The sequence below is a fragment of the Genypterus blacodes genome, unplaced genomic scaffold, assembly GCF_046128005.1.
Source record: "Genypterus blacodes isolate CSIRO-AG114 ecotype Tasmania unplaced genomic scaffold, CSIRO-AGI_Gbla_v1 ptg000052l_1, whole genome shotgun sequence".
In the NCBI taxonomy this organism is placed as follows: domain Eukaryota; kingdom Metazoa; phylum Chordata; class Actinopteri; order Ophidiiformes; family Ophidiidae; genus Genypterus; species Genypterus blacodes.
In genome coordinates this window covers 2,425,270-2,713,627 of record NW_027466864.1, presented here as the reverse complement: position 1 = coordinate 2,713,627, position 288,358 = coordinate 2,425,270, and the positions used below count along the sequence as shown (strand labels likewise).

The window sequence follows — 288,358 nt, the reverse complement described above, 5'->3', positions numbered from 1 at the left end:
ATAGCCGTTCATTTTTCATTCAATTTTAAATTAGTATTTGGAAAGCTGAATATTTCAGAACTTATAAAACAGAGAAGTCTTTGTCCTCATTATCTCTGACTGCTTGAATGATTTTGTTTCGGGCAATCACAGTCTAGGTTCTGTTTGTGTTCTGCGTCAAATTGCTTCAGTGATTAAAGCTGGAAAATGAGAATGCTGGCCACTGATGGGGAGAAGTAAGTGCAGTGTTACTTCTGCAGTTGAAATAGATTAATAATACAAACTGTTCCACAACTGCTCCAGTAAAATCTTTGTTTAAGCCCCCGCGGAAACACTCTCACACTTTCTGTCAGGGCTCAACATGGCGTCAGTGAAAGTGTGTTAAAGGTATCACATTTTATATGTTTGACCAGAGAAGAGATGCTGGATCTGCTGTGTGCCTTTGCTTTAACATACATCATTTCTATTGGCCTGAGTAATGGCGCGCACGTGTTTGTGTGTGCGTGTGTGTCCTCGAGAGAACGGAGTGTCCCTGGGGTTAGGCTATGCATTAGCTCGCTTGTGTTTAAGTGTGTAAGGATTCATGTGTTTGTGTGTGAGGAGAACCTGGACAGCCTCACACAGAGGGGTCTGTCTAAGCTGTGGGGGTCATAAGATCAAACCCTGGGAAAGTGGTTGGTGCCTACATGTCTTTGTACTCTCCTATTGAATCTAAATTGAATAGTTAATCAAGTCTACAAGTGTAAATTTGTCAACAATTATTTCAAAAAATGAAGTGAGGGTGAGCAGTAAAACGACCCAACAGGCCAATCGGTCTTCTTGAGTCAAACACATCTGTTACACCTGTGACATGTTTTTGAATGAAATGGAAGTGTCATTTCCACTGACTGACAGTAGTACCCACACATTATAGTATCGGCACACTCACGTGCATGTGTACAAACACACACACACTCAAGTAATAAGAAGTTAACCTTCACAGCACAAAAATAGTGAGCTGAAGTGCTACTACGTAATGCTGTAATCAGGAGAAGGAATGTGACACAAGGTTATATAAACCACTCAGTAAACCCAACAGACATTAACACACAGCAGCACGTGAGGAGGTGAGACAATGACCATATAAGGCTGAAGAGTCTGAAATGATGGAAATGAAGATTATCTTCTTTTATTTCTTCTTGGTGTGAGTTCACAAGTTTAAAATAAAGAACCACTCCAAAGTTTATTTCAGGACCATTACATACATACAGCTAAGTACATGCTGACATTAATTGAAAATCTGAGTAGGCATTTCTAAAATGAGGATGGTTTCTATGTTTGATCAACTACAGCGTAAACTCGTAAACTCTTTAACATCCATTTCTCAGGAGCCAGATTGGAAAGCAGACTCAAGAACAGATGACATAGATGGGCCGAGCTACCAGTCATGGAAGAATGCTGTCAGCCATGCAGCAGCAGTTAAGTTTAGTGATATAAGCAAGGGTCTGGAAATTACACTTCAGATGCAGAGGAAGGTGCATGGTGGGAATCTAGTCATAAATGGGAAAAACTTCACTTGTTTTTCCCGTCTCCAGGGAAGGACTGTGTTGACTCTGCCCTATATAGAATATGAGACAGACTACCTTTAACCTTTTAACCCTGCCACACCTCAGTCTCTCAGCCCAGCTGATTCCCCAGCACAGTCACACAGAGGCATGCATAAAACAAAATCACATCCTGCCACGAGAGCAATACGCAGATAAAAGTAGAGCAATCACAGAATTCTGTGATTTATGTAAGCATTTCAATATGTCTGCCTTCTATGACTTTTTCCTCCAAATTCACACATTATACACCAAAAACACACACACATGCGGCCTTCATACACTTGACATACTCTTTATATGTTATATTTACCAGCGTGACAACAAAACATCAAGTCTCTTGTTCAATTAAAAAGGTAGTTGGTGGTTGCAAAAATGAAAGCAAAGTTGATCCCTTTAAAAGTCCCTGTCTCAATCAATGCGAAATAAACTAAAACTACTGTCAGTAAATTGTAATAATTTATAGTTGTAAGAATCATATAGCATGAAGCAACACTTCCCACTGAGGGACACAGAGGTCCTCTTTCTCAGAAGTGATGTACTATCGTGCTTTCCTGGGACTTGGAGCAATGTAACCATGACGACTATGTATTTGTTATTGCAGTGTAGAGCCCAATCCATCAGGAAAACTGAGAAAAGACAACGTGAGGCAAGAAGAAAGTGTGCAAATGGGAGGGAGCGAGGGAGAGAGAGAAGGAGAGAGAGCGGCAGGGTGGAGTGGGGTCGCTCCACTGTCAGTTGTGTTGCGAACACCTAGAGAAATGCGATCTGTTAGTAGTACTTTTCTGTTCTGATTATGTGATATTTACACATGATCTTGTAATAGAAAAGGCCTGAAAAGATGAGGTGAGGAAAACATGGTGAAGAAAGACACAATAGAAAAGATGATGTGATACTATGTGTCAAGCAGTACAGGTAAGCCTGCCGTGACAATTTAGTTAATGGACTGGCGAGGAAGACTTATTACAAGTCTACCTGTCGATTATGTGCAGACAAATGATTTGAAGCCATTAGGTGCCTGGTGAAAAACCTGAAAAAAAAGTCTCTGACAGCATTTTTCTTCATATGCTTTGAAAAATGATCAGCAGTAAGTGTGCTCCATTTATAACAAATTGTCTAGAACATGCAAAACACATGTGGTCATAACTATTATTCCAAACATTTTAGCTGAGGTTACAGGCAACACCAGAGTGAGCAACAGCACAAGTGAGAGGCCTGCGACATCATGAGAGCACACTTCATCTCTGATCATCTCAGCATGTGAGTGTCTGTGTGTGCTTAATGGCACTGCACTATTCATCTGTGTGTGAGGACTGCAGGGATTAACAAAGACAGGGTGGGAATGTTATTGATGCTGGCATGGTAATAAAAAAGATGAGTGTATTTTGTGTGCATGTTCTGAGGTGTGTACGTGCATGTGATTGTGAGTGTGTGTGTGTGTGTGTGTGTGTGTGCACGCGCTAACTAGTTTCAGAGGTCCAGATGAGAGGATTTGTTTTTGTGAGAACCAACGTCAATGTAAAGCTTTAACAAATGAAAACCAGGTTAAGTACAAATTGATGAGCAACAGTACATGCAACAAAGAGTTCCATAGAAATGAAGGAGAACTTTCTATGAGGTTGTCACTATGAGTAACCATGTCACATGATACAGCCATTAATTATGACAACACTCATCACAAATCACAAAATCTCTTCTCTTCATAGATTGTTCCAGGCTGGAGGATAGGCTCCTCCCCTTTCACACCTGATTTCTCTTGAGCAGTGATGTGAGAAATCCCTCTCAGAGTAAATGAGCTGTGGCTCACATATGGTAACTGCCCTGGATTTCTCTCTTGTTTTCGCTCATTAAACCCAGTCTCTCTCTCTCCTCTTCTCTTTTTTGAGACACTGCTAGTTTAAGCTTTTTGGGAGTTTTGGTGGTTTTGTTTGTATTCTAAATGCCCAGGCCTGCATGTTGATATGTATGACATGAGAACTGTCGTGACCTGAGTTGTGGTCTCGCCATGTCGTCTAGTTCATGTTCAGTGTTTAATATCTCGTCCTTGTGCCACGTTTTGTTAAGTCACCGTTACTCATGTCTTGTGTCGTCTTGCACTTCCTGTTTTGTTTTGAAACTTCCTTCTCGTTCCAGGTCACTTTACTTCCTCTCTCTGTGTGTTTTCCCGCTTCTGTGATAGTCTGCCCTGCCCTTGATTGTTGTCACCTGTGTCTCCTTACCTCATGTATAAGTAGTCCATGTCGCCTCTTGTCCTCTGCCTGTTTGTCTTGCAACGTCTTGTAAAGTCATGTTTGTGAGTGTCAAGTCCAAGTATCATGTCAAATCCAAGTATCATGTCAGGTCTAGTTTTTGGCCTCATGCATATTTTTGTAAAGTCTAATGATGTTGGATTAAAGGATGTTTTGCTATTTGAAATTCTTCTTGGAGTCGTGCATTTGGATCCAGTGTTTTGTTGCTGTGGCACCCTTACAAGAACGTATGAGACAACCCTAACCCTAAGAAGAACTGTAAGTAAGTACTATCTAGCTATCCTTCTTAACCAAGCTCTTTTCGTATTCCTGGTTGTATGCTCTTTTCCGCCAAAGACTATTTCCTCTGCTATTTGAGTAATAAGTCCAGACACTTGCATTTGTTGAGCAACCAGATTCTAACTCTAGCTTAGAGGACAAAAAAGTAAAGTAAGTAGTACGTTTTGAATGCAAACCTCATTGTGGTTGACTAGTCTGTGTTCGAGCCTGAAAATTATTGAAACAAACTCAATCATCATTTATCGTGATCAGTAAACACAATCACCATATGTTTTTAGCCATGCGGCACTGAAAATCCTCTGTTTGAACTTAAAAGGATGAAGACATGAATGCTGCTGAACACAGATTTGTTCACAGTTGAGCTGGACATACTGTATGTATTGGTAATTAATCCATTCCCAACATGATGTGAACAGTCAGGCCCTGTCCAACATTAAATGGCATAAGAAGTTACTGGAATGTGTTCATTATTACTCCAAATACTTCCAGTGTTATTCAGTAAGTAGACAATTGATTTTAATGAAACTTTGGTGATTTTGATCACTTTGGAAAAGAATCCAGGACAGAAACTCACTTCCACATGATCAGGAATTTGACCAAGACAAAAGCTTGACCAATATGCTTTTCCTACCTACTGACAATGACTATCAAAAATGGTTGAGAGTTCAGTTCACCTCCTTCCGAAAGTTTTCCTTACATCATTGTTATTTAAAAAAAAATGTAAACACTGAATATTTTAGTTTGGCAGCAAATCCAAAGTTGTTTTGAAACGGTGGATCCTTCAGATAAGCTCTGCTGCAGTATGTAGAACATTCTCATGGACCCTAACCTACATCTCTGCTACGAATTACCAGACATCACTGAATTTTGTTATGCTCATCGGAAAGGCAGGATGTTGAGGCTTTTTGCTAATGAAATCTGAGTTACTCCTGTAGGACCGCTCTCATCTATCCACTCTTGCAAAACAGCTTCTATAGCCTCCACATGGTTCTGATGCTTTTATTTTCACGGACCAGGTTAAAGTCAGAATATAAAACCAAACAGAAGTTCAGATGTTCTCTGCATTAAAAACTAGAAGATGCTTGAGGCGTCCTGGCAACATGGTGGGCTGGAGATTCTGTGTTTCATTTTCACAGTGACATGTTGCTGAATATTACTGGGTTATTTCAGATCTCAAATCATTGATATTAGTTCTGCTTTCTGCTAATTACGTGGAAACAGGTGTGTATCCTTAGATCTCTTGCTGTGATGATCAACGTGGTTGAAGAAAGGGTAAAACTTTACCAGATAAGAAATGTTATTGTGTTGATTCAGTAAAGATTAAGTTGTCACCTAAATTAAAATATTAAATTAAGACATATATTTAACAATTGAAATAGGTGTTCATTTTGTTATTGCATTTTTGTAGGTTTGTTTGTATGCTGTCACTCTTTCACTTACCCTCTGCTTACCTGAGCAGGTGGTACGGTCTGGTGCAGGTGAGGCATTGAATGGCAGTCATGAAACAAGGTAGCTGTGAAGTAAGGGGAGAAGGCAACTGAAATGAACAAGACCAATACATGATATTAGATTTTGGTGCACACTAACCAGACTATGGTCTCATCACCTTTGATGTGAAGCCTTCATTCCCTATTAAAATGTTGGTTCCCAGGATTTCAGGGACAGCTTGCACTGGATAAATTGCATTCCAAAAGCTGAGTGATATTTGATCTGGCAAACAATCCAGCAACGCGATCATAGACATTACACCAATCTCCACAACAGTGAACCTTTATCTGGCATTGGACACAGATATCAGGATAAAGCTGAGGAATTCGTTGTAGTAGAAATTCCTTGAAGAAATACCTCTTGTTGTTTACACAATTGGCCAAAGGAAGTAGGAATAATTCAACAAAAAACCCAATCTCAATTGATCTCATTGTGCCTTATGGGAATGCCACAAATTCAGCCTTCAATTTAGCCAATACAGCTTCTCACATCTCACTAACTATGCTCATGCCAAATGGTAACAGAACCAAGGTTGCACTTTTGTGACAAGGCTGGAAAGTTAATTCCTGACGGCGACTCACTCTTCAGCACCGATGAGCTGTACATGAGTATTCTAACGTTTGATGAGCAAATCAACCTGATGTAATTTGTGCATTTTGTGCTGGCTATTTTCCTCATTGTTTAAACAAGAGAATTGTGTTCTCTGTTATTATAGCAGGATTGTTATGGCCTGAAGTACCATCTGCAGCTGCTCTTTCCCCTACGTAAGATAACATGCTGAACTTCTTATGTTGTCTTTGTTTATGTGAAGCAGGAAGTAGGTGGCAAGTGAGAGAAATCTGAAATAGTTTTCAGTAGTCAGTCAAGATGAAATACTGTGCGGGAAACATATTCAGAGCTACTCTTCATTCTAAACCTGGCTTTAAAATGGTCACATAATGGAAACTGTATAAAATCAAAGTGAACTATGAAACTGGACAAGTTAGGCAGACATACGTGCGTCACTGTTATCTTTACATAGTTTAGAGGTCTATGCCATTCAAATAGCACTTGCCCTAATTTCCCTAAACACTCCCATTTTCATAAAGCGTTGCCAAATCGATGCTGGTACTTTAAAAAAAAAAAAGAAAAGAGGCCTACCAGCTGCAGATCGCCAAAAGCAAAGTTCTCGTGTGTGAGCTATTAAGAGTTACTCATAGCATTGATAATATATGATAATGAGGAGAAAATAGTCCTAGCCAATAACATTTGCCCCTAGCTATGATGTTGTGATAACATGATGGAACTATCTGGGCCAATAACATCAAATTTATTTTGTTTTTTCCTTAGAAGATAACAATGGACAAGGTCTTTCCTTCCTCTAAAGCAATTCTCTTCAAAATGTGTGTGTATAATTGCGTTACCACTAACTGGTTTGTGTTAAAAGTCTCCCACAAAGAGGAGTTATTTTCACCAAATATACAATAAAGTAAAGGAGTGATGGAGTGACTGAAACAGATGTGTGACAGAGAATCACTGTCACTGCAAGCACTGTATCATAGAAAGACAGCAGGTTTGGAACACTAACACTACTGCTGTTTTGCTCACATCTGCCATTTGGATGGTTCTATTTACGTATTCCTGAGTTTTAACTTTATGTGCTATAATTTCTTTTCCCCTGTAAAGCCTGTGAAATTTTTCAAACTCCATTCAGGTTTTTTTGGCACATCCATTTTTCATCTGATAGCAGATGTTTGGTGTTGCGGCGGTTTTGACTTTGAATGGGTTTTCACATCTGCAAATCCCTGTGTGTATTTGACTTTGAGGTCTACCAAACAGTGTTGGCTTGTGGTTTCCTTAAGGGGGTTTCATGTTTACTTTATGACGAAGATTTGGATTCCCTATTCAAGAAGTCTGTCATGAAGCACAGCGGTGCTTGGGTACACTCTCTGTATGCAATGGCACCTTTTATTGAAAGCATGTGTGTGTGAAAAGATGACTGATGAGCCAGATGGTTGTCAATGGGTTGAATGAATTAACAGTTTGGTGAGTGGCATTGACGTCTAATGTTGAAATGCATGATTCCTTTCTCACTGAAGTTGCTAACAGACCTCATTCAGTTTTTTAATGTTCTAAGACCTGAACTTACATGAGCTGAATGAAAAGACAATCTAGTCTTAAAATGCTCATTTCAAAACACGATATTGTTTTTGCATTATTAAATGGCATATTTCACTTTTCCACTTTTCCAGGGTATTGCAACTTTTTCAGATTGTTGTTCAAAGGCCAGCCTCAGCATCTTCAGTTAATTTAGGGAGCTTGTGAAAATCAACCCCAATTTTGTAGGCTAGAAAAGAAAAAAGGAAAATGTGTCATTCTACTGGAGAGCTGTGACACTGATATGGTGTCTCTGAGTCGGTTGAAACCAGAGCTGTGAAAAGGCTCCAGGAATTAAATTCTGATCCGATTTAAAAGAGTCTACGTGACACAATGATGCAAGGTTTGAGGATTAGGTAAAATTGGATCAAATTACTAAAACAAAAACAGTGCAAAAAAAAAATTGCCAAATGTCAATTTAAGTTTCCAGTTCCACACACACACACACAAACACACAAAACATTCAGATAAGCAGATCAAGAACACCAGGCAGGAGAGACAGTTATAACATTTTTTTTTTTAGACAGACCAACAGAGAGAGTCTCTTCTCTCCCTCATCAGTCCCCCTTGAAGATCAGATTGCTCAACTGTTTGGGCAAGCCCTTCATCCCCCCTCAGACTCGTGTGCACTCGCTGACACAACAGCACCCTCGCTTTGGTACATATGCTGAGTATATCCTCTTTTACACCGAATATCCTTCAAAATAATTGCTGCATTTGACATGTATTTTTAAGTAAACTTGAGAAAAAAATCTTTGCTTGAAATTCATAAATGACTTAACCATATTTTCTGAAGAAATTGGTCACATCAGCTCAATTCCCTCTATTACTATGAGTAAATACAATTACAGCGCTCTAATATTTTTCCCATTCTTTGACTCTAGATGGCAAACACATAAAACTGATGACTTTGACTGGGCACTCTGTGCTCTAATCACTTAGTACGTCAATTCTCATACACATAGACAGGTTGGCATTAACGATCAATGATGTCAGAGGGGTGTGTTCACCACAGGCAGTTACTCTGCGTGACTCCATCATTACACTTATTTATTTAATTTCTTAAAAACTGAAATAAAACTGACTCACCTCTTTTGTTCCACATTTATATCTGAGTGTTCCATAATTATGAAAAAGATTTAACCCATCCAGATCACTGCTGTAGCACTTAGACAGTATGACTCCACTGTATCTGATGTCCATGTGGCTTATATCTGTCCCAAGTAATCTCTGTGACATTCTGTAACTAATCTAAGAGCAAACCACCCTTTGCTGTTGCTAAATGCTGTCGTCCTTGGAGTTAGATGCCTGGCTGTGAAGAGTGCAATGGCTGACATGATGCCATTCCTTTACAGAACTAAAAAAGCAACTTGCGGAACATAATACTGTTTGTAAAACTAAACCACTCCATTACAACACAGCAGATTACAAAACTGCAGACTGTGCCGCTGAATTACAAGACGTCTACACTTTACTTGGCAATCGCTGAAAGGTGAAAGAGTGCTGCTTCAGTGTTGCCACAGCCATTTTACCCGGTAAGAGGACATGGATGACTTTGATCACAGATAGCAGCTCTCTATTGACAACAAATTCTTTGAACTGTTTTGCAGTGTTTCCAGTTTTACCTGCACACTCTGAGCCTGCTGAGGCAGTTTTTGTGGCGCATGGATATAAATATCTAAAGCCCTGACATCACACTGGAGGAAAAATAGACTGTACTACTGATGTACAATAAAATGAACAGTACGTCTTTATGCAAATGTAAGTGAAGCTAAGAAATCCAAGAAATAAACAATACAGATTTGAGGTTGTAGGTTGTTGTTAATGAAGTGGCTTATTTACCTCACACAATGTCCAGTACTGTGTACTGGTAAACTAAAAGCCAGTGGTCCATAATGTTTCTCTTAGGACTTTAAAAGATTCATTAGTCTGTGAATTTGAGGTCCAGACTTTGTCTCCAAGTTATCCACAAAGCAACAGCAAAGCGGAATCAGCTGTGAAAACTGCTGAAAGACTAATGCTCTGGGCCACGGCTTCTGGACAGGACCCAAACTTGGTAATCTTGGACCAGAGACTGTTCAGTCGACGCACAAGGACTTTACTTTCCATGAACCTAATCTGCTACAGCCAGAAATACATCTTGATACAAGAACAGGGAGACAATGAACAATGCCAGAGTGTCCATTTTAAGAGCATAGCCAAGGATTTGGACCAATTAAGACCAGGGAGAGTGAAGATACAACCACCACATGTTGTCATTGTTATACAGCCTCTTGACTCTAGACCCTATGATGTGAAGTTGGACCGGGGTTGAATCACCAGCAGGAATATACTGCAGAAATACTGACTGTTGTTGACCCACTACACCCATTTCCATGCCAATTGCCACGCTTCCAAGCCGTGCGCTCACTGTTCCACAAACTGCATTGTGTTGCGCTTCTTTGTAACAGGAACTTATACTTTCCCTTGGGTATGCAGAAGATTTGAGCTAGAACTTGGTATGCTGCGCTGTTCACAAGGTTGTTCTTGGTCTCGTCCAGTTACTCAATATGTATTAAGTGTTCCCTGGCCATTTGCCCACTTTGGCTATAAAAGAGGGCTTCTGTGGAGTCGTAGTAAGAATACATTAATTGTATTGTAAAGTATCAACGCAATTTCTTTCTGCTCGAATGCAAAACCTTGTCAAACTTGCACCCTTTATGTTCTCCACCTTCGTACAGAACAGTTGAGGCAGTCCCTATGTGCAGTCTAACACATGTCTGTCATGGATGAGAGATGAGGACATGATGACTTACAGGCATGTGCTATTGCCTACATGGCTCCATAATGTCACCATGTCTGCTGTAATTTAATAGAGAGAGGTACTGCTAAATGCATCTGAGGCCACACAGTGTTTCTTTATCGCGGCTCTCCACCTGCAGAACAATTTAACTTGAATGCATGCATTATTGTGGTTAGCTTGGCATTGAATTGAAGACAAATTGAGAGTTTTATAGCTGCTTCCTGTGTCCCTTTCACTGCATGACTTCAGGAAGGACTGCCTTATCCAAACAGCATGTAATAAGTAACATTTGAACTATACACTCTGCAAGCCCACCTCAAACGGGGAGTCACTACAGGCCATGCCAGTTACAATTAAGTTACAGTTAAGGTGAGAGTTAGATGAACATAATTAACAAGCAAGTATGGCACAAATGGGCATGAACAGACTGTGTACACATCTCACAAGGAGCAGCAATACCGCCAATAACCCTGAAAGGCACAATTAAACCCAAAAGCACTCATAACATAACTCCACCGTTCGCAAATAGTCAATTTTGGGATTTTACCAAAGAGTATTTGCGCCACGCCCGGTGCGTTGGCAGCCACAGTGTGTTCAATACATTATTAGCAAACAATGAGGTTTCTAGCTTTCTTTGGACAGTTACCTCTGCACAGGGGTCAGTTATAGTGTAGCCTTGTGGCTCTGGGAAAAAGGAGTATCTCCTTGAACTGAAAATGAGATGAAAACACTTCGCAGCTGACTGCCACTACAAATATACATTTACAACCTAGTACTGCACCATCAAACCACTCATAAATATGCCGTACAAACAGCCTTTGCCTGGAGCCGCCAGCACCAGGATCAGAGATTATACTCTCTGGATCCCCACCATTATTGACTGAACCTGGTTTGTGGAGAGGGCAAACTCCTCAGCAGTGTGTAACCAGGTGGAGGTGGGCTCCCTTCTGTCTTGCTCCTCTCATTTCTCTTCTAGTTTGCTGCAGGAATATGAGCACTTTTATTTAACACAATTTAACATCATAGACCATGCACTTAGAGAATGAAGATGGCTCACCAACTTGCCATTTGTGATTATATTTTTGTGTTTGTCCTTTGCCATACTTTTCACGCCACCTTGACTGTAACTACAACAATAGTTGTTTGTGAGCAACCAAACAACCAAACAACAACCGAACAAATTAACCAACGGATGCAGGCAAAGCCATAACATCCTTGGTGAAGGTAATTAACCAAGTGCAGGACTTAAATGTGCTGCAACAGATAATGAATTTATGTATTGTGTAAAGATCCAGTATTTGTCTTGATGATTTACGCGAATTTCTCATGAGCTTTCAGTAAAGCGCATTTAATTGCTTTGACCTCAGTGTAACCGCAGTCGCTCCCATATTGGCCTATTTGTCAGCACGTTTCCACGACAATGATTAGTCATTTCACAATTGGCCCTGGATTGGATGGGAGCCCTGGTTGGCACTGAAACAAAAGGCAGGGTCACACCCTTTGGTGAAGTCATGCCGGTTGCAAATTTGTTTTTGAATTTATCTCTATCAGCCCCTCACACTCGCACATTCCCATTTCTTTCCATTTATCCAAATGACATGCATACTTACATTAGATTGTATATGTACAGTATTCATACATGCAGCCTGTCTTAATTAACCTTTTGCCATAAAGGAAAGTAAGGAAACATAATAAACACAAAGAAAGCAAGGACAAAAATACAACAATATCCTATTATTATTACTAACCTGGCACTTGGCAATGTATCGCTTGGCTGTGTTCCCTGGCTGGTTTTTGACCAAATTGCCCCCACCCACCGTATAACCATTAGTAAATGGTTAAAATAATAAAGCCTCTCACTACCTCTCCACCTTCTCACTCACCAGCTCCCCCTCTCTTTGTCTCCTTTCTCTTAAAATGTCTCCCCCTCATCTTACTTCTGTACAGTAAGTGTACTATAACAGAAACATTTCTTGTTACCATGGGAATTTCGACACAGTAAAAATGTTGCATACCAAGAAAAGTAGATTTTTCTTTTCACTGGGCTGTCTACTGATTGAATGGACGCTCCACTGGGGAGAAATGATCCCTACATCTCTACAGCTGGTGTCGAGTCAGCTGTGATTCTCCCCCAAGTCCTCGTCCCACACTCATAAACGGCTCATCACATGTCACATATTTGTTTGATGTGTCCCATGTGAGTTGAGCTATCTAATGTACAGTATGCATGTAAGGGGATAGCCATGTACTGCAACTGTAGATTATAATTGGGTGAAGAAAGGTTAAAACTATGTGTTCCAGCTGCTTCATTCCCTCTTGACAACAGATTTAACCAGAGTGTCGGACAGTAATCGCTGAAGGCTAAAATGAAGCCACACAGCGAAACAGCCTGAATACACATGGTGCATTTACTAATTGGTTTGATACTAGCCAACAAACCTTTGTTACAAAAGACATTTTGACTTGTGATAGCAGGAATAGTAAGTTATAAGAAATGTCATGATTGCTCCATTCTATTTAGATGTGGTGATAAGCCAAGCCAATGAGATGCCATGCACTATAGCAAAGTTGTGGTACTGGCATATGCAGTATATTAAGCAGACATATTTTGGGTTTGGTAAAAGCATCAATATGTCAAAATCCTATCCACTTGATGAGTTTTCGCAATGGCATAAAATAACAAACTGCCTCAAAATACTTATTAGCACAATACAAAATACTATTTTAGTATTTCAATAGGAAATTTGCAAAAAAAAATCTGCTAACCTCACAAATGGTGACTGGCACTTGTTAAGACTGAATTTGAAGTTTTCTGAGGTCATGAAATTGCATGTACTTTACTGTACAATGTAGGTTCCCATACATACATGTCCTCAGGAGAATCCCTGGTCTGATCGGCTGTAATTAGTGATTAAATCTGACTGACTGACAACTATTATATTGTTTTCATAACAATCAAATGTGCTGCATTCCCGGGAAGCCATAGTGGGTAATATATTAAATTCCTAAAGCTGTTGGAAATGCTGTTACTAGTTAATAACAGCAGAAGCCCCTGAAGCTGCTAAGTATTGTCCAGCCTTTGCTATTTTCTTCAATGTCATAAGAACATGCAGTGTTATCGTATTTAAAAATGGAATCCACAGTGCTTTGACCAATGACCTCACATTCACCCATTCATACACCGATGGCAGGTGCATAACATTTAAGTAGCCAACCTGCCCAGGAGCAGTTAGGTTGTCCAGTGCCTTGCTCAACAAAAGAGCCCGGAATCAAATCAGGAACCTTCCGATTTCTAGACAACTGCTGTGCCATGCTGAGGCATGATGTTAGAAATGATATTCAATTTTGAATCAATTTACTATCAATGTTCGGGTCAACAATTCTAAGATCAGACCAGAGTTTCCACGTAATTGTTTTCTCTGCTGGGGTATTTTCATTAAATTCTTGTTACATACTGTATGTTTGTGTTGATATGTTGGAAAGGAGCAGTTCCATGATGCATGTCAGCTGTATCGGAGAGACCACTGGTCAGCCAGATAACACCAGATGGCCTCTGTGTCTCCAGCAGTGGAACAGAAGTGATTACAAGGGGCCAAGCTTTGGTCTGGGAAGAAGCTGAGGATAAGAACTCCAGATGGACTAGTGACTGGCTGACAACCACCCGTGTAAACTGTGTCACGGTTCTTAATTGGTGTGCTGCGTAGTGAGAGCAGGTGTCCAGAGAGTTTTTATTATATGTAAATGACCAGAAAGACTCACAATGGCACATTTACATAATACAGAATCAATTTATTGAACCAGAACAAAGAAATTGCAGGCATGTGGGGCTCTGTATACGTTGTAGTTCAGATGGGGACAAGAGAAGGAGGAGAAAGTGAGGAGACATAATAAAGAAACCTAACATGAACTCATTCTGTGTGCTCATAGATATTTTTGTTATTCCAGATCAGCTGGTCTCACTTTTCAATTTAGAGAGAATCATCGTGTTCTGTGGCAATTTAAAGCTTTAAGAAGAACAGGAACACTGTATTCCAAAGATTATTCAACACTTTTTATGGACGATACTGTGACGGGCTTTCATGTGTGAATACCTAATGAGGTATAGATCGCTACAATATGTTCATGGTCAATTTGACATAAAACCTTAAAACAAGATGATCCAACATTTTTTCGTTTTAACTACACCACAATGCCCATGTGGTGTAATTTTTGCTAACTAACACCAACAGAGAGCTGTCAGTATGCACCATGACGTAAGGGTGAATTCTGTAAAAATGGAAAAATCCTTGATAGATGTCTATGATTGGCAACTGAACACCACCCTGTCGCTGAAAATCTGGCAAAGTTTGGGACATTGGATACATTTTCACAAATGAGCCATCCAGGAATCCAGTGAGAGGACTGCCACCAGTAACCTGACAAGGTTGTGGCACATCAAACTGTTTTGGAGAAGAGAGAGGATTTGAGAAGTCATGAGTAATGCCTGCCACTACAACAGATTATAATGATATATTCCTTCTGATCCAACTTATTTCCATCTCTCTAACATTTGTGCCACACACATCTGGCCAAGAAATGACCAGAAATGCTCCTGCTTGTAGTTTTCCTCCCATCTGCCTTGCAATATGATGCAGCCTGTCATGAAATCGAATAACTTGGGTAATGTTCCTGCTTGAAATGACTGTACAGATTTGCTTCATCAGATGAATGCAACCAGATCTAAATCAGAGCATCTAGCTTCCATTTCCTAGGTTTCACAGTGAGGAAGAGGAGCAGGACTTGAAGTAACACATATCTGAGAACGAATGGCCTTTTATCACCTAAGACACAAACGGAGAGCTCCACTTGCAAGTGTGTGTATCTAAGTGTGTGCATGTAAGTGGTTGTGGGAAGCTTCTAAAATTACAAACTGGATAACTGATGGCCCTCCCTCTGACACACACACACACACACACACACACACACACACACACACACACACACACACACACACACACACACACACACACACACACACAGATAGGCAGACATTGTGATTCCTTTCCAAATAGAGATTAGTGGAGGAGGAATATCACAAGATGTTGGGAGTGTGTTTACATACACACTCCTGTCTTGTGAGCACATTTTCCAGTGGAAAGAAAAGAAACACTTCCTCTGTTTGTCTGTGACCCCCTTCATGTCTAGATCAGTGGAAATCTAAGGGTGGATGCTATTTCGGAAATACTGTAGTGTACTGTATGTATGTGTGTGTGTGTTAGTGCATGACTGCATGGGCTCCTGCTAGATGTGACAAGTAGTGATCTTCAAAGTTCTAAATGTTAAACTTAATGCACAAATTCTCCCTCTACACTCAAACACCCACTGCATGTAATTCATTTCCTGTACTCAATATAAAGTCAACAAACAGCAAAAATGTCTTTATGTTGTAAAAATACACGTCGAAAACAATTTATTCAATGCTGATTTTGACAACTCTGTACTTAATAATTAGCTTTTCATGGTCTGGTGAATGACTGTGACCATAATAACGTGTTTTGAATTGTAATTGCACATTGATTTAAGTAAACATTAATGCAATAAAAGCATGGTTGACTGATACAGTTGTTTGAACTCTGGCGTAAATAGTCTTCGGCTGGGAAACACACACACACACACACACACACACACACACACACACACACACACACACACACACACACACACACACACACACACACACACACACACACACACAGTTCCGTTGTTCCCATTGCTTTATTGACCATCTGGGCTCAATTTCACACTTCAAAAACATTGGAAAAGCACCACCAGTGTTGGCCAGCATTGTGTGTGTACAGTGTGTGTATTGGACAGCAGTGGCTCCACTGGAGGGAGATCTCACTGTTGATACTCTCTTGCTTGTTCATTGTAGAGGGACTACCGCCAACGATGCCAGGGACAAAGCTGGCACACAGATACAAAGCTGTTGCCTCTTTGTAGGGGGTGAGATTGAACTGTGTGTGTGTGTGTGTCAGTTTCAGAGTTTGGAATGTGAGGGTTATGTCTGCTGCTAAAGCTGCTTCTCAACAAAGCTCATCGTATTTTCTAAAACACACAATTTGGGATTTTTGGCCATAACACTCTACAGCCTGTACCTGGATGTCCCATGTAAGTGGCACCAATGTAATCTCAGATGAAAATGGAGATACAGGTAGACTTGTTTTTAGTAAACCCGCCTCAAGACAAATCTACTGTCTAATTCTCAACATATGAGTATGGAACTGGATCATGGGAATATTTGGTTTAGGATCAACCTTGCCTGATTTTGCCTTTGATCAGGGGATCAGTGGTCGCCATGATCATTATTTTTAATATTATCATCATATCCACACCATCATTATCCAAAGCCTCCTCATGTTCCTCTTTCCTCTCAAGTTGATGTTCATGTTCTTCTGTGTCCTCAGGAGCACTACCAACCATCAAAACATCACTCTCTCCTGCACTGTCAGCATCATCTTCATTCTTCATCGCTGTCTCCTACTCTTTTTCCATAATCATCTTTAAAGTATAAAGGCCTCTTATAATCATCTGTGTAGCTCAGAGGGGAAATCCCCTTAAAATTACTACAGGAACTACTCCAAAACTAATCTCATGTTTAGTCACAGGAACTCCCTCCCTCCCCTGTTCTTCTCTGTTTCTCTCTCCATTGACCAACCTTATCTCTCCCATTTCTGCCTTTTTTCCTTTGCCATACTTTTTTTTTTATCCGTGTGATTCACCACGAGATCTTGGTCTAATCAGACATCTGACTTCTACAGTATGGTTACAAATGGTTTCACCCTGAAGCCACTGACTTTACTGTTCTGTTGTCTTCCCTCTTCTCAGTGGCTTCCCAAGCTGTCTCTCCTCAAAGTTTGGCTTTGCACCATTTTTGCACAAATGCATATTGCAAAAAAAACAAAAACCCTTTATCCTCTCCTTATACGCAGAATATTGAAATGATTTATAGAATGTCTCAACTTGTCAAAGGTGACATGAATAAATGCAGCTGTCCTGTTGTATTACACTGAAGTAAAGAGCACTTTACTGTAGCCAAGAGTATTCCAGTGCACATAAGTAAATAGAAAAACATTTAGAAAAGCTGAAAATTGGATGATATAACATCCCCTGGGGTCTCGTATATCTGCATGGAATCCATAACAAAAGGTTACTTGAACTTAAAAGACAAATATGGCATGCACCTGTATGCAATTTTCACCTCATAAATGACAATTGACCTTTTATTTTGTGACCTTACCAGTAGGATCATCCGCATATACAAGATTCTTATTCGCAACAAGTTGCTCTCATTGTTTTGGAAGTCAGATCAATAAATAGGTTCCTGAAAATGTAAAAGACCTGAAAATGATTGACAAGGGACATCTTGCTGCACACATTCAGAGCACAAGTTCTATTGGTTGTACCAAGGGTGCAATGGAGCCTAAGCAGCATCTCTAGTGCACCATGGTACATTGTAAAACATTCAGGGCATTTAAAGATTCATATTGCACAGATCTCCAGTTCTTTCAAGATTATGCTTAACATGCTCCCGAGTCCGTGCATCAGAGCAATGACTATTTCCATCATGTTATGCATATTGATTAAGGTCAGCATTGTCGGACTGAATTTCAGAGGGCAAAGGGAACTCAATCCCCTGCCCCCTGTTCCACAGATTGCAGCACAGCGCCTGGCCTGAAAATATCTGGGTGGTAAGAAGCCTGTTGGCTGACCCATAAAGATATGTCCAGTGACATTTCAGTGAACTTGTTGTGAACTCCATGAATGACTGAATTCAAACTTGGGTCTTAAGTCTTTGGGAATGGGCTGAGGAGGACTTTGCTTGAGGGGATAAATCTGGACCCAATTCAGCACATGCTGTAGATTCTAGAGCATGCGCTTAAGAAATCAAATCACCTTATTGGACAATCATTGACAGGTCACCAGGAAAACTTCATGGTATTTCTAACACCTGTTACTTTTTAAAGTTTGTGACACGTTGAAGCAGGGCCCACAGAGGCAGCATGTGGAGGCCACACAAACTGTGATTGGTCAGCTTGTGCCTGTTGTGCATTTACCTTTATGCCTTTGATGCTGAAAAGCTCTGTTGCAATTATAGGATATTTTGGAGATCATTTTTTATACAGAACGAGGGGGGGGGGGGGGGGGAAGAAGAGAGAAAGGGATAGAGAGAAAGAAGGTTGTATTATTATTATTGTTGTTGTTAAAAGACTCTGAGGTACGATGGGCAATATGGGGTACAAGTAGATTGAAATTGAAACAGCAGGAAGCCAAGGCCACTGGGGGTTGTGAGAACATGGCACAGTAGTGTGGACGCAGAGTCCAGGATGGCATCAGTGATGTTGATGCGATGATCTCATAGGGTAAATACAGTTTTTACAGGATGATGTCACACAGCAATGTAGGCTACTACAAATGGCATCATAGGCCGTGGTAATGAGAGAAAAAACAAATAGAACTGATCAGTGTGCCCCTCATAGTGTACTTGATTTTCTCAAGTTTAAGAAAATACATTGTATCCTTCAGCCATTGCGAAATAGAGGGACGGGTAAGGGATTTCCAATGCAGGAGCAGGCGGCGTCTAGCAGGCACAGAGGTGAACATGACAATTTCCTTTTGTGAGGTGTCAGGCTCACTAATATCTCCTCTTTAGTAACGGTAGATAGATTTATATTTCCATTTCAAATCCTAAGCTCACTGCCATTGTTGCTCTCACAAAACACACAATGGTAGTCATATAATCAACGCACAGTCTCCTTTTCAGTAGCTAGACAAATGTGCATTGTGTTGATGCCAAAGATACAACATACAAACCTTCCACCATCATTTGCAGAATGAAAGCATGTTAACATGATTATTTTGGGTATGAAACTAATGTGTGATAAGGCTTAATTATGCCCAGCGGTCCTATGATCAAAGGCGTGTGTACTAGGGAGTGTGCAGCACTCTCTCTTAGACTGATGAAATCTTTATCACAGTGATGGGATGCATTTGAGACACATTTGATACAATTTTGCCCATTTACAACGTGATCTATTGCAATATGACAGTATCAGATAACAAAACAATGTGATGTTCATTGTGAAGCAGACTACATTGCAATTTTTTTTGTAAATGATAATAAAATATCAATGTAGACCTGCAAACAGGCCTTTTTATAATAATGTGATCCTGCAATATAAACAATGTCTTCTTAAATTGCTGCCCAACATACCTTGAATATTGCAATAGTTTTGCTGCTTTCCTCCCCAACTTTGGACTTCATCATATGCAAATTCTGGTTTCCCAAATCTTCATGTGGATGCTACCTATTGGTCATCAGACATAGCCTAAGGTATATATTTAAAGTTATGGCTAATATGTCAAATACACACCTCCAGGTGTTTTCACAGTCAAATTTGCACAGTTAAAAGTGAAAACTTTCAATGCTCACCTTAAAAGACACTTGACCCTGAGTGTGCCTGAAGGCACAGGCAGCCTGAGCCCGAACAGATGGTACAGTCATCGGAGAAACAGCTGTTGCCTGGGATGTCATACCACACACTCGCACTCACAAACATGAACAGACACTAATCCACACAAGAAACACATGAACGTACAGCCTGTGTGCATGCATACACACAGGACACACACATGGCCACATACCAAGACTCTCAAACCCTATTCTCCCAGACTGAACTGACATTTCATTGTATGAAAACCATTTTCATCTTTAGAGTAGGGGAAGCAATCACACAGAAAATTACAGCCATGAAAGTAAAAGGAGGATCTAGAGTCAGGCTGCAGTGATTATGGGTGTAGGATAGAGGATGTCTGCTCTGGGTTTAGGCACAAATTCGCCATTTTAGCGGACTAATGTCAACTTAGTTCACAAGTTGCTTAACGTAATAGTATAATTTTGGGTGGGTGGCCTTTTGGGAAAAGGTCTTCTTGGAAAAAAAGAAGCATTTGAGTTCTCGGGAATTGTGTAGACTACACAGAAACACTAAATTGGGTGTAATTTGAGTTAATAATATTATTAGTGATAATGGCCATCCTTATGTCATCCTTTTTATTGTATTTTTTTAGGTTAATTTCAAGTCTTGAATGCTACTTACATATGCTATTGCAAACTGTATATGAATATTAAAATATCCCTTGTATGACTATAAAAGCATATTAAAGTCTTAAATTCACCCTTAACCAGAAATTGCTCATAATGTTACTCGAGTAGATTCATTTTTGATATGTTTTGATTGTTTCCTTCTGGTACCGTGTAGAACACCAGATAAAATGTCAATCTTTTGTAATTCACAGCAGAAATGGTAGGAATTTCCATGCGGTTGCTATTTAGTTTACAATGTTATGCTCCAAGTACAATAGGTGAAGCAAGCGTTTTTCTGAGGACATGCATTCATTGCTTGGAGTTATTCTCCAGCGTATGCAGGTATGAATACATTTAAGGGCGTGTTGAACCCAACAAGGGCAGATGAAATTGAGTCTCAAGTGTGTTTAGGTTTGAACATATTTATGGGTGTGTTCATCATGAAAAACACAGCTTGAACAATAAGTTAGCCCAAATCAGTCTTAACTAATTATTGTCCAACAGATATATGATGAAGATGATATGATTAATTGCTTTTATTGCTTTGGAGTCTGAGCCAGTCAGATTCCTTCCAGTGGGTTTGGGTGTAATGAATATAAAAAAAGGTTCCCCTGAGGTTTTGTGGGAAACGAGAAGGATACAACTTGATTCTAGTGTGGCACATGGTTCCTGCATTTTTCAGAGCTACCACTTTCCAATTTCCCCATTTACAATTTGTGTCGCTGTGTGTAACGGACAGTAAAAGATGGAAACAGGCCAGCCCAATGGAAAGGTGGCGCTTGTTATCTCATGTCCCAGAGACCTAGACAGCGTGATGTTTGTGTGTGTGCTTGTGTTTTGCTCCCATGGTGGTTATCTGGTGCAGTAGGCGACAGGAGTGATTACAATGCCCCTTCACTGATATACCACTTGAGAGCAAAATGGACAAAACAGGACCCATTGTTTGTGTATAAGATTAAGTGTGTGTGCAGCTTGTGCAGGAGTTATTCGTGTTTACACATGGAAATGAGCTCCATGAAGATTCTGAGTTGAGACCTATGACCTCAATTTAAGAATAATGACATGCAAGGCCCCTGGTAACTTTCACTGCTAAACCATTTCTTTAATCCCCTCTCTGACTCTGTGTTGTCTGTCTTTGATTTTAAACTGCAGGAAACTACAGAACCTTTTGATTTTCTCAGGTACTTTGCCAGCATTTACACTGCAGGAACTATGGTCTAATTTTAGGGCTTTTTCCCATGTAAGCTGTTTTCTGGTTCAATTGGACTAGGGTTTACTTTTCCCCTTGGTACAGTTTGTTTGGGTGGGTCTGAAACTCTTAACTGCACTTGTGTGCGGTCCAAAACATCTGTATTGAGCCTGTTCCTTTTATCAGCAACAAATCATCGAGGTTTTGCAACAACATCTAACATGCATTTGCTGCTGATGTGTTGGGCTTAAAACCAATCCACCAATGACAAAATGCAAAACTAAGCACTTACAGTAAACAAATGCTTAGTTATCCAGATATGTCTGTATATCAAACCTTCAGATTAATTTGGCAAGGGTGAATGCTTAATATTTTACATTTCAGGACTGTAAACAAAAGACAAACACTTTCTCTTACAAATGTAAATGTGAAAAACAAGAGTTATTTAAATGTTTGAACACTTGAGTGCAGTGAGAGCTCTCTCCAATAGATGCCCATTAGGCTTGGACACAAAGCATCAAAGCATTCTTCCCCAACGTTTTTTCCAACCACCCTGTTGAACTCGCAGTTAACCTGAAAGTCAATGAACAAGTATACTATTAGTACGTTAGCATTGGTGTATCAACCAAAAGTACTATTTTAGTCAATAATTGTTCAAAATAGAAAACTTAGAGGAACAATATTCTGTATATTCGAGTTACACACAGCTATCCATAAGTTTTTAGTTGGTCAAAATGCAGTTGGCTGTAAAGTTCAATGTCAATGTCTGGGACACTAAACTGGCATCTTAGGTTTCTCCGGGTTGAACAAACTGTAATTGTTAATTGCATAATGTCAGTTAATGGAAATACTGTCAAGGAATATATGACAGTCAAATGCTAGGAGGAGCAGAATTTCAGGCTAGCATCACACAGTTCAGTGACTTGTGAATTCTGCTTTTTGTAAGTCCACAAGTCACTGTAGACCACATTGGCTTTATATAAAACAGAAGTCAGCCTGTAAGTTACAGAAACAACCACAAGCAATAATACACACTTGCCCCAAATTGGAGTATTTAGATTTTGTAATGTCTGTTGAAATTGGGTCAAAGGGGAAGTCCACACTCACAGTTGTTAGATTCATTTCAGTTCAATTTGGGGGGTGAGGAATGATCTGTCTAGAGTCCATCATCAGGGAAATGTTTAGGTTTGAAAAATGGAAAGTGATTTGTAAATGACAAGCAAAGGCAAACGTATGTGAGAGGGAAGAGGAGCTGGAGACTTTTACACCTCCCACTGTTCAACACTCCAAGATATTTTGGACAAGTTAGACTGAAGACTAACGTGACCTTTAATTATAAGCATGTAGACAGTGAAGGGGGCTTTGGATTTAGCACATCCTGTCCAGGGAATACACCAGTGTTTTGTAGTGTTTTGCGTTGAGAAATGTCTCTTCTGGAACTCAGTGTTCAACTGTCCAATTTTAGCATTAACCTGGGAGCAGAATGGGCTCAAACACAGTATTTCATGGAAACAAATGTTGTATTCAGAAATAATCTAACTAGGGGGCCGTGTTTCGCTGAATATACACAGATGAACCCTGTTTTCACATACACACACTGACACAACCACACAAATGCTCTGAAACTGCTGAACAGTTGTTACAGGTGCCAAAGTAACCTATCTGATCTTAATTTGGTTTTCTTCAGTTTCTTTTACAAATACAAGGGCATTAAGTTGACTGAGCACATTATTAGTATAAATATGTTTAACACTAGAGGTATTAAATTAATACTTTTTTTTGTGGTGACATGTGAATGTGTTGTGTGTGAATTTCTAGGACGGCGCCGTTTAATCCTGAATCGTAAACTTCCAACTGAAGTTAAGTTTTAAGTGGGTCTGTGGAGTCAGCTGACATAGAGGCAGCTGGCGGGTCAGCCGACTTGTAGGCAGATGCCAGGTCAGTCGATTTCAAGACGGGTGTTGGGTCAGTTGAGCCAGTGGACTTAGACGGTAGGCCGCCACAGCAAACAACTTAACGGCTGGTGTTGAGACTACTGGAGGTGCATGGCTGGAGACGGCGGAGGCCAAGCCGCAGGACTGGAGGTGAAAAGAGTGCAGAGGCCAGCAGTGGGGCTGCTGGAGCAAAGGCTGGCTGTGTTTCAGGGAGGTCATTCAGAATCAGGACATCAGAGGCCTGGATGATGAAGTGACTTTTTAACCTGAGGGGTTAATGAGTTTAGATTTGGCTAATGGAGCTCTAATCTGAACATTTCATCACAACAACACATCACAGTCAGCATACTGCTGCTGGTGACCGCAGTGGCTGTTTATACAGTGGATGGGATTATATATATGTATATCATGTAAAATTAGTTAATATTCAGAATCTGGTTAAAATGCAGATGTTTAATGTTGTGGATGTTTATGCTTAAACATTTGATAATTTAATTATTATCATTATTTTATTTTTTTTACAAAAAGCTTGTATCTTGAGAGAATCCTATTGATCTGATCTGTTTTACCTGTTCTTATTTGTCCATACAGGGTGTGATTGATGGACAACAAGTGAGACAGCAAATGAAACAGAGGAATTGGATAGTTTTCTAAATTTCTCTCAGTTATCAGTTAGGTGTGTTTTAGTCTGTCAGACAGACTATCTAAAAAAAACACAAGCACGGCATGTTTAGATTGAGTGATGGACAACATCTCTAAACAGAGTTTGCCACAGTGTCCTTCAGATCAACTGTTATCCAAGTGAGAGGGATTAATTGATTCACTACATGAGGGAGAGGACTGTCAGCTGTTGTTTTGCTAATTAAGCTGGGCAGAGGGGCTGGTTAATGTCCTCTTTTTCCAAATGGGAAGCAGATAGCAGATACTTCTTGGGAAAGTAAGGAGTTCCATGGATAACAAGGGATAATTGACGTTGCCGTGGATCCACCCTACACTTGTCCATCTGGTTGAACTGCAGAAATGCATCCGTTTGCAGCAGAAGTATTGCATTCACGTGTAGAGGAAGGCAGCATAATTGTCATTTAATTAGCCTTTTAACATCTAACTACATCCTTGTGGATATTTTGCACATGAGAAAAAGATACTTTCACTGAAAGATTTGTACGTCACTTTAAAGAAGAAGAAGAAGAAGCTTTGATCTATGCTGTATGTGATGGCTAGCAGATATACTGTGTGTGTGTGTGTGTGTGTGTGTGTGTGTGTGTATATATACTGTATATCTATATCTATAGTGTGTGTATGTATGCACACACACACACACACACACACACACACACACACACACACTTGCTTTTGCTGTTGCTTTTTAGTCTGTGGCAGCATTTGTGTGTGTGTGTGTGTGTGTGTGTGTGTGTGTTTTGGACAGTGAGCAATCACAGAGAGTGGCACACACGGAGCATGAGGTAGTGAATCTGTGGGGTTTAGATGATGCAGTAGCTTGTTTTCTGCATTGTGTTTTCCTCAAGGCTCCCTGTTGTCATTAGGATTTTCTGTCATTCCTGCTCCACATAAAAACAACAACAACAATACACACTGCTGAGGCCAGTTGCCAGCACTCACCTCAAGCGCCAAAGAAGTGATGTAAGATTTCTTCCAGTGCTGGCTTCAGATGCTTTCTGTAACAGTGTTTTTGTCCTGCAGGTTTTCTTTTAAACGTAGTGCACACTGCAAGACAGAAGCTTGTCTCTCTTTGATGTTTCAGTACACAACATAAGTCCCCAGGTCATAGCCAACTCCCTGGACTTCCACACCACAGTAATAGATTAGATTCATAATAAAACAGTGCAATCAATTATTTGATATCTAGCTGACCTGTCTTCAGGTGTGCACCCTGTTTGGGGTGTCCTGCTTTGTGATGAGAGCTCCCACCATTCCCAGTACAACATCAAATTCTTTTGTGGTCATCCACAGCATTCCCGTCATGCATCACTTTGTATGGAGGGGGAAGGACATAAACGCCTCTCCACTGTGACACAGTATACTGCACACATGCAAAACGTGGAAAAGTTTTGTGTATTTAAACTACCACTAGGGTCAAGACTGGTCCCCCCAAAAAGTAAGTGCATGCGAGTTTGTGAGCAGAATTTCTGGATCGTTGAAAATGATCTTGTTATGGATTCTCCTAGTTACTTGTAAATAGTCTTATATTCATACTTGTGTTATGTGTGGCAGGACATAGACCGTCATGTTCCTGCATTCATTCCTGTTATTAGACTTTTTCAAGCCTTTGCTCCGGTAGAGGCGTCAGAGAAAATTAAATTTCACGGAGTATGAAATCAGGGTGATGTTTTAAACTGCGTTGGGTTCACACATGGTAGTGATGAACAAAAATTACATCTAATTCATTCAGTTTATTATCCGTTTAAGTTTTGATCTGATCTCTTACACACTCCCAAGGAGCTGCGTCATTCATAAGCATCTACCTCTCCACTCTGTCTCTATTTCACAGACACACACACACACACACACACACACACTAACACACGCACACACACACACACACACACACACACACACACACACACACACACACACACACACACACACACACACACAGACGTCCTCGCTTAAAGGGTTGAGATCTGAGGCCTTGATGATGCAACATTTTCATTTTGCTTTTACTCCTCAGAAAGCAGTCTAACGTGAGGCTCTTTCAGCAGCACATCAACTGGTGCTGGTAATGTTACACCAGTGTGCCAATTAACACAAGTGAAGCTTTATAAATGAGCAAAAATGATCATGGCACTGTGTTGCTTTTGATGAATTAACCCCTCTGTCTTGTGATGTGCCCTTGGCTCAGTATGAGTTGGCTGTGGATCAGGGTGCATGCGGGTCACTTCAGGAGTCTCATCTGTTCAGACTGGTATCACACACAGGCTAAAACAGCCTAACAAAATAATGAGATATGAGCAATAAACCGGAATTGAACACTGAGGCTTGCAGTCTGAACATAGCCTCACAAATGTAATAATCACTCATAGATCCACACTAACATGTAGACACACACACACACACACACACACACACACACACACACACACACACACACACACACACACACACACACACACACACACACACACACACACACACACACACACACACACACACACAGTTCACAGATGTAAAGCTACAAGCACATTATGCACTTCCAGATGTGCTGTATTTTATTACGGTGCAGCGTCACAGCATAGCCCCCACCCTGGTAATTAATTGATCCAGAATGTCTAGGATCCCCCAGAGTTCCTAAACTAACCACTGCCTGAGAGAACACTTTTTAATGAATGTAGTGCTGAGTTTAGCAAACATGAATCATGTGATATATAATCATAGCTGTGTTATGGGACAACATTTCTTCATTTAGGATCATGTGCCTAGAACCCCTGCATTGGAGGATAAATATTTCAAGAAAGCTTTGAGTGGTTACCCAGTGATCTTGAGTAATACAAAGCTTTTCTGAAAATAATACCACTGCTGACACGGCACTTTGAAATGCTTTTTTTTGTTCAGGAAAAAGTAGGCACAGCCCTGAAATCTACTATAGAAAGTGTGATCTGCAACTACACTAAGACAGCTGGGTGTGACTAGTTGATATCTGCATTTCTGCTGTAACCTTTATTGTGTTTCAAAACTCCTTTATATGACACTTCTGCCATACAGTATATTGTATTTTTTGTTGCCCCTTTGGCTTTACAAACTAAACTTTCCGTAGATTCTAGGATGGAGCAATGGAATAAAGGCCAGCAGGCGTCTGAATGATCAATTTCAAACGTGTATCTGAAATTTAGCACCCTCAATAATGTTATTTCACACTTGCTTTGCCATCACCGTCATCCTTTCTCTTTTCTTTGTTACACAATAAGGAAGCCAGCAGGGGACTGAGTTATTTACTGTCATCCCATGCCACTGACCACAAGCCATCCATCTGTAAGAACAAGACATATTTTGTGTTTTATTTTGTCCCTGAGTGCAGTTTTCCCAAGAAGCTGCAAGGACTATCTGGTGTTAAGGCAGGGGAGGAAATGATATACATATGGGTCTATGGCTCAACCTATATTGAGAAAAGTGCATAAAAATGTAAGCTATGATTAATTTTTAAGACATTTAAACCACGTTTGCTCCCCTACACAGGAAAGTTCGGAAAGGTTCATGCATATAGTTCTGAATCTTAACATCAGTCGGGTTCTATTGTTTCCCCCTCCAAGGAGATTACGTTTTTGTGTTTTATGTTGGTAGCAGACAGAAGTTGGTTCATGGACCAGGGACGAATCCATTAAATCTGTGAAATAATTCTTATTCATTTCCTATGTGTTTTTTGTCAATTTCTCTACATAATATCACACCAATCTCAACTACTGGAAAAGATCAGGCGTGTTTATCAGCAGGTATAACCCCAGCTTCAGATACATTTAAAAAACACTGCTTCTTATGACAAATAAAGCACAGTGGTTGGCACTGCTGCATCAAAGCAAGAATATCCTGGTTTTAAGCCCCATGGTGGCTCTGATCTGTTCTGTGTGGAGTATTCATGTGTTTGTGTGGGTTTCCCCTTGTCACTCCCCATCATCAAAAACACTTGTGAGTCACTGGCCTTGACCAATATACTAAACTGTAGGCCTGGAGTCCCCAGGGTCTGTACTGTGACTGTCCACTGCTCCTTGTAGTTATGATTGGTCAAGTGCAGAGACAAATTTAGTCTAGGTTTTTTAATTTTCTCATGTGGATGTTTGTCACTTGGATGTGGTTTGTGAAATGCGGTAGCCACTAAGATGATGGGCACCTCATGGTCAGATCCTTCAAAGGCCAGGGGGTTAAGGAGCCTCTTTGGATTCCACAGATATTTTTGTTGATGGGTGAACTAAACTGAAAAGAAGATTCTATGCTGGAATAAAAAAAGTCTACAGGTACAAAATAGTGCTTTTCCTGACCCACCCTTCAAATCCCTTCAGACAAGACATTACAATACAAGATAACCAAAAAACCAACATAATTTACAACAGCCTTTAGAACAGCGCTATACATTCTTGACATTACAGAAAAAGCTGAGTTCGGTTTTTAAACCATACAGACACTAATAAACATGGGAGCCTTCATTCTTCAACCCTTACATTTTACAACGTACAACACAATAAACATTATGTACTGTACCTGACATGATGAGAATTATGAGACCTCAGTATGTCAGTATGTTATACACAGTTGGACTCATTTGGTTTCAGAATCAGTTTTACGAAAAAGAATATAATTGGCTGAACATACAGAGACATTATTTAGCCCTGGTGGTTTTTAATAGGGTATGTTTTTACTTTGACAAATGCAAGCCAGAAACCCCTACAAGCACTATTTATCATTAAAGGCATTAACTCCATGTGTTCCTTCCCCTGGCCTACTTTCAGTTGGTGGTATCTCACCAAGAGAGGAAAAGAGAAGCTTTATGGGATAAGAGGAACCACACCACTGGCTCTACTGATATCTCTTTTCCTCGCGATAATCCTTCTTTTCTCTGCTATGTTTTTTTTTTGTCTCTCTAAGATGTTGACACAAACTTTACATGACTGCACATGGTTTCTATTTCCTCCTCCATCCCTCTCTAGCCCCCCAACTTCCCGTTGACTATTCCATTTCTACTTTGCTTCATTTTGAGTTTCATCTCTATAGCTCCATCTGCCCATATCTCCATTCCAAATTTTAACCAGTTCATTCTCCTTCATTGAATACCCCACACCCCTTTGAATCTAGCTTGTAAGTCAGTCAGTTTTATCTGAATATTTTCTTTTCCATTGGCTGCCATTTTGTTCCATTGTTCCTGGTTACAGGGGATCATGAACTGGAGCAGACATCATTCAAGAATACATGGATGGGGGCACTTTCGGGAACCCTTTGGCCCCCACGTTACAGATGGTTTACCCTGTGGTTGTGTAAATGGTGTGAGTGAATGTAAATGGAACCCACACATGCACAGTACACCATTTGGGACAGGGCCTTGGACCTGAGTGTGGAACATAACCATTTGCGCCTGATTGGAAAGTTCAACACTACGATACATACATCTCACTGGGAGTTTAGATAGTCACCACATAGCGTGTCTTGACTTTCTGCTGATTCAGAACATCATACTTTGTTTCCGCTTTCTTATGCATTTGTTAATCCATTCCTCCTCATCCTTTAGATTGACCTCTTCTTAGCCCTCTAATCCCCCATCCCTCTCTGCTTATCTTTTCCTCCAACCTTATTGAGATATGTAAGCCATGCCTGACAGTGTGTGGTAACACAGTAGGAAACGAAGGACCCCCCATCACACCAACCTGTCAATCTTGCTAACTCAATACAGACAGCAGCACAGATCAACTGATTGATACCATGGCAAAAAACTAGACCATGTTTTGGACCCCAGCAGAGTTATGGAACCAATGTTAACCAATATTGTTATCCTTCAGGCAGGCTGAGACAGGTCTGCATGGAGAATGTGTAAAATGACAGCTTGATGTGAAAAAGGAGAAAATCGAGCCTCCAAAGTGAAATTGATATTCTTATACGAAGTTAATCTGTCTGTGTTGGTTATGTCACCCATAGTCCACTAGTTCTGCAGCAGACATAGGTGGTCAGTGAATCTGCCTTGATCCTTTCTGGGTCAGCATGATGTATTTGTGGTTGAATGGCTGCTAAATGTTTTTAACAACAGCTTACATGAGCTCCAGGGTTGTCAAGAATGAATTATCTGTGGGTGCCTGCTTCTTATGTCTTCAAGAATTTTACTTTCCTGACTAAGTTAACCAAGGTCAAGAAACAATAACCATCTTCTGAGTATTATGTTGTGGTTAACTTTAGGTATCTTGGGTCCAAAAAAGTCAACTATGGGATTCATTACAAAACTACTTTCTCTTTACACTGTTGCAGTGTGTCTGTGCTTCTTGGTGTTGTCCCTCACATAGTCTCATCCACTACTTATTGTTCCTCCATCACTCCGGTATCCATGTTACATTTCCTCTAACTCAAACTCTCTCCTTCTGTCTGCCTTCTTTTATATGTAAATGTATGATGTAGGCCAAACCAGGCATTTTGACTTTGATTTTGTAAACATGGTCTATGCTATAGTAATGTTGAGCATAATCGATTTGACCATGACTAGGTGGAAGGTAATTCATATCAAATGTCATTGTGCGTAGTCGGGTTACTGTGGCGGGGGAGTAGGCTGAGAGGTTTGGGTTCTTTCTGTCTTTTTGGAAAACTTGCTCCATTCATCAGATAAGGATACTCTCTGCTCCTTTTCTTCGGCTTTCCTTTCACTTTCTCTGTTGGCCTCAATCTAGTTTATACACATGCATGAGTATGCAAACAGACATACCACACCTGCTGTATTGAATATACCAGGTACTCCTTAATGCATTGATGTCATACATCATATTGTATGTCACAGCCACTTTTAATTTTAACACAGAGCAGACTCCCTGTTCACTCTGCTCTGATGAATAACAAAAAGCAGGTTCTGGCACAACTTCACCAAATGACAAGGTGTGAGGAGGACTGTGCTAGGAGAGAAGACTCCAGCAACACTTGGCCAAGCCTGTCTACTCTCTGATGAGCTGATTTAATACCTTTTTGTCAGTTTTGCTATTCAAGTGTAATTTGATCTATATGTTGTTACCCCTGACGAATTCCTCGATCCAAAACGTGTTATTTATTCGGTGAAACATTTTTGTGGAGGTTTTGAAATGAATTTGACATATAAAAGAAATGTATCTGGTGAACTTAAATGTTCGGTACTGAACTGAAGTGAATGCTTAGTTTTTGACGAGTACTAAGCAACAGGATGAAAGATGGAGACACGAGAAAAAATATATTGGAAACTGATGTTTCTGTGGCATCATTGACAGTGATTGACAGTGAACTGACAATGCGATGTCTGTTTGGTACCTTTCCCAAATTTCCCGTGATTTTCCCAGGCAGTACATTCACACAGTCCCAAAGTCAATCATTTGTGGTGAATAACTGAAGTGGCATCGGTACCCAGTTTAAGGCTTTTCCCTCTGGGAAGCGGCAACCACAATGACTGCCACTAATCCTCTATGGGTCTCAGCAGAAACAGACACAGTGGCAGACACAGTGGCAAGGGATTGACATGGTCAAACTTCAGTGTCGGCCACAAAATTGGGAAAGTCTGTAATAATCTATGTGAGTGGAAACCACAGCCGTCCTACTGGGCTGCCAGCTGTGAAATTAATGGAGGCAACAAAGGACTGAATGGGCCTTTTAATATTGTATTCATTGCATTTGGTCTTTGGGTCAATAAATTGTCTCTACTGTTCAGCTTTATAAGTTTATATGTGAGCACTTCAGATGTTTTGCCTTGAGCCCTTCAGATGTTTTGCCTTCAAGAAATATTCTGATTTGAATATTAACAAGGGTGAAACATCCTATAATTTATGTGCAGTGTGTGTGGAATGATGTCTCTTCACTCATCTTCCGCGGTCTGTTGTGAGTGCGTTAAAGTGCATAGTACCCTGAAGCGTTTGTAACTTCCTTACATCTACTACTTAAATCTTTAACGAGCAAAGCAAAGCAATAATACCTATCTAGTGTCCAATAATCTGAGCCAACTAAATCAAGATTGTCGTTCCAGAGGGCAGCTCTATGGTACTGAGTCTTGTAAGTGAAAAGGAGAAGCTGCAGAAGAAGACAGAATCAGCAGTAGTCCGCAGTTCATTTTTTCATGCATATATATCTTTGTATTAACTGTGTCCTATAGAATGAAATTGTAATTTGCGTGCATACTTGGCCCATGAAAAAGGTCAATTGTGTGTTGTGGACATAATTTTCTACTAGGTCTAGATCCATAACAATTGAATACAAGTTAAAATTTAACATTTAACTTAGATACCACTAATTAAATTGATTCTAATTTATTCCTCAAAAATACAATGCAACCTTACCTTTTCTTTTTAGTTTTTCCAGCTGCTGCTCTGTGGTTCTTACACTTGAGATTACAATGATTTTGACTGAAACTGAGCTGAGTCCTTTAAGACACAGCAGCCGTCAGTCGAAAATCATCAGTGAGTTGCAGTCAGCAGCTGCACTGACACTCCCAGGTAGCTTTACTCCAGTTGACTGGGGCTGATCCTGCTGGGATTTTGTGGTCAGCCTGTTTGACAGGCTGAATCACTTGATCTACTGAGACAAATTGGTTTGCTGTGGTGCGGCCAAAGTGCTCTCGAGCACTTTTCGCGACACTTCTCTCACAAACAATCACCATCATGCTGTTAACAAGCATGCTGTTGGCAAACATAAACAATATCCAACCTGTTCTCCTTCACTGACTGAACCTGTGCGCAGCAGTTTGAGGTTGATCCGTTTTCCCAGGCGTGTGGGTGTAGCGGACACCTGGCCTCTGAGTTTACGAGACATTTGAATTGTTGTCTTGTCTTGAGTAGGAAACTGTTATGTTTGCATTTACTTCATGGAATGCTGAATTTTGTCTCAGGTTCTTACAATGGCAGGAGTGTTTTCCAAAACTGAGAAGTACTTTGTCCTACACAGATCTTGTGCTACAGTGTGCAGAATGTGACATGTTTAGAACCTATATTGTCACAGTACATTTGCTCTGGTAGCATATGAGGAGACACATCTTTCACATCCAGCTATTATCATTTAGCCACTGATTTGTGAGTCCTAACTAAACAGTATTGAAATGTACCAAACCATATAAAGTCATATTTGTGCTCTGTGGACAGCTCTGATTTTATTTTCATTGAAAGGGAACCACTTGAGAAAGAGTGGGCAGAGCTTTGGGTTGAGTGAGTGACGTATAAGGGAAGTTGTGGTTTTTATTTCTTTCACAATGCAATATTCATAAAACTGGAATATATCCCTGTATGATTGGCTTCTGCTGTTGTGGTCCTTGATTCTTTTATACGCTTGTTTGAGTTGAGTTAGAGTTGAGTTTTTTGTCTTTTCTTGGAACTTCTTTCTTTCTCCTCATTGTGGGATGTGAGTTTCTCTGATACATCGCAGCACAGCTTGTTAAAGCTTGTTGTTTGTGGACTCATCATTTTCAGTTGCTTAGTGCAGATGTCCTACCTACACCTGAGTAATTATTCAGGTGTGTACAGCCAGTCAAGAATTGCGAGACACCAACTTCTGAAAAAGTGTTTGTGTGTAAAGCAGGGGGAGATGGGAAGCATGCAGTTCTGTGATACTTGAGGACCAGCATAGGGAAGCACCTGCCCTGTGGAAATGATAAATCCATGAAGTTAAAGTTGATTTATTTGAAACTGTCCGATCTTTCAAATAAGTTGTCTCTGACTTGTCATCCCATTTTGTTTGTTTTGATGACCCATATGAGTCTCGAAGTCAAGACAAGGCCAGGCAGCAGCACGCTTCAAGCCCACATGAAAGCAGTTCAGCTAAGGTCAGCTGCTAGTGTAATGGAGAACAAAGCTGGGCTCAGTGCAGATTCGCAGCAGTTTTGTGTCTATAACTTCCCTTATCTGTTATTTTCTTTGGAAGCATCTGACCCTTTTTACTCTTCTGTTCTCCCCTTCTTTCCCTTTCATCCAGCGTTACACACTCCGTTATCTGCCCACCCTTCTTCACATCATTGCAGCTCAGGGAGTTGAGGACGTCACCATCTTACCTTTACTACTTTAACTTCGCTGCTTGCCATCATATTAAGGAAATGTACTGTTCATGGGATTTGCGCTGGAATCATAAATCAACTTGATTAACAGTACCAAGGATGAAATTACCGTCCCCACAGTTCTCCTGTCAGCCCTGATGTGGTACAGAGTCATAGTCATCTTTAAAATGTCTCACAACTTTCTAATCCTCTGTGCAGATTGTTGTTCTGGGCTGGTTGCCAGACAGAATCAACCATAATGGGCTGGTTTCCAAAAAGAGGTGGGTGGGACATTAATGTGGGCTTATTCCCTCGACAGATGATGTTCTCAGATTAACATCTGTAAAATTAATGCTTGTGCATTATTCAAAACAAACATGTACTTGTCAAATCTTCAGTACCTGAGAAAATGAATCACCACCCCCTGCAATCTAATCATGCAACATTGATTATTTCTTGGCACTGCCTGAGACTGATCAGGTACTGACCATCCTAGTGAGGTTGAGCAAAGACATATTGGAATTTAAGAATAATAAAGCAGTTTATAAATGGTAGACACACAAGTTTCCACTTCCTGATTGAGATGCAGTCATGAAAAATACATCTATGCTGTGCAGTTAAACGCCATGTGTTTTTCTTTATTAAGTCCCTGAGAGGTCCTCTTATTAATGAGCCGCTTAAATCTCCAGCTGAGCTGAGATCAGATTATTGACCGGTGTCTGTGGTCTTTCCAGAGGAAAGTCTGTAAAACCGCTTTCATTGGGACTCTAAAGAGCTTAGAGTCCAACAGGCTTCCAACACTGATGCTCCCAAGAGACTCTGTGTATGTCTGCAGCTCTGCATGCATATGAGTGTGTGGTTGCCACCTCTTGTCATCATCAGTTCCTCAGCCTCAGTCTCTCTCTCCCACTAACATTTATCTTCCTGGCTCTCTCAACCCGAATTTAGCAGCCCAGCCCAGAGCCCGGCCAGCCAGCCCAGGCCAAATCAAACACTGTTTAAAACTCTTTATCTCCTGCAGCTCTCCTTATCATCACAGTCCACTGCCTGCTCAGACCACTTGCCTCACAGCTGGCTCTGTTGATGAAACTGTTTTTCCTACCAGCCACCCCTGGCCTATGATCGCATTTGTTGTTTTTATCATAACTTCTTAAAGTGAGTACTTTCCTTGGACATGTGTGTTTTTCTAACATTTGGGTCAGTTTTTTTTTTTTTAAACAAACAACTCCCTGCTAATTCTGGAAGAGCCAGAAACACAACGAGCAATCAGAAGGAAGCAAAATATTGTGCTACTATCGGACATGAGAGCTACGAGTGTTTTTTGATACGCAGGTTGTCTACAATTAAGTGGACAACACAAATATGGTCAAAAGAGAAGATATTCATGTGACCATCATAATCTAGTTCTAAATGTGGTGACACAAGAATATAATATCACATATCACTACATTTTCACAAAGATATTGAACAACTTAAGGTTATTCTTGTGTTGTGACAGAGAACAGCCAGATGTGAGCTTTGATATATTCTTGGCAGGGAAAGAACGACGCACCCTGCCGGTCTTTAACCCCAGGGTGACCTCTCTTAACCACTTTATGTTGGTTCTGCTGTCATCCTGGCCTACATCTGCCAGCCTACTGGAGGCCAGCCACAACAGTATAGCAGCATCACCTTCACCCTGTCCTCCCTGGCTGACACATACATGTATAAATACCTTACGTTACTCCTGCATTTTATTTGTGTCCCAGTAAATCTGGATTATGACCTTTTGCGTGAAGCTCCCCCATCTTTTGCTGTTCCATCCAGTGCAGGCAAAGCCCTTCAAAAAAAGAACGAAAGAAGTCGGCCATATAAATGAATCTCCGAAATTCATTGACAAGCTTGTTGTCTTACTGGGTGTGGTGCTACTGTTACCATGACCTGGCCTTTGTGTGCATGTGAGTGTGAGTGTGTGCGTGCGTGCATGCTTGTGTGTGCTGCTGTCTGGCCAACATGTGTAGAGGTCTGGCAGAGAGACTCACCAGGGTGTTCCTCCTGGATAAGTGTGAGAAAATCTAAAAGCTGGAGTGTGTTTCTGAATCTCAGGGCTCGTTCAGGATCCAGAGTAGGCCAACACAATGCTGAGAAAGGGTTTGCACTTATCCAGGGTTTGATTTACACAGGAACAGTACTCAAGGACAAAGACCTATGAGAACAGGCTTGGGCCTTTTTGATGAGTTTCGCAATATCTAGTCACTATGATCCACAGGATTTAGACCGCTTTTACATAGAGGCTAGACAGGGAAAAAAATATCTGTTGGATTGGTTTAGTGAAAATCATATTCCCTTTGCAAATTCATTTTCTTGATAGACATTATTTTGAATCGATTCCCTTTTCCTTCTCTTTTTGTTTTATTCTTGGAAAAGTCAGTGTGCTGTGGGAGAAGCACAGCATTTATGTGAAGTGAATCGTTTCTGTGTCTAATTTACATTAAATCGGCCAACGATGGCATATTTTCCCACGTTTGCACCTTCTACTGCAAAAGCCATTTGAAACCTCAGCTGATACTCTGTACCTCTGTCCTCTCTCTCGGTCTGGGGATTGACTAAAGAGTTTCCTGCAGCTAAAATGATACTTTTATGAGAGACACACACTTCTCACATGAGTGGACAAAAAAAATTCAATAGTTTGTCAACCAACAAAACAAAATGGTTAAAATGCTCAACAAGTCCAAACAACCAACAAAATGTAAATGTATTTGGAATAAAAGCATTATGATTGGTTTAGGACTAAAAGACCTGTTACTTGAATACAGTTTGAGCACTGCCAACAATTAACAGCAGGAAAAGCGTGTGTGTGTGTGTGTGTGTGTCATTTCCCATTTCCTCTCTGCAATGAAATATTACTGTCTGGGTGAGGATAATATTGACATACACACGCTGAGGAAGCTGTTTGGCCAAAGGTGTGCAGGGATTCTACAATAACAGACAGCAAACGGCTCAGAGTTGATCAGATCTCACTCTTATAAACACAGATCCACTGGCAGCCTCTCTTGCTTACTTATGCATCCTGTGTATGACTCAGAGCCTCGTCTGTCCAGAGGATTCAACACTGCACTGAACAAAAGACAGCTTCTTGGAAACTTTTATGATCATGGTGTGTTCTGTTTTTGAATGACGTAATTGTTGCATCTTTAGCTTTGTTGCCCCCACTGCACATAAACAATCCCACACATACACACACCACCCCATCTTCTGCAAACAGCCAACACAAACAAATTCCATAAATGAATAGATCATACTAAAGTAAGATTTCTGGTTGTAGTTTGAATTACAGACCATCAGTAATGATACTAAAGCGAACCAATGGCTGGCAGTTATAGGCGACATGGGAAAATGCATGGTTAAGAATACAATAAAGGAAATATCACTTCAAACAATTGAAAACTATTATGGCCCATTTGTTTGACATCTCTAACACCGCAACAATAGTGAGAAGCTCATGTGATGAATGACTACATCCGTTTTCCACATATGTCACAATAACATTTGTCATCAAACATGGTTGGAAGCCTCAAGATATACATCTTCCTTCTCTATGTCATTTACTTTGTGAGGTAAAAAAAAGTGGATGTTTCAGTTCATCATGCCTTTGTCAGGGTTCATTTAATTAGTGTCATCGTACATGTACACTGTGTCCCTTACGCATCAAACATCAAACACCTCTGTTAGTGAGGACGAAACTGACTGAGCTACAAGCCCAACTTGAGATGTGTCAGACTGGAGCTCTTTCTCAACCAGCCCTTGAACTACAGTATTTCCTGATCACTTAATCCATTCTCTGGTTGAATAACTGTGGGAGCCTGGGAAAACTATTGTGAGTGTTTTCTCATTTGATCCTTAAAATACGATAAGACTTAATTTATCCCAAGGGAAACAGCTGGTAACAACACAGTGAGTAGAGGATGGTTTCCATCCATTGACCTCTGGGTTTTGGGCCCAGAATGCTCCCGATAGACACCCAAGATGGGACTTGAACCCACAATCCCTGGCTTGGGGATTGTGGAGCTGTTCATACAAAAAGTTCTTGTGTTTTTAAAATCAGATTCCAATAAAAGGATGACTGGGAACAGGAGAAATACCTCAACTGACTCCACTGTTAGAATTGCCAGCAGGGAGATCCTTTAGGTATGTCTGGATTCTGTCAGTCATATTGAGTTGTACGACTGCTGACAGCATTCTTTGTAAAGAAGTCAGACTCTCATACTTGGCTGGAGATTCATTACAAAGCTGCTATTGTTTTTTTTCCCTTTGAATTTTCTATCTCAAGAGTCCATATCAAATATAAACCTGACTTCAGCTCTTCTGAGTTTGAGCTCCTGTTTGAATTCTGATGTGACCTGGTGAGGCGCTAAAGGTGCGTGACTCTTTCACTTTCACACAAAGATTGAGGAATATTAGCAGAAATGTAGTGTGGGGCAACTGTCCCAAAATTTGGATTGCACACACTGACAGACCCCTCCCAGTGTAAAGGGAGCACGCTTTAACACTTCCTCCAGCTTTTCACAATTCCCCAATCACAGAATTTAACGATCATTCAAGAAAATGCTGCATTTTCCCCCAATGCTGCATAATTCCATACCACATAATTTGCAAAGATGATCAAAATCGTGTGTGAGGAAGCAGAGAAACTCACGGAGCAGACTGACGTGTTCACGGCTGCTTTTTAAGTGTATTCAGCTCAACAAGTCCCCCCACCTGAACCTGTGGGCATTAAAATCCTACACCATTACAGCAACCAGTACTGATGATGCACACTCGTCTCGGGTGGCGCTCTTTAAGCAACAGGGGTGCGATATGGGGTGCTTTTGCTTCTGTAAAAACGTTCTTACCAATAGCCTCTCCTCACGTGTTCACTGGGGTTCTCTCCGCTGCGTCGCATGAAGGCTATATTTGCTTGCGTGTCCCTCTCCCAGTTTTCTTTCCTTGTATTGTGTTTGGGTGCATCCTCTGCACTACGGGGGCTATGATACAGTTAATTGTGTTTCATTATTTTGTTTGTTTGTCCCACATGGCCCCAGATGCAACATCCTACGAGTAACCTGGCCACTTTGTATTTGATGTGTGCCTCTTGATTATGTGTCTGGATGCAGGTGCTGTATAGGGGGTCCTGTTTAAGGAGCTATGCTTGGGTAGACACGTTCGTACTTTCAAATAAATTAGTGTTGATTGTTACTAAAGAGAGAACCATTTTCCTATTCCGCAACTTTTATTGTGCTTTGTCAAATCCAAAAAAGGAAAGGTGAAAAGTACGTCATTCACTGTCACATTGCTTTTTTCACTCTTGTTTATGATATAAAGAGCCTTCTTGTATGTGTCTACTACCACTGACACCAACCTCCTTTTAGTTTTACAGCATCAGGTCTGTTGTTAGGGTCTCATTCTGTAAGCAAATTGTCCGGCTTTACGGCTCCACCTTCTGTTCCCACACGCCGCTGCCTCCTACTATGCAGGCACATTTACCCTAAAGAAAGCTCTGTGGGAAAGGGGTTCGTTAACTATAACTTCCATATGCACAGTACTGTGTATTCAGATGGACATCTGTGGCCACAGTTGGCAACACTAAACCTTTGCAGCTTGACTATTGCAGGCAAATCATCCAAGCTGCAGCTAAATGTAAGCTGGTCTCGCGTGCTTACTGTACCTTAGATCATTCATGCCACTTAACATGCCAATGTGCGAGCAATGTGCCAAGGGTAGATTAAAGTGGTATCATGCTGGTAGCCACAAGCCCCCTTCCCTCCCCTACTACTGTTAGAATCATTATAGTTAGTCTAAGCCACTCCATAAATTTCATGCTGTAGGTAATTATTGAATTACAACACCAAGCCAGCAGAGAGGGAAGGGGAGAAAAAGAAGGAATGAGAGAAGGAAGGATTGGGGCAATTGTGCAGGAATAAAGGAAAGAAATGATTCCCCTGTTGCATTACTCATATTTTTTCTGTGGAGGTTTGAGAAGCTGCCATCTTTATGACACTGTAAACACACATGCACGTGCTCAAGTGCATGATTACATACACTAATGTAAAAAGAAATGAGGGAGCATGTACACAGAGACACTTTTGCTACGCACTCGCTCTCCCTCTCGCTTCTAAATACACACACACAAAGCCAGTGTGTTGATGTTGGCTGATGCTGTCTCCTGCGCTAGGAAAGGAGGATAGGAAAGTGTAATGCCTGCTGTACGTTCATGGAAAAATGAAACCCAAATAAAACGTGTGTGTGTGTGTGTGTATGGGTACGTATCCATGGATACTTGCATCTTTTAATTAATTTGTGAGTGTGTTGTATGCATATAATAGATGCATCCATGTGTTGTGGATTTCTGAGTATTTCATGGCAGCACTGCAAGGACTTCCATGAATTACTGATACTTACTGGAAGACTCTCACACATAACATCTGTCAGTCTGACACAGTGTTGTTTATTCTGTGCTAATAAACTCGTATTGTGAGACTCTGTATGCTAGAAGTGGGGGGCAAATTTGACCCGTTTTGTTATGATTTCTGTATATTTAGGTTGAAATAACTGCTGTTGTTTTAGTTTACAAGCCTTGACTAAGTTTGTTGCTATTTGTTTTTATCGAGGCAAACATTTTACATGACATTGCGCATACAATTGTATATTTTTTAGAGATAATTTTTTATACAGGAAGAGGGGGAAGAGGAGAGAGATAGATAGAGAGAGAGCCTTGACTAAGTTTGCTTTAAAGTTGTTATTCTGCACAAGCACAGGTAATAGCATGGGGCTCCTCCTCTTCTCTCTTGAGCTTACAGAAAGCCATTGCTGTGTTTTCATTTACTGGAAAGACAATTCACAAACCTTGTGGATAGAGGATGTACTGAACAATGTGAAGCTGGAGAGGATAAGGTGGTCACTGAACAGTGCTTCACAGAAATTCATTCAAATCTTTTTCTCATATGTTCGATACACATCTGCCTTGAACTTTGAAGCATCTGGAAGAACAAAACAAAATAGAGACAGGATTAAGCATGGACGTAAATTGGATAAAATGGGCACTTGTCATGGAAATAATGCATCAGCCAGTAAAGGGAAAGTTTTGAAATCGAATTGAGCACCATTTGTTTGTTTGACACAAAAGTACTATGCACTTCACGATGAAGATCATTATTTCAGCAAACATGAACCTGTGCTCTATCCAAATTATGTGATGTGTGTTTGTTACAACTCATCATACCTATGTAGAGATATGCAATTTGACATATCATTGAATGGGATTATGACAACAATAACTATAACTATGAGATTATGATGTACTGTGCTACCATCATCAGCCCAGATTGATGATTAATACAACTAAGGGAGAGCCTAGAGTAGCTATAGAGGAAACATGTCCCTGTGATTATTTACAAATGTAGAGATAACTGTGACATGGTTCTACTTCTCAAACATGAAGACCCAGAAAACATTTCATCACCATAAAGCAATCAAATTACTGTGCAGAAAAGGTTTATGGCAGAATGGAGGCGGTGTTGTTTGTGTAAATTAGGCACAGTTCCACAGAAGAATGGAACAGCTGTATCTCACTCACAGAGAGCGCCAGTCCGGTCGAAAGCAGTTTTTAATGCAGGGGAAGATTAATCACACTGCATACTGTATAGCTGGAGCTGCTTTACAGATTCAACGTGGATCAGAACATGATTATTGTTGTGGTTGGTTGCTAAGGCGAGTGCTAAGAGTGAATTAAATAGAGTCAGGCTCACAGTTCAGACAGGCAAGGTGGAGAAGATAGTCAGTCAGTCTGCTGCAGATGAGAAGGAGCGGTGCCAGCTGGGCTGGTCCATTGGCTAGACCAATCCAAATGTCGACATAATGCAAGAGAGAGACTTCTCCCTTTTTTACTCCTCAATAACTAGAAGCAATCAGTGTGTTGATTTTTGTTTTCGAGCAAAGCCCGAGGCTACACCTTGTTGTCAGATGATGTCTAAATCTGAAACAACAGTGTCTTCCTGAAAACCACCAGCATTTGTTAATTAATACTACCCTCAGTATTAGAGGTCTAAGGCAGTAAAAGATTAAAGGGTAAAAGAGGCAGGAAAAAAATGTTGTTCTAAGTTATAGGTTAAACTGATTGCAAGTTCATTTAAGCAGCAGTCTGTAAGATTGTGGTAGAATCATGTACCAAATGTAAACAACTTCCTTCTCCCCCTTCCTGTACCTCAGTCCTGCTCACTACAACTACCCCCGCCTAAGAACATGACACATGATTGACAATTGAGGTATTGATTCTCCTTGTGTAGGATGATGGTATTCTCTGGGCTCCAAGTTTTTTTCAAAACAGATTCCATCAGTGGCAGATGCAGCAGAGATATGATATTTTTCACAGAACACTCAATTTATGGAGTCTTTTCAGGATATAATGAGAATTTCAGCAAATTATAAAAGTGTTTTTACAAAGTTACCAACTGCAGCTTTAAGGCAACAAATAGATTTTGAAATGTCCTTTAAACCCTGTAATCACATTGAATTTGGCAATTTGGGAATTTCCAGTGAGAAACAGACCTAGATTAAGGGATTGTAAAAAGTACAACACTGCCTTACAAAAGCCATCAGTAATCTGCAATGCATTTCTTCACTAGGTGTAGTTCTCATAAACCCAAGATGCAGGGAGTCATGTGTATTCAGTGAACACAATCCTATCAACTCCATCCATGTACAGGGCTTTCTCTGCATTTTTGCCTTAGCCAAAGAACAAACAAATATTTGTATAGTGACATGGGTGTATCTACTGACAGTTATATGACTGCAAAAATATGTGATGCTCCGATTAATTTAAAAAACCTAAGTAATATGAACATGTAGAACATGATCCGACACACATTTGTCTGTTTCTTTACAGACAATTCTATTTTATATCCATGCATCCTGGTATAGCGGCAGGTTTACTATGCAGACTGGGCTACCTGGCAAATTTATTAGTAGCTGTACAATAAACATTAGAAGCTGCTTTCAGAAACGCACACACTGGTGGTTGTCAGATGGGTAATATTCAGCACTATTGTGAAACTGTGGGAGTTTCCTGCAGGCCTGATGCCTTCTGATAATTCAAAGTGTCTGTGCAGTTTTACAAGATTAATGGTGACAAAGATTGGAATTTTGATCTTTTATTCTCTGAAGAGTTCTGTATTTGTGGTTTGATAATTCCTCTTTCAATCATTTTCAATTCATGTATTTTGTACAACTCGTAAATCAGTAGTATTAGTCTCTCCGTCTCATACACATACAGAGAAACACACACTTAAAGTCAAATCCATCCATACATACAAAACTATGATATTGAGTATTGTCCCCGTTTAACCTCCTCAAGTTTGGCCAGCCAAGCAACAGCATGATGTGATCAAGCCGTAATCCACTATAGCTTTGTTTGACCATGTGTGTCTGCTCAAACAGCAATCCCACCCACAATGACTGAGTGTGTATGTGAGAAGTGCCTGTGTGAATGTGTGTGCACATGTGTCCGTGCTGAGTGTATGTGCTATTGTATTTCATATTTGCTGCCAATCCATTTTGTTTTGTGTTGATTGTCAAATGAGCACATGTGGAACTGACAAGTGTTGTAATTTCTATCTTTTATTGTTTATGAACTTGTGATATTTGCAATTGGTCGGGTGTAAATAATTCATTCAACTGTTTGTGTGTGCACGTGTGTGTGTGTGTGTGTGTGTCATACCCTCTGCAGAGAGATGTTTCGTCACATGTAGGAGTTGACTGCTGTCAATACATGCAATGCATACAATTTGTAGACCCGCCTATTCCCACAAACACACACACACACAAGCAAGCAGATTTATAAATAAATAAATGAGACTAGACAGCTATCCAGACTACACACACACCCACCCACATACTGGAGATATGGTGGCCAAGTGAAGTCACTGTATCGTACGATGGCCTCTGACAAACTTTATACACAAGGAAATGAAACTCGGATATCAATTAACACTCGCTCTGTACGCAGAATGAAATCATGTCATATAAGACAATTAGGATATCATCTTGTGTTTATTTCTACTGGGGCACACACACACACACACACACACACACACACACACACACACACACACACACACACACACAAACACACACAGTATCTAAAATTGCTCGCAAGCTTTCAGATTCACACTCACCGTGTGTATGCAGCTGTTTTCTATCATATGATATGATTATGTTTTTTGGGAACCGTAACAAACAAGCACCGCACCCATCAGACTCCAGTCACATAGGAAGAGAAGCCATAAGTCTGACATTTAACTCTCCATTTGTGTTTCACATTAAAACTGGGCCTATGCATGCTCACACAGGGCACAAATCACTTTCTAATTTGAGATGCTGTCAAAAGTCACAGTAAGGACATATCAGATAATACGGGCTGCTGTACAACACATTTAATGAATGGCGTATTTTAAAATCGCAGTATATGGCGAGTCTGTCCATCCACGAAATGCAGTCAGAAATATTTCCATTAAGACATTTACATATCTGAATAAACCAATTTCTATCACATAATCAAGGTCTGTAAGGAAGTAAGCAGACTTCAATCTGTGCCGATTTCATCCATATCAATGTGTTTACATTATGTTTGCTGTATTGGAATGGATTACTTTGTCCAGGTGCATGTAATAAACCACAACAACTGATTCAACAATTTATATCTGAAGATGAATTGGTTGTAATGTAACCGTCTAGCGTCAGTTCATAGGTCACAGCACTCACTTACCTGATCCTTCAGTAATTATTTTCTTTCTCTAATCAGGTCAGCGTCCGCAGGTTAACTAAGCCAATTTAGCGAACTTATCTTAGCCATGTCACATTCATTCAGCTGTCTGTACAATCACACAGCTGCTTTCGATGTGCCTACTGATGTGTTTTCATCCCCCCTCCTCCCACCTCCAAACGGGTTGGACCCTATCCTGCTGTCCCTGGGTAGTCTACGGATTTAAGGCGTTAAGGATTCGAAAAGCTGTTACACAGCACGAGGCCTACGCCAAAGAGACGCCTTCTTTTCTTTCACATATGTTCCAATAAATTGTTTGAAGCGCATCTAAGTCTCTGAGTCTCCATGGTTGAACTGAGTTTATTCAGGCTTGTCTTGCATTTTGTCCATGATCGTATCATTAAGTTTTATTGTTAAGTTACTCTCTTCTCCTCCGCTCCACTCCCTGACTTATATTAGAAACTACTCTGCAGTGCAGAACACATATTCTGACGACACACACTGATGATTGTAAATGTGTAACGATGTCATGTGATTGTGGGAATGACAACACAAGAACCTTCAAAAGCTAACCAGCATATAGTTTGAATGAATAATGATGTGTTGAAACGAGCCTGAACATGATGGTTTTCAGGGACTTTCAGGGTCTGATCATTACATTACATTACATTACGGTCATTTAGCAGACACTTTTATCCAAAGCGTCTTACATTACATTACCACCCATTACAGAGGGGGGAACAGTTGGGGGTTCGGTGCCTTGCCCAGGGGCACCTCGGCAGGGGCTCGAACCGGCGACCCTCTGGTTCCCAAGCCCTACTGACTGAGCTACTGCCTCCCCTGATCAACTGGTCAGACGTCCTTCACATGTGTGCTTAAATGCTCAGCTCAGATTAAAAATGTATGTACTCTTTCTTAAGTAAATACTGTGATATTCTTGATTTAGATCTGTGGCACTAGCATTCCCTTCTCCTATCCATTACTCTAAATGTATTTTTCCTTTGATCTTGACCTGTGTAGGGGCTCCGCCTCAGCTGTTTTTCAGCTAATGTTAAGCTGGTATCACATGGCAACAAGCTGAGACCTGTAGCTGGTTTCCATTATGGCATCGCCCTCCATTCACACATAATGCTAATCGCAATCTAAATGTCGGGATAATAGTGTTTCGGAAGGAAACCTACCAGATAGGGTGGTATCGGTGCCACACACAGATAAGGTTGCCTATGGCTGCACCAAACGTTTGTGTCTGAGTGTGTTCGTGTGTGCAGCATGGCCACCAACTGAGCTTTGTGCCCCTAAACATGTCACATTAATGTTTAACAGACTCTAATGTCTAGCATGTGATACAGCCACATGCTAGAGATTAGAACCCAATTTTACATGTTTCCTCACAAATTTCAGTCCAGGACATGGCATACATTTGATAGTTACTGTGACGTGGCTGTGGCGGCTGGGTCACACTCACCGAAAACACATGGAATGGCTGTTTTAAGAAAACAAAACATATAAAGACTTCAGACATAAAACAAGACACTGACTTTTTACTTGTCTGGTCTTCAGGTTGTGGATAATCAAGACGGACAATCAAGAACTGAGATGTCTTAAAGAGGACTATACCCTGGACAGAAGTCGGTGAACCTCTAATATAGTTTTCTCATGGTGACCACTTTACACCCGTCAAACTAAAAAGAGAAATGGCTTTCCCATTGAGTCGTTCAGTAAACTATGCCATCAAGCAAGCAGGCACAATAAGAGGAACCTGACACTGGCACGTGTACATTTTTGGTGTTTGTTTAGACTGGGACATCACTAATTGTGACCAAACTCTGTAAGAAAATCATAAAGGTATAACTTACCCCACCCTCACAAGTGCCTAGTTTTTCAGGAAAGTCAGGGAGATGTCAAGCAAACCCAGTGACCACATGCCCACATCGGCCTGGGAAAAGATCCTATCTGCTAAAATAAGTGAAAACACCTGTGAGAATTTTCTAACGTTCTGTACTAGGATTAGTAACAGTCAAAATGTCTGTTATTTCCCAAACCATAACAGAGCCCAATACTCTGATTGGGATTATACACTATAGGAGGAGCCTTTATGTCAAAGGCATCATGCTGAGCTTTATCCATCGACCATCTGTAAGTTTATGTTGCTCAAGTAATCCTACATCAATACCCCCTATTGAGGCAGCTGCAGCAAATGACATGACTGTCAGATATACAGTAGATGATGTAAAGGGTATACATTTTTTTCCAGCCTGTCCAGTCCCAAAGGTTGAAGTTCTCATTCTGATCCAGAGCTCACAGAATAACGGTTCAAACGGTACAAAATCCCCTGAATGCTCATATTCTTTAAGCCTGGGGTGGGGAACTTTTTGTCCTATTATGGGCCATATGGATATTTAGAACATCACCTGCGGACCATACAAAACTGTCAACGTGAAACTCGATCAGATTTGTTTTGGTAAACATTTAACTTACCCCTAATGCATGGCTGAAAATGCTTATCTATGGTGAGGCGTGTGATCTCAGGTGGTATTGATGTTGCTACTCGCAACGGATTTTCCTGGTTTGCATGCAGTCAGTCTGGAGCAGACTCAACCGTTACCAGGGAATTGAAAAGAATTTCTTGCAGCAGTAAACTGTTCCGAACACAGGTGCATACGACACAGCATATCTTCACATAGTGGGAAATCATCAGCGCTTATGTAAAGTCTGTAGAGCTCAACCAGTGGGAGGTTGCTGTACCGATCTTTCCGCTCATCGTTGGCAGCTGAATTATTTTATGTTTTAGGTTATCAGGCACATCAGGTGGTTCCACATTAAACTGCGTTACAAAGATGTTCCCCACCTGTGTTCACCATCACATCCTTGAATCATTCACTAAATGCCTTTTTTAGTATTGCATATTTCGCAGCATATTCAGTGGCCCAGAAGGCACTGTGTAGAAAGGACACAGGGAGTTGCACTTTCCATAGCTTTGATTGAGCTTTAAAAGATTTTGCGTTTGAGAGCTGTGAGGCTGGTTAGAGCCCTGCAGCTTGACATTCAGCTCTGAGAGGTACTTTGTAATGTCATCCATGAACGCTAGATCACACAGCCACTTGCTGTTGCTGAGTTGCACGACAGGTTTTCCCTTCATCTTCATGAATTGCTTGACTTCAACTCGCAGTTCATAAAATCACATGAGCATGTTCTCGCGATTCAGCCACCGCACTTCACAATGATGAACAAGATCACTGTAGGCAGAGTCGAGATCATTCAGTAACTCCTTAAACTGACGGCTCTTAAGTCCTCTGCTTTTGATACAATGTACGACACAACTGTTGACATCACGTTGGTGAGCCACAACGACATTGCACACAGATCTTCTTGATGTATGATGCAGTGGCATACAATTAAATCACTTGGATCAAGGCGATGAGACATGAGATGATTCAGTTCCTTTTTGACAAATACAATGAAGCCCTTTTGTGAGCCAACCATGACTGGAGCTCCCATCTGTATTAAGGCCACTTAACTTTTTAAACGTTAGCTCAAGTTTATTCATTGCCAAAATGAGTCTCTCAAACAAGTCTTCACCTCTTGCAGTGACATGCATGGTTTCCAATGAAGGCAATTCCTCTCGCGTGTCATTTGGCAGTTAAGCCACAAACAAAAATGGCCAGTTGGGTGATATTTGTTACAATTCTTACTAACACTAACACACAAACCAACATCTGAATTAGTCACAAACTCTCCCTCTGAATGATGAGCTAGCTCATAACATAACTTTTCTGAATAACTTTGTCTCTGTCACAAAGAGGTCTCCTCAAAGCGGCTTATTGCCATTCCTTTAATTTTATCTTTGAGGACCAAATTGTTACCTCCCTCCTGTTTGACATTGCATTGTTGTCATCTGGTATCTGTTCATCTTACCAGTCTTTAAGGGAAGTCAGCCCTTCATTGATGAATTTGTAATGGGTTTTTAAAAAAAAATCTATGTCAAATCCACAATATTTATCCTAATGTTTCCCAACTCTGTTTCAAGTGTAATTCAGAAACAGGGACATTAAATCATATGACATGGGACTGACAAAAAATTCAAGTTTATTGGTGCGAGATGCATGAAATAATTGCCAAGAACTTTACTTTGTTGAAATGTAAAATTAAAGTAGGTATCAGCCCTGAAAGAAATCCTTTTCTGTGGTCATCTCCACATCACTTTACTTTCTGTAAAAAATATGTTTTTTTGGACAGAGGGAACAGATGGATAATGGATGGATGATGACAGCTAGATTGATAGATGGATGTTGATAGATGGATGAGGGAGGGATGAGGAAACAGAAAACAGCTACAGCATGGAATTATGATGCTGTTGGATTTCCCCTAAAACCCCCTCGCCACTTCACAGCACACTCCAGAGGGTGAGTGTGTTTGTAAGACAGAAATGGGCAAACAGAAAAAAGAAGACCAAACAAGACGTCCGTCTTAGCTGTGGTTGTGTCCCCGAACTCCCTCAGTCCCCTTCATCCCATCCTCCACCCACTGTTCTTATAATCTGATTGTGATTAAAACCATTTCTTGCCCCTTACTGCCATATTGTATGTTTCCAAACTCGACAGCTATAGTGCGATTGAAGCATGTAAGAAAACACTGACTAAGCATTAGTCATGACACAGCATTTGTGAGTGGAAGTCTAGCAGCAGAACTACATACTGCATACACAGAGAGAGACTGATAGAAGGTGGAGAAAGATGGTGAATGTGGAGCAAAAGGATAGAAAAGGATTGAAAGAGAGGGGAAAATGATAAACTGATGTTTCAAAACAAGCTGTGACTATCTTTGCTATGTCTTCATTCTTTCCCTCTCTATCACCACAGTACACAGGAGCAGCTTTAAGACATGAGTAGAAGGGCAATTTCATGGATCTTAATTGTTCTGTACGGGTGACCAAAGGCAAAGTGAGCACAAGATATGGTTGTAAAACAGGTATGTGAGTCAGTGGTGGTAGAGATGGTGAAGCACTTAACATGAATGAAATGAACAAACTATCCCAATTCTGTATTGTATCAAAAGCACTGACATGATGTAATGGCCTATGTATCAATACTGCTTTCACATTGTGTGGTTCAACTGCAAACACGTGAATTTATGAATAATCTTTGGCATATTGGTTGTTGTATGATACAGTTCAATGGCAGCCATTGTCAAACCAACCCGCAATGAAAAGTTCCCAGATGTCCCGAATAGCCACTATTGTTGATTGTCCCACTAATTCTGCAGTCATCATCAGTGGATTGACCCACTACAGGAGCGGACAAACAGTGAACAAGACTCCTCTGGAAGTAAAGCAATGACGCTGAAACGTTTCTCATACAGCCTACATATGAAAGACTTTTTGTATTTCTGTATGTATGTATGTATTTATTTATTCATTATTTTATAATTTTTTGTTAGATCTGCTAGAAATTGGATTGATAAGCAATACATTACATTACGATCATTTGGCAGACACTTTTACCCAAAGCGACTTACATTACATTACCTCCCTTCGCAGAGGGGGGAGCAATTGAGGGTTCGGTGCCTTGCTCAGGGGCACCACGGCAGGGACTTGAACCGGCACCCCTCCGGTTCCCAAGCGGAAGCTCTACCCACTGAGCTACTGCCTCAATAGTTCACTCAGTTTGAGTCATTCTGTATTGGTTGTCACTAGTTTCAGCAGCAGAAGCAGAATGGTTTGTTTGTTTATAAAAATAGCCAACAAACATTACAAATATTTGTTGGCCTCTATTGAATCATGCCATTTGGGTGTACTACCCCTTTAATTTCTTTAGCGGCACTTTCTCAGCAAGCCACACCAGTATGGTCCAGTCAACTACATCGGCTCATCCGGATCCCAAATGTGTTTACTTATTATGATCGACACTATTGGAAGGACGATGTGTTTTCTCTGGTGCTTTTCGGTCGCGTTATAGTCGGCGTTAAAATTCTCTGCTATGCATGGACCGGGCCAGACACAAACACAAACTTTGAGCAGAAATGTATTGGTATACATTGGACCAGACCGGACTCAGACAAGACTCCTAAAATAAGCGGTTGGTAAAAATAAAACCCAATTCAAGCTCTAGTACTAAATGTAAAGAGGGTTGGGCTCAAAGGTGGTATGTTTGGGAGTATGGAGAGTAGCTGGTGGTTTTCTTAATTTCAAATCTATACAGTATGGATGTACCACATCATTATGATGTAACTGCTATGGCCTTACTGACAAAATAGTTACAGTATGTTTGACTCTCACTCAAGCACATGTATCAAATCATGACACTAATAGAGTGCATATGCGTATGCTGCCTTTTAGTGAAGCAGTGTGGATGTGTTCATCTATCTAAATCTTATAATATGGATGTTATGATCTCTTTAAGAGTATTTCTTCACATTCATGTGATAAATCATGGGATTGATTGGAAACATGTGTCTGCAATAACTTATTGTTTGAGATGAAATGTATTTATATATCTCTTTATAATTGGGTGGCTCTAGCATTTATAGCAGCTAAACACATCAGCCAGTCATGACATATCATCAAGATCTTTAGAATGTTCTTTGGCTTCATTTTCATTTATTTTTAAAGCTGAAAATGGTACAGAAAAGTGTAGCACAGAAAAGTGTGAGTGCTCGACTCATAAACTCTGTACAATGTCCATTGACAGGCTCAACGACTAGAACTCTGCAGCTAGTGCCCAGGAGGAAATACAGGTTAAAACTAATTTTCTCTGTCTAAAACTTAAATCCAAAGTAAAGTCACACACATTAATCTGACTTTAAACCAACTGTAAAGTACAGTAGAACACAGCGAAGGCATCGAGGTTGAAGCTCTGTCATTGTGAAACATGGATCATGCTGTAATATGGTTTCCACTTTCAAGTTTGATCAAATAGATCTGAAGGCTTTAGCAAGCTGACCTTCAGCAGTTGCAGTTATTCATTGAGGGACTGCTACCCTGACCCAGCCCGGTCAGCTAGACTCGTGATACAGAAGAAACAAAAGCCCACTCATAGAAAAACAAATTCAAGTATAAGATGATTGTGTTCAGTGTCGTAATACTCTCCTTCCAAATAGGCAGAACATGGCACTAATGCTCCAGTTGGTTGAACGGCCTCATTAATCTGTCTGATCTGTCACTGAAGCCTGTTATGTTTGATTGAGTCAGAGAGGCAGTGTGATCCAGCCTTTAAGCCTCCTCAAGCATCCAGAGATTTTCAGTGATGCTTGATTTTTGGCTTTAAACTTTACCTTCAGCCCTCTCAACTAGTTCTGGCGCATTTCCACAACTGGATTTGGCATTAGGCACTCTTCTTTCCCCCCCTCCTATTTGTTAACAGCACCAACGGGTGCAAGTTGTTGTTTCTGACTTTTCTGTTTTGCACAGTCAGAATCTTTTTTAACTTTAGCTAAGCCAGAGGACCAGAGTAGTTACTCAATGCAGAGGAGTGGAGAAAGTTTGTAGAGGTGGAACAACAGTCCTGTTCAACATACTCTAGAATGCAGAACATTCTATCTACCCAGATAACAGCGAATTATCCTGAGTTTTGAGAACGCAAACACTGTTGTTGGTTGTTTGCACCAGCAAAGTAACGCTAGAGGGTGCTAGAAATGTCGTACTCATGCTTTTAAGAGAAAAGGTGTTACTGTTGGTCACTGAAGCATCACATTGAAAGGAACACTACGAGTTGTAACCTATGATCAAAACCACAAGTGTGTTTTCCATTCCTTGTGTACTACATGGAAAATATACCAGACTGATTGTAAGAGAAGATCTGAATGGTTTCCTTGTCTTGTGTCTGATCTCTCTTGTGTTCCCGGCTCTTAATGTTATTGAAGCCATATGTTTGGCTCCCGTTGCTACAGTTTACCATGATGTATGTAGTCCAGACTTGAGAAAGCCAATAAACAGCAAACTAGCTGGAAAGCAGAGATGGTGATGACATAATGCCGCCTGTACAACCAGCAGTGAACCTATTGCTACCACAAACCTGGGCATGCCAGCAGAATAGCATGGCTGTTGGAAGAAAACAGATTATGTCAAAAATATTTTTCATCAATAAAAAGATGATCAGTGAATTAAGATTTCTTTTCTCACTAGGGAAGTTGGAACATTAAGCTCTGATTCCATTCCATTCATTCCAAAGCATCAGAGAACACATGGAGGACAATTCAAACATTTCAATAAGTATCTGTTCAGTGTTTTCTCATTCAAAAATACTCATTGCATTACCATTATCATATTTTGCATTGAAATAGTTGTTACTATGTTTTGTCATTTGCACTTGTTTCAGTCAGACAGTAAATTTCACCAGTATGAAATCTGGGCAAAATAGATTCTACTTCCTTCAACCATGAGATTATATTTGCCTATGTAGCGATACATTTGAGAAGCCCGTTCAGTTGATTAGTCAGTTTATTAACAGGGAACACTTGTTTCACATTTGGAGCACATTCTATCTTTGCTCTCCTTTTTTTCCTCCCATCTGCTCGGACTTCCGGACTTCCTGGATGGCTTCTTCTTCAGAACCTTTTTTTCCATCACAGTATTTGACCATTCCTGTGTTGCAGATGAAGCACCTGTTAGTGGGTAGTTGGTGTGTATATTTAAGAATTGCCCCAATACTCTCAGTACCTGTCAAACATAATCCTTATTTTTCTCACTGTTGATGATGCACATTTGTTTGTTGACACCATGGTTGTAAACTTGATCAATCCTTAAATCAAAATAAATCAAAAGTTTGAATGCCAGCAAAACTGTACATAGAAAAGCACCAGCTAATATATTTACATTATTGATTTTCTTACACTAAATCATACTGATTTAAAACTCAGGCCTTTAAAAATGTTATGTGTGCAAAGAAATGTGAAAATTATGATTAAGATTTCAATCAGAAAGCTGATTACCTCTCAGTGCTTTCTACAGATCTGAAACTCTCTGTTTGTATGTGTGCACTTATAGTTGCTTATATATTTTCCTGTGCGGTTACCCTGTGGTTATCTTAGCCTGTTTGTGTGTGTGTGTGTGTGTGTGTGTGTGTGTGTGTGTGTGTGTGTGTGTACGCGTGCGCGCAATTGCTGGCTGCATGTGTGTGGCTTCATTAACCTGTCATCATCTAGAGGTCACTAGAACTTTAACAGTAACTAAGCTATTCTTGTCCATCCAGCTGCTCTTTGTGAGTCTATAAAGACTGTTCTCAGGCCTGCTGCTGCTGTTGGTGCTGTGTTTGGTTTGTTTGTTTGTAATAAACACTGTTATACTATTGTGATTTCAGGAGTGGTCAGACATCGTGTCAAAACGTTTGAAGACAAATTAGGAACTACAACAGTTTAACACACTTTTAACTTTTAACAACAGCATCAAACATGATAACATGTCAGTGTATACAATGTCTAACAACACTATTTTTAAATCCCATTTTACTATTGCAAATAGTCTCAAAAATAAATAACAAAAGGAACAAACAATGCGTAAAGAATATCCCTGGATTGTGGTGATGAAATGCGCAAGAGAAGCCACAGGTTTGACCTACAAAACACGATCTGCTCATCCTGTAAGACAGTTGGAGAGGATATTGAACCGTGACTTGTTTGGTCATAGTCAGTGACACAGTATAAGAGCATTGGCTACTACAGCCAGCCACACTGCAGCAACCCATCAACATAACCCAACAGGGATCAGAGACTTCCTCACCACGGAGCTGCAGCTCTGCAGGGACCATCTGATTACTTGAAAGAGAACCATCTGTTAAATAGATCTAAGAATGCTGCTTGTTGATAGTTTGAGACAAAGGTGTAACGACATGTGACTGGAGCAGCCATTTGGCTGGCTTGTGTGTTTGTGTGTGTGTGTGTGTATGTCCAGGTGTTATGGGAGGGGATGAGGGTGACAGGAAGTTCTTACTGATAGTATGTACCAAAAGGTGCTGACTGACAGCCAGACTCCCAGGTTGGGCCACAGATTGTAGCCCCCTCTCTGACTGTCTGGGTCGCTCCCTGATTTGGCAACTAGTATGCTCAGTGGCTGGTTGACTGATGGTGTTTGTAGACTGTCAATCAGCTTGAGAACAGGGAGCTTGGGTGAGTCAGTGTGGGCGGGGGTAGCATATCAGGGTGGGGGGTATCACTGTGTGTTGTTAACAAGGCTGAAACAACATGATCACCCACTTAGTTTCCTCTTTGTATCTATTTACAACCATGCCACACATCATTACGGAGCGTTGTGGACCTGATCTTAAAAGGCTAAAAAGCTGATGTAGTACCTCCCATAACACCCATGCCCGAAAGGCTAAACAGTGGAGGAATTCATTTTTTAAGTGCAAATGTTATTGCTAATACAGCTTTAAAGGCTGCTGTGCTGGCAAAGACACCCTGAATATGGATGGGTGTGGTGCTAGAGGTTATGAGAGGTCATGGTGTGAGGAATTTCCTTTCACAGGCTTCTGTTTCCTCCTACGGGTGATTGACTGTAAGCCGAGTGTAACATGATGCTCACGCTGATATGAAAATACTCAATTTAGGCTAAATGAATTAATGATAAAACAAAAACGTTGACAAGTCAAAACAAAGGCCTCATGATTAGTGTGATAGATTATCAAACTCAGATAAATTTCAGCTCTGTGGAAATTTTTTCTCGTCATGTGAAAGAATGGTTTCTTCTGAAGCACGCTCTGATGTCTGGATAAATCTATGACCTGCTGTCCTGCTTTCCTGTTGTACAAACACACATCTGCAGTAGTGAGTTTTTACCATAGACAATACAGTAAAGCTCAAATATATTCCTTGTGTTTCTAAATGGTTATTTACTGCATTGGGAAAGATGGAAACATAATTTTAACATGCAACATGAAAGCATTTTGTTTGAAAACACAGCTCATCCTCATCTTATCATGTAGTGCACTGAGCTTCAAAGCATATCTGAGTGCTTGCGACATGATACAACATCAGCAGACATCTGGTGGAATAAGCACTAACATTCTTAGGCCGTTTATTATGACCAGTGTATTGTGTTGATCATGAGCATAGCATTTTTTATTGTGATATAATTATACATGTTGAATCTTGTCTTGACACCAAAAGGAATGGATCTAGTAAGACAAACCCATACCAATTGTCCAGACAGACTCATTTTGGGTTAGTCCTTTCCTTCCTCAATATGTCGAAATCAGGTTCTTAGTCTAGATCCTCCTTGGCCCATGAGTAGACCAGGCTTTTTGGAAGGGTTTTTCAGTCACAGTACCCAAAGCAGCTTGTTTTCACTTCATATGCACAACAGTGCTGCTGCATGGGAAGGTAGAGTACATCAGTGTGTTACTGGTGGGCTTTGGTGTCTGACATGGAGTATTCTGTCGATGGGTCCAACCCAAAGCGTCACACTGTACAGACTATTAAAATGTTATCCTTGTTCATTCATCTGAAGCACTATTTGGATTTGATTGGTTTCAGGACATATATCTGTAAAATAACTATTACACAGGCTGTCGGTTATGTTTATATCATGTGAAGGAAAATTGAATCCAACAGAAACTCCCCACAACAAGTTACATTCACTTTCAGCCCCATCACTTCGCCTACTACTTTAACTTTGACTGCTTGTAATTTGATTTAGCAAATGTATTCCCTGTTATGTGTTCAAACGGTCAGCAGTAAAATCCAATTAGGACCAGATTAATCATGCTGAGCAAAATGCTGACCACAAATGAAAACATCTTTTAACAGCCTTGAACCTTTTCAGCCAGAACCACAACAGCCCTTACAAGTTGGTTCTTTATTATAATTTCTTTATATTGATTTGGCCAAACATCTTTCCCTTTGAACGGGTGGTCTATGTCCAACTGGATTGGCTTCTGTCTCCGGAGTGAAACACAAATTGAATATTTTGAAATTTCCCACTGCTGTTCTGTTTGAATAATAACAGATCTAATTTCTCTTTCTGGACAACCTCACAGTAAGCTGACAAATTGAAAATCGCTTCAATTTGTCTGCGTTGTTACTTTTTGGAGTGGCTGCCAGTCATAACACACTGCTTGATGAAAGGAAGAAAATGGCCAAATCCTTGTATAAATACAACTAACTCAAGGGAATGTAGTTTTGGGTGGCTCCATAGAATTACCACGCTTTTAATGTGAAATAAAAACTTAATCTCCCTTGTCATTTAGTGGTTATAGCAGCACTTCAATCTAACTGGGGTGTGTTTTGATCTTTGTTAATTGGTCTCATTATTTTTAACAGAATTACTAGAATAGTCTGAATGGATTTTGATTAAACCTGTTGGAATAGTGGGCCATCGGACAAGGAAGAACCCACCAAATGCTGTTGTGGATGGCAGAGACAAGCTTTCAGCAGCTGCCCAACATGATAATCTATAACATTACACCAATTTTAGTTTTTGATAGACTCAGTAAGGGTGCTGTAGGGCAGTGCGGAATGAATATGTCGGATGATTATTTGCAACATGTGATGTGATGCGAAACCAAAACAGAGCAAGTCTGAACAGCTACTCAATGGAGTCCAAGGGGAATTTGTATAACTGTAAAAACAAACAAACAAGTCATTGGCTTTGTTTCACATGATGCCTGGTCATGCCTCCTGTTGAAACACACATTTAAATCAATTGAGGCAATCATTTACTGACTAATATTGTCAATTGTATTCACAAACATCTTGCTCATTCACAGAAAATTGTGAAATGTTATACTCTGTCACTATTTAATCAACACATCACCAGTAATAAGTACACATTGGTGTCTCCAAATCAAATGTGCAGCTTCAGTTTGGTTTTATAATTGACTTCACAGAATGTTTCTCCTCTCTGATAACAGAAGGTGTGACGAGAGCTAGAGCAGCAGTGTGGAGAGAGTTTTCTAACTTTACTTTGTCAATTCTGTTCTGATAAGATTAGGCTTTATTGCTCTCCTTAAGATTGTGTGTGTGTAACCATGAGTGGATTTCTGTGCTGCATGCTGGGTGTATGTGTGTGATTGTGTTTGTGTCCAAATGATCAAATGCAGCCAATGAAGAGCTGTGTTGGCCTCCTTCATTTCCCCTGAATACAACATGGTATAAGAACAAGGGGGTGGGGGAAACTCGGGGCAATTGGATTTGTTTGGAAGGATAAAAGAGTGTGTGCATGTGTGTTTGTTTGTTGCAGAGGTTAGTGTGATATGCTATCCTCAGAGGAAGGCTTGGCCATCTCTAACAAAGCTGGGTCACATTTAACAGAACCTAACAACTCAAAGTGCCACACAAACAGTATAATGTTCTGCTCACGGGCATCATGGTCCCTCTGCTCATTCCAGTTTTGACAAACAATACAACTAGAAATGCAAACAAACTAATAAAGCCAATAAAGAAAGCAAATCAGCATAATTTTACACAATTTGTGGCGTAATTATCGTAATGGGTCTGGATCTCATCTTGATAGATTTCCCCTGACAGGAATCTCTCTTTTAAGTATAGTAACACATTGGCAGAGTGCATTGCTCTTACTCCAGAGTGGCACATTATGGACATTGTATGAAATTAAACTTTTTCTTGATTAGGTATGTTTACGTGCCCATGGTCCAATCTTAGTCTAATCCTATAATTGCATAGTCTTATCAGGTTAAGCTTCCAGCTAAAAGAGGTTGTCCTGGCCAATACTAGAAAGATTAGTTGGGCTGTACATAGACACATATACAGTAAATCGCTAATAACTTACCGTCCTCATGGTGAAGATCTTGAAAGAAATGGGTATTAAGTATTAAGTATTTTCATGGCTGCAAAGGCAGAAATGCAAAGAATACAGACAGAGGATGTGAGTGTTTCAGGGGCTGACTGCATCAAAAGGAATGAGTGAGTCAGGTTGATAGGATATGTCTAACATACCACATGTCACACCCTTCTCTCCCCAGCTCATGTAAACATCCTTGTTCGGTTTAGTGTCTTAGTCAGACTACTGAGTGTCAGTGTGTTTTTAGACAGTTTATTTAAAGATGGTTAAGACAGTAAAACATTGATGTTTTTTCTATGTGAAGGAGTCATACAGGTATAATTTGCGCATCTGACAATGGAAGACTTTAACAAATATAAATACACATAAGAAACAGAACAGTTTGCAGTAATTTCACATGTCAAACTTCGAAATGAAGGATATGGACTCACTGAACTTACTGAACTCTTTCCTGCAGAGTACAGGTGAAATATATGCAGTAGCAGAGATGAGTTCTCATTGATCTAACTGTTCATGTGCGTGTTCTGGGCAGTACATTTCCAGCTGCGTGCATGTGCTTCTTTGCTGGTTCCTGCTGTGTGCTTGTGGTTGTGTATTACAGGTCTGTGTGCTCACATGCTTAAGTTCTGTGCACATCATGTAACTCAAAGAATTGCTTGGTCATTTTTGTTCTGTTTAGATTATGTGATGCTATTAATGAACCAGTATATGACATAGTAGCATAGTAGTAGGCTCTGATTGGTCGACCATGTATATGTTGTCATTTAAAAAAAAGAATATATTTTCATCGGTTTTATCACCAAATTTGTAAATTTGCATGTGAGAGTGACAAAAGAATAAAGGGAGCTGACTAGCTTGTTACATTTAATATTTACACCAGGAAAGTCTGAGGTTGCTGTCGTCTGTTCTGAATGAGAAACTTAATCCAAATCCAGCAGTATTTCCCACAGTTATTCCCTTTGACATTTAAAATGAAAAAAGTCTACTCCAAGGTAGGAGGTTAAAGTTTCAAGTTTCAAAGTAGTCAAAGGTGGAACTAGATCCAAGTAAGAAGCTGCATCACAGATTGTAATTTAGTCTTTCTCCAATTGGTTCAAATGAATGCACAAGTCAAACCCTTAAGACTTGCTTAAACGTGCTACTTGTAATAATTGCATTTCTTCCTCTAATATCTGTCAATTAAAAAAACAAAGTCCAAGCGCGTATGAGGTCAAAGGTAAATCTTTTGATATGGAGATTTATCTCTAAACCAAAAACCATATGGAAGTGTCGCAGCTTGTGGTCCAGAACATCACATCTGGATGGATGTACAGTAGATGTACAGTTCCTAACCTTTAATCCAGCATTAAGATCATGCAGTGCATTTATACATGCTAAAGCATTCAGCACCACAGATCTGAAGCAGCCAGGGGATTACATTGCAGAACACTACACACTACATCATGGTACTGGTTCACATATGATGTTCTCACCACAGATATTCAGCTCCATGGAGAGATTAATGACTCAAGACATGGTACCCTGCCTGTCAGGTTCCTATGCTCCTTAAATGATATATTATACATCAGCATTTCTTCACAAAATTTACCATCCACACGGATCCTTCTCAGGGGAGATCCTTCTTTCCTGGTGTGCGTGAAAGTGAAAAACACCTGTGACACGCATGGCTGATACTGCGGTGAACAATTTGTGTGTGCTTATTTGCTTTATATCCCCGACACACCACAAAACCTTTCATTGCTTGAACGATGACAGTTATGATGACTATTCCAGGGTTACGCAAAGACACATTACAATATCTTACTGTGACATTCTATGCCAAATGTAAAGAATGTTTCAATGGTGCAATTAAAAAAGAACCATTTTGTAATAGTCTTAATAGGGTAATATCGGTAAGATAGATGTTTCTCTTGCATCCTGAATACGTCCAGTTCAGTTCTGCATCACTGCTAAACACACAAAGTGAGGGTGTAAAACTTCAGCACATGCAAGTTATTGCAGTGTAGCGCTGATATATGTTTGCTCTTTGAGAGACACTGATCCATTTGAGGAATTATTTTGTGTGACTTTGGTTTGGATGCAAATCACCAGCAGATGATTGCTGCTTCATTGCCATTTGCACAGCTGTAACCAAACCTGTTACAGTTTGACCATGAGAGAAACTGAAAAGAACACACGGAGGCTGCACAGCCCTAGTGACAATACATGAGGAGACTGTGGTCTTGTCATGTTTCTGCTCTATTGATTTGCTATTTGATTTTTGTGTTTTGCACATTTTCACTTTTCAATTTTTTAACTTAATACAGTATAATCTACATTTCCTGTTAGTGTGTGTTTGTGTCTGATTAATTTCCAACAGCATCACAGAGGAAGTTAGACTGCAGATACTTACGTGAAATGCACCACATTGGAATGTCCAGCATCCACACACAACTTTCACCAATCAATCAAAGCTGCAGGAAGTCACTGGAAGAATGTTTTGTCCCAGCAGTATTGACAGCAAGATGCTACATCATGAATGCAGCATATTCGTGCTTCCAGTGTGAAGTCTTTCACTTCATGGATCTCATTTTATGAATCATGTTTGTAGGGAATACATGCCAAAGTTGTCGGGGATAGGAATGCTGTCCCTATCTGCCAATTCCAGAGGCCTGTACTACGAAGCATGATTAAGGGGTTAGTCAGCTATGTTGAAGCTCAAGTCATGTGGAAAGCTGACTCACTTCTGATCGCGCTCTGTTGCCACGGTAACTTATGCTCCACAGCAATTCAGGGAGCAGAATTTCTTGGAGCTTAGTCAGGCAGAACTATGAAGCACCGCCTCATGACCTATCACCTCATTTGGAAAATAGCACCACCGTTCCTGCAGGTTCGCCTTGACGTATCTTTAGAGCATCTCCCAGTATAAAGCGCTGAGAAGATGTTTAGATAGCGGCAAAATCCACTTGATGATATTCTTTACCATGGGCAGTATTTATGGATTCTTCTTACTTGCTTTGACTTGCGCTTCATTCTGCGGATGTTGCAACTGAGAAAATAACAATGAGAATATTGCTTGGTCTAAGGCAGAGGTCAGCAACCTACTATCAAAAAAGACATTTTCGGTAATTTTGGCCCATTAAATATGTCGAGTGCTAAAACACATTTGAGCCCTACAATGAAGTAGTCAATTAACACAGCCAATTAAGTCTAAATTAGCCATGTTATAGCACATGTTTGTTATACTGTATAAACACGGGGGGGAGCAAACTGAAAACAGGACAAGAACACACATAAAAAAAATAATTACATTTTAAGTAATTCAGACTAATCTTAAATCTAAATCTTTTACCCTACATGATCCACATTGTTTTATACTTATATCACATATCATACATGTTGGCATATCACCAACATGTATGATATATAGATTTAAACCTGGATACGTTTGCTTTGACATACAGCTGACTTTAACTACAGTATACTTTGACAAGCATGAGTCAGTTTTATGTAAAAAAAAAAAAAAAAAAAAAAGTACTTACAACTTTCTCCACATGCTTCTCTTCTACACAGACTCTGTAGTCACATGACCAAAAATGTGTACAGTTGCCTAGATACAGGCGGTGGTTCAACTTACCCACTGGCTCAACTTTCCTCTTTCTCCCTACATCCTGCACATGTTAATTTCAACACTGGATTGGACAAAGTATGTAGTTTTTAGGACCTACACTGGGGGAATACCATTAGATCACCACTGCATACTTGAAAATGCAAGTGTTATAATCCACAGCAACACTACACTGTGTTTCTTGGCACTGACCAATCTCAATGTAAATCCCTGACTCAAGTTTGGCAGCAGTCCCGGAAACATATGCAGCATGTGGTAGACATGACGACTGAGCTATGGAGCAGAGGCATAAATTGAAGCAGAGAGTGGAAGGAAGGCAGAATTCAAGGAAGCCCAAGAAAAGGAGGATAATATGTAAAAAAAAAAGTAATGATTTGATTTCCTTTATATGTGAACCGTATTTTCATGAATAGGTTCCTAGACAACCAAATAGCTGCGATGCTTGGGTTTCACACTAAGAGTTTTAAGATCTGACGGAACCTTGGGGATTATGTCACAAATTCTCATTACAAGCAATGTATTGTGCATATGGCATGTATTTGTTGTTGTATTGTTGCCACTAAGGCCTAACATATACACATCATTTACAGTAGATTTATTTTGTTAATTTTACGGTTTGCATGCCTGTCTTGAGGTAAATTCAATTACATTACGTAATGGTAAATGTTTTTTTTGTTTATTGTGTAGTAATACCAATGAAAATAATTGAGTCAAAATAAGAAATAAAAAGAGAAAACAGGTTGCATGTTAATGTCATTAATAACGGGGAACATTAAAAGTGTTGCAGTGAGTTCAGACAGATTGCTGAAGTCAGAGTGCATCATTTCATTTGCAAGTAGGTGGTAGAAGCTTAGATCATCGGTTTTGCTGCGCTGTCCCAAAATGCGCAGCCTATTGCTCGCCGTGCTGGTTGAACCACTTCACCCAATGCACTTGGAAAGTGAGTGTGTTTAAGATGAATACGTTATCCTTTGAAATGAGTGGGTGTGGCAGGATTTGAAAGGGCGGTCAAGTAGCCCGGGCGCTCAATTGGTACTGTGCGTCTCACAGAGAGAAACTGATGTTTGTATGGGTGAAGTACAAAATTGTGATGCAAGTATACAGCATGGTATACTATACATAGAACAACAAAGCCAAATGACATTAAATCAATTTCGAAAGAAGCAGCCTAATATTATTAAAAAAATGCCCTGGTCCCGCCAGTTTCAGTCAGGTAAGCTTGTGTTTGAGGTGATGTTAGTGTCCGGACTGTCCTGCTGGGGTTTGGAGAGTGAGCTCTCATGAAGAAGACCGGTTCAGAATTGATTGTTTTAGAATCTTTAAAAATGTTTGGGTTTTGTATTTTTCCTAGTAAATCATTTTACTAGTGTGTCCACACAGCATCACAGACAGACACATAACACATTACTCAGCTGACTGTATCGCTGGTTAATCATCAGAGGACAGACGTTTGATTGTTTTTTCACAAACCTGAGTGCATTTACGTCAGTGGATTGATGATTTGATGTGGCAGTGTGTAATAGTTGGTGTGTGTGTTTTGGATTATTGTGGGTGTGCCTTCATGGGTGGATCAATGAAAATGCCATAGCGCCCTGTGATTCACACAGGTCAACCTGCTCTGAGGAAATCTACAGCTCATGGAGCAAGACACAGTCATTCCTACCAAAGAGACTTAAGATGCCATTTGAAGTTTATGGGAACAAACTTGATGTGAAAGAAAAGAAAGAGTCTCTTTGGCCAAGGCCCTATTCAGTGGAACAGCAATTGCAAGACCGGGAGCGAGGATTCCAGCAGGAGAGGGAGTCAGGGAGGCAGTCTGGAGGAGGAGGGGTGAAAACGCATCAGTTGGCACACTGAAAACAGGAGAGACGAGTGTTAGTTAATTGCATTTAAACAGCTGAGCATGCGCGTAATTGTGTTTGGACAGGCCGCTGAATGAAAAGTGTCAATGCTAGGCTAGTTAACCGGCGGACGCTAATGAATGAGGTAATGAATGAATGTGACGGCAGCCGACAAGAAGAGAGGGATCTTGTATGCTACACATGGATCACTCCTCCATTATGAACCTTTTTGTTGTTCTCATCCTCAGAGATTCCTTAAAGAACACATCAATTTCAGGCAAATCTAGCAATGATTTACATAAAAGGTCATGAAGTGTCTCTGATAGAACTGCAGTATATCTTGTGGTAGAGATACTGTAAAAGTGAAGATGGAGAAATTATTGACTGCTGCTGCTTGTAGATCAATTTTGAAGCACAATCAGCAGCATGACACTGCTACAGTGCCTGTGAAAGGCTGTGTGTGTTAGAGCACCCGCTGAGCTTGCTAAAAGATGTTAATAGTCTTATGATATGATAGATTCTTCCTGCACCGAGTCTGGCACTGAAACTGAGATTTGTAGTGTTCATTAAAATCCCTTTCTGGCGTTTTGAAGAGGAAAACATTTTGATTTACACACTTCTCACTCAGACTTGATAAGTGATCCTGATGCATGGAGGGATTTATGTCACACAAACACACACATGCACTCACTCACCACCCCCTGTCCCTTCTTCCTCCCTCCCTCCCTCCCTCCCTCCCTCCCTCCCTCCCAGCTCTTCTCCTCTTGACAAATCACTCCAAGCATTAAAAATGCGGTAAAGCAGTGGATCACTGTCTTCTTGGAAACCCTGTATCTTCAAGTTGTGACCTCACCATGAACCAAGAAGAGGGTCCTTTTTGAAATTTGGTGTTTCTTCAACTTGTAAAATTCATTCATGCTATACATTATTCATAGCGATTTAGAGTTTCATTTAACCTGTATGTCCTTGGATTGGAGGAGCAAACCACCAAGTCTGGATGTACGTGGTTTTCATTGGTTATTAATAAAGAGGCTTGCGTTTGATTCCCCCACTGACCAAGCCGCAAGTCTCAAGATGGGTGTTTTTAAATGTGAGGCTCTAGTAACTCCATATCTGCAACTGTAACAAACTTTATTTTTTCATTTACTTTCACACCAAAGAAGCAGGACTGATTTTGTTCCTGGAGCTGTAATTGCCTTTTTTTTTTTAGCTCCATCTCCAGGGTTGGTACTCTTTAACTGGTGTGAGCTGCTGAGTGGAGCTGACTGATCTTGATTGATAGGTCTGCTTCACTATGCAAGCAACCATATGTCCGAATACTCAGGTTTTACACAGCAAAAAAGATCTCACTACATTTTTCCAAACCCATAAATACTGAAATGAAAAAAAAATTCAAGTATTTCAATAAATGAAGTGACAAATGAAGTGTGGGCAGTGTAAACACAGAATAATGAACTTCCTTTGAATGGTTTAAAACCAGCCCAAGGTTTGGTTTCAGGGTCCCCTAGTCCTCTAAAGCTGATGGGAGAGATTAAGAGAGACGTGGGGGTGGGTAAGAGAAAGAGAGAAAATATAATTAAGAGAGGGAGAATAGGGAGAGGTGAAGCAAGAACAAAGCAACGGATGAAAGGTGGAGGAGGAAGAGTGATGGAGAGAGACACAAGGGCAAATAAGGACGTGAAGGATTGTGGAAGAAGTGAAAATGTGTGAATATACACAATGAGAGAGAAGCAGAGAAAGTGGGGGTGAGACTGGCAGGGACTCTGTGTGTGTGTGTGTGTGTGTGTGTGCTAGTGTGTTTGTGTGCGTGTGTGTGAGTGTGCGTGAGTGTGTGACTCACTGGTAGCAGGCAACAGATGTCAATGCAGGGGGTAAGGCTCTCTCCAAATTGAAAAGCACCCCCCACCCCCACCCCCTGGAGGAACATTAGTTACTAACAGACCCACAGGAGAGGAGCTTGGGGTGTGCGGGTGGGGTGAGGAGGAGGAAGAGAGATGAGGAAAGGAGAAAAGAGGTTAGCAGAGGAGAGGAGAGGGTTCAAATGACTTGAGGGTGGACACGAGCAGCAGAGAAGGAGATGAGTAAACGAAGATAAGAGGAGGCAAAAGGGGTGAGACGAAAGGGCGTACGAGCCTAATGAGATTACAGGGGAAGGGTCTGAGTGCGGACATGAAAGGAGCGGGAAGGGGAGGAGAAAGCGAAGAAGAGGTTAAATCAGGAGATCAGAGGGAGGGATGTGGCCTCAAATGTGGGTCAAACGTCAACATAGTAAATCCAAAGAACCTTACATTCAGACTTGTTGAGGAATTTAAAGGCTCTTGCAAGTTACTTTGCTAAAGGCTTTCCAAATGGAGTCTCTTCTAACACTGATTTAACAATATTACAGTCCTATCCTAGAATTTGTAGTTTTTACCATTTTTACATCATCAATTAGACACATCAATAAACACAGTTTACAAATAACAGCAGAACACTGTAATGACCTAAATCTCACCGAAATAAACTTGAACTAATCCAGCGACCTGCCATAATCCTCGCAGTATTTATTGTTCTGACACTCCTGTTTCGGGGGCTTTTAGTGAGTGTTGACTTGTCGCTGACCAGATTCAGTGGCTCAATTCCTGTTCCTTTATGTGCACTGGGCCCCCGTTAGTAATGTGACGTAATGTGGATACAGTTGGCGACTCAGAGAGTGGCCAGTGAGAGCTCAAGTGCAGGAACGAAGCCAGAAGCTGAGGAGCGAAAAGCAACACTCATAAAAAATGGTTTGTCACTGGCCCTGCAGTTTGGTGGCAATAGTCCAGATTGTGGAATTCAAACTGCCAAACTCAGTTGTTGTATTTAAGGTTAATAGAAAAGTCAGTGATGAGTTATTCACTTTAAAAAATAGGTCATATGTGTGCGTAAATTGGATTTAATACCATAGTTACAATCTTCCGTATCCACCATTCAGACTCCAACTGACCTCTCTAGTCAGTTAAGCAAATGGAGCATAATTTCCTATCATTTCCATAATTTGAGTGTCTTGTTTTGAACTGCGCTTTGTCCTTTCCAGACGGCAGCTGTAAAAGCGGGAAGACGGAAAACTGTGACCACAATCAACTCACTGACTGATTACTTTTTATCCAATTGATAGAAAGTAATTAGTATCTTAAATGAATAAATTGCATCCTTCAGCACATTTGTAAGGGTAATGATGAAGCATAAAGGCAGAGTCTTGGTTCGCAAAAGTACTCTTTTTGTGCTATTGCTGGCTTCCCAAATTGAAATGCTGCAGTGACCTATTACACAATACAGTGGATGACACTGATTTGAATTTAAGGTTCCATGATTAGAAATAAACGCATGAATCCTTTTGAGTAAACCAAATGCTCCAAGGCAACATTGTTTTTAATAAGAAGAGGTGGGGGACATAGTGAGTTGAGGGTTGCAGAGATTTCTACAAGACGCAGTGAAAATGAGCAAAGATTTAATGTTGCTCCGATTTGCACGGTTAGCGAATGCCACAATTTACGTCACTCCTCTGACAACCAGCTGCTTTGGTCTGGCTTTGGATTGCAACCATTTCTCTGAGGGGGTGGGGCATAAATAAATAAAACTTTTTAACATTATTAATGATTTATCATGAAACACATAGAAGCAAAAAGGGGATGTTATTTACCCAATGGAAATAAAAACCTGGATTCTACAATGTTTTCTACATTCAATATATGTGAAGAAAACGTATTGGGCCCCAACTTTACTAAATTTGCCGAAGGGACAGGGTTTACTTTGACACCAACATAACAGCAGCAGCTAATACTACTCTTGCGTGTGCTGTGTTGTGTGTTTAACTTGCAGATTATCACTTCTTCAATCTGCTTCTTACTGCAAATCCAGAATGTGTTCTGCTGTGATGACTCTGGCTCTGAGAAAGCTGATTGATTGTTTTTCCTTCTCTGCCATCGCTCATCACACTTTATTTCTCAACTCATGGGGTAAAGATGACTTTAGTTTTCTCAGAACTGTGTTTTGATGAAACTGTTGAGCAGATGTATCTGGCTGACAGTTTCTTTGACGCATAATGTGACTAAATCTGTGTTGAAAATAGGTGTCAATCTGTCATAAACACGTTCCCCTGCTGACCAAACAGACTGGTCATGATCCTGGTAAGGACCTCCTGTTGCCAAACCACATCCATGAAGGAACCAGGGGCCTGTACAACGAAGGAAGCTCGACAGACCTCAGAAAACCTTTGCGTAAACTGGCTTGACAAAATGGAAATGCCGCAATCAGGCCAAAACAGTTTCATGATGCTGCTAATCAATACGATTTGATAATACCGGCTTTGTTAATGCTTGCGCGCTCCCATAAAAGGGGGCGTGTCTGCAAATACGAGCCTACAGGAACAAGATGGAATGGTCATGTGTGGCATATGTATTTCTCGTCTGAGGATTTAAGGAGTAAGGGGATCCTGCAGGAACAGTGTCGCTATTTTCCAAATGAGGTGAGGGGTCAAGAGGTAGTGCTTTATATTTCTGCCCAACTAAGCTCCAACATGTGCTGCCCCGGACAAGGCTTGCCATGTGGCATATACTGTATGGGTTACCTTGGCAACAGAGTGTGATCAGAAGTGAGGCAGCTTTGTGACATCGAAAAATCAGGCTTGAGCCTGAATTTAGCTACCTAACCGCTTAATCTCACTTCATGGTACAGGCGTTTGATCCCTCAGAATCCATCTGCCATTTGGTAAGTTTTCACATTTTTCTTCATGTTTTGAACAGTTTTTTGTAAAATCCATAATTGGCCCCAAAAAGCATGAGTCAACAGCCTATCCCTTCATATAACAGAAAATCACTCATTCCTTGCCTGAAAGAGGACGTCTGACATGCAGTATAACTACAAAGCAAAAAGTGTATACTACTGCAAATCATCGCCAATCTCTTTTACCAAAACTTTGAGAGCAGTACAAGATAGTTAATGTTTTAACTGATGAAACAGAGTATTCCTCAGTCCATGTGGTGACATCCATCACAGAAGCATGCTGGTTTTTATGGCAGGGCTGTCTGAGGACACAAGATCATGGGCATTCAGTGGTGGGTTTTCAGCCTTGACCTTTACGCACAGAGATTTCTCTGAATTCTCTGAATTCTCTGAATTTCTCTGGAGTGATATTATGATTGTAGACTGTAGATGGTGAAATCATGAAATTCCCTGCAATCCTGCATTGAGAAACTTTATTGTTTAACACACAGTTTTCCGCAAATTGATGAACCTTAAACCATCTTTGTCTGTAAATGGAGGTCATTTTATACTCAATCATGATTCCATCATCGGTTGCCTATGGACTTGATTACCTGTGGAATGTTGTTTTGAACATTCCCAGTCTTACTTTGCATCTTTTTGGGAATTGGGGGTTGTAAATGATGTTTCCTTTCCTTACATTTTGCAGGCACTGTGGCCGTAAGCAGATAAGAAGAGATGCTTTTGCAGATTTGACTTGCTCATTTGCACCTAGAAAAACAGTCACACATTGTTAGTTAGTTTTCATACAAAGCACTTTTCAGGAAATCATTCCGTTACATCAAGGACTTTTGCAGCAAGATGGACATCCCTGTTGAGTGACTAAAGATTTTGGAACCTGACTACCTAGTTCCAAGAGAAGCTCTGACTAAGCTCAGTAATACAATTATGAAACATTGCTCCCCCACTGAGGCACCACAAGCATCACATTTCTTGAAAGTCTCTCTTTAACAAAAACTCTTTCCTCTGCCCCGTCCATCTCAAAAGCTTTTTTGGCCGGAGAAGTGAGATTCAGAACATCATCTCAATTCCCACAACTAATTTGCTTAGAATAGAAAGTAGCCTGAGTTTGTATTGCATTTGTTTGTATTCCATGAAGTTATAAACAATCAATACGCACTTGCTCAATGCAAGGTAATGAAATGAAAACTAAAGGTGCAGTAATAGCCATGGCAGAAATCCCATGTTATGATTTGGTTTAGGTTTAGTATTGAGGAGAACTTATACAGAAGCAGATAAAAAAAAGAGGATTTAGTCAACACCCCCCACCCCAAGCCGTGCACGCTCCTCTGGCTATGTTTCCCTCACACTCACTCAGGCCAACACTTACCCACCCAGATGCATTCTGACAAAAGCCCTTTAATTGCAGCAGCAGCAGCAGCAGCAGCTGAGGTATGAGAGACATTCCACCATACCGCAAGGTCAGTCTAATCCTTTAAAACGGCCGCCTCAGAGTGAGCCCAATGCCGGCTGGAAAATGTCTACCCCAACATGACGACCTGCCAATGCTAGTGCCATGCCCAAGTCAGAGCCATGATTAGTAGTGAAAAATGAGTGAGATTAATGATGTGATATAATATGATTTCAACTGCTGGAGTATTGGACCCAGACCCACTCAGCAACCCAGGACCAGTGTTTCATACTCAGGTACTGGTGTTAGGAAAGTGATGGTCTGCATGGTTGTTTGTTTACATTTCTGAACAAAAATAATCTTGATAGAGCGTGAATAAAAATGCTCTCTGCTCCCTCACAAAACGGCCATAAATGAAGTCAGACCCCACAACGACGAATCAACCTAGAGAGGTAAAGAACCAGCAATTCTCTGGCCCCATTTTCATTTTCTAATTATATCCAACCCCTGGTCCCACCCAAACTCAACAAACCAGACCTCAAACCCCCCCTACCCCCTTTCAGATTCTGCCCTTGGGGCCCAATTTCTGCCCATATTTGCCTTAAGTGCTCATAGCTTTAACTCCAGCTTCCCCCCACCTCACCTCCACCAGTAAATCAGTCCCATCTCCTCTTCTATAGATGGTATATTTTGCCTTATAACCCTTGCCCTAGCCCCAAGTAACCCAGACAAAAAATGCGTGAGCCTCAGTTCTGGTTACATTCTCTCAGTCACAGCTCCGGCTCACAATTTCCTTCCCAAGACCCTGTTTTCAACCATATTAGTTTCAACCAGCCCAATTCATTGCTCAGCCCAATCCAAACAAGGCCATAGCCAGTGTAAAACAGGGTGCACTTCATAAAAAGGTGATGTCAGCTGGCAACAAGGACAGACAGGAGTCTGTGCTCTGAGTTTGTGAACGTGTGTGTCAGTGCATACATTCCTTGATGTGTGAATTTGTGTGTGCGTGTCACTCTGACCCAGTCTCCATCAGCAGACAGTTTTCAGTGAGCCTCTGCTGGCTTTGAAGTGACCTCATTTGAGCCATTAGCCAAAGAAACAGCCGAGCTAGAAGAAGAATGGCATCACGGAATACACAGCAGTGACAGCATTCAATAAGCACGTTTTGAATACTTAGAACTGTCTGGAGCCTGGAAGGTGACTGGTATTCGGCTATATTCAAAGAGTCTAGTACTTTTCAAGTCACCCACTTCCCATCTTTCATGTCAACAATCTTTTCCCATTGAACTTCAACTCAATAGATGCTTTCAATCCCCCAAGAGCTACTGGATCAGAAAGCCCACCATTTCTAAATTGTAATATTGTAGGACAGGAAACGCATACATAATCAAAATTGCACTGAACACTGAAATAGAAACACAGTCACTGTGCTCACATCTGGTAGATGAGGTCTCACTTTATTTCAGTAGTTTTTAAGGCAATGCGTCAACCCAGCAACCTTCATCATACGCCGACATTTCATGAAAAAGTACATATCTTCTCCTTCCCCCTCTTCCTTTGCTCTTAGATCAGTTTTGCTCCTCATTCATCATCTCTTTCCTCCTCTTCCTCTCACTTATGTACACAGATTTTCATCTCCTTTGTCATCTTCATCCTCTCACATCTTTGTTCATCCCCACTCACCATTCAAAAACTCTGGGACACACACACACACACACACACACACACACACACACACACACACACACACACACACACACACACATGCAACACTGATAAATTCACACAGTGGTCAGGCACCACACCCGGGCGTAGTCACGCCTTGATGCTTTATAAAGTTACACCCCTGTTTATTCTGGCTTAAATTGCTATTGAACACTGTGGGCAAGAACCTATTTTCCCATTGGGTGATATCGATGAAGGCGATTTGGCATTTTGCAGCGCCCACACACACACACACACACACACACACACACAAACACACGTACACACACCTACCTCATCATAAGGTTTTACTGACAGCAAATCAAACTTGCTGCGTTGCTCAGAGACTCATTAACACACATCCAGTCGTGTTTATTGTGTCTTGCAGTTGGCTCAGTCCTGCCGCTGCTTCCCAGAATATTTTATTTTCTGATTTCATCTCAAAGTCTAAACTTTATTAGTACACATGTTTGACACCCTAAAATGTATTCAGAAGATGTTGCAACATAGCATACGGATTGTATTTGTCCCTATCTTCACAAATGGAAACACAGGACAAAAAAGAAGTTTAATTACTGGGTATTGTCTTTGGTTCACTGCTTAGAGAAGTGAGAGAAATGTGAGCGACACCGACAGGCAACTCAAATGCAGATGTATTTAATGGATAGTACGATTAAAGGGAAGGCAGTTCAGAACGATGTGTGGCAAAAATCCAGGTTGCTTTCATTCAGTATTTGTTATGCATTTGCAAAGCTTTTTAATCAGGATCAAGTTGTAAGCAAGACAATGTTGGAACTGCTATCTTGTTTCTAAGAAGTGGGATAATTTCTCCATAACAGTTTGGCTCTCTGTGCTCACAGCTGCTGTGTGTGCATGTGCACACGTGCATACAAACAGTGTGTGTGTGTGTGTGTGTGTGTGTGTGTGTGTGTGTGTGTGTGTATGTGTATGTGTGTGTGTGTGTGTGTGTGTGTTTGTGCATGCATACAAACAAATCTTACGAATGTGCCTATTCATATAAAAAATATAGAAGTATTTGGAATTCCATCAGGTTTATGTATGTGTCTGACGTCTGTGTACGTAGCTTCATGTTAGCGAGCGCGCAGACACTAATGTGTGTACGACTTTCCACCCAAACATGGAGTCTTTCCTAGAAGGCTGTAGCTGAAACATGGAGGTCTGCCTGTTTGGGCTGGGAGCAAGGGATTTTCCCCAGCAACCTAATTAGTCCCAGCAATGATGTCATAAGGCAACCATGGGTCACTGTTGTCAAGACGACAGGTACTGTGTAAACCTAGAGCCATACAGAAACAGTTTGAGTTGTACAGTGTGCCCCGGTAGACATGTTGCTGGAATGACGGCAGTGTGGCCTCAGGTGAGACAGCTTTGATTGAGGACAGATCATGCCAGACGCTCTGTCCAATCACAATTAATTCCCAGCCAGGAAAATAATATAAATCAGCCTGTGATGCAATGATAAGCCCTGAAGTCTCCTGTGATGTAAACATAAAGGTGAAAGTGTATTAGTATGACATGTGAAAGTCTAGCACGCTCTCCGTACTACAACCTCCCACCCACACAAACACACACACCCACACACAGTCACAGATTCCCATAGTTCTTTTTTTGTTGCTCTTGCACACACACACACACACACACACACACACACACACACACACACACACACACACACACACACACACACACACACACACACACACACACACTGGTGCTCCACTGCAGGATGTTTGCATCTGTGTTGGTCTAATTGCCTTCAAACAATGCAGTCTTTCTCTCTGCGTAAGGATCTATAAAGGATACATGGCCAGATGTTGTCAGGGTAGTTGTCCATCGGTTTGGGTTTTTACACACACAGAGAGGCACAACACACACAGTTTTTCCTCAATGTGTTCCTCATTTGATCAGGCTAAGTGACACACCACAGACCCACTATCTCCAGTCTCACAATAGACACACAGATGAATAGGCTCTCTGTCCAGATTTCCCGGAAACGCACGTTATCCTCTTTTACGTATACTACTTGCTTACCCAAACATAGTTGATTCAATCTTCTGTCAGCACAGTGTTGACGGTCCAGCCATTTCCTATTTGAGCTCAGGTCAGTTTCCTGAAAAGAATAGGAGCCTTTCACAACACACTGCACAGACTGACTACATGAGTGATATCTGTGGTAGATATGGGCCTTTTCCCACTACCGTCTTATGGGAAACAATGTCAGCTGTCGAAAAAAATGACAATTTGTTGGTGATAAATTCACCCACCAGAGAAAAAACAACACAAAGTAGCAGGGACAACAGAGCCATTCAGTGAAAAAAGAACCCCAAGAAAATAAAGAGACAAAGACACATTCAAGCCTGAGAAAATAAAGAAAAGGGAAAAAAAACAAATATATTAAACCCTCTGGAAGAAAAAAAGTGTGCATTTTACCTCCAAAGAAGAAACCCTCAAACAGAAAAAAGGACTAATGATTCATCCAGTGTGTAACAACCAGCTCAAAGTAAATGGGATTCTGGGAAGAGAGAGGAAGAGGAGACAGTGCTGTTTATCACCCAAATACAGAGCTGGCCAACAAACTGGAAACAACCTGGAAGTGATTTTATAAGACAAAAGGTAGTCTGTATTTTCCTTACACAGTTCAACCTCTACTATGCTGCATGTACACGATGATGATGATATAATGGAGTAGCTGGGGAAAAAAAGAGGAAGCTGGCAGAGTGTGAAGGGAGAGAGAGATGGAAAGGCAGGGTGAAGGAGGGAGAGGGGTGAAGATGTGATCTGCAGGAAGAGAGAAATATTAAAGTAATAGGAAGAAGAAAGAGCACCGGCAGGACAGATAGGAAGTCAGGATGAAAGAGTGGGATGATGTCGCAAATTGCAAAAAAGAGCGAATGTGAAGGTTGCACTTGAAGGCAGTGATCGATGGTTGAGGCAGTGAGGAGAATGTTTTGGCACATGTGTCTGTTTCTTTGCAATAAACTGCAACTCTTCCAGCTGCAGATAGCAGAGTGAAAGTTCATCCATCAAGCTGTAACCATTTCTATGTAAGTGCTGTGCTGTTGAATGGACGTCCATTAAGAAATGCAGATAAAAAGCACATGCTGGTGACTGAGGGGGCATGTGAGGTTAACGGCTATAAATGGGTCAACAGAAGCTCGAGCTGCGTGTCCATGTTTGTAATATCAAGGCTTCTTTGGATCACTTTTAATTTTTTATCTGTCGCTATGCATTACATTACAATCATTTGGCAGACGCTTTTATCCAAAGCGACTTACATTACATAACCATCCTTCGCAGAGGGGGGAGCAATTTAGGGTTCGTTGCCTTGCTCAGGGGCACCTCGGCAGGGACTCGAACTGGTAACCCTCCGGTTACCAAGCGGAAGCTCTACCCACTGAGCTACTGCCTCCCCTATGCATGCTGCTGCTGCATATTTAGAAGATTCTGTCACAAGAGGAATTCAAGAACGTATCAAGATCTTGTTTAAAGATCATTTAAATCTCCTTATCCAAGTAAAACAATCTGATGAAGCACCGCATTCATTGTATGATTAGTTTCAAGATAATTCCGTCTGTTTTCAGATAGAATTGACCAGAACCAAGCCTGAAAAGTGAGTTGGATGGCGCACACAGCATCCCAAACATCAATAATGAGAAAACCAATCTCAATCACTCACTCACTCTCTGAAAACATCTTGACATTCTCAGTTCTTGACAACAGGCAAAATGTCAATGACTGAGATATAATCAACACAAATGAACTTCATTTTCTTGCAATTGGGTGTCAGTATCTAAAGCACACACTGCACTATGGGTTCCACTTCTAAAATAATCCTCTTCACTTAAGTATCAGTATGATACTTAAGTATGATAATGTCAGTATGATAATGTTTCGATTCCCATTTCAGTTGTTGTCGTCACTAACTTCATTCGGACAGAACAAAACGGCTCATGTAACCACAGCAACTGTTGAGCTGTTTTACTATCTGAGGCCAGAGTGAGTAAGTTCAAACGTGTTTTAGGACCTCTGGGCCATTAACACATGCTGAAACCTCCTCTCATGTTTTGGCCAAAACACACCCACGTGCAAACCTATCATTAGTCTCGCTGGATCTCCAGCAGCCTTGGGCTCCGTCACATCCACAATCCATGCTGCCCTTCCTGGCATCTGTAATGTGTCACCTTTACTGGAATAGAGGAAAAGCTGGTCAGTTTCACCGCTGACATCAATGATGTTTGACGCTGGACAATGCATCATCAGTGCACGTAAAAAACTGTTTTATGTCTACAAGAACAAATATCAGCTGTGAATCTATGGACATGTAAACATCATCAAATCTGGATGGGAGACATTAACATCTAAGGCTATTGTCATGTTAGTTAGTCGTCGCCTTATACTGTCACATGCCACAAATTAGCAATGTGAGGCTCCGGATTACGCTGTTGTATCAAAGAAATTAAGCAGGTTAAGGTTGAAATAGCCCGGAGGAAACTCTGTGGTGGCCGCGTCTTCCTACAGAAAATAAATAGAAAGCAAAGGAGTTTATTTTCACTGTGGCTAAATAGGGGGGAGTGTGTGTGTGTGTGTGTGTGAGAGAGAGAGAGAAAGGGGGGGTGTGTGAGAGAGAGAGAGAGAGAGAGAGAGATAGAGGGATGGGAAGAAAAAGAGAGAGAGTGAAAAGAAGGGAAAGTGGTTTATTTTCACTGCGGGAAAATGGGTTTGTTTTAACTTGGCAATGTTTGGAGTCCGACTTATCCCCTGTGTTAGGCTAGGGGAATAGAGGGAGAGAGAGAGAGGGAGAAAGAGGGGAAGGTGGAAAGAGAGTAGTAAACTGAGCAATAGGAAGGGGTAACACAATAAGGTAAAAGTGAGATTTGAGGAAAAGAGAGAGGAAGGTTTATGAGGAGCATATGGTCGTGCTTATTGTTGAGAAATCAGGGGGTGAAACAAGAGCTCCCCAGTGTAATGCTGCTGTGCCATAGCCAAGGCTCTCAAACCCAGAGTCTGTCTTTCTCTCCATCACACACACACACACACACTCACAAAGGGCAGGTCCCCAGTGTGAAAAGGACGTCTCTCTGTCTAATCCGCCCTCTGCCACGATCATCTGTCTCTCATACACATCATTTCCCGGGTATGATGGTAAAACTAAAGGGAACTCCGCTGTTGACGCAGGCACAGCGTCATGACGTCATTAGTCTAATTGATACCTGCATCTGCTCACAGACTGTGTGCTTCAAAGCATGTAGCCTCTATGAGACATTATTTCAGTCAATAATTATTGAGGGTTCGGGTTGCAATAACAGCTATTGCACAATTTCAACAAAACAGAGGCAACATTTAGTTCTGGGTTGGGGATTCCAGGAAACAGAAAAGAAGTAAAGTGAAACTGTTAGTGACAGCAACTGGCAAAATGTATCTGAAGATGAAAACACCATCTCCATATTTTTTTTAACATTTTGGCACCAAACGCTAAAGCGATAGGGAAATCATGTTTTTCCAAGTATTTCCAAATCTCAAGTTGCAAACCTCCTTCTTAAAAGTACGCTGAGGACAATGACTTATTCATTAAAGTCTTTGTGCTTAAAGAAGCTACTTAATGCAATACTACCTCTTAATACCTACATGCACACTACACACACAAACTACATTGAATAGGGAATCCAAATAGGGATATAAACATACAAACAGCTGCTGTGGACAATTGTCATCCATTCAAATACAGAATGTGTGTTATTTTCCTTAAAGGTTCATTTATTAGTTATGTAGCCAGATATTCTAAATACCCTACACATATAAATACTAGATGTACAGTATATTGTTGTTCTCTGTGTCTATAAATGAAAAATGTCATGTTCTTGGTGTGTCGATGATTCCATGACCTGTCATCATTGAGAGACAGAGATTTGAGAGATACATTTGGAAGACTGTTTGGCCTTGGTGAGGGTATGTGCTCTAATGACTGCCCCTCCAGTTATAGTGAGTGATCAAAGTTTCCCAAAACTATATTCTTCAGCATCATATTTGGAAAATGTTTGCATAAGCTAAACTGGTTGTGCAGATTCTTTCCCAACTCCCAACTGCTTCACAATAAAAGCCCCACAGCAGATTTGCATTGGTTGGTGGAGTTTGTGTCCAATAGGATTTGTACCTTCATCGGGTGTAAGGTGAGGTGTGAAAGTGGACGGGATTTCAATTTCTCTCTCAGGGTCTCTCTTTTCAAGCAGCTATGCTCAGCTGGAAGCGTTGATGGTGCAATTGTGCTCTGTAATTCAGGTTTGTATCTGTTTCATTGTTGTGTGGAGAGTACAAACACACACAGAAGGCAGAATCCCTATTAACAATCCATCCCCCTAAAAAGAAAGCGAGTACCTTTATATTAACAATTATTGAGAGAGATTATGAAGAAAAATAAACAAACACACACAAATCAGCCCCAGGTAAGAGATTTAAACCCAGATCTAACATACTGCAACCTTTAGCAGCACCTGGCTAATTACAGCATAATTGCAGTGCCACAGGGAGTGGATCAGAAACGATGATTTACAGCTGTGGGCTATGTGAACATCATATGAACATGGAGGTGGACTCTGAATCACAGGGACTTTTGCAGAACTAATAACAAACTTTTTCAATGTGATTCTTCCTCTGTCATCATCTGCACGGTGGTCACCACGCATGTTGTGCTGGTAAGTTTACAGTGACGAATGCACCGCAGTAAAAGGCTCTTTAAAGGCCGAGGAATGCCATATTTGTCAGTGAGTTCACTGATGTGTCCAGTCCTAGTCCCAGACACCCCTGCAAACCCTTTGCCAACAAGCTCTCATTCCCACAGAGGAATTTCAGAGTCTTTGTTCTTGGCCATTTTGTTCTACTGAGAAAAATCGGCAAAGAAATGAGGCCACTGCAATGTATACACAGTTAAATTGCTGTGGTTGCTGTGCAGTGGCCCCATCTCCAAGAGGAATAATCTTATGTGTTTACAAAGGAAGATAGAGATGAAGATAGGTAAGCAGAACTCCAACATGCTGGCAACTTGGCTGCTGTTAGCTCAGTGTCATATGCTACTGTTCAAGAACCAGAATACTTTGCATGAACACACCCAAACAACACAAAATCATGTGACTTCATTTAAAGCAGCTAATGAAAGGCCTCTTGAAGATCTTAAGACTCCACAAATACACTGTCCATGTCTAATGCTTACATGTTGGTAAAAATGTAAATGAAATGAATAAGAATGCATTTAAGCCCCAGAAAGTTTTAAGTTGTGTCGCTGACTCAAATGAATCATGTATTTATTTGACTTTATCCACAGTCAGATAACATTGGAAGTAAAACCTTATTTATATATGCTAGAAATGTCCATGAATTCATTCTGGCAAATTTGTGGTTTATTAGTTGCAAATGCATTTTTTAAACATTGCAATGTATTCAAATCTGATATAACATGACAGCTTAACTTGACTTCTACTTGAATTTTGGCCTTAAATGTTTCCTTGCATTCGCAGTATTCTCAGACCTTGAAATAAAACAGGCTGTTATGTGAACTAGATCTTAAACCATAGCTTGCACCTGAAACCTTAGCCACACCCTTTGGAAATTTGTTTTGGCAGTGCAATCTGAATCCTGGATGGATGTCTGGCCTGCTACTCATCCATCACTGACTCTTTCTTTTAAATCCAAAATGTCCGTACCAAACCACAACTGCTGTAACTAAAGCTGACTGGAGACTGAGCAATCATAGCATCCCATCAACATCAACATCTCCACCCCAGAGAAGTTGACATCCATCCTCTTAGTGTGAACTCATCATGTCCAGCACACATTCTTAAGTTATAAGACCAGAGGGTACTTTTTCTAAAGTCCAAACTAAAACAGAATAACTCCTAAATCTGTAGCATATTACAGCTTAAAGCATCCTCAGCTCTCAGTTATAAGCGTTTCCTGCAGAAATATGACATTTCCTTGTAAGAAATTAGCAATTTTCCACAGCAACGATTCTAAATATCGGACGTCAAGTGCACAGCACATGTTCCATGTCTTTGCGTCTTTGGCATCCATAACACTTATAGTCCTGCACATGCACATGAGATGTCAAATCAATGGTTTCATCAGTGATTAACTGATAGGTCAAGTCCAAGGTCTGTAGTCAAGTAGATTTAATGCAAGCATGTGTGTCCCCACGAGTCAAAATGATAGATACTACAGCAACGCCAGAGCCCCAAGGGATGATGGTGTTTCTGATATGCCATTCCAAAGCCCCATAGCCACACAATAACTCACCCTCCAGTACTGTACATATTATTATATACTGTAGTATATCACCAAAGTCCTTCATTACTTTCACTTGTTTCTAATCTGTGAAACCTTAATTTAATCAAAATATTCAGTCCCGTTGGTCCTCCATCAAGCTGAAGGGCCTCACACGTGGCTCAGCTTGAATCATGTAAGAACTGAGTGAGGTTTGATCAGAGCTTATGGGGGAGGACGACTGAAAAAGACTTTAATAAGAAGAACACACTTTTATATGCAAGGCAAGAACTGATACAGAGAAATTTGAAAAAAAGAAAGACACAAAATTGAAGACTCAGAGGTCCTTTTTTGTGTCAGAGCGATATTGAAGTTAATGATGAGGTGATTGTGCATGAAACTCTGACAGACACTGGGTGGGTATGTCAGTGGGTTATGGTGGCTGGAATTTTCAAGATTACTGAACACTGCAGGCAGCAGTCTCATCGCACCCTGCACAGCTGTGGCTTGTCCACTCTGACCTCTGCAATATACCTGTACAAGAACAGCAGGACCCATATTCTTCCTGCTTTATCTCCAGCAGGCCTGCTGGGAACGGAATGAAAAAGGACAGGCTGACATGCCTTCTCTTTAAAGGCTGTGACGAGGCAGGATTGCAGTGCCCTCAACATAAAAGCTGTTGAAAGCATGATTTAACTGCTTCTCCGTTAGCAGGTATGCTTTGTAAGGCATTGCCTTTAACACTTTGGATGCTCTTGTAGTCTCTTATCACCAACATAACAGGCATCCTAAAGGATGATTGTTTGGCTTGGCAGCAGCAGAACAAATGGGATTTCCTTTGTAGTGTAAAAGTGGGAAACAGGGTTTACGCATCACTGGCACTGATGTATTTGAGGGAAGCGATGGGCCCCTAAGTGGGTGTGTTTTGGTCTCTGGGGCACTTCAATGGAGAATTATGGATGAAATCAGTGTACAAAATTTAACAGCAGATCAATTCTCAGTTTTTCAGGTCTCTTACAGAATCATAGATCAGTTACTTTACTTCCTCAATTAACCTTAACACCAGAAATGGCCTAATTTATTGCGTTAAAAAAAACGATTGCAACATTTAAATGGTAGAATAAGGAAATGTGTGTGCTAATATCACAATTTAGATGCACACAGTAATCAGATTTTTGCAAATAATGCAGGAATGCAAAGAATGGTTTTGATCATGTATTTAATATAAGCATACATTGCTTACATAGCGTATATCTTATTATGTGGAACGCAGCATGTGAACATATCTAGGTCTGTCCATATGCCAATATTGATTTTTGCCACTTTGATTTTAATTGTAGTACTGACAGATCAGACATAAGACTTTAATGATAAGTTTAATGTACCATTGCTAAGAATTGTTGCTTTTGTTAGTCAGTGCTTTTTGAAAATGGATGTCTTTCAGGAGCTTCCAGATCAACATCAGATGATGTTAGTGTAATTTTAATGCAACAATAAATTTGTTCAAGACATTCATATTTTCATATCGAGAGGGCCCATGAGGTTTCAATGTCCACACTTGGACAGACCTAGATCAACAGAAGCAGGAGAAACATAAATTAATGACTTCACTACAGGTTTCAGGGAAAGCCAAAACTAGTGCCTGATTTTTAATAAAGCAAAACAGAGATTCACATGCCAAAAACCACATGTCCTCTGCCAATATGACACAGAAATGACAATGAAATCACTGAAGCTGAGGTTTTCCTGATATAATGTTTGGTAGACTGATGTTGCCAGTAACTCTTTTTTAGCTTAATGTTCAGCATTAGGTAAGGAGGTGTTGTTAATGCTGTTTTATCTATATGGAATGTAAATCAGAATGATTCCCACTGTGTAAAGAGCTAACTTGAAGCAGAGGCCAAAAAGGTCCAGACCTCTGAAACCTGTAGCTGTTTCAGATGTGCAGTTGTTGCTTGAGGCCTGTGATGGTTTCAGACCCTTTCATTTTGCAACACTTTCATACGTTACTCTCCAGCTGGTTCTGTGACCGCAGCCCCTAAGGTCTGAAAATGACCCCTGTATGTCTGTATCCTTGACCTGACATTTTACACTTTGACTCAGAGGTTAGAGATCATACCGCCAATTATGTCTGCGGAGTGGCCATGTCACAATCAAAGGAGATTCAATGTATGCTTTAAGTTTATGCCTGAAATGAACATGACCATACACTTACAAAATCACCTGAAGATTAAAATGATATATATTACATTGATTTGTGTTCAGCAGGGGTAGTGTGTGTGTGTGTGTGTGTGTGTGTGTGTGTGTGTGTGTGTGTGTGTGTGTGTGTGTGCGTGTGCGTGTGCGAGTGCATGTGTGCGTGTGCATGTCTTTGTGTGAATTCTTGCGTGATTAAGCTTGTGGTTCTTATAATAATGTTGAGGGCATTTCAGAGTGAGAAGAATTTGACCCACTGTTGTCCTGATCCTTGATCAGCAGGGGTCCAATAGTGTCACATGTTTGCCTGTCTGTTCAGATAAGACAAAAACACACAGAAAGAGTTAATTACAATGGTAATAGTGTAGTTTAATCCCCATATATCATCTTGTTATAATGTTATAGAACATTAACCAGATTTTATGTAAGACAGAAAAATAAGTTCCTGTTTTCTTTCTACTATCGTTACTGTCACACTTATTAGTCTTTAGTTATATTTAATAATGCTGCTTGGCCATATAGTTAATTCCTTTCTATAAATATAATATAGTTTATTATTTTTCTGTTGTGTATCACAGTGTCTTCCATATTTCTAACATGTCTTATTTGATTGCAAATGGGCATGTGTGAATTCATTAATCATTGTTTTGCAAGTCACAAGTGAGTTGAAATCTTGACTTGTAACTGGCATGTGTTTACCTTGGACCTGTTGCCAAGACTTAACTTTCAAATGTATTTTTACCTGCACATTAAAATTGCACAATTTAATTTGAAATTGCCATCAGATGTTGTGTCACAGTCAAGGCTTCTATTCATTCCCATGGGTCATCGGATTTTACGACTCCAATTTTACGACTCAGATGTCATAAAATACGATGCTCCGCTAAGTATTCAATCAATCAAATTTTATTTGTACAACACCCTCAATATTGTGCATTTCAAAGTGCATGACAGTGTTTAATTGACGTGATTATTCTAAAAATGAGAATAAAAATGTCTAAAAGGCAAGATGTTACCATAAAGAGTAAAGCCAAGACAACCACTGAAACTAATGCACCTATAACATGATAAAAGTAGGTAAACAAAACTTTATGACAAAAAAAGAAGAGGATAAAATTGTTTAAATAAATGAAATTAAAAATATACTTAAAATAGAGTCTGGATAAGTCTAGTATGTATAGTGTTACAGATAGCAGAGTTGATGGGTCAATGGGAGGCAGGTGTGCAGGCTGCATAGGTGAAGCCAATGAGCCACAACCAGGACACACACATAGACAGACGAGGCAAAACAGGAGACGCGAGGGAGAATACTAGAGACAGCAGGCCTGTGACAGCAGCCATGATTACACCACACACACACACAGTTGCAACAAATAGCTCCATGCTCTTTTATTGCATCGCATTAATTGCAAAGTATGATTAACTTCCACCTCGGCAAGCATAGTCTTGATTGCACTTGTGGATTGTTTCAGGTTCCCTCCTTTGCAAACACAGATATCAACTATGGGCCACTTAAAGAGAAAATGAGGATTTAGGGGAAAAAACTGGATAGAACATTTTAAACCTGTATTGGGGAAGGTCAGACCTGCAGTCTATCCCAGTTAGATTGGGTTTGAGTTGAGGATCTCAGTCTCAGTTGTAACTTTAACACTCAAAAATTTCAAATATTTCAAGCCCGACAAACTACAAATACTGCAGTCAGATGTATGTCACAAGGTACATCTGACTCACATCTTTTCCACATTTCATCTGATTGTCCCTTTGAAGAACTCTCACGAAACTTAGTTTGATATATGGAGGTGCCAGGACACTCACACATCAGTAACTTATGTCATGCTTTAGGAGAGTCTTCATCTCTGCATGTTGCACATTTCTGTTTAATATTTTCCAGCTTGTAGGACTGAGGACTGCGTGGAGAAGTCACACTGAATTCTGACCTATGTGATTTATACTGAAGGTCATACTCAGATCAGATTCAAGGCTACTGTTGAATCTGCTGAAGGATCACAATATCTTAGGGTTAACAGCACATTTGAGATCTTTTTAAAAAGCTTGTCCAGCCAGTTGCCAAGGAGAATCCAGGAAGCTTCTACTGCACTGCACTCACCACACAGACTGTTTCCACTGCACTGACTGCAATAATGTTAAATGGCATTTCATAAATGTGTGTTGGGGGGTGTCTCAAGCCGTTTTCATACCTAGTTCATTGGAAAGGGTCATCACAACAGTTCAACCTTTTTTTTCTTCATTGTGTCTCTTTTATTTAGTTTGGTTGGTTGCACACTTATTAGAGAAAGTGCTCCAGATTGATTGGCTGCTGGAGGTTTTCCTTAAACCCACTCTCCATCCACCATGGACGTGTTCACGATTGGAAATCCTTTCTCGTCCATTCTTTTACTGAACATTTTAAGTTTTTGTTTGTTTAATGTGTTTGTTCCAATTGTTCCTTTATGTCAGCCCATATTTCCAGGAGGCACTTCTCCCTCATTCAAGGTGCAACCGTGACTCATCGTGTCGAGCTAGATTACAGTGTTCTTCCTGTTAACAATAACTGTAATCCATAGCGTATGTCCTTTGATCTGTTGGAGTGTCACTTAGATCCAGACCATGACAAAAATGTGTTTTCACCAGTGACAAACTGAACCAGGGTTCACTTGAAAGTGACTGAGACCACCAATTAAACTGCGGTTCCCTTGTGTGCACATCTAAACTGTTCATACCTGTTCTAATAAACAGAACTAAAAGTTTGGTTGAGATGAACCAACTAAGGTAGCTGCAAGAGTGTCTAAAGCGTGAAACAGGAAAAACAGAATAACTTCACCGAAAGAAGCTTAAGGGAAATAAAATAAGACAATTTAAAATAAGAACGCATTTGTTTGATAACACAACTTAAGGAATCCCCTGACCTTCAAATGGCAGTACAGTTTTGACACAAATCACTCCACAACCCACAAACTAAAACCACCAGCTTTCTAGCCACTGTCTAAAATAGCCATTAGTCACTTCCAGCCGTCATTTAGCTCTTAGATAAAAGCTCCCGGGTCCCCTGAGTAAAACCATTACTGATAATGGAGCTCTTTGAAGCAGAGGAGAGGGGACAGCAGAAGCAGTAAAGAAAGGCCAGCAGACTTCCTGCTTCTCTGAGGTCCTTCGATTAGCACTGTGACCTTACAGGGGTTTCAGCTATATGACGGTGTGGTGGGGGCAGCATGGGGGGGAGGGTCTGTTTATGTGTGTGGCCCTGAAAGACAGTGTGCAGTATGTGTGAGATAGTGTTCATCGATGATTGAAAGCTGATGCCCTCTATTCTTAATTCACCAGTTAGGCATTTAATCTTTTGAAAATGAGTGATTATGTTTACAATTTAAATGATTTTACTGTAAAGGTCACAAAAATACTACAGTTTATACTACTTTAAATATATATGTATATACCATTTACTCAGATCAGAACCAAAATTATTTTAAAAACATATGCTTGTTTTTTTTTATCAATGAGAAATGCATTTCACCAAACACAAGAATGTCACGGACAATGTCTCCTTTTATAATGTCTTTGAACGTGTTGACATGTTACATTTGCTTGTAAATGGGTTTTGCTGTTCTGTTTATGCTCAGATTTGAAGCGTGATTAAATGTGGTCTCATAAACTCAGTGCTGACGTTCAAAGCTCAAAATGAAATTGAAATAGGAGAGATGAAATCAAGTCTGACCCCCAGACAATGACAATGTGACATCCTTACACTTTGTGGGGCATCATCCTGTGTAAAGTGTCAGAATTTTTTTTTTCACATTTTCCCATACATTTGACAAATGATATGGACATTTCGTGGCTGTGGAAACAGTCTTACTGTAAGGAAGATGAATAACTCTCAGAGGACAGCGTGTGTGAGGTCTGATGACTTATTGTTCATCTGGCTCTATGTATGCAAGAATAAATCAATCTGAAAATTAAAACCCACTTTATGTTGAAACACCAGAAGACATTCATTCAAGCTGTCAATGTGATCCACCTTTAACCTTTAGGTAACAGCAATACAAAGCATCTTGTGCACAGGTTATTCAGCTACCATGTATAAGATACCATTTATATAACAAATGGTTATTGATGATATTTACAAGATGCGTTTCAGTATATGTGGCTTAGTATCTTTGACTTAATCTGCTAATTAAAACAAAAAACAATCTCCTCCCCTAACTACTTAAGAGCTGTCCTTGTAATATCACTTAACCTGATTCATTATTTATGCACGTGTCAAATATACTGAATGAAAATATAAGTCTCTTAAGCCAAAGAATCTGAGGCCTCTCTGATTTCTGTGTTTATATTTACAATGTGCATGTGCCAGAAAGAACAGACCGCATAGGAAGGCTCCCCAGGTGTGATGGTGGTGTGGTATTTTACACAAATGACAACATGGCAGCACTCACGTGCCACATGCTGCATGAACACATAAGAATCATTTCTCTCTCAGCAGCTTTGACCTAAACACTGCAGAAATCGAATAACTGCATGAAAGCATCAACATCATTCTGATATTAAGATGAGTGGGTTATTAGTTCTCACAAACCCGTTGTTTGAAGCTGTAGCTTCAAACAACTTTTTTTCAACGATTTCAGATTTGTTAGGCTCCTATGTTTCTGACTGATGAGTGAAACATTTCTTCTTTCTTTTATGTGAAGCAGATCCAGATCCAGTTCTTGGTATGTGACCTTGGTTCAAAACATTCCAAGAGACGGAAACACAATAAAAGCAACCAAATGTTTTATTCTCTGGAAAGGTCATGGTCTTGTTTTTGTTTGTGAGTTGAGTTTTTTTGTTTTTTTTCTGAGGGTACTAATAAATCAGCTCCAAAGGGCCAGACTGGTGCTATTATGTTGCAACTCTGAGACAAAATTGAGACGAACGATCCAGGAATCCAGTCTCTCATTAGGACTATGTGCCTGCACACGCATGAGATGAGTTGAGCGGCTATCATTTAGCAGCCATGGCTTTGAACTCGCTCATGACCCTGCTCACCAGATTTGACCCCTTAGATGTGAGCTGAAAGGGTTTAACTGAAACAATGCCTTGCATAATGATGTCAAATCAGCTGTAGAGGGATAGAGGATGTTTGGAGAAGGACTTCTACTGGGAATCTGGGATAAAATCCAGTGTGTCGCGTTGAAAGGAGATAATCGAAAGATAAATAACTGTAATACTCCTGAGTCAGATCTTACTGTCAATCATCCCTTGTAATATGACATAATCTAGTGTTGCTAATGGACTGGATATTTCATATAGTCATGTCAAACTGTTACATACTGATTATGCATTTTTTTGATGTAGTTAGACTCACAATTAAGTAGTTTCCCAAAAAAAGGGCAGAAGGAGCTCATCCACACCATTTCTCTGCATGTTTTACTTTGTTTTGTGCTGAAAATCTGCTGTCAATCAGTACAGTTAGAAAGACTCACACACATTCAGCAGACTTGTTCAGAATATCATCATCTCTCCTCACTGCCATGTTGCAAACATATGGAGCTGTTGGTAAATGTGGTTCATTGTCCTGTGAGGGTATGATGATTGAATACACGTCAGCTGTAATTCTCCCAGGTTGTGGCCCTGAGGTCTGTGTGACCTCAAATAACACCCAGCACGGGCTGAAACGTCAGACTGACGAAGGCCACAAGAGGAGGAGAGATTAAGAAAGAGTATGGAAGCAGAGAGAAAGAGGAGGGTAAAGGGGCAGAAGTGTGTGCAGAGAGTTATCCTTTAAAACGTTTAAATTACTTTGCAAATTTTGCACGGTGGTCTGGGCTTAGAAATCGTCATGGTAACAATACCACAACAAGAAGGGTGGGGTATCTCTATCCAGGCCTTAATTCACTCATTCAGTCTCTTTTCTCTCTCTCTCTCTCTCTCTCTGTCTTTCACGCAGACACACACACTCTCTCTCTATCTCTCTCTCTCTCCCCCCCACCCCCCACACACACACGGTCTCTCTCACCCCTGCTCTGAGACACTCCTATCCTAACACAACTCCCTAATGAGCACAAAAACTCACAAACTCTCACACAGAGTACCATACTGATTGCTTCAATTTTCTCTTTTTTCTATCAAACAATAGTGCTTGCTCTCTTACTCACTCTTTCCTTCTCCTCACCAGTCTCAACATGAAAGCAGCAACTGGGGCTGAGCCGATGTCTATGAGAGTGGGTGTTAAGTATCATAGTAATAGATTTTAATCTAATCGGAGTTTTAAAATAATAAGATCCGCTTAGAGAATTAGACATTTATGTGGTTATACTTAATGATGACCACAATAGAACAGTAAGGTCAGTGTTGGAAGAAGCAATGCCACGATGTCATTGTGCATGATCTTTTACAAGTGAAAGTGAAAGTAGGTATTAGTAGAAAGCTGTCATTGTGAACTGGAGAGGAGTATTGTGGTCATGCATATGTAACATATGTTTTGAAACATCTCTGTCAGTCCACAGTTTCATATAGTTTTCGATTTTATTCAAAAGCAATGTTGGGTCTTGCAAACTCCATCCAGAAGCTTCTGATCATCAGGAGACTTAGCAGGAGCAGCTGCTAGATGTTTCAGTACCTAAATGGGTTCTAGGACCACATGATATAAACAAAGCTCCTGAATTCTCTCTCTCTCTCTCTCTCTCTCTCTCTCTCTCTGTCTCTCTCTCTCTCTCTCTCTCTCTCTCTCTCTCTCTCTCTCTCTCTCTCTCTCTCTCTCTCTCTCTCTCTCTCTCTCTCTCTCCCCAGATGATAGTGACTCAGGCAGGTCATCTTGGCACAGTGGAAATCTGAGGTAGCACTCAGGGGAAAAGGGAAGAAGAGGAAGATGAGGAAGGTTCTTTCCTATTTGGGTTCAAAGGTTACTACTATCCATTACCTACACAGAATAAGATATTCAAGGGTATGTGTGTGTGTGGGAGGGCAGGGGTGATATCTTCCAGCAACATTGTGGCAGGAATCTGGTGAAAAGACTAATATTTAACCTGACAATATGCCTCTAATAAGGTCTTAACTCCTTCATGTATACACAATTGTAATTCTGTGTTGTTGTATTTCTCTCTGCTAAGCACAGATGTGTCTACAGTCAGATTTACTGCCTTCTAATGAGACAAAGTAACTGTTTGACTTCCACCCTCCCTAAATATTATTCCCTCCTGATGACTGATTGCATTGTTGGGGAGGAGTCATGCCTATTTGCCCCATTTTCCTAAATTCAGGAAAATCACAGTTTAACGTACAGCCCTCCAGAGAGATGTGAGGAAATCATAGACTTGAAGATCGTGATGTATTTAAGAGGAGAGACACATGGTACCAATTGGAGCCGTGAGTAACACGCTTTACGATGCAGAGAGGAAAAGACGACGGTTGTGTGTGTGTGTGACACAGAGAAACGAGGGCCCTGACATGGTAGGGTAGCCTCCGTGTGTGTGTCCACGCTGGAGCCAAGTCAAGTTTATTTGTATAGCCCAATATCACACACTATATCTCAAAGGGCTTTACAGGCCCACAACAATAAACCATCCCGAGCCCTAAAACTCCCAAAACACCTTCACATAAAGGGAAAAGGATTCCTTCTCCGCCAATGGCCAGGTGTACGATAGGAATCATAGGTGGGAGAGAGTAAATTACAATGAAGAGCAAAGTTGATACCAGAGACAAGGAGCGCGGTGGGAGGAGGCTCTGCTGTATTTCTTGGTTCTTGGCATAGTGAGCCGGTCTACTTGTATGAGAGTGTGCGCAGGAACAAAAGGGGTTATAAGATCAGTTAAAATAGGTATAGAAGAGCAGGACTAAGCAAGTTAGACATTATTAAGTCATTGGCATTAATGAGGAGCCAGGATAGGAAGCAGGGCTGCAGCGATGTGTTCAAATTTCATGTTTTGGAGATTTTAACATGCTTTTGGACATTTTTATATCAGCTTCAAAGTCATCAACTCAAATCAACTTTGGTCATGTGTGTATATGTGTGCATTTATGTCTCCGTCTCTAACACAACCTCACCAGGCACAACACCCAATGTCAACATCCAATCAAAGTCTCATTTTTGCTGGTGGGTTTCTTATGTAGCTGTCTGGAAACAGCCTCCACGTCCTCAAACCACGCCTAGAGGCGCTGCTGATTTGTGGCTGTGGTTAAGCGAGACTTTGAGCTGATTTATACCACCCAGATATTCAACCCCAATGTCATAATCAAAATCTCAAACCCCGATCAGTTGGAGTTAAGAGTCTTTCTCGATGTCTGAAATGGTTTGAATACAAATGAAGAGACGTCAGGAAGACTTCTGACCACATCGCTTACATTTGGATTCTTTATAAGAAATAATGGGATAAATATTGTGTAATTCTAAAGCAACCAACACATTAATAATTCTCTATCCAATTTGAATTTGTACTGAAAGGAAAAGACATTTTAAATCTCAATGTTTTTTGAAGAGTGATGGTTGGTTAAGACAATTTATGATATTTGGCATATTTAGATTTTGGCTTATTCGGAGAAGAAGACCTACATCTAGATGTCGATTATGTGATTGTAAATCTTCTCTCAAGCATGTAAACGTTATAATGGAGAAAGACATACTGAAATTATACTATGCGTCAATCTAGCCACGATCTAGTCTTTATCACAACACAGAGAGAAATGGTATTGTATGGTATTCGTGTAAATCTCAGCATGTCAGTGTGTGTGTGTGTATGTGATGCCTGCTTTGAGAGACAGGATGCTGTGAGGAGAGCTGGACACATAAAAGCAGGACTAACATGTCTCACCACCATGGTAGTGATGAGAGATACTTAATACTTGGGTTGAGAGTGTAGAACTTCAAAAAGGTTGCTGAGATGTGTAAGACAGTGTACACACACACACCCACACATGCATACACATACACACACAATTTACTGTATATGCAGCTGGTTATGCGTCTTCAGCTCCACTCGCACACCTGCATCCTTTCATCCGTCTCTTCAAAGGCAAGATCTGAGTTGACGAATACTGACAAAATCACTAAATGAAAGTGACTTATTGATAAATTGCATGTTTGTTAAGTTCTGACCTTATAAGGAAGCAGTGGATCAGTGCATCATCTAATGACCTCGATGACCCCTGTCTGATTCTACACTGTTATGCAATGGTATATGGCAAAGAGTATCTCAAGGGTGTTTAGACAGTATTTCAATCAACTTTGTGCATTGATAATAACAGATCTCATCAAAGCTCCACACTGGCAAAGTACTGCTCTCTGTGTCTGCCTATAGGACATGTCTGCTTATGGGACATTTGCCTTGAATTGAGGTACAGAAGACATATATCATGCAACCGTGCTCAAACAATGATGACAGTTAAATGATATATGGATAGGATCACAAACTGAACACCGCATCCCACTCAATCTTCAACTATAGCTGTGCTCACATCATATTTCAGCTCCACTTTGGTCGGGGTGGGTGTTTGGTGTTCAGTCTCTGGTTGCTACATTGAACACTTAGGGCAAAAGTAAAACAAACCTCAGATTGACAGTATGGCATGTTTGGTGAACATGGACCCACAGCTAACTGCCTCCCTGGATAATTGCTCAATATATTCCCCAACACACAGCTGCTGTTTCCTGCCTGTGGAGCCTCACAGGAAGAGACGTGGAACACATAGAATCCCAGTTCCCAGTTCCCAGGTTCGTCTGGTTTGGCTGAACAATAGGTTTGTGGTATATAGTTTGCTGATTTCTTTGGATTTGTAATTGGCACAACTACAGCAGTTACCATTGATGGATCTGAGGTTATATTTTCATTTTTATCCCACAAATTGTAATTGACATGTTTACATATTGGCAAAGTGCAGCTTACACAAAATCTGAGAGTGACTTGGGACTTGTGGCCAGTTGGTGAAAGGGTACAGTGATAGATAAGCATTTAATTTGATTCCTGTCTCTTTCCTCTTACAGATCTGGATCATGGTGCCGATCAGCGTCTGTCTTGTTGTCCTCTCTGGAGTACTGGACTCTTTCACACACCAGGCAGGGATCATGGCTGAGGAGGGGATGCATGGAGCGGTGGTCAGTCCCTGTGAAATGACCCACTGATACCAAACCATGCGTATAGGAAAGAGTCAGAAATATACTTAATCACATAGAAGCCATCATTCTTTCCTTTAAATGAATTGTACTTTAAAATGTACAATTGGAAATCATTCAATACAAAGTGCGCACTCGAAAGAAATGAACATGGAACAGAAACTATGATGTTGTTATAATGCAGCTCCACTTTTGGAACTTTCCCATGATGTCAGTGACCGTGATGTCTGTTCTATACTGTGTTCATTCTACAGCTACTTCCTGGAAGTCTTTAGGTCTCCAAGTGATTGTGTATTTCCTTGTTTAAATAAATAAGGAGTAAATGAGCTTGTACAAGGAATAAAAGCAAAGAGTAGTGGACTTATTTGGCCCCACACAGTAAATGGGTCCTGTAACAATAATGTGGCTCAGTGACTGGCACAGGCAGCGACAGACCCACTGCAGTGTGGAAACTGTGTGTTTGTACTGCGCAGTGCATAAACAATGCAGGTCTCCTGAGGTCTCCTACTACAGGCCCTGTGATGGCACCGCTATTCATCACCTCTGCTCACCTATGCTCACATTCCACACGTGATGTTTACAAAACCTGTGCTTACGTAATCACAGGTCTTTTTAAATATTACATTATGGTATAAACATTATACTACCAGTGACATCATGTATGTTTAGTGGATTATTGTAATTTAGTTTAAGAGTTAGACCGCGTGATTTAAATACTACTATCATTTAAACTTGTTGACCTATAAATGTGGGTTGGCTCGGGATGGTACAATAGTCGTCTTGGGTTTGGAAGGTTTGTGGTTTGATTCCAGTCTCCTCCAGAGAGCCTGTTGAAGTGTTGTTGAGCAAGACACTGAAACCCTTACTGCTCCTGATGTGCAGGTTGGCTCCTGCCATCACTGGACGACTGCGTGAATGTGAGGTCAATGTTTATAAGTACAGTCCTTTTACATTCTGTGACATCAGTCTGGCTCTCTCTCACTGTAATATTTGTGAGAACATTGTGACGTGGCAACTCCAGAGAAAGTGATCATATAAGCTCACCCTCCCTACACTGGCCTCTTGTTTGTTTAAGGATTGATTTCAAGCAAGTTGTTTATTGATCACTTACCTTGTTTGACCTCAGAGGTGCCCAGAAAGGAACCTGAGGGTTTATTCAGAGAGAAGATATAAGGAAAACACCAACTGTGCTTCTGTTGTTAGATCATGTTTGTTCAAGAACAATCTGACAAATCATGAAACATTTAAAAAACACAATTGTGTTATATGTTGTTTATTTGCTGTTTGAATATTCATGTTGTGTTACATATCTTGTACTTCTGATTCTTTCTCCTTGATGTTGTTTTAATGTACTCTAGCTTCTTTCTTCACAAACGCAACAGTTGCGTTTTTGACGGATAAGTGTTTAAAAATTAGTTGTGATTTTGCTTGGCTGTGCCCTTAAACATGCCTCACAGTGGCATCGTTTCACAGCACTGACCTGGGTTTTGTATTAAATAGCACTACCTGCTGGCGAAAGCTCGACACTGCGCTCTTGTGAATGAATGAGAGGAGGACACCGACAATCTATTCAATCAAAGTCAACGCTTCGACGCACTTTTACGCCTTCCAGACTTAACTTACCACCTCATTTGACTTCCAGCTGTTTTTATCAGAGTCGAACCTCCACACTTTATTCATTTCTGAGCATAGTTACAATGTCACAGAACTTACTGGAGGGACTCAATCTTAAAGCTCAACGCTGACATGTCTCACGGTCCGATGAAGTACACAACCGCAAAGGGAACACTTTAAGAAGTCGACAGTGCCAGAATTCACACTGTGTATTAAGTGTAATTAACACAAGACTTGCAGGTTTAGGCGCCTCACGGGATCATGTTATAATATTTACCCCTCTTAAGTTTGAATGAAGGAAGGAGGAGACGCTCTCTCTCTCTCTCTCTCTCTCTCTCTCTCTCTCTCTCTCTCTCTCTCCCTCCCGTCTGCGAGCGTGTGTGTGTGTGTGTGTGTGTGTGTGTGTGTGTGTGTGTGTGTGCGTGTGTGTGTGTGTTGCTACCTCAGGAGTTTGAATGGGTATGGATGAGTGACTTTCTCTCTCCCTCGCCCCCTCTCCCTCTCTCTCTTTCTCTCCTCTCCTCTCCATCGCTCCTCCTTATCCTTACCCCCCAAAACCTTCCCCTCTTATTAAAACAACACGCCAATCTGTAGCAGCCCGGTAAAAGGGGTTTGGGAGCCACAGCAGCAGCCGTAAAGGAGGCTCCACACACACCGCCGTCTGGAAGGAATTAAACAGCTGAAACAGCGGCGCACAAGTAGGGACTGACTGACTGACTTTGGGCCACTTCTCTGCACCTCTGCTGTGTAGCCTGGATGAGAAGCACTATAACCTACACGCCCCTCCAGAGAGCTCAATACAAAATGATCTATCTCATATTGGATAGTATTGATTGGTAAAATCATTGCTGGAAACTTTTCTTTTCTTTTCTTTTTTTTTTTTTTTACTCCAGAATGAGTGACATTGTCAAATTTGATGGCTTTTTAAAACTTTTACAAACTTTACAAAAGAGTGCAACTGCAAGAGGTTGATGGAGATAAATATTTATCTTTTTCTTATAGTCTACATTTTATTTATACTTTTTTATATGAATGATGCCAAAGTTGATTGACACCATGTTTGTGTTTTTACACCTAAAGTGGTGTTTAGCTCATGAATGCAGACAGACGAGTTAAAACTTGGAGATGAGCTTTTTTTTTTGACCAGCTGAGCAAAGTGAACGTGTGTAAACTTATATTTGCTTATTGTTGAGGACTATTTTGGAGCGGATTCGTGAGACGCGTTGCCACATGTGTCCTTTGAAACTTTTTCCGAAAATTTTTGTGACGGTCCAGGGGCTGAAGAGACGCCGGAGCTGACTGCATCCCTGTCAAGGACGGACGACAGCTGCTTCAAGGTAGGAGGTCATTGATCCTATACTCTCATCACTCTATAGCCTGTTGAGAGATTCTCCTAGAAGTTCGTCTGTTAAACACCGATGGTTACGAAACTTCATTATTTCAACCAACATTAATAATATACAAGAGGTTTCTGTCATGATTTTAAGTTTGTCTGTGTTTAAACAGCATAGATGGATGTTATAAGTTGGGTCGCACGCCAGCTGTCATCGTATTATTATCGCTCCATGCTACTCAACAGGTCTCGCTTCAAACGCGCATATCGGTACATCACAGCACGTTTCGGGGCACTTTGTAGGATAGATTGCATACAGTAGATATATAGTTTTATTCCATATAGGTCATTGTATTATATTGATGAGGTTGTTACATTCATGTCAATCAAATGTGTATTAATGTGTGCTAATAGATAAATGGTCCCCATCCATGTCTGTACCCCTCATTGAATAATTGTTGATGAAATAAGCCTTAGAGTTGGGTTAAGATACTCTGAGTCCAGGCTGAGCCACTTTATTATAGTCAGTGATTGATTACATCACCCCCAATATGTCACACTCTGGGATGTCGGAGCCAATGGGAAGGCTGGATTTGGACACACATTGGTTTGCCTCATGTAACTTGATGCCTGACATGAAAGCTTGCCTAAGCAGAGGGAAGACCATAAATTACCTACTTGTGAAGACATTTATTGTAAAATATTTGAATTTAAAATATATAAATATCACTTTTGCTGAAGTGTTACTAAACATTTCACCACAAATGATGTCACTCCTTGGAACAGGTACAACACTGAACTACCGACATCACATACAATGCATACAAACTTCTGCTCCTGTTCGTATTAAATCCGTAATGGCCACCCACATACGTAAACATGTGTCCATCCAAATTAACATCTGCCACATTCCTTTGACAATGTCCTGTCAACTCTGACTTCTCAATTTGCAGATATTACTGCTGTCTCATATGGGAACGACCCACACAAGGAATGTCCATCTGTGAGTTGGACGTGTAGTTATTCCAGACGTGTATCTGTTGTGTTAAATAACATACCCAAGGAATCTTCTTCCGTCTTCACTGTGTATTCTAATGCTCATCACAAGCAGTGAGTTGGAACCACAGTAATGAAGCGTTTAGTCATTGTCACTGTCAATGAATCAGTGAAGGTTTAAATTCCCCTAAATGTGAGCCAGTGGAGGAAGTGTCAGTGTAATACACACTCTTCTTCGTAGTGGCGACATAGGTCTGCTTAGGCTGATAACTTCTTCATTACGGCAGTTGTTGACTCGAAGGACTTGCTCAAGACCACATTGGCAATAGCTGCTCAGGGAAGAGAAACCATAAATCATTTTCTTCTTCTACATTGATGTATTTCTCATCATTTCAACCTATCAAATGTCTGCCTGAACTTTTGGCTGCAACCATTTCCCAAATGATCGGCTCTTCCAGGACTATCCCAATAGATCTGTGCATTTTGTTACATGCATGTTTGTCTTTATTCCCATTCCCTTCATTTCTTTTTTGTCGGGTATTCTGCCTCCATGCAGTCACTGAGTCTGCATTGTTCACACTCAGTCCAGAGGTAGATGCAGCCTGCTTTTTTTTTGCAGAATCAGCGCATGTGTGGACCTTCTGGCTGCCCACATGTATATGTACACAAACTAATACAAACATACTGTCTCTAATCTCGGCCCTCCAGGGAGTTCCTCTGCTGAGTTGGACTCAGTTTAGTACAGTGAGGAGGGCAATCCACCCCTGGCGCCTGTTTTCTACTAAAACAGAAACGTTATTCTTATGTGCAGTGATTTGTGTAGTCCTGACATTCAAAGCCACGTGAAACAGGCAAGACAATAAAGACACCTTTATATGAGCCACTTGTTAGGAAGTGGAAGAACTGGATGCACGTTCTGCACACTGTCCCCAGTCATCAATGCAACAGGATGTTCTAGTGCAAAAAGCAGTTTACAGGTTAGAGAGGAAGGCATTCCATGGCTGGTCTCCATTAGGGCACACAACACGCCTCACGTGCCATTACTGCTCCCAGCAAGGGTCCCTCAGTGTGTGTGAGCCTCCAGGCCGGCCGGTGAACTACTGAAGTTAGAAGGGGGCGCACACACACACACACACACACACACACACACACACACACACACACACACACACACACACTTAAGCAGCACCTACCTCATCGACTTTGCATTAATGCCCTGGATTTTTCCAGTTTCTCTCAGTCAACTTACAGTAAAGCAGCGCTGGAGCCAGACAGTAAAAGGGAAATTTTGGACGTCAGCGAGGCTATGAGTTAAATTCCCTCTACCTCATGCTGAGTCTCACAGGGAGGGTTGATGCCAATACTTGTGCAGAAGTCTAGGATTTAGACCACAAATTAAGACAGTAGCTTTGCCTGCATCCAGAAGTTGACATGCTTCATTTGAGTACATGCACAGTAGCTTTTCCTGACTCAGCACCATTCTTTTGGACAAACCGGTGCATAATGTTGCAGTCAGAGTCAAAGTGAATGTGTAATGAAATGAAACGAGCAGGATTGATATTGCTTTTTGCAGCCTGCTTGCCTTCCTTCCATCCTCCCTTCTATCCATTCTTTGTGAATCCTTCTTCCCTTTCTTTATTTGTCAGATGAATCATCCCTCCATCCATTCTGAGCTGAATGTTATCAGCCGGAGCCACACTTATCTGTTATCCATAAGTAGCTGTGGTACAACACAGCGCTATGAATAGAATTTTCTACCATGTATGGACGAAGCCAGTTATTTCAGAGCGCTAATGATAACTGTTAGTATCAGATTGTAGGATGGGCGGGGGTGTGGGAGTGTTGGATCGATGGATGACAGAGTGAGACTGAGTGGATTTGTCAAAGCAGGAAGCAGATGTGATTCCTCTATGGCTTTTAGAACCAAGAGGGATCAATGGAGGCTATTTCACAGACGCAAAGTCCTCCAAAGAAAAAAATCACATTTGCACATTTTGTTAAAATGTAGCATTGGAACGAAAAGCTGACAAATAGTCAGACAGAGGAATGGCTGTGGAGTGAAGCATGCCCGACTAGGCTGCATCTGTAATTTGGCCGGTGGAACATCTTGGATCCCTCCATGGTGGCAAAGCTCCAGTGCCTCAGCTGGCGGTGGCGTGAGCCAAGTCCACCACCATGCGTCCAGTACCTCCCTCCCGCTTTCTCTCACTTCCTTCCAACACTTTTTTTGCTGAATACCGTAGATATTCTCTCTCCTTTTCTACGTCTCTCTGTGTTTCTCTCCTTTCTCCTCCTTCTTCCTCTCTTTATATCGCTCTGAATTGTAGAATCACACCGCTTCCTTTTCATTCAGAAAATCAGAAAAAAATGAGAGAGGGATGAAAGAGAAAACCTGGCTTCAGAAAGAGTTAAAGAGAAGATGCCAAAATGCCACACACATCCAGCAGCCTGCAGGGGCATCCAAATCATGAAAGCATTTATTTATCTCATTAACGGATGAATTGCAGTTTCATCCATTGCCTTTCATTTTTAATTTAAACAGTATGAATATGACACAACCTTAACCGTAACAATAACCAAATGTAAACTACGTACACAGGATTTTACCAGCGCAATAAACAAAGGGAAATCAGACAGATGGAGAGAAATAGAAACAACCTGTGGAGATGTTATAACCTCCCGGCCTTTGCCAGGTAGTGCCACACCTGATTCTTATAGCATGAGGAAGGTGTCAATGTAAAGACAGAGGGGGAGTGAAAAGAGAAGAAAGGGGGAATGATAACATCAAACCCTCGTTATGTTTGTAACTTTTTACCTTTGCCAGTTGCAGCCCTGCCCACCTGATTCCAATCATGTAAGGAGTTAGTGCAGTGCGGTGTAGTGGATAGTGTTACTGTTTAGTTTTGGCTGTTGTAATAAAAGCTCTCCCACAACAACAGTCTGCTGTGGCCACATGGGAGTTTATGAGGTGGAGGAAGAGGAGGAGTGAGAAGTGTCTGCAACTTCCTAGCAATGCCTTTAAACACTCATCAGCTATTTGTCTTTATTTACCAGATACTGTTCTGTTCATATGAGTACAAACTGTACAATACAGAATTTATGAGTTCTATCATGTAATATATTTAGAAGGTTTAGCACAATTAAGCCCGAATGAATGAATTAAATAACCAATCTTCCTCTTTTAGCATTTAGGCCATTAATGATAATTGAAACATTTATTGATACCATATGGGTCAGCAATAATCAATAATAGTGATGTTTGGGTTGGCAGCTTGTGAAAAGTCTCTGGCTGCTGCTTTATAACTTAGAAATAAGTTTATTACATATTAACCATTTATCAAGTATATCTCATTAAAAAATTGTACCAAAGTGAGATTTCATGTTCCAAAGAAATCAAGCCTCACACAGAACAGTTTACATGACAAAGTAGCTGAAGGAGAAGGAAAGTAGCTCATCTTTCGAGTGTGTGTCTGGTGTACGACAGCAGCCAACTCTTCGCTCTTCCCCAGCTGCTGTCTCTCCTCTGCCTCATCATCTGCGAGGGAACATAGGAGCTTTTCCTGTATCCTGCCACAGCCGTCAGGGCCATCTCCACATTTTATGACTTTTAAATGCATCCTGGCCCTTCGTGGCCCGTTGAGAATGCACACACACACTCGCACACACATGCACACAGATGCATGTAGAAATGTAACATGTTGCTTGTTCAGGTTTCTTATAGCCCATCTGTGCCAATCACACAGATGAGAACCAATATTTCAGCTACGAAACAAAGAGAAACTCTTGCATAACATTTTCTCACTTGTGTTTCTCACATGCACACTGAGTTTTGATTTGTTAACAGCATTCATTTGGGCAGATCTCACTGAGTCACAATAATACAAGAATATAGGCGTTATGTTATCACAGCTCAGCAAACATCACCACAATGTCTTTTTTGGCTCTGCCCCTGATTTACAATGCTTGGTGCAGGGCATATATTACCACACACACACACACACACACACATAGAGTTTACATACATACACGCCATTCTTGTGGGCTATATTTTATGTCCCGTCTCAGGCCTTTTAACTGGGCCCCTGTTGACAAGGATTCCACTTTCATGCTCTGCTGTGGGTTCAGTCAAATCCTCCCTTCATCTCCACACTCACACCAACCCTTATGTTATCACACTGGCTAAACACACACTTCATATTACCTCCAGTGCTTATACACATGCACGTAGGCACACATGCACACATGGCCAACCTTCAACAGCTGCAACAAGACATAATGGCTTTCACGTTTATCCAGACATCCTCCATATATATGTGACAGCCCTAAACTGTTCTGTAACGTACATGAGGCTATTACAGCATGTAGCGATCCTCCTGGCTGTACTACATCACTTCTTATAGTTAAGGCTCCCAATGGGTCACATGGATTTAGTTCCCCACATAGAGAAAAGGGGCCGCTCACACTGTTAGATTGCCTTTTGTGCTCCTTATGAATGTTTTTCAGTTGACCCACCAACATAAAGACTCTGGTCTGGTTCCTTGGAGTGGAATCTTTAGTTTGCATTTTACCAGACACAGTAGGCCATGTTCACGGGTGGAAACCCTGTAGGGATTTTTGTCTTTATAACTTACCTGGAAACGATTATCACCTGTGGTGATGTGATGTCGTCATGGCTACACTCTTGGATGCTCTTCTCCAGTCCAATTGTGGAGTTTTCAGTGGAGTGGAGTTGAAGTGAGTAAACAGTTTTCAAAAAGTATTTTGGGGCATGGGTCGACCCTTGCTCTTCCTGGGCTGAGGCATGCATGCTACTTTGAAATCTTTCAGTTTGAGGTAGTGTTGGTATGTTCAGTACTTATCCCTTTGACAATTTCCCATCCTATCCAAGTATTCAGGCCAGTGAACACCAGAGCACGTCACTACCCAGCCTGCTGCTATCCCATATCCATCTGTCTCTCCATCCTCCTGTCCATCCATCCATCTGTTTTGATTGTTAAATCTCAGTAGAGACAATGATGTTATATCAAACAGAGCCAGATGGAGGTTCCCCAGTTAATTCAGACATGGTAGAGACTTCCCATTCATTCATTTAATTAATTAAGTAACTGATTATTCATCTAACTTTTTACTATTGCTGTTCACCTATCATCCATCAACCCAGGTTTTAACATTACAGTACTGTTATCTCTGATGCAGAGCCAGAGGGAGTTTTCCTCAAGAGAATATTCAATAACGTCAGAGTGAGAGTGCTAAAGCGAGGAAGGTCAATGCATAATTGGACACGCACACACAAAGAATAGGACGTATGACGGGTTTATATCACTCGCATGTGCCAAGACACAGACGCACAAACAAAACATTGGACTGACATCATCCACATGTGCTGATGAGGCCGTCAGCTTCACCAAGTCACAGTAGAATAACACACATGAATGCACACGCACACACAGTGAGGTCATCCACATGTTCCGATGACACCTCCACTGTCACCGATCCTCCTCTGATTAGAGGTCATATCTCTCAGGGGACTTGACTCGTAATCTACAGTTTAATTAATTGTTAGTCTGACCTTGGGTTTTCCAAAAGTAGTTTGCATCATCAGGTCATACCTCCAAAAGGCCGTATGAGACTTTATTAAAGCAAAATTTCACCAAAGGGAAGATTTCACTTACTTCTCTCCAAACAAGTGGCACCGTCTGAGCTATTTTATTGGTTCATCCTTTTGTATAAAGAAAGCACAAAAGTGTCTTGTTGAAGTTTCAGTATTTGACATTCACTTGATCTGTCATGAATGGCAAACAGGTTTATGTCCGTGGAATGTGATCTGAATTCAATTTCACAGTTTGGTTTTGCAGTTTGACCACAAATATTTAAGCAGAACAAGCATGTCATGTCAGTAAAATAGAGATCATAAATAAACAAGCTGAGCTAAACCAAATGTTTATTAAGTGCATATCTAAGCACATCATGCAACATTGGCAGCTCTTTTTATTTTCTCCTTTCTGCTTTATATGGTAAACTTTATCCGCCCCAGGGGGAAAGTGGAGTGTAGCTTGTTAAACATCAAAACTCTGAATAAAAGACTTTGGAGCAAGAATACAAATTACAAAGCAGCACAGGGGAAGCATAATACAATAAGACCTGGAGAAATACTTTGATTGTACATTTATGGTCAAACGTTTTTTGTGTTGTTTGCTTCCTAAGAAGCGGATGAGTTCATTCCAAGGTAATGCAGGGAGATGAAATGAAGGAATTTGCTCTGCACTACCTTCCTTATTTAGATTTACAACAGTAGATTCCTGCAAACAGCATATCCACACAAACACACACTCCTCTGTCTCTCCCATTACTGTGATAATAAACTGTTACTGTGTGCATTTGTGTGTATGCGTGCGTGCGCGCGCGCGTGTGTGTGTGTTGGGGTCTTGTAAATGAGTGGCAGACGTTAAGAGGCTTGCCACGTGCCAGAGGAGGCCTGCTACACTGCTCATGGCCTTCTCATCCAACGATCAAATGAACAAGTCACTATGTCTGAGCCAAGGGGTGTGTGTGTGTGTGTGTGTGTGTGTGTATATGTGTGTGTGTGTATTCCTCTCCCATCACTGTGCTCTTCCTGCTCTTCTCTCTCTCATGCTTTGTCTTTCTCCTGTTACTCTTTCCCTCCATTGAACTCTCCCTATTCTGGTAACTTGGACATCTTTAACTATCTTATTCTCTTTTGTACTCTTTCCCCAACTTTCTTCATCATTCTTTCTAATTTTCTGCCTGTCTCTGCTACCTTTCACTCCTTCCCTCCCTCCCTCTCCCAGTCTTGTGTGTTTAGGTGTGGTGTGAATAAATCCTGCCAAATCACAAACACTGCTGAGCCTTGTGTTGTCTTTGATGACAATGAAGGTCTATTAAGTGTTTGCCAAATGGCATCAGTGCAAGGACACCAAACAAAGTCCGTCTTCAATACTCAAAGTGTTGAATTAGTCAATGAGTACTATTCCACAAGGGGGCACTTTAAAAACTCAGTGAAAAGAGCATGCAGCATTTTCCCCTTCTTAAAGTCAAAGGGTTCAACCTTTTCCATGTTTCATCTACACTAGGATTAAAAAAACATATCCTCATAACAAAATATACCCTTTCTATTTTTACTATATTGTCATGTTATTTGTTGAAGACGTTATTGAATAATTAATATTCTCGTCATACTTTCCTTGGGAGCCACAGAGGGGAAGAAGCACACGTGCGCCATTTGAAAATCTAAAAGCTCTTGTGTTCTTCTTCCCACGGAGATATAAACAGATGACATCACAGGGTGGTCCGCTCTACATTGAGCCGGGCTGAGCCACGCTGAGTGGGTCTCCGCTGGTCTGCCAAACAGATGGCGGTAGCAACGTAATGGGGGCTGCAAACGCACTTCAACATTCTGAGTAAAAGATGTGATTCTTCAGAAAGGCCCACATAGAGGACATTCTTCCTCTAGTCCTCACATAAAAACGTCACAATATTCTTTCATGTGTCCGAATAAATCAGTTCCTCATTCGGGGTGCTTGCCTTGACATCGTTTATAAACCTTGTCTTTAGAATACAGAGGATAGCTCGTCATAATTGCTCATCATAGGCATTTAGAGAGCACCTGGACCTTGTTTGGCAACAGCAGACTCTTTTTTGGTTAATTAGGTCAAGCAATCTTGTAATCTGGGCCCACACACATTAAAGGAGAGTTGGAACAATTGGCTACTCACAACTGTCCGACAATTAGACAGGGGTTTTGAGGAGGTGTGGAGAGAGAGTGTGTGTGTGTGTGTTGGGGGGAGGGGTGTTTTATTGCCCTTTCTACCTGAGTGTGACATAGTTCAAAAGCTGCGTGGTGTTATGGTGATGCCTCGTAATAGCTGTGCACCTGAATAAATATCATGTTCTCTCTTATGAAAGCTTTTTATCTCAACACTGTATATGACAAGAATATATACTGTATATGATATGTAAAGTGTCATGAAGTCAAAATTCCTCTTACGTAAAATATTCATAGAAAAACAGGAGCATTATCTTCGACCTAATATTGAATCTTGTATTTCCAAATTTGTATATCTTGGAATTTAATCATTTCAGAAAACAGTCATGAAATATTATAACATATGAAACATACACAAGCTATACTAGAAAATCTCCCAAAATGGTAATACTGAAGTACCTCAAGATTGTACTTATGTATATTGTTTATAGAGTATACAGTATATTGTTCAGTTACTTTCCACCTTTGTTCTGATGATCCAAATGATTGACATGAAAATGATGAATAAACAATGAATGATCAAATGTTGTCATTTTGACCACATTCACTAACTTTGACTCTTTTCTCCACATTCTTTCTAGATGAAATGCCAAAGAGTTCTGACCTACTTGAGGATATTCGGTACCACCATGTTTGGGGTGTCCCTCCTGGTGGGCATCTCCACAGCCTACATCATGGGCTACCAGTTCTTCACCACAGCTCGCAATCACGTGTCCTTTGGCCTCTATGGTGCTATTTTGGTCGTCCATCTAATTATTCAGAGCCTTTTTGCGCTCTTAGAACACAGAAACATGAGACGATCTCTAGAGACGCCAATCAAATTGAACAAATCATTGGCGCTGTGCATTGCAGCATATCAAGAGGACCCAAACTACCTGAGGAAATGTTTGGTGTCTGTGAAGAGGCTCACGTACCCTGGAATCAAAGTCATCATGGTGATCGATGGCAACTCAGACGATGACCTGTATATGATGGAGATATTCAAAGAGATCATGGGGTGGGACAAATCGACCACCTACATATGGCGGAGTAACTTTCACAGTAGAGGACCCGAGGAGACAGATGAGAGCTACGCAGAGGGCCTTCAGCAAGTCACCAGGACCGTGCTGAACAACAAGTGTGTGTGCATCATGCAGAAGTGGGGAGGGAAGAGAGAAGTCATGTATACGGCCTTCAAAGCACTGGGAAGGAGCGTCGACTATGTGCAGGTATGGCTATGAACCTGGAGGCAATTATAAATGGAGGGTAGAATTCTCATGGAGAGGAAGGGGAAGATGGAGACAAATGGGGGAAAGAAGAGAATCATACAAGGATCAAATTAAAGCCATTACCTCAACAGGTAAAGGACTGAGTGTTGTGAAGGTAAACTGAGGACAGATAACAAGTCATGGAGGGTGGGAATGAAAGGTAGCCTGTGGGAGGGATGTAAACTAGGCGAATGTGAACTGAGTGAAGGGGAAGTAAGGGGGTGAAGAGATGGTCAGAGCAGGAGAGGGGGGCTTTGCCAAGGCAAATATTGGGTTGACAAAGAGTCTTTTGTCTTGGTTTTAGGTGGATGGTGCCTGTGCATGGGGTTGTGAAGTGCAGCGTGAATAGGGGCAGCAGTAGCTGGTGTCTAAGTGTAATAACTGATCTGTTTCACAGACCTGAGTGTTACATCATCCACATCACTGTATCCCAACCCAAGGTTAGGTCAAGCAAATGTAACATTTAATATGTTCTATAGCTTTGTATAGGCTAAAAGCTATTTATGCTTTCGTCTTTTATTCTTGTGATTGTAGCCAACAGCAGCCTGAATGACTAACCATTAGAGGCCTTTGAGTTTAATTTTAGTGATCGAATGTTTTTAGTGGAAATCAATCAAACAACAATAATCTCATTGTTCTGTACCTCAGTGAACCAAAGATGATATCTTTGGGAAAGACAGTCCCCAAGGTGGGATGTAATACTGGCGAGAACACTGTAATGATGCTAACATCTGCACAGTGTGTCTGGGAATATGACAAGCAGTCACAAGCAGTAACAGCAATGCCAAACATGGTAGCACATGGCTAGTGACAGAGGAAATGCATCATGTTTCCATTCTGCTAGTAGTAAATGTTAGTAATAGATATGATCATGACATTTATTAGCAGTAGTAAATAAGAAAATAGTGACTGATACTGGATAGGCAAGCTTAAATGATTATTGAGCTATTACGGGTCCTAACATAGTGCTGCTTTGTTTGGCTGAGGTCCTTCTCAATGGTCTGGGCTGCCTTGCTGAATTGTACCGTGTAATTTGATTTCCACTGACAATGCATTACTTTCACTTTGTTTTACAGCTCTTATTTTTTGTTCAAATATCATTGCATTTGTCAAATAAAATGACCCAAATATGAGCACTAGGTGACACCACCATCGAAAGGGATGATCACAAAAACTGTAAACAAATGTATTTACGGTATCTTTAAAGATGAAAAACTATTTGGCCGAGTCAAAAGCGTGTTCCTCGTTGTTAACAATATGTCATCAGTTGAGCACCACAGAAGTCACAATTGTTTGCAATTGGATGTCAAGTGGTTTAGTAAAGCATAGCGAAGAAAAAAACCATCTGTCATTGTGAGAGTTTGGGAGTTGAGAGTTTTTTGTGAATGACAGTGAGGACAAAAATATTTTTGGATGCAGTGATGTTGCAGTAATATCCTGGGAAATCTATGAAGCCAAATGAATCCTCTGGGCACCTCCATTTCACATGTTATGGTTTAAGTGCTTTCACGACTATTTTTCCGCTTTGCTTTTCCCAGCATGTGTAATGCAAACCAGCTTCTCGATTTAAAGTCCTCTTTATGTCCTTGCTACTGGTTTCCTATATAGTTCAGAGGTAACAGGTTTATACTATACAACTGTAGAGTATTGTCATTCGTTAAAACGTGTCAAATGTAAGACGGTTCGTAAATGTAATCTTGTAAAGGATGCAGCATTGCATTAGTGAATTCATCTAGAGTTTTTTAAGGTTTGAATACTATGCATGTGCACTGTGTGTATGTTTATATCATGCTAACGCTTCAATTTGTCTGGAGTAAGTGTTTTTCTATCATTTGTTGTAGGAATTGCATACATTTTTGATTGAGATCAATGAGACATCCAGGTTACATTCTAAAATATGAAACTCTTCATTATAATCCTGCTCTTGTTTTTCCAACATTATGTTTTGGTTTTGGTAAGATTATGTAATTACCCCCTTGGACAAGCTATAGTCAAATCCACAAATTGAAAAACAGATGTTCCATTCACCAAAAACAACCACAAGGTCAAATTGGTTCAATTCAGCTGATTGTAATATGATAAGCCGGCTTGAACAACAGCCACACAGAAATCAACCTGTTTAAGATTATATGTAAACAGTAACAGGTAACTGTGATGTGATGCTGGCTAACACCTGCAACACCGCCTGCCAGAAACAGCTTGTTCCTAAAGAATTCACTGCAATGCTGCCAGTAATCATGCCAATATGCGAGCACATTGAAGGAAAGAAGGACAGGGTTACATGCCTGTTTTACTATCAGCAGGCTGTGTCTGTAACAGATGTGTTTGGTTAATAGAGATGTGGCTCCACCCCTGTTTTCGTCATCTCATTGCATTAGCGAGAAAAACTGCCATTTATAGAAGAAACAAACAGGAACGTTCAGAGTTCAGAGAGTCAGAAAGATATAGTGGGTGGTCAACTTTAAAGCTTTAAAGCTGTAATAGAGTACATGCGGCCCATATTGTTTGTCTTGAGACCATACAGTTTGTATTTGGCTGCACAATTAAGTGATTACCTTTCACTTGATGATGGCTTATGAAACGTATGGGTTAAACAATAGAGGTACCTTGTCTGTCCCAGGAACTGTGAAACCAAGTTTGTGTAACCTGTGTATAAACAGTAACTGACACCTCTCACCATTAACCATGCAACAAATGTATCTGTTTATTTTGTTGGTTTCACGTAGGTGTGTGACTCTGACACTATGCTGGATCCTGCATCATCAGTGGAGATGGTGAAGGTTCTAGAAGAAGACCCCATGGTGGGAGGTGTTGGAGGAGATGTACAGGTATGGTTAGAAAAGTCACATTTATACCTTACTATATGGGATTTATGTTGGAAACTACAACCCTCAACTCTCCCACCTTTGCTCTTTTTCATCAATGATTCCTTCTGTAGATCCTAAATAAATATGAGTCCTGGATCTCCTTCCTGAGCAGCGTACGGTACTGGATGGCCTTCAACATCGAGCGGGCGTGCCAGTCCTACTTTGGCTGCGTGCAGTGCATCAGTGGGCCCTTGGGAATGTACCGGAACTCCCTTCTGCATGAGTTCGTTGAGGACTGGTACAACCAGACGTTCATGGGGTCTCACTGCAGTTTCGGGGATGATCGTCATCTCACAAACAGAGTTCTCAGCCTAGGGTATTCAACCAAATACACAGCACGGTCAAAGTGCCTCACTGAGACGCCCATTACATACTTACGCTGGCTCAATCAGCAGACTCGATGGAGCAAGTCATATTTTAGAGAGTGGCTCTACAACTCCATGTGGTTCCACAAACACCATCTATGGATGACTTACGAGGCTGTGATCACAGGATTCTTCCCATTTTTCCTCATCGCCACAGCAATACAGCTCTTCTACCAAGGAAGGCTCTGGAATATTCTGTTGTTTCTACTCATTGTGCAGGCAGTGGCACTGATCAAGTCTTCATTTGCCAGCTGCCTCAGAGGTAACATTGTCATGGTGTTCATGTCATTTTATTCTGTACTGTACATGTCAAGCCTGTTGCCGGCAAAAATGTTTGCAATAGCCACGATCAATAAATCTGGATGGGGGACCTCCGGGAGGAAGACGATCGTGGTGAACTTCATTGGTTTGATTCCTATATCAGTTTGGTTCACCATCCTCTTCTTTGGGATTATCTATACAGTAATCCAGGAGACTAGAAAACCCTTTCCTGAAATGGAAAAGATTGTATTGATCATAGGGGCAGTGGTTTATGCCAGTTACTGGGTTATCCTTCTGTCGTTGTACACAGTGCTAATAAATAAATGTGGGAAGAGGAAGAAGGAGCCACACTATGATATGGTGCTTGACGTATGACACACAGACTACATTCATCATTTACCACTGAACTCTCTTTTAGGATCACTTTCATTTCACAACATGTCATAGACATCAAGCAGCAAAGGAGCTCTGGAGGCAAAAAAACTAATCTCAGTGGTTGAGTTAAACTTCAATGGGTCAAGAACCACAGTTTCCGAGCAACAAACTTGAACAGCAAAGATCTATAACCAAAATATAAAGAAATATATACATGAAAAGGAATTTGATTGTTTTTGCATTTATGATCTTGAACATCAGTGTGCTAGGTAATAACTTTACCTAACATGTCTTGTTGAAGGTGAGCTATTGTAGGCTTAAAGGCTAATCTTGATAATTAAGCATTCCGAGACTGGGTAGTTGGGAGCGAGATAGCAAGACTTTATAATATTAGCTACCTCTTCCTTGTCTTTCTCACTGGGATTCAGTCTGTTAGCAGGATAGCCAGAGATGAACTGTGGCTCTAACCATTCAGCTTTCACTTAGCCAGTCAGATTATACCCACCTCCACTGCAGCTGCTTCCTAGAAATCTGTAACTCAAATCTGCTTTTTACCCCCACCAATGACTAAAACACATGATGTAAAAAGACCACAGGGACTTCAGATAGAAGTGAAACACAAAGTGCCAACATCGACTTGTGTCTTCTGTAATGGAGAAGTACTGTGGTATAGAGCTGTTGTTTATCGTACAACAGTGTTTCCCTTAAGATATGAAAAGAAGAAAATCCATTTGCAGGTTTCCATTAAAAACACATTTCATTGATTGAATCGCTGCTATGCCAGGCAGCTGTCTTTGTTTTCAAATGACTCTAAGACATTTGGAAATCTGTGTGAATGTCAGAAATACAACTTCGGCACCTTACCATTTAAGTTAGTGGTTTGCATTGCTGTTGAGGAAGAGCGAAAACTCCATTGACAAATACTGAAGGGGTGCAGAAAGAGCCAAGGAATGGAGAGCTGCTCTCTTTCTATCTCTCTTTTATTGCACTCGTGTCATATGGGATAGATAGAGGAGCTTCCTCTGTAAAAAATGAATCCAATTACCTTAGTTGAATTGTTGACAAAACTAGACTTGACATTGGAATCTGATTAGTACCTGTAAGAACAGGGTTTCCATCCATCCAACCACCCATTCATGCATCTTTCACTGCCTATCTTTGGTCAGGGAGGCAACAGGCTAAGCAAAGTAGCCCAGTATTGGTCAGCCCTACACTTGAAGTATAGTGTATAGTATATTTATTTAAAGTAAAATGATTTAAAGGAATCATCTTATAAGCAATTTCATGATCCCAATTTATATATCCATGAACTTGACATTGCAATGGTTGTTGGCTCTTTAACATGAATCCAAATGTATCGCTCACTACATGAACGTCCAACACATTTCCTTGAACCATCACCTTGATCTAATGGTTATTCCCACATGACGTGAATGCAGTATTTTTCTCAACGTTTACAAGGTGAATAATCTCAAACTGATCACTGATTGGTAGATGTAATGTCCACCAGAGCCGGTGACCAGGTGAACATGTGACCAGAAGGGAGAGGGTCTATCATTGCTGCTGTGACTGTTTTATTTCTACAGAAACAATGACATTTGTTTATCTTTTGTAATATGAATGATGAGTGTAGCGGAATAGTTTTAACGCTATTAATGTTAATGTATTTCTTTCTAGCAAGATGAATGATAACCACCAAGTGGACATGGTGGACATGTTTCAATCCACCGACAATGTGATGTGACCTTCCACATGCCCTTACTCTCATCCGTCCTTTGCATACTGTATTTGGGATAATGTGGTTATGTCTTGGTGCCTCCCAAAATTAAATGAGAATCTTTCTTCAACACCTGTAAGGGAAGAAGAAGTTAGTGAAACAAGATAGTAATTCCTTATATTTTCTAATAGCAGGAATGTGAATAAGGGCATTTGTTGGAAGAGATCCACATTTTGGAGTGAGACAAGTCCAGTGTTTGCGATAGACAAGGAGCAGACATGAGTTTAATTCTTATGCACTTTTATGTCTCTCCCGTTGTCCAGTGCGATGCTTGATGTTTCGTAATCGAGATGAAATACCTCAGTGGTTCTCCTTGCATTGCATCGGTGTCAGGATGCCGTCCAAAGACAGATGCATTCTGAAGGTCTCAAGTAATTTATGATTTGTTTGTGATATAAAATATGAAAGTGTCCTTTTTATACGCAGTTCCTTAGTAAGTCAAAGCTGGATTTCTCTGCCTTGTCGGCCCTTTGCTGTAGCCGTTAACCTGTTACTTATTGTTACTTGTATTGCAATGCATTTTTATATATAGACATTTTTATTCTATTTTTGCTTAGCTACCAAAGATTCTTTATTTTCATTCATGTTTTTATAAGAAAAATGCAAAAATGTATTGTTGTGCTTACAACTGTTCTGACAATTACTTGTATATCTGACCAAACAATGTGAAATTATCAGCTGGGGGTTTCATCTGCAATAACAACAAGAATGCAATTTGTAGGGATAAGTTATTGATTTCAAGAGATGATAAACCTGTGTTTCTTTTACTTTTAGTTAGATAGGAAGCCAGCATATTTATGTTTATCTAAGACCATTCTGTTGTTTAGAGGATTCTGTACTTGGAATATCCCACATATCTACACTGCAAACCGTGATGAATACAATGTTTCCAATAGCATTTGATCCGTCCACAGTCACAAAATAATAACAAAGCAACAATATTTGTAGAAAACAATTGTAAATGTGCCTGATAATCCTTTAGGCAAGAGAACATAATTCATTGGCCTTGGTCATGTTTTGCAGTGTTGAAATTTAGACGGAAACATGCTTCCTGTGATCACTTCTAAGTAAAACCAAAACAGACTGAAACCTAAAATCCAAATCTTTCACTAGCATTCACACAAACATGTAAATTATCTACAAATGATGTGTTTTAAAGTGATGCTTGAGGTGCCTTATTGAGTAATTACAAAAGATCAAATGAACAATCGATTCAATAACATGCATTTTTAAAGACCAGTTTACTGTGTGGTTTAAAGAATGAGACCAATAATTGAACCATGAGGTTGTTTTATGCCAAACTAATCATGGGCAGTGTTATTATAAAGCACTTTTGTGTTGTGCCAAATAAAAACAAATGTTTTAAATTGCTTGCAGATGTATTTATTTATGTGCTTATTAGACAATTGATTGATGCTGCAATTGTCAGCACCATTTAACATAAAGTAGAGTGTGATGGATTATAGTTTTATAATCTTTAATCCTATAAAAGAACACATGTGAGATAGTTACACATGAGATATCGTATCATAACACGCACAGCTACAAGGTTTCACTGCACTATAATTCAGACTCAACTGTTGATATACTAAAAAGCAAAAAAGGGTGTTGGTTTCCTGGTATCCTGGTGTTCTGACTGGCTTCTCTGAACCTTGTGAACCATTTCAAACACTTAATGGGCTGAATTGTTTTCTCTCAGCGTGAGTGACAGCGACAGTGAAAAGAGTGGGAAATGATAAACCAGGCCAGGCTCTGTGTGTCAGCAGTAGTTACAGCACTCTATGTTCATGTTCATATCCTTTGTATGTTCATGTGTATCCATGACAGTCGGAAACGTAATAATTTTCCGTGGTTACCTTATGCCACGCCACCCTGAGCTAACCATTTGGACTGGAAAGACGCCACAATTAGCTCAACATTAATAAACATTCTCCCAAAAGTCCACCCCATAAATATTTCAATGTGATGTGTTCATGCATTTCTTGGTAAAACTACAAACATAGCTCGGAACATCATCATCATTAATGTATGTTGCAATACAAATCCATGTTCCATTTGACTTTACATCATACTCACTTTGCTTCAGAATAACTGTTAACATATCATACACACAGGCTAGTTAAATTGATGGCTGAAAGCCCCTCTGCTTGGGACCTTTGCTGGGATCTTACCAGTTAAGTGCTGACATACATAGAATGAAGCAATTGCATTGTGTGTCAGATTATACCAAAACGTCTGTATGAGCAAATGCAATGCAACACAACAGCCCAAGTGATGAACCTGGCTGAACCTAATAAGCTTCACCAATTTTGGATTCAATGCAGTGCTGTTCTACATTACTTAACTCAGTTATCAGGTGCTTTGACTGCTGTTATCCATGTAGACAGCTGTTTGATTGGATATGTGTATTGTACAGGAGGGGAGCAAGGGGTGATTGCCTGTTTGCGGTTCACACAAACAGCACTGTGTATGACGTAGTTCTGCTTCTAGTGTACTAATGGAGCACCATGGGGTGCTTCTGACAGCTGGCCTGGCATATCTCTGGCAGAGTCTGAAGTGTTGCTGAGGTACCACCTTTCTGTGCAACAATCTGAAGATGATGTCATTATTTTCAGGATCTTATTCTTGAAATCCCTCAATGAATCCTCAGAGCGACTTATCAGAATCAGGACATTATGACAAATGGATCAGACTCCGGCTCCAAAAAAATGTCTGGCTTGGTTTCAGTGCATTCATTTATACTTTGCGTTGGTACAAACAATACCCCCACTTATGGTGCACATGGAAGTTTTTCCTGGAATGTTTCAATGCCTGGATAAAGACGGGATCACTTACAGACAACTGTAAAGCCAACACCACCTTAAAGGCTCTTCTGGGGAAGAAAAGATTAGTCGCTAAATGATATATTGTATAACCTTCATTTCACTTTCATTTCCTTCACATCTCTAATGAAACAGCATGTAACCCTTAACAAATAAATGAGTTGTACAGGAAGTACGCAGCCCATGAATCAGACCTTCTGAAATTTGCCAAAAATGCCAGACAGTCGGGCCAAGGATGTGGATACACAGCCCTGAAGAGCAGCTGATGGGACCTTCATGTGTGTATGTAAGTGACAATTGATCTGCACAACCAAAAAGGAGACAAAAGTGTACGAGAAAGGAAACAAGGATTCATAGCCGGTTGGTCATTAACTAATATAAAGCCAAACATGTGTGCACACACTGATTGGGACACAATGATTACAAGGACTTGGCAGACTGGAGATGACCTGTTGTAGCCGTTTGGCCAGTGATCTGATTTTGCTCTTGTAGAAAGAGAAAAATAAGACACACAATTGTGTGTGTAGAAGTGTGTGTTGTTTCTGTGTAAGAAACAGATGAATCACGAGAACAGAGGTTCTTTATCCACCAATTTATTAGAGGGTGCACGGTTGTCATAGCACAGGAGGCGTATTTACTGGACACACGCACACAATACGCACACACACATCATGGATGAATAAAGTATAAATAGAACAGTATAAGTAATATAATAGAACAGCACAAGTCACATTAAAACCTGATAATGAGCCATGATCACAAGGGTTTTGTCCTGTTTGATATTCATTAACATACATTTGTAGATCCATTTGTTTATAAAAAAGAGTTGTATCATATTAGTCATTGATGGATTGCATACATAGCACAGTGTTGCATTCTCTCTCTCTCTCTCTCTCTCTCTCTCTCTCTCTCTCTCTCTCCCTCTCTCTCTCTCTAATCTACTCTACTTGTTGTTAAAAAGTATTGACTTTTAACAACATCAAGTCTCTTGCAATCTTCCAACTTGGTGTAAAAAAGTTCTGCCAAGATCAACATGGTAAGAGCTACAAGCTGTTGTTAAAAGTACCAAAGTTGTGCCAATGGCATTTTCCATCTCAACTAAATGCTGAATGCCTGAAGAAAGCATAAACCCAACAAACAAACAACTTGCAGATTCACACTTCAAATAACCACCTAGCAAAGTCGACACCATACAAACTGAGCACGTGAATCGCAAACACAATTTATGTATTTTATATTCCAGTGGTCACAGTCTTTTTTTCGTCTTTTTTTGTTTGCATTAGTTTCCTGTTTTATTTTGTATTATCTCCCGTTCTTCGTTTCCTGCACTTAACGTCCTGATTATTTGATTACTTTCACCTGTGTCCGCACCTGTCATCAGTGCTGTGTGTATTTAGTCTGAGTCGCCCCCTCAGTCCTTGTTGGTTTGTTTGAGTTCCTGCTCTAATTCTTTTCTCTGTGTTATTCTGATTCTTTGAAGTCTGGTTATCCTTCTTTCTGTTACAGTGAGTCTGGCTTTCTGGACACTCTTGTTTATTAGCTTTGTTTTCCCCTGTGTTTTTGATTTTCTGTCGCTTGTACCCCTGATATTTGAGTTTCCCTGGTAATCTGTTTCCTCTTAGTTGTGTTTTCCATCCTTTCCTTCTTTATTGTTTGTAAGAACTTATTTAGATTTTAAAAGCTGTTTCTCCAGAACTTGTGGGTTATTTGAGTGAAGATTTGCAATCAATATTTTCATTGCAAAGCTGCTGAGAGCGTAATTCAGGTAAAGTAGATTACACACATATACATGCAAGGCTAGATTGACCTACACACACTTGCTACACACTACATAGACTTACCCGCCAGACACACACACTGTACAGTATATACACGTCAATCCAATCACACATACAAACACACAAATGCAAAATAGATAGATTGAATTAGTTCAATTTTTAGCAAGTATTTCAAAATGTGTGCGTGACCGTTGTGCAGTTTGTCAAGTAGTGAGTGACTGAGTGTTTAGTAGGTGGATTCTCTGTTTGTGTTTTGAATATTGACACTGTGAACTAGCTCACTTAAAAAAAAAACTCTATCCCATCTTTTTTTATCTCTTGGCAAAATAAAACCCAAGAGTTCATGTCAGTGAGATAACGTGATTAACAGGATGCTAAAGTGTTCTTGCTCATCTGACAGTGGTTTCCCATCATTCCTGCTGTTATTCTCCGGGGGCTGGTTGATAAGTGAAATCATAAGTCCGAGTTGGAACTTGCATGGTTACATGATTCAAACACTGATAACACATAACTGGTGCTACACCCTTTGCGTTCCTAAGGCACGCTGTCTATGAATATCACCAACAGGAGAGGGGGCCAGGGGCATCGCACAGTCAACCTGGAACAAGCCTGCACACATGATGATACATCAGGGAGCACAGTCATGGGCCAAAGCACACACAAAACCTAGTATGAGGATTTCTAAACAAAGGTTTTGTAATAAGTAATTTTAGCCCTCACTCCCTTTTTAGTGATAGAGCATACTATAGTTGTGGTGACATCTGCCACTGTGTACTCAGTGTATGGTTTCCAGTCTCTCCCACTATAACTTACTACTAAATGTCAGTTCTTCTGTGAGCTAGCAGTTAAAACTATTTAGACTGACTTTATGTTTATTTTTCCCAACCCCAACCTTCACATCACTATGCACACAAACTATTTTTCAAAGTGTCTGTCGTGTATTTGTACCGTCTCTGGGTCTTTGGTTTACTGGCTCTCACTGACGCAACTGTCATGAATGCAGAAGCGAAGCACATGTGGGTAGAGCAGCAGCGCAGAAGAGAACAGGCTTTTCTCTCAGTGCGTCAGCAATCCACGCCATTACTGCACAAGCTCTGCCAAACAGATTACAGCATCGCTAAGTTCCTCGTTGCTACGTAGCTAATAGCTCCCAACTGGCAACTTTGTCTCCAGCAGCTGACTGAAAACTACAGCACCCTTATTCCCTCTCTGTACTAGCTCGACTTTATTTTGGCTGTTGCAACTTTACTGGATATTAAAGAGACAGGAGAAGTAAATGTATAGAGTGTTTGACAAGCTCTTAACTTTTTAACTGCAGAGTTTCAGTGGGTTCACGGATACAAACCACTGTTCTCAGCTCCTCAGAGATAAAGTCTAATGCATTTTGTCTGCACTGGACTATAAAATTTGGAATAAGGTGAATCTATAACATACATATTGTACACCGTTTGATTCCTTAAAACACAATCAGTGTCACATTCCAACAACTGATGTGACTTCTCATTTGCATACTTGCACAATTAACATTTGACTGAAACATTTTACACAATGCTACATTTTTGCACGTTATAACCAGCACGTGGGATAAAATGAAGCTCTGAGAAAGTTTCAAGTTTTGGTCCCCAAATCCCAACACAAGTTCTATTTTAAGTTCTGACTCCCAAAAAATTCTCCAAATTAAATGAAGCACCTACACACACTGGTGCACACACACATACACATATTCTCTCGGTCTGTCAAAGAAATATAAAGGGTCAAAGGTTTAGCAACAACACTGGCTAGTCTTCAGATGGAGATCCATCAATGACAGAACACATCCATCAGACACTGCCAATTGTTTATTGAGGCTCAAGTCCAAGTCACATCTGGTGTGAAGTGAAGTTATAAATTACTCTTGACTTCAACAAGTTGGATCTAATGTTTGTTTAACTATAGAGTAAGTGAAACTACTAATCTGTTAAACATCACTTGTGGAAATATTACAGTGTAACAATATTACATATTAGCTCCTGTGATACCTCCGGGCTTCCTGTCAGGCTAATGTCTTTAACTGGTGTCACAGTTTGATACATGGTTTTGTTGGAACATATTTATGGCATTGTACTATGAAAAATGATGTCAGCATGTGATTAACAGTGTTAAAAGAGTGGAAAATAAAAATCAGATTTCTCATAGCTTCTCATAGGGATTTACATGCATATGCTTTATACCATGAGAGTGGGGCCACGGGTGTGTAGGTGTGTGTCTGTCTGCGTGATAGATCCTGTTCAGGGTGTGGTTTGTCTTTTCCAGATGAACACTTCTGGGATTTTTTAAATGTGGTTATTTTCTACCTCAACAAAGATGGATTCAGCTCTAGATAAGTGAAGTTTAATGACCCACATAAGGATGGTAAATGTATTGTTTGACATGTTTGTTTCCTAAGTGGTCTACTAATAATTGTATTTACTTTAGCAATAATCTTACAGACAAATAAAGGTCCTGGAACCAAACAACAGAACAATTTTTTGTAGCCCATCCCAGGTTCACTTCTTTGTGGTCTAGCTTGATCTCATCTTCACAGTCTATGTTCGAAAAGTGCACAAATCCTGTCTCCTCCGCTGACTCTGCAGTGTTAGCTCACCAGCTCAAGATCAACACGTGTAATAAGAAGGAATTCCAGACTCCTGGATACATGAAAACTAATGCAGTGCCTGACTTGGCTAATTCCAAGACGTTTACTCAGACTCACTACTATTTGAATGAGGACTCTTACATAACTACCCGTGAGTAATCCCCTGACACAGAACAGCAATAAAACATAGTCCCAGCAATGCAAAGGAAGGACTTGGTCGCAAAAGGTTTGCAACTTATGTCTGTTGAATTCTTCTTGCAGAAGAGGAGGAAGGATTCCTGTGGAGTAGGAACCGTTCCTGTCAACATGCCGGCATTGAGGATACAATGAAAAATGACTATATAATATGATCCTGCGCTTTACAGTTCACAGGGGGACAGGGGACAAGGAAGTGTGTTTACCCAGTAACAGTGTGACCATTATGTCTGAACATAAAGGAAATTGTCAATGTTGTTTTATTTTGAAAAGCTAAATGAAAATTTGCAAAGATGTTACATTGTCACAAAAGACTCTATAAATGTTTAAGTATTGCCTCTAGAGGATTTTGTTGAGGAGTGTCAGGCTCTTCATATATTATAATAGAGTACATGTAGAAATATTCTGAAAAAAATCTAATCTAATGGTTTAGAAATCTTTTTCACTACCATCATTCAGATAACACTGGGAAAAGAAAACATAGCATTATCCATACCTTATAGAACGGAAAAGGTGAGGTGACATCCAGCGTTAATAAAGATAACGAGTGGCCACAAGATATTAATGCATGGGAATGAGAAAAATAAGTCATGGCCACAACTTGATCATTATCTTGAGGCCATGAGATCATTTTCCTGTGATATCATCCTATAATGCAAAAGAACAGGGTCCTTAGGATATTATGGACATTGATGGAACTATTTTGGTGTATTTTAAACTGAGAAAGACATAGAAAGACATTAAGTCACCTGAAGTGCCTGACAGTATGGGACAGTATCGGTCTTGAGGTCTCTGAATGAATCATCTAGCAAATCTGGACATTTTCTGTTTATGTGGCATGTGGTGAGGTACAAAGAAGGGAAAGTGTTTACATGTCAGTCCAATCTGTATCAAATCTATGGGAAACTTGAAAATCATATTTATAATACCTTTTAATAATCTTTGACAAAATACATTACACATTGATGTGATGAACACACCCACAGAACACAAACATATGTACACATACATACTGTATGACACATTGTGGATGGAATATAATAATATAACATAATAATATTGTATGTCAATGGAATACTCTGTTTGCATTAACCTCTCCACCTCTCTCCATTCATACCAGGTGTCATCATTCAGCTTTAGGTGAAACATTGCAAGCACTGAATATTGTGTGATTCTAATCAGGATGTACCTTCAGCAACCCCCCACTGAGAATATCCTACGTGCATCAAAGAACGTATATGTTGAGAGACTGAAAACAAATCCTCCCAAAGAAAATATGTGACCTGAAGTTTATTTAGTGAATACAATATCCCCCTTGTTCTTCTAAAATAACTGCATTGAATTCTGATCGCTGGCAGGCACCATTATTTGTACTTGTGTAGATTGTTAGTTAGAGTATGACGCAATATCATGTGTTGCCTGTTACAAATTGTATGTCAATAGGGGAATTTTTTTAGTGTTTTCCTGGAGACCAATTTTGTGTTTGAATCTTACATTCAGTAGTTGTCATGTTTAATTCTAGACTACACCAACTTCTCACTTAGATTAAAGATGTGAAATGTGGAAAGAGGAGACAGCAGCTCTCTGTTGTGTGCACCAGAGATTTAGGTAAACAGGAGATTGAGTAATTAAAAGGTAAACTGACCGCAAACCTGCCTGCCTACAGTAACACTATGTGTAAATTTATACCTTAATTAACTTAATGCCTGATTGAGTGAATTTGCTTATTTCCTCACTACAAGCTTTGAAGTTTGAATTACTTGCTATTGAATTTCACTTTTCAAACAATTTCAGTAACACAAACACAGACAATGTCTCTATGACAAACTATCATCATTGCAATGAGGATTTTTCACATCTCCAAACGTCACAAAGGAAGTGTGAGAAAGGAGGATACTGAGGAAGAACATTTTGGATTATTATTTGCTTGATCATTGTAGTTCTCAACTTTTCTGATTTTGGAGAACATGTATTTGTGTTTACATTTTTGCTCCGTGGACAATTGAATTTAGCTTTTTGCTCAAAGTTTTACTTTACACATTTGGTTTCCCGCGTCACCCTTGTACTCCTCCTTCTTGTAATCTGTGGCAATATGAAGATAAGTGAAAAGTAATGGACATTTTTTCATTGATTTCTTGTTGCACCTTTGTAACCTTTCATGAGAAAACACATAAAAAGTACTTTCAGCAACTTTTTCAGTAGTTCAGCAACCTTCTAGAATATTTTTCTTGGTTCTTGTGCAGCAACCTGCTAAATTTCTCATTTTATGATACTGACTTTTTGGGGAAAATATTAATTTGCAATTCAGGAAAGATTGTGATGAGCACTCATTCAGTGGAGATATAATTGCTTCATTCTCTAGCACAGCACGCCCAGGGTTCACATGGGAACAGTCACACGACACAACACATGTAGAGCTGCTGCCAACCAACACGTCTTTGGGTCGTTACTTCACTGATAGACGTGTCACAATGGAACGTTTTTCTGAGCTTGATGTTTCCCATCCACCCCTGTCTCATGGGCTTCCTCACCCTCTTTGGGAGTTAAAGTAATTTTCATTTTGAGAATCCACCCGTCACCTCCTCCCCCACCACCTCCCCTCTGAACTGCTCCTGCTTCCTGTAATTCCACGGTTCCTCCTCCACTTTATTTGTCTTTATGTATTCTGTCTCTGTCTCTGTTTCTCTTGTGATCATCCTCCTCTTTAACTTTCAACTTATTTTTATCCTTCTAGTTTCTTTATCTGCATCTTACTTTATCCTCTCTTTCTCTTCCCTTTGCACTCTTTTGAACCCTCAAACCACATAATGAGCCTCATTTACCAAAGCTAATTGTTTTAAAAACTCCCATGTGTTTCTGTTCTTTTCAGAGACTGAAAGCTGCCATTGATGATAGGAAAAGCATTCTGCATCTCACGCACCAAAGGCCAGATTGAACCGACAAAGTGGGCCATTTGTTTGGAAGAAGGGTGTGGTCATTTGATATCAGAAAATGTGTACTTATTTGGCTCCTGTTTTCGTTGTTAACCTGTAATTGCTGAGCGGCGCTATGGTGGGTGACGTTGGTAGAGTCCAGACGTCTGTTGCCCCAGGGCCAAATGACCACCCACAGTTTAGCAGCCTCCACTGACTCACAATCTGTTGCTTCATCAGGGTCTCTCTGTCAGAATACATCTTTGTTGATATTAATCAACACTTAATTCATTTCTTTACTGAAATGAAGGGATGTGGTAGGGATGCCGGACGAGGCTTACAATGTGAGGTCAAGCAACACATGTGGTCACGTGACTAGATAGGATTTAAGCAAAGACTTCAAACTACAAAAATAACACTTTCCCTAAGAAACACCTATTATTATAACAAGGCAACATTTCAAGTAAAAGAATAATGCTGTTTCATCAATTACACTTGTGGTGGCAGTTGTGGCGCGTTTGTATTGGCCTGTTCCAAATGATCCCACTCGTCTGTCGCTTTCTTTCCTCCAACTGCCTCAACTGAATCCTCTGTGTGTGCGCGGTAATTTATTATGTGAATAATTGCGTTGGTGCACATGAGGTAGAGAGAGAAAGATAGGGAGAGAGAGAGAGAGAGAGAGAGAGAGAGAGAGAGAGAGAGAGAGAGAGAGAGAGAGAGATCCAGCTGTGGCCCAGTCCCCCTTAGGAGAGAAGTAACCTAATTCCTTAATGCCTCAAGTGGAGTTCACAGCTGGAGGTGTGTGTGTGTGTGTGTGTGTGTGTGTGTGTGTGTGTGTGTGTGTGTGTGTGTGTGTGTGTGTGTGTGTGGGATTAGTGAGTGAATACACAGTACGTAAGTCGCATTAGTGGTTGTGCTCCTGTGAGTATGTGGGTTTGAGTGTAAAATCCTCCTGCAAAAACATTTTAATATTCATCATAGTAATTTCATTATTGTAAACATGACTCAGCTAAATGTATTCTTATGCAGATTTGCTGTTGAGAGAGACCTGGAGGAAACAATGGATGGACTGCCATTACCACATTGATAGCAGCATGATTCAGGGCGACACTCTGAAATAAAAGTGAGATATTTTTATTTTCTCTGTATGAGAACCCAGATATTTTATTTCACCATTGTTTTTCCACGTAAAAAATGCAATTTTTCCTTTACCTCCTAATCACATTAGTCACTGCGTTGAACGTATGACACATCCACATAATTGCATATCCATGGCATCACATCATGTACTAGTCCTATAAATGTGTTATTGTGGGCTCAGTGCACTAATGGTCACAGCTGTTGGTATCGATGATGAAGCAACACACTGAAAATGTACCCTTGCTAATTCTTTGGTGCATCTTCTGAGATTCATTAAAAACCAACTCACACAGCAAGATACTGTTGCAACAGTCCTGTAAAGTAACACGAAGAAGGACACGCCTATGTTTGTATATTCATTAGATACGCATATTCCAGCAGGCTCCTCAGCTATAACTGGCAGATTGTCAGACTTCGAATTCGGTGTTATGCTGAGGATCATAATCTCATATTCATAATGTGAATATGAGATGTGTGTATGTGTATGGGATTGTGTGATTATCAGGTTGTTGTATATCAGTCTTCACTTTCTTAAGAGGACCCACATGTTTCTTTCCCCCCCTAGTTTCTCGTTGTCTTTTGCTCCCTCTCTCTCTCTATCTCTCTCTCTCTCACACACACACACACACACACACACACACACACACACACACACACACACACACACACACACACTTACGCACACACACACACACGACCCTAAATCCCATCACATCACTTTGCACACGCTTGCTCTAATTTAATAAAGCAAAGTGAAATTGACCTCTCCCAGTGGTAGCTGATGAAAGGACCACTGACTCTTGTGAGGGAGGGTCTCTCTATGTGTGCTTGATGACCACTTGAAGTCTTAGATATTACAGATGACGACAGTTCGGGGAGCACGTGTGCATGAAATTCGAATCAAATTCTTCCCTCTGCCACCGAGGGAGAAGATTAAATCTGGGTTAGTTAGAGGTTCTAAGGGAAGCGGAACTGTCCGACAAGGATTTAGTTAAGTATTAAATTCAAATGGACAGCAGCCTTTGACAGAACAATGCTAAATATAAATGCTGACATACACGTGTTCGCTGGACAGTGCTCACAGCACACAACTCTCAAGATCAACGTATACAATAGCGCCACGGACAACTGACTAGCTCATTGAGCCAGACAAACGTTTTTCCTGACTCATTAAAGTATGCTCGCGTAGTGATATAACAGAAAGATATCTAGGTGCTGGGTTTATTTGGCTTTAAGAGCTTTTATGGATATTGAACAAAACTGAGACCATTGTTCAGTCTCTAAATTAAACCAATCTCACTATTACTTTTACAGCTTTAGTCTTTGACACAGGCACACGTTTGAAAATGTGGATAGAATCTAGCTGAGGAATGGGGCCATGCTCAACTCTCGTGCCTTCGAGTAGTGAAACATTTTTCATTTTAACAGCCAGCTCTGGGTGTTTTTGTAAATCATGTTTTTGCCTCTGTAAATGCAGGTGTTGTTCAGACTTCAGCTCACGTCCCCAATAAGAGCAGTGCTGTGTTTCTATAATGTTTTCAATGACAGTAGTGAGTAATAAGGGTGGGAAGGCCTTGTGTGTTTGAACCCAAGATCCCACCCCGGGTAAACAATGAAACAATTATTCAAGAGGAAAACAGCAACACATGCATCTTGCTGGGAAACCCCTCAGATGAAGAGAGCTGTTGCTTCAGGCATCATGTTTGTTTGGCACGCACTTATTGACAACAGACACTCATAGATACACACAGGGAGAAGAGCTTTGGTATACATTGGGTTTTGTTTTGGTCTATGAAAGAAGCAACACCAAACTTCTGCTTCCTCTGGATTTTGAACAAACCCATCTAGTCTCTAAGGATTCTAATCCAGCGTCTAAAGAAAAGGACCGTCCTAATGAAATTCACATGAGTCTCTCTTTTATTCTTGTTTTTACTCCTTTCATTGTGTTTAATAGTTTTGTTTAGCTTTTTAGTTTCTGACAGTGCTGTGACGTGTGGTATTGTGTTGCACTTTCATTGATGCCTTTACTCACTCTGGAAAAATGCATTTAATCTTACATTGAGATCGCAGAAAAAACACAAAAGCCAGCTGAAAGACACAGCGCCCTGACATTTTATGACCATATAAAGTTTTTGGCACTGAGCATTGCAGGTTACCAGCTATATTCTGTTGACTAAGGGGAGTTGACTCAGTAAAAGTTGGCATTTCGGTGGTAATATCACTTTGCCAAGCTGTAATGTCACTTTGTCCCACATCCATGTTTATTAGATTTCGAAAATGAGATAACATCATTATTCTTTTGGCTTACAGGCAAATTTTTACACTAGCACGAGTCCAGTGAAATTCTTTATCACTGACCTATTGCTGACCTACTGACCTATTGCCATTTAACAGCATACGGATAACATGAACTCAAGAGTTAACACTGAAACACTGAGCTGGATATTGTACATGCTTGAAACTTAACACATTAAAAGGACAACTAGCTCAAGGATCTTTAGAAAACCATCCAAAACACATTCTTAGTCTGGGACAACATAACTTTACTTTGCTCACCGCCTAAAGCAACACGCTCAATTTCTCACATTTTTCCATGAATATTGGTCAGTGATGATTGATTTATTCCAGTTCAGCTGTAAGGACATTCAAAACATCCAAGAATGTGCTTTTTACCTGAAGGTTTGTTTACCAATTTAATTTGAATACACTTCGAACAAACCATGAGAAGAAACTTTTTTTCTTGTAAACATTTGTTGAGTCTGAGAAAATGTCAACAAGATCAATGAATTGCACATTAAATGCATGTGTTTCACTTTTTCTTCTGAGTCTTGCTTTTCAAGCCAATATGTTTCAGACTCAGTGGGGAGTTGTCTGTTGTATAGTCAAAGCTTAACAATGGAGCCTTTACGTGCCTGTGTAAAATGGGAGTAAACACAGTTTGATTTGATTCTAATGTACTCGACAGTGTGAAGCATCACCACATCAAAGGTTAATACATAACATACATTCACAAAATATTCTGTGGTTAAAAGTTGATGTCATGACACAACGTCAAATGGATGGATTGTGATTTTTATTTTACATTTTGCATTGCATGCTGAATTCCACACAAATAGATTGATTAGGAAACCTTTGAAAACAAATAATCAATCTCAGAATTTCTCAATTTCTATTATTAGATTTCAAATTACTGTAATTATGATATGGAAAAATGTATAGAAAGTTAAGTGATTCTGCTAATAGTGACTATTGTTAATGATATTAGGTGATAGTCCACTTATGGAAATGTAAAGTCAATCATGTTATATGCGTTAGATTGGAGTATAATCTGTTACAGATTTTGTAACATCTCTTCTGACATTCTTACTACAAACCACTACAGGAATATCAAATGATATATTCACCGAATTATCATTATAATTCGAGAGATGAACCTCAACAATAATGTGACCAGATACAATACTTCTGCAATATGAAAAGAAAGAGGACATAATTAATCAGGTAGAATAACATTAGAGATGCAACAAAAGGCTGATCTGGAAGTAAATTCTTAAACCATCCCCCCAACCACCTCCTGAAGTGGGTTGTTCCAAAACTACGTAAATGCAAATGTCACAGTTATGTTTGGCCTTTAGTAACCAAGACAAGGCCTTAGATCACGGGCGTGGACCAACACATAAAAAGTTAGAAGGTCAGAGATGCAGCCAAACACATCTGTGCTTTATCAGTGATATGTGTGTAAGAATGTTTCATAACTTAATGTGGAGCATACAGGATAAAGTTAACTTAGAACACTAGAAAAGAATCTTCTTGTGGATTCTGTGTTGTATAACTTCATTATGTCTTGTGATTAGGAATTAACATGAATTTAATTATATCATCACTGCTCTTTGCTATATAACCAGAAAAACAGGACCAGGAGACAAACTGCTTTGTCACTGTCAGAACTGCAAAATGATCACGGTATGCAGAAAACTGAATAATATTAGACCTTAGTAGAATTTAAAACTCCTCCCTCGTTACATGCAAGGTTTATAGCTTTATTTCAAGTAAAGTTGTGCTTGTACAAATGCAAATAAAATATGGTGAGTTTTGATACATGAAATGATTTCAGGTCACCGTCCTTTTGGTATTAAAACAATATGTTCTCTCTTCCCAGGTTCCCATGTGAACACACACACACATTCTCCTCAGGCTCTATGTTGAGGTCAGAGGCCTTTTCATCTTTTAAATCGAATTCTGTCATTTTTGTGTTTGGTTTGACAGACGATTTTAATAGTCACTCAAATTTAAGTCATGAGGATCATTTACAGGAGAATTGTATTCACACTAAACGGAAGCTGTCTTTCCACCAGTTACAGATGTGGATCAGCACTTCAAAGCAGGTTGTTCTGAAGACGTGACTTGACTAGACTATCATGATCATGAGGCTTATATACTTGCAGCAAGGCTAAGGCCAGCAACAGATTTTCAGGATTGTGGTATTTGTACAAATGTAGCAACACATGTGTAGCACATTACAATCCCACACAGACCCTTTCTCTCAAGACATGTCTCAGATTCAAAATCCCTAATGCTTTTGTATTTCTGTAGATTTCAACACAAGATGCAGTCAGATATCACATATCTGTGTGACCTTTGTTGACGGTTGTTGGTCCCACTTTTTGCATTCCAAATGTATATATCTTCCATATTTTCCTCATGAAGATTTCTCATGATGCATGTCAACAGTGATGAACAGATGCAGACTAAACAGGAAGCAGCATGTCAGTGATAGTTTCTCAGGGTATCATCCTTCGCTCTCACTGCATCCAATTTCCTCAAATTTGCTCCAATTTACTCCACACACACAATAGCACTGTGGGGTGAATCATAAAATGGCCTCATGATCATCTCCAGTCATGGCTTCAGCAGAAAACCAGGATTATGTAGTCATTAACATGGAGGCATGGGTATGTTATTGGCTGTAGCTTCTGAACCAGCACTGGCGCCCCAATTCTACAGACTCCCAGGGTGGAGTTAAAGTTGAAGTATTTCAATGGGCTGGAATGATTTGACTGATTATGATGACTAGCTTTAAAGATACTAATGTCTGATGAGAAATGTCTCACATAAACAAGGCGTCAACTTGTCCTCTACACTCTCCACATGTGCTAAAATTTAAAGTCATTTAAAAGTTGTGCATTGCAGGTAAAACGTAATTATGCAAGTATATTCATAAATAAAATCCCCCTATACTGTATACATATGTTTATGAATGAGACCACGAAAGGCTTAGAGAGAGAGAGAGAGAGAGAGAGAGAGAGAGAGAGAGAGAGAGAGAGAGAGTATGTTTAGTACTACAATCACATTTGAAACACACCAGAATGTGTGCCTGAATGGATGATAACAGCTCTGTGTAATCAGCGTAAATAAATTAGGAAAAGCGTGATAATAAGAGTGTCAAACATCATCTAACACACAATACTCAAACACACATTTATGCAAACCCTCTCACACAATGCTACACCCTCACTTTGTTGTTTGTGTAGAGACTCAGTTCTCAGAGGAATGGAGTCTTTTGATGTGTTCGGATGAAACAATTACTCAAATCATGTCAATGAGACGTCAATGCCATTTTCTAAGTAGTTTCACTTGTGGTTGATGATTAGCTTTCTTTGTTGTCCAACAATGCGTCATTGTTGAGTCTGAGTCTCAGATGCCTTCTCAGAAATAAAGCATATTAAATGAGTCAGAAACCCTGAACACTGTGAGAACACAATAGGGCTCAGGAGACTTAATGAAGCATCAGTGGGCACCTGGAAAACGATGAAACTATTGCTCATTACATAGTGGATTGGGAAGATTAAGTTTCGAATTCACTTTCTCCACTCCATCTGTGACGCAGACCATCTTGATAATAGAAGAAATGTCAAACCATGAAAGGAAACCATTGTGTACAACATGATAGAGCAAAATGATTGACTGTTCAGATTCAGAAAGCATCCAAACATATCAACCTTCTGCAACTGGGAGCAGGATGGCTTCTTTAAGGTCATGAGTTAGATTGTACGGTGAGTCATTTGCAGTAATGTGACCCCTGTGCTTGATGCTAAAGCTTTATTAGGTCATTCATTGACTCACTCTGGGTCATAGCATCCGATAGCTCCCATAAATGTAAATAGACATCTAAAAATAGATAAAGTAAATGTGTGACTTTCACTATGCGGGAAATAAGAAGAGGAAAGAGTTTATAAAAGTGTTCAGAGGTTTGCTCAGAGGGAGGTTAAGAGGGGACGACTCGGGGCAGACAACAAGGAAATAGCCTCAGACTCTGAGTTTCCATGTTCTCAAGGTTTGACATGCCTCATTTGGCCCACCACTGCACACAGGAGACTCATAGAGACGCTTACATTTTTCCTTAAAAGGGCCTTTCTTTCTCTTTGGAAGTAATTTGGCCGTAAGTCTAAAAAGTTACTCACTCTCTCATTTAAAGCCGGCAATCTTAAAACAATAGAAAACATTCTGTCACGCAGGATACAAGCACTACAAGGTATCAAAGGACTCGGCAATGTAACGGAATTAGACACGTAGACGTATAATTTTATTAAACTGATTCTTCCTCTATCCGTTCACATGTCATTCCATCAATACAGGCCTGTCAGTGAATTTCGGATGATTATGTCATACTTGATTATGTTCTCTGTTCTCAGACATTGATTTATAGGAGTGCTGGCAGTAAAAACACAAGAACCCCTCCCCCTTAAAGCATATGGTGTGACTTTTCTATCCAGGATTTTATGCCAACATGCACTCAAAACTTGATTTTGACTGCCAGAGGTCACTTACTAACTAAACTAACTGTTTTCCAACTAGATGTTTGCACTGTAATCCAATACTTGTCTTTCATATGATGGTCAACTCCTTAGATTTCCAGTTTGTTTTCATTAAAATGTAAAGTATTAAGCCCTATCCATCCTCTTAATACCTACGTAAGAGATACACATCACACACTGTACCGTACTGACGCAAGAAGAGACGGATTAAACAAGCCACAGAACATTTCACTCATTCTCACAATAATGAGGAGGCATTCTCTCTTTTGCTCTCTCTCTCTCCCTCACACACACGCGCACTTTGCACGGGCTGTTGATTTAGTGTTGCCAGGGGAGACCAGAATTCAAGGATTCTGTGCTCCAGATGTTTTTGTGAACAAACTTCCTGGTTGCTCAGGGCTGAGAGTGGACTCTCTCTCCCTCTTTCTCTGTGTGTGAGTGTATGAGAAGCTAAGAATGCTCTTTATACAAGTTTATAACTCAGCATGTGTGTGACATCAGAAAAAACTCAACATGTTTTCTCCTGTCCCAACAAACAGGAGGGTTTGCTCACAGAAAACACACACACCCACAGTCGGAGAGAGAAAAGAATCAAACTCATAGAGACAAAGTGAAGAAAAGAGTGAAAGATGGCGCAGTGTGTACCACAGCCAGTACTGGCACACGTACACACACACAGATTGATATCCAGTGGAGTGTTTATATCTATCATAAAACACCACAAATTGCTCCTCCAAAGCAATTGGTTCAGACCATAAGCCTTGTCTGTTAAAATCGTCTTAGTACGTTTTTCGTTTATCACAACGTTTATCAGTAAAAGGGGATTGAAAGGAAATGGAGACGTTTGAAAAACACACAGAAATACACAAACAGTAGTTGTGAGATTGTTTCTGTGACTTCTCAGATTTGGTACAGAACTTCTCTTGAAGGAACCGCCACAGCTCTCTACTTTCATTAAATTCAATCACATCTAGAGTTAGGCATGCAAGTGATGTCTTCCCCAGCTTTATGGCTTTTAAAGCACTCTAAGGAAATAGTGTTGCTTCATTTGTGTTAACTGTCCTTAAGTTGACAATTAAAATTAAAAGGAACAGATGATCTGTGTCAGATGCTCAACACCAATGGGGTTAGTAGAATATATTGTGCTGGTCAGTGCTGTTTCTGACAACTTGGTCACGGTCATTACACAACTGTGAAAATGTCTTGAATCAAAGCAACTGATTTTCCAAATGGCCTTTACATCCACCTGTCCATTTTCCAGCCTTATCCAGGTCCGGGTCACGGAGGCCGAATGCTGAACAGAGTAACCCAGATGTCCCTCTCTCTGGTCACCTTCTCCAGCCCTTCCTGGGTGATCCTAAGTCATTCTTGGGCCTGATGGACTATACTGTATAATCCCTCCAGTATATTCTGCATCGAGGTCTCCTCCCAGTTGGACGTGCCTGGAACTCCGTCCTAGGAAGCGTCCAGGAGGCATCATAATTAAATGCTGGAACCACCTCAGCTGGCTCATTTGATTGCGAAAGAGGAGCAGTTTTACTCTCCGCTCCCTCCTGATGTCGAAACTCCTCACCCTGTCCCCATGGGTGAATCAAAACACCCTGTGAAGGAAACTCATTTCAGCCTCCAATATCCATAATGACCATATGTAAAAGTTTGAACATAGATTTATCTGTAAATTGATTTGTGTGTAGATTTGTGTTGAGGCCAAGCTCTTCACAATGGCAGTTTGATACAGTGTAATCATTGAAGAAGCTGCATCATGTATCAATCTGCCTATTGATCTCACTGTCAAGATACTTTACTTAAGCGTATTACTTGAACTCCTTCACCTGAGGCAGCAACTCTCTGTCCCCTTGATGAGGACAATCCATTGTTTTCCAGGGCCTCAGATTTGGAGGTGCTGATGCTCATTCCAGCTGCTTCAGTCATCTGCAAACTGATCCAGTGCACGTTGAAGGGCACAGCTTGAGGAAGCAAACATATCTTCATTACTGTGCTGGTGAGGGGCCACACTAAGTGCAGTTCAATGAAATCCTTGTGAATTGGACTCAACTGGACGGAGCAACTGAGCCATGATTTGGGAAACGTCCTATTGGAGCCGGGCCTGGACAGGGAGCTCGCAAGCAAGTGTCAAAATGTCCTGGACTTTGAAAGAAAAACTGCTGTGAGTGTGCCTTTCTTCATTTGATACTCTCTCTGTATGAGCATTCACAAGACAATTCAAGGACAACATAAAAAAATAGAAGATAGATTACAGGATGCCATCACCATTGTATGTCTGTGTGATATATTAGGGGACAGTCGTACCAAATGCAAAATCCCATCTTGAAACCCACCATGAACATGTGTCTCGTGTCTCTCATGTGATGTAACAACTGTTGCCATGAATATTTAATGTGAAGCAGGTTTGATAAAGGATGTTCTACTAAGACAACGTGTATACAGAATGTGACCTAGATATCTCTAAAACAACTTTACTTCTGAGGAAAGAGGATGACGAACTTGATAACCAAATGATTTTATTGTGGTTCAAGTCCATCTAAAGATATTCATCACATGCAATCACTGATCTAATGCAATTTCCTGTCTTTGTTCACTATTAGAACTGTTTCAAAAATGATGCAGAGAGATTTAAATCATCTGTGCTCCAAGCGTGAAAATGAGACAAGTGTTATTTGCATACAAATGAATGCAAAGTTACCATGTTGGACTGCTGTGATGACAGTCTGATTGAGACAATGTGTTCTCTATTACAGGGAAAAACAATTATTCAACCGTGTCCTACAAAAACCTTGCAAATATAAATGCTTTTTGTTTACTGTAATTGACTGCCGGAATAGCCTCCTATATGACAAAATGCTTTATCACTGGTGCTGCGGAATGGCTCTTCTGGGGATAAAAGGTTCCTCTGGGATTTCTATAGACAGAAACTTCGGAGCCAGTTCTTCCCTCCCTCTGCTAGATTAAACGTAAATGCAATGATCAAAGTTTAACAAGACAGACCATAGATAACTCAGATCATGATGACACACTGTTGGGAATCAGACAACTGACTTCAAATAAAAGTTCTGTTTATTTTATTTGTACCATTTTATCTAAAACATCATTTTCTATGACTTCATCTATGCACTCTTTTCTATTCCGTATGAATTATACCTTTTAATTTCTGGTGTTATTTTTTTCTTTATATCATATCCTATTAATAATTTGAATCCAATATTAGAACAAAGGCATTTTAGCGATATATAAAAAAAGAAGGATGTAGGAATGAGAAGATGGTGTAACAAGAAGACAATGGGTTTGAATGCATCTGGTGCCTTTCTGTGAAGAGTTTGCATGTTCTCCCTGTGTCTGCACGGGTTTCTTCTCACAGTCAAAACATGTGGGTTAGGTGAAGTGGAAACATTAAATTGCCCATAGGTGTGAATGTGAGCCTGAATGAGTTTGTCTCTGTGATACTGGTGACCTGTCCAAGGTGTAATCCGTCACTCACCAATCACGGCTGGAATAGGCTCCAGTTGGCCACAACCAAGCACAAGATAAACAGCTACAGAGAATGGATAAGAATGGGAAGGATCTCAAGTTGGTGCTGTTTAATCTGTTTTGATGCAAGTTGTTCTAGATTTATAATATTGATACATAGGATTGACATTTGGGACATTTTGCATGATTTGGGATATCATCCAAAATGTCTTGTATATAGACAGAAATATCTGTTTCAAGTTCTATGGCATCTTCTGCAATCTGCAACTGTAACCCTGAAACTAATCTTAAAACATCAAATCTGTCTTGCATGTGAGACAAAAGAGTGGGCTTAGAACACATTCAGCTGCTGTGTGAACATGGTCCGAGTGAAAGTGTGTAAAAGTGTGTCAATGCAATCCTTGTACATGACGCATGCATGTGTTTGATTCATGATGGTTGCTGGCTTTTAGGCTAAGCAGAGACCCATTAGGACGAGCTAATAATGACTCATCTGGCCTTGCAGCAAGAAAGATACAGGAAGTGCTAACAGATGTAGAGGACACACACACAGATGGGAAATGTCAATGAATAGGATAGAGAGGTGAGAGAGAGGGTAGAAAGAGAGACACAGACAGGCTAGAATTAAATAGAAGAGTGGTCTGTCTGCCTGCTTCTCAGTCTCAGACTCAGACCCTATCTCACCTCTCCATCCTTTCCATTGAAATCTCTCATGCCTTAACATAGATAACTGAATCTTGATATGCTTCAGTAAAAACACTCCTGTTATCTGCACACATGTACTGTACTGAGCAACACCAGGCAATTGTGTTCATTCATTTAAATCCTGGTTAATAAACTGAATACACAGGGCTCATTGAACATGGGGTGGAGTGTGAAAATACAGTGCCAGGCCATTTAGTTTTCTTTTTCTTTTTTGCTCACGTCAGTTCCCATCTTTCGTAACAGCGCAGTAGGTGACTTTCCAAAAAGCTCTGTAACATTATAGACCCTCAGCCTTGCTGAACAATAGGCTGAAAGGGATCAAGGCACTAAATCTGTTGGGAAACTCACCCTTGCTCTCTCCCACCCTACCAGACTCAACAAAGTATCACCTAGCTGGTAATTTAACAGTAAGGTTCTTAATGATCACTCAACTTGTGTTTTTGATAATAACATTGTTCCCTGGTGTAATGTGAAGCTGACTTGTTGTGAGGAACTCGTAGGGAATTATAATAGCAACTCTGGGGAGAGTTTAGGTGCACTGCCCTCATTGTTTTGGTTGTCTGACCACAAGTACGCTGTAGCTTATACAGTGTGTTACAGTGTCTTCACCCACCCCAATAATAAAAAACCTTCAGAAGTAAAATTGAAGCCCAAATCTTAGGAGCATCCACATTTTTCAGAATCAAACCTGGCAGCAGCATAAACACTGACAATAGTATATACTAATGCCATCATACCCAACAGCTTCTCATAACAAAACCATAGGTGTATTTAAATCATTGAGCCCCAAATCAAATAAATTTAGTTTTTCTGGTCTATAAGCCCAACAAACAAGTAAACAGTAAAGCTAAGCCTTGTGCTAGATATTTTTTGTGGAGTGAATATCGCATTAATCATACTACTCAAGGGTTGTTAATTTTGCTGTGCGTCTGCTGGAAATACAACAGTTTAATTCATTTCATTCAAGTTAATCCCTTTCATTGAAATGTAACAATAATATAAGTCAAATAATAACAAGTAATTATTCTGTGGAAGGGCATGTATGCAACCTTTGAAATGACAATCAAGTAGTAGTAATAATTCAGATATTTATTTAATATTACAATATATTATGTATATATTCTCAGTGGAGCTGGCAAGGGCTAAAGTCAAGCCATGAGGCTGTGATTTACAATGACAAACAAGCTTTCTAACGGATGGCTGGCTTTGGCAAGAAGATGTGTTATTCTAGACTAAACACTCACTAAATCATAACCAATACAAACATTCTGTGAGGATGAACAAATAAAGAAGGACAGAGAGAAAGAGACGTGAAGAAAGTTAGATGGTTGGACAAATTGTTCAAATATTCTAGATGGTATAAACGTTTGGAAGACAAACATCCCCATTGAATTTTAACACAGTGGAAAAACCAGATACATCTCTACACCCCAGTTCTGTGAAAACTCATTTTGACAGGGAACTGGTATGGAAAGATTAAAAAAAAGTCATATTTGAGATTTTGCAATAGAGAAATTACACCCCCTGCCTGTATGTAGTCTCTAAGATTTCTGGATGAATGTTAGCATAGATGATAAACTGAGGTTGATTTCTCCTTTTTCGTTTGTTTTTGGGCATTGATACCAAACCACAATTACTACTCTTCCAACTAAGCCACACAGCTGCTTCTGTTCTGTTGTTGTATTGCAGTAGTGAAACTGTTCTTGGTGGATATTTTACAATGTGCCACAGCATCAGTTACATTTTTGAGGTTCGAGAGAGAAATGAGGCATAGTGTATGATTTTGTAATTCAGGATTCTCTCTGTCTGTGTGGTAAGGGGGTTGCAATTGATGGTCATATATGCTGATGTTTAATGATTAATTTCAACGCCGACTGAAAACAATGAAACCCCCCCTAAAAAATTTAATAAAAAACAAACAACCCTGTCACTCATTGTACACAACGGTGCTGCTGCTGCAAGAGAGTAAACATTGATTTGTATGTTTTCTTTGCTTAAGAATGTATTCTATATGTCTCAAAAGATACCCCACAAAAGGAGAAAAGAACATCGAAAAGACTGTGGATATATACAGTGTATGTATATCCCCTTTAAACTGATGTAAGTTGTTTAGATGGGCGAATGTCCAGTGATCACTTAAAAACAGTGAGTGATTAGAGAATTATTCAGACAGACGGAGTGTTCAGTCCAAATAGCCAGTTGATAAAAATAATTGGAACAAACACATCTGTTTATGTAAGTATGAATCTGGTCAAAGGATGATTGATGTATGTTATGAAAAACATAGTTATAATAACATTCTTTCTTTCTTTCTTTCTTTCTTTCTTTCTTTCTTTCTTTCTTTCTTTCTTTCTTTCTTTCTCTCTTTCTTTCTTTCTTTCACCCGCAACCCTGTAATACAGACCAGAGTTTTGGCATGAAGTCGTGGAGTTGGTCTTTGTGGGAGAGAATGATGACGAGGTCAGTGTTTCAAGAGTCACACAGATTTACATGAATTCCCATGATGCAATATCACTTTTGACCGCATATGTTAACAAATCAAAGGATGATGTTGATTGACCTTCAATGCATATCAAGTGGTGCTAGGTTTTGGCAATTATGGATCTCGTGCAATGGGACTTAAAGTAATACAAAAATTAGTAACTGCAAGATAAGTTTAATATCAAATTTGAAGTATTACTAATGTAAACTAATGAAAAAAAGACCCTATTACTTTCCAGAGCTAAACTATTTGCATCAAGCTGATAAAGAGAGAAGAGAGCAAGCCGCAATGCAAATGCCAAGTGAAATAGCAGAGAGAGGAAGTTACAGGAGGTTCTGCAAGAAAAGGTAGAAAGCGCTTTTATGGGGTGGGAAGGGGAGGAAGGATGGTCAGGGGAGGCTGGGGAGAAGGGGGTGAAATATCAGGGGGAAGATGTAACGGGAGGGTCAGCAAGAAGGTAGAAACGCCCAGCATCATGGCAGGAGCCCAGAAAAGTAGGTAATGACAAAAACAGGAGAGAGCCTTGGAGTGGTTATGCTTTCTCTGAGTGCATTACATACAGAGTCTATGGATCTAGTGTGTGAACCGCAACTATCTTTAGATTGCTACAATTTCAAAAAAAACACAAACAATGCCAGTGACCTAGTTTGGAACCTGACTACAACCTTAAAATCATCATTGAACCGTCCAACTTCCCAAAGATGCAAAGTTTTTTTCAGTCCTGGCAAAACCATTCAGAAACTCAGGATCATACCCACATATACACTCAAGTAAACAAACACACACACACAAACTACCACTAACTATATTTGAGTACACACAGAGTTGAAAACACGTGTGCTGACACAAACATACATTCATACACATCACAGAAAAGTCTCTCAGTAAGTTGACCAGCAGTTTGATGTTTGTTAATGAGCTTCAGAAAGCTCTCCTAAAATCAGCTGTAGAGGCTCTGCAGTCCCCTCAAACACTTTCACCCCAAAGACCAATTTACTGGTAATCACGTGTGTGTGAGTGTGTACGAACGTGCTTGCGAATGTGAGTCCCTTTGTATGTGCATTGAAGTGGGGGAGCAGGCTGAGTGTATGTTTGGGTAGGGGCGTTGTGGGGGTTGCTGTGTTAAAATGGTTTCTTGGGTTCAGCCCTAACACCAGCAGACGTCATGACACTATAATCACCCTGAAACTTACACGTGCACACACGCCCCTGCAATGCAATGACATGAACCTGAAATAGAAAGTAAAAACATTGAAAGTCGTAGGCGGAAATGTTAGTATTGCGTCACGTCTAGGATAGCAGTAGTCATATTTTAAAACTCCAGTCTCACACAGGAAAAACTTACAAATGACCTAAAACACTGCAATTCCTCTTGGCCCTCCTGTTGGGCTACCTAAACATTACTAAGACTACTATGCGGAATAATGAGACACATTTATTTGTAGTGAAACACCAATTTAATCATTGGACTGACGTATTTACAGAATTAGTCTGCATCACACCCAGACTTTGTGGAATCCTGCATGGCGTTGAAAGTTCCATACAATTCCATACAAAGTCAAACACTTGCTCTTTAGTCGGCTCTAGACGGAACAATAGTTATAAGATTTAAAAGCAGATCACAGCTATTGCACTCATGCTGATTCATATTAGTGAAGACCATAATAGAGTGCATTGGGGCATGGGGCTTCATTATTATGCCACTTAATAATGACAAATTATAATGTGGAGCACGCCTATTTATAAATGAAGAATACTAATCTGGGTGAACCTCAGTGGGAATTTGATTTGATTGTAGACTCCCTCATACAGTGTTTCTGTCATAATGATGATGCCACCAGCTGCTATAGTTCTTTAGTTCGGTCTGAAAGGTGAGGAAATAGTGACTAGGACATGATTATTTCATCTGATTTAACCCTTGATATCTTCTTGTGAATTTTCCAGCAGTTAGGAAATAGTGCAACACTAACTGAACTGCTGTGTAAGTGTCGTGTAAAGCGTAGAGATAACAAATCAGTGTGACTCATTACATTATAGAGAAAAAGTTAGATTGGGAGCAAATAAGGGTGGAGTGAGGGAGAGCACAGACATCGCGAAAGTTGGAAAGCGAAGCTACTCTCAGTCTTCCTCCTCCGTGCTCTTTGGGTGGGCCTGGGAAGGCAGTGAGATTTAAATTATGGCTGTTTTACACTATTTTGACTTAAGTTATACACAGCCACTTTCACATGCCTCGGCCTGGAGAATGTTTGGATGACCAGCAGCAGTCATAATGTCCTGAGTTATGCGCTCTGTATTTTATGGTTTTGTTAACAGCAACCTCTTATTTAAGGGCAGTCCCTCTTTCGCGGGACATCCCCGTTAGGTGACTTTTCACAAGATCACAAACATTTACATGTATTCAAGGTTACAACCTCCTTTTTATACTGTTTTTACTTCCTTTCTACAAGAGTGCTAGTAACCTTTCAAGCTCAATTTCTGTGGAGTTGAGGGTTGAGAGTTGTGGCTTGTGGTTTGCTCAAAGGTGACACTCAGTTCAAAGGTTTTGGGAATCAATGACATAGGATATTCAGCAAACTCTACACTACATCTTTCATCTAATCCAATGCAGGTTAAACTCACAATATTAATGTTGGCTGCGTTCCACTCAGGGGTACCAGTGCATGCAGTCATGGGGCACTGTCCCATGTAAAGTAACCCAGCCACCATTAATGTTACACATACATCTGTTTTCCGTGCCATAGCAAGTAAAATATCTGCTGTGTGAAAAATCCTAAAGCAGCTGGTGAGATCACAAGCATGAGGACTGGTTTTAATGGTTTGTAACATCACGGCCAGGTGCTGCAGCTGGGAATTATTTTTCCATTCAGTCAATACCATTACATAGCGTAAATGAGTGCGTAACAGAAATAAGTTTGTTTTGTTGATACTTAAAGTTAGAATCAGAACCATACATTGTTATTTCAGTTGGTGCTCAGATTAACAGCAGAAATGCATGATGATTACATTTCATACAATCCAAAGGTGTGTTACAGACCATTTCTTTTGTTCAAATAATCACACAGCATTCCATAATTTCTGTAATTTGCTTGGTTCTGCATTTCACTCGTATGATGGTGAATGTAAAATGAAACACCTCTTGGTCGTTGGTCGGTGTGGATTCTGACAGATCTCGTGATGAGGAATGACTGTTTCCCTGACCTCACATGTCCCCACTGGATGTATGAATTTATTATAGATTTACGATTTATGATGTTGTAAGCTTGCTCTCAAAATCTCAAACATAACCAGAAAGACAGGAAAACAGCTGTTGAGTAGATGCTGAATATTTAAAAAAAGCATGAACTAATCCTGCAAGTGATTTGTCAACATGAAGCACGGTGCTTTTGATTAAATGTGTTTTTCTCTTCAATTAGCTGGAGAAGTGACTAGAATTCAAAAAGGGAGCGACTGAAAGGGAGACTGAAAAGAGAGATTAAAGTCCACTGTGCTCCACCCAAAGCTGTCCAAATGGCACATTTAGACGTAAACGTCCAAGAAACACACTCAGTCACACACACAAACACATACACACTCCCCAGGTGACACCTCCGGCTCTGCCTAAATGTGGTGTGAGGTAATGCTTCTAGGAAAGGATGGGTGAAGGGAGGGAAGAGAGAGGGAAGGACTCTAGAGAAAGAGTGTCCCGCAGCTGTGTGGCTTGTGTTGTTGTGTTTGGTGCCAGAAAACCAAGGAGCTCCCCATGTGAATTCATCATCAGACTGTTTCAGCTCAGACACTCCCAGTTAAAACAGTACAGAGCAAGACCTTGGATACTTGGGCAGTCTCCCGATATTCAGCATGTAGATGTTTTCATTATGATACTCTTCAATAAAAAGTGGTGAAGGAGGATAGTGTACAAAACCTCTATGCCTATATCACCTCTATATCACAACTTTATGTGAGGGTCTGAAGTGTTTAGAACTATTGAAATTCTACACTTGCATGATGACACGATGGATGTTTCATTCATACTCCTTATGATCATGCAACCTTTGCAGGACATGGGGGACAATGTTAACTGTCTGTTCCAGCTCCTGTCTCTTCTATCCAACAATACTCTAATCCAGCTCCCTTCTCTAAAACCACTCTCTACCTAAGGATAGTATGAGAGAGGAGCAGCTTCATTAAGATCCAGCAGAAACTTAATCTGTGTCTCGGTCTTTTTCTGGCACAGATCTGTAGAGGAAAATGTCACAACTTGAGTGACAGGGATTAGGAGGCTAGTCTGAAGGAATGCTACTGCACGTGCCATCCGTTTGGGACACAGGCTGGTATTTACTACAGATAAGAGAAAGGTAGAAGAGAGTGCAGTGGAGCGGATCATACAATACATTTGAACAAATTAGAGTTTAAGAAAAGCAAAGTAAATCTAAATCAGGTAATTCTTTTAAAATCTAAAATGTACTACCAAAGAAAGCGTCTATATAAGAGAACGTCTTTCCAAAGCAAACCAGTCACCTTTTGAACACGTGTTTTCAGAGTGAGGTGAAGCATTCTCAAGCTGCTGTGCTGTGACCTCATGCTCTTAGACAGTTGCTGGTACGAGAATGAAGGAAAACTCCATTGCGTGTTTGCTTGCCCACACACACACACACACACACATGCACAGATGGATGGAGAGGGGAGAAATATCCTCACAATGCAGCACAGGGGGAAAGGTGCATGTGCAGAGTTTTTGCTTGTAGACTCCTGGCAGGTTTAATGCGGCTTCAAGCTGCAGTAGGTAGGTTATGGTTGGATTTGCCTGTCAGCAAATCCTATTTTCACCTTCAGTTAATGTTTGAAATGTTTAAGGTATAGGTAAAACTCTTGGCTAACACTGCAGAGGCCCAGAATCAATTCCTATTCATTATGGAGGCCCTCTGGCAGGCGAATGCTGTATGTGTGTGTGTGTGTGTCCGGGTGGGTGTTTGTGTGGGTGGGTGGCAAACTAGGCATGTGTAGGAGCTTTCACATATTTGCTGCTTGTTCCTTCATTGTTCACTTAGTGATTGCTTGATTTAAAATAACTCTATTAAAGTGTGAGATCAAATTAAACATCATTTTTTAAAAGTAGCAATTAGTGACACAATTAAGATGGAAATAGTAAGATTGTTGTTGTAAGGAAAGTGTGGAGGTTATTCTAGTGCTCCAGCGCTTTACAAACTGTACCTCTACAGAAGACTTGCTGGTCCAACTCATTAACAAGCCATCCAACTGTCAAGTCAAGCAACTCTCTAGACTGACTCTGGAGGATCTTGGGAAATATCGACCATTTGCTCCTAATTACCATTTTTGGCAACATTGGCTGCTATACTGTAAAGTTATCGGTATTTACTTTGAAGCAGATCAATCCCAGGACACAAAGCATCATTGAACACATCAGTATGGATTAAATGGGAATTAAACCTATATACGTATAGACAATTATGACAAGTACTGTGTGACCCACATCACGAAACAGCTTGGCACTGGGATACTGGGTCATTAGGTTTGATGTGAAAGAATCACACAAGATAGGTTTACTGAATATTGGTAGAATTCAGCTCCTTGCTGTTCAAATGGTAGATGAGATCTTTGCTGAAAAGTCTGCAAAATATCAAACTGGCAATCTTTCCTAATTTGTAGTTGCACCACAATTGGCTGGTGCATGTTAAACAAATCTGGAATTCGTCACCATTATCCCCGTGCCAGTTTTTAATGATGCTATATGCATGAAACTTTTAGACTGTTAGAAAGTGCGACACTATTGCTCCCTACTATTTAAACCTACACATACAACAGCACAACTTCAATCAGTCTGGAACGTCTTTACTTTACTAATGGCAAAGAGAAGGCTGTGTTTGTGTGTATGTAACGCTGGTTCTGTGGGTTTGTTCCACATAAAAGTGCAGTTAAACACTTCAAGCAAATGGTAATCTGGGGGTTTAACACCAAACAGTTGCGATTACATTGCCGGCTTTAATGAGCTTATTATGATGGTGAGCAACAGAAAAAAACCCATTTTATTTATGTTCTTTAGCCCTGCACGACCAAGATCTGGTATTTTTATTGTATGGAAAAACTGTAAGCTCGAGATCAACAAAAGGCTCTTCTTAGAAACCTATATGTCAAATAAAATCCCAAAACTAATTTGGTTTGGCATTGTAAATTGAAATCAGTGATCCTTCTTTGGCATTGCTGTGCTGTAATTGTGTTTTCATGAGTTTTCTCTTTATCTGCCTTCTTCAATTCCTTTAAAAACCAATGCAGGGTCTTTTGGCGAAAAGTTTCGCCTTTGAGCAAATGGCTTTTTCCCCCATTTGTGAGATTTGTGTCTGGCGGTTGCCATAGCACTTCACACACATACACAACAACCTCACACATACTGACAGCATGGTGCAGCTGGGGCTTGAGACAGCCAAAGGGTGAAAAATGTGCAGATTGCACCCTCTGGTGGTTTAGATGCGCAGTGAAATTTGTGTTGCAATTTAACTGTTAACATCCTGTTCCATCATCTTCTATAGGCCGAATACAATGGAGGCTCAGGGCCTAAGCAAATACAGTATATAGATTCTACAATATACAGTAAAACGATCATGTTAGAGCACAGGAGGTTTGTGTTTGATCCGCTCAGGTAAACCTCTTGAGTTACTCAATAAAATAACCCCTATTGGAATATTCCATCTCTATCTCTACATCTAAATATTGAAACATTGATTATTTTTCTTCATTGTGACTTCCATGACCTTTTCATTCATATGCAAGCAAAGGTAAACCTTTCTGATGCTCTTACATCACCACATTGATATAGATAGAAAATCAGCTATACAGCAAGTATGAAATATGTCTACAAAGACGTAGATGAACATCCCTTCCACATTTGAACAAATGTACAAACACTCCCTTCTGGACACCCTGGCTAATATTCTGTCCAATACCTGTACTATGTAATGCTAGCTAGCATGTATTGCATGTGTAATGTCACAAACCATTCTTCTATGTGTACACATCCTTACCTCACAGATCAAGGAAGAAGAGTTAAGTCTTCTATCCCGCAGAGAAATTAAGCAGTGATCCTGAATTTGCATCGCCATTACAATCGAGTGACTAAATGAATACATTCTGAATAAATTCTAACAATATTTTGGACAATGAAATCCATTTCATGGAAGATTACATATATTTCACACACTGTCACTTTCACTTTCACACACTACTTCCTTACAGGCAGGGAGGTGTGATTTTAGAGAATACCCAAACAATTGTGTGGTTAATTAATCTAAAGCAACCCAGTCCTATGTGAGCCCTAAACCAGCAGGTGGTCCATCCTGTCATATAATTAGTTACTTTCACCTGATATTCCAATTTGCTCTAAAGAACCATGGATATATCAACCCAGCATTTTACTAGCTATGAACACCTGTTCTGTCTGGTATGGTTGGAATACAGATTATAATAAAGTACGTGTCAAAACCAAAAGTCACAAGGGAAGAAATGCACGGGTGTGTTTCTTGTTCTTTGTGTTGAGATCTTAAGAAACAGTAATTTATTATAGCAACTTCATTCTGTCTATCTGGTCTACATCTTGTATTATTTGTGAGTCTGCGAAAAAGTGAAAATAATTGCTACTTGTAGACTGCATTATAAACAACAGAACTACAATGAATTACAGCAAAACATGAGAATCTCAGATTTAAAAGATAGTTTCTTGATAACTGAAAAACTTTTAATATTAAGGCTAATAACAAAGGCTAATAGAGAAGTAGTGGCCACCAAAGCCAGCCTCCCCTCTTTAATAGACAACTAATGGAGAAAAATGAATGATGAATCTTAATGAAAAATGGAAGGTGGGAGAGGAGGAGTCTCTGTTTCCAACCATCCATGTCATGTAATTTTGACTGTGATGAATTAAAGAAAATTATTGCAAAAGTAAACTGTGTATTCGTTGGAGGAGGTATCATTTATCACCTCCTGACCTGTCAGACTACTTAATCAATTAAAGCTTGTGCATTAATCCATCTTCAGGCTTCAAAGCTAACAGTAGATGTCAACTGGAAGTGGTGATTCATCACAGGCTGACCAACTGAGAAAATTACAAATTATCTCCATACATGTTCATATCATTCACTGGTAAACGTTAAAGGTTAAAAAGTAGTTTTAATCCATACAGTAAAAAGTAAAATGTGCTTGAATATATTCAAATAATACTTATCCTTATAATATTCTAATATGATTGAATTACAATAATTCTAGTCGTAATAATTAGCATGGAACCGTCAAATAGAAATAAAGAAATAAAAGTATTTTAGCTTAAATCAAACATAATTGGCCATTTGGTCTCAGCTGACTGGTTTTCCTGTGGCACTGCAATGTGAGGAGTTGCACTATGTTCAAAAATGAATTTAAATTAATGAAACCTCAGCCTCCTTTCTCTCATCCAAGCAGAGGAATTGCGATGGTAATTATTGTGTGGTTTTTCATTGCATGTTTTACTGCAAAACATTGCCTTAAATGCATCATTCGCCGTGTGTTAAGCTCTGATTCAAAATGTTCCCACGGATTTGAATGCACCATCACCCAAACTTATCTGATGTATTACACACAGACGCTACAGGCAGAAGCCCCGCCTCCCAGTGACGCAGGGCCCATGCTACGGTACGCCATTTGTGTCTAGCAGGAAAAAGCGCGGACAGTGGCAACAGTGTTACAAACACAGGTAAGCTAACAGTAACTGTCCTTATTTCGTCTATTTATGACACACGTCTCGTTTGCTGAATCGAAATATCGCATTCTGGTGTGTTGTGAGGTATTTTATCGGTCATGCAGCGCACTGTTTCAAGGCTTAATGTTAGCCTCCTTTTTGGGCCTCTCTGCTGCCGTCGTTTTCTGAGCCTTTGGACCGACCAAGACCCGCCCCTGTCCCTCTGTGATTGGATGCCAAAGCAATTGTCGTAATTTCATTGGACCCGCTGTACGTCACTCAAAGCCGGGTTGAAGAACGCGCTGTTAGTTAGCTTGTTAGCCACAATAGCAAGACGTTCTATGTGGAGCAGTTTCGCTGTCCCGTACAGTTGTCGTGTTCTGTATTAAAAATTATTTTGTTAACACTATCAATTGCAGCATAAGGGGATTTGACTCGAAGCTGACATTCGAGTCTTGCAATCGAGTTGCATATTACTTTCTAATGTCAAGACACTCAGTAAACAGGGGATCTGTCCAGCTAAAGTTAGCAAACCGGCATCATAGCAACATGATATACATTGTACATTTATTTAAAAACAAAGCTGTGGTTGCGGGTGTTGCCATCAGATACAACAGCCAGCGCCAAGAATGAGCCTCGGGAGAAAACTAGGTCGTTTCATTCATAATATAACCAAGAGCCTTTATACACTCTCGGGCTCTTCGTTTGCAGTACACCAATCACACACACCAGACGGTGCTCAAACAAAGTTTTGCGTTGATAATTTTTGGTAAATAATAAAGTATATTTTCGTCATTCGATAGAATTGTGAGGTGATTTTTTACATTGGCTTTCATTGAAAATATTGTTACTTGCTGGACTTTCCGTTGACGTTATTTGATATGCTCAATCAGCCGGTTGTATTAGTTGCAGACGCAGGTGTCGAAGGGAACAATCACACGGCTGTTTCCACAAATGTTCATATGAATGTATTTTTTGAATAGAAAGTATCAGTATTGATTTCAGTTTCACTGTCTGTCATTAAGTGTTTTTTATTTTATAGTAATTTACTTTACTGTAAGTCATATTTTGACTTGTACAGTTACCTTTGTTGTGTTGTTTAACTTTAATATACTGTAATTTGCCTCTTCAGTTGTCAGAAAATTTTTTATAAAACCAAAATGTCTTGGCCAAAACTGTAGGGTTATGTTATGCATTAACGTGAAAAAAATGTATCAGCCAAAATGTCATTATTGGATTATTTTTAATATTCTCAAATATCTTAATATATTTTTTTTGTTGTATATTTTCATTGAAGGGGGACGGTGACCCTGGCCATTAGCTTATGCAGTTAGGTTGTTTATAGGGGCGTTGTTGGAGAAAAATAGTCATGTTCAGTGTCAAAGTAAAATAACTGTCATCAATAATCACATATCTATATAGGAACCAGCCTCACAAATCTCTTATTAGATCGTCCTGACCTGCAAAAAAGTTGCTGGATTTTGGAGCGTTGAATAAGCCAAGACTGCTTACACAGACATGTAGTAGCCTCCGACTTTTTGCCTATTGTACATCCAGTGCATATTTGTAAACACAGTGTGCATAATAATAAGAGCACATTATGATGTAGTCTGCTGTAATAAGGTGAATCCAGGTGAAAACTGAACATTGTACAGCAGTCACAAAGGAGGAACTTTAGATAAAGAGAACAGCTTATAAAATGATTTTAAAATGCTTGGCGTTTCATAGATGTGTGAAGGCCAAATTTGTTTTAGCAAAGCTACTACTGCAATTATGTCTGAGCAAGAAATGCCAATCAAATAAATCAGCCCAATGCAATTTGTCATTTTTTGCCATTTGATAAGCAACTGTTGATAGTGTGTATGTACTGTATACTCTGGCAGTAGAGAATCCATCAGCCAGTTGAGAGAACAGTTTGTGTCTGGGAGCACTAGATGGCGACAAATACTAATGTTTGTTGACAATTGTACTCGTAGGCTCTCTTTTCAGATGACTGGGCGATTAAATTATCTAGAAAAGTGTTCATTTGTTTGCAAAAAATTCTCTCACTAAATTTTGTCGAACTCATTGGTTTATCTTCTGTTTTTTTCTCCTAGGAGTTTGATCAAGCATCGATGACTGTCAGCAACTTCACTTTTCTGTGTGCATGCAGCAAGATATGACATGGATAAACCATTGACAATAGACAAAGAGGAAGTTCAGGACAAAGGGAGTCCAAATGACACAGGTGGGAATGTGCAGGCGGAGGATGAGATAATGGTGGAAATGACAAGCGATTCACATGACGGGACTGCACCTGATGAGGAACTAGCAGATAAATCAAGCCCACGCTGCATACCTCAAAACAAGGATGCCATATGCGCGATCTGTGGATTTATAGCCAAGTGCCCACGATATCTGAAAGTTCACTGTGCAAGAAAACATGGGAAGAAGTCCAGGAACAACATTAGAGCAACTGAAAAGCCAGCGGAAAAAGGTGAAAATGTCTCTGCGAGTCAGTTTGAAAACCAGAAAATGGACACGGAGGGAGAAAGCACTGTTGAGGCTGAACAAATCCAGCCCGCAGCAACAGGGCCTGCGCTTGATGAGCTGGAATCAACAGCCAAAGGTGATGCAATTGCTTCAGAGGGTTCGCCCGCTAAGGAGAGGGCATTAGAAAAACAGCAGGCGGATCAGGAAGAGCAGATTCCTACCCAAGAAAGAAGAATAAGCAAACGAATCCCAAAACCCAAGATGATTTTTTCCTGTGACTACTGCGGGCAAGAGTTTAGGGACAAGTCACCTCTTGATGTTCACATCCAGAGACATCACACCAAAGACATCCCATACACATGTGAGTATTTAACAAACCATCAAACGCATGCAGCTTCTAATTATCTTTATAGAAGTGTTACATTTCCTCATAGATAGAAGGAAGATAATCAAAATGGATGAGGAGTCGATACAGACTTGCATTTCAACTGAAGACTAAATATCTGTGGATGCAGTCACATCAGATCAGATCCACATACATTTTTTTGTAAAGCATCTATTGTTCACTCCACAATATATAAATATGTTTTACTTGGCACAAAACTCTCCATTGAGCATAGTTTTCAGACAGATTAGAGAGCAATTAATCAAGTTCTAAACCTTGATTTAATTTATCAATAACACCAAATACAATTTCAAGGTTTTTGCTGTATTGCTTTGAATCAATAATCTCAATTATTGGTTGATTTCATTGGATAATGTTCATAATTTTTCATAATTATTGTGCACACATCTGAATTTTTATGTGTATTGTTGTTTTGGTGTTTCTGAAGTTTTATGGAATATCTTTCAGTTGATGCTGATGAGAACGTGGATAAGGAAGAAGAAGCTGAGGAACCGGGCAGCATTCTGAGGGCCATCCCAGGACGAGTCGCACCCAAACGCTCACTCAGCAGGTTTCAGCTGAAATGTGTGTACTGCGAATTTAGGGTTAGCACCCCTGGAATGCTGGAGAACCACGGACGAGTCAAGCACCCAGACAAGGACTGCTACCGCTGCAAACTGTGTGACGTTTTTGCGGCCACACCGGAGTGGATGCAGGATCACCTGTCCTCCGATAGCCACCAGCAGAGGCAGAAAGGGGAGGAAAGCACCGGACCCTCCTCGTTCGATGTCTACGTCGAGAAGGTCAGCAGAGACGGAGCTTGTTTGGAGGATATGGCTCAAGGGACTGGTGGAGATGTTGAACCTCCTTTGACAGAGGGAGAGGAAGAAGCGGAGGAGGCAGTGGAGGCTGCTGCGTTGGCAGAGGAGGAAGCATTGGAGCCTCAGCCTACCAAGAAGAAAAAAGGTACACCAAAACAGGGGCCCACTACCACGTGTGCGTATTGTGGCCTGGTAGTGTCCAACGCCGCTAACCTCAGTGTTCATGTCCGTCGCAGACACAGCAAGGAGTACGGCTACAATTGCACTCTCTGCAACTACAGCTGTGTGACCAAAGGTGACATGGATCGCCACTGTATCACAAAGAAACACGTCAGACGCGCCCAGGACAGCGGGAACAACAACCCAGTCAATACACCCAATCACATAAGTGCACAAACTCAGGATGCAAATGCAGCGCTTGAGACCACAGATGAAGAGCAAGCGACTGACAACACAAGCTCCAAAGAAACCAGCGGAGAGGAGGAGACACAGTCGGACACAAGCCACAAAAAAAGTAAATATGACTCTGTTAATGCTTGTAACTACTGTGATTTTGTGGCTCAGTCAATCCCTTCACTCCATCTTCACGTTAAAAGAAAGCACACCAAAGACTTTGAGTTTGTCTGTCTAGCATGTAACTACTATGCTGTGACGAGCAGGGAAATGACTCGCCACGCCAACACAGACAAGCACAAGCAGAAAAGCCAGAAATATCTGGAGCCAGTTGGAAGTGATAGACAAAGAAACCTGCCAGGGAGGCTGAAGGAGGTCACTGAGTTTGTGCAGGCAGACCCTCAACCTGAATCTGAACCTCTTAGTCCCACAGAAGTGTCTACATTTTGTTCTGATGACAGACAGGCTGAAGATACTCAGCACACAGGTGCACCCTCGGTTGAAGATGCAGCTAAAACAGTATTTATGACTGACAGTACTGAGGCAGATGAGAGAAAGGTATCTTGTACCGGCAGTGAACCAGAGCCCACCAGCGAGACGATCATGCCTAAAACAGTATCTGAACCCCAGGCGACTCCAGTGGAGCTTCAACCTGGAGTAGATCAGTCCACAGAGCAAGAGTGTCAGGAGGAGGGTGGCAAGCAGGCAGAGGATGAAGCCTTAAATGCAGATGTGGAGATGGAAGACGCAGTAAAGGACAGCCCCCAGACAGATACGCAAATGTCCAAGGCCCTTCCCTTCGATGCCTGCATTGTATCTATGAAGGCCCTCGCTGAGCAGGAACAGGAGGGTCTGGCTTTGGAGAGTGAGGCTGCTGTAGTATGTCTGACTGGAGGATCACCTGAGCTCCCCAGTCCCGCCACACCGCACGTCCAGAAGCTCAAACCCAAGCAGGGGAAGGATGAAGTCAAGACCTTTGCTCGCATCCGGTGTGACGACTGTGGCTTCATGGCTGACGGCGTCAGCGGCCTCAACGTTCACATCTCCATGAAGCACCCAACCAAAGAGAAGCATTTCCACTGCATGGTGTGTGGGAAGTCATTCTACACTGAGAGCAACCTGCACCAGCACCTCTCCAGCGCTGCTCACCTGAGGAACGAGCAGAACAGCGTGGAGGAGCTGCCCGAGGGGGGCGCAAGCTTCAAGTGTGTGAAGTGCACAGACCGATTTGAATCGGAGCAAGACCTGTTTGTTCATTTTAAAGAAAAACACGAGGAGCTCCTAAGGGAAGTCAACAAATACGTGTTGGAGGACACTGAGCAGATCAACCGCGAGCGTGAGGAGAACCAGGGCAGTGTGTGCAAATACTGTGGGAAAGTGTGCAAAAGCAGCAACTCAATGGCGTTCCTGGCCCACATCCGTACACACACAGGTATGCATTATGGTTTTATTTTTTTATTGTTTTTTGTCTCTCTCTCTCTCCATCTCTGTCTCTCTGTGTCTCTCTCTCTCTCAGAGTCATAGTCCTTATTGTCATTATTTGTGCAGGTAAAATAGAAACAAATGTTGCTACTCAGTTCCCCTAATCGCTGCAAATTCCCAATTCTCCACCCCCCTTTAGAAATCAGCGCAGAGCTCTTGTCAACAGAAGTGTTTGTCCAAATTGAGTTCACTCCTGTACTGACCTGAGCTGACTTTAGGGCAGAGGTCATCAGAAGAGAAAATCATATTTTGCGTAATCACAAAAATAACATGAGATTGACTTTATTTACTCAATCAAGATGAATACAGACAATCATAATATTATTGTATCCCTGCTTCCATGTGAACTTGCCCTTATGTGACCAACCAAAGCAAAATCAAGCTGCTCATCTGTGCAGCCTTTGTTTATAAGAACAGTAGGATTAATCTGTGGCAGCTCAGGCTAATGTTAAGGCGACTATCTACTTCAGCCAGGTAATAGCTGTTTCAGTAGAGGTGAAAGTAAAGACTGATAGAGCTTCCGACCAGCAGGAGAGACGCTAATGGACCCCAGATTGGGATTCCCTGAGCAATGCTTGGTCAGAGACATGTGCGACTCATAATTGATGTGTCCATTACCAAGACTCAGTTGTAATTATAGTCAATAAGTCTCTGTAAATGTGTTAAAGCTTAGGCTAAAAGCATTGAGGGTCCAAAGAGAGGTGGGCTAATAATTTAAAATAATCAATGCAGACGTATTCAAAGCCCTTAATTTCCCCTGTGTCTTTACGTCCATGCTTGTGTATACGTGTGTGAGATCTTGCATGTGTAGTGAATTTGTGTATATGTCAGCCTTCATGGCTAGCTGATTATCCTCAATCCATTAAGATTTATCTTGTCATTTATAATGCAAAGCAGGGCTGCATTGGTCAGGGCTTTGGCTGGGGAATGTCTGGCAGGTTAAGAACACAGGGCGCTCCATTACTCTTCCTTGACTATGTGTATTAATTGCTTTTAAAATCAACTTAATGCAGGAACGAGATGTGAGGGCACCATCAATAAATGCCCTTCTCCGCCGCTTACGGTCCATCCCCCTTTCAGCCTAAACTTTAATGGGACTTTAATTGGAGTCCTTGCTCTGTTTTTTGCACACGTGTGTATACAGTATGTCGGCTTTTCCCGTTTTTGCTCGTACGGAGTGACCAACCGACGTCGCTATGGCTTCCACTTCCATGGTTACCGATTAAATTGAGTGACAGTGGCTGCTTTAAGATGTTCCAGCTGTTCACTTGTAGGCGATACTGTATGAATCCCTACGTACACTCACTAACTGCTGCTGAACTAAATCAAGTGTTCCGATTTCAATCCATTACCCCCTTAAATGCCCATGAATGCATTTGTTTGAATGCATATTACAAGATTTTAAGAGCTGTGTTAGTTGTATAGCTGGCTCTTTGTTTCTTCTGCTATTTGCCTCGCTTAATTCAGCTTGTTCAGAGCGGTAAGAATTAGAGGTTAAAACCCTTCTGATTAATATCGAGCCGCCACTTTCTAACTAACAGTCAGTAATAAATATGTACTCGTCATGTTACCTTGTGCCATAACTCCTGAGTTTTGAGGTCAAGTGAAGTGTTACTTAAGAAAATGAAAGCTGTGACACTGAGGTCCTCACAGATGGCTTCAAGTCAAGGGCATATTCTGAAGTATCAATTCATTTATACTTTTTTTTTGGAGCTTTATCTCCTTTTATTCCTCTGAGTTATGGGCTTGTTTATGCGAATATGTCTCCCGTTTCATTTATGCTGCTCTTATTTGTAGAAGGCACCCATTTCTCTTCATTTTGACAACACATGCCAGTTGTTATTATTGCTAAGTTCCCTCATTACAGTGAATTATTTACCTTTTATGTGCTGGTCATTTACTTTGGGTTTGTTTGTGAGGCTGGGGATGTCGCACAGTGGGGGTCTGCCAGTTTCTAGGCTGGGAGCATGTCCAGATCCTTTTAATTAAGACCTACTTTTTATTCACTTGATTAATCAGTGAAATCAGGAGACGGTAGTGGGAGGCTGCACACCAATTTGTCAATTTGTCCCTTAAAGGAAACACGTACACATACGTGCATTTTGCCAACGAGCGTACAGCTGAAATTTGCATTTTGAGGTAAATTGGTCACTTTTTCACTGGAGTGAGCTGTCTGACCTCAGACTGAGCTGCAAAGTAATGGACACGCATACACACCACAAAACATGCACACTCACACACAGGAAGTAATACGGCTTTAAATAAATAACTGAAATGTAAAAGTACAAGTTTTCAGTTAGTCTGTCTCACCTTAGGGTTTTATTCTGACAAACCTCTTCCCTTGGAAATTTCCGGGTCAAGACATTTACCCTCCTCTGACCTTTTGACCTATCATAACACACACAAAAGTAACCCAAAGCATTAACTAGAGCTCCACTACATCTATATCAATTGCAAGATTTAGAATTGCATACATTTTAGGCATAAGCAGAATTAGTCCGTCTCTTAATCTGCCCACTTTTCCAGACATGTCCTCTTCTCTAAACAAGACCACTGCTGTTGAGGTGCAGATGCCTGTGTGAGGACTTTTGGTAACTGATAAAGATATTAAAGTTAAAGAAATGTGAGAAATGGCGCATGCAGGACAATTCACAGAATATATTATATTTCTGGGTCGAAAATGTATAAATGTAGACAAGGTGACGAAAGGTCTATGGCCGCTGTTTACATTAATTAGGGAAAAGGCAAAGAATTGTTGTGAAAATAGTGAGCGTAATATATCTCAACTCTGTTTATTTGTCAATGCTTTACAACAGCTGTTGATGGAAAGAAGAAAAAATAGCAAAACCGACATTTATTTATACGAGTGTGTCATTGCTTTAGTGAAGGACCGCTACTCGCACAATGTTTGGATAGCCAACATAACCCTGTTATTGGCACCATAAAATGATGTTCTTTAAAACCTGAAGCTCAAAGCGAAGCCTTTGACGGCAATGTGTGGCATGTGTAAGGCCTTAGACATTATGCAGTGTGTGGGTGTGCATGTGTGTGGTGCTGATGGTGGACGGGGGGGGGGGGGTGTTGTGAAACATGGCAGAAGGTTCTCCTCTCAGGAAATGAATTAGTCATTCCCTGTCTCATCTGGGATGTGAGGGAGCCACATCGCCTCTATGTGGATGGCAATATTAATTTAACATGACACCGCATTGATGGTCAATTTCAGTTTTACGGAGGCTGTTTAAGTGGAGTGGTGGAGTATTAATGTGATAAGATGTGAGAACTGAGGCACGTTACATCTCTCTCCTCTCTGCCATGTCTCATACTCAGCCAGCCATCTGGACAAATCAGCTCCCCACACGCCTCGCTCTCACCTCAACTTTAGGTTGTGTGTGTGTGTGTGTGTGTGTGTGTCTGTGTGTTTGTGCGCTATAGAGAGATGCAAACTGAAAGAGAGCGAAGAACAAATTACTTTGCTTCTGTTTGTCCATGTGTGATCATGTCTTACCAGTTAACTGTGTGTATACGTGTGAAGGTGGGCTTTGAGTCTAGAGGCAGGAGTAATGGTTTATAATTGTGTGGATGTCATTAATTTAAGGTTCTTTTTGAGTGTTGAGTGTAGGAATGACATATGGATATGTGTGTATTGTCTACATTTCTAGTGACTTTTGGCAATTTGTCTTCCCCTCTGCTCTTGCGCAAGTGTTTTTCATTGTGTCTTGTGGTTTTACTGTGTCTGTGTTTGTGTTGTATACTGTAGGGACAGGGAATAAAGAAGCTGGCTTTGCTGTTGCCCATGCGGACCCTTCTGCCCCCTGTGTTTATGGGCCTTGTTAGCACAGGCTTGCCTTTCAATCTTCGTTACCGGCTTAAAATTCGATGTGTCGTTCTTGCAGCTCACAGCAAGTGAACCGTGTATGAACGAATTAGTAATCTACACAAAGTGCTTAATCAAATCAGCAGCTGCCCCTGGAATAAATATTGTAGACTGCCTTGGGATATTCACTGGGAGAGTATGAGGATTTTCTCAAAGATGCAAACGTGGATATCATACCAGGCTGCCATTTAAATTGGAACGTCACACTATATGTTAGCCTGCAACTGCCCACTAATGCCAGCAAAATATTCATTTTATTTTTGACAAATGTGCAGTTTTCAGTGACGTGGGTTTGTGTAGTAACGTAGATCAAAGCTTGTCATTGAGGGAAATGTGTAATTAATTCAGCTGGATGAAGACTTCAGGTTGCACAACATCACATAAACATCACATATAACTGATGTTTGGTCTTTGTTAGTTTTACTTCCTTAATGGAGGAGCCCAGTTTCCTCCTCCTGCAAGGGCTAGTAGCTGCTGGTGTATTTCCCATCCACCCGTTACTCTTTTGCAGTCACCCAGAGGCATCTAGCACCCGCAGCGGCCCTCCCAGCTCTGCTCTTAAATGACTGATGGCAGGCGCAGGCTTTGCCACTCTCTCAAACTCTACCACACCCTCTGGATTTATTAATGACAATAATTAGGAAGAAACCTCCCTCCAAAGCCCGCCAGAGTGATTAGCGCTTTAATGATGGAACGGGAGGTAGTGAGCGCACACAGAATTGATTTACGTATTCAGCCTGACCTTTGGAATCCAATTTACGCATCCACAGGCAAAGGAAGAGTAGGTAAGAGACAAAGGAGAGTGACAAGGATAGATAGAAAGTGAGTGAAAGGAGAGAAGTATGGCACTTGGACTATGACTGTAGCTTTTATAGGTATTGGAGTAAAGGCATCTGTTTTAATTATCCTTCAAAGGTTTTTTTTTTTTGTCACGTTTTATGTTTGAAATGTTAAATGTACAGTATAACATATGTGCAGTCATATGTACAGTTTTTTAATGACCTCCTGTGTGTGATCAAACACTGTGTCACTGTTACCTGTACTCTCTTTTGCAGGTTCTAAGCCCTTCAAGTGTAAGATCTGCAACTTTGCAACTGCCCAACTCGGGGACGCCAGGAATCACGTGAAGAGACACCTCGGCATGAGAGAGTACAAATGTGACATCTGTGGGTGAGTTACAAGTCCGTTTAAAATGATTCAAAACACTGCTTAAAGCTAGGATAGTAGCTGGGGAACACACACACACCGACTGAAACTGATATTGACAAAGTGTGGAACAGAGAGCAGATATTAGTGATTTCTCAATATGATGCCAGGTTTGGATAGACAGGTAAAATAAGTTGTATAAGAAATTCAGCTTATTCTTACAAGATTTAAGTCTGGAAAACACTGATCCAGGAATAACTTCAATTCACCGTCAGGTAAGCACTGGAACAACTGAAAGTTTACATGGTAATATGACTTGATGCCAAACCTCCAAGCCTCGTTAACAACTGTAAAAGCGAGGTGTTGTCTCTATAAAGTAAACTAGGATTCGGGGGATTTGAGTGATAATGAGACTGTAATGGCTGATAGAATATTAACAGCTTCAACAATAATGTAGTAGATCTAATATGAACCCTCTGGAGAAACAACTCAGGGATGGATCCCCCGTATTTGGCTGGCCAGGTGTGTAATGGGAGCTTTAGGTAGAGAAGTTGAAACTGAAGTATAAAACATGAAATATAGTGGAGGGTATGTGACTGTGATCACCAGTAAGATATTAATAGCTTTAATAATAATGTGCTGGATCAAATATAAGAGGTCGAATAAAAGTTTGATAGATGCTCCAGCAAAAACAGTTCAATGAAATTAGTCCAAAGGGTTAGTTGAGAATCAAATTTTCATGTTGTTCCATGTCCAAGGTCAGGTACATGAGGGGCTTCCGGCGAATGGCCAAAAGAAATTCCAATTTGCAGGATTTGTGGTGAGCCGGGTCAAGCCTGTGTGCTGATATCTGAATGGAGAAAGGAGCTTTAATTCTCTTTTGTACAACCCACTTGTCTCCAGCTAATGTTATGGCTAAACCACACCGACCAAAGCAAAGATTGTTGGCTCACTCTGGCTGCTATTAAAGTATTGATTCACATTGTAAAGACAGAATAATGACAAAAACCTGTGTGTGTGTGTGTGTGTGTGTGTGTGTGTGTGTGTGTGTGTGTGTGTGTGTGTGTGTGTGTGTGTGTGTGTGTGTGTGTGTGTGTGTGTGTGTGTGTGTGTGCGCACTTAGATAGCTCCTACACAGTTTATTTTGGTGAATCAAAAGTTTATTTTACCATCATTATTTCAGCATACAAATAATCCTAATTAGAAGATACGGTATGCAGGTAACAAAAGGCATCAGCATACTCTATCCCAGTTCCTTCTACCCCATACATTTAGACCATATGTTGTGTTTTGCTGGTTGCATTCCCGTGGTAGACCTCCTCAGTGCCTTGCCATGTTCAAATGGACGTGTTAAGCTGTTTAACATGCAGTTGGGGAATAGAGTAAATTGTGGGATTTCCAGCTTTGTGCCATTGAGCTTCTGTGGCTATACACTCGGTAAGATGAAGACATATGTGGAGTTATTAGTTTCTCCCTCTGTGTAATTCTGTGTAAACTGTTCCATTTAGTTCAGTCGCTGGGCGATTTTGTTCTTCTAAACCCGAGCAGAGTGAATGTGTTTATTTGCTCCTGCTGATGTTCGCAAACATATTACAGCAGGAGCAAACAAGCTTTGGTTTAAACACAGATTCTCCTTTAATGAGAGGAAGGGCTCATGTTTCACAAGCCCTCCAGCTGAAATCCGTTTCTCCCAAGTGCTGCGAACGCGTTGGGCTTTGACCAAGTGTCTAGCCTTACATACACACCCAAATATAAACACACATACATACAGACGAGTTCCACAATATGCTTTTAAATGGGACTACTAAATACAGCCCCTGGTTTCACAAATCATGCGAATAGAGGAGCGGCGGGCTGCCAGTGCCAGCCTCTGCTGACAAATCGGCCCTGTGTGTGCTTTCAGTACTGACTGATTATCAGGCCATCCCTCCCCTTGACTAAAGAGCAGCAAATGCAAAGAAACCCCCAGAAACACCCTCATTAAGGCCAGAGCCATACATACACATAGCCTGTTCTCCTTCCCCAAGTTTTCACATTTGATAACATAATGTCCTTAATCTGGATCTAAACCACCTAACTAATGGATGACCATGTTTCAGGTATAATGTGTAGTCGAGCTTCCTGTTTTGTTTTTGGTGACCTAGAAAAAGCAAGATTATATTGCTATTAGGCTCGGCGTCCTCCTGTGGATAGTAATGATGGCATAACATTTCGCTTACCCAAGAAAGTTTTTGGGATGTTTGTAATCACCATTTATCATTTCAATTAACAACCTCAACTATGTGCCGGCCACTTAACCTTATACAATTTGCTATTTTCATAATTTGTTGCTGCATGTGAAGAGTCTTGGGCTTTCATGGTGGCATGGAATTTTACAGGTTCAGTTATTTACCATGCAGAGCATCAGCTTAGCGTACTATTCCATTCTATAACCTCAGTCTCTCCATATTGTGATCGATCGGTGTTTTTCCTTGTTGAGCTTTGAGGATAGAAGAGTACCTTACCTCTGACACTGTGAGCTTTTAGACTGCGGTGAAAAGATGCGATGCACCCTCGCTGTCTAACCCACTTTAGCTCGAGTCCAACGCGTGTGGTCTCTTCTCCTGAGCAGGTGAAGTTGTTGATGCTCAAAGATCATATTGTTGTGGCATTTAATTAACAAATGCAAATGCAAGGCCAGGAACAGATTGGAACCCTTGACCAACCTGCCAATCAAACCTGAGTAGGCCGGTCAGTGCTTTGTTCATCACTGCTAACACGCCATAGGAATTCTTTCTCTACCTCACCATCCCCTCACTTTCTCTATATGTTTGTCTCTTTGTCTGTGTGCCTACCTGTCTGTATGCCTAGCAGTGTCTTTATTTTAATCTGTCTTAATTTGCCTGTTAAAAAACTCTTGAGGTGCTAAAACAGCAGAAAAACACAACTAGGCTGTTAGCATACAAGATAAGATTTCTCATATTTAATTGGTTAAAAAACTCCTCCAGCATGTGAGACGACAGCTTCTTGCATTTCCTCCTGGCATGTTTTGTCCACAGTTGGGCTCGGCCACTTAATGAGCCTCCACTTCCTCTCTTCCATCATCTACCAGAAAGGCCCTGGATTCAGCATTTCTTCCCTCCCACTCTCTCATCCTCCCCAAAGATGCACTGGACATCGAGTGCTGTTGTAGGTGTTAAATTATGCATAAACAGTCTAAATTCTTTGAGGCATTGGTTTAATATCTCAGCCTGGGCCTTAGAAGTATTAACACTATCGTGGACATGGATTGTCCTCTTGTGGACCACAGCTTTATGATTATGGGTCATAAGCTGCCCATATCCTAGTGTCACTTCAGGAATTTGGTCAAAACTTAAAACTAAAACTATTGCTTCCTCGCGTTACAAAAAAGTTTGCAACATCTTTACTGCGGAGGAAGCTGCATTGTGCTCTTCCTCCCTCCCGCCCTTGTCTCAGCTTTCTTGACTTAGTGTCGGAGTGAGTATATATAGTCGTGATTTCATGTTGGGTGTTGTGTGTGTGATGTGACTGTTAACAGGATGGGGCTGGCTCGTGTCAGGGTTTTTGTGTCCCCCTGTCTTGTGAGATTGTCTGGTCTGTTCCTAGAATAGCCCATCAGTTCCGCCCTGCGTAGCTCATCCGCTGTAATGTGCCTTAATGCCCGGGCCTGTATGAGTAGTGTGAGGCCTGGCAGTGACAGTGGAGGAGCATCTTAGCTCGCTGCTTATCCAGAGAAAGCCGTCACTTAACTCAGCCCCTCTATTGTCTATCCACACCCCTCCTCTTCTCCCCTGACGTGATTCTCTATAATCCTCAAACAGATTCTGGTTAGAACTCCCTGAGAACTATTTTTATGTTTTCCCCCCTCTTCCTCCCATTTAAACATTAATGGTTGTTGCAGATGAAGAGAGGGATCCCTATGAGGATGATTATAATGTCACTCCGCTGATCTCCCGCTGCCCCGAAATAATTGTACATCATCGCTTCATAACGTGTCACAGGGACGTTGGTGGCGTGCAATTAAAACCGCAGAATATAATACACCAAATTACTGCCTGTCAGGCCTGTGAACAACACACTCGGTATTTGAGTTACACTTAATCATCACGTACATTAGCGATTTTGCTAAGATCCCCCCCCCCCCCCCCCCCCCCCCCTTCTTCCACTCATGCACCAAAGGCGTGAAACACACTGCTCTTTACAGGCTGTGGGATTGTGTCTGTGATATAACAGCTCCGGGGGTAGCTACGCGTTTATGTTCGAGTAAGCCCATTGAAAGTTCATGATGTCCTTAACGATTTAGCTGTACGTGACCAAACCTGCACACCGTCTTGGCAGGACTCAGTAGCAGGAAGTCTGAACTCATTATCACACAACAGATGTAAGCACTCGTGTTTTTTTTTAATACTTATACAAGTCACTTTTCACATGCTTTTGGTGTTTGTGTATTTCATTAGCATTTTTTTCCCCCAACCTTTAGATGTCTCTTAATTAGCATTTTCTACATCTGGTAGTTTTTTTTTTTTTTTCATACTATCAAATAGGAATACAAATTTCGATTACTGTCATCATTATTTTTTCTGATTTATCGGGTAGTGTGTAAAATGTAAAAATGCATGGTCCATAACTAGATTTATATCATATTGTCTGTTTTACTTGTTTTGATGCGTGATTTGATTAATCTGAATTATTTTCTTCTTGTTAGCGAGAGGCCTGATATTTATCCCCCATCAGGAAGTTATATAAATGTTTAATGGCTCAGATACTTTCAAGTTTCTGTCTGGGAACATGGCCCTTGTCAGTCAGTATGGTCCCCTTCACCAAAATAAACACATTTTGCTCTGATGCATTTAACTAAATTTAGTGTGCCATTATCGGAAATGAAATAAGTAACGCTAAAGGTCATTTGGAAAATAATGCAGAAAGGCTGGTCTGGAAAGGTTAAGTATGTGCGGAGCTGTTCTGATGATAACGAGCGCTGCGTACGGCTTGGAGAGCTCAGCGTTCTGGTTTGACTCGGCGCTCTACGATCGCTCTTTATGACCGAGACAGCTTTACAGCCCGTTACCCCCCCATAACACGATAAAGCGCAGCATAATGGATTGGATGTGTTTAGTAGCCTTGGGCTGATGTTTGTAAAATTAATGTTTTTTGCAATAGAAACACACTCATGCACAGACACACGTGCACACACAGAAAGAAGGCAAGAGAGGAAAAAGAGGAGAGAGAGAGAAATCAATTCTAGACAGCGTCGATAGATCAATATAAATCCAGCAGCGTACAGTTTTACAGGTTTTATACCAGTTTTGCAGGATGATTGTCAACTTTATTTCCTGGCGCATGATGTGTCCTCTCAGGTAGCTCTTAGCTCCAACTAAAGAGATGACAAAAAAACATATGGCTTCATTAGTTGAGTTGGGATTATAGGCCTGATAATCAGCAGAAACACAATGAACAGTCAGCAAAAAGACATGCAAACTATTAAATTTATGTTTCAAATTAGACCACACAAATACTTGAGGGAGAGAGGAAGTCTGTTTGCTTGGTCAGTTTCATTTTGGTGATGGGGATGTTTGGAAGAGTTCGAATGGTCCCCCACTCAGCATCTCTGTAAGTGAAAGGAAACCAAGATATCTCAGTGAGCGTATCAGTCCCATTAGGTCTTAATAACAATCTCATATTCTTTAGTGGGCCCACAACAGGGGCATCGGGGCTTCATAATCAAAGCATTTCCCTTTAATCAAATATAACCAAAAAACAAACATAGGGTGTAGATACTAAACAACAGGACCAGGAGCCAGCGCAGCACATACTGTAGGCTTATGATATGAAGTTATACTCCTCTGGAGGATTGTCTAGGTTAAGAGGCTTTTGTCTGCACTATGTATGATCTCACAGACTTCTTCACTAAAACAGTGAACTTCCCGTGGCCTCAGCCTTTCTCATCGTTTTTATCACCTGTCTTTTTTTGTTTAAATCTTGACCTGTGTGACTTGACAATATATCATCTTTGACCTCACGTTGCCATAAAGTCATACAATATGATGTAATGGTCAATAATGAAAAGAACCGATCATTTCCTTCCATAAAATACCCCAGATAACATCGAATTTATATAACTTACTTGATGTGATGAAGGCAAAATGATTTCAAACAACTTTTACTATAAAATTGGGCCTGCACAAAAGAAATACAAACTTAAAAGAGGTTAATTTATTTCAGAAATGTTGCTGAGCAATCTAAAGAACTAATCACGTCGTAGGTACTGTATATCGTCGGCGCTAGAGAAGAGAAAGAAGTTAATGAGTGATTAACAACGGCAATTAAAAGATGAAGAGGAAGGCAGATGAAAACGGTGTAATTAAAATATCAGTCCTCTCATTGTCAGAAGTGCGAGTGTCATCCATTGTGAACTTATTAAAAGGCTGGGTGGAGGGGAAGGAGTGAACATCGCTTAATTCCAGGAGCCCAAAGTGTCTGGTAATCTGCCCATGGATGGAGCTGGGAAGGCTGTAACTCATGTTTAAGTGTTGGGGCCGTGTCATTGCAGGTTCACAGTCATGCATTTCTGTGTTGACACCCATCGGGGCAGGGGAGATTTGGCAGTCAAGAGTAATTTAACTTAATTAATGGGATGCATATTTGATGGAGGAATAAAATATCCCGGCTCAGCAAAGTGGAAAAGGAAAAAGATTTAGTGGAAGTTAAAGGTGGAGGGGAGAGTAATTTGTGCATTCAGTTACTGGCTGCTTGAGAGACAGAGAGGAAGAGAGCAAAGGAGAGAAAGAAGGCGGAGAGCGAGAGAGAGAAAGAGAGCGGGCCGGGGTTGATAAAGATGGCAACGGGGAGAGTGCAAGGAGTAGAAGCGAGGGAGGGGAGAAAGGGAGGATGAGAGATGGATGGTTGACACAAAGCTGAGCTGATGTGTAGAGGGGAATGGGCTGTCCCTCTATTGAGAGGTCCATCAGCCTGACAGCGCTTGATTTAATTGATATCCGGACTGAGCCCTTTCTCAGCGCAAACAGACACATTACGCTGGTTTGCAAACTTGTGGCGGCGCTGCCGGCTGCCAAGGGCCTTTTTAATATTCATGAGGGGGCTTTTAAGGGTGTTCGGCTACACTCCCCCCCCACCCCCCCTCTCCAGTCCCCACCAATCCCTTTTCAACATGCCTTTACTACCAACGCACACACTTTTTTTTACCTAGCAAACACTCACACAACCCTTTCATACAAGGCCGGTTCTTCTAGACAAACGGCGGCCTGACGAAAAGCTGTCACGCCGCTCTTAATCTCCCCTGGCACTTTTTAATTGACTTCCTGTAGATATAGGTTATTTTCATAGCTAGTCTGCCACCGAGATGTTTGATACCATCCCGGAGACTGGCATGTGGGATGCTTGCACTGTAGCTCACTAGAGGAGCTGCTGCTATCTGTCTCTCCCTGTCTTTCTCTCTTTGTCTGTCTGCTTCCTCCGTCTCCCTGTGTGATGGTTAGACTTATTGGAGGAGCAGGGGAGAGGTAAAATGTAATCAGTCATTGCCATCATCATAATTGAGCTGATGTACCTGCTGGGAGTGCTGGGGAAATGTTGGCTTGGTTGGAAGGGAAGCTCTTTCTGTCTGACTGAAGCTGTTAGGGGGCAGATGTTGGTCTGCTATTAAAAACTGGATGTCAATTAGTCTGTGCTGTCCGACTGAAATTATGGATGTGATGTCGTCATTTGAGTGCCTAATTATTGTAGAATTGATCAACACTATGGTCGTTTGTCAAGTTGAAGCCCTTCATTTAAATGTATTCTACACAAATAAGCACAAGCATAAACATCCATACAATGACTGGATGATGTCGATGATAATTATAAAAAGTAGTTAACAGTAGCAGTTCCTCTTTTATATCTGATTTTCCTGCTGTCTGATGTTGCTGTACTTTTTGATATTTTGGATCTGAAAATGGTGACATTTAAAATTCCTGAACACAAGCTGTCAGCGGCTTAATTCCAAAAAATATTGTTGCTCACAGGCAAATACCAATCTGTGTGTGTGTGTGTGTGTGTGTGTGTGTGTGTGTGTGTGTGTGTGTGTGTGTGTGTGTGTGTGTGTGTGTGTGTGTGTGTGTGTGTGTGTGTGTGTGTGTGTGTGTGTGTGTGTGTGTGTGTGTGTGTGTGTGTGTGTGTGTGTGTGTGTGTGTGTGTGTGTGTGTGTGTGTGTGTGTGCGTGCGTGTGCGTGTGCGTGTGTGTCACATGTGGTCTGGCCCCACACATGCAAATATTAGGCAAACAAGCACATGGCCCTTCCTCCTACTCACACTGCACAGATTAAGGATTTCAGAACTACATTTTTTTTTTTACAAGTCATCAACTCATTGACTAACCTTGTTAAAGAAGTATAGAAAATGAAACAACTGCATGACTACACAATTGAAGTAAGATTCAGTTTATATTGCATGAAATTAATGAATAAATAATTTTTTACCAGTTAATCGTTGAAAGGTGGTTGGTGATCGAGGCTGAGATCATATTGTTCAGACTACTAGAATAGTAGGTATAATTTGTCCCTTGCATTTAGATCAAACCTTGTCCACTTGACGTTGCTGTATCTATGGATCCCTCCTCTGGATCCTATCCTCGTAGTCACGGCCTGCCTGATGCAGGTGGCACCTTGGACAGGTCAGGAGTCTCTCATAGAGGTTGTTTAGAACTAGAAAGACTTAAGCCTGTTGTGCCCAAAGTGGAATCGTGTGGCCAGCTGGGCTCCAGGGTGGGGATTAATTGTATTGGGAGAATTGTCTATGATACAATGCATAAGAAACGTTGCTTTTATCACAGCTTTTACCTCTGTCCTCCTACATTAAAACAGTTCTGTGATTTTATACTTATTAGCTTATTGTCATGGACATATTTGTTTTCTGTCCTTATGTCAACAATCAAATGTTCAAGCGGACATCAAATGTAATCTTGTTTTCCACTGCAGGTTTAGTAGGGTTAGTTGTTATGTTTGGCCTTGTAGATTACCATTTGTTAGAATCCCTCAAGCTTACTATTACAAGATCCCCATGAATCTCAGATTTATGATGTGATATTGACCATTGTCTATGCAAAATAGATAATCAGCTGTGATGGATGGCTGACATTAGCGATGAAATTACATCAACCTTAACAGGCTATTGTATTAACACACCTAGCCAGTCTCACTCCTCCCACTGCCCGTTTAATTGATTAATTGCTGACATGGATGGATGAGGGGTTGTGGGTCCTGAATCGGTGGCTGATTGCTAGTCAACCATAAACAGGAGCAGCCACAGCGGGCCCTCAAGGGCAATATTCATGCTCCCCAACCTTATGGTGATTCCTTATCCAGCTCTGACAAGAGGAAAAATATTCGGCCATAAAAACGCTGGTATCACCGGGCTGACATATAAAGCCCTCCGTCACTCCCTCTCTCTCCTTGCTTGTGACGCGTCTCCTTTAGCGCTCAGTCGCTCAGCACACCCGTCGGACTCTGAAATCACACATCCTCCTCTGCATGTGTAGCTACAGTCCCTCAGGTAGCCCCCTTCGCCTCCTAGCTTTAAATATGAGCAAATAATGGCGGAATGAGTGATGCTGCCTGTGTCCTTGACTGGAATCCTCTGTGTGCTATAGCCACATCTCACTGTCTCACAGCCCTATGGGACACGTAAAACACCCCCGTAGAAAAACTCCCAAGGCTTCTTGGTGGCATCTGTGGATGGATGCAGTGATACAGAAATGCAATGAGCTCTTTGTGTGTGTGTGTGTGTGAGCGCGTGTGTTTGTGAACGGAGGTAGATGTTTGCACTGCTGTGTATTTAATGAGTGGGGTACTATGTCCACTTTAATGTGTTTGCATTTCAGATATGGTGCAACAAAGTTATTAAAATGTTATATTGCATATCATATCTCCTTTATGTCTTTGTGTTTGTGTGCCTGCATCTCCAGTACCCCCGGCAGCTGATGTTGAGTTTATTAAGAGCTCTGTGGTGGAAGGTTAGGGTCAGGCTCTGTGGCTGCCACGGAGATCTCCTTATCAGAAGCCTTACCACAAATTGCACTGAAGCTCTTGGTTGGGCATGTTTGAGGAGGACAAAAGTACAGTCATTTTCCATCCATTCAGACATCGACAAGTGCTAGGCCTGAACAAAAGATGAGTGGGCGAGTCACCGAACCATAGAACACCACACTTTCTAACACAGCGCCAGGTTACTGTACTTTTGAGCCCCTACAAACCAAACCGTAGTTCTGAACCCCTGCAACTGCCCGTGAAAATGCTGACACATCGATTACCCCACAAGCAAAAACCATTGAGCATGATGAGGAAGAGTGCACTCTCTGAAGAGGAAACATTTATTCATGTATTCTGTTTATTCAGCAAAGCAAACAGAGGTCAGGATTATGCTGCAACACTGATAGCTTTGTGTCCATTACAGTTAAAGTTCAAATTACGGGGTCCCTCTGCCCACTTTTATGGTCTTTTCAAAGCCTGCTTGCTCCACTCAAAGCCCCCCAGCAAATAATACTTACTTGGATTGTTACAGGCCCTATAAGTATCAATATGTGTCAAAAGAAAATTAAACACTAATTAGTTTCTTTGAGCCCATTTTGGAGCACAAACACACTATCTTGTATTTTAGTTGTGATCTGCTTAGTGAGCATTAGATGGCGCCATTCAACCTGCTTACAAACCTACAGTCAGTGGCACACAGCGGCTTCTTGCGTGAATGAAATGCACCAATTAAGACTGATATTGGTACTGTTGGAAGGTTTAAATGTAGATGCCTTTTATTTAATTACGTGATTTGACGTTTGGCATTTTAAAAGAATATGCCACCAAAAATGCCTTGTAAATTTATAAAGATTAATGCAGGAGTCAAAAGTGGTGGACGATGGGTAAGAGAAACTTTGTGAAAAGGAGAGCAATTTTATTCATTTAAGTATATGTGTGTGTGAAAACAGACCAGGACTTATATAAATACTCTTGAGTGTCCAAATGCTACAGACTACAGAATTAGTGAAGTGAATATTTGCCCGTCTCTTTGGTGAGACAGACTACCACAGTGGGTGTCGGTGCAGTTGTAAATGAGTGGAGTTGGAGGCTGGTCTTGTGGCGGGGCAGACTTGGCGTTCAGTGGGGTGTCCCTGCCAGTGCTGCTTTAACTAGGACAAGCCTCTCTATACCGCTGGACCTCAGGGGCCGATCAGCAGGTCTCAGGAGAGGCTCCCCACTCTGCCGTCTCACCAGGCCTGTCACAAGGGGGCTGACGCTGGGCCGGCTGGGTGCGGGGCTGCGGCGGTGGCGGAGGTGGAGGGTGGGGGGTGGGGGGTTGACATGCCGAGAGGGCAATTACAGCAAGGACAAAGACTACACAGTGATAAGTCCCCACAGCACCCTAATGAAGAGAGCAGGTTAGCCAGTTAAGAGGACTGGGGAAATGAGCGTGGCCTCGATGTGCGTTTGTTTGTGTGCGTTTGAGTCTATTTAACCTACCCAAGGAGGAAACATTTTCTGAGGTCATGTTCTTACCATGCTTGCTTAACATCAGTGACTGATGCCTTCCTAAGCTGGTGTTTTCCACTCCTAGAGCAAAAGCAAACAGCATCGCAGACTGGAAACCAGTACGTCTTTAGGGAATTATGTTCCTGTGGCTGTGTGTGTCGTGAGAAACAAAATCCAGATGCAAGCTATTAATGAAAAGAAATCTTTTAAATATCAGGCCTCTGGTGAGGAATTGTTGCACATTAGAAGATTTTTTGGTAAAGGACATCACACATAAAATTTGGTAGAATAAATCCTGCATTTTATATTTAAAATAAATTGGTATGTTTATAGGTCAGCAGTTGCAGAGAATTTATTCTGGGTAATAAAGGAGCCAAAAGAAAGATAAAACTAGAAGACGAGAAATACAAAATAGGAAATTGGAAAAAGAGTATAGAGAATCATTTCCAGAGATGGATTAACTGCTTTCCTCTTTGGTCACTTCTGCATATCCAGTCTGGATGCGATTATGGCCAGATCGCGTTATCAAGCAACAGATCCCAGATGCACCAACGTATTCTCTACCTCTTTCTTTCTTCTAACCTTTTTTTTTTCTTTTTGGCGGCAGAGAGAGATGGTGTGTACCTGATACTGCTGTGTTGGCACACCCGTCTGGGATCTGATAAGAGAGCCTCTGGAGCGGTGCTTATTCAAATCAGTGCATGTTCACAGTGAATAGGAACAGGTAAAGGCAATAAGATACAAGGCGATAACCTTTCTAGAGTGGGAGAGAGAATAGTTTTACACTCTGATTCACAGCTCCGCTATACTAGATGAGCGATTTGCAGCAGAGCCTAATTGATTTGCTTTATTCTGATCATTTCAAAATACAAAATAAAAACATTTCAATTACTAATGAGGAGTAGTTTATACAGCTTTCTGTTCTGCTAATGTTTTTTTATTTACCATCAAGCCCATTTTCATTTGCGTTGTTAATTGATGAGTTTCAGCCTTTTCATAGACCGATTTGGCTCAAGTGTGTGTGTGTGTGTGTGTGTTTGGTGTGTGTGTGTGTGAGCGTGCTTGCGTGCATTTATCTGTGGGAGATGGAGAAGGAGAGTGTGAATGTGCAGTTCCACCTATATGTTGAATAAAAATTCAGTAGTCGCATGAATAAATGTTAACAAGCATCCACAGTGATCAGATTTAGAGCTTCTCAGGTATTAGGAGCAGATACACACTCTAAAGTCCAGATCATAGTCGTACTGTAACTGTGTGTTTGTGAGGATCATGTGTGTTGGCACACACCGTGACAGTGTGTATACGTCACAGACATAAAGATCATATTTCATCAATACATTTTTTAACGCTGATCCACAGTGATTAGTTTTAGAGCCACCATGCAGAAATCTGAAGTGAGGCAAAGGAAAGCTTAATTGCGGAGTGCAGGGTGGTGTGCCAGGAGTCTCGGGGGTGGGGGGTTGTAACATATGTTGCGTGCACTCAGTGCAAGGCTCAGCAGTGATAGTTAAACATTGGGGTGAAACGCATCCTCCAAGGGCCTCCGTGTTAATGTGTTTGGCTTGTACAGAACTCAGCCTCTCTACGTCCTTGCATTTAAAACTACACTGCTGTGAAACCAGCGCCCACACTCAACAACAATTGATCAGATCAGAATGAGGCAGAAATTTAAAAAAAGGGCTGCTGTAGTAACAGTAATTACTCTGGCTAATTATTATATTATGTACATATAAATGTAGATAATATTTTTTATTTAGCTCTCCATTTAAACAAAATTATTATTTATATGTTTGTCCTATTAAATGTATTGCAATTGCCACATTTTTTTTAGATTGCAGAATCAAGATTTGTCATGTTATCAGAAATCATTTGTGTGTCCATTTGTATGTGGCAGAGAAAGAATGCACTGACTTGCTGTAAAAACAATCATGTTCTTATCGTCATATCTGATGATATGTGGTCAAGTCTATGCGGAACAAATTACACTTCTCATTTATTTAGAATATATTTTCTACTTTAAGTACAGAGCTATAAATATTACAGTCTCGTATTTTAATTGAATGCTTTTTAGGCTTCATCGATGTTGATGATGCATAAATCTGATGTGCAGTGTGTTGATACTATTATTATACTGTTATTTCCTTTGCAGTTGGCTATTGTGCGACTCATTACAGCCAAGCGTCTAATGTGCAAGATCTCTTTGTAAATGAATCGCCTCTTTATTTTCGTATTGACTCTCTCAGTGTGTCGCCTACCAATTGAACAAGATAATGAAAGGCCCCCCTCACCTTTTGCAACCAAATACCACTTATCTAATATATTAGTCATCCATGCTTGTATATGGGTGAGCAATTATTCTAAAAAGTTTCCACGCTGTGCTGAAGTGACAAAGGGAATCTGGGCAAGGAGGATAGCAGACACATTTGACGGCTGCTCAGTGATGCTGATAGGCCAAACGGTGGTGGGAACCCGCCACTTTTAATCATGTAGCGGGTGACGGCTTTCATAAGAGCATGCGGCGACTCTGACAACTCTAATAAGGAGAGGTGACAGAGAAACTTTATGTGTTAGCGGCAAAACAGAGGGGGAAGGTCTGCATGTTTTTTCTGTGCGTGTGCGTGTGTGTGTGTGTGTGTGTGTGTGTGTGCGTGCGCCTGCGCCTGTTTTGGGGTATAAGGGACGAATTTCACAATCTGAGATTGGATTTGTGGTGAAAGAATGTCAGCATTAATAAAGGGCTTTGAGGACAAGGTCACACAGGTCTCTGTACAGCAGAGCACCCCGAGTCTGTTTGTGGCTTTGGAGATAGGCAAACATGCTAAGACGTCTCCCTGTGCATAAGGTAACACACCAGAGTTTTGCCCATCAATGTCTCATCTCACAGTCTAATTTATGATTCTTCAGCTTTTTTTTTTATTTAAAGACAATCTCAGCTCTGGAAAAAAGGAAGCGAAAAGGAATGATGCTTTGAGGATATAATTAAAGATATCGTTCAAAGAACAACTTTTTGCATATTTGAATTATTACTGTCGTTAAAAACCGCACAAAATATGGAAATATGATTGCCGGAAGCACATAAATCAATGATCAGCAAGGCCTCAGAGCCCAATAAATATGGGGAGTTAAATACTTTAAAATGCAAATCACATTTTAAAATTTGCATATGGGTGAATTTAAAGGAAGTGCGCTTCCTTAAGACCCTCTGAGGTAGGAACGGGTGGAGCTGGAGGGGCTTCAGGGGGAACAGACAGGCAGCTTTAGTGGTTTTTATTTTTTCCACGTTGTCACTGGTCAAGTTGTAGGATTGTTGTAAATGATAGCAGCTGAAGTGGGCTGACAGACATGACTGCATCTCTTTTTTGAATCCAGAAAGTGCCTTAAGTGATCTGAATAATTAGGAGTTAATTATTCTTCATCCATCTAAATCAGAAAGGGACAGATATGGGAATGGAATTTATAATTTTAGCCCGGCGTCCTGTCTTGTTCTAATGTGGTAAACTAAAGTGACTGTGAATAATACCTACTGACCTTCCAGTAATTACGCTTCGCCTGGCAATTTGCTTGCTGTTGCTAATTGAGGCTATTGATTCAATGAAATTCATATTAAAAATACATATGTTTTATGTCCTGGGATTTTTTTCTTCTTCTGGTTGTCTTTAATGTATTATTAATCCTTATTATTTTAGTTTATCTTTTTTTTTAAAACAATAATTAGCAGACAGGATGTGCTACACCAGAGGACTGGAGTACTTTTATATCCTTCACACTGTTGCAGGTATATTTTGCCAAACTTTTTAGCAAAATCTAAATTATTCTTTTGCTTGCATTGTATGACTTCATAACGATGACTTTTAGTGGTGAGCATCATGTGTGTGTTGTAAATCCTTTTTTGCAATGATCCCATATGAGGGTTGTGATCCCACCAGTTTAACATTAAACCACCGGTGTTGTCCCCCCGCCCCCTCAGACATTTAAAGACACCGCGGCGGCACCACTGGATCAATGGACATGATGTCTCTTTGTGCATTAACACTCAGGTTAGAGTGTTAGGTTAAAAACCTGCCCAGCACCTCCCTGGGAAAGAAGACTAGACGAGAGAGAAAAATCAATTTTCCCTGTGGAGTCCGAGGGGCGATCTGTTGGTTCTGAAGGCATCCCTTTACCAGTGTGTGTGTGTGTGTGTGTGTGTGTGTGTGTGTGTGTGTGTGTGTGTGTGTGTGTGTGTGTGTGTGTGTGTGTGTGTGTGTGTGTAAGAGAGAGAGAGAGAGGGAGCAATGTGGGGGTGGATGGAACTGTCACTAGTGAGTGTTTGCATGTGTGAATGTCCACTCTGTGGCGCCTGCAGGTATTGACCAGTACTGAGGACGCGATGGTTCTCTTCAAACCTGTATCTCCTTCCTCTTTAGTCCATAATATTCTAAGCCTTGTCGACCAGCAAAGCTCCAGTGGCAGCTCGCAGCCTCATAATAACCCAGATAGGGATCGATGGTGCTGGATTTAGACACTTACCCCTGCTAAAACTGGTAAACTCATTTGTCTTTTCCATACAGCGTTCTCTCCGTTGTTTAAAGAGGCACTTAAAAGAATCTCCTGAATTAAGATAATGTGACTGTTGGTGTGTGATCAGACAGGCTCAGCTGAAAGGACAAACTGCGTTAGCTCCTTTATTAGCTCTCTCTTTAAGGCACCATGCATGTTTTGACGAAGTCCGACTCTCTTTATTTTATTTCTGTCACGCCGATTAGTGTGCCAGAGAAAAATCGGCTCTGCCCCCTCCTCCCTGCTGGACAAGTATGCACATTTGCGTGTGTGAAAGAGAGAGAGAGAGAGAGAGACTAAATGAGTTGGACCGAAGTGTGATGGCCCTGCTGCTCCTTATGCTCAAGTTTACATGGACGCCTCAACACAAATGCTTGGTGAAGGACTCAATAGATGTCGTGTAATTGTATTTGCTGTACAGCTAATGGCATACGACTGGTTTTGCTAGAATCTTCCTCGCAGCAAGACAACATGTAATTTGGTCATGATGCACACTGACCATTTACTCATTACCATGCACATGTCACACACAGATTGAATGTACAGTGCGCAGGACAGCCACACATCACCCACTTACTCATAGGTACATAACTTTGCATATTCTCAGGCTTTATCAGGCAAGATTTTTCTGTAATTAAGACAAACTCAGAATTATATTGACAAGTTAAATTGGCATGTACAAAGGGCGCTACACAAGAATAGAAATAAGAACCTCTTAATAAAGGGACATACACACACACACACACACACACACACACACACACACACACACACACACAGGGAAGGGAGCCTGGCCGAGCCTTCAAAGGTGCTGTTAAAGGTGCCACGTCTGGGAAATTAGGACGAAGTGTCGCGCTCGGTGTGGGGGATAAAAAAAAAAGTGTAAAAACAACGGAAGGAGGGAAGGAGGAAGTGTTTTGATGAGTCAGAATAGTGAGCAGAAAAAAAAGATAAAAAGAAAACCTTCCAAACTTAAAACAGACCTCACATTCTTTGCAGCCCCCCCACCCGCCACCACACAGACACCCCTGGCGTCATATGGGCGTCCCTCTTTCTCTCGTTCTGTCTGCATGTTAAACTACAAAGGGCCGTCCGTCCGAGGGAGCCGCTCTGCCACGGGTGCTGCTGGTGGTAATTAGGCGTCAGAACACTTAGACTGGGTGTCCTACGTGATGCTGGATTCCCTGTGACGTGACGGAGCGATGGGAGACTTATCCAGCTCTGTGGTTCCTTCTGCTCCGCTGGTCATCTGTCCTCTTCGGGGCCCATCAGACTAAACAGCAGAACTCACACACACACACACGCACGCACGCACACACAAACCTTCGCTCAGTAACCCCCCCGCCGCCCCCCAACTCAACTCCACCCACCACCCTGAGGCTGGAGAGAGGGAGAGAGTTATCAAAGCCCTCAAGAGGGTAGAAGAGAGCTATGGGGGTAGTTAGTGTGTGTGTGTGTGTGTGTGTGTGTGTGTGTGTGTGTGTGTTCTGCATGGCTGGTGGGGGGGGGGTGTGTGTTAGTCAATACGAAGACCTCTGCATCACTAACTGTACAGACAATATGGATCAATGTGAGGTGAAGGCACATATATTTTACTAATTACTGCAATAATTAAATGGGTCTGTTGTGATTAAAATAAAATCAGTAGGTGGTCAATTTTTCGCTAAATGGATTCGGACACAGAGGACTAATCCAGTTTCAGCCTTGTTGCTCCCTTGTCATAAAATCATTTAAGAAAACAACATTAGTGAGGTGAGGTTTTTTTCCCTGACAGGTCGACCACACCGACCCCGGGGACAGTGAGGGGATCACTTGTCTCCGTGTGTGTTATCACTTTAACGTCGTCATTGGAAACACACCTGAATCGTATCGTTTTAACAGCTCAAAGATCGTGGCTTGATTGTGTGCAGAGATTTGAGATAATTATTTTTGTTTACGTCTGTTGAAAGGAACGTTGCGTATCGTGACTGATTCAAACTGAGAGTTGATACACTCCTGCCGCGTGTGTGTGCGTGGTGTTGTGTTTGCCCATACTTGTCGATCCTTTATTAATAACTCATGACTTAATGCTCGCAACAAAAGGCTGCATTGAATAATAAAGAAGGGCCGGGTGGGGGTAGGATGGGAGAAATGTGCTGTGGCAGTAAATTTGGAGTTGTGTGGCTACAGGAGGGAGAGACACTGTGCTTTCATGTCCCCAAGCCATGTTCACGTCCCACTAAAGACTCCTCTGTTTTTACACAGGTAGGCACTTTGGCGAGGGTCTCAGTAAAGAAGCGGCAGTTAGAAAAAAATCTTGAGAAGAATCAAAGGATGTTCCCCTTTTTAATAATGTAACATATATTCTAATTTCTAAAAATAAAACCTCCTCTTCATCCTTCCTGCTAATCTGAGCAGTAATTCATTCCAACCCAAGGCCGTATTAGTATGCTAGCTAAGGGCAGAATGGTTACGACAAGAACGAGTTCCCTCAAATAACTTAGACATGCATAAAAGGAGTGAGAAGAGTGGGCTGCAACTTTTACACACCGCCTGAATCGACTCTAGGGTCACACTTTATTCTTTATAGTGGCGGATTGTAATTATTGTTGATCAGTAAAAAAGTATTGCCATCATTTTCTATTAACCAAATAGCGTAATAGATCAAATACCTATAATCAATGTACTGAAATATTAATAAATGGGCACAAACACTTTTCTTTCTTTGAATACTTTTTAAAAATAAACAGAAAGTATCACACTTACATCAACACAAAATATAGAATGTTGCAGTGCATGAGGTTTTCTATCTGATTAATTGCAACTGGTCTTTGAGATTCGGTGTGTGTGTGCGTGCGTTTGTGTGTGTCCACATGGATATATCGATGCCATTTTATGAAAAGCAATTGAGCAATGGGACTTTGTAGCAACCATCAAACAGACACTTCATTATGGGAGCAGTGATAACAAATACATTGTGTAGGATAATGATGGCAGTGGTTCATATTGTTCATTATACGTCTGTGTGTGTGTCACACGGCACTTGGAATTTATGTGTGCGCGCATGTGTTTGTGTGTGTGTGTGTGTGTGTGTGTCTTTGTTTTTGTCATTTTACAACATCATGTTTCAGCAAATTAACGTCTGAACCATTGGGAAGAAAAATATACCATCATTTGCCAACAGTGACAAACAATATATTTTGGATAATGATTGCATCTATTGGTTTCTGCACTTGTAAATGTGAGGTAATGAATTTCCTTTGTGAGCAATGAAAGCAAACAGACGTATTATGTCACTTTGCTTGAACAGGCCCACTGGTGTGTGATGGACTATCATTCAATGATAAACTGTATTTGTAAGAAAAAAATAAATTCCCTTTTATAGTACGAACATACAAAGTAACCACTCTGTATATACGCATAAATATTCCTATAGGTTTTTCTGCTGCTTATATGCCATGCAGAAAGTGGGAGGCCTCTGTCTGGTGGAGCCCTGCAGCATGTTGGCTGCCTTTGACTTGTAGACCTGTCAAAGGTTTTGGGGCATTGGACTGAGTCGATGCCTGCCACACACACGTCATGCCTTCCCTCCCTGATGAGCCCTGCAGTTACACAATCAACAGTATTATTGCTTGGAAATGTATATATTTAATTTGTGAAACAATGACAGTTTCGCTTGATTTATGGCGCAAGGCAAGGTTTAATTAATTGAAAAATGCATATTACCCCGTGACTTAATTATTAGCTAATTAATCACTTGGTACTTGTTCAGTGTTCTCCCTCTTTTTCCTCTTTTTTCAGGCATATTTCTGTGTGCGTCTGACACTTGAATTTCCTCCCGAGGTCATTTTAATGTGAGGTCATGCTTTTTCTTCCTGAGTAGCTGGTGAGATGGGAAACATGCAGTGTGGAACGCTTTTGGTAGAGCTGGACTGCATAGAGCTCCCTCTCACACACTCTGCACAGCTGAGTGTTTGAGAGTTTGACTTTTAAGGGCTTGACATACAGTATATTGGGTCGTATAGTGGGACTGTAAATACAGGATTTACATTAAGTTGCAGTGCAGTGCAAAGTCCAAAATGTTGAGTGTGGGTAGTATTATTTGATATGAAGAATATTTTGTGCTGCTTGTAAAACCATCAAGTCTGACAGGTCATGTTATAATCTTTATTGGCCTTATGTGAACATGTGTCTGTGTGTAAAGCATGATTGGGCTGTTGGAAGCTGAATAGCCTCACCACTTGTATCCCTATTTGCGTTCCTTGTACGTGCATTTTAAAAATAAGAAGGCAGCACACACAGTTTACACACCGCCACCAGGCGCTGGTGGTAGAACATCAAGCATTACACACAAGGGTGAGAAAACAAGAATGTAACCAATACCTCTTTCATAGCTGAATCTGCGGAGCTTTAACCCTAGAGACCCGGCCGCGGCATCTAAATGTGACGGAATCCTCACCTCTTGCAAACACACACACACAGACATTTAGTTGTACACAAATAATTACTCACTCACCCAAGCGCACGTGCATTCTCAAATTATAGTTCAGACTCCCTGAAAGGCACAACTAGCAGCTTGTGGCGCACATTGAAAGTATTCATATCTCCTCCAGCAGCCTTGGGCGGCACAATTTGCCAAGGTGTAAAGTGATACTCAGGGTCACGGTCAAAAACAGTGAATAAACGTCTCACTGTTACAGCTGTCAGGGGTTTACCTCTTACGGGTGGAGGACCTAGTATTTATGTCAGTTGGTTTTCTACTGAAAACGCTGGCCACTCGATTGGTAAGATCAAGGATTTCCTCTCACATGAGCATCTCCAGATAGCTGCTGTGAGAAAATGATGGGGGACAGACGACGCTTAGGATGCAAGTAAGGGAGGGAAAGAGGTGGGGCTGTGGCAATTGCCCGGCCTGCCAAAACACCTCTCCACCAACACCCATCCACTCTGCCTGGCTGCGCGGCCACTGTCCGGCCCCCATGTGTCTGTGCCTGGTAATAGTCAGCGTTTTAAACTATTAGAGCTGCTGTGAAAAAGGCCGGTTTGAGTGCCGAGCTGTCACTCTGCAATGAGGCAATTGGGGGTGGGGGGCTGTCATGGTTGTCACTCAGCTGGAGGATGAGAACTGTTTGGCCCTAATGGATTCCTCCAGGCGGACGGCTTACGCGGCGGCTAGAAGTAAAATCGATGCGTTGTCATGAGCGAGTGAGGCATCATCAAACGGCCAGGTGGACGGGGAGGCAAAGAAGGGAAGGCCTGCTCGGCTAGTAACGTCTATATCTATATCTCTGTGTGTGTGTGTGTGTGTGCGTGTGTTTGGAAGGGAGGAAAGAGACAGACAGATGCTCGGCTCAGCTTTACACGCCCAATGGGGCCTCTGCTATGATTGTAAGCATGAAAGGGGGTCTGACCTCCATCATCTCTGTTGCTTTTATTTTCCGGTCCTCTTGGAATCGAACACACACACACACACACACACACACACACACACACACACACACACACACACACACACACAGAGATAAAGGTAGTGCTGTGTAGATGGGGCTAGATTACAAGTCAAACATCGTGTTGTAGGCAAAATCACTTTTCATGGTGCAGATTTCTGATTCCAGGTGTTGACTGGAACACGCAGAGAATGAGATCACACCGTGTAAATGTGCCATAATTTCAGATACGTTTGTGACCAGAACTGCAAAATAAAGTTTATTAGTTTTTTAACATGTGGAAGACTCTGGAAAATCATGACAGTACATGAAGACAAACTATAGTGTGAAAAATAACAATCAGCACACTGAGCCAATGCAATAAGAAATGGTATTCTTCAGAAAAATTCCCAACATTTAACCTTTCAATTTTCTCACTTCTATGGAAGATTGACTGTGAGGACAGTCTTAAATATGTACTTAATCTTTTCAATATTCTCGATGTGTTGTGTTCCCTGCCTGTATATGGAGCGAGACAGGCTTCCCTAACTTTCTTTTAAACCTGAACAGACAGCCAGACAGACAACTATTAACCGTTTCAGCTTATTTCACCTTTCCTCACTATTTACCCTGGTGGGAACGGGCCTCCGGGGACGTGACGGGGCCACCCTCTGGCCCTCTGGCCCCCGTGCCTGGGCCCCCAGGAGAGGTCCAAGGCATTGATTGGCAGGTAGACTTGGAGGAGATTGCTCCAAGCTGGCTGTAGGCAGGCTGCTGATGCTGAGCAGGGATGCTGGTGTTGGACTTCCTCACTTGGCCTCTCTGTCTGGGCTTAGTCAGCCTCCACCAGCTGCTGTCATCCGGCCTGTTTGTCTATGAGATAGGGTTAAATACTGTTGTGTAATAGTCATGTAGTAATAGATAGTACTGGTCGGTTGACAGAGGATCAGTATCCTTTCTTAAAAATTATTATAATTGGTGGTAATATTTAATTCAAGCCAATCAAACAACTTATTGAACTAGATTGATATATTGGTCTAAACATAGTTGTTGATGTATTTTGGGGGAGATTGCTTCCTTCTGTTTGTGGAACATTTTGACCAATCTTCACTTTTAAAATTTTTTTGTTTGCCTTTGGAAGCAAGAATTTCTTCTTAATTGCTGAAAACATGAAAGCGTTTGCGATGATTAAGGCTTTCCACCGCCTTTAAAGCTGTGGAAAGCCCTAAATGTGCTGTGTCCTTAGTAAGATTAAAAGGAGGAAAAGTTAAGCAGAGTTTTTTCTTACCTTAGAGAGAGGGAGAGAGAGAGTGAGAGAGAGAGAGACTAGAATCCCTTATTCGCTATGCTAATTTCACTGAATCTTATAATTATGCCTCTGCAAACCTTCTCTTCATTTTCTTTTCCTTCTTTTTCTTCTGCACTCTCTCATTTTGCTTATTGCTGATGAAACATTTTATTGCCTTTTCCATCATTGTCATGTTCAAACACGATTCTCAGACCTTTCTCTTTGGTGCACCGAAGAGCATTTGATTATTTCCATCCTCACAGGAGTCGTCTTAGATGAAACTAAATATATTTTTGGTCTTACTTCATCATTGCACAGTGAATTGAAACAACATGGTCCTTCATCGATGTGTTATGGATGTCCATTCAGGCCAAAGTGTTTTGTGGTGACGTATGTCCCCTTTCTCCTTCTAACATGTCACATCCCCTCCATCTCAACTCTGCCACTGCCTATATTTATTTTATCTCACTAATGTGGGTCACCCCTGTATGGCGGCCATCAGCGAGGCACAGTCAAATAGCTGTGTCTGAAGCCTACCTTTGGCATGATTTATGGGCCAGTGTGACGCTCGACTCTCAGAAGGACCGCCATTGTCCTGCTACAACTCTCAACTCTCGACGTAGGGGCGCTTTGTCTGCGCTGAGGCAAACCAGACCCCCGTCTTTAAAAAGAATCAAATTATTTCATCATGTTGGAAATGAAAAGGCTGTAATTACTCCTAATTAGGCCCCGACTTTTTTCTTTTCTTCTTTCTTTCCCTTCTTCTCCTTCTCTCGCCTCCACTCTTTTCTCACTTCTGAGTTTCGAAGGTGAATTCTTTTTCCAGAGGTTTCAAGATTGCTCCAAATCAGAGCCGTTAGGGTGGAGAGTAGGAAACAATTTTCTGTTCAGCTTGAAATTGATTAATACAGGCTTTTGACAGCTCTTCTGGCTTTGATATTCAGTGAAAGGGGAGGTCTGAAGTGGTGTGATGACACTGTAATGTTTGCTTTAAAGCCCTACCTTAATGGGGCTGGCTCCACAATGTCATGATGTTTCATGAACCAGAGGAAAAATGAGAAGCAAAACACCATTTGTGGAGTGTTAAAGCATGTGTCTGTGTCCGTGTGTGTGTGCGTGAGCGTCTGCACATGTGAAGCCTTTGGTGGAGCATCCACCTCACTGCACTGGTTAAAAAGTGTGTGTTCTGTGTAGCAGTGTCGAGTTTCCCTTCCAATAACACCCATCCGTGCTGGAGAACACCAGCCTAATGATGGACTATCACGGAAAATCCTTTTCTGCCCGTCAACTATTTACATGTATCTTTACCACACAAGCTTGACGTTTTAGGCGGCATAACGATTTGCTAAGCAAATCCGCTTGCCTATCAAGGCTCGGCTGTTTGTGTGCGTGTGGGTGTGTTTGGGAAGTTTGGGGGTGGCGGTTGCTGGAAGAGGGCTTTGCAGCGGACGTGGGGGGGCATTGAGGGAAGCAAATATTTTCTCTGGCTTGCGACAGCACAGAGAAAACACACTCCTGGTGCTGATGTGTATTAGAAGTGAGCCAGGCAAATATTAGCCCTGCATTACAGTGGCAGAGTGGTGGTGCGTGTGTGTGTGCGTGTGTGTGGGTGCGTATGTGTGTGATGGGAGGAGTTATTGAGCTGAGGTGCTGTGTAAAACTGCTGCACCACAGTGAGTGACAAAAGATGGACTTCTCACACAAGACACTAAGACCAAATGCCTGTGTGGAGAGAAGGAAGTTTAATCATGCACAAGTTCAACATGTGTTTAAGTGTAAGCAACCAGCCTTTTATCTTGGTCCTGCCTTAGATGGGAGTTTTTGTACACAAACACACACACACACCAGTCAGCCCACCCAGTACGCCCAAACAAATTATAGCATTTACTCAGCCGGCCATTAACTTGTTCAGGTTGGCGCATCCACGCTCAAGGGCACAACAACAACAACAACAGTTAGCTCCGCCCACATTTTCTGCGTAACACAAATATTTCTGAGAGAGGGAAAGAGAAAAAATGTGAAAGGGGGTCAAACAGATGTGTGGTGCATCTTGTTTGTCGGTTAGAGAGAGCGAGGAAACGTGACAGAGTGCTGGAGGAGGTTTCCAAATCCATTTCCTGCTCGCGTCCGTCCACATCAGCCGCTGACGACCGATCTGTTGCTTCTTATTGTGTTCTATTATAGAGCGGGCTGGATTCATGTGGCTGTGCGTGTTTGTGTGGAGGGTGGTGCACACATGCCCAACAATGATGCATCTTCTTTGATCTCCTCCAGTGTGAGCCACATGAACAGCTACGCCGCCAGGCACACACACACACACATACACACACACGCTCACACAGGCTGGGCTATAAAAAAGTGCAAAGGGCCAAACTGAAGGGGATGTGTGTGTGTGTGTGTGTGTGTGTGTGTGTGTGTGTGTGTGTGTGTGTGTGTGTGTGTGTGTGTGTGTGTGTGTGTGTGTGTGTGTGTGTGTGTGTGTGTGTGTGTGTGTGTGTGTGTGTGTGTGTGTGTGTGTGTGTGTGTGTGTGTGTGTGTGTGTGTGTGTGTGTGTGTGTGTGTGTGTGTGTGAGAGAGAGAGAGAGAGAGAGAGAGAGAGAGAGAAGGAGCTGGTTGACTTACTCCGGCATTTTGTTTTTTTTCCGTCCACGTGTTTTTTTCTTTCTGGATACATTTGTGGAGTGTAATAGGAGCCAGTGTTTGAGGTAAAGTGCTTATTAGTTTCTTATCTCAGCTAATTACCCATTAAATAACCACATGCACACACACATGTGCGCACACAGTCCTATTACTGGGTAATTAGTAAATGGTTCATTATGAATATGCATTTCCCACTGCCTCATATGCAGAAATTTGAATACATCTATTCTCATTAATTCGTTTGTCGCATCATTGTTGTGGATTACTTCACCATATTCTGGTGATCAGACAACTTGAGAGTCAGTCTGTTCCCGGGATTCATCGGTCACTTTACGGAATCCAGTTAGTGTCATTAGAACGGATTTGTTCTGTGCTGTGACGTTTCACAATCTTGATTCTCTTCAATATTTACAACTGCTGTGCTCCATCCAGTGCAAGATTAGTTTGATAGTTCATTAGTAACAATTGATGCTGGTGGTGTAACGAGTGTTTCTTGAATTTATTAATTTTGTGGCAGAAAACCTTTTGTCATGGCTCTAGTAACACCAAGAAAAGCATTTATGCAAACCTTGTTCATATTAAAAGTTGCCCACAAAGAGCTGTATCAAATCCAGTCTGTGTCATTGAGGCCAGTCTCTCCTGTGTAATGTAAAGTGAGATTCAATTCAAAAGCTGTAAATAAATCTATATTTGTTCCACTTTGTCATTCCAGCCACAATCTGTGTTTTGTTGTTTTCACTCTGCACTGGATGCTTGGAGCAGCGTGTGTCACATCAGGTGCTTCAGCATGCCCATTGGCTACTGGCCGCCGACTGGAGCCAGCCTGGCTTATCGGCTGTCTGCCTGCTGACCTTTTTTGCTGGTGCCCTGACCCTGATGGGAGGTGAAGTGTGTGGCTGGTAGCAGTCAGTACTGGCACAGCAGGAGGAGGAGAAGGAGGAAAGTAGCAGGCTAGAGGCTGAAAGATTTTCTTGGCTGGTCACTCCTGTTCTCATCCTCCTTTTCCTCTCAACTCCTCTTTGGTTGGAGTCATGACAGCCTTTCTTGGCCAGTTTGCGCTGTGTTTCACATGCAAAGACTCGCTCTCCCTCTCTTTTTCGCTCCATCTCTCGTCTCTTGTTACAACGTCAGAAGTAGTAGACAGTAACCACATGAGATACTTCCAGACTACGTTCGGAGTGTGTGTGTGTGTGTGTGTTCATGACTTTGTGTGCCTTATTTGAGACAGTGACTCGTCCAATTTCCCACTGGCCTCTCCTGTCGTCTCGGAGGTGCTTAGCAACAATCTGTCCTCCCCAAACGAGAAAACAAAAATCAGAGGATGCTCAAAAATGTACTGAAATGCAGTAATGAATATTTTAGACATAAAGGACCACTCTCCCAGCCTCCATTTGCCTGGCTCAGCCCTCCAAACAGCCCCTTTAAAGTCAAGTGATGGGGGTTAAGTTAATTATGCACATTAGGGCTAGCGGCCCTCCCTTGCTTGTTCACTGGCTCTGCATTTGTGTGTGTGTGCGTGCGCCGTGGCAGCGGCTGGGGATGCCGAAACTCTGCCTTTAATTAAACACAGATGCATGGAAGGAGAGACTGTCTGTCACACACACTTTAGTAGCAGCTGCACACATGCAGACACGCGTGGGCACATACATATACACACGCTATTGAAGGAGATGAAAGAGTTTAGCAGGGTGTGTGTGGGTGTGTGTGTGTGTGTGTGTGTGTGTGAGGAAACCATTTTCTCTGTCTACTTTTCAAGGGGATAAATAACTTAATCTAAATTAAACCTGAAATGTATTAGCTTTCATAGGTGCAGTTATTTTGGGTATTTCAATAGATGAGGAGTGTTTAAACGTCCTGTTCAGTTGTCTGTCTACCTGTCAATAAATGTGCATCTCAATTATTTCACTAAATGTTCTGACTTGTTCAGTTACTGGATGACTTCATCCTACCTTGGCTTCTTTTGTCCTTTAAGCTGGATAGAGCTATGGGTATTATTGTTATGACAGTATTTGATCGCCACTGACTGCCACAGCTTTTGATAGATGCAATGCCTTGCAGGGAGGCAGAGGTAGACATTCTTAATCAATGGGCAGACTTTAATATAAAAGACACAACTTCAAGAGCAAAAATAATGACATTCCTTTAGTAATCTTTAATTTGTAAACAGTGCATTTATAGCAAATCCGTGTGGGTTTAATGGTCAATTCACTCACAGTAACAATAACAGGCCTATACTAATATAATACAATTATTCTAATGTTCTAAATATTACATACATTTGTATTTTTATAACTTATTGAATTAAATCAATAGTCATAATTCAGGTCTTTAAGTTGTAGCAGTATAGTTGCCTCACTTACACACACTTACATTGTGACTATTTTTCCGTAGAGTCATATAATTTCTTACTATAGTAGATGAAGTTTTTGAATGAATTGACAATATGCAAATAGATTTTAAAGGCTTTATATGTTTGCTTATTTTTGTAAGGCTTGCAATGTTTGGTGGGATATGAAAGCCAAAAAGCTTTTCTCTTTATGTCTAAAACATTTCTGGATTTATGCACATATGCTTCATTTTGCTGGTACTTACATATTTTTTTCTTATTTTTTTTTCTTATCCCCCAAATATGTTCTCATGCTTTGATCACTGACTTCATATTAGATTTAAGGAAAGAATTTGCACGCAGTAGTTTGTGCATGTGGGATAGTTTTGCTATCCTTGAAAACCTCAAATTCCGTACCTTTTTCTTTCCTCTCTGTCTCTCCTGTGCTGCAGCAACGGCCTCATTTTTCATTAGAGGATTGCCCCATTATTTCATTTCTTGTGATAAAATGACAAAAGATTACTCACGAGAAATACTAAATACAGTGCTGGGCCGATGGGATCTCCCCTCATATGTAACGCTGCTGCGCTACGGCTGAAGGCTTCATATTTCCTATTTCTCTCTTTATTATATATATATGGCAGAGTTGTAGATACAACCACTGTGAATGTGTGCTGTGTGTGTGCGTGTGTGTGCGTGTGTGTACTGTATTACATTCCTGGGTGTCCTGATCTGATCAGACACCGCAAGCTGGTCAGCAGACCTTGCTTCATTTTTTGGGGGGGAAGCTAGAAAAATTGTCTGAAATTAGGTGCATTGCTGGCAGAAATGTCACTGATGTGTGGAAGAATAGGTTCAGAATTTTAAATGCAATAGGAAGAGGAGGGTAAACAAAGCAAACACAAGCCAGTGATGGCTAACTTGGAATTAGAGAAAAATAAATAATAACTGTGCCATATCTTTATCTAAGATGATTCATATTTTATTTCAAAACAGTGTTCCATTGGTCACATTTTTCAGAAGTGGATAATAGAAAATGTAAAGATACGGGCTGTGAAATATGAGTTGGTTTGGGGAGGTAAGAATGAGAAAAGATTAGTGTGAGATTAGAATAAGAGAGATGGAGGAGGGAGGAAGAGGAGGGCAAAGAGTCTCGTGGTGTGTGAGGAGGTGTTTTTGGAGCGCAGTTTGTTGTGTGTATGCATGAAAGGGTGTGCAGAAGAGACTGAGGATTCTACACACTCCCACCTAGTTTTCCCACCTACCTATGCACCTGTAGAAACTGGACATCCTTGACTGACCCACTCAGCGACGCCGCAACACACAGCTTTCATCGTTACTGACGTGGATTCACACACATGCGTCGTTTATCTGAATATTCATGAAGACGGACAATAGGTTGTGCAGGAGGCAAACTTTGCACGTTACTAAACATATGTTGTTTTGTTAACGTTGTGGTATTAATGCTGTTATTTTTGCATATGTATTTACGTATTCTTATGCCAGTTAGCCCACCTTGTTCCCTGCTTTTATTTATTCAGCACAGCCGTTGTCTTGACTCTCCCGCTGCGGCGCTTCACCGGTTTGGAGGTCCAGAGGTTCCGTCCCCATCGACTCCCTAGCTTTGAGTTTATCAAGAAAAGGACCAAGGAGAGATATTTTTGGACTACTCCCCTCCATCCTGGAGAGTCATTAAGGCCGGGCCACGGCGAGGGAGGCCGAACCGAGCATTAGCATAACTCGACGCAGCGACAAAAGGAGCGCTGGGTCAGTGGAAATTTCCAGATCAAACGCGCCCAGTTACACCCCTGACTTCGGCTTTGGTTAACACCGGCATGATCCATTAGCTTTGGGAATGTGTTAACAGGCTAAAACCAACAGTACCAGCAGGCCCAGCCATACTATAGCCCCTCTCACTCTTTCTCTCTTACATATACTTTTTCTTCTTTATTTGCTTTCCCTTCTCCTCGTCTCCTATTTTGTTTGCAACTTGAATCCCCTCTCTTATTATTTTACCATTAGCCATTTTTGCAGAAGTGAGTGAGTTATTAGTAGCAGTGTTCTTGACAAGACACTTATGTTTATTTTGTATTCCTTTTCCTGACTGGGTGGAGATCTGCTGCGCTGCACTAAGTAAAGTTCCTACGCTGAACGCCCAGACTTGCCTATTTCAAAGAATTATATTTTGAAATGACACGATGCCATGATTGTCACGTCACATTACATATCAGTAATATCATTTTCCTTGGGTTTTTTTGTATTCAACAGCTCATTTTCACTGCTCTCATGGAGAAATTATGTCTGTTTTGCATCTTGAGTTTCTGCCCTTGCAGCCAGGATTTCTTTTTCTTTTCCTAGCAATGACTGTCAGTGAAATTTTATCATCCCTGACATATGCAAGAGCTGCACACAGCGTAAGGCCATGGCGTGTTTTCAAGAATTTATCAAGTATTTTGTAGCAATCTTACTTTGGAGAGTAGTGCTCCTTTATTCATGGGATTTGTTATTAGAATGTAGCTTAGGATGCTTCCACACACGGGGGATGTGCATCACTCAGAGCTTCATCCAGTAATGAAATAAAAGTGGGTATACGTCAACCCTCAGTTAGTTCCTATATAAAAAACAAACTCCAACATTGATGAAGACCAGTTGTACATTTAGAAAAAGAAAGATTTGATTTCAGAATTTCTTAAAACTATATATTTGTAATACATCTATGGCCTAACATCCTTGAGGGTATACTCGCAAATGAAAAGTGCATTTGTACTGAGTCTGGGAGGGTTTACATCCTGGTTCCATTACGCCTGGAAAGGTTGTGTCAGTCTCACAGCTGCTGTCAGTAATCAGCTAGACAACAATTTGGATCAGTCGGCTCAGAAAATGAACCTGAATACATACTTACTCTGTTCATATAAAAAGCTCTCTGTTGTTTTTATCATCACGGAACGACATGTTCCTTTCACAATGCCGGCCCTGATGGCATCTGCTTTGCTTTAGAGGAGAGCTGAGCAATTCGCAGCGACGGACGTGGTCGACTCATCACGCAGGGCTAATTTACTGTAAGTTCTGCCGCGTTTGTGTTACTTCAGATCTGTCACGGGATCATATTGACGTTGCTATAGCATGCTGTTGTTTTGTTTGGGCGACTAAGAAAGCCAAACACTTGGATAAGGCATGACGAATAATACTTATGACAGACAGGGCCTGTTGTTGGTGGACAGGGCTGGCAGAGGCCAAGACTGCTGTGCGTGTGTGTGTGTGTGTGTGTGTATGTGTGTGTGTATGTGTGCGTGTATCGGAAAGTGAGCTTGTGCGAAGGAGAGAGACCGTGAGTTGTCATGACTTGAAGTAGTAAAGACGAAAAGACAGTTTTCCAAGGATTTTCTCTAAACACTGTTCCACCTATCTTCTGATTGTTTTCAGCCATTCTCACAGAGCCGGTGAGAAAAAAGCACATGAATCTGGTTAAAATCAGAGAGTGGTATGTTGGATGGAGATAAAGTTATGTTATGTAAAGCCATGAATAACGTTGCTCTTACCATTAAGTTCATACTCATATTTTCCTTTCGGGCCTTAATGATTGGTCGGATTGCTGCGACCACCTATGTAGTTGGGAAAAATATTGTAGAAGTCAAGTTTTGTTTGCTATTTTGGGATTGATACACAATCACACATGCAGTTACCCTTACAGTCCTGTAAAGATGCACCTTGGACCCCATTCAGAGTGGGTGACTTAAGTGGGGCGCATAAGTGGGACTTCTTATATCAAGAGATCTGCGGGGAAAGTTAAGTGCCCGTGTATCTCAACTGTAAATACGCATAACTATGATTTTTGCTATGAATATGAAGAAAAAGGAATAAACACAGCAATGCATATGTGAAGACCTACAATACATACTTAAGGACAAAACATAGAACTTTGATTTAGTCCTACCTGATGAAGACTGTGATGAAGTCCAACAAGCTTGTTAAACATTGAAAGGCTTTTTTTTAAATCATTTTAGTCTGGTTCAGTTCCATTTCATATGCTGACATATAATCTGAAAAGCCATGTAAGACCTCCAATTGTGAACAAGGTCTTGGTGTGGCTACAGCGCTCTTATTAGGCCAAACACAATCACAAGCCTGTCGGAGGCTGAACATGACTCCTGTGAACCAACTGCGAGCGAAAAGGCCTAACTTGTGTCCTATTGCAGGTAAGCTTAACTTGTTTCAAAGCTGCCAGCCGGCTGTCGTGAGAGTAAACCGAGCTTTCTTCTGCACCCACTAAGACATTGCAGATGTTCAGCGATTGTTTTCCAAGGGAACACCTGTCAGTCTAGTCTCCATACAAAAAAAAATCCTTATGTCTAATTAGGAACATGAGTCATTGTCATCTGTCTCTAAGTGAGGAATCACGGAGGGTTCTTATTTCACTCTGCTGCCATTTGATATTTCACTCTGTTTACAAATGAATAAGGACAAGTTTCCATATTTTAAGGCAACTCTGTAAACAGGGTCGCTTGTTTTTTACAGGCACTGTCAATTACCAGGCGGCAGTAGCCCAGCAGATTCGCTACAGCACTCAGTGGCTGGCTGACTGGGTGACTGGCTGGGTGGCTGACTGGCTTGTCTCTCGGAAACCTGTGAAATATGATTTACATTGAGAGCATGTTGTAACAAACCCTAGCCCACGGTATGCATATTCCCCCATTGTTTGTGACAGTTGGTTGTACCTGCGCCGGGGGAAGAGCGCCAAGTAGGCATCCGACTTTGCATTTCAGTGGCTGAGCTCAGGGTCAGGAGCACATCTGGTTGACTGGAAGGTTTGTGTGTTGTGTGTCATTTCTGTGCTGCAGACACCATAACACACACACACACTCACACACACACACACACACACACACACATGCGCGCACACTGTTGAGCTCACTTGTTGCTGTGTGCATAAAGCAGCAGCCGCAGAACACAAACAGCAATCCAGGCACACCGGTGCACTCCTACACAAACAAACAAACACACCTGCTGCTCCTGGCAAGTCGCTCTGACAATCAGCCGAAGGAGGGAAGGCAAACAAAACAAACAGTTTAATTTACATGACAGTAGCCTGCGTTACATTAGCATGCTGTGGCAATGATAGAGTGAAGCTCTGCTGGAAACAGCAGGTAATGAAAAGTGATGGTCCTATTTGCGGTATATTTTAAGTACAGGAATGGGAAGCTCAAGCAGTCAGAACTAATAGCAGCCACTGTGCTGCTTGTCTCCCTGACAGGCTTTAGGTGTGTTGGTGTGAAAAATAAAGGCGCCCAGTCCTTTCTTAAATAGTTAATTTTCAACATTCACAAATGAATGTAAGCAATTTGTTGTGGTTAAGAATTCCAGGTGTGTGTGTGTGTGTGTGTGTGTGTGTGTGTGTGTGTGTGTGTGTGTGTGTGTGTGTGTGTGTGTGTGTGTGTGTGTGTGTGTGTGTGTGTGTGTGTGTGTGTGTGTGTGTGTGTGTGTGTGTGTGTGTGTGTGTGTGTGTGTATATATATATATAAATACTTTTCGTGTGTGTGTGTATGTATGTGTGTACTGGCTCCAGTGGTCTGATCCTTGTGTAAAGCGATAGCATGTTCCTACAACAGATCGATACGTGGGAATATTTCTGGAATCCCTGCTTCAGTCTCCAGTTATGTGTGTGTGTGTGTGTGTAAAATGACATGGATTGACATCTTACTGTTGTCCTGGTAGTTAGGTGGAAATTAGCCGCTATGCTGTCATGTTATCAGACACAGAGGAGCCCTCAAGTCCAATGCTCTGTTTCTGTTATTAGTTTCCCCTCTCTGGTTGGTTGTGACCTGTTAGCTCGGTCCTTCAGTGGCCCCCGAACCGTCTCTGACCATCAACAACTCTGCCTCACGTATTGTAGAACCTGTGATACAATTGTTTGGAATATTATCACAATCTTCATGCACACACCTTTCCTGCTGGCCTGACACATTGATGCACACATGCAGATCTATGCTCCTGCACATAGAATCCCCGCCACCCCCAGGCTTATCCTACCTCGTGTTTACATGCCGTAAATTGTCCTAAAGGGACGCAGCCTCAGATGATTTATGGTGCCAGATATGATTAGATCCCATGTATTTTTACACAATGGACACATTTTGCATGCGGCGCCTTAAGTGGGAGCCAGTAGTCATTAAGATTGAATAAACAGCATGTTCTCCACTTATTGAAATATAGCTTGGTGTTTCCTCCTGATGACTGTCATGGCAGCAGGAACCTCGACAACGGAGGACAGCTTGCTCTGAGTGAATGTGGAAATATTTATCTAAGTATGTCTAATATGTCTGCAGATCTGTTTTGTTTCTCCTTAAAGCCCAGTATGTGTCAGAAAGTATGGATTGTATTCAGACAGGTTACGCTAAATGAAATTCCTGAACGGTTGGCTGATGGTTTGACACTTTGACTTGAGTTTTGCTTGAATTGTAAGTAGCCACTTCTTCTGTCCTTCACATGATCATTAGCACTTTATTGACAGTATATTTGTGTGGAGTCAAGTAAGTTTATACCTTAAATGACATCACCCTGCTGCTCGCTGAGTCTGGGGCCACTGTTAAGTGTCAAGTTCAGCAAATATTATTCTTTCTTTTTTTTTGGATGTCTCCACTATTATTCCTTGGGATCAGTTTTCAGTGAAAATATACAAGACTATCTTTATCTTTTTAAGTTATTTTGTCAATCAAGTTTCCTAAACGGTGCTTGTTCTTCTATTACAGAGGTAAGTGGTCTGTATTTTTGACTATTTTCAGTCTAATTTACAGCTATATAATATAAATCTGCCTCATTACGCCTCAGCTACATTTTACACAACTGACTTGTTTGCTCTTTGTTTATAAAAACATTCAGAACGGTGCATATAAAATAGGTTTAACACACATCTTCTATGTATTGCACAGGTTTAACGCACACAGTTGTCAGTCTCAAGGTGACAAGGTTATCCTCCAGCACAAGCCCCCTCTATTTCAAACAGCTCTAAGATAATTGTCAATAAAATTGATCTTTTTTTTTTCTTTACTCCACTCGTATTTTTCCATCTTCCTCCCCTCCCCTGCCTCCTCTCCTTCACTCCCTCACTCCACTCTCCTTTGCCCCTATCGTTCTCTTTCCACTTCTCTTTTCATCTCCGATAGGATGAGTCTGCCTCGTCTGCCAAGAGCTGCGAGTATCACCGCTCGCTTTTTGCTTTTTTTTCCCTCTTATGTTGTTCTCACAGTGCACCGGAGCCATGTCACAATTTCTCAGGGAATTTTGATGCCTGGATGTCTCCTGTCCGGGCCCATTTCGTCTGGGCCGCAGCGTCGGTCCTATGCGATCTGAACTGCGCTGCCTTGCTGCAGGTCAGCCTTCATGGCCGATTAGTGTTGAAGCGCCACTTTGGTCACAAGTTGTCGGGAGCGCTTATCGTGAAGATCAACAGCGATCAGTCTCGCCGCTTTGCGCCACACTGCTATCTATCTCTGAGCCCTCCACATCTCCTCAGTCTTTCTCTCTCCTTTCTATTTTCTGCCCTCTACCCTTTTGGCATTTTAGGACCCTCTCAGCCCCACCCCTCCCTCATATCAACACACTTCCATCTCTATCTTATCATTGTCCTTCTCCCCATCTCCCAGCATTCCTCTTGCTATTTTTGTAGCTGGATCCAAAATACTCTTCACAAACTTTTTCCGCACTCACTTATTGGAAATCGTATAGTTTAGTTCTTTTTTTTGCATTCGCATTTAATTTTGCTATGACAAGATGTCGCTAAGAGATTGTAAGTTATATACTATATTATTATAGAACACTAAATGTAAATGAAGTGGGAATATTATGGTGTACTGTTGGCTTTGGATTTCCTTCCTAAAACTGTCCTTCTTTGCACCATTAAGGAGATTGGATTTGTAGTACAAAGCATCTTTCCTCAGATTGTACAGATTGTTGTGAGGTTATAACTGATACTTCCTGAGCCCAGTATCTCAGGTTGGACTCAAATATTTTTCAAAAAGTTGGTAATAAGCATTTTGCATTTCAGCACCGGTCAGATTTCACTATCTTTTGTACCTTACGGTGAATTTGAGGGTAGATTGTAGCTTCTTAACATCAAGCCTTAAATGAATCTTTGAACACGACACACTTGTGTTTCTGGCTCGAGAGCAGACAGTTCCGTTTGTATCTCTTTCTTAGCTTTTTCCGCCCCCATTTTGTCCCTCCTTTTCTCTCTGTGTATCTCGGTGCCGTCAGGTCTAGTCTTTGGCAAAGCGGAGACGAATCATGTTTGGCCTGTCAGTACGGCTGGTAGTGTCAGTATCTGGAGCCGCCGGTTCGTCTGACAGCGCTGGAGGGGCTGCTGGTCCTAGCAGAGTGCAGCCATCACCCTGTGACATACTCAGTGTCACCGATCCCCCTCCATCTGTTGACATGGCATACCCTCTCTTTCGTACGCATCTTTGCCCACTCCATCCCTCCAGCCAGTGGCCTTTTCACTGCCGCTACACACTCACTCACTCAGTCACTCACTTACTGCCTCACTGGAGATTCTTTAGTGGGAGTTGTCTTATGTGGGTTTTGAAATGCTGTTAACATTCACTATCTTGAAGCAGGGTGAGTAGAATCTGGGCGTAATCAATAAAAAACTTTCATATCCGTCATAGTAGTGTAGACGTTAAGTTGAAAACCTGATTCTTTCAAATTAAAAGTCAATATAAGGCCTACAAATTGAAAGACTTACATTTAGGTCTAAATTCATATTGTGCATATACAGTACAGGCACATATTGTAGATTCATTGACAGAAATGCATTAAGACACTTGCAAGGAACATACAAGATACATATTAGACACAGGGTACTGTAGATAGGCAGCTGATACACAGACAGATAGACAGATACTGGTAGTTAATATATAGAGAGATAGACAGATACTATAGATAGGCAGCTAAAACAGACAGACAGATACTGTAGATAGGCAGCTAATACATAGTCAGATAGACAGATACTGTAGATAGACAGCTAATACACAAACAGATAGACAGATACTGTAGATAGACAGCTAAGACACAGACAGATGGATTGATGCATACTGCACATAGCCAGACAGACGTGTAGCATTGTGTAGAATCACAGAAAGATGCCGCAGCTAGAACCTCTGTGCGCAGCAGGACTAAATATGTGTGTGATTTAATCTGGCCTTGGCGAGTGTGCAGCAGTGACAAATGGATGCTCACTATGAAACCCCCTCATCCAAGAGACAGTATTAGTTTTTGCTTTAATTACCAGCCGCAGTAATGTTTCCTATCCATAACTGTCGGCCTGCTAGAATGCAGCCTGGCAGAGGGGTGAGGGCCTTGTCTCTTCTCTCAGTGGGCCTCCTGTCTTCTCTACCCCCCCAATCCGTCTATCCTCTCTTCCCCCTCCTCCCCCCCTCCTCTCTCTCTCTCTCCCCCTCCACCTCCAGCCCATCCCCTCTGTACACGGCGCATCTTTCATTTCAATATTTCAATATTTATGCCTCATCCGAGAAAGTTCAAAGTCACAGTAAGGAGGCATAACTTTTCTCCTGCCTCCCTGCCGACAGCACAGGACTCTGCCCGGTGGACAGGAGAGGAGACACTGGTGACGGCTGGTCTCCCCTGGTCTCCCCTGGTCTCCCCTGGTCTCCCCTGGTCTCCCCTGGTCTCCCCTGAACCTTAAATGGGCAGCGCTGAGAGAAGGGGAGAGGGTGAGCGAGAGCAAGAGATAGAGAACTCAGGTTTTGTTGTTGACGCTAATGGAGATATTTGTCCCATATACAACAAATAATTGAGTGACAGGCAGAGCAGGACACCTCAAGTATAACCCTAGTTAGTTGAACTTTAAAGAAGTGAAGTACATTAAAATAAGGTAATTATAGAAATAATACATCTTTTTCCAGTTCTGTAGCAATGAACATAACCTTAACTTGAATGGACAACAAACTAGCAAGACTTAGAAACTGGATGACATTTTGAGACAAATGTTGCCTGTCATAAATGGCCTTGGTTTAAGGTGACCGCTTGGTTTGAGGTGAATGTGCTCTTAAGATGTCTTAATATACAAAAATAACAGATGGAGTCGAACCCCTTGCAGCCTTCTTAGCATCGGCCTGTCAGTTACATAGTCATATATCACGACATCTTGTCTGTACTTCAGTTAACTTCTTAGATTAGTACTGCTGATGGTCGTGTCAAACTGAAACGCAATCCGAAACAGCTATTTATTATAACTATGTATTACAGATTAATGCAGAAATTATGCAATTCGGGTTTACAAACACACAATTATGCAATATTTAATTTTTACTTAAAAGTCCATATGTGTCTGACGTATTGGTACAATCTGAGTTAGGACAAATATTAGGTTGTAGAACATGCAACATGCAACATAGTCAAAGGTCCAGGGGAAATATAAGGTCCTATGGGTGCTGATGTTACTGTAGATCTCCCATCCCCATAAATGAGTCACTGTGCTGTAGTGTTTTTCTTCTATGGGTCTTACTGACCATCTCTCAATAAAGCCAGAGCCACTTTTAATAAATAAAGTGTCTCTGACAAGTCCGTCCTTTGCCATAAAGATCTCTGACAGCCGCCGTCTGGTAATAGATTAGCCTAATTACAGCGTCCCTGAGTTTAGATCACAACGTCACATACTCAGCCTCCCTCTCTAATAGCCATTACAGCCACTACTCTCCATCCCCTCCTCCTAATGTAAAGTTGTAAAAAAAAAAAAAAAAAAATCCAAAAGGAAAAGGTCGTCCTCATTTGCATGCAAGCCTTCATTAGAATATGCGAATATGCTAAGGACTGGTGCTGGCGCTTTGCATGTGCAGGTGATGAATTGCCAGTGCACTGCAGAATAGGCTGAGATGGAGGCTTCGTCACCCTCATCTGCATAGCACACTTTATTTACTTATTTATTTATTTATTCATTTACTTTTGAGCGCTTGCGCTGTGTGATACATCTTGCGTCTTTAGATGGTGACTAGGAGGACCTTTGCAATTTAAATCCACCCCCTCTACAAACACTCTTTTTTCAATGAGATGGGCCTTTATTAAATGGCTGAAAGCAAAGGTACCGTTTTCATACGGATTTCTTTGCTTTTGAAAAAAGAAACAGATTGTCAGGATGGTTCATACTGTAAAGCGCTTGTGCTTGTTTACCACTTGAGACATTCCCGTGTGGACTTACAAAGACATTAAAATGCTAGGAATTGATTGTGCATTGAGCGGTGAGTCAACCTGTAGAGCATCACAGAGCGTTAGCGGTGGGAGGGAAGCTGAAGCTTGTTTGAGTGAAACCTTTCAAGGTGTTTTTCTGGGGGGCTGAGGTGGAGGGCAAGTTTCCAGAGAGAAACTTCTTTTCACTCTTCTCTGTTGCTAGGGCGGCAGATGGTGGGTGTCAAGACAACGGCAGCAATAGCCAAACAAAGACATCCTTTATCTGTGTGCATGTGTATGTGTGTGTATAGTTTCTAAGAGGTGTAGAAGAATGAGTGTGCGAGGTTTGAGTAGGAGGGAACAGCATCTATAATAGCACTTGAACGGTACGTTGTGTAAATTCTTAAGCTGTACTTTCACTCAGTCTCTAGGTACCCTTTTGTTTTGCATGATATCAGACAGCTAACCTGCCTCTGAGCTTTTAGAAATGCCCACAAACTTACTCAGAGGTTAGAAGAGAATAGTTTTCAATTTTATCAGCCAGAAAAGATGACGGATGTCACATTTGTGGATCCACGCTCCAAAACCAGGGAATGTGAACTTCCATTTTGTGCAATCTTTCCTCTCCATCAACAGTTATAGTTCCCAGAGTCTAATAAGTCATTCTTCGATAGGATCACTGAATATTAGATTAGTACCATAGTAGTTTATTTTGCTGCTCTGGAGGGTGACCTTAGCTGCCCTCCATAGAGTTGCTAGGATAATGAGAGTGGTAGCCGGCCGACAGACAGGCCTGACATCCCAGCAACGCCCTTCATTCAGCTGGCTGAGGAAAAACGTCAATACAGAGGCCTTATGTTTTATGGATTATCTGCTTGAGCAAAACTATTGTGAGAGAAACACAACTCTCCCCTGTCATGTTCCTTCAGTTCTTTTTAATGTGCGAGACCACTCACCAAAACAACAACGGATGATATTAAAGACCGTCTTCAATGTGTTTCATAAACTTTGGCCATTCCTTTTCTCTGTAATTATTTCCGAAGGTTTTTCAATACGTATCGCATTTTTATTTTTTAAACGTATGATTTTCAACTGTTTTCGGACTGTATTTGTTTGTTGTGTCATGAAAAAACCCTGTTATGATAGATAAAGACCTCAGGCCTCTGTATTTTTCTGTATTTAATTTTTATTTAGGGGATTTAATTATATATTTTAATATTTCTCCTTTCCTAGGTCTCTTCCTCTCTCTTTCTACACCCTCTTTTTCATACATTTAATTTGTTCTCAAAGGACAGGCAGATAGAGCGTATAATAAACAGACTAAATAAATCATGTTTGGGCTGTTTTTTGTAGTGGGGGGTGTCTCAGGGCTACTATTGGTTTTTATTCCCAGGGGGCACAGGGGAGGCTCGCTGGTTGTAAACGGACTCTTGTGCAGCGCTGTTATCCCAGTTTAATCTGCTCACTGGGGGCCAGAGTGAGGTCGGGGCTCACTGTGGTCCCTGATAGGATCATAGAGGGTAAGGAGCCGGCAATGGGGGTGGGAGTGTGGGAGCGGTCGGCTGGTGTCTTTTTCCTCAATTAGTCTCTTTAACGGGAGACGAGGCCCTGCTATAGTGCACCCCTGTTATAATGAAGCAGACCTTAATGATTGTGGTCAGCTAGAGATGATAGTAGATGGTATTGACGAAGGTAGTTACTCCTGTAAATCAGCCAGTGTTGGCCTTACATACAACTCAGCCACTCATTGCATCCACCTCTGATTTAGTGTAGGTTCCTCCCTGACCAACGCCAGTCAATTTATTGTTAGCCAGGATTGTTGTGTGTGTTATTTAACAGCTTCAACATTAGCTGTGTGTAAATCCTGCGGTAAATCCAAACTCCCTCAGCCTCAAGAAGCTGCTAACTGTCCTAAATCCTTTTCATTAGTATATCAGCGGTGACTGCCCTGATCTCTTCACGGTTTTCTTTAAGTTATTTTGAAATGTGGAGCTGGCGTTTGTTTTACATGGGTAACCTGTGTCGGAAACGCAAACATGGATGGAGTGCTGCCAAGAGAGAAGGCAGCACCGGCTTCAATAGCATAACGACCCACTTACTGAGATGTGATCACAATCCTGGCATAACAAGAAAACCTTTATTGCAAGGAGTAAATGCAGGTGCCAGCATCTTTATTGAAATAACACATCTACATACAGAGAGGTCACGGTGATGCATGTGTGAAAGGACCAAAAGGGTCTGGAAGAAGCATTTTTTAAAAGTAGAATGTAATGATAGTGGATATCAGCCAATAATTATAGCTACTGGGAGCATTTGTACACCAAACATAAGTATCTTGTGTTGACCTTCCATCTAAACTAATCCAGTTCCAGTCGTGGTTATCAAGTTATCTGTCTTCGGTCAAACGCCTTCAGCAGTGGTCTCACATTTTCACTTCGACAGACGTATCCAAGCAAAATTACTTACTTACTTTTGAAAAAGATATTCAGAGATGTGAAATTACTCTGCTTTTTTATAACATTTTTCTGTACAAAGAGCACAAATGGGGTCTTTTTATACTCCCCACCCTTCACCTCCTCTTCCAGCATATACCACACCCACCTGAAGAGACCTTCTAAACATACGGAAACCTGCATTACAAATTACTGCACATCATAGAAATTGTGCAGCAAGCTTTTTAAAATACCAGCGCTGCCACTGAGGCGCTTTGTAATTTATCCCTTCACGGCTGTTAGCTGCGCCGCGCAACGGTGATTTATTTGGTTTAAGAGAAGTTTTGTTTAGAGAGATAATGAGCAGGACTTCTCTTTAATGATTTAACACGGCGCAGTGGAAAGGAGAGGGGGGGAAAGCACATATATTTTTCATATCTTTAACTGCACTGCAGAGAGAAAGGGAAGGAAGGAAGGAAGGAGGGAGGGAGAGAGAGAGATATTGGCAAGAGAAGCTAACCACCTATAAGAACAGCATTTTTGATTCATTTTGTTTGGATGTGCAAAATGACTCTTTTTCACCTCCTTGTATCACAACAGTATTTTATTATGTTATGTATTTCATAGAAAGTGGTTCTCAGTTGTGTCTCCCCCTTTCTGCTATCCAGAATAATGAAGCTTACTCGTGCTGATTCTACGCAATGTGCCAGCTTTTATGAACCTATTTTCCAAAAGTGCTACAGCCGCGTGTACAACTGTCTCCTTGTTCCACCCTCTTCTTCATACATCGCTCCTTTCATCTTGATGCCAAATACAGTATTATTCTTTTTGTGTTCAGCATTTTCAAGTTTCTTCTCTCACTTAGGATTTAAATCCCAAATTAAAGCAGTTAATTAGAAAATATAATGAAGCTGAGTAGCATGATATGCAAACAGTGTTATGATGCTCCGAGCTCGGGGCTCTGTAACACTGAAACTGCCATCGGCACATAACGATGATGATATCAATAATAGATTACTTCATCAATCTGCGTTCTCTTGAAGATGGAAATGTGCAGTCGGGAAGGGACTGCATTTTTATTTTTCATTATTATAATTTTTTTCTCTCCTCCCTCCTCTCCTGTAGCTTGAAAATGTCTGTTTCATCTCACATTAGGGTGTGCTCTGCATAAGTGCAGGTGGAACTTGCTCTCCCTCTAAATGATCCTTTAATGGAACAGTGTGCACTGGAGCTGGGAACTCTATGGGGCGCTGCCACTGTCGATGAGAACTTTGCCTCAATCAATCCGTCAAGCCCCATCACCTGCCTCAGCAGATGATCCAAAAACCCCTTTGGAGAAGCAAAGTGAGCTTTTTATGTACCTCCTCTAAGACTAGAGGACATGCACATGCACATGCAGGCATGCACACAAGAGCGCTGGCATCAAAAGTGAGAGGTGTCTGTTTCATTCAGAGCCTTGACGTTGATTAGTTGTCAGAGAAACACTTTGCTTCTCTCTTATTTTTATCAAGATCATCTTAGAATAGATCAAGCACATTCGCTCTGGCACAGGCAAAAAAAATCAATTCAGATGTTTTATTTATTTATTTATTTTTCCAATATCTGTCACATTATAGGATGTTTCCATAAGAGGATCTCTTAGAAGCCTCAGCAATATTGATGCAAAGTTTTGCCTTGGCTTCTGTCAGGTACAGCGACAGCAACACAAACTGCATCTGCCTCTGTTTCTCTTCCTAGTTCGTATTCAGTCCTGCTGATCTAGATACTCCATCATGATTTTTCATTTTCTTTATTTTCCTTCTCTCCAGCGGCTTTCCTTTCACCGTGTTTCTATCACCATCTATCTCTACATCTGTAAAATTGACACCACATTTAGTTCCCCCAGTTCGCTCTTACAGTCCTGCTTGTAGAACATCCGTTACACTCAGCTTGTAAACTCAGCAGAATCCTTCCTCTCTCTGTCCTTATTCTTGACGTCTAACTGTCTGTCTCTCTGTCAGGAAGGAGTTGCACTGTCTGTCAATAAATGTCTTATCTTTCCTCTTGTTCCTGTCTGTTTATCTGTCTGTCTAACATGTCGGCAGCTGTCTCAGCGCTCCGGGGTTGCTGTCAGCCAGGTGTTGGTTTCTGTTCTTCTGTCAGTTCACCTGCCTGTCAAAGCATCTCAGATTACACATGTCAACTTACCTGCAGATTTTCACTTCTCCAGACTCAGAAGAATTAGAAACAGAAGAATTAGTTGTGGCATTGTATTGATACAATAGTATATATATATATATATGTTTATATGCAGTATATACAGTATATCCACACACATCTGATGTAGTTCATAATTAAGTAGTTCATAAGGGATCTAAGCATAATTCGACCCAATACAGAATGCTAGAATCCAGTCTGAACAGACTTGAATAGAGAACCAACACCAACATGTTCCTCCTTTTGGCAAGTCGTTCGTCTCCCCTCAATGAGCATTTTTCATGCAGTGATCATAACTTACCATGTGGTCAGAGTTGTTAGGGAGACTGCTCACATCCACTTGGGTGCGAGGCATTATTATTGACACATAGACCTGAGACTGGAACCGATTAGACTGAATATAATTTGACTTGGTATGACTCAGTCTCAGTCTCAAATTCCAGGTCAAGTCTTGGGTCAGACTCCAAGGAACCAAATGGATACCAAATTATAAACTTGACTGTGAGGAGAATGACTTACTTGCGAGGAAAATATGTACAACTGCCGTTGTCACACAGACACACATAGACACACAATCATGTAGAGGCATAAAGCGTTTTTTAGAGACACAACACAGGCAGGAGGCAGGAGGAGGGAAAGGGGTTCAATTAAACATGGAAAACATACACTGGGGAGAAAGAGGATGACGGAGTGGAGCGACCTGCTGTTTTAATGGTAAGCAGTTACTGGAGGATGGAATGAATCGGGGGCAGAGGAGAAATGAGACAGAAAGAGAGACAGATCGGTAAGTAAGATGGTAGGAAAGGAGGTGCCGTAAGCCGTAGGGCTGTTAGGAAGGGGTCGAAAGACGTGATGTGAGATATGGATTGGGGACAGGTCCTACAGAGGAGAGTGGTGGTGGAAATGTAAGATGGCAGTAAAGGGAGATGCAGGAAGCTGAGATGGAGGGAGGAGAGCAGAGGGGTGCTACCTGCTGCTGATGGCAGTCAGAGTCAGTGAGGGATGGAGGGCGATCCAGCTGTGACATTAAAGCAGCAGGTGGAGGCCATCATTAGGACTGGCACGGGAGGCTGGATGAACCCGCACACACTCATTTCTTTGGGGCCCAGTGGACCACTGTAATGTGTGTGTGTGTCTCCTCAAAAAGAGCTGAAGCGTGGTCCCGTAGCTTCAGAGCTCATCCCCACCTCCCTTTCATCTTCTCCCCCCACTGGAGCCCCACTTCTCTTCCAGGTTTCGGCAGCTTCGCTCAGCGAGGGTTGAGCGGTTCCCACATCTGGTAGCTCTCTCATTCTTGCCTAATGGTATTTCAGTTACCTTTTCACCAATTACAATACAAAAGTTTGAGTTCTTCAACTTGAGGTTCATTTTTCTTCTTCTAACTTTCCCTTTGTTGCCTTCACTTTTGTGGCAGTGCACAGTAGGCAGCAAGCCGGCTGGTCATTTGTTTCAAAAGAATGGGATGAGAAACCTTTGCCATTTACAAAACAGATGCCGAAAAAGGGAAATGTGTGCATTACCATTGTCCATCTGCTTCTCTTGTTTTCTGCTTTTCTCACAATAAAAGTGAAGCTTTGTTCCTCTGACTGTTGCCTCGGCCAAAGAGGTTTTTTGTCGGCAAGATTACCTGAAAAGTTGTGAAATGATCATGAAACTTGTCAGTTGTTAGTTCTTTGCATAGTCCTAGTTCATTATAGTTAAGGAAAAAGTGATTTTGGTCCATATCAGTGGTTCGAGCAATTCTTCATTTACAGTTAAAACTTCCACAGTGATGATTAGCATAATATCTTTGAACTGAAATAGTACAAATTACAGTAACTGACAATTGAATGGATACACAATAGAAGACAAATACACAAATCTATTACTCTGGCTACAGTGGTACATATTGATTGATTTTCCTTGCCAAGCCGTACCTGATGCCAGCCAGTGCAGCTTTTTGAGGTCAAACTCTGAACACTGACTCAAGCAAAATACTACAGTTGTACTCTTTTCACCGTTTTACAGAGTTAACTGACAAAATCCCAAGAAAACAGCTGAAACTAACACAAGTAAAAGTTGGTTAAGTATGTCATGTAGTTTATGACCCGGCTCATCCCAGAATGCCTTGTGCATGGCTCTTAAAATGGGGTGCATACGATTTGGGGTGGGGTGGGCTCTGTTTAAGCTGAGTGTGGCTTTAGGCCCTTTCTTAGATCTCTCATCCCTTCCGGACCTGGATGGGCCTATCCAGGAACACCATTAGGCAAATGAAGTTGTTTGTATCAAATATTGACATGTTATCTCTTCATCGTCAGGCGGCAGGAGGGAAGAGAGAGAGAAAGATTGTAACTGTGGGTAATTGAGCCGTGTCTCCCCTGCTTATCGGTAAAGCTCCGGCACGTCACGGACCTAACGAGCTGTGGCGCGCCGATTAGTCTGAAGGGAAAGTCGAACGTGAAATACCAGAGCCCCCGTCTTTCTTTTTCTTTTCTTTTTTTTTTTATATCTGCAATGGATATTATGAGCCTCCCTGGAGGGCAGAGGCACAGCCTTATTAGTTCAATTCATGGGGGGGAAGAGAATTGATATGGATGAATGGCATGTTAAAGTATCCCTTTGTTACAATAACCATCAAGGCTGATGGTTTGGGCTGATGATGCAGCCCAAGGCAGCGGGAGGACAAGTTGAGGCCTTGACCTACATGGCAGAGGATGCACACACACCAAGGGCAGGGGGCTGATTACAACCTGCCTTAAACAAATGGATTTGTCCCTTTAACATTTAGATATGTGATCTTTTTATGTGTGTGTGTGTGAACACATAAAAGACTGGATTCACGAGGATGTCTGTTTTGGTGACAAGAGATTGCCACTTGTTTGCGTGACATTACAAACATTATCATGGATATCAATATCTTTTTGCATGTACTGACATAATTGTCAGTATTTGTATCATAGTGCATGTAGATGTAAAGACATTCTGTGGAGTTCAGGTCATACCAGGTATCTGTGGTTGTGTATCTAGCAATTGTGCATTTTTATAAAAAAAAATCGTAAGAATACCGTATACAGTATGTGTGTCATGTGTGTGTCATGTGTGTGTCCATGCGTGCAGCCTGTGTGCCAAGTGCCTCCACAGGGTATTGCCAGTCTTGCCCCCGTGCCATTCTGAGAATAATCCAGTGAGAAACGGCAGAGATGAGAATCTCACAACATGCCAGTTTGATTTGTACCCCTCGCTATCAAAGAATGCTAATTAAAATCATATTTTGCATATGTCTTGTCTTTCATGCGCATATGCAAATTGGCCCTGTTGCCTTTCAGCACTCTGTAATTAGGTTTATGAAGGACAGCTGTAATACATAATTAACAGAAATGTTTGCAAGCTTTTTTTCCTGCACGTCTAAACAGACACTTTTACAAGTGCCTGTGAAGTTTCCCCAATGCTGTATATTTCTCTCAGATACATTGATTAACTCTTTTACCTCCAACTACCACCCTCTCAGAAATATATTTTTGTTTATTTATAGATGAGCCAGTCTTTCTAGTCAGTCAGAGACATATCCAGCTGGCCAGTGATGTTCAGGATTTTCATCTTGCCATTATGTCTTACTAGTGTAGATCTCCCGTTTTAACGCCAAATCAGCATTCTGGATGGATGGACTGAATTAGAGTGGATTGAGAAACTGTAGAGTGATAACAAGCAAAACAGTGGAACATGTTTGAATATTTATATGGTAGTGTTCGGCCCTGGGGGGCCTCAGTGACAGACAAGACTCTGGGGCTACGACGTGATGGAGGACACAGCCATGTGTCTGCGTCCAGACGTTGGGGGTGGAGAAGGGCAATCACTGACAGCGCGACATAAATGGTGAAATAATTATGCTTGTGTTAAATGACAAACCGACTCCCTAAGTTAGTTGGGAAGCCTCGGAAATGCACAGACACAGCAGAGGAATAGAATAACTATCTACTTGGAAGAAGGAGAAATGAAAACACCCGAAAAGAAGAGAGGGGAGGAGCGAGACAAAGGAGGAGGACCCAAATGTGTGCGGTGACACTGCCAACCACATGACTGCCGGTTCAACTCCCTTGGCCTCTTTCATGTAGCTCCATCCTCAGCTCTCAGATGTGGTCATTGTCTGTCAGTTGCACAATAATGGGAAGTGATGGGTGCTAAATGAAAAGGCCAAGGGATGAAAACACAGTTGAAGCTGCTTGGATGTCTGAGTAGTTAGGCCTGTCATCCATTCATTATGTTTTCACATGCTGTTTAGGAGACACAGTAAACTCAGGGCCCTCATGGACACAGTCAGGACATTGTGGTCACTGCGGAGCAACGGTACCCCAGTATTTTGATTCTGTGTGCGTGCTACTGCACACACAACAATGTACTTTTGAATTCATCCAAGTGTGTGCATATTTGTGTGGCACTTTGATGTACAACATGTGTCACTCTTTGCCTGCTATCAGACTAGAATGCTGCTTGTTAACATAAAGCAGGGTTTATGTTATGTTATAATGTTGTGGTGTATCATGCGTGATCAATTGTACATGTAAAAATGCATTACATGTTGGAAAAGCAACCCTAACCCTAATATAACCACATTGTGACTCCAGTTTCTTATTCCCTCTGCCAAGGAGGTTGCGTATCCATCCGTGTTGGTGGCCTGTTTGTTTGTTAGCAGGATTACTTGAAAAGAAACTAAACAGAAACGTTTGGACTCATTTGCACTTGCATTTCACTTCAGTATCTGGCCAAAAATATTCAGGCATGCAAACCCCAAGGTGAACTTGAAATAAGTGTGATCTGGTGCAGATCTGGATACAGATGTGTTCAAATCTGATCAGGTTCTACCCGCCCACACACCTGTTTACACACAATCACAAAGTATGAGGTTGGTGAGTGAGTGTTTGTCAGTTTCAGTCTGTGGGTGTTCCCAGCTTAAGCCAGAACAGAGCAAGCTTCTTAGGAGGGCACCTTAAAGAAACAGTACCTGACCTGTTTTCACTCAGTTTGCTGGTTGGAGGTGAAGCAAGAGAGACTAGAAGTAGATCAATGTGTTTTTGCCCATTAAACCATTCTTTCAAAATGCTTTTAATGCATCTAAAGCAGTAAACTCTCTCTTCTTTAAGAACTCTACTCCATTCATTTCAATAACGTGGAGTGCAGAAGCTTTTTCTATTTGTCTGATCTCTGTCTATTTCTTTAGAAAATGTGTAAACTTCTACTTCTACTACAATCCATGTGATGCCATAGCTTGATATTGCTGTTTTTCCTCGCATTCTTACTAATGTCACTGCCTGTGTCATTTTGTAGGTGGGCCTTTGTTATGAAGAAACACCTCAGCACCCACATGCTTGGAAAACATGGAGTTGGACAGCGCAAAGAAAGGTAAGATACACACTTGCAGCTGTATTATGTCCTGTTTTTGTTTTGTGTGTTGTCGTACTTCCTGCATTTTCAGTATTTAGTTTATAGGATAATAGTGTAGAGGAGTGACTACAGTCGTATACAGGTCTGTGTCCTGTTAAGTAAACTAAAAGGTCTTCATTAAGATAAACAGAAGATGAAATACTCCCTTTGCCCTAAAGAGTTAAACAGCCTTCACTCACTCACACTGTCTCAGTCTCTTGCTTTCTTCCCCTTTTCTGTCAAACTTTATCTGACTTCATCCTTCATCATGTTTTTTTTGCTCTCCCTCTTGAATTAAGGAGGAACAGTGTTTTTCTTCCTATTTTTGTCTGTATGTGTGTGTTTGTGTGAGTGTAATGTCTCCCGGTCGGCCCTGTCTATCAGAAGCAGAGCCCTGCTGTCAGTCCGTGTGTTGTGTGTGTGTATGAAAAGAAAGCGGAGATGCCCCCCTCCAACCTGACAAGCCAAAATGAGACGTTAAACACCTCTCAATCTGTCAAGTGAGCTGCTAAAATAGAAACAGACTTGCTTTTTCATTACTCCTCAACTAAATTGATACTTTTGACAACATGTGGTATTGGATTTGACAAGTTGCTTCACATATGAAAGTAAGCAGCTCGACCAGATGCCTCTCCATCTCTCAGACATTGTCAACTAAATTCCTACTGTCAGAATTGGATCTGGATTAGTCAGACAAATCCTCACATGTACAAACGCTTTAAGTCTCTGTTTCATCCGCATGTTATTGCAACCTTTATTTATCCAAGGGATGAGATACACAGCTCTATCGTCTCTCAGCAACACTCTGCTTCTCGTTAACACTTGCATTCACTTCTGGAAGATGCACAGTCCAGCATAGTCTTCTTCAGTTTTGACATCTGACTCACTTGCTGGTTCAGAGACTGAGCGGATGACTTTGTAGTTGCAAACTTGTTTGTTTAACTGATGTCATCGACATGAAATGTGCCAACGAAAGAAAACAAAACAATATTTTCTACTTCTCAATGATTAAAAAGAGAAGAAAAATGTAAAAAATGACAGTAAGTTCAAACTTTATTTCATTCCAGTTGGGATGGTGTTCAATACCACTTTGATCCTAGGAGAAAAAGTCATCTGTCTTACATGGACCCACTAATAAGTTTAACATACTGTAAGAGATCAGCTGGGTTAGGCTGGGTTGAGCACATACTGGACAACATAAAGCAGGTCTGAGTGAGAGAAACTAAGTTTGAAACTAAAAGATACTAAAGCTGTTTGTTATATTTTGAGAATTTTGGCGACATCCAGAAGATAACAAATATTAGTTCAAACAACTATGATGACCACCCACTCACTGACTCACACACACCATTTTGTATTTGTGGCTTTTACATTTGAAGGTGGAATCAACCTCACAAAGGACACACACACAGAGGATGCTGGGCATGAATGGAGCTGTGAAGTCTGTGTGTTACCTGATATCATTTAGCTCAGTGTGTATATTTGCCATAAAACAACTTCATTCACTACGCGCAGCCATATACCATAGTGCCACACAGTACTATTTCAGCAGACACACAGAAAAGTGTGTGTTGTAACTGTATGCTCAGTTAATCCATGTTAATGTAGGCAGAGGCGTACACCCACACACACACACACACACACACACACACACACACACACTTTAAACGACCATCAAAATATTATACTCTGATCCCTTGATTTGTCTCTTCTTGCATGTGCCTACACCGGCTCACATAGACATATGCGCACGGAAACACAGACACACTTAAACAGCCACACAAACTCACATCCACACTCAGAGGGAGGAGGGCCACAAGGTTTGTTCTATTTAAACCTGTAAAACACAGTGTCATCATTTTTCTGACAGTCCTGCAGACAGAATTTATCTCATCATTAATTAACCATCATATTTCCAACACAGTGCAGCTTAATTAGCACAAGGTCATTGGGGAGGGCTTATTAAGTGGAACAAATTTGGGCAAGTGTAAGAGAGGAGGCAAAGGACGGAGGATGGAAAAAGGAAAGGGAGCAGAAAAAGGAATGAGTGATGGGATGACAAAGAAGACGAGAGGAAAACGAAAGGAGGAAAGGAAAGGATATAGAGAAATACATGTGTGTGTACGTGTGCGTGTCCGTGTGTGCAAACCAGCAGGCTTGGTCCGACATGACAGTGCCGGTGCTCGGTGATTGATAACTGCACTGGTTTTGAAAGCCCAGACCAGGAGACTAGGCTGCTGGGGGAGAAGGACAGGGAGAGGAAAGGATGGAGAAGTGTGCGTGTGTGTGTGTGTGTGGCTGGGGGGGCGGATCTGAACCGGCAACTGGGGACCAGTGAGGGGGGTGGGAACTGAGGTGTTGGGGGGGAGCCAATTGCAAACATATGCTGGCTGGCAGGCGGTGGAGAGATGGATTGCAGTGGGACAGTGTCAGAGAGGCAGTTTCATCACCATCTCTACGGCCCTGTTCACCTGGTATTTTTAGAACACTGGGGAGATCTGTTAGTCAAAGAAAGAGAGGAGGAGGAGCAGCAGGAGGAGGAAGAGACCTGACTAGCCGTAGGTAACGCCAGCCTCCACTTAGCCAAATCTGTCTGGGGCCTCAAACACCAGGATATTATGAGTGGGTTTTGAGAAGCTGGCAGTGGCAATTTAATACCAAGGCTGCTTGTTTTTGTTATTGCTATTCCATATGAGTTAAAATAGCGTAAACTCAGAACGAAATACTAACACTATGGAAGTAAAGCAAAAAATATGCAGCCCCTTACATTGTCGACCACTTGTAGGCGACTGGGGGTGCGGTAAACCTGCCTATGTGCTAATCCCTGCAAGTCAACCTGCAGACACGACAGCCTTCCAAACCCAATGTGGAGCTTTTTTTAGGTTAGAAACCCACCATTTTGCCTGTGAGAACATTCCAAATTTGATTTCATTAGGACTAGACTGCCAGCTCAATATGGGTGTCTTTTGCTATGGGAAAGGAATAGGAGCACCCAGACAAAGCCCACACAAAACACAACAAACACAAGTTAACAATACACAGTTTATTGAAATGCCGTGGTTTGCATGCCAGGAAATGGCAGGCACACAGTTTAATTCTAATTGGGTGAAAACATCACTGGAAACTGCATTTTACCTTAATACACAACAATATAGACTGATAACAATTAAGATAATGAAAAAATTGCCTGACTCTATCGCAATGTCTTAATAGACAAAGTTCCAGCTGCTGAGAACAGTAACGGTCAAGTCACATCTGAAATGATTTGAAATAAAACGCTAATAGACGGTCCACATATTGTTATAATCCCAATGGGGAAGAGGAGAGAGGAGGAAGAGGAATAGGGAGAGCGAGAGAGAGAGATGAACTGTTCTAAACTGACACAACTGGGTCTTTGTCTCAGTCACACTACCACTCCTCTCTGCAAGCACTGAGGAGAGTTAAGGGCTTTCTGTCCTTTTGTCTCCCTCTATGTGCGTGTCCTTGTATACTGAGGACTGTACTTAGGAGGACCACACGTCTTCATAAGTAGTCATACTGTAGCTGTCTATGTTTGTTAAACCATATACGGGACTGGGCAGTGCCATTTTAAGGCTATATTGTTAGATATTGGTTTGTAGCGCTGTGCAACAAGCAAAAGTTTAAAGTGTACTAATATTATTACAGTGAAGAATCACAATAGGAGATCTTCAGTTATCGTTCACTTTTTCGTGCCCACACAATATCAGATTGAGTTTAACTTTCTGCTTACCTCAGTGCGTTTTTATCTAAATCTGAAATAACCATCTTTCATTGAATGCATGCAGTGTCTCACCTAGCCTACTTGGGGGAGAAAATGTTATTAGGTGTCCTGAAAAAGAAGTCGGTGCTGTGAATGCAGTGGGATTGGTGCACAGGTATTCCCAGTACTTTGGCAGGATTTAGTTAAGCTTTCACATTCACATTTCCCTTCCAATATCAGAAATAGCTTAGAAAAAAGTGTACCACACATTATTGTCAAATGGAATGTATATATTATATTTTACCATTAATGACAACAAATATCAAACTCAAGCTAAATGACTTAAGCTAATTGGATTTTCTATTAAGAAAAAATGTGGGCCTGGCATACGAAAAAAATGCATCCTGTGAAAAGTAAATGCAGTGTGTTTATGTAGTCTTTCCACATATTTGTTACTGTACATACCATTAATAATGTGTCCGTGACGATCTGATAATATCAGCTATGTTGGTCTCGACTACCAGCCATCAATTTTGGTTTAATACTAACTACAACTAAAATGCATAATTGCTCTACTAATGTATGATAAATAACATAACATTTGAAGTCGGTAGTTTAAAGGAATAGTACAACATCATTTGTTTGGCGTAGCAAAACAGCAATTGTTTTGTCAGTGGTATTAAACAAATTTTACTAACTTCTTCTTCTCTCTTGTATCGTAAGATTTAAAATAAATACTGTGTGTGTGTGTGTGTGTGTGTGTGTGTGTGTGTGTGCGCGCGCGCGCACATAGTGGGTCTGCAGGCACCTAAACAGTTTAATAATGAGGGAGTGGCTGGAGAGAATGATTGACAGCAGTGACCTTGCCTCAATTGGATGTAATTAGTTCTTTCAAAACAGGGCGCCAAAAGACAACTGACCTGTCTCACATACCTGTTTTCATAGGTAATTGTTAAAATGCCTCCCATTTTCACGCTTGTAATAATAAACTGCTTGAACTAATACACTCATCACTCTTGAAACGAGAACACTGACAACCCAAAAGAGAGAGATATTTATTTAAGAAGGAAAATGGATGATAGATGCAGTTTGGGTGGGGAGAATGTTTTCACTGTTGTGGAGATGTCAGATTGCCACATTTTGTTCACAGTTCAGTGGAGGTAAACTTTAGCGTGGTTGCTGGTTATTGTACAGCATAAAGATGTCATTATCTCTGAGCCCGGTAAGTGGGTGCTAAATTCCTTTCGAAGAAAAAAAAACAAGCAGGAAAACCAGGTGAAAAGGCACGGATACACATCCAGAAATAGCCAGCATGATGCATGCAGTGCAGGTGAGATGACTCACAAAATGAAGACAGGGTTATTCAGAGCATCTTGTTATTGCATGACTATAGTATAGGATAGTGCAAAGTAAAGTAAACAGTTATATTTATTGGATTATATCTGCCAATATTAAGTAGTTTATGCAATATCTGTCCATTTTTATACATCAGCAGTGTTTCATTTAGCATTGTATATTTGACAGGACAGACTTTGAAACACAAACCATGGTCCACATATTTATTTTCCCCCCACTGAATGAACAAATGAATAAACAGTAGATCTAGTTTGTAGGCACTTTTAAGAGAATTTAGCTGCCCTGCTTTCAAAGTCAAAGCCTAACGCCTTTACAACAGAGCAGTTAAGCACGTCGCAGCACGGCACATGTGAGCAGCCGATGTACAACACTTAAGTTTAGTGTGTACAGTGCACAGAGTTGCACAAGAGAGTTACCATATGCCACCGTGCAATGGGTTTTGGGCACAACTTTGATGTACCTTCCAGCATTAGCTACTGCTCTGGCTGCACAAAGCAAAAGTGCTGCTCTGGCCATAGCTGTTCGATAAGCATGAGTGTTTACAGGAGAGCTGATATGAGGGCAATACTGTGCTCTACCTTTCATAGTGTGTGTACCCCTGTTCTATCAGACTACTTACAGCAATATTTCAGCTTACCCCTGCCTTACATTATCCGCTGTATTTATTTTTTGCGTTCACATGCTGACATGACAACACTGGTACATGCATGCAGTACATTGCTGCAGTTGGTCACAACGCTGTGCCAGGGGCCGAAGGCGGCTGAACGGGCATCTGGCCTGGTAGTGCCACGCTCTGGGCTTGCAGCCGCATCCCAGCATGCTGAACAATGCGGCCATATTGCCCCGGCACCGAGGTCCGGGCTGGCCCAGGCTGGACGGGGGGAGCGGGGGCGGAAGAGCCCTGCTTGGAACCAGCATGATGGCAATATGGACCACACAGAGCAGGCAGGGGTCAAGTCACACAAAAAACTATGTGCCAGTGTAGGCAAGTGTGTGTGTGTGTGTGTGTGTGTGTGTGTGTGTGTGCCTGGGTGCATGCATGTGTGCGTGCGTGTGTGAAGAAAGGAGAGTTAGCAGTGTGATAGGGAGATAAAGAGTAGATAAAGACAACGCCTAATTCATTAGAATAAATCCTTTCCCTTAATTATTGATAATGAATCGCCTCTTTAATCTTTCGCTTCCTTCCTTCCCTTATCTGCCTGTGTCAGCACTTTGTCTTTCTGGCTCAGTGCTGGGTATGAAGGCCTAGTTTTCTGCCACCCAAGGGCAGCAGTCAGTAACACGCCATTATATTGCAGTGGTACTGTGAGCAACAGAGAAAATAATGTCAAACCAAGGAAAAGAGTTTCTCCTTATATCTATCAGAAATGTCTAATTATCAATGTCAAATCAAAGCTGATGACTTCCACAGCACTGACGCAGGATTTCTCTGTAAGTGCTGAGTGCTAGACCAACATACAGCCAATGATCAATGATGTGCAGTAATCTTAGTGCAACATCAGCGGCCTGGTTTTGTTTGCTTGCGTGTGCTTGCAGTCATGAAGGTCTGCGTCCCAGAGGTCTCTGTTGCTCACACACTCATGGCATGGCGCTGGCAAGGCCTCAGTGACCCCTAGCTCACCTTTGTGTTTGCTGGCTGCTTATTTGAACAGGCGCCAGCGGACAGCGCCTCACTGTTTACCCTACTCAATATTTCATGGAGAATGAACACTCGCAGAATGAGGGATTGCGTTAATATTGCTGTTAAAATTAAGCGATAATTAAAATTTGTTAGTTTAAAAGCCATCACAGTCTATAAAAGTTTGATTACTGGAAAATTAGGTGCATTAAGTTTTTATGGGTTGGCCTGTGCTATCACTTGGGAATGATTTTTATGCACTTGTCATGGGCATATGGTGCAGAATTGTGTGGGTGTGTGTATTTGTGGGTAGGGGGTGTAAGGGAGGCATGTTGGTCTCTGAAAAGCTGACATGCTTTTATGCTAAAATGTCCACCCCTGTGGTCTTACTCATCATTAGTTAAAGCACAGCACTACCACTGGCTGGCAACTGTGACAAAATGCCAATTATAAATCTGGGCCTATGTCTTGGAGTGGAGGGGTCAAAGGTGATGTTGTTCTTAGCTAGTTTATGGCCATATCATTTGGCCAGTGATCTTACATCAGCACTTCTGTGTTTTGCTGCTGGTAGCTGTAATGTCAAGCTCCCTGGTTGCAGGGTCCAGCAGGGTCCAATCCTATCCTATTACTAATAATAATGTTAGTTACTATTCGACACAGAGCGTTGGTAGCCACTCGTCATGTCAGAGCAGCTTAACCTTGACTCGCGGGATAAATCAGCAGCTGCACTTCGTCTTTTTATAACACCGTCTACCTCATCTCTACCTCGGCTCCGACCATTCCTCCACCTTCTGAAGTTTTCTTTTCCCCTAAGAATGATGTCACCCATGACTGAAACCCAAGTGAAATTACACAACTGGACAAGAATGGAGAATGTACAAAGTTCATATTCATTCCACATCTCACGGCACAAGACGCAGGCACTTGTGCAGACACATTTGTGTAGCTAACTGTTGACAGAGGTTGGACTGAGTAGTAACTGTGGAAAACTGGGCTGCTGCCAGCCTGTTTTTCTTCTCTATTGAAACATCAGACTGTCGTGGCAGAAATGGATGTTGCCAGGCATCACTAATGAACCAATTAATCAATGAATTAGCTGAGCAGCGATTAAATTAATGTGAGCTGGACGAGCGAGCGGCAGTCGTGGATATATCCTGGGGAAGGTGATTAACACACACACAGCAGAACAGGCAGCAATCAACAAGGCCAATATTAAGTTGGACAACTTCCTGAACTTTTGGCTTTTTCGCTATACATAGGAAAGCTTAATCCATCATTTTTACGTTGTCTTAATAGTGAGATAATATGTCTACACAGCAATACGGCATCTTATGAAAAAGTGTTTGAAGAGAGATTCTCACGCATTTTCACATTCTCATTACGTCGATTGTGGCGAGGGTTTATTGTCTGAAATAAAACAGTTGCAGCTTGTTTAAAACAGTCACTAAATGCATAATTATTTAATAGATTTAATGATGTAATATTCAGTCATTCAGTGTACTTTCATACGCAAACCCAAACTCCTCCGTCTCCAGGCAGTCTCTTTCCTGTCACCCTGCATTCACAATGTTTTGTTGATGATATATATTACGGAAAAAGATGGCATGCAATTAACACAAAAGATTGCCGAAACACTTGTGCTGTTTTTTTTTATTGTGTGTTATTTTATGATATCAGTAAAATAGCACAGTTTACTGGCATTAGGCACAATGAAAACACATTTTATTTGTCCTAATTGGTCCGTAATGAAGGCTTGTAAAATATTTTCGAAGAGACCAACATAACTCTCTTATAAGTTTTTCCTTGGAACCGATCTGGAAAGATTTCTGACGTGATTCATTATTGGATTATAGAAGCTTCTTGACTGCATGTGAGTTAAACCATGCAACACAATACTCTCTAATTCAATAATGTGAATGATTGGGAAATTACTCATTTTATTGGGGACCCCCCAACAACCTCCTCATGGTTCAAACCACTGCCTCTAATAGCTGCGTGTATAAATCCATGGCTGTCTGTATCACTGACCAACTGCTTCATGGTTCCCTATCCATTTATCCTAATGTGTGGGAACTGGAAAACCATAGACAGTCATAATTGTCACAATACAGAACTAAATTTTGCAGTTTGTTGGGTCCACAAGGCCTCATGTTCATACATACCTAGTTTGGGGAGTACAATGTGTGCTCATGCATGTGTCCGTCTGCGAATGTTCTGTACGCAACAATAAAAAAGTCATCATAATAAGCCCAGTGTTCTTTAGCTTCAGCACTGTATCACATCAAGTCGACACATCCAAAGTCTCTCCCCCCGCACTATCCACTTGGGCTAAGACATTATAAGGAAAGAGATGAGGGGCGGCGGGGAGGGGGGGCACCCTTGATTATGTGACATCCTCCGGAAGACCGCTGGAGTTGTTTCCTCCATTACTTAGAGGGGGGAAAAAGAGGCCTTTTCACTATTGAGACTGTCACTCTCAATTTGGTATAACGGTAAGCATGCACAAGGCCTCCTGGATATCCCTCTACCCCCCACCTGCTCCCACCAACACCACCATCCCACCCCCCACCCACATCCACCCATCTAGCCCCCCCTCCCCCCGCCAGCGGATCGCCGTGGTGACAGTTTGATTAGATCATCAATCGTGGCCGTTAACAGCGGTTTTCCTGAGCACCTGGACCAGCAGGTCACAGCTGGCTCTGAGCTACCGCTGTCCCCCTGACCCATAGCTCAGTGTTTGTGTGTGTGTGTGCATGTGTGCGTGTGTGTGTTTATACATGTACGTCTCCATACCCTCACACACCATTGTACATCCAGTGTTTGTGTGCTTTGTACTGTATATTTGTACTTGCAAGTAGAGCTTCATTTATATTTGTCTGTGTCTGCGTGTGTGTGTGTGTTTGTGTTTGTTTTTGTGTTGTACTGTGTCCCATGGGTGTCCCAAGTGTGTGGGAAACATCTATGTTTGTATGCATGTCTGCGTATGCGTCCATGACTGTGTTGCGGTGTGTGTGATTTTGAAGTGATCCCAGTGCAGAGCAGAGCTTTATTTGAATGTCCACTGCTGTTTCTATTCACTACAAAAGAGAAATGTGTTTCCTTGGGGAGCTTTTACGCCGGCCTTGTTATTTTCTGATATTTTCCTGGACCTAGGAGGTCGACACACTAATGAATGTTTTAATTCTTTACATTGGTTGCAAGAGACCACTTGCTGGAGAATGAGGCTGATGAGATGTGAGAGTAGAAATGTTTATGCATGAAGTTAGAGCCTAAAGAATAAAGCAAGGGGACTGGAGTGATGAGACCGAAAGCAAACACAAGACACATCTGTATGTGTGTGTTCTCTACCACAGACCTTCCTGAATGTATTGTATTGTTCGCTGGGTTTGCAGATACATAAAGACTAGTGTGTTGCGGTTGTGGCCATTCATCTGTGCAGCGACAACTGACACTTTCTATATTGTACCGACAATACAGTGTAATTCACACACACGTACATAAATTCACCTGCTTCCCCGATGTCGGCGGCGGCTGTTCCCGGCTCATCGTCGTTTGGGTAAAGCGGTTAAATTTATGGGCTAACAATAATGGGACAAAGTGTGTGTCTCGTTGCGATTCCTCAGGTATTCCATGATTAAATAAATGTCCTCGGTCTTTTCATAAAGCTTGTTTATGGCAGCATGGCACCATATGCTACTGCTTTCACCCCACCCACCCATCTCTTTTGCTCTCTCTCTTTTTAATTCTCCCTCTTTCTCTTTGTCTCTCTGCTTTTCTCTCCATGCTTCAGACGCTGCACTACACTCCCTTCTTCACCAGATGCAGGCTAGCCATTATGCTGTGGCAGAGTCGCGTGGAAAAGCGAAAGTTGTGAATTAACATGTAGAAGCCATTACAGCGTGATGATGATATCCATCTGTGGCGTTCATAGGTGTTAGAGTTAGTAAACTGTCTCGGCTGCAGTGTGACAACGGTAACATCATAATACAATTTTAGCAACTCCAGGGTTTGTTCAGATCTTTTTAGCCTCAGACACTCATAGGTGACTTTTTGCTGGGTGCAAATGTAGTAGATGTAGTAGATCCCTATTTGTCCTGATCAACCAGGTTGTCTGTCTGGAGTCACAAAAATAAATTTTCTAGGCCTGGAAGTGAAGTTGTTTCACAAAAGAATCAGATCCATTACTCTTTTGTGATTTGCACATTATAGCTACATTTTTGATATCTTTATTATATCTTCCTTTTCTTAAAACAGTTTACAAAAATTATACAATACAAGAAAAATGTATTTATAAAATAAAAGCAGTAACTTACAAAATGAAGTTACCCAAATTCACAGGATGAATTATATGAATTAAGCACTGCTAAACTTACTGCAGGTGTTTAGTCCGTGACAGTTCAGCTAGTTTTGACTATGCAAACACAAGCAGCAAAAGTTGAGCCTAACAATTAATTGTGTGGATGTGAGTGTGGGTTTGTGCATGTGTGAGTATGTCTATCTGGGGTTATATTTTTACTTATTCAACTACTAAGTTACAAAGTCAGAAAAGCAATTAACTTCTCCAGTCAGGACACGGAAGTAAACATGTGATTGTTCACTATATTGTCTCGCTGTTTGGACGCTGTAGTCGTGTCACAGTAGAAAGCCAGAGACGGCGAGACCAAGCTTGTATATGTATTTATAGACTTTTGTTTTGATTATTAATGGTCACTGCACATTAACCTCGTCGTGCTAATATACTCCACAATGGCCCAAATCACCTGAGAGATGAGGAGGACGGAGGCAGTCCTGTCCCTGCACCCGCCCAACACTGTACCAACCACGCAACTATCCCCCCAACCCAATGACCAAGATTAATGAAACCTCTGCTGTTTTTAATTAGCACGGCCACAGTCATCAATTACGTCTGCCCCACCCCAAATACAAATATTGTTATATTTGGGGGGAAAATTCTTGATTTATTTCATTGTGGTGGCCGACAGAGTGAGATGAATGGCCTCCCATCATGGTCATTTGCAGGGATGAGGAGGAGGAGAAGAGCAGAGAGAGAGAGCGGGGCAGAGAGGTGGGGGGCGGGGTAATAAGATCACTACTAGGGGGTGGAGGAGGAGGGTTGTGTCACACATGCTGTACAGTAGAGGACATGGTCAGGGCTGGTCAGGGAGAGCCAAGTCTACAGGGGAAAGACGAGTTTGGGTCTCGCCATCCCTGAGCTGGGATCTGAGTCCAACTGTCCAGGAACTTAATTAGACTTTCCTTGAACCTAGAACTCCAATGCCAGTTGTTCTCCGGCCAGTATGAGTTGCAGGTTGCTTTGGAATCGATTCAAGCACAAAAGTTGGAAATCACTCTACCAAAGTACTTCTCTAGGTCAAATACTCTACCTAAGTACGGTTTTGAGGTGCTTTTAATTGAGTGGGGTGTTTCCATTTTGTGCCACTCCACATTTTACTTCACTCAGATCACTGTAGGCAGTACTTATGTTGCAGATTAAGACTTTAAATTACACTAAATATAAAAAACTAAATATGATCATTGATGATCATTGCCTCTGCCAAGTCGGCAATGATCAGCCGTGTGATCTTAACTTCCATCAGCGTTCCCAATAGTGAAATGGGTCCAATTTAACTGCAGGAACTATTAATACAGGACATTTACGTCTAATTGTAATGAGAGTAATCGGGCCAAATCGTACTGGTGCTTGCCACCTATTATTGGCTCGTTACAAAGTATTTTCAGTTGTGTTTAATCATTTGATTAGATTATGCATTGACTCCGGCCTAATGGTAGAAGATGTGGATGTTTATACTGAGCGAAAAGAATTTGTTCATGTAATACTGACATTTGGTGGTTGTAGTTTTGTTTTCTTGATAGGTTATTTACGGCCCTGGCCTTCTTTACACCACTGTTGGCTGACAGCTCCATTTATTGCAAGCAATCGCCAAAACTCCTTATTCACTAAGCAAGGGCACCTAATCCATAAAAAGAGGTAAAATAAGAAAATAAGAAAACACTAGGTAAACATTGTGCTACAACATAATATGTTTGTCCTTGTGAAAAGAAACAGGCCCTCTGCCAGGTCCTTCTCCCTTACAGCTCCTGCAACTCTGTAACCCTCGGATTTAGACGTTTGTCTCTGAGGTCTGAGCCGTCCTGTTGAGTACAGGGTTAGTTAAAGCAGACCGGGCTGGTGTAATGTAATGCCACCCATTCCAGCTTGTTCAGATACTATGCAGCAGCAACGGAAAAAAAGAAAGAAAGAAAAATTAATGCCATGTATTCGGCACATACACACTATTCTTGTCAACTCTCTGGCCATTTTCAGATTTTTTTTTTCCATCCCCAAGCTTTCATGTCTCCGATGGCTCTTCCCTTAAACCGAGTCTAGACTTACTTTTTATATTAACATTCTTGTTTAAATTGAGTCATGAAGAAAAATAAACTCCCCTCCAAATCTATTATTCAAAGAAACAGCTATAGTAGACACCATTTGCAATGAAAAACTTGTTCATAAATGATTAGGCCACTGCAGTTCCTTTCTGCAGTTCTTCATATTTGCTAATATCTGACTAGGAGGTGCTGTAATAATAGAGCAAGCGCGGCGGCTTTATGACTTGAAGATGCGCATGGCTCATTTCTGCGGTTTGGGAGTTTGGGTGTTTGCGCTGCGGTAAGCCACCAGCCGTTTCACTTCTGCTGGCCACACACACACACACACAAACGCACACACACTCAAATTTTATACCCTCACATCCACGGCCATCGTCTGCCCACTGACTCCAGAGAGAAGGGTGGGAAACATCTTGAATATTTTATGAAGCTTGGGAACCCCACCTCTGTCTTCCTACCCAGCTCCCTCCTCCCAACAATCCACCCCTGCTATGTCCAGTAGTACACACACACACACATACACACACACCAGTAGAAAACAGAAATAATGTTTTAAATGCAATCATTGTCAGGCCCAAACAATGTCATTTATCAAGGGAGCATTTGGGACTGTATAATAAGTTTCACATTATTAATACAATTTTTCATCCTCTGTCAAGCCTATCTGATTTATGGCACGCGTGTGATCTAAGGTGATCATTGAATTACAATTCCAGTAATAAGAGAGAGAATGGACCTGGTCTTTTACTTCTGCCCACTGGAGCGCGCGCACACACAGACACACACACACACACACACAGACAGGCACACACACTTTTAAAAAACGCAAGAGTTTCAGCAATTACAAAGAACATACAGCGATATTCGCCACCGCCCTGTCCTGTGTTATAGGTTTGACTGGTCAGGCCACCGAGCCAATTTGCCAAACATTAGTGAGTTAAACCAATATGCTTGCCTCCTAATTTGCAGTGAGAGAGAGGAGAGAAAGGAAAAAAAACAAATGAACCTAGGCCCCCTGTTAATTAGATAAGGGACAAAGCTCATTATTCTAAAATGATATTGGGGCCCAGAGAGTAAATATGAGCGGGCCTGTTAGGGAGCTGGTAATGGGACGGGGACGCACGTCGTTACAGGGCCAAATGATTTACAGCTAGATGCTCTTTGATGTATAGACTGTACCTTTTATTAAGTGGCTGTCGTTACGGTCACTGGCTCAGTCATTTCCCCTTTTTGTCTAATCAAAATACAAATCCAGACACGCCGCCATCCCAGACCGAGTCGCTACGGAATGGGAAGAAAATAGAAATGGGAACGCTGGCTTTTCCCTTCCCACGGCCACCCACCTCCTCCTGCCGCGGTTCGCACTCAGCAAATGCTATAAAGATGCATATGATGTCTGTGTTCCATCCAACAAACTAACAGCAACAAATATACAAATAGAATTGTGAATCATTTTGAGATAATTAGATAATGAAGACAGACTCCTATCATAAAATTCCGATCCAGGTCGAACAAGTATTTGCACTATTAGAAGTCGTGCTTTGTTCTATTAGGTTAGCCGGTTGTTTGGGGCTCGGTGATCGGCTTCATTTATCATCCTGTTTGATTTCAGTTGAGACCGAATTTCGGGAAGATGCTAATTAGATTGCGGGAGTATAGCCCCTGTTAAAGGCGGTAAATAGCCGCGCTAACTTGTCCCCCAAATCTCAGCCCCATAGGCCTCCAAAACGCCTGCTCTCCTCAAGATTGCCACAATTTATGACACATTTTCTCTGTATTCTTAAAAGATAATTAGGTTTATCATCCATTTTTCTCTCCCCCCTCCCCCCCGCCTCTCTTTTTGTGTACCTGAGAGCACACAATCACAGTATAAAAACATAAATATTTCTGCAGCACGGCAGCGCTGGCAGGTGAGCCTAATGAAATTCTAGGAGTGTAATTTGATTTACGAGGTGCTAATGCGGCCTGATATTAGAGAGAAAAAGCTCTGATATGGCTGCCTTGTGCTGTATTTAAGGCCTATCAGAAGCCTGATAAAGAGCATCCTGTCCTCAGCACCGCCGCTGAGTTATTGTTGCAGGAATTCATATTGATAGTAATTCTTCCGGACGCAATTTAGTGTCGGCGATATATAAATATGGAGATAATAGTTAATTTTGGTGGCCCCCTCAAATTGCGAGGCTTTAAATCCAAGAATTACCTTAAAAAAAAACCTTTGGGCTTTGAAGCATGTGGACACTTTTTAAGTGCTTTTTTAAAGGGTGGGTACAGGGGTGGGAAGAGGCCTTTGACCGAATTCTGTCATACAAATCCCATTTCCTGTTCTTTTCTGGAGCTGCTAATTTTGGCGGGGAGCATTTTGAGCTCTTGATTTGCAGTTTTGCGTAGAAATGTTTTGATTAATAGCTCTGATATTCATAAAACCCATTACGCTTTTAAATTAACCGAGTCGGGAAACATCACGTCTCATGCACATCAACACACAAACACATACACTCAAAAGAGAGAAAGAGAGAGGCAGAGAGATGATTTTTGGGTGCTTTGTTCAGCATTATTCTGCTTTGTTCCTGTGTAACAAAGGGCTCCTGTAATTTAGGGTTGTGTATGAATGTGTGTTTGTGTCGGCGGGGTGTGTGTATATGTGTGTGTACACTTTCCAGGCACACATTTAGGTTTGCGTGTTTGAAAGTGTGTTGGGACTATTGAGCTATGGCTCATAATAAAAACAGGCAATAACAGGGCCACCACACAGGGACCTGGCCTTTGTGCCTCCCTGCTCCCCTCTCTCCCCTCTCTCCCTCCTATGCCACCTCCTTCTCCTCGTGGCCTCTCCCCACCCCCTAAGTTATGGGCTGAATAACAGCACAACAATATTAAGATAACATTTCCTGATTGTTTGTCAGGCAGGAGGCTCCTTCACCCCGCTTTCATCACGTCCACCGTGTTCATTAAATTGACAATTTGTATTTGCCCTACAGCGGGATAAACAGGAGCTTATCTGATGGGCCTGGTCTTTTATTATTTATTTCATTATCTTTTTTTTTTTTTCCTCCCCTCCTCCTCCTCCTCCTCCTCCCGGGATTGAAGGTAAACATAAATCAGCAGCAGCATCTCTGTTCTGTGCTGTTGTTTATATTGCAGTCATATGCAGCAGCAGTCCTCTCAGAGGAGGTTCATCTACAACACTCCGCAGACACATGTGGCCTCTTCATGGAGGTTTTAGTTGTTGTTCTGTGTGACGTGCTGTCTGTACACTCCTGCAGGTCTCAGCAAGGTGTATAACTCACTATATGTTTCACTTTTAAATGCCCTTCTGTTGGGATAATTCTTGGACTTGTTCTTATCTACAGATTCAGCTCTTCAGGCTGCGCTGTTGTGTATGTACTGCAGTCGTATACTCCTATACTCGTATATTGTAAAGGCCAGAGATGGTTGTTGTTGTTGTTGTTCATTTGAATGTTAAACTAACACCATCCAGGAAACTGATTTGTGTAACCACAAACCACATTGACTACAGCGCTTTCTAAAGTACTTCGCTGTAGCACTGTGAGCAATGATGTTGCCCGGGTCAATATCTTAGCCTGGGAACAAGCCTGTCGTCGGTTGACATTGTGCGTGCAAACGAAAACTAACGAAGCCTGCGTCCATACTTAGGAAACAGTTGTCCCAGAAATTTAATCTTTTCCCCATTTTTTACCCAACACCCCCCTCTAATCAGGTTTCAATTGACTGCCATTGAAGAAAGAGCCTTTCCTCAGACACATATATAGGTCCGGACCCAGTCAGACACCATTTAAGGCTTCCTCAGTCTTCCTCCCAATATCTTGGAGAGCTCAAGGCCAAATGATTTAATCTTCATTCAGCTAATTTAGTCTGGATTTAAGCTGCCGGGTTGTCGAAGTGCAGAGTGATGGAGTCTGAAAACAGGATGAGAGGGGAAAGGCAGAGGAGGGGAAAACGGAAGGAGGGGGGGAGGTATAAAGAGAGAGAGAGATAAAGATAGAACGATGGAGAGAGAGGGAGAGGGAGAGGGAGGGCGGCTGAAGATGATGATCCATCCTGACCCTAGTGAATGCTGTCATGTTTCTCCCTCTAGGTAATCTCTCTCACTCACTCGCTATTTTGCATGTGAAAATGCTCTCCTGACAGTTGCATATCAGATAAATTTTCCCTTTTTTTCCTCCCCCCTTTCCCTTCGCCAAATAAACAACAGTCTTCACTTTGAAGTTGTCTGTTTGTGTCAGTTTGGCTGGAGGCGAGAGTCGGCCTCTCTCTCTCTCTCTCTTTCTGTCTTTGTGGTGCAGTGTGAGAGTTTCAGCAGATCGTTTCCTCTCACCAACTGGCCAACACGGCAGAAAAGCCAGTCGGGGCGTCTTTGCCGTCAAAAAAGGCCTAAAAACAATCAAGCCAGCTAATTATCAAAAATCTCTACACTGCTGATTAGCGTCATTTTCCACATCATAAGAGGAGAGTGTGGTCAGCAGGAGTTGTACTATGATGTCACTCTTGTTCTGTGGCAGAGAGTCGAAGCAAAGAAAGAATCAAATATTAGATAGAAATGATGAAACTGTTTGGTTACAATGAAAAGTGTTACATTTGACATCTGCTAAAACGTCTTTGATCTTCTGCTCTTAAACATATAAAAACAATAAAACTTGAAATCTCCAACACACTGATGCTTACTCTACAAAATGATTACAATGTACACTCATTAAACACAGACTCACACAAGGTACAAGCCTCCCCTCAACAAGCACCACCTCACCACTTGGGGGCGATAGTGCAGAGTGGTGGTGGATGAGTTTCTCTCCCTCTCAGTCTCTGTAACATTAGAAAGCTAAGCAGCGATCAGATCCAGGTAATGAATATGATTATAACAACTGTTTCCTTGTGTTTAAAATATCAATACCAGTTTGAGCAGAAAATGAAGAAGAAGTCACAACGGTATGATGTGCCAGATTTTTCAGTTCTGTGACTCAGAACGCCCCTCAGAGTTTGGAAAGAAAGGAAACATCAGACCGTTTCCCTTATTGAGAGTGGATTGGCATTTATGAAAGTATAAGCTTTTGTTCACTCTCCAGTATTTTCTGAGCACTGTTATAACACAGGAGCACCATAAGCTGAATAAGCAACATTCCCAATCATTAACAGGCCTTCTTCTAAGCTCGCCCTTTAGCTTTCTCCTTTGCTTCTTCAAATATCTGGAAAAAGAATTTTAACCTTAAGACTAAAGAGGTATAAAACATTTTTGGTAATAATCAGTGTGTTGTTTTACTTCCTGAACAATTTAATCTAATCAAGTTTAAATCAATTAGTTAAATCTAAGTTTATTTATATATAGTTTCAAAACTTTTTTTGCCGTTCTTCAGAATGTATACATTTTGTTATATTGTTTGCTAATTTTATTTTATAAAGCATCATAAAAGGGAGATATTCAAACATCTTTGTAAACCGTGCAGACCACCCCCCTCGGCCTGTCTGTCTCATTTCTCTCCACTGTTCCCTCCTCCCGCGCGCGCGCGCGCGCGCGCACACACACACACACACACACACACACACACACACACACACACACACACACACACACACACACACACACACACACACACACACACACACACACATTCACTACAATCTCTCTTTCTTTCTTTCTTTCTTTCTTTCTTTCTTTCTTTCTCTCCCTATCTCTTTTCCCACTACCTCCTACCTTAGCTGTGTTTTGCATGGTGCCTGGCTGTTAAGAGGCGGTATGCATATGTATGGGTGAGACGGTGGATCGTGACGGGATCTGACACGCGGGGACAAGATCAAAGCGCTCCATCTGATCCCATAAAAACAGACGCGAGCCCTCCTCTCATCCTTACAAAACCCCCACTGATAGTCAACTCTTCCAGCGCCGACTCCTCCATCTTCTCTCCTCTCTTTGCCTCCCCTTTCCCTCCCGTTTTTCCCTCCTTTCCTGCATGCTGCGTGCCCACGTCAAGGCCTGCCTGCCTGCCTGCCTGCCTGCCTGACTTTGCGATTACGCCTTGTGATAAACAATGGCCCGTTTAGCTCATAAAGCAGGAGTGTTGTGCATAATGCTTACAATAAAAGATAGCATCTCTTCACTCATCTTATTTACCTCTCCCTCGGTGGCACGGGCGACGAGCTGTTCTATAAATACCGTAGGGAGGAAGGAAAGGGAAGGAAATGCAGATGCAGACGTACATCTGTTGGTCAAATGAAGTCTCTGCCAAGTCAGTTGATGAGAAAGAGAGGAAAACAGGGCTGTTAAATGTGCCTTTGCACTCAGAACCAGGTGATAAAGGAAACATGTGAGAACAGATTGGTAGGTGAGCTCAAAATGTCCTCTCAACCCCTGCTCCAGTCACGAACGACATCCATATCACATTCAGATTCATCTTTATGTAACATATAGATTGATACGGAAGCCAGGACACGTTTTCCTTTCCATCTCTCCCTCTCTCCACCTCCCATCTTTAATTCCACCCGTTCTCTTTTGTCTCCCTCCTTCTCATTCGCCTTTACCCCCCCCCCTCTTCTTCCAGTAAGGAAGATGTATGAGTTTGAATTATTGATTCAGACACATGCTACATGCTGCTTGGAGTCATTATTTGTTCAGGTGAGTGTCATGCAGCTCGCTATGAAACAGATACCACGGGGATTAAGCGACACAATCAGGACTTAAAGACAGCCGCCCTCCCTAAAATAACACGGCTCTCTCTGCAAGACAAATGCTCCCCAAAACCCGACTTCATTTGTTTATGACTTGCACATTAGTCATTCTGTGCCTAAATTATAGTGCTGGGGTAAAGATTAATTCAAACACGGGCTCCTCTATTGTTTCTACTCGCATGTATCCTGAAGCCTAATAACACAGAGGATGAATTTAGGTGCAAACGTCCTCCACACTATTGTTTTGTTGTAGGTTTGTGTGGGAAGAATAGAGGAATATAAGCAAAGGGTCAACATAAAGAAAGACTTTTTTTTAGAAACAGGTTTTGCCTTTACAGTATTAGAGTGATAGTGAGCAGAGAAAGCACAAAGATGGTTGCAGTTGATAGGACCAGTAAAGAGTTTGGAAAATAGATTTGGTTAAGAAGTTGAGGAAGGGAGGAAGGGAGGAAGGAAGGAAGCTCTGGTTCAGGAGCCTTAGGAAAGAGGCAGGAGGTAAAATGTTGCTAACCGTTCATTTAGCCCTGGCTAAGTGGTATGGGACGCCTGGACAGGTGAACTCTATTCTCCCAACTGGCCTTGCTGTGTGTGTGCGCGTGAGTGTGTGTGTGTGGACTGTAACAGAATTTCTCTAGTCCTCTGGGCCCTGGCGCAAAGCAGAGAATAAATGGTGGAGGTGGCAGGCCAGGACAGAAAAATCAATGCCTGCTTATACAGACATGACACACCAGCAGCCAGCTGCATTCTGTGTGTGTTGTGTGTATGTATGTGTGTGTGAGCGAGTGTAGATGTACAGCACGCAATCACACGGTCTTGTGCACTGTGGGTGCGAGTGCGAGTACCCAGCAACCACCATTTCCTTTCTCACAGGGTAGATTTTGGAGCATTTTACATCAGCTTTGGGATCAGTAAATAACTCTTCCTTTTTTCCTCCCCCCTCCACTCTGCCTCTCCTCTGCTGCAGGAAGTTTGAATGTGAGCTGTGTGATCGTTCCTTCAGTGAAAAGTGGGCCCTGAACAACCACAAGAAACTACACAGCGGAGAAAAACCGTACAAGTGTGCGTGGCAGTCCTGCCACTACTCCTTCCTCAACCTGTCCGCCATGAAGGACCACTACAGGACACACACAGGTGAGACAACAAGGGCTCCACTCGCTTTGTGTCACACCTCCATAAACCCAGTTTCTATCCACCTGATTTCTTCATCATCAGGTAAAACAAGCTGACTGACACACAGCCAGCAGTGATGTCTGATCACCTTAGGACCGATGTGTTAGTAAAGAACTGTCACTTTTTCCAAACCTGCATTTCTCGGACATAGTTTGAAGATGCTGTGAAAACCTTCCAGCCACGATCTTTCCTTCCCTGCTGACTTTGAATAGTTAGCAGAAGTGCTTGGCAGTCAAACACCTTTACCGTAACCTTTTCCCTCCATCACGTTACTTCCTTTTTTGGAGATCACAGCTATTCTGGATGTGCTGAGTCTGAGCTGATGAACTCAATTTGTGAATGACGAAGATAAATAATGGAGAATGGAAAAATAAGAGAGCAACTTAACTACCAGACTTTTAGGATTGTAATGTTGTGGCAATTAAGTCTGCATTACCCAAATACAGCTGGTTGTCAAGTGCATTTCCTTGTAATCCATCTGGTCATCAAATATGTTTACGCCACATCCATCTGGTCAGCAACTTTGTGTCTCAAATCCATCAGATCTGTGTTTGCTACCCAAATTCAAACTGGGGACATTTCTGTTCATCTACAAGACAACATTGGATAAAGGGCAACAAATGCAAATGCTTTTTTTGGGAAGAAGCTGAGCTCTTTCAAATCTCCTCAGCCTTGTCGTGCCACTGCTTCAAACAAAAGTGGAATTCTAAAGTTTAACAAGATATGTATTTGTTTCTGATGAAGCTATGTGAAAAAATGTGTTGTATATCCATGTGGTCAGCAAATAATTGGAAGCTAAACTAATATAAACAAACCTCACCTGAATCTGAAGTAATTCATAAAATGAAAGAAGTGTGAGGCTGTAATTAAGCAGCTTTCTACTCAACTTTTGTCGATGATAATTGCCACATAGTTAGTGTTTTGTTTTCAGCAACTTCTCCCCTGGTTAGAATACAGAACAAGTTGAATGAGACTGAAACAGAAACATTCAGCTTCAGTTGGGATATTCATACGATAATGCGGTGTCTTCTATCTAATTGCGTCTTTTCCCTGCATCCCTTGCCCTCCATTCTTGTTTTTTTTCCTCGCTGAAAACTTTGGATAGATAGGTGTTGCAGTTGGCAGTGGGAGGACACTGTCTTGAATAATAGCCCCACGATAGGAGCCCAAGTCACTCTCTTTGAAAGTGTCTTTATGCTGCAGCCCAGCAGTTTCCCCTCGGCCTCAGTAATGTCCCACACACAGCTCCTTGATGCCCTTTTAAGTCAATGACAGAAACAGCAGCAGCCAGTGGCCTGACAGCCTGACTGAGCGCTTGCAGCAGAGCCCTCCATCCGTCACGGGTGCCTGCTGCGCGCGCGTGTGTGCGCGCGCATGAGCGTAAGACTTGCTGGATGTTATTTTAAATGTGTTTCAACAGTGATGTAATGTCAAGTCGCCGCTGACATAATTAGACGTTTTATTTTCATTTGTATCCGGTCCTCATCATTCCCCATCAGGAGGCTGGCGTCACGCTGTCACCTAGCTGTCACCTGGAGAGAGGCGTGGGGTGGTGTGTTGTGATGTGTAGGTGTGTGTGTGTGTGTGTGTGTTTAAAACAGAAGCAGACTTGAAGAGATTAAGTGAAATGATTGAGATGGGAAAAGGAAAGTGATAGATAGAGAGACTTAGGGAAGACCGAGGGAAACAAGGTATGGAAATCTACAAATGGGAGGAGGATTAAGATTCAACCTGAAATAGTTTTATTTTACCCAATGACAAGATTAGTTAGATTAGACATGATTAGTGACAACCAAAAATCTAACCTAATTGGCACCACCGTGACTCTGCATACTCCCTCCTCAGTGGTAATGGGTGCATAGCTGGACTCTTACCACAATCACATTCCAGCAGCCTGTCTTGACACACTGAAATATTATCAGCAGGTGTCTGATCTGCTTAAAGGTCATAAATTTGCTCCTTCGCCATACAAAGATACAATACTAATAAAATAAGTGGGAAACTTAAAAGTTGAACTCATCTGTCCTGGGAACGAAGCAGCGAGGACTTATGCGGAACTCAAAGCAGTTTAGTGAAGTAAAACTCTAAGTGTGATCCCTCAAACAGCAAATTCATCACTGCGGCAACTGGAGTTTACACTGGTCTTCATCAGAGCTGTTTAAATGGTTTATAGGACCTTAAAATTACATTTATAATATTTTACAACAGATTCGACTCTCAATATGTGTGTGAAATATATACGTGCATATAGTAGATATTATGCATGTATTGTACAGTGTGAATCATACAAATAGCTTCATAGACCAAAGGGCAAAATATAGATTTAAATGTTTCAGCGACAAATAGTTAAAGGGAAATTTCACATTATGTTTTTGTAATAGTCCACGCATACATACGGCCAATCCAATTAACTCTCAAACAATAAAAGAAATGATTTAGTCATCACCCGTACAAGGCTGCTCTGTGTGTTGCGTTGGACAGTGGACAGTGTTCTCTGCTGTATTGGCACAATAATGTAGTCCCTCTGAAAGGAAAAGACCAAATTAAAAAGAAAAGAAAGAAAAAAGTGTGGAAATTTGGGATCACTTATATTCCATTGTTTCGTGTTTTTCTCTCAGAATTAAATTGGTGTGCTTGTGCGTGTAGAAGTCTCTTAAAACCCAGGGTGAAGTTATTACAGATTGGTCACTAAGGGAACAGAATCATTCGTACGTAAACTTTGTTCTATTTAGCCGTCATCGAATTTAACTTATGACAGCTAAGGATTTCTGACTGAACTGAATTGATTTTTTTTAGCATCACCCACAATTTAAAGAGGAGAAACTCTGTGATTGCCCATCATGCCACTACCTCACTCAGCCTTATTGTTTATCTGGAGAACTGAACGACAAACTTCTGTAAAAGTTAACCACAGGGTGTTCAAAACTAAATCATTTGTACTGATTGATTGTGATGGGAACTGCATACTTTGCAGGAATGACATGTTTACTCTCAGTATGAGCAGTAGCAGCAGAGCTCTTTCAACCCCACCCCAACACACACACACAGACACACACACACACATGCCCCCCACAAGTTAACACCGCAACCTCTTCTCCTCCTGCCTCTAACGGGATTCATTGTTCCTCTCTGATTTGTGTGTTTTTTATGTTAATCGCTCCCGCCTCACACACCAGTCATGTCTGAGGAGGAGGACGAGGAAAAACTGGCGGGGTGGGTTGGGGAGAGTTCAGTGGTCGTCATCCGCCAGGGTCATTTGTAACGGCTGATGAATGAGCGACTCAAATAAATAAATAAGTGCACCGCATCCGACCCACCCAGCTTTTCCCAGGCTCTTGGGTGTTTAGGGGGGGGGGGAGGGGGGGTTGAACACAGCGACAGGGCCACAATTGATTTCCTCATCGCTTCAGTTTGTCGCTTAATCTGGCGATATGCTGATAAATCTTCGCACTTTGTCAATTAATTTCCCTGAAAAATGAGACCCAAAATGGCGAGCACATCAATACAGCAGCGGATTCCATGTCAAAAATTAAGCGGTAAAATTAATTGCCCTCCCATCCGCTCCTGCTAAAACATAACTAATGAGGGAGGCAATTATAGCTGCATGCAGACTCCTCCGGGGTTATTTAAAATACAGATATAGACACACACACATATATGTACACACACACACACACGCACATGCAAAGAGAGGTTGTATATTTTGACTTCAAAGTTCTTTTATTGTCTCGCAATAAGGCATATTTAATTCCAGTATAGGGTGGAGGGTTGAGGTGCATCATGGGAACAAAAGAAAAGAAGGGATGAACCAATATTAAATATTGCCAAATAGTTATAGAGCTCTTTGTGTAGACGCATCAACAGGAAGTGTGTCGGGGGCTAGCCTGTTGTGTGTGCATTTTAACAGAAGATTGTAAGTTGTAGTTTGTGTGTGTGTGTGTTGTGTTGCGGTTTGAAGTGTGTCACACATCTGCGACCGGACATTTGAAGGTAAGGGTTAAGGGTTACGTGTGGAGGACTTAAAGGGAATCAGGAATTGATATGATGAATGTAAGGTTGCGTGCGGGTCCATTCCAGTGTTGACAGCAGCATGTCACTTCCCTGTGACTACCCTGCATTTCAATCCACCCCACCCTGCCGTCCCCACCCAGGCCTCAGAGGGCTCGCCGCCACCAAGCAGCAGATGAAAAGCACACATGTAATTTATCGCCAACGTTTCCTCCTCAAGAATAATTGTGGCGACCACGGCTGGGCGTAGGGATCGATGGCTATGGATTTTCCTGTGGTGGGGTCTTGTAGCGTCGGCCGTAATGAGAGATGGAAGGGAGGGGGAAGAGGAGGAGGTGCCGCCGCTGTTGTTCTGATAGGAACAAAGGTCTGACCAGACGTTTAGGTCAGGATGAAAGCATTTCTTTCCTCGACTGTGGTTTTGGTCTTTGATGTTAAGGGTTAATTGCTGTGGTGTTTTTGCAGAGATCACTTGTCAGTCAAACTGTACAGCAATGTGACGTGTTTTTACTCTGATCATCTGGGAAAGTTTCAGTTTTTGTTGGGCGGCTATTTTTCTATAGTTTGTTGAGCGAACATATGCTCAACAAACTGCTCTTTGCTGTTTATGCGTCAATTTCTGGCACATTTTCATCTTCTGGGAGGGTTGTATGTATGTAGGTTATGAAAGACATGAAACACCAGCTGTGTGTATGTAAGAGTGTATGTAAGAGTATTATGGAATTCAATTGTTGTCCTTATTATTATATATTATTTTATATATTATGTGATTTAGATTGGTTGACCAAAATTGACATTTATTTATTTAAAAAAATATAGTTTTACAGTGTGTTGATATAGAACAGCGACTGTATGAACACAGTTTTCTTTAAGTAGCACTGCATTAAAGCTCCTCACAGTCCAATGGCTTTAAATGGCTGTAACAGAGTAAACTTGCGGCTGCTTCGTCTCTGCGGACTCGGTGAAAGCTGCTATCTGTGCAGAAGAGGAGCAGAGCGCGGCTGAGGCCCAGCTGGGAGAGTCACCCAAATGTGTAGCATGAGCTGAAGTCCAACATCAGCATTTAGATGAATATTGAAGCGATGGTGATCTTGTATGTGGTGTATGTACATGCAGTGTGTGTGTGTGTGTGTGTGTGTGTGTGTGTGTGTGTGTGTGTGTGTGTGTGTGTGTGTGTGTGTGTGTGTGTGTGTGTGTGTGTGTGTGTGTGTGTGTGTGTGTGTGTGTGTGTGTGTGTGTGTGTGTGTGTGTTTTTCTGAATGTGGAATCTACATGTAAAAATATGTCACAAACACATCACATTTATCATCACATGTTCACTTGTCTGTGTGTCTGTGGGAATACCTGCGTATGTGTGTGTGGGGGTGTGTGTGTGTGTGTAAGTGCGTGTGCGTGTCGTGTAGCCATGCTCCAAACGTGTCTCAGTAGCACACACATCTCCGCCTCAGTGTGTGTGTGTATGTACTGTGTGCGTGCATGCGTGCGTCTGCCTGTGTGCAGAGCGAGAATGAGAGAGACCATCATGCTGTTAATGACACAGCCAGATGCAGGAAGAGAGGAGGAGTGTAAAAAAGCTCTCCACGCTCCCCATCTGGAAGGCATCGCCCCCAAATGAAGTTGTACAAAACCATCCCATTGATAATAAAGCTAATTTTTATGGCTCTGACAAGTATGTAATTATGTTCAGCGGTGCTTTTCAGATTTTATCACAGTCAATAAACCACACTGGCAATTTCCCGTCCCCCATTTGACATATTTACACGGATCCATCTGATTGGAGGAATTAGTTAGCTGTGAGAGCTCTGATGGATATACACTAGTGATCTGTGACTTCTGCTTGGCTCATCTGTTAACCAACTAGACCCGCTGCTCGTCTGTTCACTCTCTTTTCTCTCTACGTTTCTGCCTTTCCCCTTCTGCTTTCCATTCCTTACTCACTTTTTTGTCCTCTGCGCCCTTTAACACCAATGTTCAGTTTGTTGCCCGTTGGCACATCAATAGTAGGGAATGTCACTCATTCTCATTCTTATTTTTGTTACATTTTTCCTCTGTGCTGCACCGTGCTATTTACTGCTTCAAATTCACCATAAAATTGTAATTATATTTTTGATTAAGTTGAATTTTGATGTAATTATAAAACCCAAACCTTCTGACAGATTAATTATGTGGAGCTATATTTAGTCGCGGCAGACAAATGAAATGGAGACTATTTCTGATAATTGTGTTGCTTTGTGGAATAACTTTTGCCGTCGTTTACTATTTATTTATTATATTACAGTTCTGTCAAAATAGGTTTGATCAACATGCTCTTCCAGTCATGTTTAATACATGACTAGCATAGAAAACAAAAACATGACGTTCTTCCATTCAATGTAGTTGGTCCTTTAACACTAATTAGTCCTAATTCCAAGTATGGTACAACATTATGAGGTGGTAAGTTTGGCTTTTAGATGCTTGTCGATATGCATTTGAAAACGAAGGAAAAAACACATTTGTTTTTTCCCTTCTTATGCTTTTTCTAAATCTAACCCCTTTGCTTTTTTTCTCCAACTCTACAGGAGAGAAGTCTTACCTGTGTGACCTGTGTGGCTTTGCAGGAGGCACAAAGCACGCTCTCACCAAGCACAGACGACAACACACGGGTAAGCATCAACACACTTTATGTTTTTTTCATTGTGGACCTTGATAATCAGATACTGTATTCATAACTCATGTTCAACTGTTTCAGAAACATTTGCGTTCAATGTGCACGTGGTTCTTGCAACCACCACACAAAAGCATACGGATACTTTGCTGATTTTTTAACTTTGACTTAAAAGGCCTGTCACCATTATCATGTGTGCCAAATCACTTTCCTGGAGGGCAGAGAGGCTGCAGGTGTTCAACCAAAGCCTTTGCCTGCCAAATGAGCTTATTAGCTCCTCGTCTGAATGAGGTGGTTCTGATCATTGAATTCAGTCGGATCAGCTGGTGTGTTGTTCTTGGTTGATCTGCAGTATCAGACCCGACCTGCAAAGCTAGAGACAGATAGATTATTATAGACAGTAATTAAATGTAGTTTAAATTACTGTGTTCATTCTGTGAGTTATGCCGTTTTTAACAACTTTGGTCCATGATCAGTTGAATGATGTTATTATAAGCCTTTGCACCTAAAATAGATATATAGTTATATATATAGCTTTCTGTGTGTAACAAGAAAGGGCCTCATCTGCCATCTCTTCAGCTTTTTTCTTACAGGATACATAAGTAAACAACTGCAAATGACACTGACGACACAGACAGACATTTGTGCATCATGAATTACCCCTCTCTCTTACATTCACGCGCACACACACACACACAAAGGCACACGCACCCACACACAAACACGCACAGGCACATCATTGTGACATGCTCCTGTCAGTGATAGGCATGTGTACCAGTATGGCTGACTGAATCTGAGATTTTTAATTTCAGTTATCATTTCACCACGCCATTCTATCGCTTAGGGAAATTGCATTTTTTAGATAGGCTGTCAATAGCGAGTGCTTTTTTGGCAATTGGGACAGTGAAACAAATACTGTTCTTAACCGTTGTCTGGCAGCCGCTCAAGGATCAAGACTCCTGTTATAAATATTAATTTAGGTTTTCATAATTCATTTTATTTGCTCCTCAGTTTCTATGCTGTTTTCCCCCCTAAAATCTCCAATTGCTGTCCCCTTCTCCGGTGTTGGCATGTGTCAATTCCACTGATTTAGCTACATGTTCAAATCTGTTGTCCTGCAGCTGTATGAAAGCGTACACCCTCTTGTCTAACACTGCGGGCTCATTTGAATTTCACCGATATGGATTTTTGAAGGCCCTTGCTGTCACCAATATATTTTTTAAATAAAGATTCCAATAGATCCTATGCAGGGCCTTAATTCAGTAGCTGTAAAACCTTCCATTACATATTTTAAAGTCCTGCTGGATTCTTTACTTTTTGTATGAAAAACACCAAAAAGGTACTAAAACAAGCACAGAACTCCAAAACAATGTTAGACTACAGCACTGCCTGTTTAAAGCACATTTCTCTCCCTGCTTTACCCAGTCAATATCTGGGCACCAACTGGGGCTCATCTGAACACACTTATCCAAACAAGGGAATCAGATGTCACTGTCCTCTGTGCTGGGCATTACCGTCACAATGACACCTTCCAAATGTGTTCTTGGAAATGCGCCTTCAGTCAGTCAGGTCATATCAGTGCAATAGAAACAGATACTGCATCCTCATAGCTCAAACAACAACACACGAGTTGCTACACTGGAAGGACTGAACAAAATGTGTAGTCGAGTAATGAATTTAGTAGTAGCATTAAGACTCTAGTAATGATGGAGCGGAGATGTGCATGGCCTGGTCTGATCATCTCTTTGGTCCTGACACACCCTGGACACCCAGAATTACTTAAACTTGTAGTTGGGGACATGAAATCTGCTATATCCTCATGATAGAGCCTGGCTGCTGCTTCTAAATGGCCACCCAGAAAGCGCTCATACAAACAAATACTTACAAAATAACGTATAAACACATATATGTATTTTTAAAATAAATAAATAATTAACTATGTAGAGGCTGTCAGATGTAGTAGGCAAGCTCCCAAGGGTGTGGGAGCTGTCCCAGTTAGGAAAAGCCCGCCTCCTCTCTCCTAACAGCTAGGGATGTCTGTTGTGTGGTTAGGGAGACAGCACTGAAGCTCCTGTCCTACCCGTCCCCAGAGGTCGCCAGACACCCTTACCCCATTACTGTACCTCATAAAAAAAATATAATTCAATCAGTAATTAATACAGAGTCCTCATGCACAAACACGAACAATCTTACAGTACAGAATGTTTCATTAACATGCAGAACACGTCATAAAAATGTCATTTCATCATCACCTTACCCTATTTCTCCTTGTTGCTGTAAAATGTGCAGGCCAATAACAGTGTAATACAAGTATATAATTCTGGTGTTTAAACATTATCGTGTGCTTAAAGTTGTTGTGATAATGCTTTTGTAGGCACAGCATTTGTTTTGCTTTGTTGTGTAAATGTCCCAACAATAAACTAACTCGTTCTATTGAATGCAATGAGGGATGGGTGGATGGCATCAAAATCTACATGCAAATATTCCAAGTCCACAGTTCCCTACAGGATTTGGAAAAAATCTCCAAGGGAACTTCATACTGAAACGCTTAGTGGTACAATGTATTGAATTTGCTTTTTGGAAATGAGGTTGTTGTGTTGAAAAGCTGGTTTTGTCCTTAACTCGCGTTGGAAATTTTCAATTGATATGTAAGAAGTCAGCAAAACCATTCTACATCTCAGCCCAAGCATGCAAAGCAATTATGGTGTACAGCTGATATTGTATGTTTTTGTGTGTGTTTATTAGTGTAATTTCTCCATTCCATCTTTTCGTTGTCATCTTTTTAACCCCTCTATCCCACCCCACCCTACAGGAGAGAGACCCTTCAGATGTAAGCTCTGCAACTTCGCCTCCACCACGCAGTCCCACCTATCACGGCACAAGCGCGTTCACACCGGGGAAAAACCATACAGATGCCCCTGGTGCGACTATAGGTACTGGCTCATTGACCCACCAACGCTTGGAGGCGCTGATGGCCGCCGCTGTGGCGCTGATGATCAGGGGGTTAATAGGTGGGGGTGCTGTGGCAGGTGTATGACGACAGCGTGAGGCTGTTGTCTGTGTCTGCATGTGATGGTGTGATATCAGGTGGCATGGTAGGGTCGTTTGGAAGGGGATTGTTGGGGGTGGCATGCTACAGGTTTGGGGGGCGTGTGTGTGTGTGTGTGTGTGTGTGTGTGTGTGTGTGTGTGTGTGTGTGTGTGTGTGTGTGTGTGTGTGTGTGTGTGTGTGTGTGTGTGTGACTGGTAGACGAGGAGGGCAGACAGGTCTAATCTCCACAGCACGGCTCCATCTCATCACTCTGCCATCATCAACAGGCCCAGCCAGACCCCCCTCGACACACACACACACACGCACACGCACACACACACACACACACAATGTCACTGTCACTGGCAGGTCCCTGTCATTAAAACACCATCATACCACATCAGTAATTACACAGGAAATTGTCGGTGAAATTGAAAAAGTTTTGGCTGGCGTTGCACTTCTCTCTCTCCCTCTCCCTCTCTCTCTCTCCCTCTCCCTCTTGCTCTCTCTCCCTCTCTCTCTATCTCTCTCTCTCGCTCTCCTTGTCTCTCATCCCGTGCTGTCCTCCTCAGCTTGTGGCAGAAGAGTGTGAAAGGGAATGATCTCAAACCCATCATTGGTTTTAGATGTACTCTTCATTCGTTTTTTCCCCTCTGTGACAAAGTCATTTCGGCAGCTTGCTACACCTGCTCCGCTCGCTGTGGAGCACTCGACTCATTTCATGTCTTTTGAATGTGGTCTGACCTAGAAAAAATGCAGTGCTGAGAAGTACTAATTGTAGTCAGACTATTATTTTGCACCTCTCTAAAGGCTTATCTCACCTTCAGCTAAAAGTTATGAGCAAGATCTTGACTTGTCAGCTAAGAATCTATCACTGGGGATAGTTCAAGGCCGATGCTTATACAGTTAGAGCTAATAGGTAACTAATAGTTTATGCAGAATTAGAAGTGTCAATCAACTCCATGTGTAGACTTCATCGTGTTCCTCACCTTGAGTGTGTTTTTAAGCCAATATAGTGTTTCCGGCTTTAATTTTGGATTGATGATAGTCGATACTAATATTCTCATCATAAACCTGCAAAATTGCATAATTCAAAAGCTTTTCCTTTAATTTAATTTTGGTATGATTGAAAAATCCTTTTCCATTAGAAATGAAACCCTGGGTAATCAGCTGAAAGGAGGGATATTTATACATACATATGTTAAATCTGATCCGAATACCTGATTAAGCTCAAGGTCTGTTTAGCTGAAGAGCTTCAAGCATTGATGAATTATGTAATCTAATCATACAAACTGAAATATACTCATCATATCAGATATGAAGCACACTGGTTAATATGTTTTTTACCTCAAAATACATTTCGGACCAATAACAGATTACCACTCTAGCTTCAGACCCCATTATTAGATAGAGGCTGGGTATAGTAAACTCCAAATGTTTCCTGGTCTCATTGTTCCAGCATTGATACTTAATGATCATTACAAATAGTGGCAAATGAAACAGTAAATTAGCAGCCTAATTAACATTTTGGTGGCCCCAGGGGTGCCTGAGGGGTCTTGAGGGGAGGGAAGTGAAGCAAGGTGGTAGGAGGAGGGAGACGGAAACGCCCCGCTGGCTTACTAATATGAGGATGAGGAATTGAATGTGGGGCCTCAGACAGCCGTAAGGGGCCTAGCCTTCACCCTGCTTTTAGTCTTTGAATACATGTATAAATGCCTGGGATCTCTGGTGGCCTGACCAAGATAAGAACATGACTTAGCCCATTTGACCATTCAACACAAACCAAGCGTATATGGTGCAGCAGTGCTGAAAGATATTTAGGTCTGAAACAAATGAAGCAGTTACATGATTGATTATAGAGATGCTTTTTGCCCGGTGTACATTAAATCTGCACTATTAATATCACCGCATTATGTTGCAGTGTTATCTCGCTCCTATTGAATACAATGATATGGATGTACGTAGATGTGAAGAAGTGAGTTTGGAGTGAAACATCCATCAAGTGCCACTCATCTCTTGTTCCAACAGAGATCGATAATAATAGTGGATTATCATAAATAGAGAATAGTGGTAAGAAGTATTCTAAGGATTTTGCACTCATAGAGTCCTGGTCTGTCAATTAATAATATGTATTTGACTATTCTCTGGCTATTTATGCAGGCCTACAAAACTTCCATTCTCTACTATAGCAGTTAAGGAATTATTCCTGTTGTTCCCACTGTGGAGTTTCTTCTCATTAAAGCCACGGTGGCATCTTAAATGATCTAATTGATATCTAGCCTTTGACTTTTTGCCACATTACCATCCTTCCATGGCTATTATTGTTTATTGAATGCCGCACCGTGCACGTTTCAATCTACCTGTTTAAATGCTTTCTCAGTTAGCGACGAAGGCAGCTTTGAGGATGACACACTTACTGTCAATGCCAAGAAGGCAGGCGACCTTGTAAAGCGAAGCGAGAGATGGGGGCCACATTAATGCTGATGACTGGGCTCCCTTGGCAAACTCAGATCCAAATAGCACCGATGATCCAAATACAGCCCCCCCCCCCCCCCCCCTTTCCCCACCCTGCCAACTCATAACACACACAAAGAAACACATTTAAATCTCCTCTAACGAAGCGCCTCTCAATTACACTTTTCACATTACCATAAGCTCGTTGGGAGGAGGAATATGGAAATGGATAAAATAAAGAGAGGAGCAAGAGAGTGAGACAGAGGTGGAGTGATACATCCGTCGAGCATCGGTATTGCTGATTCCCATGGTGAGTGCACGCATGGGGGAGGAAGTTGGTGTTGGACTAATTAATACAGTGTATAGTAGGAGGTCTGGTGTGGGCTTTCACTAACTGTGACACCTGCTGACTCCTAAATGCACGTTGTGTTGTTTTAATATGACAATTACACCATTACCATATCTGAGAGATAGTAAGCCCCCCCCCCCCCCCCCTCCCCAGGAATCCACCCGCGCTCTCTTTAGAACCTTTTAGCTCTGCTTCACATTTTTTCTATTTATGCCAGTGCTTTCAAATTAGAAATCAGTTCAGTTTGAGCATTAAGTGCATTCTTAGCGCAGTGATTTGCCACAATATTAGAATGTGATAATTTAAATTATTTTACAACTTTATCGCTGTTTTTATTCATTATGTATAAAAACAGTGAACAGATGTGGGGTGATTTAACTGTTATTGTTTTGCTCGTGATGGCTGATAAAGTAATTGCAACAATATGTACCAATTTGCAACTTGGGTGATTGACACAGGTGTGTAAAAATGGTGGATGTGCACGGCTATAAGCACCATTTCTCGGTGTCAGTCTGACACATTTGACCATCTGATGCCTCATACAAACAAAGTATCTCTGACATCCTCTGTAGTAGCCAGTGAGGGCCCGGTGTTTTTTAAGGCCCCAGTGGAGCCCGGCTGGACCGTGGCCCCATGATGGAGAGAGGTGTCTCTGCAAATGTGAAAACAAATTCTCTCCTTGCTGGCGTGAGCTATGGCACCGTGAGGCTTTATTGTCCCGGCCAAGGTGATAAGGGAGAGTAATTGCGTATTATACTGTCCGAGAATGTCAGGTCCGAACTGAGCACGAGTGCCCCATCCATCAACACATGATGCTCTGGGTTCGTGTGTGTGTGTGTGTGTGTGTGTGTGTGTGTGTGTGTGTGTGTGTGTGTGTGTGTGTGTGTGTGTGTGTGTGTGTGTGTGTGTGTGTGTGTGTGTGTGTGTGTGTGTTCTACACTGCACATGCTTACTTGCATGATGTATTATGTGTGTGTGCTCTTGTGTGTATGTGTTTATGGAATAATTTGCTTTATACGGTATGTTCCTGTGTACATGTATGTAAGTGTGTACCTAGACAAACATGTTTTTTCATTGCATAACCCGTAGCATGTTTTAGTTTTGTTTATGCACGTACATTTGGGCATATTTGTGTGTGTGTGTGTGTGTGTCTGTGTGTTTGTCTGTGTCTGTGGGCAGGTTTAGATAGAGCTGAGGAGCAGGTCAGGCAGCATCATTAATCAAGAGAGGGTTGTATGTGACTCTTTGAGCTGACATCATTACATTGTACACCCTGCAGTAGCTCAGTGCATGGCCTGCCCTATCTGACCAGCCCAAAGACACACACATGCACACACACCGCTTACCTTATACCTTTCATTCCATTGCAAAAGATACGTTATATGCAACATGGATGTTTGAGGCATATCTGCAAGGTTTCTAGATGCACTCAAGTCCAACAGCCACTTAGAACAGTAAGAACGATGTTAAACGGTTATAAAATATCACAAAATATCAAACAATGTGCAGGTGTAAATACTGCCTGTGCTTCGTTTTGCTGTCTAAAGCAATTTTCTTTTGCCCTTTTGTAGATTGTGGGCCTCACAGAAGCATATTTAGTCAATGAATGCTTTGAGAGTTTGTCCAAACATGCTGGCTCCCTCAGCTCCAAAGCCCAGCTTAAATTTATTTCTCTCTTGTGTCATCATTGTACCAAATTAAATTTTAGTACAACAAACCTTCACTGGGAACATTTATCTTCTATTTTCCCCCTCATGACTCTTATCTTTTAATCTTTGTTGTTGAATTTCAGAAATGAATGAATCCTTTTTTTCTTTGTTTGTCTCCATTAGATCCAACTGTGCTGAGAACATCCGGAAGCACATTCTCCATACGGGGAAACATGAGGGAGTGAAGATGTATAACTGTCCCAAATGTACCTACGCCACCAATGCCCCCATGGAGTTCCGCAACCACCTAAAGGAGCATCATGCTGACATTGAGAATCCAGACCTTGCCTACTTACATGCAGGTAACACACAGAAGACCCGGGTACCTTTCAGGTGTTTCAGGAATTGAACCAGTGAAGTTTCCTTTGTAAGCGTTCTCTTTTCACTTTAATGTACACACAAAGATTAGTGTTTGAATTCATGAATACACTGAACTAAACCACCACCTGAATGCTCCAGCAACTCTGGAGCTTTCTGGTAGCTCTATTATTCCACCAGGGTCAGATCTACCTGAACACTTGAATGTGTTGTTGTCAGTAGATCAAGTCTTGCTATTCAATGCTGATGGAGGGCACACAGCCACAAAAAGAGGCAGCATTCAAGGATTGCTGGTCTAGTCATCCCTGCCAATCACTCAGGCCATAGAGACAGATGAAATCTTGTTCCTTCTCTATTGGTTCCTTTGTATCCCGGTGTTCTCCCTTTGTCCTTGAAGGCCACCAAATCCAATCGGCATAGTGCTTGTCCTTCAGAGGAGCAGAGAGGACAGCCTTTATCCTGTTATCCCTCTGACCTTACATAAAAGCAGTAGAGTTGGAGGGGTCCACCATGGCAAAGAGGCCAGGCAGGGACATTACTGGAAAAATGGCTGCATTCTGGAAGCACCATGATCTTTTTTTCCTCTTGAACCTGAACCATGGATTTGGTGTGTCCTTAGGTGCTGACTCTTAAAACTTTATTATTATTTATTTTATTTATATCTGAAACAGGATCATAATCCCGATTCTTCAAATCCTTGAACTAACTTTTGTCTTACTGTGTTCACCTTCACCCCATCTCCGACCCTCCCTTCCCATCACCCCTTTAACCTCTCTCCTTCATGTTCTTTATACCCAAACACACCTTTACTCCTTACCCTTTCACCCCACGATATCCCTGCTCTCTTATCCTCCTCTTTGCTTGCCCTTGCCCCCTGGATACAGTCTGTTGTGTTTTCACACCTAGATATTTTAGATATGTTGAAACTCCTTTGTTTATCCTTGAAACACTGGTGGTTAAAACTGCTGTAAAGTTAAGCTTCATATTTTCAACTTGTTGAGTCATTGAGCAATGAGTCTAGAATATGATATCTATTCTCCTTCGAAGTCATCATGGGGGCAATTCTTGCTCCTCTCTCGGACAATTGATGCAACATGTACTCAAGATGACATCATGAAGGACTTATTCTCTTCACATATCAAATATATAAACCAAAGCAAGACAGCAACCGCAATTATCTGAAAATTCAGTAAGATGTTGCCTTTCCTAGAATAAAAAACATTTACTTTAAGACTTTCTTGAAAGAATGCTCTTCCTGGATGGCTTTTGTTGATATCGTAATTTTGCCTTGTGGTTCTGAACCATAGCTAAACTGCAATGCAGGAGCAACAACTCTTTGTCTGATTACGACCAAAGCAATCAAACTATCGGTGGTTTGAAAATGCACAGAATGTGCACTTGTGATCTCTCCGTCTTTCAAAAGCGAGCGAGGGAGACGCGGGTGGGGGTGGTAGTGGAAAAAGCAGTGTTTCATCTAAGTAGACAGAACGAGACCAAAAGAAAGAGACAGGGGAAAAAAGATTAAGAAGGTAGATGTTGAATTAACCTGCTTGTGATTGCTCCCTGTCAGAGTGGCACCAGGGCCAGCAGCGAGAAGCAAATCGTCTGTGATGGCCCTTCCCGCTGTTCCCCCTTTGAAAGACACAGATCAAACGCACCCTAGTCACAGGCCCTCGCAGCCCCTCGCGTCGGATTGATTGACACCCGGACGTCTCCACTGCTGTTCTGTCTTTCCATATCACTCTCTCTTCTCGGGTCTCTCTCCCTCTTCCTCTCTTTATTCAGCATCGCGCTTCGAATTAAAGCCCTTCTCAAGGATGAAAGCAGAGGTCCTTTGCAAACGAAGGAAGAGAGGGAATAAGACCCGGCTAGTGATGGAGGCGAATGATGATTAGGATTTGAGGGAAAATGAAAGGAAAAAAAAGGAAAGGATAGATGTGTGGAGGGGGAAAATATTGCTGATAGGCCACGTTTTAATAAAATGGTAATGACAATTGTCTTCGTCGCACAATCTGCGTAGAGATATGCCAGAAAGAAGTGGCAGAGCCTGTGTGATCTTGGCATAGATAGTGCTACTGCAGAGCTGGAGCTACAGGTACCTCAGTGCTGCGACTTTGCTAAATTACCCCTCTGCTATAACTTTCTTTCTAGTTAAAGCACAGGAGGTATGCTATGATTGGTGCAGCCTTGGGAAATGGTATATTTCCTTATTTCTATGCTATCTCTCTCCAGGGAGGTCAGCTGTGGTTGCCGGGCAGTGAGTTTGTTAAATCAGACTCTTGTGCTGTTCGGTGCCTGAAACTACGACTACACACACACACACACACATACGCAGGTCTGTTGTCACCATTAATGTTGTCACCGTGTCTTTATCCCACTATTTTTAATTGTGAAATATTTCCCTAATTTTCAACCACAGTTATAATTACAGATCTTGGGGGCACAGCGATCAAATGCTTTGTAATTAGCCAACATTGGCGGAGTACTTGGATTTGCTGCTCATTGCGTAAAAAGATAAAACAAATAAATAAATAAACATCTTGGAGGCATTGTTGCAGCTTTATGCAGATTCTATTTTCCTTAATAATGCATGATGGATAGCTACCAGAGAGGGCTAGGGGAGACCTGGCCTTGTAAGTGATGATCTTAATACACAGTTACAACCACAGGCAAATTCATTTGTTTGCATATATTTTTTCTCATCATACAAATCTGTAAACAAATAAGGGTTTTCGATGGCTTTTACTTAAGTTATGCATCCGCCTGCCCCCTGACTCCCCCCTCCCTCTCCCTTCCCCTGCTGTTCATCGCGCAATGAAACATTACTCTCCTGAGTTTTACCTGTGTATTGTGTTACAGCACTGTGTTGGATTGTGGAGGACAGGTGTGTATGTCATGCAAATGTGTCCTGGTATCCCAGCGCATATGACACTGTGTTGACGTTGTGAAAGAAGCCACAGACACCGGCGATAAAATCAACATCTGTTTCTAATAACAATGTGTTATATGTGACACATTTCTGTGCGGGGAAAAATCTGTGAGAAAAAAAAACAATGCATCACAGTTCTTTGAAAAACACCTACAGGACATCATGTCATCAGTGTTAGTGATGAACCTGCATCTTTATGTCACCTTCCTTATGTTGCTCTCACATGATAGGCAGTAATGAAAAAAAGTCATTCTGCTCCGTACGATGGTAAAATCAGTTGAACAAGATGCTTCATTGTTGTTCATTGAGGCTGTCAGAGCATGTATTTGCTTATTTTGAGTTTAGAATGACTGCAAAGTGTGTCCTGGTAACACACGCCCTGTCCTGTAAATATACCAGATGATGGAATTAATTTCAGCTGTTCCAGATGAAATTGAAGTTGCTGTTATTCATTAAAAATACATCATATAGAGTCTTTCGTGCCCATGTGAATGTGGTTGATCATCAGATGAACACAGCCCAAAATATTCCGTGACCTTCTGTTGGCTGGAGTATGTCAGTCTTAAGTAAATGTCTCTTTTCACGCACGTTTCCTCAACATACCGTCTTGCCATCTTAACCGGTTTTCCCCAACGACAAACTCACCAAGCATGTATGAACTTGAAGCAAAGCTCAAACAAAAAGTTGGGGTGTTAATTGGAGTATTCCCTTATGAAGCGACACCTTTCAGCCTTCCTACTGCGTTACACTGGGGAATGCTTCACACTGTGGATTGTTTTGAACTTGGTATTATCTCAGTATGTATCGCTTCCCCTTCATACCACCTTTAAATGTCCTTCTCTGCGAGCGTCACCCTATGTTTGAGTACGGACTCGGGCTTGCATCCCTACACACCACATGGTCTCTATGTTGAGATATTTCAGTGGAGAAGTGTCTGCTCAGTGTGAGTGTGCCCCAGGGGACACAGAGAGGTGTGTGTGTTTGGGGGTTAGTTAAGCGGTTTCAGGAAAATCGCACACCGTTGCTTTCCTCTGTCTCAGTCAACCAATCCAGGGCTGGTCTGGGCCGAGCGAGCAGCAATCCCTGCATAATGTCCTGCTTCGATGAGCGTGAAAACTCCTCCAAACGACTGCATTTATCACACATCAGCCACAACAAATGGCCCTTTGTTTTATCCTCTTCTTCCATTTCCTTTCCTTTTTCCTGGCACTGATGCATCAGCCTCCTCTCAGCTGTTTAGTGGCCAATCACAGGTCTGACTAAAGTCCCTTCTTTACAGTTTTGAGACCCAGAAGCTAGAGGTTGCAGGTTTTCCCTAGAAGAAGCAGCACTTGCACTACTTTTTTGCAACTGCTAACAGGTTTTTATTTTGTGAATGATTGGAAAGTAATCAGAGAGGACAAACCTCTCTCTCTCTCTGGTTGAAGCGCTGATATCATTTTAATTGTGCAATACAGATGCAGTTTGATGTTTAATTTTTTACAATGGAATATTTATATTAGGGATGTGACACTGCACTAAATTCAGCCTCATGTTTCAACCAGTCACACTGTGTGATAGCAGAATAAATGGCACAATCTGTCTTTTGTTTAATCCTGTGTTCTCATCATGGCACATACAAAACTGACGATGCAAATGGTGACACAGGTGAGTGGAACATATCGCACTGATTGATTTAATTTGCTTAAATTCTGCTATAGAGAAAATAAGTTGGGTAGTGAAAAAACCAAGCAGTGAATCTCGTTTGGTCTCTTAATGGTGAATACGCAAAAGCCTTTTTTTAGTTTAAGTTGAATACTGTAGCAGCAGTGTATGTATGGATGCACTATATGTTTGCAAGGAAAACACGGCCTTGTCTGAAACCATTGAGTGTGCTGTCATAGGAATATAAGCACAAACAAATACATACACCCAGACAAACACCTCCTATGAGTGACGTATGGAAGGAATGCTCACGGGCAGGGCCTCTCCCTCTGTATGGGACAGTGAATATGGGACCAGACAAGCCGCCGGCTCTTATAAATCCTCATCCATAATTCAATCGCCCATCTCTCTCAATTCATACACATTGTACATATCCCGCTATAGCTAACAGCAAACCCTATCTGCTATCCTGGATAGAACAGACAGAAATGAGAAAAATGAAAAATGGAGGAAAAAGAGAAAAAGACAGGATATCAGAAGAATTGATAAAAAAAATTCAGAAAGGTGGAAATTGTGAAGAAGGGCAGAATGAGAGAGCTGATTTGTATTTCAGCCTGGCTTCCCCCTATTGACCTTTACTAAATCAACACAACTTCTAAAACCAATATGGTTCCCTAATCTGTACCCTCATTGGTTGAAGTGCACTACTGAGATCTTTTCTATGACCTTTGCCCCCTATACAGTGGCAAGGACCCTTTGTCTCCCTCCGTCGCCTCCTTAGTTACTCTGTGTCGTATGTTTGGTGACTCTCCAATCATCTCAGCATCTAATTACCAACAGACTCAACTTTCCCAACTAAACAACCAATTATCGGTCCTTTAGCCCAGCCCAGTCCCATGTTTCCTGATACAGTGGCCTATTAGGGCCCCTTATTTCTTCCCCAGCATAATTGAATCCCCTGGCTGCTCATCAGCGGGCTAATTTAAGCCAATGTGCAGAGTTGATAATCAGAGGGGCTGCCTATTAGGCTATCAGACCCCAATTAAGTGCCCTCTTATTTCCAACATAACAAGCCACTATCACTACTGCTGTTATTGTATTTTCCTCTTTAGCACCCAGTTTTGTTTGGGTAATTCTGTGGTCTGTTTAGAGAAAGAGAAGGAAGGGGAGTGTGGAAGTGGAGGAGAGGAGTTTCAGTGTCAAAGCACTGGTACAGGTGGTGGTTGGAAGCGATACCATAGGTCGAGAGGAAAGAGACCGATTTCAGATGATGTCAAGTGAGCAACTGGGTGTAATAAAAGTTAAAGGGAAGAAGGATAAAGCACGACAGTTTCAAGTGGCAGACAAAAGCTTTCACATTTCTATCCAGAAACCTTTGGTTTGTCTTCTGGTCTTTTCCTGTGGTGTACTGGGATTTGTTTTATATTTAAGAGAGTAGCAGGGTTTTGTTGAGCCCAAAAATAACTCATTCGATGATGTCTTTAGGGATAATTGCCGTTATTGAAACAAAGGACAGTCATGACAACCAGATCTCCTCACCAAAGTCCACCAATTTTATGCGTGTTCACTTTACATACAGTACTTGTCAACAAAGTCGCCTCACACACCCTGCATTTGAATCATTAGTTGTGTACATCCCCTAATATTAACGCTGCACTTTTTCTAAAATGCTGTACCTAGAAAACTGCGGAGACAGTTGTGTCAATTTTTTTGTGACGTCAGCAGCACGGTGACAGTAGCAACCAAGAAATGACAGGTAGCTCTGAGGAGAAGCTGATTGAGCACAGCTGGATCCGTTAAGTGGCCTTGCATATCGTCTCTGTTGTCACTACTGCTGCTGTTTATTTTGCATTTGTTACACAAGTATAAAATGTGGTTCTACTTGATTGTCAGCATCTTTGTATAGTCTTTTGAGCAAAATCAGTAGTTTTTTTTTTAAAGTTGTTCTGGTGCCAACTAAGCATGACTTGTTTTTCACGTTGCCTCCTGGTGGATCTAGAGTTTAATCCTACAGACTTAAAGTATGTGCGCAAGTCTGTGCTCAACATTGTTTGACTGCGATATGCATTTAGGAGTTAGAGTTAAGTATAAATCTGGTACATATAATCAAAAGTATCAAATATGGATTTTATGCACTACTAACTGCAACAATAACTTATTTGCCCGCTCTAATCTCCCTCACAACTTCAATTCCAGTACATTTTAGTCACTGGTGGTTTTCTTCTGGAAGTGGTGGAACCTTGATGTAACGTGATGTATCCTGAATAAAAAAAAAGAACACATTCTGTTCGCAGTATGATATAAGATCTAATGACGGCCGCTAAAGCTATTTAAAAGAATTAAGGCTAGTGAAGTCTTCAAAATATGACCCAAATCTAACATCTGTCTCCCACTGTTGGACTAATGAAACTTGATGCAGCTATAACATGACAAACAGATCAGAAATGAAAGTGTTGTCTTCTAATTATGACATTGTCTTTCAATGATGAATAGTAACAAGGTATTGATTGAGTGATAATTTATGAGCTCCAGCCTTTTTTGAAGAATAAAATGTCAGAAAGGTGAGTTAGGGACTAAGATGGATGTTAACTATTTGCAGATCAAAAGTTACAGAACATGCCAAAAAGTGAAAGTCACCATCAGACGGACCGGTCCCAACATTTTAATGGGTTCTCCCCCCTGGATCATGTCCAACCAGCCCACCAAGTTTAGTTGAAATCTTGTCAAAAATGTCCTTTAGATATCCAGTTAACAGACAAACACAGAGGTAATGAGTGCCTTCACTTTCACCACCTCTCTCCATCCTCTCGCAAGTACAGTGCAAGTATCTCACTTTTCTCCTCGTTCTTCTTCGAACTCCCTTTTTTTCCCCGTCCTGTCTCAGTGACTGGTGCAGTTGAGGGGAGCCGGAGTGTGAAAGAGCCCCACAGAGGGCTGATGAGGACTGTCTTAGCAAGTGTGTCTCAAGTCTCCGAGAGTGTTTCTGTTGTACTTGAGTATGTGAGTGTGTGTGTGTGTGTGTGTGTATATGATATAGTCTTTGTGCATGTCTTGGAGTATGCTTAAGTGTGTGTGTTTAGTGTTGGTGTCGACTCCCCATAGCCTAATTAAAGGGCGAGGAAAGCCACTCACAGAGAGATTAAACCTAAAAGGGTAAATTAGCACTAAAAAGGGGTGTGGCAAATTCACACATACGCACAGGCCATGAAATCTCTTCTGACACCTGTGAAAAAAAGGAAAAACTGAAAAAGGAGGATAGAGAGAGAGGGAAAAGTTTTTGTATTTCTGTAACGGTGCTCTGTGCTATTTTAACTGCAAAGAGGAGAAAAAGTTGATCCATTCACAATTCTGTATATTGTATTTTATATATAAAACATATATTTTTTTCATCAAATTATTAATTATTTTATACTTTTATATTATATTTTTATATTTATATTTTATTTTGTTGAAAGGCCATGTTTTTAGGCTAGGTAACTGCAATTATTTATTCCTTCCCTCTTTAGACATTAAAGTTAATTGTGCTCCTTGACTCTTCATGCTGGATGAGATTATGAAGGGGCGTGGCATTTGTAAAACATTGTAAAACACACACACACTCACATACACTAACATAAGTTGCCGTTCCACATATCCGCGTCTCATATTTCAACAATAGCAGAAATACCCTGGCCACATTAATATCTGCTCATTTTTTAACCTTCTCAATATTACTCAAGTTTTATCTTTATCTTTCTGCCTTTGTCTTGTAGTACTGTGTGTGTGTGTGTGTGTGTGTGTGTGTGTGTGTGTGTGTGTGTGTGTGTGTGTGTGTGTGTGTGTGTCTATGTCTATGTCTATGTCTATGTTGCCATGTCTTACCATGTGGGTGACGTTTGTGTGTGTGAGAGTAGACAGTGAGTGATGTGACTCTGGGCCGGCAGCTGAGCTCTGCCATGCTATCTGTCTATCTGTCTGCTGTCTCTTCTGCGTCGTCTTTCCTCTGTTTGAGTGCTGTCAGACAAATATGTGCTAGAGTGTGTCATTGAATGTATGTTTGTGTGTGTGTGTGTATGTATGTCATCTGTCTTTCTCTGTAGAACCGGATATCTAACAGAGAATCAGCTTGGCTTCAGAGCCACTGTGCATTTCTCTCTCACACACACACACACACACACACACACATACACACATAGTAAAAGATGTAGTTCCGCCCATACACACACACAGACCCAAATACACACATTCAGCCCCCTCTCTAGTCATGTGGCTTTTTGCCCAGGGGATGAAGTCCATGTATGTTTTTGCACATATAAGAGATTTCAAATCCATGTCTGTGTTTTCAGCATACAAACACACACACGCACACAGTGTGCATGTGCATGTCTGTGTGATTGTGAGTGTAAGAAAATAGATCTTGGTTCTGTCATAGCCGGGCCTGCAGGCATAAGAGGCCTTAACGGATGTCTCTGTTCACACTCTCTCTCTCTCACACACACAAACACAAACACACACACACACACACACAGACGAAACAGGTCCGAGACCCCTCTTCCTTCTGGACTTGCAGTGAGGAATACAGATTCAGGCTCCTCTCTAGATAGTGATCAGCCTCGCCGTGGCTTCAGAAATGCTATCTTCACCGGGCAGCTGAATTGATAATACTCCCCCCTACGCATTTTATTACAAAGGCCTAGTTTGTAAAAAGGTAATCATTTACTGTTGCTACTATCTCCCCTGAGCCATACATCTTCTGTCTTCACAGGACAAAGTTCTCCCGTTGCTACCAATGTTGTTTTTTCCTTATATTTACTTAGCCCGTGGGTTTGTATATGGCTACCTTCAGGTTTATCACCGCCTGCTGAGTTTTACACAAACAACAACATGGTGAAATTAGATTTTTTGTTAAGTAGATGTATTGTTTTTTTTGTATGTATATACATGTACAGTATATATGTGGGCGCACGGTGTTAGTGTTTGTGCGTGTGTGTATGTGTGTTAGGAGCAGCAAAGCTAAAAATGACAGTGAATGAGGGACTAATCCCTTTGGGCACACAGCGGAATTCAACACCAAGTACCCAAATCTCATCATTTCAATTATCATATTTATCGTATTTATTCATTTTCTTCCAGCCAGGCTTAATGTTGTCTCTTTCTTCACCGCCCCCACCCTCTCTTTCTGCTCCCTCTCTGTACATTAATCTATTTTTTCCCTCCATTGCTCTCTCCACTGGCGACATGTGAGGCTGCCAGTCATGTTGACTGACAGCACTCAAGTGGCCTACGGAAAAAGCAGCTCATTTTTTTCTTTTTATTTATTTATTTTGTCAGACGTTGCGCCGCTGATGCCGGGGCCTTATCAGGAATCCCAATTTATTGCCATTTCTCTGGGCGAAAGGGGTTGCCACTCACGCTGACTGACAGCTCTCAGATTTGCCGGCTGCAGTGTGGGGATTTCCTTTAAGTTGTTATGTTTTTCCTTTAGATTTTTACCTCGTACTGTCAAAGATTATTTTAGCGCACATAGACGCTCATGCACACAGACGCACTGAATAGATCTGCCGTGTTCTCTTGTCTCAAAATCGTTTTGTTTCTGTCTGACCTTGGTGGAGATTTTGACTGACATGTGGCGATCTGCAGCAAAACCCCCCCCATCAAGTGGTTAGGATGTGGCCTTGTGAATGTCTTTGTTTCATTCTTTTGTGAGGCATCGGGGTGAAGTAAATAAAGTATCTTGGTTGTTAGAGAAACCTAATCATTTCTGTTGCTTTTATATTAGTGTGAATAGAGTGTATTCACTTTCTACGTGTGCATATTTGTGTGTGTAAGCACACAGCTGGCAGCATGTTTGCTGTCATTTCATTCTACTCTCACACGCATTTGTATATGCATCTCTGTAGGTCATCACGTGTGTGTTTTTTTGCATGTGCCAGCTCATGTATGCGTGTGATGCCTGTGTGTGTTTGTGTGTCTACGTATGTGTGTTGAGTATGACCTCTGAATCCCGAGGCTTATCGTGGCGGTGTTCCACATTATTGATAGCGAGCGGAGATATCGACAGGCCAAGCGCCAGCAGCTTGCAGCCGCGCCGGCAAGCGGGATGGGACTTTGATATGACATATTGTGCGTCTCAGCACAAGCCATAAATAATTCTGACACGTTTTTGTATGCATGGGAAAGTCCTTGATTCAGCCTCCCATAAAAATAAACTTCTATTATGGAAGGTATTTGTCAAGTGGGTGCGTGATGGATGGCCCGGCGTTTACCCCGTGGCAGGACGATGGGTTATGGATGCCCGCCGCCCCTTGCCGGGGGAGGAGTCGCACCCAGCAACGCTGACACCAGAGTAATTACTGCCCTCCTTGCCACGGAAACAGAGGGAGGGAAGAGAGAAGGCGGAGGGGGGTGGGGTGCTTTATACGTACACCTGCACCTCCCTCTGTCCCTCCCTACACAATGTCCTGTAACGCCACAGGCTTAAAGTGACAGGACTGAAGGCCGTAAGGGCTTTGATGATAAGGGATGGATGGATTGGCTCCCAGATTGTCTAATTTATTGTTCAGCCAGCCTTTTTTTTTAATTCTCCCTAAAGGTGTTACAAATAGTATTTTTAAACATCAATACATTACCGTCAAATTAGTTCTGACATCTTAGATTAATTGCTGTAAATAAATTGTGCTTCCAGCGATGATTGGTAGCCTCTATCTGACTGTATGTAATGTTTAGTGCTTTCTCCTGAACTGCATTGCCAATAACAAACACCTCAGTGTTTCATCTTTGAGCTGGAAGAACACAACCCTCTTTCTCTTTCTGCTTCAAATGTAAATCAGCTTCCCTCTCCAAATCGGACTTTGTGATGTACAAATGTGCCAAATGTAGTGTAGATGCTGACAGAGCCTGCCAATCAAATTTCCTCCTAGCGACACAATACATACTGATATTTAAACTATACATGTAAATGTATTTTGCCCTTTATCTTTGGCTACATGATCTGAAAAGGATTTAGTGTACCTGTGTGTGTTGTTCTGTAAAAATTGCAAAGGCGTGTGTGTGTGTTTACAAAGATTCACAAGCTTATGCCCCTGCATTGGCATGTTCACATGCTTATAAATATGGGCAGGCATTTGAGTGTACTAATCAGTGTGTGCATGTTTGTCAATTTGGGCCCAGTAGCCAGATTGAGCTGAGGTTTTTATGCCAGCTGATGGAGAGGAGGAAGGTGGGCGTGGGGTGAAGAGCAGGTGAGGGATGGGTGCTCTTCTAACCAGCACAACCCCACTACTCTGCGTGGGTGGGTAGGTGGGGTGGGAAGTCGGGGTGGTTGTGCAGTGGCAGCCCGTCAGTGGGAGTGACACCTGTTCACCGCTGCCCACCCCTTCATCCTTACAGCTGCTCTCCCTCCTCTACCTTAACCTTTTTCTCCCTTCCATCATTGCTGTCTTCCCTCTCCTCCTCCCCTCCCTCCCTGGCAGGCACAGTGTAGGAGAAGCTCATCACAGGAGGCTGGGGAGCAGTGAGTCGGACCGGTCCAGATGTTCTTACATGCAATGAAGGAGGAGGGTTTTGTCAGGACACAAACACAAACTCAGACAATTAACATCAGCAGATTGCCTCTGTGCCACTAAGGCTGCTGTTAAGTGAGATGATTGGTACAAGATGGTGTGTGTAAGTTACTGGCATAAGTCACACACACACACAGTTTGTGAGAGCATATGTGAACATAGACCTGGGGTGTGTCATATTCAGTACTGCCTTACGGTCCTCTCATTTTATAGTCTTCAAGTTTGTGAAACAGACATATGTTTCATATATTAGTGTGCAACCCACGTATGCCAACATGATTAGAACCATCATGTGTGTTAAAGACGATATAGTAACTCACCATAAATGCCATGCCTATACAGGGAAAATATATGTTTGGTCACGTTAAGAATTTTAATATTGAATAAGGCTTAAGGCCCAGATGAAACATAAAAAAGAGGTATTTTTGACAAACCATCCTTGCTCTGTCGGTATCTAATTAAATTATGATTCAAGTATTTTCAGATTGTTAATTTCACTCAAATACATATTAGATTATTAGAATGTAAAAGTAATAGATTGCATTACACTATATTGTCCTATAAGCACAGATTATTATTATATCTTGAGGATGTATTCAGTCCCAAGTGTATAGCAGTATTTCCAGCTACTTTGTATGACATACTGTATGCCTTGATTTAAGTTTTACGTCAAGCTAAGTAGCTGGTAATCTATTCTGCAGGTTAACCTCCTGCAATGTCTCTGAATACAAATGCAAACTGGGGCAGACAGCACGAAGAAATGCATGTTTGCATGGATCTGGCCTTGTTTAACCCAGTAACCCTCTCCCCAGGTCTAGATAGGGCGGACTGAAACTGCTGTCGGCTGCTACAGATGGGGGGTCAGGGAGAGGAGCGGGCTTCGGTCAATAGGCTTAGAAGACCATCAGGGACTATTGATTGTGCTGGACAGTGAGGCCAGCTCTGCACTAATTGTTTCTTTACTAGCCTGTGGCAAAGACAACAGTCACGGGCAGAGACTCATGAATCTTACATCTGTTTTGTTGCGAAAGCACCAGGAGTTAATAGCCTTTGATTACCGAGGGGTTTGTGTGTGTGTGCGTGTGTATGTGTGTGGTTGTGAAGGAAGTGCATAAAAGTATTTGTATTTTAAGACTACAATCTAAGCATCAGGGGGCATACAGTTGTTTTTACATTTGATAGCATAGAATTGTATTATATTCCATCATCCATTATTTAAAAAAATATGGAATGAAAATATGGAATTCAGTACATTAGTAATTGTGATGCTCTGGTGTATTTTACTGTGAACAAATTAGATCATGATGTGTCATGATGGTTGGCTACAAGTGGACATAAAAGGTTCTGAGTTCTGATCCTTGTCCCTCCACACTTTGGAGGCCATTTTTGGAGTTAGACCACATGTCCCTGTGTTTCATCCAGGGCATGCTGGGACAGGCTTCAGCCTCCTGCAATCAAGTAGGTATAGTGGATGGATGGATGTATGGATAGATGGTTGGACAATACATTTTTATTCCTGCCACCATCTGTGTCATTAATTCAGAAACTCTAAAAGCTGAAAGTCTTCCACTATGGTCTGACTTGTTTATGGTAATCACAGTGTGTTGCTACTCTGTGTCAAAATGCTGCATGTAGTAGTTAGAATAACGACTCTGGTCAATTGTTTTACCCTTTGCAATACACCAGCCTGAGTCACTCATTTTAAACATATTTGCTTTTCAGTCCCCAATATAAAGCCCAGCATGCCCCGGTTCAAGTATTTACTCTGTCCCTCTCTGCTTGTTGTTGGGCATCTGGTTGGTGTTTAGAGGGCCGTGTCCTGTACAGGAGTCATATCTGCTATTCTAACCCTGCTGCAGTGGCCAGGCTGGATTCAAACTGCGTGTGGTTTGTTTATTGCGTACAGCAGCAGAGTTTGTTTGTGGCCGGCTGTCAGAGAGGCCGGCCTGTTGTGATGAAAGACACTTGGACCTTCCCATCCATTTCACATTTGCTCCAATCAATTATTCAACAGGACAGCCAATTAAAAATGAGGGAGAGCGGTCAGGGCCTCGCCCCCCGAAGGCCGCCACTAGACAACTCTCTCCGTGAATAATTGGTGCAATTAATTTAGCATTGAGCAATAAAGGAGTTCTCACTCTCCCCTCTCTCTCTCTCCCTCTTTCGCTCTCCCTGTCTCTCCCCCTCTCTCTCCCCCTATATACTGCAGAATCTCTCAACACACCAGTCATTACAGACACACATCACAACACACACACACACACTGCAGCAGTAATGTATAATACAAGAACAATCATGGACTATTGTGTAATGTGTAGGGATGCAGGTGAGAGTCGACTATATCCAATCTGCCCACATTTTTATTTGCAAAAGTAGTTTATCCATCTTAAGAGTGCCATAAGTCTTTATAATGTAATTTAGAATAAACTTTAGTGAGTAATTCCAAACTATGTGATATATTGAAAATTGGCTATTTTAACAGGAACCAAAAGGCGTATAATTATGCTACGCTGAAAAAAGGCATTTTGGTTATTTTGGAGGATGTTTGCCTTATAATGATCAGCAACAGTAGGAAATGGTTTATCCAGCTTGTTATTTCCCAACTATATTGCCGAGAATATAGTCACTCACTCTAACAGAGCCGCAAATATAGCTAAGCACACTGGGATGCACACACACACATACTCCAGAGGCACTGCAGGAGAGAATTTAAGCTACATTTCAGGGACCTTGGTGAGGCTGTAAATTATCGCCGCACAAAGGAATTATTCCATTTGCTTGATTCTATACATTTCTCCCTCTTATTGTCCCTTATCTGCAATTACGGTTAATTTGCTCCTGCCCTCGCAAGATGGTGCCTGTACCAGTAATGGCACCCACGCCAAGCGCAAACTCACACAATTGCACACACACACACACACACACACACACATACTCGCACACACAGTAATAAGAACACTCAGGAGGAGGGAAATGGTGACAGCTAAATTCCACAAGAGCTTTGATTTATTCAATCACAACAGAAGTATTATGATGGACCACCACCACACACACACACACACACGCACGCCTTCACACACTCCTCCGTTCTTCTTTATCCCCCTCCCTCATCCTCTCTTTATCGATCAATCTCCAACTCTTGCTATGCCCCCCCTCCCATTCAGCCCCCACCTACCCACCTCTTTTGATAGCCAGATTGACAGTTGAGTAATTTCACTGTCAGTGCTGACTGACGCATGGTAATGGGAAGACGTTTCAGAGCAGCATTACAACACAAAATAATTTCCAATTTACCGCTCATCAAAAGCACCCTCACAAAAAAAGAGAGAGAGAGAGAGGAATGGGTAGAGAGAGGGAGAGAGGGAGAAAGGGAGGAGAAGGAGGAGGAGGGGAGAAACACAACAGTGGATTTATGGCTTCAATTACTGATATTTCACATTTAGTTTAAAGCGACATGTTTTTGTAATGTGACAGGCTTCACTGGATTTGAAAACCTCTTCAGACCTCTCCACTCTCCTCTTCTTCTGTCCTCCCCCCCCCCCTCTTTTTCCCCTCCTCTTGCCGTGGAGATAATGAAAGGGCGAATGACGGGGGTGGTGAGGGGGGGGGGGGACGTGGAAGAGAGTGATAGCTGTGACTCCTGAGCCTCTTTAGAGAGCCGAGGAGGGAGGAAGACGAGGCCTGGAGCTTTGATGTAGATGGATTTGACTGCTGCTCAACACATCATTCACTGGATGGGCCTCAATCTCTACTTCAGCTGTCATGGGTAGGATTTACAACTGTTCCTCACCCATCATTGATGGACTTAAACCTCCCTGTGACTATCATTGTGGGATTCAATAGCTTTTCCTGCTCTGCTGTTGGTGGGTTGGCCTTTTATTTATGTCAAATTAGGGGAGCAGTCAGACATGGCAGACATAGACTCAACAAACATTAAACCAAAAAAGTTCTAAAAGTTCAAATTCTAAAAATGAAACATTTGGCTTGTAGCTGTGACTAAATGTCCAATTAAAAAACATCAATTCTGAAATATCGCAATCAAGACAGTGGATGCACTATGTATGTCCTTGCTACATTGGAGATTTAGGAAGGATGACAAACCATTATGTAATCCTATATCCCAGTAATCACATTTGAGCCCAAAGGAAGACTCAGGATGTTACATACAGTATATTTGACTTTGCAGATAATTGATCATTATTGTTTTCACAATTTTATCTTTAGATTTTGTTCATATACCTGCACCATTACCTGCAGATTTTGACATTTTTTTAATTGGAGGATAAACAAGTAGTTCATACTAATAACAGACCTGGCCAGGATTCATGGCCTTTGTTTTGTTATAGTACTATGCAGGAATAACTGCCCAGAGACAATAATAGCAGGTGTACTGTCAGTTATTAAAATACACTATACAGTATGTACCCTATTTACTTTAGAACAAACTTTACAGGATTCATTGTGTTGTCATGTGTGTGAGTCCCCACCCATCTGCCACTGAAGAAAAAAACAGACCATAAAAGCCTTTGTACTTGCTATCTGACCCACATTATTGCTTACTACACTCGTATTGCATTACTCTTCCCCTCATTCCTTCATTCACAGTAACATCTTCCTTTCTTCTCCCTTGTCCATCTCCTCCTCACCCTGGCTTCTTAAAAGAGCATTCACATAGTATGAGGTAGTATGTTGTATTTGTAAGGGTGCTAACTTGTTTACCCATTGAGCCTGCCATTCATTCCTCGGTGTTGATGTTTGAACTCTCACATTGCTCATTAATCTCAAGCAAGGTTCCCACTGTTAATTGAAGTTGTGGATTTCCATGATTTGCAGGGCATTTTCAAGCCTCAACAAGTTCTAAAATCAATTCCTAATTAATTTCAATAAATGCATTTGGGAATATTAGGGATTTTTCTAAATGGGTCTTTGTGTCTAGCGGTATGTATGTTTCAATTTCATATGTTCATTGATTGTGTTAAATAAGCAGTCCTGCTTTCCTGGAAACCAGGTGGCTCAGCCAGTTAGAAAGACATTAAAAAAACCTGGAAGGAAGAACTTTTTCTGTCATGGAAGTGATAAAAGTTATGCATTAAAAGTAAAGCAGTAGTCATGGAATTTTCCATCAGGATGATGGTGGGAATCTTATTTTTGGACACCCCATGAATGCAGAATTCCTCCCCCACTGCCTGTCCTCCACTTCTCCACCTCTTCCATCTGCCTCATCAGCTTTCTTTCACCACAGAATTACTCTGCCTCTTCTCTCACCTGTGTCCTCTTATACCAAACTCATGCACATAAACAGGTACACATTCAAGTCCCACAGCTCTCTTCCAGGCAACACTTACATTGCGTGCATGCGTATATGTGTGTGGGTGTGTGTGTGTGTGTGTGTGTATACTGTACTTTGCAACCTCGCAACGTTCTCTCTGCTCAGCTGTTAGAGGTGTCGCAGAAGAGATTGATAAGTTGATGTTAAAAGCTCTTTGTTTGAGGAGCCTCCTGGAGTGAGAGAAAAACACCACCTGCTTGGTGCAGCACTTTGAGGAACACACATGCACATATACACACACACACATTATACAGTATACACACAGTATAGACTAGTCACTCAGCTCTATGCAGGAGCCCAGCCAACATTTGATAGTCTGCATCCTGCAGGAGAGAGTCAAGTTCAACAGCAACCCACAATTTTAACAAGATGATATTATGCCACAGTACAGGACCATATTAAAAAGAACTTTTATTTGAGTACAGTTTGTCTGCTGAAGATGATCATGTGCTGGGTTTACATGGGTTTTAAAAGGTGCAGATCATTCTATTAGCACCCCCTGCATAATCAGCATAGACTACCTGCTGAGATATTTTAGGGAATGGTGTGTGTGTGTGTGAGCAGGATCTGAATGCACTGGGCTTTGAGACAGGGGTCTTTTGTTTCCATCCGACCCATGGACAAGCTTTATCCAGAAAGTACTGTTTTTAGGGAGATAGAAGGGAGACAAGACAGGCTGATGTTTTCTACTTAAGTGTGTATTTGATGAAAGTGTTGTTTTTTAAACCAGGGCGGTGTCAGGGGGGGGCTGGTGTATTAGCTGTTAACAGAGCTATGTTGTTATCCTGTTGAAGCCCACTGACTCTGTTGAACCTCTGTTGGCCTTAGTAGAATTGATTTGTCTGGAACCTAGTTAATAGTATTGATTGGTTCCGAGAAATCCCAACCCAATAAAAGCTGAGGTTTAGACTGAAGGAAAAGCCAACCATTCTTTACTGACAACTTTATGTACATAAGACTTAGTTTACAATATCCTCCGCATCAAAATCATACAATAAATTTTCTAAAAACTTTTACCTTGTACCTGAACCCCTCACCTATATGATTAGAACTTTATCTGTCAGCAAATCACCACAAAGCTCATTTGGATTCATTTGGAAATGTGTGGTATTCTGACATTGTTAGCCATGATATGCAGTATGGGCATGTAGTCAAGTGACAGAGCATGTGTTATCCCTGATCAAGCGTCCACTGTTACTCCAGTGTCAGGTCCTGGCCGTTGGAGAGTGCTGCTCCCTCAACTTGGTTCCATTGCCACTTTGAAAAGACCCCACATACACACACACACACACACACACATACTCACACGCATTAAGACATGGCCGTCTGTCACTCCTCCACTCTTCGCATGTGACAGTGCCAGCAGCTGTTATGTTAAGCATACTTTATAAGTGCGTATGCATATGTGCACATGAGTGTGTACTCTACGTATGTGTATACGCACATGTTGGTGCCATATGTTTCTTTCCCCAGATACAGGCCAGTATCTGCTCCAGAAATTAAAGGAACAGAACCAAAAGACAGAAAACAGTCACCTACTGCACATTACAATCTGCACATGGAATTTACACAAGCACTCACCGACAGAAGAAAACAAGAAATCTACCCCAAAGGAATATGGGCTTAGAAAAACAGAAAGAAAAAAATGAAGAAAGGTTTTTATGCATGCATGTGTGAGCATGTGTGGATTTTCTAGTTCTGGACCGTGACACTTTATCCGTCCTCTATTAGAATCCCTGAATCCAAACTTGTGGTATTCAATCATTTTGATTAAAAGCTGCGGTCTCTAACAGAAGTGTTGGGAGTGGAGCTGCACGGCGGCCCGCCACGTTTGAGAATTCATATATTTTCATAAACTTTTAACAATGTCAATGAGACACGTCTTCAATCTTTGGCCGCGCGACGGCAAGGCATTCAATCTTTCTTTAGCTTTTCGACAGAAAATTTGAATATGAGTGCAGTGTTATTAATGTGACAGTTCATATGGAGGGCTTCATGGGGGGATTTGCGAGGTTTTTTTTTATTAGTTTTGGAGACACTTCAAGCAGAGGGAAAGGGAAGAAACACGCTCTGTTAGGTCAAATACCGCTGGAGGGGCCTTCACTGCATTCCCGGCTAGCGGTGACGTTAACATTTTAATTTTACACGCCCAATTAACAAAACTAACTAACCAGGGACATTAATTTCTGCTGCAGTTTCAATTTGGGCACCAACTACATTTCTTCTCCCGTTCTTATTTATTTATCATTTTGTTTGTTTGGGCCCAACCTCCCCAATTTTTTTCTTGAATGCACTCAAATCAACATAGAAGATTTATTCAGAGGCATACCCAGCTCAGCTTTGACTATCTGAAATAGAAAATAGCATATTGTGCAATCACCAACACTGAGGCTCGAGGCCAAAAGACAGGAGGTTCGTCTTTAGATTAATGTAACCCTATCTCTAAACCGATTATCAATAGATAGATAACATGTTATCAGAAGAGTTTGTAGTTTGCATAATTGTAAGCGTATTTATTAGATGAAAGTGACCCTCCGGTGAGTGATAGATGCAGGATGACTTTGTGTATCTGTGGGTATTACATTTTGATTGATAGAAGGTTAAATTTAGCCTGATACTGTGCAGTGCATCTGATTGCCCTTGATGCTGTAAACAGCAAAGCCTGGCCAATATGAAATGGTTTGTCAATGGCAGATCAATGTGTACATCTTAAATAAATGCATGCCGGCTACATTATCCATAATAGTAGATCGGGTCGGGCAGCAACAGCACTGTATTGAGTGTCTGTTGCCTTTGACACATCTTTGGTGTCATGGGTGGTGCCATAGAGGCGCCTGAGAAACAGGCCATTCCCCATTCATATAGCTTTTATTACCGTTCTCTGGTTACACGGCATCATAATGCAGGACATTTTATCAGCATTAACTTCACTGGTGTAGATATCCATCTGTCAATAAACAAACTCTGCTTATTGACCATTCTCATATTTATGGGATGTCCACGTCCATGTTTGTGTTTGTGTGTGATTGTACCTGCATGCCATTCTGTGTGTATGAGTGGTTGTGTGTCTGTACATCATTGTTTGTTACAAAGATCCCAATGGGGGATTGAAGCTGCCAGTAGCTGCTATTTCAGTCAGACTTTCGGGATGTTGAAATTGACTCTTGACACACTGAGCAATTCATTTGAATTGCAACTCTTCAGTTCAAGATTTGAATGTTGCTTCTGTTGAAAAGCTGCTGATAAATTTAGGTGATACATTGAATCGCATGGGAAAAGCAGACATTTTCACAGGATTTAAATAAAGCATTTCACTCTATGCAGGTGAACAGCGTCATACCAAAAATATGCATTCAAACAAACTATTTTACGCTATAATATGTGTGTGCCAGTTTCAGTTACAGAGCGTTGCACATGGCCTGTGTAATCTGTGTTTTTTTATTTTTTTGGTTGACTTGTGGACCCTCCCCTTCTCTGAGCTCTCTTCTCCCAGCCTCCGCTGTGTTTTGCTGGCCTGTTGTCAGGAGAATGGATGGAGTCCGTCCCCCCCAGTGAAAACCTGGCCAGACACAGAGCGCTAACCCACTGGATAACAGATAGACACAGACACCCCACATCCCTTTTGGGGATTTGAAAGGGGGGTTCAGAGTGTGTGTGTGTGTGTGTGTGTGTGTGTGTGTGTGTGTGTGTGTGTGTGTGTGTGTGTGTGTGTGTGTGTGTGTGTGTGTGTGTGTGTGTGTGTGTGTGTGTGTGTGTGTGTGTTCCAGCAGTGATCCCGTGGTCGTTTGTAACCCTGGCACTCTCATAGCACCTGCTGCCCAACCCAGGCAGCCTAGTAATGATGCAGACTGATGATGTTAATAAGAAAAGGTGCCCCCCCTTGGCTAGAGAGCTCAGGCGGAACACACGTGCCCACTTATATACACACACACACACACACACACACACACACAACACACAAATATGCATACTCAAAGCAAAATCATGAAGAGGGCCAAATCAAAAATAAACAAATGAACATGTAAGCATTTTGCAGCATCCTGTATTACCTGGTTCACTGACACACACACACACACACACACGCACACACATACACACACACACACACACGCAGTGCATCTTGTTCCGATTCTTTAGGGTAGAGTCTGCTTTGTTGCGGTCGAGGTGGGGGGGCGGTTGAGCTGAGAGAAAAATGCTGCGGCCCTATCTACACAAAGATACAGAAATAATAATGGAAATAAAAATGTGTTGGCACACGGGGAAAATCTTTCTGCTGGAAGGAAGAAAAGGGAATTATCACATACGGTGATGTCTTCATGCATGTACCATTACTCTGTCTCTTTTTATTTAAGAGATAAACATCAGTAATTGGTGGTTGATGTAGGGTTGCCAGGCTGTGTTCACTACAGGTACATACGTATATATATATACGATATATACCCGTCCTGCTTCTTTTAATCTGTGCGGCTGTGTTTTTGCAGGATTCAAATGTTTGTTTGCAGTCTCAAGAGCTTAATCTCTCCTCTAAGTCAGTGTAGTAAAGCCAGCTAGAGAGCGGCTAGTACAGGTTGGTAGTTACTTTATGTCTCCCTCTGCAGTGTCTTCTTTTTATTTCAGTTCACAATCCAGAAGAATTGATGGAGTCGCTGTGTTTATTCCGGCAATGTCAGCACAGCACACACACACACTTTCATTCTCTCTCTCTCTTCCTTTCTCCCTCTGTCTCTCTCTCTCTCTCTCTCTCCTTCTCTCTCGCGAGGTAAACATATTTTGCAGAAAAGCTGACGGAGAGCTTGTTTTAACAACCTCAAGGTCAGCAAGTCAAAGCCTGCAGTCGTCACGCCAGCCTCAGTGTGTGTCAGTAGCTGTGGCTACAGCTCGTTTATGTGTGTGTATGTGACTGCGTGTACATGTGTGTTACAACACTGTGGCATCTCCATGGCAGATTTATACCTCACCGTACACCTTCAATAATTCAATAACAGTGCCTGTGTCTGCTCTGCGGCTCTCTGTGTCATTATAGAACAGGGCTAAATGCCACCAGGCCCAGTCCATCTCTCCGTTTGTGTCTCCCTACAGCCCCCACATCACATACACACACACACACACACACACACACAGACAGTTCTTCTCCTCTACTGCCCCATTTTCAGTAGAACTCCCATAGCTGAAGCATGACTGTGTCCCGTTGCAAACATGGCTAAAAGCCAAGCCGTATTGGTAAACTTATTAATTTCCCAGCCCAACCCGGCCATCTTAGACCCAACTGTTCCCTCCCCCCCGATACAGTACGGTGACTGCAGTGCCAGTCAACCACGATGAGCATCAAAATCAGTCAGTTCCGTTGTTCCCTCACCTCTTTCATAGCGTGTGGATGCCCCCTCCCTGTGGTGCGAGGCTGTTTTAACCCCCCTGACCCCTCTCCTAGCCCTGCTTAGCTGTATTCTGGACGTCCGTGACTTCTCTGGTATTACGGAGCTCCTTCAATCTTTCCAATCGATCCAGCTCTCCCTCTGTTGCTATGTGCTTCAACCCCTCTCTGACCCATCCTCTACTGCCTCATACTCCTGTCTAGTAATGTGCCCTGCGCAGTGCCCTCCCTGTGCATGTGTATATGTGTGTTTGTCTGTGTGTGTGTGTGTTTGCAGCTGACCTGAGTGATGAGTGGTGACCCTCTGGCTGGCGCCTGGCGTCCTCCTCACTCCTATTGATTAGATCTGAGGTTTCATACAGTAGCCGCCTCACATGACTCTGTCATTTACTGTCTCTCCACTGTCTCCGACCTGTCTTGCACACAGACACACATGCACACACAACCACGCACACACACACACACACACACACACACACACACACACACACACATACATTTGTTCGTTTATTCACTCGCAAGTGATCACCTCATTTTCCTCTCCGCTAATGAATGCGAAAGAGGTTAAAGGGCTAGATTCCACATTGCATTCCATAAAGTCATCCATGAAAATGAGTTTAATTAAGAGACAACAGATGCAGCATGCTAACTGCTTGTATCGTTTAGCTTATAGCTACAGAATGAGTCAGCAGCAGAGTGAAGTGTGAGCAAGGGATCAGAGAGAAAACAAGGATACAGCTGTTGATGTTAATATACATCTTAGGGTTTGATTTGATTTGATGGAGTGTGATTTCGGAGTCTTTCATTTCTCAACGTGCCAGGTCGTTTCCTGCCCTCATAGCTTTTTGTAAACAGCGCCCTTAGACAAACTCAACCTGCGCGCGTGTGTGTGCTTGCTTGCGCGTGTGTGTGGGTGTGTGTGGGTGTGTGTGTACCTCTCCCACTCAGTCTTTGCCACAGTAATGCTCAGGTTAAGTGTAGTTGCAGGCTATTATACATCATTAGGGTAAGTAAGGCTCAGGCGGCACAGCAAGAGAAATGGACGCTTTCGGACGCTTCATTCCTCATCGGCCATGGCTGGAATAAGATCTGACGTCACACATATTCACACACATACACACAAACAGCTACACAGAAAAACACAGCTAGCCGCTTATCCAGTCACTCAGTCACAAATCACCCTGTCAATCAGGTAGTTTACTGGAGCTAAAGCCCCCTGATCGCTGTTAGTCAGCCCTGTCTGCCACCTGCCTGCCACAGCACAAATTAAAGGGTTGTTAATGGACAGTTGTGAGTGTTTTATTGTTTTTTCAGTTTTTATAATCATGTTTACACCAGCAGTACTGCATATTGCCGTACAGCTGCTGTGTTAAATCCCACAAGCCATCTTATGTAGGGTCAGACTGATGACAGCTCACTCCCTGACGAGGATGGATTTGATTCAGTTTGGGTTTTGAGGTATTTTTGAAAGAATCTATTGATGACCACTTATTGAACACTTATCTATTAGAAGCCCTCAATTAGCATGAATCCCACTTTTTACTGAAAGATCAGATTTTTTGAGACATCAGCACTTAATGCCCAGTTCTAGGCCGCAGTCAACTTAAATGAGCAAATGTCCTTCGTTTCCTCTCCTTTGCATCTTATTTCTCCACGCAAAAGTTGTATAGCTGTGTCCTCTGCCCAGAGAACGGACCTCCAGCTGGGTTTGAGGACAGAGGCCAGCCGGGTGGCAGAGCCTCAGCAACACGGAGGTGATAGATGAAGGAGGGCAAGAAAAAGACTAATTGTTCTCATTACAGAACAAATAAAAATCAATACGTCTCAAAGGGAGGGGGAGGCGGTGGCGGTGGTCTTGAAGGGCACTGTAGTTATTGCATAGGAGTGGATTTTGTTGGAATTACAAGCGGTGGCGAAGGCGCAGTGGAACCGATCACATTTGAATGCTAATTCCGATAAAGGACAGTTAGATTAATAGATGTGGCAGTACTGCGCTGGTACTTCCCCCATAAAGCAGTGGGGGTGTATGAGATTGAAGTTTTAAATGCAATTAAATGAGAAAACACTAGGCAAAAAAGGGAGATATTTCCCCAATTTTTTCAAATTAAAGCAGGAAATTTCATTACCAAGGGAGCATATTTTACACAGGCAATTACAAGGTTAATACATCTTCAACATCCCTCCTTAAAGTCCTCATATATTTGTTCAGGGATTTTTTCTTGTATTTTAGTTTAATTGGCTATGCAGAGGCTATGCACAAGGTCTGCATAGCCTCTGCACACACACACACACACACACACACACACACACACACACACACACACACATATATACAGATTGTTTTACATGAATTCCCCGGAGGCTTACTCTCATCTTAAACTAAACAGTTACACGTATAATACTAACTTTATCTTAACCGCTACTATAACCGTAAACTAAATCCTTAAATCACTACGATGACCTTTCAACCAAAAATGTCATCACAAAAATAGTCAAGAACTGCCCCCCTCTCTGTCTCTCTGTCTCTCTCTCTCTCTCTCTCTCCTCTCTCTCTCTCTCTCTCTCTCTCTCCTCTCTCTCTCTCTCTCTCTCTCTCCCTCTCTCTCTCTCTCTCTCTCTCTGTTAGTCTCAGGTCTCACGTTGACATGGTGTCAGTGTGAGTATACAGGCAGTAGCAGCTATCATTCACCTGTTCACTGATCTGTGATCCACATACAGGATGAAAGCTGTGCAGTGCATTTCTCACGTCTTAAAATGGCCTTACAAAATAAAGAACAGTTTGATAAAGGTACATTGATGAAGAACAGATAAAGCCAATAGGAGTTGTTTCAGGAGCCAGCTTCTACAATGTATTTCAATGAGTTTAAAAGTAAATTGGTTTGTACTTTTACATGTCAAGACCAGTTTTCTCAGTGTTCCCTCTCTCAAGTTGTTTTCCTCTGATTTACTCAGTCTTACAACCACAGATACACCACACTGTATGATAGAAATACAACAGTGAAGCAAATTGGCAGAGCCACAGAGGGTGGATCGACAGCGAGAAGACAAGCTGGGAAGGAGGCGGAGAGCAGAGGAGGCAGTGTGAAAGATAGAGAGAGCGAGATGGAGATGATGATGGAGGGAGAGAGAGGCTGTGGTTTATATAACATCTCCAGGATAGTCTTTGGCATGCGTCAGGGGGCTGAGCTATCAATCACTCCATCTGTGTAAAATCACGAGCTGACTCCAATATTGCTAAATATTTATACTGTCACATACACACAGGCGTGCAGATGAAAAGAGCCATTCATTAGGGCCTTCTCAGGCCTGTCAGCCTGGAGATGGAGATTAGAGAAGCAACCTCCCACCGCGCCTGCCTCTCCTCTCACCAAGCTCCTCAGCCCTATATATAGAGCCATCAGGACGATAAATATCTCCACCATGCCTCTGTTAGGTAAATACCCAGTAAATATGGCAGGGAGGATCGGAGCCTAAGCTAAACAGACACAGTGTGTGTGTGTGTGTGTGTGTGTGTGTGTGTGTGTGTGTGTGTGTGTGTGTGTGTGTGTGTGTGTGTGTGTGTGTGTGTGTGTGTGTGTGTGTGTGTGTGTGTGTGTGTGTGTGAGTCACTCAACAGGATGTAATAGAAAGTTTTCATACTGCATTCTGTATGGCCATACTTCATGGAAGGTCCGGTTTTGATGCCATAGATTAAAAAAAAAGGGGGTGGGCCAATCATTATTTCAGCTGAAACTCAAAGGAAGTGGACAATCAGAAAACAAAGTAGTTCCTCTTTGAAAAACAATCGTCATAACTTCTCTGGGACTGATACTACTGTAACGGCCGATATTGTTGTTATCTTCTTCGTGGGTGCTTGTGTCAAATCAAGGCAAATCAATCAAAAGGCAATCAAATCTTTGGTCAATAAATGAAAATAAAAAGTACGATAATATCTATATTAAATATATATATTTAGTGATTTTATTTACAAGGAAGGTCAAACACTGCAGATTTAAAAAAAAAAATGTAAATTAGGTTGCAATTCATTTCCCTCGCTTACTTTCTATTGCAGCCTGATATTTCTGATTCTGTACTGTTGGCCTGTATTCCTTTCTCACTATTCGTATTGGGAACATACTGGCAAATATGCAAAGCTAAATAAAGTACATTAATAGTTTATATTTGCTACATTTTAATATACATCAATATACAGATGGATAGTTTTGCTCTGTAAACTAAGCCTGAGGTGACGCTGCCAACAGGCACACACAAGTTGGACATATTTCTAAGAGAAGTAATTAGATAGAATTTAGGCTTTTTGTTCCTTGTTTCAATGCAGCAAAAAAGGGTGAATGCTATGAGAACTTGAACTTGAACAATCTCTATGCTTAAGCACTCCTTTGTCTCTTGACTAACAGGTGTAGCGGACATCTTTTCCTGCTTCACTGTCTTTGTCTCAATTCTTTGTTTACTCCCTTTCACTCCTACTCCACCAAATCCACTTTTCTCTCAACTCTGCCACCAATCCTTTCTTCATTTTATTTTGCAAAAATTCTGAAGGAGCCATTATTTTTTATGATTATTCATTTCATCTTGCCTCCACAGACCTCAGATCATTCCACGGTTCATGTCTTGGCAACAAAAAGACATCAGCAACATCATCCTCACGCTGTAATTATGAGAATGGGGGGAAATTTCATTTTGATTAGTGAAAAAGCTTTTATTCTCAAACTCACATCCATAATTAATCATTAAATCATGGGAGAGTGAGTGAGAGGGATAGATAGCGGGGCACGGTGAAAGAGGGGTGGAGGGATGGATAGAGGGAGGGCTCAAATGTAGAGAGTGAGAGAGAGAGAGAGAGAGAGAGAAAGAGAAAGGAAAAAGGCATGTAATTATCTGCAGAAGTTCAACATCCCCAGTAAATCCACGGAGCTGTCTGACATGGCTAATTAAAGGAGCAATCAAAGGTCCACCTCCAGAGATTTTGAGAGAAAGACGAGCGTGAACAAGAGAAAGAAGGAAACAGGCCAGACTGATAGAAAGAAGGCCTAATGGGGGGGAGAAAGCAAAGGAAGGCGGGGGAATATGGGGGGAAAATGGGGCAAGAGTGTTGTGATCTTTGTCATTGTTTCATATGTCAAGTTCCTCTCTGGGATGGGATGTATTGATGCCGTCTCTCTCTTCTTTTCTGCTTGCTTCATCATTTCCTCTGATCATTTCTGCACATCTGCATATCTGTAGAACGCAGTAAAACAAACGAAAAGCCAAAAAGCAATGATTTACAGCGTTGAAGAAATATCATTGTTATTAAATGTACTGTATTAATCACAACCTGCTCTTTCTTTTTTTTTTAATAAGTTGAAATGATAAATCTTCAGATGCTCTTCCAGTACTCATCATTGCTGATGTAACCTGGAGTCGCCTGGAGTTCAAGTCTTTCTCTCACCATATAGAGAGACAGAGACAGAGAGAGAAAGAGAGAGACGGAGAGAGAGAGACAGAGAGAGAGACAGAGAGAGAGCGATAAACAGAGAAAGGGACAGACAGAGAGAGACAGAGACAGATTGAGGGACTGATGCCAGTGCTACCAAGCAGAACCAGCCGCTGCAGCCGTATCACTATCCCAAGAAGGGTTTGTGGAAATGGAGAGGAGTGAGAATAAGAGGAGATTGAATTAGCATGTGAATAGACGAATAAAGGAAGTACAAGAAGAGGGTTAGGTTGTGTCGTCTATTTACAGTATGGGCATCATTATGTACGTGCATGTGTTGGGTGTGTGACTTGCAGTGTAGAAGAACTTAAAAGTACAACTTAAGGTCAATCTGATAACAGTTACATGTGAAGTTGTACAACCTTATATTTGAGCTGAGCCTCTCATTGCGTGTGATTTCAGTGTTGTTTGGGGAGATGGACTGCGAGCCCTGTTCTTGTCTGTGTTGTGTTCCAGACTAGTGGTCAGTAGGTCGGCCGTGCTTTGTATCCCCACTTGGCAAAATTAGGAGAGCACGTCAGTCTCTAAAACCATGTTAAAATGGTTTGAATATAAGCGTAGCTGGTATAACAGGTTCTGATTATCCAAAGCAAAAATGGACACATTCTCTGCAGCTTGTGTTCTCTCTTACACCTGTGATTGCAAACGCACCACAGAGTTTACACAAGTCCACCGTGCACAGTCACTGCATCCAGCCTCCACACGCAGCTGTCAATCACTTCAGCCTCAACTGTGATACTCAGGAAGCAGACGCTCATACATCATCATCCCAAAGCCCTGTCCATCCTTTCATCCACCCAGGGAGTGGTTAGCTCCGCCGTGATGAAGGACTTTTTCCACTCTGGCACAAGAAGGATGTCTGGTCTAAACATAGTTATGCCTACTTGCTGAGGCAAACGGAGCTGCCTGCACAAGCTTTCCTCTAACTGACAGCACTGTTACCTTACTTCTCACTCCCAGAAGAAGAACACACATTTGTTATGAAAGTCATCATGTTACTTTCACCTGCACATCTAAATCTTCACATTTTGTCAGTTTCCTTTGCTACAAAGCAACGTGTCCAATATTCTACATTCTTGTTATTTATTGGGTTCTAAATCAAACTAGTGTGTAGTGTGTGTGTGTGTGTGTGTGTGTGTGTGTGTGTGTGTGTGTGTGTGTGTGTGTGTGTGTGTGTGTGTGTGTGTGTGTGTGTGTGTGTGTGTGAACTACGAGCTTGTAGACAAAAGGCCCTTGTAAAAGAAAGAGGGGGGGCAGAAGGATGAAAAAATGTAGCTGGTTCCCTCCATGATATGGTTTTCATTTGGTTCACCTTTGACCTCTCTCTCTCTCTCTCTCTCCCTCCGTCTCTCTGTGTCTCTCTCTCCCTCCCTCTCTCTGTGTCTCTGTGGGCACAGCCCTTGGGGACACGGGGGGGGCAGAGTTAGTGTGGACTAGATTATGCTCACACTGGGTCATCCTCTGTCAGCAGAAAAAGAGCTGAGAGCGAGACACTGACCTATGTGCTCTGTGACCACGGCTTTATTGTGTGTACAGGTATGTGTGTGTGTGTGTGTGTGTGTGTGTGTGTGTGTGTAATTCTCACCTCTTTCCTCTGCCACAATCAGTGGACAACTCCAAATGTTATTGTTTATAGCTGCTGTGGTAGTTCACCAAATTGACCATTGCTTTCATATACAGTATAGTTTTGTTCAGTTGTGTGTGTGTGTGTGTGTGTGTGTGTGTGTGTGTGTGTGCGGACAAAGCACAAAGCACTGGATATATTACTACTAGCACAAGTAATTACTCGTGTATTTACCCCGGTTACACCTGTGCAACCCAGCACCAGGCTGCATGGACCTCATCAGGCACGCTGTGAGGTAGCTCGGCTCATTCCATCTTTGAAATATGTGCGTGGAAAGTGGGCCACAATCTGGATATTGCAAACATCATTCATTTTATTTTGCTCTCCAGTGATTGGCTGAGTGTTTTCTATTATCTTCCACCACTCCTGGCCCTCGGTGAAGAGATGGAAAGGAGTTGGGGTTTAAATGGAAATTTGTCCTACACCAAAAGACAATACAGTCCAGCAACACAGACATCCGTTTTTATGAACATTTTGCAAATTATCCCTTTAAAGATGTTTACTGTGGTCTTGAATGATCAGCTTCCTTTTAAAGATAGCGGTGCATTGATATTAGCCTTCAAAGCTCTGTGACGGTGTAACAGCCAAACCCACTGTCAGTCTGTGCCCCCATTCTATTCTGTTTATTCGTCCTTGGGGTGTGTTCAGTGCGTCTCCATCTCTCTCCGTGCCCTGTCCACCCGGTGTCAATCTGACTGCTGTATAATTGGTTGTTTTTTGGTCGGCCAGCCTGTCCTCTCTGGCGTTGATTCATGGCGTTTGTAAAGGTGACAGTAGCGGCTGTCCTTACCAGACAAAGTAGAGCCATCACTAGCTAGACCTTAGCTGACCTGCTAGTTTGTGCACGCACGCACACACACAAATACACACACGCATGCACGCACGCACGCACGCACACACACACACACATTGACATACAGGCATAAGAATATGCTGTGTTGCCTGAGGCCTCATCGGAGAGGAGAGGCAGGTAAGGTCATCGTGTACACAGCACGACCAAGGAAGATCCTCAATTGTCTCCTTAGTACACACACACACACACACACACACATTTACATTTAGACATTTGGCAGACGCTTTTATCCAAGTCCATGTACATTGGAGATTTGAATACAACATAAGGAAAGATCTATTCCAGGGAGAGAAGTGAGTAAGTTAGGCTCAGTTCTAGTCTACAGTATGACTAGGGGAGGTAGAGACTAGGAGGTAGAGCCTAGGAGGTATAGATGGAGGGAGAAGTTGTTTTTTTCACACACAAATGATTAAACACATTCATATTTATGTAGTATCTAAAGAAAAATCTTCCGACACAACCAAGAGTGTGGAGAGGACCTAACAGACATAATAAAACTATTAGAATAAATGCAAATAAAGAGTTGTATACTGTGTGTACAAGCAAAACAATACACACAGCCATGAATGCAGACTCACACACACACACAATGTACAACCCAATATGCAGGCCAGTCCTGGTGACCTGAATACACCTAGAACTGACACTTTATCTACTTAACAGTGTCACCTTCAAAACCTTGCACTACGGGCACACACAATCACACACGCACACGCACACATACGCGCGCGCACACACACACACACACACACAGTTTTACCTCGTCTGTAAAAATCCCCCCACAAATAACAGCCATATGTGTGTCAGGTTAAGGGCTCTCCATCTTGCTCCTTTTAAGGCATTGACTCCATATCTATAATTGAAGGTAATCGGCTGGTAAAAGGATTGTAAAGGGTTTTGTGCCGTGGTTAAAATTGATCATAAGCTCCGGCTTTTTCATGGTCCTGCCACCGACCTTGTGATTGATTTGGTGAGCATTTTTTTCCCGTCCTTATGCTATTGTTTGACGGTGTAATTGACTTTGCTTGTCTCCTCAGGTTGATTCCCTTTGTCTTCCACCGTGTGTCTCCTTGTTAGCGCCATTGTTTTCCCTGCCATGTAGAATTAGTACTACATTTTTGAGTAGATTTAGGTTGAGGTGAGGTTCAAGGATCACCACGTGACTGTGTGTGAAAATACACACGACACATTAAATGTCCTACAATGGTACTGTAAGACTTAATGTAGTGATGTGTGTGTGTCTGATTACATGTAGATGTTCAAGTAAGTTTACATTTGCAGCGAGCTGACCTGTGTTCTAGCGGGTATAATTGATTGTGTGTGCTGATGTCTGGGTGTTAAGGTTAATTTCTCTAACTGCTGGTAAGTGCTGTCTGACCGCTCCCCTGGCAGCCTCTCCTAGCTGAAGTAATGCCACTTAGAGGCCCCGGGCCCCCGCCACTGGCCGGCCCATTGATCCGCTGATCAATAGGTGCATCTGTACCGTGCACTGAGCAGCCGGGCTCCAGCACCGGCCTAGCGCTAACAAACTGACTTCAGGCACGGAGTCACACTGCACAAATGGGTATCAAACTAGGGTCTGGGGATCAACCAATGGTGCTTAAGGGGCTTCCAGAGAAGTCGCAAGCAAAATGAGGCAGAGTTGAATTTCAGTATTATTACTTTCATTAGCAGTTATTCCGTTTAGAGTGTAGCAGAAGAGTCACACGTTCACACACACACACACACTCACACATTATCACATATTGCCCTTCAGATAAACCTTTCAGGTGACGGCCCATCACCTAACCATGGGTTTGAATACTTAAAGCAGAAACAAATCCACATATACACACATGAAAATATGTCTGGATGTTACACAGCTTCTAATCTGAACACGTCAGGTATAAAACATGAGTGTAAAGTGCGTGTTGCAGTGTGTCTGAGGGTCTGACGAATAACAGCAGGGGATCTTATCAAAGCTCCCCAAATTCTGAACTCACAGAAAGCAAGGATAGATAAATATAGATTGAGAATATAAAAAGGTTGACGTGCAAAAGCTGACTGGATTTTCATACTCAACAATATATTTAGTAAAAGCAATAACTCTAAGTGTGTATGACTGAACTCATCCACATATCCCTCTAAGATTTCCTGTGTTTAGCTTTTACCCATAATGATAAGTGCATGATGAGGATCTGCTGTTATTAGCTTTGATTTATCAGAAAATCTAGACACTTAAAATGAAAATGTTCCTCTTTCTCTTCGCTGCCATTTCCCGCCTTTCATCTAATTTTCCATTTTTCTCCTCTTCTTCCTTGTTTCTCATGCCTGCTCTTTTGTTGCCTCATATTCTCACATAGATGTGCAATCTGCATAGGGAAATAAGGAAAGAAGGAGATGGCTCACTTTTGTTTGATGCAGAGAATTGGTACACATGGAATTCATGTAGAAAGTTAAATTCCCACACACATACTATCGCTTCTGCATAAAGTCATTAGTAGTCGCTGATTTAGTTTAGTGGTAACAGAGATGTCTGTCTTCTGGAAATGGATTTCAGCGTTCATCACGGCACGCTTTTCTCCTGTTGTTTTATTCCTCTCAGGAGCCTCCATCTTGTTTCAGATCACAGCCAATAAAGCAGAGTGCCTCTCTCATCCTCTCTCCTACTTCCTGTTAAAGGAATCAGTCAGTCAGAACACTCAAAACACATATTAAACAGGCATCAGCCTCTCGCCGGGGCCAAATCACGCTGTTCAAATGTTGTTCTTCCACCGGGAGCGCAGGACAACTGAAGAGATGGGATCTGCAACATTAACTTGATTCACGGCTGCAGCGACTGAGTGACACTCCATAAACCTCAGCGGGCCGCCGCCGGGGCCCGCCGACAGCACCCCATGGCTAATGTGACACACACTAGCTACGCCTAGCCTTACCACCCCCACAACAAAACACACACTCTAACATACACATTGACAAGCACAGAAAAACATGCAGTAATTCAGGGATTCACACACTCTTTCTGAGGAGCACACACAGACATTATCTCCACACACACACAAGCAGCCTAACTCTAACATCCACACCACATTTACTGTATATTCCACATACATACCTACATAAACATAGAAACACACAAAATTGACACATACAGGAAACCTCTACCTCTAAAACAATCCCTACTCCAAACAGGCCTTTTGAACACACACTCTCAGGCAGTCAGGGGTTCACACAAGTATGCGCACTCTCTTCTGAACACATGCACACATAAATGGGCTTTATGGTAATGCAGCAGAAAATGCACCGCCGTTGAATTATTGTCCTTTCCAGCCGACCTCTCAGCTCGCAGCGTTTTGGCGTAGGCAGTTAGCATGGGCCCTGTAGCTCTGTGTAAATAGGTAACCTCTGCTGCTCAAAATGCCAACTTCCACCGGCTGACTTGAACAGAGCACACTCCCTCCACACACTAACTACAGCGGCTGTCACTACAGGGACAACAAAGTGGAGTAACACAGACATGTTGGTGTCTGTTTACTACTAGGGTTTGTTTTGGCTTTGGACAAATGCACATTGTTGCACATTATGTTACACTGTCCATGTATCGAGAGAGAGAGAGAGAGAGAGAGAGAGAGAGAGAGAGAGAGAGAGACATAGACATAGAGGTGAGAGCCCAGCCAGACTTATAAAGTGAGAGTAGAGAAAGGTTGGTGACAGAGAAGAAGACAACAGTGAAAAACCACAAGAACTTTTTCAGGAACTTGTCTTTGTTTCCCAAGCAATCAAGCGTCATTTTGGTACCAGAATTATAGTTCCTAGTTTCCTCCTGAACCTTAGGTATACTCGTGGCTAAATTGAGACAGTTCTCTTCTATATAGACTTAAAAAACTTCTATCTAAATGTATAAATAAAGACTACAGAGGCGTAGAACTGAAAGAGTCTGTTCAAGCCATAATTCAATACAAAGTGTTGTCCTCTAGTGGTCTAATCATTCCCAACAAGCCTCCAGAGTAACAAGAAACCTCCCTCTCAGCAAGGTCTTGGTCCGGTTGAAGCTGAGATAAAACACCCCCACTCCCCCACCACCGCAGGTTCAAGGTCTGATTGTTGCGTTCTCATCTGGCCACATCAATCCCACTAAAGCAAAGACAATGCTTGGGTGTGTAGTAACTGCTCTTAACCAACCAGGTATGAAAACACACAGAGTGAACTGTAAACAGCTACAGCCTGGGAAAGAGTCAAAGTCAGCCTGTCTATGACCTGACTTTGACTCTTTCCCAGGTGTTTTGTGACCTTAAGAACTATATGTGGGAATGCAAAATCATAAACTTTATCAATAGTTTTGTGGACTTAACTGCACAAAGGTTTGGCTCTTTTGATGCCAAAGGAGCGGTGGTCTCTGCCTACTTAGAACATCTCAGTGTGTGTTTACGCTGAAGGAGAACAGGGTACGCTTGGGTCAGAGGCTGTCCGCCGCACCACTCTGACTTTCCGATCACATTGTCAACCTGGTGAGTGCAGGACATTAAATGTCAAGGGGAGATAGGAATATCAATGATTGATGAGTTTGTTCCTGTATGTACTGAGAGCACTGCGATGTCGTCCCGACTCCTAGGGGTCAATGTTGTACCGCCAAAATGTCAGGAGCCGAAAATCAAGGATGCCGCTTCTTGTTTTGTTGGAGATTTACACACTCTTATTTTATTTTATTCTGTTGTTTACTTTCTTTCACTTGACCCCATCTTTATATATTTCTCATAAACTGTGAATGTGCATTTCCTTGTTATGTAAGGTAGTAAGGTAAAAGGTCCACCACAATGACTTTTCCAGTGACAGTAGCTTGTGTGTGTGTGTGTGTGTGTGTGTGTGGGTGTGTGGGTGTGTGTGTGTGTGTTTGTAGCTTTGGTGCAATAAGTTAATCTGTTCTCAGGAGCCTGGACGTGATGAGTCGCCTCTTCACCGCCTGAATTTCCCATTTTTCTGCATAGATTAACCTACAAGTGTCTGAGCTGGTCACTGTTTAAACAATGGCATTTCTAACACTGTTCCTATCACCTTGGAAACGCCATGGCAACCTGTGATCTAAGAGGGCACCGTGTGGCTGAATTAGCACCAGCAGCACTCACACAGCACTCTTCCGCCAGCCTAATATCTCCATATTGTGTCTCCTTTCATACACTGAGTGAGTGGAAGATGTGAGGTGTTACATGAACTTTCTTAATGACCTCATGGCTTCTCTTTCCCACGCTGATGGAGAAAATGGCAAGTTTATCAGCAAAACTGTTGTTACAAAGGACAAATCCCTTGCTTTTCTTATTATCTGAGCATATGATCCTTGCTCATCTCACCATAGAATGATTCTCCCTTTCTACCCACTCTGCTGTGTTTACAAAAAGAAAATGTTTCTATTGCTTATTTTTCCTTTATTGTTGTTGTTTCATTCTCAGTTGCCCTGTGTTAACATATACTGTCATTCTGTGTTCCCTAGGTATCGTGTCCAAGTCTTTTGAGTGTCGATTGAAGGGCCAGGGGGCGACATATGTGGAGGCGGAAGCTCCAGACTCCCCGGTCCACAGGAGAAGCTCAGCTGAGGCATCTGGCCAGGATGAGCCTGTCCAACAGGTCATCATCATCCAGGGCTACGGTGACGGGAATGTGACCATTGACCAGACCCTGGAGGCGTCGGCCGCCGCCACCCTGCAGACACTGGCCATGGCCGGCCAGGTGGCCGAGGTGCTCCACATCACTGAAGACGGACAAGTCATAGCCTCCGGCAGGGAAGTGGCGTCCGCGGGGGCCCACCTGGCTGGAGGCAGCACCCAGTATGTGGTGCTTGAGTCAGGGGAGGCCAGGGAGGACCTGCAGGCTGTGGCCAGAGGAGGTGTAGCAGTCACAGCACAAAGTCACATTGTTTCCGAGTCGTCCACAGCTCTGGATGCTCTGCTCACTGCTGTCAGTGAAATGGGCCAGCAGGAGGAAATGCAGGGAGAGGCAGCCGTCGTTCAAGAGGTCTTGACCTCTGAGATGGCTGAGGCTGTGCAGGGAGAAGAGCAGCAGGAGGTGAAACAGGAGCAGGAGGAGATGCAGGTCATCCATCAGACCGGCCAGCAGGACATGCAGGAAGTACTGCAGCTTGCTGCCTCCCAAATGATGAAGGAAGGTCTGACGCAGGTCATTGTCAACGATGAGGGCACTCACTATATTGTGACGGAGCTGGACAGCTGCACCTTACAGGTGGAGGGAAGCGTCTATGGAGGAGCAGGGGCAGACGGCCAGCAGGAGGGGCAGCAGGCTGGAGAGGAGATGGTGGTGTATCTAGATGGAGCACCACATAATATAGTTCTTGAAGGGTAGCAGAGGTGCAGATTTAAAAGAGTTTAATGAGTCTGGATGCTGTATAAGTAAAGTTCTTATCAGGCCTACAATAAGTCAGATCAGCGTCCACCAACCTCTCTCATTTTTAGCCTAACTCATTTTTCCCTCTGTTTTTAGTTTTGGTATCTTGGGCTAATCTAAACTCAGGTTGAACATTATTTGTTTAGTAGGAAGAGAAAGAAACATTGTGGTGCAAAGTGAGTTAACCTTCACTCCTCACAACCACCAAGGCAACATTAACCACTTGATTGATGACATGCAACTTCAAGAAGTATATGAATAGATATATTTCTTTCTGATATAAATATATATATATATATATTGTTGTCAGATCTAATATGCTTTTTAATGGCTCCCCAAAATGGAGATGATGTTCTACACTGTAGGTCGATGTAGCAAAGCTATTCTGGCAAATGTTGTTTTTCCTTCTTGACATGTTTGTTTAATTATGAGCTTAGATTTTGTTTTGCTTTGGTTTGAATTTTGCTCATGGGTCCTATGACTTCTATGGTTTATTCCTTTGTATTTTCTAATGAGTTCTCTCTTCATTGTCTTTAGTGAATATAATTAGTCACAAATTGCTGTGTTGATGGATTTTTGAGATGAAAACAGCGAGGCCTGCCGTGTAGATGTTGTAATAAAGAATTCATTCTGATATTTTACTGATTTGACTGTGACTCAGCGAGTTGAATGTCCATCTGTTGGGAAAACTTGAAAAGCCATTCATTTCACATCCATCTAGAGTTCTGACAATAAACATTCAGATAACATTTGTAACTCCTTTGTGCAGGTTTATTCTTTGCTGTGTGTTGTGTGTAGACGCTCCTGCATTTCAGCGTCAACCCTGCAGCACCATCATACCAGCAACATCCACATACATGCATCAACTGATAGCTCTCATCATGCTTTCTGATCACTAACACAGTCATTATCATCACCATTATCATTATCCTCATCATGATCACCATCATCCTAATCGTCATCTTCTCTTCTCTCTCCCCCCATCAGGCCTATTCTGTTCATTGCATCCAAGACACTCATCCTTTTTTCCCCCCAGCAGTATTCAGCACTGGAGGGAGAATCAATATTCATTTAGGCCCCTACACAAGGCCTGCTTTCTGATGGAGTGAGTGGGAGAGCGCTATGGCGGCTGCCGAACACAATGGCCAACCGCTGAAAGTAGAGAGAAAGCGCTCGTACGCACCGAGGGCATCAAAAGATCATCCCTTTAACACACACATGGCAAGAAGGTGGGCTGACAGAGAAAGTGTTGGAGGAGTGGGCAGGGAAAAAAAGGAGAAGATTACAGACGGATGTAGACGGAGGTGAGGCCCAGGAGAAGTGAAAGAGCGCTGAAATCCACAACCACACAGAGAGAAGGGAGCCTGTAATTTCACATAACACCTGTCTGCCTGTTTTTATCTTCTGTTCAAAGCCTCGTGTCACAATTATAAACCCACAGTCTCTTTTTTTCATTCCGCCGAAACACACACACACACGCGCGTTTAACAGAAGCGGCTTCTATCAGTGAGAGCATCCCTACATCCTTGTGAGCCTGTAAGTGAATGCCAAGTAAGTGGTAACATTAGACAATAAGCTATAGATTCAAACTAATGGCCAATTTCTCTTCTGCATGTAGCTCAAACTTGATCTGAAACCTGATCTGAAACATGTTCACACTGCTCAGAAACCAAAACTGCAAAATGGATTTGGATCACAGGACGAAGGAAGCCAAATGTGTTGAAACCTTTTTTTTTTTTTTAAATGCATAAAAAAGCTAAATTCCCATAATATCTTGAATGGGAAAAATGGTAAATGCAAAAAAAAAAGTGGCCAATTTGCGTATATGACCTCTGTGTGACCCCTAATGAAAGTAAATGTAATATTCTATGATGTAACCAGCAATCAGCAACATTCCCCCTGTGTGTTGGCTCTGAATAGGAATGTCTCTCTTCCTCTCTGCCATGCGTGTACATTATTATACATGTCTTGGTGAGTTATTGTGTTCTGTATTGTGTGCTCCTCCACCCTCCCTGTGTATCTCCCTAATCAGTGCTGGATGGTTCATTATTAGCTGCAGCAGGCCACTCGTGTGACATGGAAGAGGGAGAAATTAGCAGCTGTCACCCAGTGATGAGTTCATTTCCTGACAGGCCTCTGCTCCGAAGAGTCCTGCTGCAGATGAGCAGACGGCTGATGGAAACCTGTCGCCCGAGCTTAATTGGAGAGCCGGAAAAGGCTTGTGGGGGAGAGAGGGGAGGGGAGGGGAGGGAGGGAGGGGGCGTGGAGGGAATGTGAGGAGGAGGAGGGGGCGGGGGCGGGTGTTCTCGGTAACTTTGAAAGCTTTTCCTGGTTCTTCTATGGACTGTAACAGAGTTTCAAAGGAGTTATTTGACACGAGTACAAATCTATCAAAGGAACAGTCTTTTTTGTTATGTATGGAATTTTCATAGTCTTCCCTCGACAGTCGGGTTGGAGACATTTAGTATGCTGGGTGACACACACACATACACACTCCCTCTCTCTCTCTCTCTCTCTCCCGGGGGCAACTTGAAGGGACAGGACTGGAGTTGGGGGTCTCTCTCTCTCTCTCTCTCTCTCTCTCTCTCTCTCTCTCTCTCTCTCTCTCTCTCTCTCTCCCTCTCCCTCCATCCCTGAGTATGATAAATATGGCAATTCTGTTTAGTCGCCATCTATAGAAAACATATCAGCCTGGGGATCATTTTCTTAATGTCTCTGCTATTAGTTTTGGCTTCCCCTTGGCAGTATTAGCATGCTGGCTGACACGCTCTGTTTGTGTGTGTGTGTGTGTGTGTGTGTGTCCCCTTAGGGCTCCAGGTACAATTCTATTAAACCTGACTTGTTTGTTTGTTTTCTGTCTGTCTCCCTTTACATGCGCGGCGTTTGCTAGCAGCCTGGATCCTGCTGTGTACAGACGCCCATGCTACATCAATAGGCCACGTAAAGTTGCCCGTGTACTGAAACAGCCCCGATGTTTGTTTTTGTCATTTCCATTGCTGTAAATCGATGGTTGTTTCAGATGTTGTTTCAGGCAGAGGTGGAGTGCAGGGGAAGCCACGGTTCACTCATGGTTCATCTCTGCTGTGGGAGTTATTATGAGAGGAGAGGAGGTGTGTGTGTGAGGAGGGGAGCCCTGCATTACTCCTCTCCCTTTTCTCTTACTTTGCCTATTTGGCTCTGCATTTCTGTCTTTGATCATGTTAATCCCTGCCTGGCGCCCACCCCCCTGCCACACATACCTCAGCGGTTGACAGAAATTGACAGCCCACTCTATCCCACACACACACACTCCTCCCCACCCCCAATGGCAACGCGTTCTCTGTTCCTACATCCAGCAACCAAACCCCAAACAACTATAACTACAAAGGCAATCGATAGAAGAAGTCATACCAAGGCCAAGGCCAAACAAGCCTAGACAGAATGTGTGTTGTTCTCATAACGTGCTGGCTGACTGGACATCAAACCATTTGCTTACTACTGAATCAGACTCATGCTTCAAATCGGAGGTGTTGCATGTTTTAAGCCTTATTTTCTACTTGTTGTCATTAATGTGACTGGCAACTTCGCATCTTTTGAGAGCCTTTCATACAATAAATATGGATATATATTCATGTATATGCGTAAGAAAGCACCTGTTTCACAAGAAATTTGATTCCAAGCTCCGCCCCTTTGATCTGCCATCAAATGATTCCGCCGCGTCAAAATCAATTCACGACATTTTGAAGTTATCCTGCTTACAAACCGACCAACAGATGAAGGTGAAAACATAACCTTCTTGGCGGAGGAAATAAAACACTGTGCAGGAAATCCCATTGACAGTCTGCAGCACTTCATTAAGGAGAAGCAGTGAGTGAAAGAGGATCTGATTAGCTCACCGTGATGAGATAGCAACGTTTCAACCTTGAACCAGAAACAACTGTAAGTGCTTTTCAATTAGGCACACAACACAGGAGGGGAGCGGCACTTCAAAGCCTTAAAAAAAAATAAAAAAGGCAGGAATGAAAGACGCTGTCTCCAAGAAGTGAAAGTGAAGAGTGGATGAGTGGGAAGCTGTTTCCCTTTGCCCTTACAAGTGCAGCGCTCTTTCACTGCTATCCACCATCATGCAGAAACTTAGATTTCTCCTAAAACAGCTCCATTTCACCTTTCCCGTTTAGATTTACAGTATTTAAAAATATATAGACCTCTGCCGGGTGAACAATTGTTGTTTTAAATCCACCTCCAATATAACGTGCTTCATTTTATATCATTGGCCTTTGCAGAGATCCACGTGGAAAGACTCAGAGAAGTCGACGTGCTACTCCGCGCCAACATTCCGCTCTGTTTAAATAGCAGATCTTCACTGTCAGCCTGGGATAACACCTTTCTGCATAGCTGCTGCAGCCATCTGCTTCATGTCAGCGCTGCCGTATAGGGGTTAATTCTGTTGGTGTATTCGCTTTAGCAAAACAAACAGTGTGACAGATGAAGATGGAAAAACGCTATGATGGGTTTTTCCTTGATTTAGAGAAAATATTTCCAGATAAGGTGGAAACTTCAATGTTCCACTTGGCAGAAGTCGGTCACGTCAGCGGCACCAGCATGAGGCCGTAAACAGGACACACACACATCGACGGTGTGAAGCCCGTCAGACATCAGCTTTTTGCCAGTTGAACCGGAATCAATTTCAATAAATATCTTCTGATTTCGGTTGAAGTTGGTGTCCAAAAATTCTTCTAAGGTGGAGTTTTACTACATTCTACTATGAGAAACAAGAAAAAACTTTCATTTTGCTGCAGCTTTTCCTTTTCTCATTCCGTCTCCCCACATCTCTCCTTCTTCTCCGTCTTCTTCTCCTTTCTCCTAACGTCCTCCCCCTCTCTGGGTGATCTCATTTGCTGGATTGCATTTTAGCGACATTGATATTGGATTCAATGTGATCCCGTTCCTGACTGTGCATTGGATGAGTGTAGTCACAAATTTATGGTGCTGCCAATGGGTGGTGTGTGTGTCATTTAGTAGGACTCATATTATTGGCTAATTCTTTCATCCCCAGTGATCCGGTTGGCATTTCATCCCCTTCAAAAACCTCTACATGGGAGTTAGCCTTTGCATATAATGTTCTCAGAAAAAGAGGAATACGTCATTTGCAAGGATTTAGTCCCAAATTGATCTTAAACGCATCTGAGCTTGTTATAATTTCTCTGCTTCTTTCATAGTGGAGTACTTGGAAGCAGCACATAATTGCAGTGAGCTTCATTTCCCAGCCACCCTGACCGTCTGCCTTTTAACCATCTTGCGTGGTGAATTGAGCCCCACATTTGTGAAGTGTAGCCCTAGGAGTCCCCTGGTGGCCCCTGCCTTGCTGTAACAAGCGTGGGGGGCCCCTGTGGTAAGTGCTCTCAGGGGACCCCGGCTCTGATCTGGCCGTCCCTGGGGCCCTGTTAATTTCTGCTCCGCTCAGAAAGCCTCGCTACTCTCCACTGCTCTCCTTCTCCTCCTCCTCCTCCTCCTCCTCCTCCTCCTCCTCATCATCATCTTCTTACTCCTCTCTTCCTTTTCTTCCTCCGCCCGTCACCCGCTCGCTCTCTCCCTCTCTCTGTTCTTTATGTAGAAGGTGTGCTGTCATCAGGGAACTCGGCCAGTCTCATTAGAAGCCCGGTGGAAGTTGTGAAGTTGTGATGGTGACAGAGACGGGCAGGTTGTTGGCAGGGTAGCCTCTGTGGTTACAGTTTGTCGGGTAACCAAACCCGCCTTACATTCTGATGCTTAATGGATGCTGATACAATGCTCTGCACTTTGCAACATTGCAAACCTGTGTGCAAACAGGTCCAAATTAAAGCTGAGGTAAGATCCTGCCTGCATCATTTTCTTAAATCTGTATCAAAATATCCCTCCTTCATCAGTTCACAATGGTTTTCATCATTGTTGCTTTATTTGACAGTGGACAGTGACAGGCAATAAGAGCAGAGAGAAGCTACTGACATGTGACAAAGGCCTGAGGACAGAATGAAGCCCAGGCCCTCATAATTAGAAGTACATTAGCCAACAGAGCTACAGGAGCTCCGCCACCTGTAGAATGTGTGAGCTGGAAGATTTGACAGCAATTGGTCACCTGCATTGTTGCGTATGAACTGAGACCCTACAGCCTGCTGGAGTTGTGCGTCACACATTTCCCACTTGCCAAACTGTCTCTGAATGCAACACGGAGGCCCCTGTCTTTCTTTACAAGAGCATCAGCAAGGGAAGGGAGTAATTAAGTACATTTATTCAATTAGACTTCATTATCATAAAATCCAAGCCAGCGGTTCTTCCACCTGCACCACACGACCCTCAGCTCCACATATTGTCCGTCTCTCCCTGCTCGACTGTTTAGATTCAAGATCTGGGAGACATAAACTCCCGATCCAGTGATCACACCTGATTAAGTCATCACGTGTGTGTATAGAGGGAGAAATGAGTGCTGTGGTACTCCACGACCTGGATTAACCACTCCTGAGTTTAGCACCTCATATAACGCTGTTGCCGGGCAAAAAAACCTTCCATTTCATCCACACACTGGATGACATCATGCATATTCTTGTATTTTATGAAATAAAAACAGAGAGTGACCCTGAGGAGCACGATCCACTGACCCAAACATCTGACCTATAAATACACTTTTTATCCAAAACTGCTCTGAACACTGATACAAGAGAAACAATGTTCATAATACCTGTTGACTCTTATCTGTTTTGCTTGTAATGAAGTGCTATTCTACTGTATATTGATGTTATAGGTTAAATGTTTGGGTACAACTTCTCCCACTGGCATCAACTAAACTCTGTAAATTCTTATTATAGTTTGTTTCTGAGACACTAGACAACCCTCAAGCTCTGCCCTTCCTTCCTTCCTTCCTTCCTTCCTTCCTTCCTTCCTGCCTTCCTTCCTTCCTTCCTTCCCCTCCCGTTCTCCCTCCAGTCCTTCCACCCCTGCCCTGTGGCTTGGCTAAGAAGGGGCTTGGGGAGGGGTGGAGTGTTTGTTGGGGGTGAGGGGGGTGTGGGCGTACATGGGGAGGCATGGAAAGGGGGGGGGGGGGCGCCCAGATCATGCCGGGCGACTCCACGGGAGTGATAAGAGAGAATAAGCTGTCAGCGTGGGCGTCGGATGGGCCTTATTGTTCATATTTAGATGGAGGAACAATGGCGGGGTGTCAGGCGCCTATAGTTCATAATCTGCTGATGCTGACCAAGTGTCAGTGTGATCCATGAGCACCGAGGCTCCCGAATCCTTAAGCAATCCCCCGTAGGAATGTCATGGGGGAGAGTACAAATGGGACAGCATCTGCCGGACTATAGATAGATAGGTACAGCAGAAGGGGAGGGAGGGGGGGGGACGGAAGGAGGGCGGGGAAAAGAGAAAGAATAGAAAAAAGAGGAGGGAGAGAGAAGGAGGGTGAGATAGATGCAAAGAGAACCAAATACAAGCAACAAACAGATGAAGAGAAATTTGGCAAAAATGATGAAGGAGCAGACATTTACCGAATGAAAATGAAGGCTGTTAATTGTGAGCGAGCGCTGAACATAATGGAGGATTGCACCTGCGACAAGAGAGAGAGCAGTAGATGGGGAGGGAGACGAAGAGGCAGCAGGGAGGAGGAGGGGGATAGGAGGGAGGGAGGGAGGGAGGGAGGGTGCTGATTGTGAGGAGGCCTTTAGCTGTGTGAGCTCCCACCTGCAGGTGAGAGAGAAGAGAATGGGCGTCAGATTAGAAGGGGGCCCTGAGAGCTCCTTCCCCCACAATGAAGGCTTGATTCCGGGCAGAGATGCCCCGAGACGCCAGGCGCACCCCGGAGCCGTCACAGCCTATCAGCCGCTTTTCTCTACTTGTCCTGATGGAAATGCAGCCGTTCTGCCCTTACTCGCTTCTGCCGTGACAGATGACAATTAATGGAGATTCTTTGATGGAGATTTTGAGCAGATCTCATCAAGCTGCTGTGTGAGTGTTTGTGCTCAGTGACAGCGCTTTGAAGAATTGCAAAAGAGGCATGCAAAGCTGCACATTGACACACACACACACATACATACATACATACATGCATACATACATACATACACGCACGGCCGCACGCACGCACGCACGCACGCGCGCACGCGCGCACGCACGCGCGCACGCACGCACGCACGCACACACACACACACACACACACACACACACACACACTCAGGTCACGTGTTTTGTTGGCGTTCTTAAATGTGTCACAATGAAAATGCCCCCCGAGGCATTCTTCATTTACTGTCACAACCATTAGACATGGAAGGAGAGAAAAATAAGAGATGGTATCAGTAACGCATGAGCTACAGTAATTAGCCTCCTGATGCAAGTATGTGTACGTGTTTGCATGCGTATGTGTGTGTGTGTGTGTGTGTGTGTGTGTGTGTGTGTGTGTGTGTGTGTGTGTGTGTGTGTGTGTGTGTGTGTGTGTGTGTGTGTGAGAGTGAGAGAGAGAGGGGACAAGTGAGATAGATGCTGCGTTAATGCACAGCACACAAATGAATTGCAGTGTATTCCTACATCTGCTGAGAGCTCTCATCAACAAGAGCTGTGTAAACTGGAATCACCGGTTTTTAGGGCTGAGTCGCAGATTCTCTAAATTATATATCATCTCCAATGACTCATAGTAATACTATAAGCTATGCTAATGCCTCCATTAGTTTATGAGCTGACATGAGATGTAATGAGAGCCTTGTCATGCCATGCTGATTCCTGCCAAGGCCGCAGATCTTCACTTTCTCTCCCTGCTTGTTCCACTGCCATAGCGTGTCCTCTAGCCTCCTGTGTGTGTGTGTGTGTGTCTGTGTGTCTGTGTGTGTTTGGTACCCCGGCTTTAGAGACTGTGAGATTTTGTTAATACTTACTGCCATTAGTAGCTTGTTATCAAGGGAGCCACAAGCAATCTCATTGTCTTTATAGTCTTCAGTGGCTATGAATAATAATGGTGTACTGAGTTCTAATTTGTGACAGAGCTCTACTTTGGGCCGTGCTCCTGCTGCGCTTTGGGTTTTTGTCCAAATCTAATCTGGATTGTTTTACATACTGTATAGTGTAACATATACATTTAAGATAATGATAAAAAAAATCTATATGGTGTAAAGCAATGCTCTCTCTCTGTGTGGGTGGGGCTTCCATCTAAAGTGGGCCGGGTTTCTGCCTCTTGCTCGACTCGAGTCCTATCTGCAGAACTGCATTCAAAGATTAACGGTTATGATAAGAAGGATAATTAACTTATTTTTTTTTCATATTCAGTAATTACATCTTTATTTTGGATGAGATTGTTATTATTCTAGGCTTCAATTTCTGTTCGTGTCCATATAATGTGTGTGTAAAGTGTAGCTGGAGAAGTTTGCGAGTTTAATACCTGCCCCTCGTTGTGATTGGTCCAAATATCACATAACTGTCAGAGCTGTGCCCTCTGACATCTCAGTGGTGATGTGTCCAGTCATGTGGTGTTTGGTGTAGTGAGTCCCAGGATGAGGTCCCAGAAGCACAAAACACAAAACAAAACAAACTACCGGACATAAAACTCACATCAAACTAATATCAAACAATGCGGCGTAGAGAAAGCAAGCGCCAACGTGACCGACCCGGCCCCAGGGTCTCACCGGATGTCGTTACCCAGCATGCTTTGGGTTCTCCTCCGCGTTCCCGTTGCGCTGGATAGGCCTCTGTCTGTGTCTGCTCAACGTCAAGCGTCACGTGTTGACGTCCAACACAAACACACAGCAGTCAGAACGCGGCTCAGTGACCGACACTGCAGACGCTTTCCCCCTCTGTGTTAAACGCCGGTGACATCACAGAGAGCTTAGCCAGTCCTGCAGCCGGGCTCCCCAAGGCTGAGGCTCGCCCTGAGTAATCAGTTGGTATATCCCATAACACAGACTTTACACACACACACTCACAGAAATACAAACTCGCACTCACCGCTTTTGACGAAATGATAACACAGCAGCTCACTGACAGGAGACACACTGTACGCACGTGCAAAAACACACACACACACACACACACACACACACACACACACACACACACACACACACAGAGAAACAGTCAAACATACAGTCAAGCACAATGTTAAAATGCACACAAACTGATACACATCTACACACACACACACCTGTGCACACCCGCACTTACATTTTCCATACATCAACAGTAACCCACCACCTACACACACCCTACATCTCCTACGTAAAGGTCTCTGAGTGAGGAGAGTTTATGAGCCTGTGAGCTGAGCTGCAGCTGATGGTTCGATCCTGATGATGTGAGTCTGAAGGACAGGTGACCTCCGAAGCCTCTCACTTTTCAACAGTGTAGTGTTGTTAAATCAGCACACTCCATGATATCCAACACGTCCATCTGCTACATTACACACGTCTGAAGAGCTGAAGTGACTTACATAAACACTGTTACAAGCACACGGACAGTAAAGAGAAAACTCTGAGCTCCTATCAGCTCCTGCACGGCCTACATGCACTCACTGCCTGGTCACAGTTTGAGGAGGACAGTTTATATATCTGCATTAATCGATTTATGATTGCGTAATCTGTCTTTTTGTTACTCTGAGTTTCACAGGAATTCAGGTTGTTTTGTTTTATAGCCTCGATCAAAGTTTGAACAGTTATGTAAAGGTAAACAGCCGGGGCATTAAATCATCAAAAGTCATTAAAGGTAAATATGTAAGAAAAAAAAATGTCCATATCAAATGATGTCATAATGAATGAAGGCAACTAATCATCTTCACCTTCCTCTCACTTGTGCACCAGCAAAAAATGGAGAGGAAACATTACTTACTGTTGCTCTGATGCCAAAACAACTCCAAAATGGGCTGAGCTGAGTTCCCCCCACACACACACACACACACACACACACACATACACACACGCTCTGTCTGCCAACACAGATCACCAACTGCTAGGAAAGGCTTCGCTGACCAGTTTGTTGCCCAGTTTGTTAAATTGTAAGACATAAAAAGTTATTGGACTGCGTTAACATCACAGAGCAACAATTAGCAGAATCTGGAACTTAAGTCAGTAAACTGGACCAGCAGAGAGAATAACTCACAACAAGTCACTTTACTTTACTGAGTTTAAAAACAAATAAGCAGCATAAATACAACGTAAAAAAAACACATAAGTAATCTGAAAATGCACACAGTCGTAACTGGAGTGGATATCAGTGTGACCTCACTAAAACTGAAGCCGCTTTGATCTCAGAGGAGTGAATAAAACAGGAACACCTCCACAATAATGCATAAAAGACG

The 288,358-nt window shown here is 41.7% G+C and overlaps 2 protein-coding genes across 2 annotated transcripts; both read left to right on the top strand.

The window, feature by feature from the left end:
• Positions 1 to 95,680: 95,680 nt before the first annotated feature.
• Positions 95,681 to 109,582, top strand: has2 (hyaluronan synthase 2). Its single transcript, XM_076150527.1, has 4 exons — positions 95,681 to 95,692; positions 105,049 to 105,675; positions 108,441 to 108,542; positions 108,653 to 109,582. The coding sequence occupies exons 2-4, from the start codon at positions 105,049 to 105,051 to the stop codon at positions 109,580 to 109,582; spliced, it is 1,659 nt and encodes a 552-aa protein (XP_076006642.1). The 5' UTR covers positions 95,681 to 95,692.
• A 35,354-nt stretch (positions 109,583 to 144,936) lies between these two features.
• On the top strand, positions 144,937 to 277,815 carry znf407 (zinc finger protein 407). The gene is made up of 10 exons (XM_076150538.1): positions 144,937 to 145,024; positions 147,106 to 147,842; positions 148,335 to 150,512; positions 155,492 to 155,606; positions 204,401 to 204,475; positions 225,224 to 225,390; positions 231,996 to 232,079; positions 234,894 to 235,014; positions 239,747 to 239,925; positions 276,170 to 277,815. Exons 2-10 carry the CDS (start codon positions 147,173 to 147,175, stop codon positions 277,033 to 277,035), a joined length of 4,455 nt encoding a protein of 1,484 aa, XP_076006653.1. The 5' UTR covers positions 144,937 to 145,024; positions 147,106 to 147,172; the 3' UTR covers positions 277,036 to 277,815.
• The last annotated feature ends 10,543 nt before the right edge of the window (positions 277,816 to 288,358 follow it).

Coding starts and splice junctions, on each gene's coding strand:
- znf407 (XM_076150538.1), top strand. CDS start 147,173: ATGGATAAACCATTGACAATAGACAAAGAGGAAGTTCAGGACAAAGGG. Junction 155,607..204,400: donor TACAAATGTGACATCTGTGG/GTGAGTTACAAG, acceptor GTCATTTTGTAG/GTGGGCCTTTGTTATGAAGA. Junction 232,080..234,893: donor GCACAGACGACAACACACGG/GTAAGCATCAAC, acceptor CCCACCCTACAG/GAGAGAGACCCTTCAGATGT.
- has2 (XM_076150527.1), top strand. CDS start 105,049: ATGAAATGCCAAAGAGTTCTGACCTACTTGAGGATATTCGGTACCACC. Junction 105,676..108,440: donor GGAGCGTCGACTATGTGCAG/GTATGGCTATGA, acceptor GGTTTCACGTAG/GTGTGTGACTCTGACACTAT. Junction 108,543..108,652: donor GTGTTGGAGGAGATGTACAG/GTATGGTTAGAA, acceptor TTCCTTCTGTAG/ATCCTAAATAAATATGAGTC.